This window comes from Acanthopagrus latus, chromosome 8 (genome assembly GCF_904848185.1).
Source record: "Acanthopagrus latus isolate v.2019 chromosome 8, fAcaLat1.1, whole genome shotgun sequence".
Taxonomy (NCBI): domain Eukaryota; kingdom Metazoa; phylum Chordata; class Actinopteri; order Spariformes; family Sparidae; genus Acanthopagrus; species Acanthopagrus latus.
In genome coordinates this window covers 2101836-2377123 of record NC_051046.1, presented here as the reverse complement: position 1 = coordinate 2377123, position 275288 = coordinate 2101836, and the positions used below count along the sequence as shown (strand labels likewise).

Genomic DNA, 275288 nt, shown 5'->3' with positions numbered 1-275288 from the left:
CAGCTGCTTTTTGACTTTACACCGGGGACTCTGAATGTGTTTAAGGATAAATGAGTTTGCACTGACCTCTGGGTAGTTTCTGTGCATTTTCTGTTGTTTCTCTACTTCCTGTGATACGTCTCTTAGTCATCTAGAGGACCACAGCACTTCTGCAAGACTTTAATTCCAAGATTTCTCTTCTGTGTTTGTTTGCTTGTTGATGAACTGGTCTTCTGACTGAAACCTTTATTTTAACATCCCTGAACATTTTAAAGAGACTCGGATCTTTGAAGCCTTGCAGCCTTGGATGTTTGAGTGCTGGAGGTTTTGTGTTTTTGACTTCAGCACAGCTCTCAGCAGAGTGAAATGATTTTTTAGATCCCTTCCTCAGTGCAGTGAGGTACCAAATGCTGCAGTGTCTGAGAGATGCAGTCAAGGTTTAGGCAATGGAAACAGTGTATAGTAGTCTAAGTATCCAGGGCAACGGATAATTTACAGCAGTGAGAACTTCAGGACAGCCCTGCTCACATTTCAAACTGTAGAATTTGCTGAAAAACAGCAGATCAAAGCGTCTGTATGACTGCTGCTGCGTGTTTCTGCTTGTTTGTTGTTTAACTCCTCAAAGTTACTGAACTTCAAACGGAAACAAGTGCTGCACTACAAATATTAACACATGATCTCACATATAGGGAAGTATAACTGCAGAGGGTTAGAATAATAAATGCCGTCTATAACTAATGAATGAGTCTTCGTTTCAAAACCAAACTTTTTTCAGATAGAAACTTTTGGAATCCTGCAAAAACAGTGATATTTACCAGACAAGTCGTCTGTGAACTCAGCTCACACCACAGCCCAGATTTTCTACTCGTTCGTAGAGATCATGACAAAAAGATCCGTATCAAAGGCAGACAATCGCCATGTGTGAACTGTTTATATACGTGATCCAGGAGCTCGCCGATGCCCTGCTGATGTATCTGATATAAGTCTGGGAACTGGAGACGCTCCTTCTCTCCTCTGCCACTGAGCATCTTATTTCAGTGCAATGTAACCACGTAAACAACCCCCTGGCGACAGAACTCCCCACCGGCAAGAAGACTAATGAGCCCTGCCACGCTGCAAAAAATCTCAGGAATGGCCCAACGACTGTGACAAAGATCCCGAGGCTTTGACTCGGCCCGCAAATTCCCCAGATCTCAACCTGACGAAGCACATTTGGGACGTGCTGGGAAAAAATTAGATCCATGGAGGCCCAACCCGCCCAACCCACAGGACAACCCCAGAAGTCTTGTGTCCGTGAACCAGCACAATATTAAGCAGGTGGTTTTAATGTTGTGGCTGATCGGTGTAATTCTTGCTGAACCACAGTCCAAGCAGGCGCTCGTACTTCTCTGTCTGAAAATAATCCCTTCTCCCGTGCCTCCGACTCCGTCCTCTTGCATGTACTCTTTTCTTCTTTGCAGAAAATCAGCGCACAAACAGTTTCGACTTCTTGGACAGCATCATTACAGCGTAACGTCTCGCGCGTGTGATCCGGTAATGCGTGACCCCCTGTCGCTGTACATCAGTCGTGTAGTGTGTAAACGGCAGCGACTGCAGGACAGAAAGTCGTGTCGATTGACCATGGCATTATTAGAAATCATGTCTCGGCTCGTCCCGGCTCATCAGAGCCACACTGAAGCTGATGAACGTCATTAAAATGTTCCTGTAACGTTCAGCTCTGGCTCAGTCGTATGTGTATGTCCCTGTTTGAGGCCCATTTCATGAATCATAAAACCAGAAAGTCAAACGCTGCAGCGAAGTTTTGCTTCTTTTGTATTTAATCGCTCAGTTCAGTGTTTGGGAGTTGCTCAGAACAGACAGTGGGAGCTGCGTCTTCCTGCGGAGAATTCATCAGTGAGTTTTTTGTTAATGGTGATTGAAACTGACTCAAATTGCTCTGATGTTATTCCTTAATATTTGTTTTATTTACCATTGTCATTTGCCTAAGTGAAGTTAATTCCTTCTCATTCATTTTCTTAATTATCTCCGTGTGAAGCGATCATCTGTCAGTTGTTGTTATGGAGACGGTTGAGCGTTGAGCCTGAGAGGATGAGCAGGGTCTGGTTTTTTTTCTGCTTTACTATGTGAAAAACTCTCCAACTCTGTCCTCATGACGCACATCTACATTCAACCCTGGAGGCGTTCGAGAGCTCTTTACAGTCAAACAGAATCAGTTCATTACACAGAATGTCTTTAACCACATCTAAATGCTGTAAGTACATTATGACATTGAACTTAAGCGTTGAATGAGATGTTCTCAAGGTCGCTGGATTAAATACGGCTCGGTGAAATGTTAAAAGCGAGAGCAAAAGCTATCTCGACCTGAGCGGGAGCTGCGTAGTCATCACTAGACATTTAAACCACACTTTAATAGTGGAGTTATTAAATCAGTCACTGGGATCAGAGTTATTCCACACCAGGTCAAAATCTATCTGCAAGATGTTCACACAAACGCAGGATGTTCATCTGGGTGTTCGTGTTGCAAACCAAAGTGGGAAATCTGTGTGATGGAGAGAAAAACAAAAGGTGTCAGAGTCAAAGTGAACTGAGTCAGATAAACAGGCTGAGGTAGGACTGGCTACTTCTTGAAACATTTTGATGGCAGAACTAATACCGAAACCTTGACTTCGATGTCGGTTCCTGAACCATTACTAATTAAAACATTATCCTCCAACCACAAGAACGCTGCCAGACTCGATTGTTGAGCAGCTGTGTGAAAACAAAACGACGTTTGACATCAGGAATTGTGCACATTTTTGTGTCAGAGTTTGCTTTTTAGCATCTGAGTTTCAGATCATCACAGTTAGGATCTGGATTTCAGAGTATACTTTTAAGGACCTGGTTTATGCTGTAGAGTATTTTCAAAAGATCCAGTCCCAACTGCAAATGTTAAAAACCCAGAACATTTACTCTGAAACACCAGTCCTCACCCAGATGATAGGATCTGGTTTTTAGGTTACTGCATTTATGATCCGGTTTTTGGAGGATTGGGTTGCATGTGTTCTTATATCCACCGTTAAAGATGTGTTGTGTTCCCGTCTGTCTTCAGCGTGTTCGACCTGTGATCACGCCTGTGTATTTGCGGTTGTTTACTTGTGCCCCGATCAGCTGAGTGTGAACTCAGACATCGAAAGCAACAGAGAGACAAACACTGATAGAGACCCATATGACAGGAATGAGAGTGAGACTTTCTCTGTCTGAGGTGTGAAAACTCTCATCTGAAGTGTTGAAATTGAATTAACTTCAGGCTAATTTTAGATTCCCCTGTCACTCCTTACAGTACAGTAACAGTTACAAGTTTAGACAGGAAACACAAACTCTGATTTAAATATAAATGTTTGAAGATCAGTGATGCGGTTTCCCTCGAGTCTGAGCAGAAGTTGTGTGCACACTGCTGCAGTTAACTGTGACTGTCGTCTCTTCTGGGGTTCGCTGCACAATTACTCCAAGTAATATCATCAAAAAATAATAAAATCATAACCGTCAAGAGCAGTACAGTAAAAAATGTGTGAAAAAAACAGTTTTATAATGAAATGCTGTCATGCTGCAGAGATGCTCTGATCCCCGTCGTCTTCTGCAAATGTAACATCACATCCTGTTCATAGTTGTGTCAGTGAAAAAGAGAATCATGATGTCAAAGTAATCATTCCTGTTAACCATGAATCATACCACAATGTTAATATCTGTAAAAAATAATCACAGGATGATATTTTTGTCTTAATTTTGACAATAATTTGTCCTAATTTGAAGAATTCTGAGTCGTTGTGTTCTCCTAAACAACTGAAGTATATCGGGACTCGATTATAGATCCATAATCCGATCCTGCTGAAGCCCAAACATCACAAACTGATTTGAAAAGATATTATTTACACCCTCTCCACACAGGTGAGTGCATGCACACACCTCAGGCAGGCAGTGTGCTAACTCTTTTAGTTTGGCAGCTACAGGGAGGATGTCGGCTTTAAAACGAGTGTTAATAACGTCTTTTTCACTTCAATCTGGGATCTCGCCGTTTTTTACTGAAAATTGAAAAACATCATTTCATATTTTGTAGCTTCAATAACTGACAAAGATGTTGATCAATAAAGCCAAAACTGCAAACTGTCATTCAAGAAACCTGTGATAACCAGACACGTTTTTGCAGACGTGTTTAATTCATCAGATGAATTTAATTCGGCTCAGTGTTTTCGTCTCATCACAGCCTTGCAGTCAAATGATACCTCTGCATACCTTCATTATGTTTTATCAGCTGCGTGTTTATATTTTACACATGGATGTCTGTACTTTTATGACATTGGTGCAATGACACAAACACATCCACTGTGTATTTTGGAGCATCTCAGTTTGCTTATTTTTGCTTTTGAATTCCTGTTTAATCGAGGTAATTACACTCACTTCTCTTCTTTTGGCCTTTGCCCCAAAATATTTCTGATCTGTTCAGTGAGAAGTGATCTCGGGTGGCAAACAGGAGGCTCCACACACACACACAAACAAATCTAAACTCTAAATGCTGAAGTGGAATCTATTCAAAACACATAAAGCCTTTAACTAAAGCTCACAGTGATGCATCATGGGTAAAAATGTCCCTTTTGATTGGATTTTTTAAATTTATTTATTTTTTTCTCACAGGTGTTTCTTAACACCCGTCAGTCAATTCACCTCGCAGTTACACAGTGTGACACACAGTGAGAGTCTTTCTGCTAAAGAAGTGTTTGAACAGGAATATTTCCTCCAATTACCCGACTCCTCCGGTGAATCATCAGTGATATTGTGTGAAATCGACTGAGTCGGTTCTGGGAGAAGAAGGCCATTAGGAGAGAAAGGAGCCCATTATGATGAGAAGAGAAGCTGAGAACAAGAGAGCGAGGAGGAGGAGAAGAGTGCTGCAGTGTGTGTGTGTGTGTGTGTGTGTGTGTGTGTGTGCGCGCGCCTTCTTCCATCATTGATTCTTTCTGAAACAGACACAGCTGATAAAACATTTAGTATTTTAATGGTACTTGTTTAAGAAAGGAAAGAAATCTTCTGCAGATTTAATCAAGGCACGAACACACGTCGGTCTGTCACTCCTACACTCCCCTCATCAGCAGAAACGCTAATAAATCTGCATGCGCACTGAGATGATGAGCGTGGAGATCGCGGCGCACCGTGTCGTGTTGCATGTTGCTGCTAGTTTTTATGAACACGGATGTTCCGTCACGCCTTGAACATATGTCGCTTCTGCATGATGCATGACAACAAGTCCCAACTGCTTGTGACGCAAGCTACCAACACTGTGGTGATGCAGAGTTGGTTGAAAATGTCCCTTCAGAGATCCCATTAAGTCAGTATAGCTCTGTATATATCAGCATCAGGCCCAACAGTGGGGAGAAAAAGGTATTTTTGATGGTATTTTAGAGCTTTTGACTTCCTGGAAAATCATTGAATATGTGGATGAGTCTTCCTGCACCCAGAATCATGTATTCATTTGTTTATGTTCTGTTGCATTTTTCATTTTTCATCTAATAAACAATTATTTTATGAAGATGCCATAGACGTATAAAAGGAAAGTATTTCAATCAGGAGCCGACCTCACTGTACAAAAATCCACCTGTTTTCAGTGATTTGGGGGAAACTGAGTCATGTTTTATGGAGAAAATATTTCCTGGTTCTCGCTCTGCTGCCTGATGGCTTTACTTGCTGCTAAAATAACTGCTAACAGAATTACTGGTACCTCAACGAACGGCTCCGGACGGTGACGGAGGCCAGGTACAGCGTTCCTCTCTCCTGACTCGCCTCCACGATGCCAGGAGACAAACTTGGCAAGAAAACAACCTCAGTCCTCGGAGGCTGTGTGATGTTCCAGTCCGGCAGTGTTCACTGGAAGCTGCCGGTCCGAGGCGAGACCCCGTCAGAGACTTGTTGGTTATGGTGTCGGGGGGGTGAGGGGGCCAATAGTACATTCTGCACTATTGGCTGCTGACTGGTGGACCGTGATTAATCCAAATATCTCTGCTTTCACTTCGACTCGCCCCCCCGGCGGTAATGGCTGTTACTAATCTGCAGAAATAAGGCCGCAAAGTATTTTAATCAAAACGAGGAAGAAACTTGGTGACCACCTGCAATGTGAAGACGCTCAGTAAAGGGTTTGAATGCTCAGACAAAAGTGCTTATCAACCATGATTTATCCCCATTATACTGCATAAATGACCAATGTCAGTGCTCGTGGACCTGAGGTCATTATGAGAGTCTTCTCAGCCCAGAAGGGAGGATGTTTGGATTCAGGCAGTGTATTTCATAAATGCTTCCTTTGTTTTCTTTAACAGCCACATCCTGAAATATTGTGGAGAAAATCTGAGCCATTGATTCTCGTGTTCACATCGTCACCGTGATCTCCTCAGCCTGTGTTCAGCTCCGACAGCTTCCGCTCATTATCTCATTTTTAGCACTCACGCTCGACCGAGTAGACATTTCCATGTCATTGAATGTTTTTGGGGGGTCGAGCGCTAATGCAGCGCGCTCTTTACTCCCACACTGTTTCCTGTTTAGTGAACACAGCTCTGTCGGCCCGCGGGCTCAAATCTCTTCCAAAAAACCACCGACCGCAACGGAAACGCTGCTTCTCCTGGCGCTTGAGAAGTCAGCAGAGCATCACTCAAACAACCGCGGGTTCAGATCCACGTTCACACCGACGCCTCATTACACAGCTCTCGCCCGTGCAGAGCTTCGTCCCATGTACAGACCATTTATTTAGATAATACAGCTTTGGTCAGATTTCTCTCTCTCTCTGTGGATGTGAGTGGGTGTCATGTCTAATCTGAGGAGCAGAGTTTAAAAACAGCTTTTTATTTTACACCTTTGTCAGAATGTCGGACTGTGTGTTATTTGCACCATCAACCATTTGATCAGAAAAACAAATGCTGTGTAGATCTGTACTATCCACGTCTGCTTGAGTGAAATATTCTGCTGCTGAAGGTTTTAGGTTTTACATTTTGATCTGGCGGCCGTCTGCCTCCGCAGTGGCCTCGCTGACCTCCTCGACCTGCTGCTTCTATTATTCATGAAGAGAGATAAGCAACTGGTAAACTGAGAGGCACAGCACAGATCCTCTCTGAACACAGCAAATAAAGTAGTGGTTTATTTAGTGCTTTAGTCATATTGAGTTTTGATGAACAAACAGATGTCACAATAAATCCCACTCAAATACACAGCAGGAAGTCTCACTGAGATCAAGATCCCTTTTACAAGAGAGACTGAAGAACAAAATACATCCAGTCGATACAACATGACAACAGTAGAGTTCAGACACGAAGCAGTCATCACGCATGCCAACTGAAATATATCTCAAGTATTCGTATCTTTCATACTCGGTGGAATAAGTTTATCTAACTTCAGTTCCTCTCAAAGTTCTAACTAACCCTCTTTTCTTTTCTGTTGTCCTTGTTGTGAACTTTACACTAAACTAAGGCTGCATTCAGACCAAATCAGGCGTTCACAGGCGGCGAAATGGAGTCGGCCAAGACCTTTTTGTCCTTCCACTTTGAGGTGTTATTGTTCAAAGTGGTGACGTGAAAGCCAGGTCTCACAGTTGTGGTGTTCTGCCAATAATATCCAAGCTTATGACTTCTAACACTGCTTACTTGCACTCGTGTCACCAGCCAGGTCTCGTTAGGAAGGCCTCGGCTCACAGCACCATTGTTGTGTGAAATTAATTTGGTGACAGCTCGCTGCTTAAGAATGAAATTATTGAATATTTTCTCTTTTCAGTGTTTATTTATTACGTTCAGAGTGTGTCTGCACCTGACAGCCAGCTGCACACAGAGAGCAGTTTCAGTTGTCGTTTTGATTAAACTGCTTATGTCTGGAAAGGCAGCATAAACAATCATATTAATAAGTGGATCAGATTATTGATCAGGGAATGTGTTTTGACTTCAGCAACAGAAAAACTGGATCCCCTCAGTGATACCACCCAACTGAGCCCAAACTCAGCTGGAGCTCTCGGTTTCCTCACAAGTTTATTTCCCCCCACTGCTTGAATCAATTACCAGGGCTGTGTAGCATTGTTTGGTCCATGAACTCTATCTGGATATTGCCCAGTTTGGGAGCATTATTCAAGGGGTGATAAGACGATAAGTTCATGGCCAAAGGTAGGCGGAGATGCGTTACCGTGCACGTGCAGTGATTGTTATTGAGACGATTAAGTTTGAAGTGATCAACTTGTTTGAAAATTGCCATTCGGTACTCTCTGGGACGCTCCAGCTCACCGGTTCAGAGTAGTGATGCCGTCCAGAAATGCTCATTCTGACTCATCCAGCACCTCCAGTCTAGGTTGCCTCGTAAATTTAACTTCTCAAGGCTCAGCGGTCACTGATTTATTTGTAGCTTCACTTTTAAAACCAACAAGGACACAAGAAGTGAAACTTTGTCAAATCTCCCATGTTTTCTGGCCACAGAGTCTCCTGTGATTGGGGGTCAGCTGGTCTTAGAGTCCAACCGTCATTAGAGCTAACAAATAAATATTGTGAACCAAAGTTTATATTGAGTGGGACGATATTCTGAGCCGTCGTCTCGTGTCTGGATGGTCTTTGCTTTCTCTTGCTTCACTTCACATTAATAAGCTGATACGAACCGCCGGCCTGCTCGTCAGGAGCGATGTCGGGCTTCCTAACCAAGACGGCGTACAATATTTCTGTGCTCAGCCTTTCACACATACACTTAAGTCTGGGCTCAGTTTCTTGCCCAAGGATACTTCAGCATAGATCAAACCACCGACCTTCTCATAAGTGGACGACACGCTCTACCTCCTGAGCACAAGCCACCCTGCCTCTACACAGATAACAAGTTGACAACCACTGAACTTTTCTTACCAATTTTCCAGGAGTCTCTAATGGAGTTCTTGTTTTTAAATGACCTGAAAGAGATCTGTGATGTTTCTGTTCAGACATTTCTTGTTATTGACTAAAATACAGACTGATACTGACCAGTGACAACATGTGATAAGTCAACTGTTGAACTCTAGCAGTGATTAATGGGTATTAAACATGATTGAAGATAGTCTGCATGTTCCGACCTTGATTGTTCTGTTAAAGACTCAGAGTGCAGTTGGGTATTTAATCTGAATGAGGTGTACTTCAGTCAGTCACATCCACTGTTCCCCATCGAGTTGATTTTCCAGCACAAAGAGCCTCGCTGTCGAGTTAGGCTGTATCTGTCTGGCTTTTAAAGCCCATTTCCTGCTGCTCCATAAAGAAGCCAGTGTGAAATGAACAGTTTCTTCCTCTCAGCGAGGGCACAAGTTTTTTGGCGGCTTTATTGAGCCTCACTTTGACGAGAAGCCGTGGAAGCCCAAAGCAATCTTTTGAATTTTAAGGAATCCCTTTTTACTGAGCAGCCGAGCAGCACTAATACCATGAGACAGCGGCAGCAGCGTCTTGGCTGTCGGGCGGTGGGCGGACGGTGGAGTGTTTAGTTTTCATACAGATCAAGTACTAAGAGAAGCCACCACAGGCTGCTCCACTCTGTTCCCTCGGCCTCTTTAAAAAAAGAAAATGGTTTGTTTGCAGGAGAAGCTGCAGGGAGCCATTTTCTGTCAGACAGGCCGATCGCTCTCAGAGCTGTGGACCTGCGGTGTGTCCTGCCCCCCCCGTGTACATGCTGTTGGTGATAATGCACCCATTATTCTAAATGCAGTCTCAGCTGAATGATCTGATTGGTCAAAGAGCTCAAAAAAAGTCGCTCGCAAAGCCGTAACGATACCACTGATTCTGCTGCTGGTGGTTGCTATGCCAACTGTTTTAGTAATGATCCAGCCGGATTTTCTTTCTCTCCTCGGTCTTTCTCCCGTAATCTTCTTCTTCTGATGAAGAGAAGTTTTTCTCTCTCTTGATTTACAGACAGGTAGTGTCTGTATATTTACCCACACCGAGGAGGTTGTGTGTTTGGTTATTTGTTTGCTGGTTTCTCAGCTGGTTTGTTGGTTTATCAGCAAGATGACACAAAACTGATGAAGGGCTTACCACGAAACTTTGATGGAGGATAGGTCGAGTGTATTTTAGTGGCTTGCATCTGTAGGTGAGTACAAAATCAACACTGTTGAAAGGAGGCAATTTTAGTTTTGCTTTTGTTATTTTTTCTGTTGGTTTTTGCAGCTGCTGGCTGCTGGCAATCAGAAATACCTTCTGATTGGTTCATACTTTTCATCATCCGTTGGAAATGGTCTTCACAAAACCCAACACCGACCTGTTCAAAACACTGAAAAACACTGGAACGCTGAAAAACATGAATGTAGGAAGTGATTTAGTGCTCTGCAACCACGTCGACCACAACAGCCTCCGCTCTTCTGGTTTCAGACTGAACCTGTTGCAGGGATTTGATAAGATTTGGACGCAATAATACAACTTTAAATCCACTGACGGGACTGAAACTAATCAAATTTATCATTTTGTTATGATGCAGTTCTCTTCATGGAAATCTTACGCCCTGGTATCCACATGCACCACCCACCCTAACACTGTTGCAGATCAAATACACCCCATCATGGCTACGGCACTTCTTCCTCGATGGCAGTGGCCCCTCCCAGCATTACAATGTGCCCAAAAACTCGAGATGCTGATCTGGCCTCCAAATTCTCCAGAAACCACTTCAATTTAGTATTCGTGCCCGACCGTGTCCGATCCACGGAGGCTGCAGCGAGCGCGCTGACATGTTCATCGGGTCGTTCCTGAACGTTGTGACAGGCAGCATTGTCCTGCAGGGGGAAGCCACCACCATCAGGGGGTCCTGATAGCATGAGAGCGTCTACTTGGTTTGCAAGGTTGGTGTCTGTCAAGTGGTATCCACATGTAAGAACATGACTCAGGAGAACATGCATTGTAATGAGATGACACACTGTTATATACCTCACATGTCAGTAGTCTTAATGCTGTGGCTGATCGGTGTATTAGTCAGGTCTGACGCTGATCGTGAGTCAGGTCCGGCCCACAGTCAGTGTTCCAGTTCACCCTGGAGGTGTTGCACCTGTTGGAGGTCGGGGGCTCTGCAGGTCATCAGGGTGGTAAATCCATTTAATCGACAGCCCGTGTTTGTCTGCAAGTGGACCAGAGGTTGCATTAGACCTAAAAAAAAACATTTCCTTGACTTCAGGGCACACTGTGACCTTGGTCCTGTGGCCAGATGAGTCATGGTCCTGGTCTAAACTTTGTGCTGCTACTCTCCGTTAAAAGTCTGCTCATTTTAATCACACCTGGCCTCTTAGGACCGCTACAGAGGATTTAATATGTGAATACAGACAGAAAGCTCGCCCAGGTACACCACATGGCTCCGTCTTTATTCAAACTGCTGTCTGTCCTCTGGCGTTTCTGTCACGGTCTCCCAGCATTAGTCACTCTCTCCGTTCTCTCTACACCTGTTCCTGAACACAAATACTGCTAAACTCTTGTGTAGCTCTGAGAAAACACAGCCAGACTCCCAAGTACTTACTGTTGTTTTCCTCCGTCTCATTCTGCTAAACATCCAGGTCTCCAGAGATGCAGTAAAAACCAGAGTCTGGGATTCAGCAAACAAAAACACTGTCTGTTTGGTCTCATTGTTTGCTTCCTGCCACGGTGGGATTTATATGATCTTAATAATGATTCGTACTCAAATATAATGTTTTCTTAGGTGCTTACAAAGTGCTGCTGAAGATCTGGAGAGGGCCACTTTTGGCTTTGTTGCATTAAATTTAACTTCATGGAAACCAATTTTATTTGAATACTGTAAAAGTAAATAAGTTACTGATCACATGACCCATACAAGATTTAAAGAGGTCACATGGTGTTAATATTCAAGTACATACATTTATTCGGTTGTTGCACATGCCAATTACTTAAGGGGCAGGATGTAGCCAATCAGAGGCAGAGTAGGGCGGGTCATGCCGAGCAAGGTAGTGTGATTGAAAATAACACAGCTACAGCTGGTAATGATGACTGCAGTCCAGCTGTATATATCAATATATATATATTTCTATAACTCCAGCTACATAGTGACTCACATACGTTATGGAAGTAGAGAGTTGACTCCAAACCAGGCGTGTCAGGCAGTGCAGGAGTGTTTCTGTGGGAGACAGTAACTCCCTTTGGCGTGGACTTTGGGCTGTTTTCACTCTGCAGACATTTTACATACAGACAAATGATTCATGACACAATAAAGGAAAGGCAGAAATCCAAAAAGCATCATATGAGCTCTTTAAGATACTTTAAATCTTAGGTTACAGAAACATCTGGATGTTTGATGCGGTTGCCTGTCGCTCAAACTTCCAGAAGAGAGTCAGACACTAAGGATTGAAATAAGGACTTTTCACTGTTTAAAGTCTTGTTTCGATATTTAATATTTTGCCTTTCTCCCGTTGAATATCCTCAGATCATGATATGAAACCAAGTGAACTTTAACTTTTGATGTCTTGACACTCACACTGAAGGCAGAGCTCCTGCCGTTCGTCAGTTTTGAAGTAACATCCGGTTATGTGGGCATAATTCTAGATTAAAGTATAACACCAGATAATCAAATACTTCTGTGTGAGTCGGGGTGCAGGTCTCCAGTCCTCCCAGTTCATCTCTCAGCTCTTCATGTGGCTCTTCAGAGGAGGAGAGGCCTCAGGAGATCAGCCGTTAATCCACCCTGACACTGACTCAAACTTCACTCAGTAAACGGAGAAAATGGATTTAAAGGAAGCCGAAGCTTATAGAGGATTCACTTTCTGAGTCTTTCTTCTGCTCTCCAGCTATAATGCAATTAAGGGTCGTGTGTGTGTGCATGTGTGTTTGCGTGTGTGTGTCTTTTATTGACTAAACCCAGCCATGTAAAAACAGTGTCAAGTATTCAGTGAAATATCTGAGCAGAGTGAATCCCTCTGACACTTGATCACTGAAGCGTTTGTTGATGATGAGAGCGAGGAAACATTTCTGTCGACTGCAGGCTCGTCGTGACGGAGAGCTGAAGAGAGAGAGTGAGGAGAAGAAAAAAAAAAAGAATGACAAACCCTCCGAACTGAGTCCTTTGAGCAGCCTCTGAATCACTGTCACCACACTGACTGTAAGACCGGTGCAACAACGCCATCTGCTGACTGGTCAAACCTGATGTGAAGTCAGAAATATGTGTGGACGCTGTGATTGAGTGTTTGGATGAATTTCTATGAAGCATGTCTACTTGTTGACACTGTATCAAAGAGGAGCTGGTACAAGAAGTGTGAGATTATATTAGTTGAAATAATCTTTTTACACACACATAAGAATAAATTCCTTCAAAATTAGAGGCCAGCGATGAAGACGTTAGAACATCTAACAGGTGTCTTGTTGCTTGTAGTTTGACCAATAAAATGTTTTTTTCGTATCTTTGCTGAATGTTATTTGTGTCCCTTCAGCTCGGCGACTTCCTTCGGATCTACAACCTTCGAGCGATCCCAGGATCCAGTAAGGTGCCCGGCCTCACCAGCAGCCAGTCAGAAGAGGTGAATCACCTGGCTTTTCACCTGCACGGAGGGACGGCGTACGGCAGGGGGATCCGGGTCCTTCCTGAAAACAGCCCCGACGTGCAGCAGCTGAAGAGGTACGGCAGGAGACGAGGGTCAAATAAAGAATGTTTTGGGGATTTAAAAACCGCGCTGCAACATAAAACGATGCATTCAATGTTTTAGATTCAGTCGAAGCATCACTTTCAGCTCTGAAGTGAAGATTTTAATGTTCAGCAGTAATGGATTCATGTATCCACTGTGTTTGTGTATCTGTAGAACCATTGAGGGCTTCGCAGAGGATGACGAGCTGAATGATGAGCTGAATGATGAGCTGAATGACTCGGCGCTGCTGGAGATTTGGAGCACACCACCGGAGTCTCTGACAGGTACGACTGGATGTCGGACGGCTCTCGAATCAAACCCATCAAAAGCTTTTTTATTCACCGGGACACCTTGACATGAGAACGTGTTGAAGACATCCGTGTTTCCTCGGGGTGAATTGTTATGATTTTGGTGATCCTCTAAACTGGCAATAGACACATTTTATGCTTCAGCGGATCATTATGATGTAAATTCACTTTCTCTAGGAAATTCTGTTCTGCCACCGGGCACAAAAACTCCTGGGAGAAAAATGAAGGCTGACTGTTGATCCAGCCTGGCGCCGTTCCTGCTTTCATATCTCCATAAAACACTAAATGAATGAATACGCTCACAGTGTGTCCTTTGTTGATGGTAGTCGGAACAGAACAGAAGGTGACCCAGTTGTCTCTGTAACAGCAGCACCGACAATAATACTTGTCGACTTTCCATTGAGCACCATCATCAGGTCATAATCTGAATTTGCTGCTAGCATTTAGCTCAAATCACTGCTAGAGTTATACAGGACAGACTCACAGCTGCTAGCACGGCTAAATGCACATGCTAACACTGCGTCTGCACAGCATGTTAGCAGACTGACTGAGTGGACACAGTTTCTGAGGCTGATAGCGTCCACTGTCTGTATATAAGCTTATGAGAAAATGACCTGACTTCTCACTTGTTTCATTATCTCAGTAAAACGTTTTGAAGTAAAACGATGAGTTTATGCTCTCAATCTCTTGCTAGAAGTCTCCTTCAACACAGCATGATGTCCATTTTGTAAACTGTGGATCCATTTTGAGTAAAATAGACGATTAGGCAGGATGTGATTTAGGACGTGACTGACAAACCTTGTGAACTTTTGTCCAAATTTGGTCACTTCCAGCTTCAGTAAACAAAATGGTAAGGGCTTCATAAACCAATTTGTAACATCATGTTGGGTTGACACTTGGCTTCTATCTACCAAAGCATGTGAGCAGAGCGTGAGCATGCAGGGAGGACGAGCAGGAGGATTTTAAAATGACACAAAAAAATTATTTCAATTATTATTATTTTTTCCAGTTTTGCTCCGGTACCTCGTCAACCATCAGTCCAAAGCATCCCTGATGCTGAAATAAATCATTCCTACTTGGAAAATGTGGCTTTGGCTTCTTATGTTTGATTGCTAGGCTACAGTTTAAGTAAAACATTTAAATACAACACAGAGTTTTTCTTATTTTAGAACAAGCGGGGAACGATTTGAGTAATTTGGAAAGCGCTCCACTCCGCTCTCATGCTGTCTACACAGGATGCGTTCAGGCACAGTGCTCTCAAAGCCAACACAGAGTTGCTGTAGTTACGCATGTTAAACAGACGGAAATAGTCCTGAAGTAGTTCAGCGCATCTGTTCAATCAGACGTGCGTCAGATGGACAAACCTCCTGCACAGACCCAACGTCCCTCCTGTTTTTCCATTAAGCCTCCGCTGTGGTTCTGCTTACAAACGACCGAGAATAAAAATCACAATATTTTTATTGCATGAGCCAGATACAAAGAGGGAAGAGCGATGTGAGCGGCGGCTGCCTGCAGGTCGCTGATTGAATAACAAACATGTTTGCCAGCAGCAGAAATATGAACATCCCGACTGCTCAGACAAACCAATTTCTTCTCTGACGTAAGGACGGATGGACGGATTGAAGCTGCAGGGAGCTGCCTCCATTAGTGGAGCTTTCTAAAAGCCCACGCTTCACTGGGGATACAATAAAAGTCCAAACTTTGACTGTGACCTGAAGGTTTCAGCTCTGCGCTCGTACCTGCAGGCCTGATGTCTGTTGTGTAACTCTGAGTGGACTAAATATTTGGGACGCAGGACGAGCGTTCTTATTTTATTTTAACCTCTTCATGAACCTCCAGCAGTTTGTCTTGGTACAAACTGAAAGTCTCCCTCCAGTGTCTCTCTTCTTGTTCCTACAGCTGAATGTTTGAGCTGTGTGAAGAGTTCGACACCAGACGGCTGTTTTCACACTCGAAGTGTAAACTTTCTCTGAAAATCTGATTTTCAGAGACGGCCGACGAGTGTGTGTGTGATTTGTGAAATCACAATCACAGCCGATCGTCGGCCTGTACTGCAGAGCGAGGTGATTAATAATCAAAGTGCTTGTTTGTGTTATGAGAGGACTTTTGTTGTGAATTGCCGCGATACAAATAAAGAATGATTGATTAATAGATTCCCAGGTTATAGGTCTGATATCCGGCTGCACTAATGCCAAGTGATCAAACTAAAGCTGGTTATCGACTCGATAGGTTCACTAAGTCTTCCACAGCAAGCTGCAAGCACGGTCACATGAAAGAGGAGGTGTTAATATATATATTTATTTTATATTTATATTTATTTTAGAAGAAAACAAACCACTGAGACACACAGAGGAAGAAGTTAATCTCATCTGACAACACGAGTTGATCTGACCGATTTATATTTGTGTGTTCTGTTAACCGTTAACTGTGTTGCTCGGGTGTATTCTGGGGTTTATATGACAGTTTTTAGCCTTATTGCTTCTGCTGTCATCCCACAGCATCAAACAGACTTTGGAACAAATAAAAAAATAAATAATAAAAACATAATTCAAAGCAGTAGTTTCATATCTGATAACAAGTAGAAGGCTGTTCTGTAAAACCGGAACAGTAAAAAGACTAAATGAAATCAAGACGACAGGAGGACGCCGCTCATGATCCACACACTGAGCTCCTCGGAGACTTCTTTGAATGCTAATCCCATTTTCCAGAGACGTTACTGGTCAGACGGCGGTCATTCTAGACATTTAGATCTGTAATGAGAAGCAGAGAATTCAGAATACACATGCTGCCGGATGAATGAGCTGAAGCCGCCTGCCTGTTAGAAGCCTTGTAATAAAGTGATTTTCAGATCAGGTGGTTTTGTTCTCTTCAGCAGAGTTCAGTTTGTCTACAGGCCCGTGTTGTGTATTGCTTATTGATTTGTGCGTCTCTGCCTGCTGTTCAGTTATCGATGGTTTCTTTCTCTTTCATGTAGATGCTGGAACAGCTGAGAGCAGCACAGGTATGAAACACGGCACACTGCAGCAGCTCGACACGTCTGACGGAGTTGAAACCGACGTTTTGAAATGTGACTGAGTTATTACTCACTCTGCTTGTGTCTGTTAACATCTTCACCGTGTGTGTGTGTGTAATAGAGAGGAGCTGCGGTCACGACGTGCAGCCGACGACGCTGTCCAGGCTGAAGAGATCCGATCCAGGTGGAGTTCACCATGTCAGAGTCCAGCTCAGATCCTACGAGCCGCAAAGACTCCACCAGGCGCTGAAACTCTACTGCAGCAAGTGTACATCCATGTAGGCTCACACACACAATGTGACAAGATTAACTGATGTTTCCTGCAAACTTTGACTCCAGTTTATGGATTAGAAGAATCTTACAGATCTTACAGATGCAGATCTTACTGCTCAGACTGAGGATTAGATTGGATTAGTAAAATTTGATGAAATGAATGATTCTTCTCTGACTCGGCTCTGTGATCTCAGGCAGGACGTCCCTGATGATGAACTGGTAGCGGGTCTCTTCTCGGAGGCGTCCGGGGACTCTGGACCCTGCACCCCCCCGGCCTGGGCGCTCTCCGGTCGGGTCAACATCCCCGGAGGTTCCTCAGGATCCTCGAAGCGAGCTCTGAGTGTTCACCTGTCCACACAGCTCATGTCTGAGGGCAAAACCAAGGAGCTCATCTTCCTCATGGGTAACAAGTTTAGGGCTTTTGGACGAGCAGCAAATCTGCACATTTAAGAAGCTGGAACCAGCAAATGTTACTGACTGAATTGATTAATCGATTATCAAAAACACATCTAGACAAATATCGATCAAGCCTGATACTGCATCAAACCCACATGAACACAAAGTCGAGACGTCTGCATCCAGCTCACAGACCTTCTGGTGTCTCGCAGGTTCGACTCTGGCGGAAACGTGTCGACTGGCGTCCGGCTACCAGAACATCGTCCCTGTGAGGTCATCGGGAGGTCAGCTGACTCTGCTCGACCTGTCGGCGCCTTTCCTGTTCAGAGGCAGGAAGAGATACTACGGGTGAGAGGTGAACTTCACACTCTGAACTCTTGGTGACAATTTCTCCAAATCGAGCGATGAGTGCTGGTGTCAGGAGGATATTTCATGTCAAAAGTGTTAAAAGATGTATTAAATACCAGGGATTCCTTGACTTCCCGTTTGTGTCGTAGGTGCCGTCGCTGCTCTCAGGCCGCTCTGAGGGAACCGTCTGCTGAAGGAGTCGAGCTGATCGATGAGAAGATCGTTGCAGAAGGTGAGAGAGAGTTTTCTTTGACTCTCTGTCAGAGGAAACTGAGGAGGTGGAGATAAAACTCCCACTGGAAAATGCCAGAAATGTGTTTTCTGCTTGTTCTGCTGCTTCAAAAGTCATCAGCTTCTTTTAAAATCAGTTTTTTCAAATGTGATAAAACTTCACAAGTTTTGTGAAAGGCTCCTTGTCTTCCCACCTCTGCTGATCTCAGGTCTGATCTAGCCGGTTTGTTTTCCTCTGAAATGAATCATGCTGTAAGTGTCTCTGGTTCTTCGGTCTGCAGCTCTCGGTGTTCAGCTGCTGAAGTTCTGCCTGCTGATGAAGCTCGAGCTGCAGGACGCCACCGACACGCTGGAGGTCTTCCTGTGGAGAGACGCCGTGAGTTTCAAAAAGCACGTCATCTAAAGTCCTGCTGGTCTGGACCGTCACGTAAACGATGCAGGAAGCAGTCTGAAGTTTGTTTAACTGCTGAATGATTTCAAAGTAAAAGTTAACGATGATGATGATGAAGGTTGGTGTCTGTCTTCAGGAGTTGTTCTTCAGTGTGTCGGCGGAGGACGCAGCAGCCAATCAGGAGGCTCAGGACAGGATTCGTCAAACAATGGACTCCCTCTCTTCACCAGACGGCGGCACCGGTACGTCCGTCACTTAAGTATCATAGTGAAGAGAAATGAACAGCTGTCAAATGAATACAAGACAAAGTATTCTGTAAAATACATCGTACGCAGGAATAAGATGTTTAATCCTCTGCTAAGACGAGACGCTCGGGTGTTCACTCCAAACAGAGCCAAAAGAGTTTAAAGGGGCACTGTGGTTTTTTTTGTTTTTTTTTGTTGTTAATGAAATTCAAACATAGAACTTTAATATTTACAACATTAATGACATAATTCAAAATCAGGAATATTAAGTTTTTCCATGAGTGAATAAAAAAAAACTGTTCTCAGAGAAAAATAAGGTCCCAGAACTGTGTTTAAAGCTGGAAGGGTGGCAGGGTCCGCCACATATAAACACACACGTGCGAGGTTGTTTGTCAGGTGTGTTTGTGTGTCCCCAGGTGAGCGTCCGTGGCTCGATCTGTGTCTGTCAGCGTACCGAGCAGCGGACGACGAGGGACAGAACCGAACCTGCTACCAGATCTGTCACACCGCCTTCACCAAACTCCAAACCTGAACCCGCCTGAACCACCTGCAGGTCAAAGATCAAACCAGAGTCCTGCTGAAAAACTCCTGTTTCTGTTTGATCATTTTGTGTTTTCACAACTTTTGTGTTTTGTTTTGTTTTTTATTGTATTTATTGTGCAGAAATAAATAATGTAAATAAAAAAGTTGCTGCAAAAATGTAAGAAAACTGACACGTGACTGTATTTAACAAAAAATATCTGCTGTTTCCTGTGCAGGAATCTTTCAAAATAAAATGAATAACTTTTTCAGGAAGTTGTGGATATTTTAGTGGCTGTATATGGATAGATGGACGGATGGACGGATGGATGGACGGATGGATGAGTCTGTCCGATGAAACACTGTTAATGTTACTGCAGGGGAATTTTATAAAACACGTCTAAATGTGACTTTGTGCTCGTCACTCAGAGAACTTCTAGTTATCTGTGGTGTCACTGTGACATCTGCTGGTCAGCTGACAGTATTACACATCTAATAAAGTACTTGACTTTATATATTTATGTGTTTATGATGATTTCATGACGTTTCTCTCCTGCAGACGCCCCGAAGAAGAAAAACCTGAAGACCAGAAGTAGAGCGAGGTGGTCAGTACGGATGAAACCATGCGGCCAGAGGAGACCCAAAGTATTCACACACACACACACACACACACACACACACACACACACACACACACACACACACACAGGATCAACAACATTTTCATCTGAGAAAGTCTGCAGCCGGCTCTGACTTCAGGTATAAATGTGTGAAACCAGATCAGATCAGTGCAGGTGTGATACTCTGACTTTGCACTAGAGGGCGCACAAGACCTACAAACACTCGTCCTGTCATGACTTTGAGTGACAAACTAAAACGTTTCTGAGTCACTGGACTGAAGCTGCGGAGACGAACTGGAACATTATTTAAAACTTTTAGTAATTAAACAATAGATTGAAGAGAAAATGTACGAATAAGAAAAGTTCACAGTGGATTTCCTGCAGGATTGTTACTGTGAAACATCTGCAGATCCAGTTGTTTATAGAAACTGACTAAACTTAACTTCCTTAAAAATCAACATGTGTTTGCTGCTTGTTTTATGAGCTGCCGATCTACAACAGTTTCCTTTAGGTAAGTGCGTTAAATCTAAATATAACATCTAAACTTGATGATCCAACGCAGTTTGCAGCTCAGTGTTACTGGTTCTTCTCGGATCAGAGCAGGTTTCACAGATGACCCCCTTCCTCCTCCTCCTCCTCCTCTTCCTCACCCCCTCCCTCATGTCCTCTTCCTCCTCCTCCTACTCTCGGGTCCTCTTCTGTCTCTCAGTCGGGGCTCGGCGTCTCCACCGGTCGCATTTCACCGCGTCCTCCCCCGGCGCTCCGGAGCGGCTGTGTGCGCTTCATGTGACGGAGGTGGACCTTTAAAAAAAAAACCTCTCCCCACACCTCCACCCTCAGCTGCGGAGGATCTGGACGCTTTTCTCTCCTTTTTCGAGCCCGCTTTGAGGACTTTTTCCCCTCCCGCTCTGCTCTGCATCTCTTTGGGGATGCCTCCTGACTGGAGTCGCTCCGGGACGCACCCAAACCCGACAGGTGCCCCTCTTACCCACGACCGGAGACTTTTTGAAGGCTGTTTGCGCGCAAAGATGAAGGAAAACTGATCGTTTGCGGCGGTTTGAAGTCAATATTTTAAACTTTTATCCTTTTTTAAAATTCTTTGGACTGATTATGAGAAACCGGAGATGGATCGATCATTTCGGATCACACATCAGTTTGATCTGACGGGTTAGACAGAACCACACGATGCTGCTGCTTCCCTTCTCGAGGTTACTGTGTTTGTGGCTCTGCAGCGAGGCCGTCGCGAGTCAGTTCCACTGGAAAACAAAGACGACTTTCAGCCCTCATTATGAATCCACCGCCGCTGATAGGAATGTGCAGAGCCGGAGATGGCGCACAGTCACCGGGGAGGACAATGGGAGGACGCAGGCGCAGGCGCAGGCCTCTTGGCTGGATACTGTAAACCCGTCGCCCCCTGAGCGGCTGGGGACTCCGGCACCCCGACGCACTGTGCGTAAAAACGATGCGCAAAATGGAGCGCGGCGCATCCGACTTGTACCCGGAGACGAGGCTTTACGCACGGATGTTAACAAGGCTGGAGAGGCGCGGAGGGGTGGATGCCGTCCGGGTGAAGTGTTTACACAAACCCCGCATGGACGCACCTGTAGCCTCGGGAGGAGCGGACACCACCGGCGGCAGAGACGGAGAGCAAAACCGGGCCGGAAGAAGCGGAGCGAGCCGCTGCAGGACGGAACCGCGTGGGAAGATCTGCCCGCCGCCATGGCGCAGGAACAAGAGGCCGAACCTCCGTTCGGACTCAACACCAGTGACTACGAGGAGGAGTATTCCGTGCCGGACTACCCCGACACCACGCCGCTCGTGCCGGTGAACACGCGGACCAGACGGAAGCAGGTGAAGAACCCGTTCTATCCGGTCACCGCGGAGTCGTACGGCGCGTACGCGGTCATGATCATCGCCGCCCTCATCTTCAGCGTCGGGATCATCGGGAACGTGTCGGTCATGTGCATCGTGTGTCACAACTACTACATGAGGAGCATCTCCAACTCGCTGCTGGCCAACCTCGCGCTCTGGGATTTCGTCATCATCTTCTTCTGCCTGCCGCTCGTGGTGTTTCACGAGCTCACCAAGAACTGGCTGCTGGGGGAGTTCTCGTGCCGGATCATCCCGTACCTGGAGGTGAGAGGAGAGGGGGAGGAGGGGAGGAGGGCGCCGTGGTTGTTGCTGATGATGGTGCTCATGAGTTACATGTCAGTTGAGACAGGTGAGGGCAGGACGATCACGTATGACGTCATTTTGCTGGCAGAGCCAAAGTTTCCCCACGTGTGTGACAAGTTTTATACAGTTTTATACACGCAACAGCTTGAATTAAAGGAAAAGTTCACATTTTTCCAAGTCTGGAATCATTTAGAGATTGTGAGACCCTCTTCATGTGTCTGTAAGCAATGGGGCACAAAATCCTCGTATTCCAAAGTCCATCTGAGACTAATATGAGACTTCATCTGTCTGAGTTTATCAGATCTTCCAGTCTTTTCCAACTACTGGACAGTGGTGGAGAAAAAAAACATAATGCTTAAGTTTCGTGATAAAATCCCTGAAACTCTCATTATCATCTGCCTCCTCGTGTCAGTGTGAAGTCAGATGAAGTATCAACGTCCACAAAACATTTCTGCAGCTTCACAAAACGTTGCAGCATTCTCCTGAACAACTAAAGTACACGGTGACTTGTTTAAAACGTTAAAAAACAAAACAAAACCAAAACAACATGAAATGGTCCCTGACGTTAACCGTGAGCGTGCACCACATCTGAAGTGGGTCCACCGTGTAAATAGCATCTTTTCAAATCAGTTTGGGACTTCTGGGCTCACGTAGCCTGAAAGACTTGTTGTTTTATTTAACATTTTTAAACAGTTTTCGGTCTCCGTCAGTTGTTAAGGAGAACGCTGCAACTCTGTTTCAATGTGAAGCTCCAGAAATGTTTTGCAGACTTCAAAAGTTCAGCTGACTTTCCATCAACATGAGGAGATTTTGACAGAATTTAGTCATTTTCGTCACGTCTGTACGGCCCCTGAAGAGATCTCCTCCTCATGTGAGTCATGGAGGTGAAAGTATTCAGAAGTTACACAGAACACAGTGTGAAGCTCCTCAGGGACTTTTTAAGAGCCACATTCCTCTTCATGTGACTGATCCCACAACACAACTCTGTGAGAAACACAAGGAATAAGAAGTTTGCGCTGGAAGAGATTCTGGACGTTAACTAGTTAACATCAGTCGTGAATCTGTTCTGAACATCAGAACCAGATGATTTAAATTCTTTTTAAACTGACAAACTTTATAGAACACGGATCTCGTTTACGTCCTGACGCGTCTTCCCGTCCTGAGCAGAATTAGGGGGACGGTGGCTCCAGACTGCAGTCAGGATTTAATTCAGGTTTAATGTCGCCTCATGTGAAGACTGTTTAATCTGATCCGTGTCACATCAGGCCGCATTAAACAAGACGACACCTGCTGCACACGTGACCTCCTGCTGTCCAATCAGAGTGAAGATCTGGATTAATGAAGAGTCTCTCAGATTGAGATTAGGGAAGGACGACCCCCCTCTGATCAGGCCTCATCAGAGAAAACAAGGGGGTCTAAGGATTAGTTCTAGATGGACTTAGGGCTGTTACTGACCAACCATCATTCTCACTGTCGATTTGTCTGTCGATTGCATTCTCAATTAATCCATCAGTTGTTTGGTCCGTAAAATATCAACATGAAGTCCTCGAATTCACAGAGTAACTCACAATACGATACAACTCACGACGAGTCTACAACGATGCAGCGATACTGTGACAGACAAGACAGTTGAGATAAAAGAATGTAAAACAACAATAGTCAGCAATGAGTCTCATCTCGGCGCCTCTTCAACACACGCTGACTGCATTTTGTCCACATGTGCCATCCTTCCAAAATAAAAGTCTTAACTGTCAGAAAGCACGACAGCTTAAACAGTTTAAACCACAAGGAGTCATGAAGTTGTGACTCCACGAAGTCTCATTATTGGGAGAATCTGTTTATAACACCTGAGTGTTTTAATAAGAATATCAGTAATTGCTGCCAGTGTATCGATAATCGAATCACAAGAGGAAACATTGTCAGAGGTGAGAAGTAACTACAGTACTCCTCACATTTTCAAAACAGCCTCGTTAGTTTAGTTTGATGCGCTTGAGGTCATCGCACGCCGCCTTCCCAACGTCACCAGACTGATTTCAGACGAGACAAAGCCGTAAGAAGCCGTAAACAGACAGAGAGGGAGGCTGGAATGTGGAGAAAAGGCGTGTTAGTGTCTCGTATCTGCAGAGAGTTTCTGATTTTCTCTCTTTGTTGCTGCTCGGGACGCTTTACCAACCCAACATGTGTCTATTTGACGTCCTGGGAATGAGACTCAACAATCAACTGTCTTTGTGGTGCATTCAGGAACAGCTGGGACAAAATCCTACTGATTCTACCTTCAACTTTAATAGTCTTTGAATTCTATTAATATGACGTGAGCTTCAGTTAGCTTTGAGCACAAATGTCCTTCAGAGGGAGACTTTTTACTCTGATACTCTGAGTCCATGTCAGAGCCTGAACTCTGTTACTGTATCTGTACTTCTGAAGTGTAAATATTAGCAGCAGGGTATCGTGCGTGTAAAATCTGTTAAATCTGAAAAACTAAAGCTCGTATTTGAGTTTAATCCTCTTAACAGCAGCAGAGCTCTTTGTTTGAGGTGATGACCTACATGACATCACTGATATTTACTGACGTCTTCATCCATCGTCCTTTTGTCACATTTGACTTTGCTTCCTGATTATTCTAATTATTAAAAATTTCAAGGGTCAATAATTGAAATAACACATTTTTAACTTCTTCGCTGGTAGTTTATTCAAATTCAAATGAAGCTTTATTGGTGCTGAAAACAGACGATTTTAATTTCTAAACTGACTGTTGACTGTTTAATGGAGCATAATCACAAAACAGAAAGAGGATTTAAACTGCTGTGTGTGTGTGTGTGTGTGTCGGGGGTAGTCCGACCCCCAACACACACACACACACACACACATACATGTCAATATTGCCAAGTGGGCACTACGTCTCTCCACGGTCTAAGAAGGGACCTCTGTTTCCTGTCATTTTGAAAAAGCAAAAATAGAATAGAAAAGCTTTTTTTAAGGTGTTTTACCATAACGTTACTTCAAATGTTTACTTTTTTAAAGGAATTGCCAAGAGGGGATTCGTATCCTTGTTTTTTTTAGTTTCCTGTCGGCAGTGTGTAACCTGACAGTCCTTCTCTCCTCCCAGGTGGCGTCTCTCGGGGTCACGACCTTCACTCTGTGCGCTCTGTGCATCGATCGTTTCCGTGCCGCCACCAACGTGCAGATGTACTACGAGATGATCGAGAACTGGGCGTCCACCACGGCCAAGCTCGCCGTCATCTGGGTGGGCGCTCTGCTGCTGGCGCTGCCCGAGCTGCTGATCCGACAGCTGGTCACTGAGGACGGCGACCCGCCCGACGTGACGCCATGCGAGCGCTGTGTGGTCCGGATCTCCACTGACCTCCCGGACACGCTGTATGTCCTGGGACTCACCTACGATGGCGCCCGTCTCTGGTGGTACTTCGGCTGCTACTTCTGCCTGCCAACGCTGTTCACTATTTGCAGCTCACTGGTCACGGCCCGCAAGATCCGGCACGCGGAGCGGACCTGTGTGCGCAGCAGCAAGAAGCAGATCCAGCTGGAGAGCCAGATGAACTGCACCGTGGTGGCGTTGGCCATCCTGTACGGCTTCTGCATCATTCCAGAGAACATCTGCAACATCATCAGCGTGTACATGGCAGCCGGCGTTCCCAGGAGAACCCTGGACATCCTGCACCTGGTCAGCCAGCTGCTGCTGTTCTGTAAGTCTGCGGTGACGCCGGTGCTTCTGTTCTGTCTGTGCCAGCCGTTCACCAGAGCCTTCCTGGACTGTTGCTGCTGCTGCTGCGACGAGTGCGGCCCGCCCCGCTCCCCTGCCACCGCCGCCAGCGATGGCGACGAGTGCACCACCACCGAGCTGGAGCTGTCGCCGTTCGGCACCATCCGCAGGGAGGCGTCCACCTCCGCCGCCTACACGTCTGTTGGGACGCACTGCTGAGGTCAAAGGTCAAAGATCAACAGTGTTGGCGGAGTTTCTTCCGGGTCGTTTGATCGATGGACGCGTTGACATATCAGGCTGTAACTTCCTGAGTTGGAATCGATTCCAAACTGTTGAACACGTTTGTGTTGACTGACTATCTGAAGACGTCAGTTTGTCCGTTCACCGTTTACAGAATTTATAAATACGAGAACACAGTCGATCTTAGTTAATAGCATTTATACGTTTAGTTCTTTTTAAATTAACTCACCAGTATTTTTACTGATCGTGCACTCAGTCTTACTTTTCATTCATCATCAATGTATTTCACAGAAGCTGAGAGCCGACATGGACCCTGAACTTCTCCTGATCATGACTTGGTCCAACTATATAAGTAATATAAAAGAATTTGGTTCAACATCTTGACTAAGTGTTAGTTAAAGTGAAGACCCTGAAAATGTTACCTGAAATTGGCATAAACACAGTAATCACCAACCACGGCTGCTGTCAGCTCCGGTAGGTTCATTTTTTTTGGATGTTTTCTTTCATTGTTTGAGTGAGTTAATGGGATGTACAGTAATATATTTGAAAATGGCTGTTGATGCTGTTGTTGCTGTGTTTGCTGCAGATGTTCTGGTGAATCAGTTCCAGCTGTGTGAGTGAGTGTGTTTCTCTTCATTGTGTGTTTGATAGCAGACAAACTGCACACCGCTCAGTACACAAATGTAACGACAGAGTTATTGTTGTTTTGTTTTTGTTTTTGTTTTTTTAGCCACAAGAGAGATGTCACTTTAATTAAAAAGTATTTTAAAATAATCTTTCGAACCTATTTTGCATCTAGATTGATGATTTGTTGGTTCAGTGGCAGCTCTGCATGGCCTCACATGCTGGAAAAGCACTTAAAGCTCAATTTTTTTACAGTGGAATCAAATGGTTTGTGCAAAAGTTTGTGCTATCGAGAAAGTTTCCCTATATGTCGCCTGCACAAGGAGCTTGTGCAGGCGACATATAGGGAAACTTTTGTGATAGCGCTTTGGCAGTGGAGCCCTGTTCATTCCTATGCAAGCTGCTCAGTGGTGCACAAAGCCGAAAAAGCTTAACTTCTCAGATATAAAATGTCCTTGAACTTTTTGTGACTTCTTGTGTCACCCAGAGAGCGTCGACTGCTGTTAGCATTGAATGTTTCTTACTTATATTTCTTGTAGAAATAGCTGGACTTAAATTCTCCTCTTAAGGTTTTCTGTTCACAGAAGAAGCAGATAGTTTTGAACACACGTGAATTTTTTATTCGCGTTTCATTCAATCCAAGCTGTAGGAGTAAGCTATGTAAAACTTTCTGGCAAAATTAATGGGACTTTTACATCCAGGTCGCCCGAAAATCGCTCCACTGATCGCAACGTTTCCGCAGGTGCTAAAAGTATAAATCCTTGCTATGGTGCCCTGCAGGCTGTTTGTCACAGCCGCTGTGTGAGTGTGTTGGACAGCACAAAGAATAAACTGATGATGAGGTTATTCAAAGTCTTACCACTAGTGGGGCTTAAAATGTGTAATTGAAGTTGTGAGTATGATCATTGTTAGAAGAAAAAGACATGATGTGCAGACTGTTCATCCAGAACACACAGTCACTATTGTTTGTACAGTTCGGACTGAACACAACGTGTCCTCGTCTCCTCAGAGATACAGTCAGTCCAACAAACAACAGCACGTGGCATGGACAGAACGCAGACGGCTTGAAGAGTCAAAGCAAGAAGATCATTTATTTTAGATAGTTCCATTTGCTTAAATGACAAAATCTTCAAAACACAAACCGACTCATCCTCCTTTGATTCCATTTTATTTTGCTGCGTCAGGCTCAGCACAGAATCTCAGCTGTTTTTTTCTCTCGCCATCATTTCGTCATCATCGTCCCCGCCCCGGCCGAGGAGGACACAGCGCGCCATTGTCCTCGCCTCCCGTCGTCATGACGACGGAAGGAGTCTGCCTCTCAGCTGGCCGACACAGTGAACAGTGCTACAGTACCACAGACGGAGCGTCGAGGCTCATTTATACTGAAAGAAGTTGTTGCTGATGGTTTCTGGTCTGATCCGGTCCAGTCTGGCCTCTAAAGATCAACAAGAGCCTGATGGCACCTGAGCTGCAGCTTCCATTCAAATTACTGTACAAGTTCACAAGTTCCTGGTGCACCTTCTTTCAGCTCTACTACTTGTAAATGTTGCCAGTGTGAATCTTACCAAACAGTTTGACAGTGACTGAGCCTGCAACATGAAACATCACAGGTGTTGGAAAGGTTTCATTCAAGAGTTGGTCTTTGCTAAATATTGTAGGAAGTTGATCCGCTGACTTTAGCATATAACATTTACTACGTTGAGTAACTGATTAGAGCAGGTTAGATAAGATTGTCCTGTTATGTTAGTTTGCATATTTTCTGCATATTGGTATTTATATGCATGGTACAGGTATCATAGTAGCATGTGAGCTAACTGTGATGTAGCATGTTGCATGGCAGTAATGCATGAAAGCACTAATCAATTATTCAGAATGTAATGGGAACAGACTAAATCATCAAAGTCAATTTTAAGACGCGATTAGATGAGAATTTGCGTCTGATCGCTGTGGGTGATGTGAATTTCGCGTGATGCTGCGTCGTCTCTCGCCGTTGATGTTCAGACTGACATCATGATGTTCACATCGCTGATGTGTGTGTGTTTACCTGAGTAAAGAAGTTAAATCAGTACTTCTACATGAGTAAACAACGTGTGGACTTTTGCCACCTCTGTCTGGAGTGCAGCTTCCCAACAAATTCTGTTGTTGACCCGTAAAAACAATCTAAACCTGAAATGTTGTGCCGTTACATTGAACTGGACAGATAACTGGGCGTTCTGTGTGGCTCCATCATCAACATGTGACACTTTACATTTAACATTAAATATTTCTGCCATTACATCTGCAAAGACATGTTGCGAGGGAATATGTTTCATGTTTCGTCAGAAATGTGGATCACTCTGTCTCCAGTTTGAGTGGCACCATTCAAAGACTTCTGACAGGTTTTTCATTCTCTTTCAGATCTTTGACACTTACTTTCACCCGACATTCTAGAGAATATGATCTAAAATTTAATTTGCAGTTACAGCGTTCATGTTCTTGGATAATGACATAACATTCTTGTCTAATTGAGTTCATCCCTAAATCACCAAAAGGGGAGTCATTGTATGTAAACCACATTCTCGTCTAATCGCCCGTTTAGCTTTGATTTGTTATCTGGCACCAAACTTGCGTGTTGGAGTCTTTTGTGGATGAGGCTGGCCGGCCCCGTCGCTGCTCCAGTAATTAGACATCCCCATTCATTCGGAGACAATGGGGCAACGGGTACACTGAGGCTCTGCTGCTGAACAGGCTGCTCACTGACCTTCTCCTAACTGCTCCCAGGACTGTGTTCTGGAATGAGAGAGACGTCCTGGGAGGGCCGGGATCTCCGGCCCTGATTGGTGGACAGGAGCCAGGCTTCCTCAGCAACCGAACCACTCGGCCCGGATGGTGCAGGTCCAGATAACGTTTTGCTGCTCGAAACATCAGAACAGCCTTAAAATGAGCAGACATCTTTATATGCGTGTGTGTTTATGTTATTATTCACATTTTGGACAATACACGGGTGGATTGGCAGCAAACCACTGATCATACAGCAGTTTAGTCCCTTTTTGTGTAAAAGGCCCTTTCCTGGTTAAATATACACTCAGTTGCCTGTATATTTGGCAATGAGCTAAAAGTAATGTAGCCAAATGCAGCTGTCCTGCAGTAGATTCTGTCTTAATGAATTAATGTTTGGTTTTTATTTTATTGGCCAAGTGTTGACGAGGTTCTCAGTCATCCAACAGGTGAGTTCCCTCCACAGACAGCTCAAAAACCATTCACACCTGGGCTCACCTAGCCCGAACATCCCACAAGTGGCCTTAAGAACTGTGAAACTCAGAGCTCACATGCGTCCTTAACGACTCCGTAAGGACACTTAGACACAGAGTTTAAAACCCTGCGACCCCCCTCCAGTTCTGAAGAACTAAAGAAGCCTCTCGGATGAGAGGTGAAACGTCTTCAAGAAACTGAATGAATGAATCAAGTCCCGTTAATGAATGAGAGCAGCTTGGGGTATTTCCCCTCACAGCCAATCAGGCTTTGATGACGCTCTTGTGTTGAAGGCTTAAGAGAGGTGGGGAATGACACCCGGGTTTGTCTGATTCATATTCTGGTTCTGTCCACTGCAGACCAGATCCAGATGGACTGTCAGCCAGAGACTCTGCTCTGTTTAGGTCCTGTTGAGATTTATTTCCTGCCCTTGTTCCTTCTTGTTGAGGGAAATTGTGAGAATACTACAACCTTGTTGAGTGACCATCATGACTTACCGTTCAGTTACCTGCATGAACTCCTTGAGTTCTTGATATCCAAGCCGCTCTGAACACCAGCAGTTTTTTCCCCATTGTATTTCCTTGGCGAGCATTGTGGTTCCCCATCTATATATATTTATATTTACGTGTGTTTGGGCTGTTTTTATGGGCATGTTTTTTGTCAGTATTCCCACAGACCCACTCACACAGCAAAAGATTGATGAAGGTCTCGTACGCTGCAATTATTTTGTTTTTGGAGGCGCTGGTCATAGACTCGTTCAGTCATTTTCAGATTGCTCCGTGAATGTAGCACTTAACTGTGTCTACAGTCAGTTAACAGGGTGTTTGTGTTTTGTAAATTTGTAGAAGGTAGAAATTTGCTTCAGTTCGACTTGGATATCTGACCAAAAGTTGTCGATCTTCTCTCAAACAAAATATTGGTCTGATAAGCCAACACCACTATCCTTGTTCTCTGCTGTTTTCAGACTAAAAAACGAGACAACTCTTGTCTGCAGACCCACTTCTTCTCCCGTCTCCTCTGCAGTGTGACACTGTTTCTGCTGTTAACCAGCCCCGACTCTGCAGCGGCCCTCCATGCCCCCGGGTGAAGAGTATTAATGGAGGCGGACTGTAGATGCTGTCAAAAATCTGCAGTGATCTGATTTACTCTAAAAAGGAAAAAATCCCTCCAGGCGTCCTCTGCAGCTCCCTCCACAAACTCTTCACATCCAATCTGTTTCTTCCCGTAACATACTGAAACTCTGCAGACTGAAGTGTCGCCTCCTCACAGACTGTCGCTGAGACTCACATCCAGAAAAGACAAAGGAGAGAAACTGCAGGCTGCCTCTGACAGCAAACGGTCTGAAAAATGTGAAACACAAACAGGAAGTGAACCACTAAAGAGCCGATACACACACAGTCCTTATAGGGCCGCATAAACACTGCTGAGTGGCATTAATACGACCTGCTTCTGTTACAGAGTGTTTAATGGTGATTTAGTGACTTTAAAGTTAATGTGACTGAAAAAAATAAATAATTAAAGGCATGAACAGCGAAGGAAAACAGGAAGTGGATGCCGGAGATGTGAGAGCAACAAGAACACCGTGCTAGCAGCTCTGAGGCTACGCTAACATCACAGTGCTTTAATGTTAAACAGTCAGTTCTTGTCAGCTGGTGACAAAATACGGGAAAACCTTTGACCTGATGATGAAACACTGATGGCTTCCAGTTTAATACTGTTCATCCTGAGACAAACATGGACCGCAGCAGTTATCGGGGCAATCTGTCTGATAGTTTTAGAGATATTCAACTTAAAGAAAGCACAAATGTGAACCTCAATGGTGCCAGAAACACAACCTGAACATCACTAAAGTCAGAATCAGCCTCTAAAGTTCATTGATTAACATGTTGTATCTTTTATTTTATTTTATTTCGTGTTCAAATACGCATTGAAAACAACCATCTGCCATTTTATGGAGGGTTAAGTGCTGAACTGTGTTGACGGATATCGGTGGATCCTGGAGTCTCCACTGGCTGCCAGAAAAGAAATCTGAAACACAAACTGTTTTTACACTTTGGCTTTTTTTAATGCAACGTGTTGAGAGAGATGCAGAGTTTTAATCACAAAACATTTTTATACATTAGCGTGGAAAAGATTTGAGTTAGACGCTCATACAGTATGTTTTCTAAAAACCCATCATCAGAGATTAAGCACAGCCTCAGATTACATCATCCAAACCTCAGGCGAGAACATTAATGTGTGCTTAACCCCTCTGAGAGAGATCACGGTGAAAGGTTAACGATAATTATGAGGAGAAATATGAATAGAGAAAGGATCTGAGAGCCCTTCCGCCCAATTACTGCCATGAAAGAGCCTTTTGACTAACGGCTTGAGTCGGCATCCATAATGTATCTGCTCCGACTGGAAACAGAAGCTAGAATCATTTGACAGATCGCAGTGCGGCTGTTGTTGCTGGGAGCATTTTCTAATTGTGTTCCCCCTGACAGTACTGGCTGAAATATGGGGAGTGGGGTGAGAGGAGGGGGAGAATTCCCTCAGTGAAGAATCAGTTTGGGCAGCGGGGCGTTCAGTCACAGCCGGTGACCTAGAAATGTTGCTGCAATCCCCAACAAAGGAGAAGAACCGGGACAATAAAGCTCTTATTCCCCCCCGGACGACAGCTTCCATCTGACAGAGTAGATTATACAGGCAGGAGGACGGCAGGGCCGAGACTGGGCCGGGCTGGACCAGGCTGCCAGAGCACGGAGGGCGACAGCTCCACCAGGGAGAGGCTGAGGTCCAGGCAGCGATCAGCTGTTGGGACTGCTCCGTCTCTCTGCGAGGATTCTGGTGACCCCACCTGACCTTCAACTCCATCTAATAGCTGCACTTCTACAAGGCGCATGACTGTCGAACTAAATATGATTTTAAGTTTTACCACTTTAGTTTATCTTAAGTCTTCAGATCCAGCTGCTGACAGTTAGCATGAAGTTTATTTTTTTATTTTCGACTTTCAGAGTGCAGCAGAAAAAAAGGCTTACCTTGATCAACAAGCTGATGAAGGTCTAAGAACCGAAACGTTGTTGTAAATAAACCTAATCGCAACTGAAGTGGACAGTGTGTGGGAGGCTTCTTTTCTTACATGTGCGACGGATCAGTGACCGATGATGCAACTTGTGTTCATCATCAACATGCAAGATCACATTCTGTTCCTTTTACTTCCTGTTTTGGCCTTTTCAGCAAAATCGTTGTGTTAAACAGTGCAGCTTGCACATCTTAGGGTCGACAGTTACGTAGGAGAAGACGGAAGGCCAACAGAATCAGAAAAAAAAAGATTTATCTTGAAAGACGACCTGATGAAGGTCTAAGAACCGAAACGTTGTTGATAAACTTTTACTTCCTGTTTTGGCCTTTTCAGCACAAACCGTTGGATTAAACAGTGCAGCATCATCTACCACCAGAGCTCCAGCGGCGCGCCGTACGATAAGAAAACAACTGTTTTTCTGGCGACGTGTTTCTTGAGGGATGTCTCGGTCGTGACAGGTTTCAATAAGCAGTCCACTGGTCTAACATTGCTCTCCTGTCATTTCAACCGAGATTCCAAAATTAGAAAAGGAAAAAACTTGTTTTCTTCTTTGTTTATGAATTTAAAAAAAGCCAAATATCACATTTTTTTTAACAATCCTAAGAGGAGAACATCCTAAGAGCTCAGTGTGTGTTTACCTGCAAAGCTACAGCTCATAACGTGCTGTAAACAGAGCAGTTTGTGAGTCGGACCTTCTGTGTGAATCAGTTTAGCCAAAGTAAATAATTTCCACACAAACTGGAGAAATTAAATATCAAAGTTAGACTGTTGGACTGTTGCCGGTTTCTTTTAATTCTCTATTTTATATCTGAGCATCAAATCAGATGAAGATACAACAAAATGTTGTTTTTTTTTGTTGTGAATCACATTCATTAAAAAAAAACAGTTGTTTTTATTTTTCTGATTTTGGATTCTCAGTAAAATCACTGATTATCTGATGATACTATGACCGCTTAGCAGAACCAGATATTATACATCTTTTATCGCACACACTCTTCGTCCTTTCAAAAACTTGTGCCTATATTACCCACAATGCAACTCAGGTACTGTGTGGCAACACTGGAGGCAGTTTATCAGACTACATGCAGCGTCTTCTGGTGCCACAAGAGGCTTTACATACTTTTTATATAAACTGTAACCGTGTTTATACACCACAACTACAAGACTACACTCAAAATGAGCCGATCTGCTTGTACAACACAACAGCAGTCTGTTGTCGAGATGCTGCAAACCTGCATGTTGCAGCAGAAACCAGGAGATCCAGGACATGAAATATTCATACGCCACACAACAGGCCGGCTGTTCACCAGAGCAGCTCTGTCACTCACATACTGGACTCTTCTGACAGACCAGCTGATGCTGACGAGTCCTGAATATGGATGAGGGGACGTGAAATGATGTGTTGTGACATAAAATCTCACTGTGCTCAGGAATTCGGTCATTCACAAAACTCAACAAGGAGCGTGTTTCAGGACGGAGCGCTGCACATTCCAGACACGAGCGAATGTGTTTTTAATTCACAGTGAACTCTGTATTAACTCCTGAAGTTTTACTTGGAGCATGTAGGTGGTGTTTTTTTGTCCCCTCTCCAGACAGAACCAGGCTAGCTGTTTCCCTCTGTTTTCAGTCACTATGCTAAGCTAAGCTAAGCTAACCAGCTGCTGGCTTGAAAAGAATCTTTTTCAAGAAATTAAAATATTCTTTTTTATATTTTCTCTTTTATTTTACCAAATTACATAATTCTGTCCAGGAAACCTCTTAGAAAATGTTAAAAAAAAAAACACTTTCCCTTAAACCAAAGAAATATTTTAACATGATATCTTTAGGTAGAATTCTTTTATCTAACACTGAAAATAAAGCATATTAGTTGAGCAGCTCTCACTGGCTCTACCCGTGTAATTTCAGTATCAGTCCCTGTTTGAGCGAGCCGACATATATTTTAAGAAGCGAGCTGTAATGAAATGAGACGAATCTTATCGGCTGTGTTGGTGCCGAGCTCGCTGTGTCCCTCAGATCTCTGTGGTGTGAAATCAGTAACAGCAGTAGAGACACGATGATCACGCAGCAGGCCGCTGGAGGAGGGAAATGTTTCTGACAGCAGAACTGAAAAACAGAAGAAAACCCTGCTGCCTCGAGGACAGACGGCCGAGTGTGGAAGAGAAACACAGTCAGCAGGATCAGTGACACGCTGCCCACATGAACACAGCATCATATTCTGCTCCAAATAGTTTCATATTTACATTTTTACATATGTCATCTCATTATTCACAGTCTCTGCAGGCTTGCATCAGCGACAGGAAGCTCTACACCTGCTTCATCCATTAACATGCCTGTCATCATTTAATCTGCTGGATATTTTTGGGATGTTCTCTCCACACTGTTATTGCAGTTTTTCTCAGTTAGTATTTAGTGTCCTCATTAAAACTGAGAAACCATCAATCAGTTATTGTCTGAAGTGTGGAGGGACAGAGCTCTGCTTCCCCCTGCAGGACAACAAGCTGCAGTGCAGCTCTGACTATTGAAGGCATTTGTTCAAGTAACTGTAAATGTATAAAGTAGTAAAGACAGATGAAGTGGTAGAAAGGACATTATTTCCTCCACAGATGTCGTGGTGGGAATGTAGAAACCCTCCTCTCCACTAGAAAATCATGGTAACCGGATATTTGTATAAATAATAAATCAGTCTGAGAACAGCTGACAGCTTTTATCAATCACAAACTAAATCATGTATCAGACACGATAAAATGTTTTTTTTGTTTTTTTATGCTTTTTCTCTTTTATTCATGAAGAAAACAGAATACAATTATTTTGTTTGTTCATTGTTTTCTGATGATTTAACATTCATGAAGGCAGGTAATACGGTTATTAGGATAAATTACACTACTAATATCAATCTTTGTGGTAAAACTGTTGTTGTTGTGGTAAAAATCCATGTGACACATCAAAGAAAATCATTTCATGTAAAAGAATAAAAGCACATGAAAAAAACAATATATACATCACACATCTCCAATAACTGTACATTTCAAACATTAAATGATGTGAATCTTTCTGTAGAAAATCAGATGTTTGTTCTACTCAGTGTGACTGACAGGAGAGATGATCAGAGGAGCAGAGTTTTTACCACCATCATTAGGACTTGGACCAAAGAGTGGGTAGAGTTTCTGAGTGAAGTAGCAGCCAGTAAAGGAGTAGATAAGAGCTGCAGCATCAACGTCATAAAAGGAGACCAGACCCTCCTCATAATCCACAAACACCCCCACCTTCTCAGGCTGATGCTTCAGAGAGAGACGGACCGAAGGGTCAGCACAAGCATAGTACTCATTTTTATTCCTCAAACATATCGTCCAGTAACCATCCTGAGGAGATGCTGTGATTTCTCCCTTCCTGTTGATCGACTCTCTGGCCACTCCTAAATCCCACTTAGTCTTCTCTTTAACTTGAACCTCATAATAAAATCTTCCTGAAGAGAAACTCTGCTTTGCTAAGACACAGGGACATTCATCGAATCTCTCTGGGTTGTTTGGGAGATTCTTCTTTACATCACCACAGTGAACTTGTTTTCCATCATCAGACAGGATGAGAGCAGGATGTGCTGTATCAGGATCGAGTGTCACATCCACTGCATACTGCTGGACCCTCTTCAGCTCGACCTTCTTCATCTGTTTACTGAGCGTCTCCTCCAGCTGATTCACAGCTCTCACCACAGTCCCCTCATATGAAGGTGGACGGATGCTGACTCCTGTCCAGTCCTTGGTGGGTGGAGCAGTGTTCAGTGATGGGAAGCTTTGGAGGAGGTGGAGGTGGTCTTCAGACTGTGAGAGCTGCTCCACCTCAGAGCTTCTCTTCTCCAGCTCAGAGATTTCCTGTTCCAGCTCTTTGATGAAGCCTTCAGCCTGTTTCTCTGTCTCTCTCTGCTTCTCTTTGATGGTGTCCATGAGCTCGGCCTGGCTTCTCTCAACAGACTCCTTCAGAGCTCTGAAGACCTGAACACCAGCTGCTATCTCTCTGTCTGCATCTTTCTTACTGAGCTCCACTGAGCGCTTCATCTCCTCAATCTTCAGTCGTCTCTTCTGGATCATCTGCTGAATTTCAGCGTCTCTCTTCCCCAGCTCGGCCTTCTTTCCTTCATATTCTTCTTTCAGAGGAACAACATCATGTGTCTTGTGGTCTAAAACAGTGCAGAGCATGCAGACACACATCTGGTCGGTCTTACAGAACAGCTCCAGCAGTTTATCGTGCTTCGTACACATCCTGTCTTCCAGGTTCTCCACAGGGTCGATCAGCTGATGTCTTTTCAGGCCTGACATTGTCAGATGAGGCTCCAGGTGAGTCTCACAGTAGGAGGCCAGACACACCAGGCAGGACTTCAGGGCCTTCAGTTTGGTTCCAGTGCAGACGTCACAGGGAACTTCTCCTGGTTTGGAAACTTGTTGCTCTGAGCTGCTGCTGCTGGCTTTCTGTTGAGCTGACTGTCTGAACTGAGCAGCCATCTTAGAGATGAACGTGTTGACCTGCAGCTTCGGTCTTGTGTAGAAAACCTCTTTACAGTTTGGACACTGACACAGGACATTAACTCTCCAGTGTTCAGTGATGCAGGATTTACAGAAGTTGTGTCCACATGGTATGGTGACTGGATCAGTGAACACATCCAGACAGATGGAGCACAGAAACTGATCTTCAGTCAGCAGACAGTTGGCAGCAGACATGTTGACAGTCTGAGGAGGAAAAGTGAGGAAAAGAAAACTGTAATTAGAAATCTCTTGATTAAATGTTCATTAACCTACTACTAGTGGAATATAAGGAGAGTCACGACAAGCTCTGACAGGTAAAGATGTGTCCTGGATTCACCTCTGAGTGGAACTTCCTGTCTGAGTACAGTTCAGGTTTTGTGTTACAGGTAATAACAGTTTCTGAAACACAGTAAATATTATCAGGTGTACAAAGACACAGAGCAGAAACAGTAAAGTTGAAATGACAGGGTGATACGTTCAAGGCTTCTTAAGTGTTTAAGAGCCATATAGGTTGTAAAACCATCATTTTGTGCCTTTAAAGGCAATAAAATACACTGTTAGACAAAATGAGACACTGTGCTCTGAGCTCGGCTAGTTAGCCTTTGGCAGACTAGTTCATCTGTGTTTGTCATGTTATGGTTGGATTGAGCTGCTGTGCTTTACAGTAAAGGTATGTGGTTTAACAAACTCAATTAATATCAGGTATCAAGCTTGATGTTTTAATATCAGGAGACAGATCAGTCAAAGTGGGTAAATTAGCTGAAGCTAAAGCTAGCTGTGACTGTGTCCTATCTAACTTTATCCAGAGTTCAGTCACTGTGGTTTGATTTCAACCTGTTTTGTAGTTCTGACAAAATGTACATGTTGAAATTGTCCGTGTACTCACCAGTGTTTGTCAGAGATTCTGCTGTTGTGTTGAGAAAGTTTTCTTCAGAGAGAAACACACAGACTCGTCTGGACTGCAGCTCTGCTGTCACTCAAACTTTCACTTTCATTTTTGAGGAAATGTGACGTTCCAGTTTTTTCTCCCTGTTGCTCCTCTCAGTGAAGCTCTGTCAGTTTTAGTGACTCACTGTGAAACTCGTTGACAAAACTTTGGAACAAGTTTTTACTTTTTAGTTTCTTGGTCTTTTCTCAGCAGTGGAAGTTTACAGCAGCCAAATGAAGATAGAGTTACAAATAAAGCAGATAAGAAAAGAGGTCAGTGGAAGATATTCAAGAACAAACTGTGTCTTTAGATCAACAGGCCACAGCGCTCCCTCTACAATCCCACCAACACTCCAGTGTTCAGCTCACTGTTCAGTCTGTCATTTCACTTTTCTGCTGCTTTCCAAACTGTTCAGCATCTTTTCTCTGTCAGACTTTTGTTGTGTGATTTCTAACCTGTCACATTACACAGAGGAAATACAGACAAAGCCGTCTTAAAGGTCCAGTGTGTAGGATTTAGGAGGATGTATCAGCCAAAACGTGATATAATATCAGTAATTGTGTTTTCATTTCTGTAAAATCACCTGAGACTAACAATCGTTGCGTTTTTGTCACTTTACAAAGAGACTTTTATATCCACAGAGGGAGCAGCTCCTCTTCCACAGAGTCTGTCAGGGTTCTACGGCAGCCCAGAACGGAAAAAAACCAAACACTTAAGCAACTGCAGTAAGAGAGGGTGAGGCGAGGGGGGTGTAGTTGGTTGCAGCCTCACTGCTATATGCTACTAAATCCTCCATGTTGGACTTTTAAGTCAAATTAAAATTGTGTTTTTAGTAAAATCTCCTCAGAGAGAGAAGGAGACGCCACTCAAACATCAGCAGTCTGTCTGATAAAACACAGAGGGATTTATAATTATCACTTTTATTACCTCACATTATTTTGAAAATCCTGAAGGGTAGACGTAGCAGAGGAGCGTCAGGCTGCAGTTTGTTAAAATCTCCACCAGAGGGCGACATCAGCTGTCATTTAATCTCTACTAACAGCTGAGTTCAGTTCACCTTCTCCAACATAACAGCAGCTTTACATGAAATGACCTCAAACACTTTGCAGTATCTGACATTAGATGACTTGACATAACACTCAGTACATCTTCTATTCAGGCTCATTGTCTCTCCCTGACTCACACATCATGCAGGTGTTTGATTTTCTACAACAGATGAATCAGAGGAGAGTCGACCACCTGCTGCAGGCTTTGTTCTTCGAGTAAGAGGCTGTTATGTGTTTGAGTCTCTGGCTGGTTGAGGCTGATGTCATCAGACAGGATGATATGCAGCAGGAGACGAGTGGATGTCTTTTCTGTGATGTCCACTTTTTTCATTTGATCCTTCTTCTTTTGAGATATCGAGGACATTTGTCCCCTGGTTTCCTCTGAGTCATCATGTTACATTATATAATATCCAAACACAGAGAGATTTAGTTCCACTGAGATATTTAACTGAGGGAGAGGAACGTCCTCATGATCCTGAACTGGAATTCAACTCCCACCTTAGACAACATCTGGACAGCTGCACCTCGTGAGGGGATGGAGAAGTTTTGTTTTATAACAACATGACACTTTATCAAGTTATAACCAGAAAAGATTGAATGAATAAGAGATAAATGTTGTGTTATGAAAATAATGAGTTCTGTGATATAAAGTCAAATCTATGTAATATCCAGAATCATTCATATCCTGTAAGAACAAGCAAATATTTCAAATAACATGAAGAATAATTTATAACTTTTCTCCTTGTAACAAGAGACTGAGGTGCGTTTGTTGTGGTGGTGGCTCCACTAGAGGGCGTCCTCAGATCTGTGGTTTGTTAGATGCCGAGTTATCCCCGTCCAGGAGGCACTGGACCAGCTCTCTGTTATAAAGGGTTAGAGGCCTAAACCTACAAAAGATTGCTTTAAAAGTTAGAATTTGAATAGGGATCTCTTAAAATGGTAGTGAGGAGACTATCCTAGCTTCTCGCTACCTGAATCCAAACGTCTACCCTGCTTCCTCTGGTTTGGCGTCTGACATGAATAGTCCTTGAGTCAGGTACGGTCACCAGCCACACCCATTATGGCAGCTCTCCTCTAAATGATCGGTGAACCTGGTATGGTGCTCAGTTGGATTTTAGGGCCTTTTGGTAAACCCAAAAAGACTGTTTCAGTTTGGTAGGCTAGAATAACCTTTAAGAACCTTTAAGATATTTTGCACATTTAACATCTATCTCTTAGCTTCCATCAAAGAGACATAAAATCAATGTCCACAACTTTAACTTTAACTATATTATGCTGGTTTTATTGCATAGACTTTATCAAGGGCAAAGCATATGGCTCAATACATATTTCAATTACTATCATCATCAAAACTTATTCCTAAAATCTAAACTTGGTAAATAATGAATCAATTTAAAAGAGATGAGGCCAGTTAAATTGTTTGAATGTAGGTGAGCTGGAGAGGATCAGGTCGTTCCATGGCTTGCCATTCCCTTCCTGGTACAAGCTCAAGATCTTGAGGTAAATCACCACCCCGTCCAAGGTTTTGTAAACTTCCTCAAAGTCGAAACTTCCTGCCAGCAGAGTGAAAAAAAGTATTCCGATGTCCAAATTGTAATCCACAGCTAGTTGGCAAAAAGGGTTAATCCGTTTTGCTCTTTTTTCCTTGGTTTGTTGCTGCCGAAGATTTCTTGTAATCCTTTTTTGTGATGTTTAGGCTGCTTATGTACTCCATCTCAGGTGTTGCTTCAAGGCTGGAGCGAGTGGAAGAACGCTTTTTAGTCCATGATACTCGGTTTATATACTCTCTTGCTTCGGTCAGTGGTTTGGTTTATGACCTTATTTGGAAATTTTCCAACTATTTCTCCATTCGATGACTAATAATCCTTTGATGACAGCTAACGATTTTTTGACAACAGTTTGGATTTTGCAGCAATCTAACCATCCTGTGGCAATGCAAGGGGTGTGACTCTTCCTCTAAATCAGGGCTTAGAGCAGTGGCCATTGGTGGCATGCATGGCACCTCCCTGTGCACCCCAGTGCTGGGGCTATATCTCAGAGGTATTGGGCTAGGTCCAGGTTGGCCCACCAGCAGATACAGCTTGCTCCATCCCGCAAGGTCTAATAACACAGTGTCTGATTATAGGTTAATAACATGCAAAGCTTAAGCGTACCTGTAGACATCTGTGCTTTCAAAGCCTCTATCTAGAAATTTCTTTGGGTGCGTCACTGAGCCAAAGAGGCCAGCCAGGGGGAACCCAGCGTAATTGTTGGAGTTCTTGCAACCTTGTTGATGGGGAAGAAGGCAGCATAAGTCACGAAACAAGATTACTATGATTACTTTACCACCTATGCCCAACCAATACAGGATCGAAGGCGTCCCCCAGCCGAGGCCCCAGAGAAAAATGGTGCTGAGCTCGATCTGCCAACGCCTTCTTCCTGTTTCTTGCAGGAAATGGGTGTGGTGTGGTCTGGTCCAGCCCACGCCACAAATATCCGATGTAGGCATCCATGACTTTTACAGGTTTGTAGTCCATTACTTTGAACTCTTCTCTGGCCCTGCTGGCCTCTTCCCACTGGACCATCAATGTAGTAGGCTTTATGCAGTGGCCAGTCTGATGTAGGGTAACAGGTGCTGTATGCTGCTGGCCATTTCCATTTGGGTAGGGTGCCCACATGGCCTAACGATGCATGCACGGCCGTCACTATTCCCTGCACGGACAATTTTGGAACCGCCTTTCCTTTGGGTGATTCATCCCACTCCTCAAACTCAACAAGGAAAATTTTTCTCTGCTGCACAAAGTCGTCCACTCCATCGCTTCCTCGTCAGTGAGCGCCTTCCTTCACATGGGCTTTGTGATGCACCACGTTTAGGTCCTGTTCAAACCTTCAATAACACGACATCATCTCACACTACCAGCTGTGATCGAGGATTGGAGCTCGTCAGCTCAAGTCAGTCTGAGAACAGCTGATGGTGTTTTTATTCGTATGATTTGGTTGTCACAAAAGTTTCATGTATCTGAGCACATTGTTTTCTAATGATTTAACAGTGCTGAAGGCAGGTAATGCAGTTTTTAGAATAAATGAGACTACGTCAGATAATATCAATCAATGTGGTGACACTTGTTGTTGTGCTTATGATGTAAGTGACACATCAAAGAAAAATATTTACAGTAAAAAGGATAAAACACATTGATCAGAATCTGAAAAAAACAATGTATATATATCACACATCACCAATAAATGTACATTTATTACATTAGATGATGTGAATATTTCTGTGGAAAATCAAATGTTTGTTCTACTTGATGTGACTGACAGGAGAGATGATCAGAGGAGCAGAGTTTTTACCACCATCATTAGGACTTGGACTGAAGTATGGGTAGAGTTTCTGAGTGAAGCAGCAGCCAGTAAAGGAGTAGATAAGAGCTGCAGCATCAGCGTCATAAAAGGAGACCAGACCCTCCTCATAATCCACAAACACCCCCACCTTCTCAGGCTGATGCTTCAGAGAGAGACGGACTGAAGGGCCAGCACAAGCTTTGTACTCATTGTTATTCCTCAACCATATCGTCCAGTAACCATCCTGAGGAGACAGTTTGATGTTTCCCTTCCTGTTGATCGACTCTCTGGCCACTCCTAAATCCCACTCAGTCTTCCCTTTAACTTGAACCTCATAATAAAATCTTCCTGAAGAGAAACTCTGCTTTGCTAAAACATTAGCACATTTATCAAATCTCTCTGGGTTGTCTGGGAGTTTCTTCTTCACATCACCACAGTTGACTTGTTTTCCATCATCAGACATGATGAGGTTGGGTTGTGCTGTATCAGGATCGAGTGTCACATCCACTGCATACTGCTGGACCCTCTTCAGCTCGGCCTCAAACAGCTTCTTCATCTGTTTACTGAGCGTCTCCTCCAGCTGATTCACAGCTCTCACCACAGTCTCCTCATATGAAGGTGGACGGACGCTGACTCCTGTCCAGTCCTTGGTGGGTGGAGCAGTGTTCAGTGATGGGAAGCTTTGGAGGAGGTGGAGGTGGTCTTCAGACTGTGAGAGCTGCTCCACCTCAGAGCTTCTCTTCTCCAGCTCAGAGATTTCCTGTTCCAGCTCTTTGATGAAGCCTTCAGCCTGTTTCTCTGTCTCTCTCTGCTTCTCTTTGATGGTGTCCATGAGCTCGGCCTGGCTTCTCTCAACAGACTCCTTCAGAGCTCTGAAGACCTGAACACCAGCTGCTATCTCTCTGTCTGCATCTTTCTTACTGAGCTGCACTGAGCTCTTCATCTCCTCAATCTTCAGTCGTCTCTTCTGGATCATCTGCTGAATTTCAGCGTCTCTCTTCCCCAGCTCGGCCTTCTTTCCTTCATATTCTTCTTTTAGAGGAACAACATCATGTGTCTTGTGGTCTAAAACAGAGCAGAGCATGCAGACACACATCTGGTCGGTCTTACAGAACAGCTCCAGCAGTTTATCGTGCTTCGTACACATCCTGTCTTCCAGGTTCTCCACAGGGTCGATCAGCTGATGTCTTTTCAGGCCTGACTTTGTCAGATGAGGCTCCAGGTGAGTCTCACAGTAGGAGGCCAGACACACCAGGCAGGACTTCAGGGCCTTCAGTTTGGTTGCAGTGCAGACGTCACAGGGAACTTCTCCTGGTTTGGAAACTTGTTGCTCTGAGCTGCTGCTGCTGGCTTTCTGTTGAGCTGACTGTCTGAACTGAGCAGCCATCTCAGAGATGAACGTGTTGACCTGCAGCTTCGGTCTTGTGTAGAAAACTTCTTTACAGTTTGGACACTGACACGGGACATTGTCACTCCAGTGTTTAGTGATGCAGGTTTTACAGAAGTTATGTCCACATGGTATGGTGACTGGATCAGTGAACACATCCAGACAGATGGAGCACAGAAACTGATCTTCAGTCAGCAGACAGCTGGCAGCAGACATGTTGACAGTCTGAGGAGGAAAAGTGAGAAAACAACAACTGTAATTACATTTAATTTGAATATTTACTTGAACAAATCTTAACCGTAGTGGAACATAAGGAGCGTCATCATGAAACAGTCAGAGTAGAGCAAGAGAAAATCTCTTTTGTGTCAGAGAGTCAGCATGGAGGAGGAGGAGGAGGAGGAAGAGGAGGTCCAGAGAGAGAGGATGAAGAAACAGACAGCAGAGAATCAGACACATTAAATGTGCAGAAGAAAAGATGGAAGCTGCAGGAAACTGAAACTGTTTCTCTCTACTACACTCAGCCACTGACGGGTGTCTGTTGCGACATCCTGAGTGAAACTTCCTGTCTGAGTAGAGCTCAGGTTTTGTGTTGATACCAGAAACAGGTCAGAGAAAGACGATAAATCAGTTTAAACTAAAACCAGCTGTGACTGGACCCTGTGTAATTTTAAGTAGCTGTAGTTCAGTCACTGTGGTTTGGTTTTAATCTGCTCTGTACTTCCTGTGAACAAGTGTTAAAGTGTCAGATTCTGATTTTAACTCCGTTTGAATAAATCTCCAGTCAGGTCTGTGTAGGTCAGTGTACTCACCATGGTTTGCAGAGATTCTGCTGTTGTGTTGAGAAAAATCTGATGGATTCAGCTGAAAACAGAGAGACTCGCTTGGACTGCAGCTCTGCTGTCACACAGACAGACTTTCAATTTCATATCAGGAAGTGTGACGTTCCAGTTTTTTCTTCCTGTTGCTCATCTTGTCAGCGAAGCTCTGTCAGTTTTAGTGACTCACTGTGAAATTCATTGACAAAGCTCTGGCACAAGTTTTTACTTTTTTGTTTCTTGGTCTTTTCACAGCAGTGGAAGTTCACAGCAACCAAGAGAAGATACAGTTACAAATAAAGCACATAAAAGTTTGGTCACTGTTCAGTCTGTCATTTCACTTTTCTGCTGCTTTCCAACCTGTTCAGCAGCTTTTCTCCGTGAGACTTTTGTGGAGTGATTTCTAACCTGTCACATTACACAGAGGAAATACAGAAAGTGCGATTCAATGTGATTTTTAAAATATGTTCAAATCCATGATCAATCAGTCAATCAAGTGAAAATAATAGATTGAATAATAATAAATAAGTGGTAATAAATAAAACAGGGCGCTAACAACAGGTATTGCGGAACTAAGGAAACTCTATCATTGATGTATTTCACTGGGGAGACACTAGAGGCGGCAAAGTAAGATAAAATAATAAAACACCAAAACTAAGAATGATAAAATACTAAAAGGAGGTTAATAGCCTAAAACTGCTATGTAATCAATAAAATGAATGAATAAAAATAAAATAAGATAAAATAAAATAAAATGAAATAATAATAATAATAATAATAATAATAATAATAATAATAATAATAATAATAATAATTAAAAAATAGATGAGTGGTAAGTGAGTAGATAAAAAGGATCAAATTAGGTTTATGCAGACTAAGAACCAATAAATAAAATAGAATTCAGCAAAAAGCCAGCTGAAAAAGGAAGGTCTTAAGTTTGCTCTTAAAAGTATTTACATTTTCCAGTGCCCCAGGTCCCCTCGGAAGCTGTTTCACAAACTTGGACCGAGGTACTGAAAGGCGGCCTCTTCATGAGCTTTTGTTCTCACTTTTGGAATACTTAAAAGGCCATGACCAGAGGACCTGAGGGTTCTGGAGGGCTCATATGATAAACGCAAATCTGATAAATAAGTTGGCCCAAGGCCATTAAGAGCTTTAAAAACTAATAAAATGATCTTAAAATCAGGTAAAGGTCCAGTGTGTAGGATTTAGGATGATCTCTCAGCAGAAAAGAAATATGATTAATAATTAATAATAATTATGTTTTGTTAGATGCTGAGTTTACCCCCATCCAGGAGGCAATGGACCAGTTCTCCATTATAAAGGGTTAGATCCCTGAACATACAAAAGATTGCTTTAAAAGTGGGAATTTGAATAGGGATTTCATAAGATGGTGGTGAGGAGACTTGCCTAGCTTTTCATGGCATGAATCCAAACGTCTACCCTGTTTCCTCTGGTTTGGCATCTGACATGAAAAGCCCTTGAGTCAGATACAGCCAATGGCAGCTCTCCTCTAAATGACTGGTGCATTTGGTATGATGCTAGATTGGATTTATGGGGCTTTTGGTAAACCCTAAGGAACTGATTGAATTTGGTAGGCTAGAGTAAGCTTTAAGAACCTTTACGATATTTAAAAAAAAAAGTATTTATAAAAAAAAAATCATAAAAAGTTCGGTCTAAATGTGCACATTTAGACCTAACTTTTTACTTCCATCAAAGAGACATAAAATCAATGTCCACAGCTTTAACTTTAACTATATCATTGGAGATTTTAACCACTGCAAGCTGGACAGAGCTTTAAAAACCTATGAACAATGTATGTCTTGCGGGGGGCTCTGTGCAAAGTAGAAATAGAAATACAGCATGAATGGAAACAAGAGATAAATATATAAATAAAATACTGAAATAGACAATAAAATAGATAAAATAAAATAAAATATTGTAGCGCTCCGTGTGGACTGTGGCACAAGGACTTGTGGGTATTCTGTTGTTGTCATTGTTTATGGCTAATTATGGTTCATGAATGTGTTTTGGAATAAAATGATGTTTAAGATACTTGCAGGTGAATGCACACCAGTTGTTCTGTGGGTAAATAGTGATGAGTAACAGAGATGATAAAATGTTGGCACCATGAGTGAGGGGATGTTTGCCAGGAGAGACCCTCTGTCTGTTAAGATGTTGCACTGTGTGTTAAAAAAAACAGCTGAACTCTCATCAGAGCTTGCTAAGCTATATGCTGCCTTCTTCTCATTGCTAATCCATCACATTGGTGTTAGAAGTGGGATTAATAATGATGACTTCCTGGAATGATATTGATGCCCTAATCTCCCAGATGGAAGAGAATGGACTGATAAGAGAGAATGGCAGAGTGAAGAGTTATGGGACACGATTGCTGGAGCTGCGGCGAGGCCAGCGTTGCCCCGCCCCCAGCAGATCGGACTACTTCTGGTGGCGTCGCCAAAGCAGTTAGGACGGCGGAGATGCTTGAGAATCCCCAGCAGACACCTATCTGATTCAGGTTCAGCTAGCAGCACAGATTAACTCCTGGACGGCGGAAGAATTTGCCGGTCACGTTGCTCTCTCCTTGGAGGGAAAGGCTTTACAGCTGCTCACTGACCTCAGACCAGAAGAGCTAGGAGACTGGATGGTGCTTAAGACAGCAATTCAATGTTGATTTGAACACCACACCCACGCGGACAACGCCAGAGACCTACTCTCCAAACGCAGGAGGGGAGTTGGTGAAAGCCTGGGCGCCTATGCTGCAGACCTACGCACCTATGCACGGCCTGGACACCCTAACTTTGGTGAGGCTGTACGGGAGGAGCTTACCGTCCAGGCCTTTATCAGAGGCCTTTAGCCTGAACGTCTGAAGGAACGTCTACAACTGCATGCCCCCAGCACTCTGACAGCGGCTCTGGAAGAGGCTGAGTGAGTGGAGCACATCATATTCCCCAAAGGACATCGACGCAGTGATGCCTTCAGAGTGAGCCAGACCACCTGCAAGAACAGCGAGGAGGAAGAAGTTGTGCGTCAAGTCACCCCCTCTCCACGGCAGCGCCGCCAGAGGAGGCTTGACGAATGCTGCTACAGGTGCGGGGTTCCTGGCCACATCGCCCGAAACAGACCAGCTCCAACACCAAGGAACCAGTTATCGGCGGGGTCGTCAAACTAGACCGGGGCAGCAGTGCGGGGGAACTGTTGCCCACTAGAGTTGTTTCTACCCCCAACTCCTTTTCACCACAAGTTGGACGCCTGGGTCGGTCGCATGGATTATATCTGGACTGTGCCCTTGAAGGAGTCCCCTGCCGAGCCCTGGTGGACACCAGGTCCACTATCTCTCTGGTCCGCCCAGGCATCCTGCCGAACTCCAGTAGATCACTGCCCCGGGGGTGGACCCCCACAATGCAGTGCACCACTACTGTCACCGGTGACCGTTCCAAGATGATAGGAACCAGATCACTTCGAGTGATGGTGGGCGGCCAGCAGAGACAGCACCAGTTCTGGTTGGCTAACATCCAGGATCCCTGCATCATCGGCCTTGACCTCCTGGACAAGTGGGGGGCTGTGGTGGATGTGTCCAGGGCAACACTCGCCCTGGGCACTGAAACCATGGTCCTTCATGAGTCCTGTGACTGTGACACCCCAACCCAAGCATCTGAGCCACCGATGAGGACCGCCTCAGTGGAGAGGACTGCACCACCGGGGCTTCCAGTGTCAGCAAACCACCCTTTTACCACCTGGTCGCAGACCACAGAGGTCAAGGGGGCTATCGATAATCTCTTCAAGAGGAGTTGTCAGGATTTGAACAGAGAGCAGCAGCATCAGCTTAAGGACTTACTGCAGACCTTCAGTGACGTTTTTGCTGTCAGGGATGAGGACTGCACCCACACCAACCTGGTTCTTCATGATAGTGACACGGGGGAAGCCCGCCCCATCCGCCTCCGCCCACGGTGCCTCCCCCTTGCCAAGCGGGAGGCTGCCTAGCAAAAGGTCAAAGAGATGCATTGGGCAGGTATCATCGAGCCCTTGAACAGCCCCTGGGTGGCCCCAGCAGTCCTGGTACGTAAGAAAGACAGCACCTGGTGGTTTTGTGTGGACTACAGACGCTTAAATGATGTCACGTGCAAGGACTCTTATCCTCTGCCATGAATTGATGATGCCCTGGATTACATTGCTGGCTCCTCCTGGTTCAGCTCCCTCGATTTACACAGTGGTTGTTGGCAAGTGGAACTGACACCAGAGTCCCGCCCTAAGACAGCTTTCTCGATTGGCCAGGGGCTGTGGCAGATTAAGGTTAAGGCTTCAAACGCTTAATGGAGAGAGTCCTGGCTGACATTACCCTGAAAGCGCTGTGTGGTGTACCTCGATGACCTCCTAGTCCATGCTGCAGACTTCCAGGTGGCGCTACAGAGCCTCCATGATGTCCTCCAAGCCATCCGCCGAGCTAGACTTCATCTCAACCCCAAGAAATGCCACTTATTCCGCCGGAAGGTCTCCTTCTTGGGCCATGTCATCAGTGGAGAAGGTGTCGCCACTGATCCGACCAAAGTGGCTGCAGTTCGAGAGTGGCCAGCTCCAAATAACGTCGCAGAGCTTCGCAGCTTTCTGGGCCTAGCATCGCACTACAGGAGGTTCATCAAAGGCTTTGCCACCATCACTGCCCCCCTGCATCAACTAACTCAGAAAGGCTGGGATTTCCAGTGGAGCAAAGACTGTGCTACAGTCTTCTCCCAACTTCGCTCTGCTTTGATGGAAGCTCCAGTGCTGGCTTTCCCAGACCCAGAGAGGATCTTCATTGTCGACACAGTTGCCAGCAATTCGGGTGTGGGTGCTGTGCTGTCCCAGGAGGGGGAGCACGGTGAACAGGTCATCTCCTACTTTAGCCGCACACTCAGCAAACCAGAGAAGAACTACTGTGTCACTCGATGAGAGCTGCTGGCTGTAGCCCTTGGCCTTCGCCACTTCCAACCATACCTGTATGGGCAGAGGTTCATCCTGTGGACTGATCAAGCTTCGCTCACCCGGCTACTAAACTTCAAGGAGCCAGAGGGCCAGGTGTTTGGAGATCCTCCAGGACTACGACTTTGACATCAGGCACCGGGCTGGCAGACTCCACAACAACGCAGACGCTCTGACCCGGCGGCTATATGAGGGGGAGAGGTGTGGGTTCTGCCAACGTGTGGAAGATCGTCACCTACCAGTCCCCAGGATGGCTGCTTCACAAATTGCGGGGGCGTCCGACAACGGTGACTGTGAGACCATCGATCCCCAGCAGCTCCAGAGGGACCAGCAGCGAGATCCTGTCCTCTCCAAGGTTCATGCCTGGATGGAGGCCGGGCAATGACCAGAGTGGGCAGCAGTATCGGCGCTAGACCCGGAGGCCAAGGCACTGTATTCCCAGTGGCCCTGCATCATAGCCCAGGACGGCCTCCTATACTGTCACTGGGAATCTCCGGCAGGCCAACGTGAGGTTCTGCAGCTTCTGGTTCCTCGCAGCCTGAGGAGCCACATCCTCAAGCTGGTCCATGGCTCAGTGGGGTCAGTACATTTCAGTGTAGCCAAGACCCTACGCCGGCTGAGGGGGTGATTCTATTGGCCAGGCTGCCATCATGATGTAGAGCAGTTTGTCCTCCGTTGTGATGCCTGCACCGCCATAAAGGGCCCCATGAGGCAGTCACACGCCCCTTTGCAGCAGTATCGGGTGGGGGCACCATTCAAGAGGATGGGCGTGGACATCCTGGGCCCATTTCCCACGACCGACCAGGGGAACCGTTACGTCCTTGTGGCCATGGACTATTTTACAAAATGGCCAGAGGCGTACGTGGCCACCACCACTGCAGAGAAACTAGTCGATGAGATGTTTTGCCAGTTTGGAGTTCCTGATGAGCTGCATAGTGACCATGGGCGGAACTTTGAGGCCAGTGTCTTTCAGGAGGTATGCCGTCGCCTAGGGGTGAAGAAGACTCGGACTACCCCCCTGCACCCCCAGAGTGATGGCTTGGTGGAGCGAGTCAACCAGACCGTGGTCATGCAGCTTGCTATTCTAACTGACCGCCACCAGCGAGACTGGGACCGTCATCTGCTCCTGTGGTCATATCGGACAGCAGCACAGGAATCAACCAAGTCTTGATATTTGGGCGTGAACTGCGAACCCCAGTGGACCTGGTGTTTGGGCCCCCACCAGAACAGGAAGTGAGGGGAGAACCGGGGCTGGACTATTACTACCACCTCTGTGAGTGACTTAGAGTGGTACATGAACTTGCCAGGCAGTCATTGGCGGAGGCCGGGGTGCAGCAGAAACGGGCCTATGATCTCCACACTAAAGGGGAGGACTTTGTGGCTGGTGCTCTCGTGTGGGTCTACAACCCAGTGCGGAAAAAGGGACGTTCCCCCAAGCTAGACAGTCACTGAGAGGGGCCCTGCACCATCCTGAAGAAACTGTCCGATGTTGTGTATCGGGTGCAGTTGCTGCGGAGGGGTCGGGTGGTGGTTTTTCACAGGGACTGGCTGGGACCTTACAGACCATTGGCCTCAGCCACAGAGCATCCTGAGGAGGGGGAACTGCCAGTTTTACCACCCAGTCCCCCACAGGCTACTGGAGGTGGCTCTCGGCTTACCACACGTCGGCGGTGCCGGCGTCCACGGCACCTTCAGGACTTTGTTGTTGATACATGGCTTGCTGAGGACAGCTAATCCAGCTGGGTGGGGGCAGTGTAGCGCTCCCTGTGGACTGTGGCACAAGGACTTAAGGTATTCTGTTGTTGTCATTGTTTATGGCTAATTATGGTTCATGAATGTGTTTTGAAATAAGATGATGTTTAAGATACTTGCGGGTGAATGCACACCGGTTGTTCTGTGGATAAATTGTGATGAGTAACAAAGATGATAAAATGTTGGCACTGTGAGTGAGGGGATGTTTGCCAAGAGAGACCCTCTGTCTGTTAAGATGTTGCACTGTGTGTGTTAAATAAATGGCTGAACTCTCATCAGAGCTTGCCAAGCTATATGCTGCCTTCTTCTCATTGCTAATCCATTACAATATTAAAGTAGACAATAAGATAAATAATAAAATAGACAATCTGGAATACACACAATATACAGTGAAATGGTTGTAGCGTTATAATATATATGGTGAGAGCCATACTGCAGTATCGCCTGTATCACCTTCGACAGCATCCTCCTCTCTGAGACTGCTGTCAAAGTGTGCAGCTCCACCCCCACAATGTCACTGGCCTTCCTGATCAGCTTGTTGAGTCTGTTGGCACCAGCTACTGAGTGGGAGAGGAGGAGAGGTGGGACTCAGCCAGAGTCTGGCTGTGTGTTTAGCCATACCTTTCGGTGGGGTGTGAGTAGCTATAGCATTATCAATGATGTTATTATGGTGGATGGCTTGGATAAGCTTAAAGTAGCTTTTAGCTAACCATCTAGTGTCCTCACTGGGGGGGTGGGAGAGGAGAAAGGGTGTGTGAAATGTCCTATGTCTAGATGTGTTCTGTGCACGGGCATCACCTCCCGCTGCAAGGCTGAACTGGGCCGCCTTCGACCTGTAAGAGAAAGCCATTGTCAGTTGTGAGGCCTACCTGTAGCCAAAGCCTGAGGGCTCTGTAGGCCGCAATCCTGGGCCTCCGTAGCTTCTGCTGCAACCTGCCGTCTGGATGCTGGACCTGGACGGATGTGGATATAGTACTTCCAATGTTCAAGGTTAGTGGCTGTTGTGGTTTTTAGTTCCACAATCCAAAAGTGCTAATCCATCTGTGCACTTGAAGGTGTTCAAACAAAAGTCTCTTCCAGGCTCTGGTGGTGGTGGTGGCTAGTAGGCCCAAGGTGGCTGGGTCCTCACAATGACATTCTACTGTTAAAATGTAATCTTTATTTTTAAACAAGTGCATTAAAAACAATCTCAAGCAGCCTGTATAGGTCTGCAAGAGAGATTAAAACCAAATTATCTAGAAAAAGGCTGCTAGGTTGGGCCCAGTTCAGCTTGTAGACCCTTACGTTTCGCAGCCAAGCTGCTTCTTCAGAGAGAGTGAGGGTTAGGGTTAGGGTTAGGGTTAAAAAACCCAAGGTCCCCCAATAGGGGGAAAGTAAAGGGTTCAAAACAAAGTATGCAGGGCTTCTCAGATACCCAGCCCTAGGCTACCACATTCATCCCGACAGCAAGTCAACATCCAAAAGGCACAGTAAAGGCTACAGTAAACACACTAATGTCTTGCCTTTTAGTGCTTAGAGATTATTCAACTTCAGCATATTCAACTTATAACTAATTTAACTTAATAACTTCTATCAAACTGCCTGAGCTGTGTCTACCTCAGTTTCTACCATCAACATGGGGTTTCTATGCATGTCAGCTCAGTGAAGAGACATAATCATAACTGAATTGATTAAATTTTGTGGTTATTGCCAATCATTCCTAACCTTTGTTACAGTGTACATGAACATAAATGCAATCGTCTGCCTCACCTTCTGAGTTGGCTGATGATATCGGTGACAGGGCCAGTGCAACGATGATGAAGGGCTCATTCCTGCAGGGGGTGTGATGTGTTGGAGATGGCCCAGGTGCGGTGGTGGTTGTTTCCATCACCGCTTGATCAAGTTGAGATGCTATGGCTGTAACTGCACCACTGACTTGACTCTCTGTAGCAGCACCCCCATCGCTTGATGAGGGTCCTTCCTTGACAATGTTTCCTGTTGCTCCTTCCCAATACCAGCTCACCCAGTCTGTCTGGGTGGCTGTGTTGGCAGTGGACTTCTTCAGGGCAGGCAACAAAGACAAAGGCCTCAGTGCTGGCAGCTGACGACTGACTGCCACGCTGACAGACTGACCGCCTGTGATGCGTCATGTTTAGGGCCATGTTCAGTCACAACTCTATCTTTTTCTTTGGAAGCACATAATTCCTGAGAATTACCACGTCCTGGTCTCCCAGGAGCAGTAGATCTCATCCTGTGCATATGCTTGTTCCACCTCTCAGTAAGGGGAGTCCTTGCTCGGGTTACACCCCTTGAGATAGTGGATGACTACTGATTCCCAGGTGCTGACTCCATGTCCCCTCAGGATTACACTGCAGGGGAGCTTGTGGGTTGCTCCTATTACTCCGGCTTCCTCGACCCAGTCAGAGGCTTGGTCCTTCATGTAGCTGTTGTCTGTCAGCCATGTCGTCTCCATGTTGTCTCAAGTCGCCTGCCTCTCAAAGTCAGGGATGATCGGCAGACTGCTAGGCTATTCCGCGCCGTCGACTGGACTTGGCTTTGTGTCCTTCAACTTGTATCGGCTACCATGCCCGCTTCCTGTGGGCTACTGTGGATCTGCTGACCCAGCTCATTCTGGCTGGTCACCTGGAGATCCCCCTGGCCTCAGCAGATCTTTATCACTGGTGTTCTGCATGGTCCTTTCTCCATTTTACGCCTTTCTCGGGTGATCTCCCACGGGAAGCAGCTGGCTCTCCACTGGGATTATTTTTTCTCATTGGGTGCTAACTGTCAGAAAAGTTGAGTTCCATTTACTCCTGACAAACACAAATACAAGTAATGGACATTATAAATATATCAGCTGTTCAAACCTTACACAATAACACAACATAATCTCACACTACCAGCTGTCTCAGATGTGATGGAGGACTGGAGCTTTTCAGCTCAAGTCAGTCTGAGAACAGCTGATAGTGTTTTTAGTCACATGATTTGGTCGTCATTAGAAACATAGGCTATTATTAATAACAAACTAAATAATGAATCAGACACCAGAAAATGTTTTTTTCTTTCATTTTATTAATGAAGAAAAAACAAAATCAAATTACTTTTTGCTCATTTGTAACATTTTTGCCAGGATGCAGCTCTTTTTATATTTACAATGATCGGACAAAGAAATGATTAAATTCAACACACACAAGTTTCATATATCTGAGTACATTGTTTTCTGATGATTTAGCAGTCATAAAAGCAGGTAAGGCAGTTGTTAGAATAAATGAGACTACACTGGATAATATGAATCAATGTGGTAAGACTGGTGAGTTGTGCTTATAAACGTGAAACATCAAAGAAAAACACTTAAAAAGGATAAAACACTATGATCAGAATCGGAAAACAACAATGTATATATCATACATCACCAATAAATGTACATTTATTACATTAAATGATGTGAATCTTTCTGTAGAAAATCAAATGTTTGTTCTACTCAGTGTGACTGACAGGAGAGATGATCAGAGGAGCAGAGTTTTTACCACCATAATTAATACTTGGACTGAAGTATGGGTAGAGTTTCTGAGTGAAGCAGCAGCCAGTAAAGGAGTAGATAAGAGCTGCAGCATCAACGTCATAAAAGGAGACCAGACCCTCCTCATAATCCACAAACACCCCCACCTTCTCAGGCTGATGCTTCAGAGAGAGACGGACTGCAGGGCCAGCACAAGCTTTGTACTCATTTTTATTCCTCAACCATATCGTCCAGTAACCATCCTGAGGAGAAAATTTGATGTTTCCCTTCCTGTTGATCGACTCTCTGGCCACTCCTAAATCCCACTCAGTCTTGTCTTTAACTTGAACCTCATAATAAAATCTTCCTGAAGAGAAACTCTGCTTTGCTAAGACATTAGCACATTTATCAAATCTCTCTGGGTTGTCTGGGAGATCCTTCTTTACATCACCATGTTTAACTTGTTTCCCATCATCAGACATGATGAGGTTGGGTTGTGCTGTATCAGGATCAAGTGTCACATCCACTGCATACTGCTGGACCCTCTTCAGCTCGACCTTCTTCATCTGTTTACTGAGCGTCTCCTCCAGCTGATTCACAGCTCTCACCACAGTCCCCTCATATGAAGGTGGACGGACGCTGACTCCTGTCCAGTTCTTGGTGGGTGGAGCAGAGTTCAGTGATGGGAAGCTTTGGAGGAGGTGGAGGTGGTCTTCAGACTGTGAGAGCTGCTCCACCTCAGAGCTTCTCTTCTCCAGCTCAGAGATTTCCTGTTCCAGCTCTTTGATGAAGCCTTCAGCCTGTTTCTCTGTCTCTCTCTGCTTCTCTTTGATGGTGTCCATGAGCTCGGCCTGGCTTCTCTCAACAGACTCCTTCAGAGCTCTGAAGACCTGAACACCAGCTGTTATCTCTCTGTCTGCATCTTTCTTACTGAGCTGCACTGAGCGCTTCATCTCCTCAATCTTCAGTCGTCTCTTCTGGATCATCTGCTGAATTTCAGCGTCTCTCTTCCCCAGCTCGGCCTTCTTTCCTTCATATTCTTCTTTCAGAGGAACAACATCATGTGTCTTGTGATCTAAAACAGTGCAGAGCATGCAGACACACATCTGGTCGGTCTTACAGAACAGCTCCAGCAGTTTATCGTGCTTCGTACACATCCTGTCTTCCAGGTTCTCCACAGGGTCCATCAGCTGATGTCTTTTCAGGCCTGACTTTGTCAGATGAGGCTCCAGGTGAGTCTCACAGTAGGAGGCCAGACACACCAGGCAGGACTTCAGGGCCTTCAGTTTGGTTCCAGTGCAGACGTCACAGGGAACTTCTCCTAGTTTGGAAACTTGTTGCTCTGAGCTGCTGCTGCTGGCTTTCTGTTGAGCTGACTGTCTGAACTGAGCAGCCATCTCAGAGATGAACGTGTTGACCTGCAGCTTCGGTCTTGTGTAGAAAACCTCTTTACAGTTTGGACACTGACACAGGACATTAACTCTCCAGTGTTCAGTGATGCAGGATTTACAGAAGTTGTGTCCACATGGTATGGTGACTGGATCAGTGAACACATCCAGACAGATGGAGCACAGAAACTGATCTTCAGTCAGCAGACAGCTGGCAGCGGACATGTTGACAGTCTGAGGAGGAAAAGTGAGAAAACAACAACTGTAATTACATTTAATTTGAATATTTACTTGAACAAATCTTAACCGTAGTGGAACATAAGGAGTGTCATCATGAAACAGTCAGAGTAGAGCAAGAGAAAATCTCTTTTGTGTCAGAGAGTCAGCATGGAGGAGGAGGAGGAGGAGGAGGAAGAGGAGGTCCAGAGAGAGAGGATGAAGAAACAGACAGCAGAGAATCAGACACATTAAATATGCAGAAGAAAAGATGAAAGCTGCAGGAAACTGAAACTGTTTCTCTCTACTCCACTCAGCCACTGACAGGTGTCTGTTAAAATGGCGACATCCTGAGTGAAACTTCCTGTCTGAGTAGAGCTCAGGTTTTGTGTTGATACCAGAAACAGGTCAGAGAAAGACGATAAATCAGTTTAAACTAAAACCAGCTGTGACTGGACCCTGTGTAATTTTAACTAGCTGTAGTTCAGTCACTGTGGTTTGGTTTTAATCTGCTCTGTACTTCCTGTGAACAAGTGTTAATGTGTCAGATTCTGATTTTAACTCAGTTTGAATAAATCTTTAGTCAGGTCTGTGTAGGTCAGTGTACTCACCAGGGTTTGCAGAGATTCTGTTGTTGTGTTGAGAAAAATCTGATGGATTCAGCTGAAAACAGAGAGACTCGCTTGGACTGCAGCTCTGCTGTCACACAGACAGACTTTCAATTTCATATCAGGAAGTGTGACGTTCCAGTTTTTTCTTCCTGTTGCTCATCTTCTCAGTGAAGCTCTGTTAGTTTTAGTGACTCACTGTGAAACTTGTCGACGATGCCTTGGAACGAGTTTTTACTTTTGTGTTTCTTGGTCTTTTCTCAGCAGTGGAAGTTTACAGCAGCCAATAGAAGATACAAGTTCAAATAAAGCAGATAAGAAAAGAGGTCAGTGGAAGATATTCAAGAACAAACTGTGTCTTTAGATCAACAGGCCACAACACTCCCTCTACAATCCCACCAACACTCCAGTGTTCAGTCTGTCATTTCACTTTTCTGCTGCTTTCCAAACTGTTCAGCATCTTTTCTCTGTCAGACTTTTGAGTGATTTCTAACCTGTCACATTACACAGACGAAATACAGACAAAGCCATCTTAAAGGTCCAGTGTGTAGGATTTAGGAGGATGTATCAGCCGAAATGTGATATAATATTAATAGTTGTGTTTTCATTTCTGTAAAAACTGTCTGAGACTAAGAATCGTTAGGCTGCAGTTTGTCAAAATCTCCACCAGAGGGCAACGTCAGCTGTCATTTAATCTCTACTAACAGTTGAGTTCAGTTCACCTTCTCCAACACAACAGCAGCTTTACATTAAATGACCTCAAACACTTTGCAGTATCTGACATTAGATGACTTGACATAACACTCAGTACATCTTCTATTCAGGCTCATTGTCTCTCCCTGACTCACACATCATGCAGGTGTTTGGTTTTCTACAACAGATGAATCAGAGGAGAGTCGAACACCTGCTGCAGGTTTTGTTCTTCGTGTAAGAAGCTGTTATGTGTTTGAGTCTCTGGCTGGTTGAGGCTGATGTCATCAGACAGGATGGTATGCTGCAGGAGACGAGTGGATGTCTTGTCTGTGATGTCCACTTTTTTCATTTGATCCTTCTTCTTTTGAGATATCGAGGACATTTGTCCCCTGGTTTCCTCTGAGACATCATGTTACATTATATAATATCCAAACACAGACAGATTTAGTTCCACTGAGATATTTAACAGAGTGAGAGGAAAACCTTATGATCCTGAACTGGACTTCAACTCTCACCTTAGACAACATCTGGACAGCTGCACATCGTGAGGTGATGGAAAAGTTTTGTTTTATAACAACCTGGAACTTTATCAAGTTATAACCAGAAAAGATTGAGTGAATAAGAGAGAAATGTTCCATCCATCCATCCATCCATCCATCCATCCATCCATCCATCCATCCATCCATCCATTTTCATCCGCTTATCCGACCGGGTCGCGGGGGCAGCTGCCTGAGCAGGGACTCCCAGGCTTCCCTGTCCCCGGACACTTCCTCCAGCTCTTCTGGGAGGATCCCAAGGCATTCCCAGACCAACTGGGCGACGTAGTCACTCCAGCGTGTCCTGGGTCTTCCTCGGGGTCTACTCTCGGTGGGACATGCCAGGAACACCTCCCGAGGGAGGCGTCCCAGGGGCATCCAAAACTGATGCCCGAGCCACCACAACTGGCTTCTCTCGATGTGGAGGAGCAGCGGCTCTACTCTGAACTCCTTCTGGGTGACAGAACTCCTCACCATATCTCTAAGGGAGTGCCCCGCCACCCTGCGGAGGAAACTCATTTCAGCCGCTTGTATTCGGGATCATATTCTTTCCGTCATGACCCAAAGTTCATGACCATAGGTGAGGGTAGGAACGTAGATTGACCGGTAAATTGAGAGCTTCGCCTTTCGACTCAGCTCTCTCTTCACCACGACAGACCGATACAACAACCGCATTACTGCGGCCGCCGCACCGATCCGCCTGTCAATCTCACGCTCCATCCTTCCCTCAATCGTGAACAAGACCCCAAGATACTCCCCGGAGGCGACAAGCCAACTTTTTCCGGTCGACAACCATGGCCTCGGACTTCGAGGTGCTGATTCTCATCCCAGCTGCTTCACACTCGGCTGCAAACCATGCCAGAACATGCTGGAGGCCCTGGCCCGAAGGAGCCAACAAGACCACATCATCCACGAAAAGCAGAGATGAAATCCTGTGACTCCCGAACCAGACCCCCCCCGGCCCGTGGCTGCGCCTAGAAATACTGTCCATAAAAATAATGAACAGAACCGGTGACAAAGGGCAGCCCTGCACCGGGAACAGGTCTGACTTACTGCCGGCAATGCGAACCAGACTCCTGCTCCGGTCGTACAGGGACCGTACGGCCCTTAACAGAGGGCCTCCGACCCCGTACTCCCGGAGCACCTCCCACAGAATGCCACGAGGGACACAGTCGAATGCTTTCTCCAAATCCACAAAACACATGTGGACTGGTTGGGCAAACTCCCATGAACCCTCGAGCACCCTGCGGAGGGTATAGAGCTGGTCTAGTGTTCCGTGGCCCGGACGAAAACCGCATTGTTCCTCCTGAATCCGAGGTTCGACTATCGGCCGAATTCTCCTCTCCAGTACCCTGGAGTAGACTTTTCCAGGGAGGCTGAGAAGTGTGATCCCCCGATAGTTGGAACACACCCTCCGGTCCCCCTTTTTGAATAGGGGGACCACCACCCCGGTCTGCCAGTCCAGAGGCACTGTCCCCGACTGCCATGCAATGTTGCAGAGACGTGTCAACCAAGACAGCCCCACAACATCCAGAGACTTGAGGTACTCAGGGCGGATCTCATCCACCCCCGGTGCTTTGCCACTGAGGAGCTTCCCAACTACCTCAGTGACTTCAGCTTGAGTGATGAATGAGTCAACCTCTGAGTCCTCAGCCACTGCTTCCTCTATGGAAGACCTGTCAGTGGGATTGAGGAGATCCTAGAAGAATAACTTCTACCACCCGACAATATCCCCAGTCGAGGTCAACAGCTCCCCACCTCCACTGTAAACAGTGTTGGTGGAGGACTGCTTCCGCCTCCTGAGGCGCCGGATGGTTTGCCCGAATTTCCTCGAGGCCGACCGGTAGTCCTCCTCCATGGCCTCCCCGAACTTTTCCCAGATCCGAGTTTTTGCTTCCGCGACTGCCCGTGCTGCCGCTCGCTTGGCCTGCCGGTACCCGTCAGCTGCCTCAGGAGTCCTCCGGGCCAACCAGGCTCAATAGGACTCTTTTTTTCAGCCTGACAGCATCCCTTACTTCCAGAGCCCACCACCGGGTTCATGGATTGCCACCACAACAGGCACCGGAGACCTTACGGCCACAGTTTCGGACAGCCACGTCAGCAATAGAAGTGGAGAACATGGTCCATTCGGACTCAATGTCCCCAGTCTCCCTCGGGATCAGGTCCAAGCTATCCCGGGGGTGGGAGTTAAAGACCTCCCTGACAGAGGGTTCTGCCAGACGTTCCCAGCAGACCCTCACAATACGTTTGGGTCTGCCAGGTCTGTCCAGCTTCCTCCCCTGCCAGCAGATCCGCCTCACCACCAGGTGGTGATCAGTTGACAGCTCAGCCCCTCTCTTCACCCGAGTGTCCAAGACATATGGCCGGAGGTCAGATGACATGACCACAAAGTTGATCATTGACCTCCGGCCTAGGGTGTCCTGGTGCCACGAACACATATGGACACCCTTATGCTTGAACATGGTGTTCGTTATGGACAAACTGTGACTAGCACACAAGTCCAGTAACAAAACACCACAGATCGGGGAGTCCATTCCTCCCAATCACACCCCTCCAGCTAACACTGTCGCGGCCCACGTGAGCGTTGAAGACCCCCAGTAGAACAACGGAGTCCCCGGTTGGGCCAGGTACTCTACACTGCTGTTCTGCCCATAAGCCGAGACAATAGTGAGAGACCTTTCCCCGACCCAAAGGCGCAGGGAAACGACCCTCTCCTTCACTGGGGTAAACTCCAACACATGACAGCTGAGACGAGGAGCTGTAAGCAAGCCCACACCAGCTCGCCGCCTCTCACCGCGGGCAACTCCAGAATGGAAGAGAGTCCAGCCTCTCTCAAGGCGTTCGGTTCCAGAGCCTATCTCTAGCCGGTACTGCTCAACCTCTCTCACCAGCTCAGGCTCTTTCCCCCCCAGTGAGGTGACATCCCATGTCCCCATGGCTGGAGTCACCATCCGGGAATTGGGTCGCCAGGGCCCCTGCCCATGACTGCCACCCAAATCACACCGCACCTGCCCCTTCTGGACCCTCCTACAAGTGGTGAGCTCACTGGAGGGCGGGCCCACGTCGCTCCTTCGGGCTGTGCCCAGCCGGGTCCCATGGACATAAACCCGGCCATTAGGCGCTCACCTGCAAGCCCCAACCCCAGGCCTGGTTCCCGGTGACACCAATCCGGGTAACATACGTGTCCTTGGTATTTTCTCTATCATCAGGGGTTTTTGAACCGATTTTAGTCTGGCCTGTCATCTAGGACCTGTTTGCCTTGTGAGACCCTACCAGGGGCATTAAACCCTGGACAACATAGCTCCTAGGATCATTTAGGTGCTCAAACCCCTCCACCACGATAAGGTGCCGGTTCAAGGAGGAGAGAGAAATGTTGTTTTATGAAAATAATGAGTTCTGTGATATTAAGCGAAATCTTTGCAATAATCACAATTGTTTGTATCCAGTAATAACAAGCAATCATTTCAAATAACATAAATAATATTTTAGAATTGTTCTCCTTAAAATAAGAGACGGAGGCTTTCTGTTGTGGTGGTGTCTCCACTAGAGGGCGTCCTCAGATCTCTGCTTTAGTTCATATCAGCTGTTCAAACCTTCAATAACACCACATCACCTCACACTACCAGCTGTCTCAGGTGTGATGGAGGATTGGAGCTCGTCAGCTCAAGTCAGTCTGAGAACAGCTGATGGTGTTTTTAATCACATGATTTGGTCGTCATTAGAAACATCAGCTGTTGATCAATAACAAACCAAATATTCAGTCAGACACAAGAAAATAATTTTGCTTTTTCCATTTTATTCACAAAGAAAAACAAATCAAATGACTTGTCGCTCATTTATAAATGTTTTGTCAGGATGCAGCTCTTCTTATTTTACAATGATCAGACAAAAAAGGTTAAACTCAACATGTAAATGTTTCATATATCTGAGAACATTGTTTTCTGATGATTGAACAGTCCTGAAGGCAGGTGATGCAGTTATTAGAATAAATGTTAAAAATCAGTTTGACACAAAGAAACACGTTTATAGTAAAAAGGTTAAAAACACATCAATCAAAATCAGAATTATCTACAATATATACATCAAACATTACCAATGAATTCACATTTATTACATGAAATGATGTGAATCTTTCTGTAGAAAATCAAATGTTTGTTCTACTCAGTGTGGCTGACAGGAGAGATGATCAGAGGAGCAGAGTTTTCACCACCATCATTAAAACATGGACTGAAGAGTGGGTAGAGTTTCTGAGTGAAGCAGCAGCCAGTAAAGGAGTAGATAAGAGCTGCAGCACCAACGTCATAAAAGGAGACCAGACCCTTCTCATAATCCACAAACACCCCCACCTTCTCAGGCTGATGCTTCAGAGAGAGACGGACTGCAGGGCCAGCACAAGCTTTGTACTCATTTTTATTCCTCAACCATATCGTCCAGTAACCATTCTGAGGATTCAGTGTGATGTTTCCCTTCCTGTTGATCGACTCTCTGGCCACTCCTAAATCCCACTTAGTCTTCTCTTTAACTTGAACCTCATAATAAAATCTTCCTGAAGAGAAACTCTGCTTTGCTAAGACACAGGGACAATAATCAAATCTCTCTGGGTTGTCTGGGAGATTCTTCTTTACATCACCATGTTTAACTTGTTTTCCATCATCAGACAGGATGAGTTCAGGTTGTGCTGTATCAGGATCGAGTGTCACATCCACTGCATACTGCTGGACCCTCTTCAGCTCAAGCAGCTTCTTCATCTCTTTACTGAGCGTCTCCTCCAGCTGATTCACAGCTCTCACCACAGTCTCCTCATATGAAGGTGGACGGATGCTGACTCCTGTCCAGTCCTTGGTCAGTGGAGCAGCGTTCAGTGATGGGAAGCTTTGGAGGAGGTGGAGGTGGTCTTCAGACTGTGAGAGCTGCTCCACCTCAGAGCTTCTCTTCTCCAGCTCAGAGATTTCCTGTTCCAGCTCTTTGATGAAGCCTTCAGCCTGTTTCTCTGTCTCTCTCTGCTTCTCTTTGATGGTGTCCATGAGCTCGGCCTGGCTTCTCTCAACAGACTCCTTCAGAGCCCTGAAGACCTGAACACCAGCTGCTATCTCTCTGTCTGCATCTTTCTTACTGAGCTTCACTGAGCGCTTCATCTCCTCAATCTTCAGTCGTCTCTTCTGGATCATCTGCTGAATTTCAGCGTCTCTCTTCCCCAGCTCGGCCTTCTTTCCTTCATATTCTTCTCTCAGAGGAACAACATCATGTGTCTTGTGGTCTGAAATACTGCAGATCATGCAGACACACATCTGGTCGGTCTTACAGAACAGCTCCAGCAGTTTATCGTGCTTCGTACACATCCTGTCTTCCAGGTTCTCCACAGGGTCGATCAGCTGATGTTTTTTCAGGCCTGACATTGTTAGATGAGGCTCCAGGTGAGTCTCACAGTAGGAGGCCAGACACACCAGGCAGGACTTCAGGGCCTTCAGTTTGGTTCCAGTGCAGACGTCACAGGGAACTTCTCCTGGTTTGGAAACATGTTGCTCTGAGCTGCTGCTGCTGGCTTTCTGTTGAGCTGACTGTCTGAACTGAGCAGCCATCTCAGAGATGAACGTGTTGACCTGCAGCTTCGTTCTTGTGTAGAAAACCTCTTTACAGTTTGGACACTGACACGGGACGTTGTTACTCCAGTGTTTAGTGATGCAGGTTTTACAGAAGTTGTGTCCACATGGTATGGTGACTGGATCAGTGAACACATCCAGACAGATGGAGCACAGAAACTGATCTTCAGTCAGCAGACAGCTGGCAGCAGACATGTTGACAGTCTGAGGATGGAAAGAAAACAAAAACAGCTTCAATACATTTATTTTTAATATCTAATCAGTTAAAAACGTAACAATGATTAGTGGAATTTGAGGAGAATCGTTGTGAATTCAGTTGTTTTATTGGCAGCAGGAGGACAGTCAGCTCCCAGCCCTCATGTTCAGTGTTCACTTTGAGACCATCAACAAATTATTGTTGAAATGACACAGCGCTGATTTTTTTTATAATTTACAGTACTTTTGTGTGGACTTGAAATTGTACTTGACTTAACTGTTTTCATCTAGCACATGTTTGATTGATCTGACACAGTGACTCCAAATCAAAACCAGAATCAGAATCAGAAATGTTTTATTGATCCCTGAGGAGGACAATGTGTATGTTAGAGTCGCTCCTTCTAGAATAAAAATATGACACTGTAGAAATAGACAAGATTTAAATAGAGACATATAATATGACACGAGTAACCACAGACAAAACTTATCAAGTGTTAAAAATACATTTTGAAATGAAATATCAAAAGTGCTAAAATATACAAATAAAGATGTATTATTACACTGGATAAGTAAGGAAAGTCTCATCACTGATTCTAATATCAAACTTAACATTTATCATGATTCCCTGTGTAAGTAAATAACAAATTTGGATAAAATAGTAGATTTAAGTGTTTTAATCACATATACATTTTCATTACATAAGTTTAATATAAAAGGTCACATTTAATATGTTTTCCTATCATGTTGAGTCAGTGTGAATAAATGATATAGTCTGAATAAAGTAAACGAATGCAGAGTTAATTAAACCTGATGAGTTCATTTAATTATTAATATAAAGTTTATTTAATTCAGAAGAGATGGAAGCTGCTCTGGACTGCAGGACACTCAAACTATTTCTCTCAAAAACTCCCACGACTGCTGACGGACCTCAGGTGACAATATGCCCTGAGAGGAACTTCCTGTCTGAGTAGAGCTCAGGCTTGTGTTAATAACAGGGTGAATATGAAAACATGTTTACAGTCTGAGGATGAAAAGTGGAAGTGATTACAAAATGTCTTCCTTAGTCATAAAAACATGGAGCTTGATTAACTGAATTGTGAATTTTTGAGTTATCTTGTAGTTAAGCAGAAGTTTCACCTGAAGCCAGATGATAAAAACAGCAGAACCTCCTGTTGGAGCAGAGTTGAATTCGTGTGTTAATGGTTGTTGAAATATGTGGAGGGTTAAAAAAGAATAATGAAAAATGTCAATACAGGTATTTAAAAAATGGTGATAAAAAAGTTTTTAAAAAGTCATAGAGACTGAAGTTCAGTATGTGATCAAGGTCTAATTCCTGGTTTATTTTATTATGCCTCAAATAGTAATTAAATGCCAATTTCATTGTGCTCAATTTGTTGGTGCAATACTCAAGACCGGACACTAGATGTCGCAAAGCGCTGGGGAGGAACATGGAAACCCTTTAGAGGCGCTGCAGAAGAAATCCTGCAGTCAAGCTGAACACAAGCTAAAGTTTTCTGCCTCTTTGTTCAGACATCCAGGACAATCTTCCTCAAAACTAGAGGCACTAGAATTCAAACATGAATATGTGACTTCAGAAAGAGACATAAACACAGTGAAGTGTTATGATGTAACCGGAGTGATGCTGAAAGGTAAAGGTTGAAAGTTACTCACTGTAAGAATATTGTAGTTTTATGTGTAAGTTGGTAAGAGCTCAGCTGTGGAAAATGTGACAGTAACCAAGTGAGAGATAATTGATTTTGTGTTGTTAAACACATATGGACATTATTTTTGTTTATTTCATGGTGCTGTTTTTTTTTTCAAAGCATTAACATGCTGTGGCTGCATGTATGTTTTCTGAAGATAACGCAATATCTGCCATACTTGAAAATACTGCAGCTCACCTGATGCAACACTAAATATTTTTGTTTATTACCTCAAGAAGTCCATCCATCCATCCATCCATCTTCTTCCGCTTATCCAGGGCCAGGTCGTGGGGGCAGCTGTCTGAGCAGGGACACCCAGACTTTCCTCACGCCGGACAATTCCTCCAGCTCTTCTGGGAGGATCCCAAGGCGTTCCGAGGCCAGCTGGGCGACATAGTCACTCCAGCGTGTCCTGGGTCTTCCCCAGGGTCTCCTCCCAGCGGGACATGCCAGGAACACCTCCCGAGGAAGGCGTCCCGAGGGCATCTGAAACAGATACCCGAGCCACCTCAACTGGCTCCTCTCGATGTGGAGGAGCAGCGGCTCTACTCCGAGCTCCTCCCGGTTGACAGAGCTCCTCACCCTATCTCTAAGGGAGCGCCCTGCCACCCTGCGGAGGAAACTCATTTCAGCCGCTTGTATTCGGGATCTTATTCTTTCGGTCATGACCCAAAGTTCATGACCATAGGTAAGGGTAGGAACGTAGATTGACCGGTAAATCAAGAGCTTTGCCTTTCGACTCAGCTCTCTCTTCACCACGACAGACCGGTACAACCGCACCGATCCGCCTGTCAATCTCATGCTCCATCCTTCCCTCACTTGTGAACAAGACCCCAAAATACTTAAACTCCTCCACCTGAGGCAGTAGCTCTCCCCCAACCCGGAGGGGACAAGCCACCTTTTTCCGGTCGAGAACCATGGCCTCGGATTTGCAGGTGCTGATTCTCATCCCAGCCGCTTCACACTCGGCTGCAAACCGCCCCAGGACATGCTGGAGGTCCCGGCTCGAAGGACCAACAAGACCACATCATCCGCAAAAAGCAGAGATGAAATCCTGTGGTTCCCAAACCAGATCCCCTCCGGTCCGTGGCTGCGCCTAGAAATTCTGTCCATAAAAATAATGAACAGAACCGGTGACAAAGGGCAGCCCTGCCAGAGTCCAACATGTACCGGGAACAGGTCTGACTTACTGCTGGCAATGCGAACCAGACTCATGCTCCGGTCGTACAGGGACTGTACGGCCCTTAACAGAGGGCCTCCGACCCCGTACTCCCGGAGCACCTCCCACAGAATGCCACGAGGGACACAGTCGAATGCTTTCTCCAAGTCCACAAAACACATGTGGACTGGTTGGGCAAACTCCCATGAGCCCTCTAGCACCCTGCGGAGGGTATGGAGCTGGTCCAGTGTTCCGCGGCCCGGACAAAAAACGCATTGTTCCTCCTGGATCCGAGGTTCGACTATCGGCCGAATTCTCCTCTCCAGTACCCTGGAATAGATTTTCCCAGGGAGGTTGAGGAGTGTGATCCCCCGATAGTTGCAACACACCTTCCGGTCCCCCTTTTTAAATAGGGGGACCACCACCCCGGTCTGCCAGTCCAGAGGCACTGTCCCCGACTGCCATGCAATGTTGCAGAGATGTGTCAACCAAGACAGCCCTACAACATCCATAGACTTGAGGTACTCAGGGCGGATCTCATCCACCCCCGGTGCTTTGCCACTGAGGAGCTTCCCGACTACCTCAGTGACTTCGGCTTGGGTGATGAATGAATCCACCTCTGAGTCCCCAGCTGCTGCTTCCTCTATGGAAGACATGTCAGTGGGATTGAGGAGATCCTCGAAGAATTCCTTCCACCGCCCGACAATGTCCCCAGTCGAGGACAACAGCTCCCCACCTCCACTGTAAACAGTGTTGGTGGAGGACTGCTTCCGCCTCCTGAGGCGCTGGATGGTTTGCCAGAATTTCCTCGAGGCTGACCGATAGTCCTCCTCCATGGCCTCTCCGAACTTTTCCCAGACCCGAGTTTTTGCTTCCGCAACGGCCCGTGCTGCCGCTCGCCTGGCCTGCCGGTACCCATCAGCTGCTTCAGGAGTCCCCCGGGCCAACCAGGCTCAATAGGACTCCTTCTTCAGCTTTACAGCATCCCTTACTTCCGGAGTCCACCACCAGGTTCAGGGATTGCCGCCACGACAGGCACCGGAGACCTTACGGCCACAGCTCCGGACAGCCACGTCAACAATAGAAGTGGAGAACATGGTCCATTCGGACTCAATGTCCCCAGCCCCCCTCGGGATCAGGTCCAAGCTCTCCCGGAGGTGGGAGTTAAAGACCTCTTTGACAGAGGGTTCTGCCAGACGTTCCCAGCAGACCCTCACAATACGTTTGGGTCTGCCAGGTCTGTCCAGCTTCCTACCCTGCCAACGGATCCGACTCACCACCAGGTGGTGATCAGTTGACAGCCCAACACCCCTCCAGGTAACACTGTCGCTGCCCACGTGAGCGTTGAAGTCCCCCAGAAGAACGACAGAGTCCCCGGTTGGAGTACCCCTCCTAGGGACTCCAAGAGGGCCGGGTACTCTACACTGCTGTTCTGCCCATAAGCCGAGACAATAGTGAGAGACCTTTCCCCGACCCGAAGGCGCAGGGAAACGACCCTCTCCTTCACTGGGGTAAACTCCAACACATGACAGCTGAGACGAGGAGCTATAAGCAAGCCCACACCAGCTCACCGCCTCTCACCGCGGGCAACTCCAGAATAGAAGAGAGTCCAGCCTCTCTCAAGGAGTTCGGTTCCAGAGCCCAGACTGTGCGTAGAGGAGAGCCCGACTATCTCTAGCCGGGACTGCTCAACCTCTCGCACCAGCTCAGGCTCTTTCCCCCCCAGTGAGGTGACATTCCATGTCCCCATGGTCAGAGTCACCGTCCGGGGATTGGGTCGCCGGGGCCCCCGCCCACGACCGCCACCCAAATCACACCGCACCCGCCCCTTCTGAACCCTCCTGCGAGTGATGAGCTCACTGGCGGGCGGGCCCACATCGCTCCTTCGGGCTGTGCCTGGCCGGGTCTCATGGGCAAAGACCCGGCCACCAGGCGCTCGCCTGCGAGCCCCAACCCCAGGACCTCAAGAAGTCATTTGTTTAATTTGTCTTTTTGTTAAAGTGAAACTCTCACCAAAATGCAACCAAGGTTTTTTTCTTTTTTTGTGAATGTAGATGAGTCAAACCTTTGTGTAAAAGAATAATTGCAATGAAAGAGCCACTTTTATGGTTTACTGTAATTGCATTTTCGTGTCAGAAGCATTTTCAGTGGGAGTGTTACGTGCATCGGTCATTAGCATCAAAATCTCTATTTTTAAAACAGTAAGAAGTCTCGACACAACATGAAACTTTGCTGGTAGCATCACCAGGGTCTCTACACATGAACACCAGCACTGAGAACATTGTTTGTGTACACAGAGTTTACTAAAAAGAAAGTTTTTGAACAACTCATGTTAGCAGTAGCTTGTTCCACTCGCCGCCGTCCTGACAGTGGAGAAGTGTCGATCTCCGAATGCTTCCTAACATGGATGACAGTTAAGGTGGAATTACTGTCTTGTGCCAACAACACGACGCGAGATCCCGCGTGACTTTTCCGGCTTTTGATTTCAGTATTATTTCGTATGTTAGGCTTTTTTTCAACTTCAAAGTCAATATTGTTTTTCGCTGACGACAAAACAACAAATTATGGAGAGCATTTATATGGAACTAAGCTTCAGCAGCGTTCTTAACTGTCCTCCAGGTTACGTCACATTCTGAGATCGACACTTCTCCACTGGCAGGACGGCGGTGAGCGGAACAAGCTACTGCTAACATGAGCTGTTCAAAAACTTTCTTTTTAGTAAACTCTGTGTCCACAAACAATGTTGTCAGTGCTGGTGTTCATGTGTAGAGACCCTGGTGATGCTGCCAGCAAAGTTTCATGTTGTGTCAAGACTTCTTACTGTTTTAAAAATAGAGATTTTGATGCTATCATAAAAGTTCCGGTAGCACTCCCATTGAAGATGCTTCTGACCCGAAAACGCGATTACAGTAAATCTTAAAAGTGCCTCTTTTGTTGTAGTTATGCTTTTACACGAAGGTTTGACTCGGGTACGTTCACAAAAAAAGCCTGGGTTGCATTTTGGCGAGAGTTTCGCTTTAAGGAAGCAGAATAAATCCTGCAGTCGAGCTGAACACAAGCTGAAGTTTCCTGCCTCTTTGTTCCTACATACAGAGCTGCAGGGTTATGAACAACCTCTCCCTGGTACCCACCAGACCAGGAGGGCAACAAATACAGTCAATATTATCAGCTGTACTCACCAGATTTTGTCAGAGATTCTGCTGTGTTCACTGACAGAGTCCACTTCAGTTTCCTTCGAGAGAAAAGGAGAGACGAGTCAGGACGGCTGCTTGTCTGATGAACGCTTAGTTTCATTTCATGGTTTTAAAGCTGTTGTGTTTTTCCAGTGTTGCTCCGCCTCTTTCTGCTCTGCAGGTTTTGTTGCCTCTCAGGTTCAACTTGATTACTGACATATTTTGGCACAAGATTTGTTCTTTATTCTTATATTAGAGTCTTTAACATGTGACAAGAGTCAGACAACTAAACAACAGAGGTCAATCCAAGACATGCAACAAAATACTACACCAGGCTACAACTCTCTTTACAGCCTCTCCTCAAGCCAACAACAATCCCAACATCCAATCAGTGTTTCGTTCCTAACTTTGTCACATCACATGTGCAATCACCTCTGTGAATGTGTCGTCATTGTGTGTGTGTTTCAGTGATGGTCAGTGACCGGGCTGCAGCTGTCATCATACCAGACTGCAGATGTTAAAGTAAATGACAAGACTGGACACCTCCCACCCTCCACCACCACCTCTGGACAGCGCAGCAACACACGAGGTCCGATACACTAACTGACACGACTGTGACGGTGAGCTTCAATATGCATTCAGTTCAGTGCCTCTGTCATCAGCACCACTGGGCTCCTTCTCTTGGCTCACACTTTTATTTTAGGATAAAGAACTCAAGTATTTTATGGATACTGAGAGATGCGTCTCGACTGCAGGTGTGTGTTCCAGCTCTGCTCCACCTCTCTCACTTTGCAGGTGAGGTGTTGTTGCCTTTCAGGTTCGACTTGATCACTGATGTACTTTCTGTTCAGTATTTATTTTGGATCAAGACACAGAAGGCTTCAGTGTCACGGCTGTGGTTACAGGACACTTTCTTACCTCCACTGTATATAATTCATTGTAGTCTTTTTAATTTAACATAAAAAAAACATGTCACATCACACAGATCCTGTCATATCTGTTGTTTTTCTAATTGTAGTCTAAATGCAAAATGTTGTAATATAAACACAGGCAGGTATTTAATAAGAGAGGGACACAGAGACATGGTCTTCTATTAAAATGTAGTTACTGAAGCTGAAACACCTTGTTCTATATTTTATTATTGCTTTGGTTTACACTTTGTTTTCCTGAAGAAAATATTTTACAGTTATTTGTTTTAGATCAATGAAAAGAATCAACATAATTACAAGTGCAACAATTCTTGTTCTTTGTTTGAATCCTCGTCGTCTTTCACAAAGTGGTCATTAGTTTTCCTGGAGTCCAAACAAAAACAACAACAATATGAAAGAGCAGAAGTTATTGAGATTTGTTAGTTTGATGTAACAATGACTGTTGTAAAAACTAAAAAAGTTTCTCGTACAAACAGAATTGATTTGTTTCCAGTAACAACAAACACAGATGTCACAAAACACATGAAGAACATCTTGTTACAGCGTACAAATGATTTTATAAAAGAAAGAAAATCTCCTCTTGACAAGAAACTGAGCAAAGATATTTTTTTTTGTCATGATCTCCACTAGAGGGCGTCCTCAGATCTCTGGTTTAGTTCATATCAGCTGTTCAAACCTTCAATAACAGGACATCATCTCACACTACCAGCTGTCTCAGGTGTGATGGAGGATTGGAGCTCGTCAGCTCAAGTCAGTCTGAGAACAGCTGATGGTGTTTTTAATCACATGATTTGGTCGTCATTAGAAACATCAGCTGTTGATCAATAACAAACTAAATAATCAGTCAGACACAAGAAAATGTTTTTGCTTTTTCCATTTTATTCATGAAGAAAAACAAATCAAATGACTTTTTTCTCATTTATAGATGTTTTGTCAGGATGCAGCTCTTCTTAGTTTACAATGTTCAGACAAAAAAGGTTGAACTCATCATGTAAAGATTTCATATTACTGAAAACATCATTTTCTGATGATTCAACAGTCCTGAAGGCAGGTGATGCAGTTATTAGAATAAATGCTAAAAATCAATGTGACACAAAGAAACACATTTATAGTAAAAAGGTTAAAAACACATCGATCAAAATCTGAATTGTCTACAATATATACATCAAACATTACCAATGAATTCACATTTATTACATTAAATGATGTGAATCTTTCTGTAGAAAATCAAATGTTTGTTCTACTCAGTGTGACTGACAGGAGAGATGATCAGAGGAGCAGAGTTTTCACCACCACCATTAAGAAATGGACTGAAGTATGGGTAGAGTTTCTGAGTGAAGCAGCAGCCAGTAAAGGAGTAGATAAGAGCTGCAGCATCAACGTCATAAAAGGAGACCAGACCCTCCTCATAATCCACAAACACCCCCACCTTCTCAGGCCGATGCTTCAGAGAGAGAAGGACTGCAGGGCCAGCAAGAGCTTTGTACTCTATTCCTCAAACATATCGTCCAGTAACCATCCTGAGGAGATGCTGTGATTTGTCCCTTCCTGTTGATCGACTCTCTGGCCACTCCTAAATCCCAGTTAGTCTTCTCTTTAACTTGAACCTCATAATAAAATCTTCCTGAAGAGAAACTCTGCTTTGCTAAGACACAAACACAATAATCAAATCTCTCTGGGTTGTCTGGGAGATTCTTCCTTACATCACCATGTTTAACTTGTTTCCCATCATCAGACAGGATGAGAGCAGGATGTGCTGTATCAGGATCGAGTGTCACATCCACTGCATACTGCTGGACCCACTTCAGCTCGACCTTCTTCATCTGTTTGCTGAGCGTCTCCTCCAGCTGATTCACAGCTCTCACCACAGTCCCCTCATATGAAGGTGGACGGACGCTGACTCCTGTCCAGTCCTTGGTGGGTGGAGCAGTGTTCAGTGATGGGAAGCTTTGGAGGAGGTGGAGGTGGTCTTCAGACTGTGAGAGCTGCTCCACCTCAGAGCTTCTCTTCTCCAGCTGAGAGATTTCCTGTTCCAGCTCTTTGATGAAGCCTTCAGCCTGTTTCTCTGTCTCTCTCTGCTTCTCTTTGATGGTGTCCATGAGCTCGGCCTGGCTTCTCTCAACAGACTCCTTCAGAGCTCTGAAGACCTGAACACCAGCTGCTATCTCTCTGTCTGCATCTTTCTTACTGAGCTGCACTGAGCGCTTCATCTCCTCAATCTTCAGTCGTCTCTTCTGGATCATCTGCTGAATTTCAGAGTCTCTCTTCCCCAGCTCGGCCTTCTTTCCTTCATATTCTTCTTTCAGAGGAACAACAGAATGTCCCTGGTGGTCTGAATAGGTGCAGAGCATGCAGACACACATCTGGTCGGTCTTACAGAACAGCTCCAGCAGTTTATCGTGCTTCGTACACATCCTGTCTTCCAGGTTCTCCACAGGGTCGATCAGCTGATGTCTTTTCAGGCCTGACATTGTCAGATGAGGCTCCAGGTGAGTCTCACAGTAGGAAGCCAGACACACCAGGCAGGACTTCAGGGCCTTCAGTTTGGTTCCAGTGCAGACGTCACAGGGAACTTCTCCTGGTTTGGAAACTTGTTGCTCTGAGCTGCTGCTGCTGGCTTTCTGTTGAGCTGACTGTCTGAACTGAGCAGCCATCTCAGAGATGAACGTGTTGACCTGCAGTTCAGGTCTGATGTTGAAAGTCTTTTTACAGTTGGGACACTGACACTTGACATTTTTATCCCAGTGTTTAGTGATGCAGGTTTTACAGAAGTTGTGTCCACATGGTATGGTGACTGGATCAGTGAACACATCCAGACAGATGGAGCACAGAAACTGATCTTCAGTCAGCAGACAGCTGGCAGCAGACATGTTGACAGTCTGAGGAGGAAAAGAAAACAACAACAGCTTCAATACATTTATTTTGTATATTTAATGAGTTAAAATGTAACAATGATTGGTGGAATTTGAGGAGAATCATTGTGAATTCAGTTGTTTTATTGGCAGCAGGAGGACAGTCAGCTCCCAGCCCTCATGTTCAGTGTTCACTTTGAGACATCAACAAATTATTGTTGAAATGACACAATGCTGATTTTTTTATAATTTACATTACTTTCATGTGGACTTGAAATTGTATTTGACTTAACTGGTTTCATGTTGCACACGTTTGATTGATCTGACACAGTGACTCCAAATCAAAACCAGAATCAGAAATGTTTTATTGATCCCTGAGGAGGACAATGTGTACGTTACAGTCGCTCCTTCTAGAATAAAAATATGACACTGTAGAAATAGACAAGATTTAAATAGAGACAGATAATATGACACGAGTAACCACAGACAAAACTTATCAAGTGTTGAAAATACATTTTGAAATGAAATATTAAAAGTGCTAAAATATACAAATAAAGATGTATTATTACACTGGATAAGTAAGGAAAGTCTCATCACTGATTTTGATATCAAACTTAACATTTATCATGATTTCCGGTGTAAGTAAATAACAAATTTGGAAAAAATAGTAGATTTAAGTGTTTTAATGACATGCACATTATGTTTTTCTATCGTGTTGAGTCAGTGTGAATAAATAATGTAGTCTGAATAAAGTAAACGAATGCAGAGTTAATTAAACCTGATGAGTTCATTTAATTATTAATATAAAGTTTATTTAATTCAGAAGAGATGGAAGCTGCTCTGGACTGCAGGACACTCAAACTATTTCTCTCAAAAACTCCCACGACTGCTGACGGACCTCAGGTGACAATATGCCCTGAGAGGAACTTCCTGTCTGAGTAGAGCTCAGGCTTGTGTTAATAACAGGGTGAATATGAAAACATGTTTACAGTCTGAGGATGAAAAGTGGAAGTGATTACAAAATGTCTTCCTTAGTCATAAAAACATGAAGCTTGATTAACTGAACTGTGAATGTTTGAGTTATCTTGTAGTTAAGCAGAAGTTTCACCTGAAGCCAGATAATAAAAACAACAGAACCTCCTGTTGGAGCAGAGTTGAAGTCGTGTGTTAATGGTTGTTGAAATATGTGGAGGGTTAAAAAAGAATGATAGAAAATGTCAATACAGGTATTTAATAAATGGTGATTAAAAAAGTTTTTAAAAAGTCATAGAGACTGCAGTTCAGTATGTGATCAAGGTCTAATTCTTGGTTTATTTTATTATGCCTCAAATAGTAATTAAATGCCAATTTCATTGTGCTCTATTTGTTGGTGCAATACTCAAGACCGGTCACTAGATGTCGCAAAGCGCTGGGGAGGAACTTGGAAACCCTTTAGAGGCGCTGCAGAAGAAATCCTGCAGTCAAGCTGAACACAAGCTAAAGTTTTCTGCCTCTTTGTTCAGACATCCAGGACAATCTTCCTCAAAACTAGAGGCACTAGAATTCAAACATGAATATGTGACTTCAGAAAGAGACATAAACACAGTGAAGTGTTATGATGTAACCGGAGTGATGCTGAAAGGTAAAGGTTGAAAGTTACTCACTGTAAGAATATTGTAGTTTTATGTGTAAGTTGGTAAGAGCTAAGCTGTGGAAAATGTGACAGTAAACAAGTGAGAGATAATTGATTTTGTGTTGTTAAACACATATGGACATTAATGTTGTTTATTTCACGGTGCGTTTTTTTTTCAAAGCATTGACATGATATGGCTGCATGTATGTTTTCTGAAGATATCGCAATATCTGCCATACTTGAAAATACTGCAGCTCACCTGATGCAACACTAAATATTTTTGTTTATTACTTCAAGAAGTCCATCCATCCATCCATCCATCCATCTTCTTCCACTTATCCAGGGCCGGGTCGCGGGGGCAGCTGTCTGAGCAGGGACACCCAGACTTTCCTCACGCCGGACACTTCCTCCAGCTCTTCCCGAGGGAGGCGTCCCGGGGGTTTCCGAAACAGATGCCCGAGCCACCTCAACTGGCTCCTCTCGATGTGGAGGAGCAGCGGCTCTACTCCGAGCTCCTCCCGGGTGACAGAGCTCCTCACCCTATCTCTAAGGAAGCGCCCTGCCACCCTGCAGAGGACACTCATTTCAGCCGCTTGTATCTGGGATATTATTCTTTCGTCCATGACCCAAAGTTCATGACCATAGGTGAGGGTAGGAGCGTAGATTGACCGGTAAATCGAGAGCTTCGCCTTTCGACTAAGCTCTCTCTTCACCACGACAGACCGGTACAACGATCGCATTACTGCGGCCGCCACACCGATCCACCTGTCAATCTCATGCTCCATCTTTCCCTCACTCATGAACAAGACCCCAAGATACTTAAACTCCTCCACCTGAGGCAGTAGCTCTCCCCCAACCCAGAGGGGACAAGTCACCTATTTCCGGTCGAGAACCATGGCCTCAGATTTGCAGGTGCTGATTCTCATCCCAGCCGCTTCACACTCGGCTGCAAACCGCCCCAAGACATGCTGGAGGTCCCGGCTCAAAGGAGCCAACAAGACCACATCATCCACAAAAAGCAGAGATGAAATCCTGTGGTTCCCGAACCAGATCCCCTCCGGCCCGTGGCTGCGCCTAGAAATTCTTTCAATAAAAATAATGAACAGAACCGGTGACAAAGGGCAGCCCTGCCAGAGTCCAACATGCACCGGGAACAGGTCTGACTTACTGCTGGCAATGCTTACTCCTGCTCCGCTCGTACAAGGACTGTACGGCCCTTAACAGAGGGCCCCCGACCCCGTACTCCTGGAGCACCTCCCACAGAATGCCACGAGGTACACGGTCGAATGCTTTCTCCAAGTCCACAAAACACATCTGGACTGGTTGGGCAAACTCCCACGAGCCCTCGAGCACCCTACGGAGGGTATGGAGCTGGTCCAGTGTTCCGCGGCCCAGACGAAAACCGCATTGTTCCTCCTGAATCCGAGGTTCGACTATCGGCTGAATACTCCTCTCCAGTATCCTGGAGTAGACTTTCCCAGGGAGGTTGAGGAGTGTGATCCCTTGATAGTTGGAACACACCCTCCGGTCTCCCTTTTTGAATAGGGGGACCACCACCCCGGTCTGCCAGTCCAGAGGCACTGTCCCCGACTGCCATGCAATGTTGCAGAGACTCGTCAACCAAGACAGCCCTACAACATCCATAGACTTGAGGTACTCGGGGCGGATCTCATCCACCCCCGGTGCTTTGCCACCGAGGAGCTTCCCGACTACCTCAGTGACTTCGGCTTGGGTGATGAATGAGTCAACCTGAGTCCCCAGCCTCTGCTTCCTCTATGGAAGACGTGTCAGTGGGATTGAGGAGATCCTCGAAGTATTCCTTCTACCGCCCGACACTGTCCCCAGTCGAGGTCAACAGCTCCCCACCTCCACTGTAAAGAGTGTTGGTGGAGACCTGCTTCCCCCTCCTGAGGCACCGGATGGTTTGCCAGAATTTCCTCGAGGCTGACCGATAGTCCTCCTTCATGGCCTCTCCGAACTTTTCCCAGACCCGAGTTCTTGCTTCCGCGACTGCCCGTGCTGCCGCTCGCCTGGCCTGCCGGTACCTGTCAGCTGCTTCAGGAGTCCCCCTGGCCAACCAGGCTCGGTAGGACTCCTTCTTCAGCTTGACAGCATCCCTTACTTCCAGAGTCCACCACCGGGTTCGGGGATTGCCGCCACGACAGGCACCGGAGACCTTACGGCCACAGCTCTGGACAGCCGCGTCAACAATAGAAGTGGAGAACATGGTCCATTCGGACTCAATGTCCCCAGCCCCCCTCGAGATCATTCCATGTCCCCATGGCAAGAGTCACCGTCCGGGGATTGGGTCGCCGGGGCCCCCGCCCACGACCACCACCCAAATCCCACCGCACCCGCCCCTTCTGAACCCTCCTGCGAGTGGTGAGCTCACTGGAGGGCGGGCCAACATCGCTCCTTCGGGCTGCGCCCGGCCAGGTCCCGTGGGCAAAGACCCGGCCACCAGGCGCTCGCCTGCGAGCCCCAACCCCAGGACCTCAAGAAGTCATTTGTTTAATTTGTCTTTTTGCAAAAGTGAAACTCTCGCCAAAATGCAACCAAGGTTTTTTTCTTTTTTTTTGTGCATGTAGATGAGTCAAACCTTTGTGTAAAAGAATAATTGCAATGAAAGAGCCACTTTTATGGTTTACTGTGATTGCATTTTCGTGTCAGAAACATTTTCAGTGGGAGTGTTATGGGCATCGGTCAGTAGCATCAAAATCTCTATTTTTAAAACAGTAAGAAGTCTCGACACAACATGAAACTTTGCTGGTAGCATCACCAGGGTCTCTACACATGAACACCGGCATTGAGCAAATTGTGTTTACAGAGTTTACTAAAAAGAGAGTTTTTGGACAACTAGCCGCTCGCCGCCGTCCTGCCAGTGGAGAAGTGTCGCTCTCCGAATGCTTCCTAACATGGAGGACAGTTAAGGTGGAATTACTGTCTTCTGGCAACAACACGACGCGAGATCCTGCGTGACTTTTCCGGCTTTTGATTTCAGTATTGTTTCGTATGTTAGGCTCTTTTTTCAACTTCAAGGTCAATATTGTTTTTCGCTGACGACGAAACAACAAATTATGGAGAGCATTTATATGGAACTAAGCTTCAGGAGCGTTCCACCTTAACTGTCCTCCAGGTTACGTCACATTCTGAGATCAACACTTCTCCACTGGCAGGACGGCGGCGAGTGGAACAAGCTACTGCTAACATGAGTTGTTCAAAAACTTTCTTTTTATTAAACTCTGTGTACACAAACAATGTTCTCAATGCTGGTGTTCATGTGTAGAGACCCTGGTGATGCTACCAGCAAAGTTTCATGTTGTGTCGAGACTTCTTACTGTTTTAAAAATAGAGATTTTGATGCTATCATAAAAGTGCCCGTAGCACTCCCATTGAAAATGCTTCTGACCCGAAAACGCAATTACAGTAAATCTTAAAAGTGCCTCTTTTGTTGTAGTTATGCTTTTACACGAAGGTTTGACTCGGGTACGTTCACAAAAAAAGCCTGAGTTGCATTTTGGCGAGACTTTCACTTTAAGGAAGCAGAATAAATCCTGCAGTCAAGCTGAACACAAGCTGAAGTTTCCTGCCTCTTTGTTCCTACATACAGAGCTGCAGGGTTATGAACAACCTCTCCCTGGTACCCACCAGACCAGGAGGGCAACAAATACAGTCAATATTATCAGCTGTACTCACCAGATTTTGTCAGAGATTCTGCTGTGTTCACTGACAGAGTCCACTTCAGTTTCCTTCGAGAGAAAAGGAGAGACGAGTCAGGACGGCTGCTTGTCTGATGAACGCTTAGTTTCATTTCATGGATTTAAAGCTGTTGTGTTTTTCCAGTGTTGCTCTGCCTCTTTCTGCTCTGCAGGTTTTGTTGCCTCTCAGGTTCAACTTGATTACTGACATATTTTGGCACAAGATCTGTTCTTTATTCTTCTATTAGAGTCTTTAACATGTGACAACAGTCAGACAACTAAACAACAGAGGTCAATCCAAGACATGCAACAAAATACTACACCAGGCTACAACTCTCTTTACAGCCTCTCCTCAAGCCAACAACAATCCCAACATCCACTCAGTGTTTCCTTCCTAACTTTGTCACATCACATGTGCAATCACCTCTGTGAATGTGTCGTCATTGTGTGTGTGTTTCAGTGATGGTCAGTGACCGGGCTGCAGCTGTCATCATACCAGACTGCAGATGTTAAAGTAAATGACAAGACTGGACACCTCCCACCCTCCACCACCACCTCTGGACAGCGCAGCAACACACGAGGTCAGATACACTAACTGACACGACTGTGACGGTGAGCTTCAATATGCATTCAGTTCAGTGCCTCTGTCATCAGCACCACTGGGCTCCTTCTCTTGGCTCACACTTTTATTTTAGGATAAAGAACTCAAGTATTTTATGGATACTGAGAGATGCGTCTCGACTGCAGGTGTGTGTTCCAGCTCTGCTCCACCTCTCTCACTTTGCAGGTGAGGTTTTGTTGCCTTTCAGGTTCGACCTGATTAATGATGTACTTTCTGTTCAGTATTTATTTTGGATCAAGACACAGAAGGCTTCAGTGTCACGGCTGTGGTTACAGGACACTTTCTTACCTCCACTGTATGTAATTTATTGTAGTCTTTTTAATTTAACATAAAAAAAACATGTCACATCACACAGATCCTGTCATATCTTTTGTTTTTCTATTTGTAGTCTAAATGCAAAATGTTGTAATATAAACACAGGCAGGTATTTAATAAGAGAGGGACACAGAGACATGGTCTTCTATTAAAATGTAGTTACTGAAGCTGAAACACCTTGTTCTTTATTTTATTACTGCTTCGGTTTACACTTTGTTTTCCTGAAGAAAATATTTTACAGTTATTTATTTTAGATCAATGAAAATAATCAACATAATTACAAGTGCAACAATTCTTGTTCTTTGTTTGAATCCTCGTCGTCTTTCACAAAGTGGTCATTAGTTTTCCTGGAGTCCAAACAAAAACAACAACAATGAGAAAGAGCAGAAGTTATTGAGATTTGTTAGTTTGATGTAACAATGACTGTTGTAAAAACTAAAAAAGTTTCTCGTACAAACAGAATTGATTTGTTTCCAGTAACAACAAACACAGATGTCACAAAACACTTGAAGAACATCTTGTTACAGCGTACAAATGATTTTATTAAAAAAAAGAAAATCTCTTGACAAGAAACTGAGCAAAGATTTTTTTTGCCATTATCTCCACTAGAGGGCGTCCTCAGATCTCTGGTTTAGTTCATATCAGCTGTTCAAACCTTCAATAACACGACATCATCTCACACTACCAGCTGTCTCAGGTGTGATGGAGGATTGGAGCTCGTCAGCTCAAGTCAGTCTGAGAACAGCTGATGGTGTTTTTAATCACATGATTTGGTCGTCATTAGAAACATCAGCTGTTGATCAATAACAAACTAAATAATCAGTCAGACACAAGAAAATGTTTTTGCTTTTTCCATTTTATTCATAAAGAAAAACAAATCAAATGACTTTTTGCTCATTTATAAATGTTTTGTCAGGATGCAGCTCTTCTTATTTTACAATGATCAGACAAAAAAGGTTCAACTCAACATGTAAATGTTTCATATTACTGAGAACATTGTTTGCTGATGATTCAACAGTCCTGAAAGCAGGTAATGCAGTTATTAGAATAAATGCTAAAAATCAATGTGACACAAAGAAACACATTTATAGTAAAAAGGTTAAAAACACATCGATCAAAATCTGAATTATCTACAATATATACATCAAACATTACCAATGAATTCACATTTATTACATTAAATGATGTGAATCTTTCTGTAGAAAATCAAATGTTTGTTCTACTCAGTGTGACTGACAGGAGAGATGATCAGAGGAGCAGAGTTTTCACCACCACCATTAAGAAATGGACTGAAGTATGGGTAGAGTTTCTGAGTGAAGCAGCAGCCAGTAAAGGAGTAGATAAGAGCTGCAGCATCAACGTCATAAAAGGAGACCAGACCCTCCTCATAATCCACAAACACCCCCACCTTCTCAGGCTGATGCTTCAGAGAGAGACGGACTGAAGCGTCAGCAAGAGCTCTGTACTCATTTTCATTCCTCAACCATATCGTCCAGTAACCATTCTGAGGAGACAGTGTGATGTCTCCCTTCCTGTTTATCAATTCTTCGGCCACTCCTAAATCCCAGTTAGTCTTCTCTTTAACTTGAACCTCATAATAAAATCTTCCTGAAGAGAAACTCTGCTTTGCTAAGACACTAACACAATAATCAAATCTCTCTGGGTTGTCTGGGAGATTCTTCCTTACATCACCATGTTTAACTTGTTTTCCATCATCAGACAGCATGAGGTAGAGCTGTGCTGTATCAGGATCAAGTGTCACATCCACTGCATACTGCTGGACCCACTTCAGCTCGACCTTCTTCATCTGTTTACTGAGCGTCTCCTCCAGCTGATTCACAGCTCTCACCACAGTCCCCTCATATGAAGGTGGACGGACGCTGACTCCTGTCCAGTCCTTGGTGGGTGGAGCAGTGTTCAGTGATGGGAAGCTTTGGAGGAGGTGGAGGTGGTCTTCAGACTGTGAGAGCTGCTCCACCTCAGAGCTTCTCTTCTCCAGCTGAGAGATTTCCTGTTCCAGCTCTTTGATGAAGCCTTCAGCCTGTTTCTCTGTCTCTCTCTGCTTCTCTTTGATGGTGTCCATGAGCTCGGCCTGGCTTCTCTCAACAGACTCCTTCAGAGCTCTGAAGACCTGAACACCAGCTGCTATCTCTCTGTCTGCATCTTTCTTACTGAGCTGCACTGAGCGCTTCATCTCCTCAATCTTCAGTCGTCTCTTCTGGATCATCTGCTGAATTTCAGCGTCTCTCTTCCCCAGCTTGGCCTTCTTTCCTTCATATTCTTCTTTCAGAGGAACAACAGAATGTCCCTGGTGGTCTGAATAGGTGCAGAGCATGCAGACACACATCTGGTCGGTCTTACAGAACAGCTCCAGCAGTTTATCGTGCTTCGTACACATCCTGTCTTCCAGGTTCTCCACAGGGTCGATCAGCTGATGTCTTTTCAGGCCTGACATTGTCAGATGAGGCTCCAGGTGAGTCTCACAGTAGGAGGCCAGACACTCCAGGCAGGACTTCAGGGCCTTCAGTTTGGTTCCAGTGCAGACGTCACAGGGAACTTCTCCTGGTTTGGAAACTTGTTGCTCTGAGCTGCTGCTGCTGGCTTTCTGTTGAGCTGACTGTCTGAACTGAGCAGCCATCTCAGAGATGAACGCGTTGACCTGCAGTTCAGGTCTGATGTTGAAAATCTTTTTACAGTTGGGACACTGACACAGGACATTTTTATCCCAGTGTTTAGTGATGCAGGCTTTACAGAAGTTGTGTCCACATGGTGTGCTGACTGGATCAGTGAACACATCCAGACAGATGGAGCACAGAAACTGATCTTCAGTCAGCAGAGAGCTGGCAGCAGACATGTTGACAGTCTGAGGAGGAAAAGAAAACAAAAACAGCTTCAATACATTTATTTTGAATATTTAATGAGTTAAAATGTAACAATGATTGGTGGAATTTGAGGAGAATCATTGTGAATTCAGTTTTATTGGCAGCAGGAGGACAGTCAGCTCCCAGCCCTCATGTTCAGTGTTCACTTTGAGACCATCAACAAATTATTGTTGAAATGACACAATGCTGATTTTTTATAATTTACAGTACTTTCATGTGGACTTGAAATTGTATTTGACTTAACTGGTTTCATGTTGCACACGTTTGATTGATTTCTAATGTGTAATAAACCGGTTTAATTTTGAAAAAAATCTGTAATCTGACACAGTGACTCCAAATCAAAACCAGAATCAGAATCAGAAATGTTTTATTGATCCCTGAGGAGGACAATGTGTACGTTACAGTCGCTCCTTCTAGAATAAAAATATGACACTGTAGAAATAGACAAGATTTAAATAGAGACAGATAATATGACACGAGTAACCACAGACAAAACTTATCAAGTGTTAAAAATACATTTTCAAATGAAATATTAAAAGTGCTAAAATATACAAATAAAGATGTATTATTACACTGGATAAGTAAGGAAAGTCTCATCACTGATTTTAACATCAAACTTGACATTTATCATGATTTCCTGTGTAAGTAAATAACAAATTTGGATAAAATAGTAGATTTAAGTGTTTTAATCACATGTACATTTTCATTACATCAGTTTAATATAAAGGGTCACATTTAATATGTTTTTCTATCGTGTTGAGTCAGTGTGAATAAATGATATAGTCTGAATAAAGTAAACGAATGGAGAGTTAATTAAACCTGATGAGTTCATTTAATTATTAATATCAAGTTTATTTAATTCAGGAGAGATGGAAGCTGCTCTGGACTGCAGGACACTCAAACTATTTCTCTCAAAAACTCCCACGACTGCTGACGGACCTCAGGTGACAATATGCCCTGAGAGGAACTTCCTGTCTGAGTAGAGCTCAGGCTTGTGTTAATAACAGGGTGAATATGAAAACATGTTTACAGTCTGAGGATGAAAAGTGGAAGTGATTACAAAATGTCTTCCTTAGTCATAAAAACATGAAGCTTCATAAACTGAATTGTGGAGCCAGATAATAAAAACAACAGAACCTCCTGTTGGAGCAGAGTTGAAGTCGTGTGTTAATGGTTGTTGAAATATGTGGAGGGTTAAAGAAGAATAATAAGAAATGTCAATACAGGTATTTAAAAAATGGTGATTAAAAAAGTGTTTAAAAAGTCATAGACACTGCAGTTCAGTATGTGATCAAGGTCTAATTCTTGGTTTATTCTATTATGCCTCAAATAGTAATTAAATGCCAAATTCATTGCGCTCTATTTGTTGGTGCAATACTCAAGACGGGTCACTAGATGTCGCAGAGCGCTGGGGAGGAACTTGGAAACCCTTTAGAGGCGCTGCAGAAGAAATCCTGCAGTCAAGCTGAACACAAGCTAAAGTTTCCTGCCTCTTTGTTCCTACATACAGAGCTGCAGGGTTATGAACAACCTCTCCCTGGTACCCACCAGACCAGGAGGGCAACAAATACAGTCAATATTATCAGCTGTACTCACCAGATTTTGTCAGAGATTCTGCTGTGTTCACTGACAGAGTCCACTTCAGTTTCCTTGGAGAGAAAAGGAGAGACGAGTCAGGACGGCTGCTTGTCTGATGAACGCTTAGTTTCATTTCATGGTTTTAAAGCTGTTGTGTTTTTCCAGTGTTGCTCCGCCTCTTTCTGCTCTGCAGGTTTTGTTGCCTCTCAGGTTCAACTTGATTACTGACATATTTTGGCACAAGATCTGTTCTTTATTCTTCTATTAGAGTCTTTAACATGTGACAAGAGTCAGACAACTAAACAACAGAGGTCAATCCAAGACATGCAACAAAATACTACACCAGGCTACAACTCTCTTTACAGCCTCTCCTCAAGCCAACAACAATCCCAACATCCACTCAGTGTTTGGTTCCTAACTTTGTCACATCACATGTGCAATCACCTCTGTGAATGTGTCGTCATTGTGTGTGTGTTTCAGTGATGGTCAGTGACCGGGCTGCAGCTGTCATCATACCAGACTGCAGATGTTAAAGTAAATGACAAGACTGGACACCTCCCACCCTCCACCACCACCTCTGGACAGCGCAGCAACACACGAGGTCAGATACACTAACTGACACGACTGTGACGGTGAGCTTCAATATGCATTCAGTTCAGTGCCTCTGTCATCAGCACCACTGGGCTCCTTCTCTTGGCTCACACTTTTATTTTAGGATAAAGAACTCAAGTATTTTATGGATACTGAGAGATGCGTCTCGACTGCAGGTGTGTGTTCCAGCTCTGCTCCACCTCTCTCACTTTGCAGGTGAGGTTTTGTTGCCTTTCAGGTTCGACCTGATTACTGATGTTCTTTCTGTTCAGTATTTATTTTGGATCAAGACACAGAAGGCTTCAGTGTCACGGCTGTGGTTACAGGACACTTTCTTACCTCCACTGTATGTAATTTATTGTAGTCTTTTTAATTTAACATAAAAAGTGTTACATCACACAGATCCTGTCATATCTGTTATTTTTCTGATTGTAGATAGATAGATATACTTTATTAATCCCAAGCTGGGAAGTTTTGGTAGTCTAAATGCAAAATGTTGTAATATGAACACAGGCAGGTATTTGATAAGAGAGGGACACAGAGACATGGTCTTCTATTAAAATGTAGTTACTGAAGCTGAAACACCTTGTTCTATATTTTATTATTGCTTCGGTTTACACTTTGTTTTCCCGAAGATAATATTTTACAGTTATTTGTTTTAGATCAATGAAAAGAATCAACATAATTACAACCATTTCATGGTGCTTTTTTTTTGTTCAAAGCATTAACATGCTGTGGCTGCATGTATGTTTTCTGAAGATGTCGCAATATCTGCCATACTTGAAAATACTGCAGCTCAACTGATGCAACACTTAAGTAATTTTGTTTATTACCTCAAGAAGTCATGTGTTCAATTTGTCTTTTTGTTAAAGTGAAACTCTCGCCAAAATGCAACCAAGGTTTGTTTTTTTTTGTGAATGTAGATGAGTCAAACCTTTGTGTAAAAGAATAATTGCAACGAAAGAGCCACTTTTATGGTTTAGTGTAATTGCATTTTCGTGTCAGAAGATCGACACTTCTCGACTGGCAGGACGGCGGCGAGTGGAACAAGCTACTGCTAACATGAGCTGTTCAAAAACTTTCTTTTTCGTAAACTCTGTGTCCCAAACAATGTTCTCAGTGCTGGTGTTCATGTGTAGAGACCCTGGTGATGCTACCAGCAAAGTTTCATGATGTGTCCAGACTTCTTACTGTTTTAAAACATAGAGATTTTGATGCTATCATAAAAGTTCCCGTAGCACTCCCATTGAAAATGCTTCTGACCCTAAAACGCAATTACAGTAAATCTTAAAAGTGCCTCTTTTGTTGTAGTTATGCTTTTACACGAAGGTTTGACTCGGGTACGTTCACAAAAAAAAGCCTGAGTTGCATTTTGGAGAGAGTTTCACTTTAAGGAAGCAGAATAAATCCTGCAGTCAAGCTGAACACAAGCTAAAGTTTCCTGCCTCTTTGTTCCTACATACAGAGCTGCAGGGTTATGAACAACCTCTCCCTGGTACCCACCAGACCAGGAGGGCAACAAATACAGTCAATATTATCAGCTGTACTCACCAGATTTTGTCAGAGATTCTGCTGTGTTCACTGACAGAGTCCACTTCAGTTTCCTTGGAGAGAAAAGGAGAGACGAGTCAGGACGGCTGCTTGTCTGATGAACGCTTAGTTTCATTTCATGGTTTTAAAGCTGTTGTGTTTTTCCAGTGTTGCTCTGCCTCTTTCTGCTCTGCAGGTTTTGTTGCCTCTCAGGTTCAACTTGATTACTGACATATTTTGGCACAAGATCTGTTCTTTATTCTTCTATTAGAGTCTTTAACATGTGACAAGAGTCAGACAACTAAACAACAGAGGTCAATCCAAGACATGCAACAAAATACTACACCAGGCTACAACTCTCTTTACAGCCTCTCCTCAAGCCAACAACAATCCCAACATCCACTCAGTGTTTCCTTCCTAACTTTGTCACATCACATGTGCAATCACCTCTGTGAATGTGTCGTCATTGTGTGTGTGTTTCAGTGATGGTCAGTGACCGGGCTGCAGCTGTCATCATACCAGACTGCAGATGTTAAAGTAAATGACAAGACTGGACACCTCCCACCCTCCACCACCACCTCTGGACAGCGCAGCAACACACGAGGTCAGATACACTAACTGACACGACTGTGACGGTGAGCTTCAATATGCATTCAGTTCAGTGCCTCTGTCATCAGCACCACTGGGCTCCTTCTCTTGGCTCACACTTTTATTTTAGGATAAAGAACTCAAGTATTTTATGGATACTGAGAGATGCGTCTCGACTGCAGGTGTGTGTTCCAGCTCTGCTCCACCTCTCTCACTTTGCAGGTGAGGTTTTGTTGCCTTTCAGGTTCGACCTGATTACTGATGTTCTTTCTGTTCAGTATTTATTTTGGATCAAGACACAGAAGGCTTCAGTGTCACGGCTGTGGTTACAGGACACTTTCTTACCTCCACTGTATGTAATTTATTGTAGTCTTTTTAATTTAACATAAAAAGTGTTACATCACACAGATCCTGTCATATCTGTTATTTTTCTGATTGTAGATAGATAGATATACTTTATTAATCCCAAGCTGGGAAGTTTTGGTAGTCTAAATGCAAAATGTTGTAATATGAACACAGGCAGGTATTTGATAAGAGAGGGACACAGAGACATGGTCTTCTATTAAAATGTAGTTACTGAAGCTGAAACACCTTGTTCTATATTTTATTATTGCTTCGGTTTACACTTTGTTTTCCCGAAGATAATATTTTACAGTTATTTGTTTTAGATCAATGAAAAGAATCAACATAATTACAACCATTTCATGGTGCTTTTTTTTTTTTTCAAAGCATTAACATACTATGGCTGCATGTATGTTTTCTGAAGATATCGCAATATCTGCCATACCTGAAAATACTGCAGCTCACCTGATGCAACACTTAAGTAATTTTGTTTATCACCTCAAGAAGTCATTTGTTTAATTTGTCTTTCTGCAAAAGTGAAGATCTCGCCAAAATGCAACCAAGGTTTTTTTTTTTGTGAATGTAGATGAGTCAAACCTTTGTGTAAAAGAATAATTGCAATGAAAGAGCCACTTTTATGCTTTACTGTGATTGCATTTTCGTGTCAGAAGATCGACACTTCTCGACTGGCAGGACGGCGGCGAGTGGAACAAGCTACTGCTAACATGAGCTGTTCAAAAACTTTCTTTTTCGTAAACTCTGTGTCCCAAACAATGTTCTCAGTGCTGGTGTTCATGTGTAGAGACCCTGGTGATGCTACCAGCAAAGTTTCATGATGTGTCCAGACTTCTTACTGTTTTAAAACATAGAGATTTTGATGCTATCATAAAAGTTCCCGTAGCACTCCCATTGAAAATGCTTCTGACCCTAAAACGTAATTACAGTAAATCTTAAAAGTGCCTCTTTTGTTGTAGTTATGCTTTTACACGAAGGTTTGACTCGGGTACGTTCACAAAAAAAAGCCTGAGTTGCATTTTGGAGAGAGTTTCACTTTAAGGAAGCAGAATAAATCCTGCAGTCAAGCTGAACACAAGCTAAAGTTTCCTGCCTCTTTGTTCCTACATACAGAGCTGCAGGGTTATGAACAACCTCTCCCTGGTACCCACCAGACCAGGAGGGCAACAAATACAGTCAATATTATCAGCTGTACTCACCAGATTTTGTCAGAGATTCTGCTGTGTTCACTGACAGAGTCCACTTCAGTTTCCTTGGAGAGAAAAGGAGAGACGAGTCAGGACGGCTGCTTGTCTGATGAACGCTTAGTTTCATTTCATGGTTTTAAAGCTGTTGTGTTTTTCCAGTGTTGCTCCGCCTCTTTCTGCTCTGCAGGTTTTGTTGCCTCTCAGGTTCAACTTGATTACTGACATATTTTGGCACAAGATCTGTTCTTTATTCTTCTATTAGAGTCTTTAACATGTGACAAGAGTCAGACAACTAAACAACAGAGGTCAATCCAAGACATGCAACAAAATGCTACACCAGGCTACAACTCTCTTTACAGCCTCTCCTCAAGCCAACAACAATCCCAACATCCACTCAGTGTTTCCTTCCTAACTTTGTCACATCACATGTGCAATCACCTCTGTGAATGTGTCGTCATTGTGTGTGTGTTTCAGTGATGGTCAGTGACCGGGCTGCAGCTGTCATCATACCAGACTGCAGATGTTAAAGTAAATGACAAGACTGGACACCTCCCACCCTCCACCACCACCTCTGGACAGCGCAGCAACACACGAGGTCAGATACACTAACTGACACGACTGTGACGGTGAGCTTCAATATGCATTCAGTTCAGTGCCTCTGTCATCAGCACCACTGGGCTCCTTCTCTTGGCTCACACTTTTATTTTAGGATAAAGAACTCAAGTATTTTATGGATACTGAGAGATGCGTCTCGACTGCAGGTGTGTGTTCCAGCTCTGCTCCACCTCTCTCACTTTGCAGGTGAGGTTTTGTTGCCTTTCAGGTTCGACCTGATTACTGATGTTCTTTCTGTTCAGTATTTATTTTGGATCAAGACACAGAAGGCTTCAGTGTCACGGCTGTGGTTACAGGACACTTTCTTACCTCCACTGTATGTAATTTATTGTAGTCTTTTTAATTTAACATAAAAAGTGTTACATCACACAGATCCTGTCATATCTGTTATTTTTCTGATTGTAGATAGATAGATATACTTTATTAATCCCAAGCTGGGAAATTTTGGTAGTCTAAATGCAAAATGTTGTAATATGAACACAGGCAGGTATTTGATAAGAGAGGGACACAGAGACATGGTCTTCTATTAAAATGTAGTTACTGAAGCTGAAACACCTTGTTCTATATTTTATTATTGCTTCGGTTTACACTTTGTTTTCCCGAAGATAATATTTTACAGTTATTTGTTTTAGATCAATGAAAAGAATCAACATAATTACAACCATTTCATGGTGCTTTTTTTTTTTTCAAAGCATTAACATACTATGGCTGCATGTATGTTTTCTGAAGATATCGCAATATCTGCCATACCTGAAAATACTGCAGCTCACCTGATGCAACACTTAAGTAATTTTGTTTATCACCTCAAGAAGTCATTTGTTTAATTTGTCTTTCTGCAAAAGTGAAGATCTCGCCAAAATGCAACCAAGGTTTTTTTTTTTTTTTTTTTTGTGAATGTAGATGAGTCAAACCTTTGTGTAAAAGAATAATTGCAATGAAAGAGCCACTTTTATGCTTTACTGTGATTGCATTTTCGTGTCAGAAGATCGACACTTCTCGACTGGCAGGACGGCGGCGAGTGGAACAAGCTACTGCTAACATGAGCTGTTCAAAAACTTTCTTTTTCGTAAACTCTGTGTCCCAAACAATGTTCTCAGTGCTGGTGTTCATGTGTAGAGACCCTGGTGATGCTACCAGCAAAGTTTCATGATGTGTCCAGACTTCTTACTGTTTTAAAACATAGAGATTTTGATGCTATCATAAAAGTTCCCGTAGCACTCCCATTGAAAATGCTTCTGACCCTAAAACGTAATTACAGTAAATCTTAAAAGTGCCTCTTTTGTTGTAGTTATGCTTTTACACGAAGGTTTGACTCGGGTACGTTCACAAAAAAAAGCCTGAGTTGCATTTTGGAGAGAGTTTCACTTTAAGGAAGCAGAATAAATCCTGCAGTCAAGCTGAACACAAGCTAAAGTTTCCTGCCTCTTTGTTCCTACATACAGAGCTGCAGGGTTATGAACAACCTCTCCCTGGTACCCACCAGACCAGGAGGGCAACAAATACAGTCAATATTATCAGCTGTACTCACCAGATTTTGTCAGAGATTCTGCTGTGTTCACTGACAGAGTCCACTTCAGTTTCCTTGGAGAGAAAAGGAGAGACGAGTCAGGACGGCTGCTTGTCTGATGAACGCTTAGTTTCATTTCATGGTTTTAAAGCTGTTGTGTTTTTCCAGTGTTGCTCTGCCTCTTTCTGCTCTGCAGGTTTTGTTGCCTCTCAGGTTCAACTTGATTACTGACATATTTTGGCACAAGATCTGTTCTTTATTCTTCTATTAGAGTCTTTAACATGTGACAAGAGTCAGACAACTAAACAACAGAGGTCAATCCAAGACATGCAACAAAATACTACACCAGGCTACAACTCTCTTTACAGCCTCTCCTCAAGCCAACAACAATCCCAACATCCACTCAGTGTTTCCTTCCTAACTTTGTCACATCACATGTGCAATCACCTCTGTGAATGTGTCGTCATTGTGTGTGTGTTTCAGTGATGGTCAGTGACCCGGCTGCAGCTGTCATCATACCAGACTGCAGATGTTAAAGTAAATGACAAGACTGGACACCTCCCACCCTCCACCACCACCTCTGGACAGCGCAGCAACACACGAGGTCAGATACACTAACTGACACGACTGTGACGGTGAGCTTCAATATGCATTCAGTTCAGTGCCTCTGTCATCAGCACCACTGGGCTCCTTCTCTTGGCTCACACTTTTATTTTAGGATAAAGAACTCAAGTATTTTATGGATACTGAGAGATGCGTCTCGACTGCAGGTGTGTGTTCCAGCTCTGCTCCACCTCTCTCACTTTGCAGGTGAGGTTTTGTTGCCTTTCAGGTTCGACCTGATTAATGATGTTCTTTCTGTTCAGTATTTATTTTGGATCAAGACACAGAAGGCTTCAGTGTCACGGCTGTGGTTACAGGACACTTTCTTACCTCCACTGAATATAATTCATTGTAGTCTTTTTAATTTAACATAAAAAAAAAACATGTCACATCACACAGATCCTGTCATATCTGTTATTTTTCTAATTGTAGTCTAAATGCAAAATGTTGTAATATGAACACAGGCAGGTATTTGATAAGAGAGGGACACAGAGACATGGTCTTCTATTAAAATGTAGTTACTGAAGCTGAAACACCTTGTTCTTTATTTTATTACTGCTTCGGTTTACACTTTGTTTTCCTGAAGAAAATATTTTACAGTTATTTATTTTAGATCAATGAAAATAATCAACATAATTACAAGTGCAACAATTCTTGTTCTTTGTTTGAATCCTCGTCGTCTTTCACAAAGTGGTCATTAGTTTTCCTGGAGTCCAAACAAAAACAACAACAATGAGAAAGAGCAGAAGTTATTGAGATTTGTTAGTTTGATGCAACAACGACTGTTGTAAAAACTAAAGAAGTTTCTCATACAAACAGAATTGATTTGTTTCCAGTAACAACGAACACAGATGTCACAAAACACATGAAGAACATCTTGTTACAGCGTACAAATGATTTTGTTAAAAAAAGGGTTAGCCCCTAACCCTAACCCTAACCCTAACCACTGAACAAAGAATTTTTTTTTTGTCATGATCTCCACTAGAGGGCGTCTTCAGATCTCTGGTTTAGTTCATATCAGCTGTTCAAACTAAACCCCTAACCCAATAACAGACATCATCTCACACTACCAGCTGTCTCAGGTGTGATGGAGGATTGGAGCTCGTCAGCTCAAGTCAGTCTGAGAACAGCTGATGGTGTTTTTAATCACATGATTTGTCGTCATTAGAAACATCAGCTGTTGATCAATAACAAACTAAATAATCAGTCAGACACAAGAAAATAATTTAGCTTTTTCCATTTTATTCATAAAGAAAAACAAATCAAATGACTTTTTTCTCATTTATAAACGTTTTGTCAGGATGCAGCTCTTCTTATTTTACAATGATCAGACAAAAAAGGTTAAACTCAACATGTAAATGTTTCATATATCTGAGAACATTGTTTTCTGATGATTCAACAGTCCTGAAGGCAGGTGATGCAGTTATTAGAATAAATGCTAAAAATCAGTGTGACACAAAGAAACACATTTATAGTAAAAAGGTTAAAAACACATCGATCAGAATCTGAATTATCTACAATATATACATCAAACATTACCAATGGATTCACATTTATTACATGAAATGATGTGAATCTTTCTGTAGAAAATCAAGTGTTTGTTCTACTCAGTGTGACTGACAGGAGAGATGATAAGAGGAGCAGAGTTTTCACCACCATCATTGTTACATGGACAGAAGTATGGGTAGAGTTTCTGAGTGAAGCAGCAGCCAGTAAAGGAGTAGATAAGAGCTGCAGCATCAACGTCATAAAAGGAGACCAGACCCTCCTCATAATCCACAAACACCCCCACCTTCTCAGGCTGATGCTTCAGAGAGAGACGGACTGAAGGGTCAGCACAAGCTTTGTACTCATTGTTATTCCACAAACATATCGTCCAGTAACCATTCTGAGGAGACAGTTTGATTTGTCCCTTCCTGTTGATCGACTCTCTGGCCACTCCTAAATCCCAGTCAGTCTTCTCTTTAACTTGAACCTCATAATAAAATCTTCCTGAAGTGAAACTCTGCTTTGCTAAGACACAGGTACAATAATCAAATCTCTCTGGGTTGTCTGGGAGATTCTTCCTTACATCACCACAGTTAACTTGTTTTCCATCATCAGACAGGATGAGAGCAGGATGTGCTGTATCAGGATCGAGTGTCACATCCACTGCATACTGCTGGACCCTCTTCAGCTCGACCTTCTTCATCTGTTTACTGAGCGTCTCCTCCAGCTGATTCACAGCTCTCACCACAGTCTCCTCATATGAAGGTGGACGGATGCTGACTCCTGTCCAGTCCTTGGTGGGTGGAGCAGTGTTCAGTGATGAGAAGCTTTGGAGGAGGTGGAGGTGGTCTTCAGACTGTGAGAGCTGCTCCACCTCAGAGCTTCTCTTCTCCAGCTCCGAGATTTCCTGTTCCAGCTCTTTGATGAAGCCTTCAGCCTGTTTCTCTGTCTCTCTCTGCTTCTCTTTGATGGTGTCCATGAGCTCGGCCTGGCTTCTCTCAACAGACTCCTTCAGAGCTCTGAAGACCTGAACACCAGCTGCTATCTCTCTGTCTGCATCTTTCTTACTGAGCTGCACTGAGCGCTTCATCTCCTCAATCTTCAGTCGTCTCTTCTGGATCATCTGCTGAATTTCAGCGTCTCTCTTCCCCAGCTCGGCCTTCTTTCCTTCACATTCTTCTTTCAGAGGAACAACAGAATGTCCCTGGTGGTCTGAATAGGTGCAGAGCATGCAGACACACATCTGGTCGGTCTTACAGAACAGCTCCAGCAGTTTATCGTGCTTCGTACACATCCTGTCTTCCAGGTTCTCCACAGGGTCGATCAGCTGATGTCTTTTCAGCTGTTTAGCTGTCAGATGAGGCTCCAGGTGAGTCTCACAGTAGGAGGCCAGACACACCAGGCAGGACTTCAGGGCCTTCAGTTTGGTTCCAGTGCAGATGTCACAGGGAACTTCTCCTGGTTTGGAAACTTGTTGCTCTGAGCTGCTGCTGCTGGCTTTCTGTTGAGCTGACTGTCTGAACTGAGCAGCCATCTTAGAGATGAACGTGTTGACCTGCAGTTCAGGTCTGATGTTGAAAGTCTTATTACAGTTGGGACACTGACACAGGACATTTTTATCCCAGTGTTTAGTGATGCAGGTTTTACAGAAGTTGTGTCCACATGGTGTGCTGACTGGATCAGTGAACACATCCAGACAGATGGAGCACAGAAACTGATCTTCAGTCAGCAGACAGCTGGCAGCAGACATGTTGACAGTCTGAGGAGGAAAAGAGAGAAAAAGAAAAAGCTGTAATTAGAAATCTCTTGATTAAGTGTTTCATAAACTATTACTAGTGGAATATACTGAGAATCAAAATGAGCTTTGCTGGATAACAATGTGTCCTGGATACACCTCTGAGTGGAACTTCCTGTCTGAGTACAGTTCAGGTTTTGTGTTACAGGTAATAACAGTTTCTGAAACACAGTAAATATTATCAGCTGTACAAAGACACAGAGCAGAAACAGTAAAGTTGAACTGACAATGTTATTCAAGTCCTCATACATGAGTGTTTAACAGCTATATAAGTGGTAAAACTGCCATTTTGTGCCTTCAAAGGCAATAAATACTCAGATAACATCAGACACTGTGCTCTGAGCTCGGCTAGTTAGCCTTTAGCAGTCTAGTTTATCTGTTTGTGTTTGTTATGGTTGGATTGAGCTGCTGTGCTTTACAGTAAAGGTATGTGGTTTAACAAACTCAATTAATATCAGGTATCAAGCTTGATGTTTTAATATCAGGAGACAGATCAGTCGAAGTGGGTAAATTAGCTGAAGCTAAAGCTAGCTGTGACTGTGTCCTATCTAACTTTATCCAGAGTTCAGTCACTGTGGTTTGATTTCAACCTGTTTTGTAGTTCTGACAAAATGTACATGTTGAAATTGTCCGTGTACTCACCAGTGTTTGTCAGAGATTCTGCTGTTGTGTTGAGAAAGTTTTCTTCAGAGAGAAACACAGAGACTCGTCTGGACTGCAGCTCTGCTGTCACTCAAACTTTCACTTTCATTTTTGAGGAAATGTGACGTTCCAGTTTTTTCTTCCTGTCAGTGAAGCTCTGACAGTTTTAGTGACTCGCTGTGAAACTCGTTGACAAAACTTTGGAACAAGTTTTTACTTTTTAGTTTCTTGGTCTTTTCTCAGCAGTGGAAGTTTACAGCAGCCACAAGAAGATTCAGTTACAAATAAAGCAGATAAGAAAAGAGGTCAGTGGAAGATATTCAAGAACAAACTGTGTCTTTAGATCAACAGGCCACAACGCTCCCTCTACAATCCCACCAACACTCCAGTGTTCAGCTCACTGTTCAGTCTGTCATTTCACTTTTCTGCTGCTTTCCAAACTGTTCAGCATCTTTTCTCTGTCAGACTTTTGTTGAGTGATTTCTAACCTGTCACATTACACAGAGGAAATACAGACAAATCCGTCTTAAAGGTCCAGTGTGTAGGATTTAGGAGGATGTATCGGTCAAAATGTGATATAATATTAATAATTGTGTTTTCATTTCTGTAAAATCACCTGAGACTAAGAATCGTTTTGTTTTTGTCACTTTACAAAGAGACTTTTATATCCACACAGGGAGCAGCTCCTCCTCAACAGAGTCTGTCAGGTTTCTACGGCAGCCCAGAACAGACAAACCAAACACTTTAGCAACTGCAGTAAGAGAGGGTGAGGCGAGGGGGGTGTAGTTGGTTGCAGCCTCACTGCTACAGGCTACTAAATCCTCTATGTTGGACTTTTAAGTCAAATTAACATTGTGTTATTAGAAAAATCTCCTCAGTTAGAAAGAGAAGGAGACGCCACTCAAACATCAGTGTAGTGGTCTGTCTGATAAAACACAGATTTATAATTATCACTTTTATTTCCTGCATTATTTTGAAAATCCAGCTTCAGGCTGCAGTTTGCTAAAACTCCACCAGAGGGCGACCTCAGCTGTCACTGAATCTCTACTAACAGCTGAGTTATGTTCAGTTCACCTTCTCCAGTAGATGAATATAATCTAACCTGACTCACATCATGCAGCTGTTTGGTTTTGTTCTGTCGACCAGCTGCTGCAGGTTTTGTTCTCATTGTAAGAAGCTGTGTGTGTTTGAGTCAGTGACACTGCAGAGGTCGATGTCATCACACAGAAAAGGAGTTTGTAGATATTTGGATGAATGTAAAATATACTGTGAGTAGATTGATCTCCAGGTTTCCTCTGAGTCAAACTTACTGTAAAACTTCCTCAAAGAAAAACTGATTCAGTTCCGCTGTTTGGACGAACGCAGACGTTTACAGAGGGACAAGAAAAGTCCTGATGGTCCCAGACTGGACTTGAACCTCCAACATCTGGACAGCTGCACCTTTCTGCGGCTCAACAACGTTCAACTTGAGAGAATATCAAACGGTCTATGTGCATGGATGGTGATACTCTGCCTGGTAAAAGTGGTTTTATGAGATGTTTTCTGCTGGAAAACCTTCTTGAATCATAAACCTTTAGGTGATGTAGCATAGAAATATGCAATTATCAGTAAACTGAGTGTGATAAAATGAGCTGGTTGAGAGGAAGTTTGGTGATTGTTAATCATGGGCCGCATATTATTCATGTTATGTTTTATGGCTTTTTACTATCACACTTGGTGGATTTATTATATTTGGTTTTGAAAAAGATCATCATCTGCTTTAAATGAATAAAATCATCTCTGACTTACTGTCACGAGACACGTAGAACTCTGTGGTTCTGTTTTTAGGGAGTCTTCGGGCCGGACTTGCGCTCCGAGCTTCCGTACGCTGTGAGACTGCAGTATTTTGATTAAAGTTAGGCACCAAATCTACTTTGTGTTGAGGGAAAGTTTGTGGTTTTGATTAAATTAATTAATAACATCATTCAAGCCATTTAAGTTTACATTATGTCAATATGTGAGCACCAGTAAGAAAAGAATAAGGAGCAGGTTGAGTTGGACGGGTTGTTTACTTTAAATGTTGTTTAATTTTATCGCGTATGAATGCAACAACGTCCAGAGATTCAGATCACATTTGAGATTAATTCACTGCTGGTGAAATGCTGCCCACTGTTTGTTATGATTATTAACTCAATTCATGGCAAATTCTGACACATTGCACTTTAAATGATTATTTATGATATAAATCTGTTCATACAGAAAAAATGCTCCTAAATTATTAAATTTTTTTACAATCTGAGAACAGCGGACAGAGCGACAGTCAGTCGGGTTGGTAGTTATATTTAGCATCTTAAAACTATGTAATATAAAGAATCCATATATGTACACAGTCTGTGCACTCCTGCACTCGATACTGCAGACATGTTCTTATTTGTTTTATTATTTGTTTACATTCTACGTCTGTTTTAATCATAATTTTTGTCTTTTTGAAAAGTAGAATAATTCAATATATTTGTATCCTTGGAGCTGTTGAATTTGTCCTTAAATAACTTTGTTTTATTTACATTCATTTGTGTGAAAGTTTGAAACAGGCAGGCTGATTTTCTGCCTTGTGTGGAGAAAAAAAAAGCCGTTTGACCTTTTCTTTATCATGTTTGTCGCTGGTTTACATTCGGCAGGATCCCAGGAGAGCGTTTTCATAATAAGCTTGTTTGGGCCCCTTTGAGACCCGCTGACAGTCAAATTCAATTAAAACATGATGCCAACATCCCGGCAAACACTCCCTACTACTCTCAGAGAAACGCCGGCTTTCAAAGTCAATTGTGTCCGATGTGAAGAGCCGGCCTTCATGTCCCCGTCTGGAGCCTTTTCACGTGCTAAAATAAGAGTTTCCCCCTCTCTCCCCGAGTCGACATGAGCAAAGTGAGCGCTGTGAAAGGCCCGGAGAGAGCTTCCATTTGATGACTGGCAGCCTCAGGTCTTGTGTCTGTGTGACACTATGAGCCACTACAAAAGCCCGTCCTTTCTCCTGCTGCAGAATAACAGTGGGAGAAAAGAAAAGAGGTGGTGCATGATGGAGGAGGGGGGATTTTAGAGGGAGAGAGAGAAAAAAAAAGGGGGTCTGGCTTTTGAAACTGGCCCGGTGCAGATGTACAGGGCAGGAGGATTAGGCTGCGGGTGTTGGTGACGTTCACCCGGCTCGACTCTCCCTCCATCGTGGCCCTTTTGTGGCTCTCGGCAGCCTCGGGATGGTAAGCTGCCTGCCGGCGTGCCAACGGTGCTCAATGTGCGCCCGACAATGGTGGACCAAACCCCACCACCACCACCACCAAACTCACCCCTCCTCACCCTCTGCAACTCCACACACAGAGGATGTGATGGGGGAGTTAATGCCAGCATCAGTGAGGCTGTGTGTGTGCTGATGGTCAATAAACAACCTGTTCACACACTCACATTGTGGGGACCGTAATTCCATCCGGGGACACAAGAACGGTCCCAGAAAGACAACAGTTAATTTTAATCGGAAGTGTGTTTAAAGCTCCAATTGAGTCATGATCCATCAGTTTCAGGTGTTTGAAGGTGTTTTTGTTGGTAGTTTGTCTCTTCATACACTCGTGGGCATGTGTTAATTTTTCATAAAATAAACGCTTTACTTATTTTGTGACTCTGACGTGGATATATGAAATGAGGAACGCCGCCGGAGCAGAGTTGTGTTCAGGACTGCAACGTGACCTCATGGATTACTGTACAGAAACACAACTCGATTCAGTCATTTGCGTGAAACTGGGTCATGTTGATGGAGAAAATATATTCTGGTTTTCCCTCTGCCGCTCTGCCTGGAGCAGCTCTGGGCAGCTAGCTTTCCTCGTTGCTAAAGTAACCTGCTAACAAACACATTCATAACCATCAGCTTCTCAATGAACTGCTCCAGAATGAGGCCGTATGCGACCTCCAAGAACGACGACGGAGGACAAATGTAGTTCCCAGATGATTTACAGAGTTTTCAAGTTGACAGATACTGATAGCTTTGATGCTAACGTAGGTGCTGTCAACGTTAGCTGCAATTAGCTCGGTAAGCGTTCCTATTCTGTAGCTGCTCGTCATCTCTGCTGCAGCTCAACGTGACATTTTTATAGTTTTCAGTGAAATGGCTCGTCAGCTATTAGATGGATTGTCATGAAATTTGGTTCAGGCATCTTTGTCTTCACATTAAAGGTACGATTCATTCAGCACCTGTAGATTTAAAATCTGGGAGAGAGTCAGAAAGTGAGGAAGGAGGTCAGCGAACGAGACACAACGTAACGTGAATATTTAAAACGTTACCTCGTCTGTACATTTCTGCCTCAGTCATGTAGATGCTCAACAAGGAGGACAACATCTCCCATGATCCCACATTACTTACATCTCTGTTTTGTTTTGATTGAGAGCCCCCCCCCAGTGGCAGAAATGAGTTGCAGCCTCACAGAGCTGCTAGCCTGGCTGTAGACTCTCCGTTCTCACTTTCACACAAGTTTGTTTCATTTTGACGCAGGAAAAATTTCACTTCCTGATCCTCACACATCATCCTCATACATCACCCGGCGCTGAAAGAGACGAGAGGCAGAAGGAGAGGGACAAGCACATATTCTCAGAGTGCATTGTGGAGAGGAATGCCATTGAATTTGGGTGTTTTTTCATGCGCCAGCCTCTTTTGTGTGCAGGCTAAGGAAGTCCATTGTGCGGGCAGACACCCTGAGAAAAGAGGCGAGCTTGGAGCCGTTGTCTGCTGGTGCTTCTGCAGCGCTGCAGCACTAAAAAGACCTGAATGAAGCTCTGCCATCGGAAGCAGCCGGCCCGAACCGAGAGACAATGCCACTGGGCAACTTTGAAGATCAGCAACAATTAAAAATGCAGCTTCACTATATTAATTATGCATTCATGCTTTTGTCTTTTTTTTTTCTTTTCTTCTTTCATGGGAGGGGAGAGTAGGGGGAACTGTGAGGTTTAAGATTCAACAGGTCTGAGACAGAGAGAGAGATTACAGTGAAAACAACACATGCAAACGATTTTTTGCGAAATCTGCTGATGGAAATTCATTGAGTGAGTGAGAGTGTGTGTGTGTGTGTGTGTGTGTGTGTGTGTGTGTGTGTGTGTGTGTCTGTGTGGTTGGACATGAGTTCCAGAGGATTGCGATCACTTCAGAGGAACATACGCATTAAAAATAAAATAACTAACTTTGCGTCTGCTGCAGCGCTGAATAAAAAAGATCCAGAGAGCTCCGCAAAACCCTCAGTTTCATCTTGCAGAGCATGTTGCTAGGAAACTCTGAGTTTCAGCTCGGAGTTGCACTCTGCAGACTCTTTTTTTTCTTTTTAGGCCTTTTCTCCTCTCTCCTCCCTCGGTTGCAGGCAGGACACACATAAAGCAGCTTTCTGAAGGCATTGAGGTGAATTTCTGCTGGCTGGCGGCTCTGTCAGGTGGCTCTGTTGTGCTCCGAGTCGCCAGCGAACGGCTCCTTTTGGACCGGTGGGAAGGTTTATTCAGCAAAAGCCAAGAGTGCTTTGAAAAATCGCTCCGTTTGGGAGGAATTCATGCCTCGTTTACAACCGAATCTGTCACACTTAGGACAGAACGTTTAATCACAGGGGCTCCCCCTGCTGGCCATTTCAGCTCATTGCCCGAGTACTTAAAAATACGTTTTGGTTACATGTTTGTAAAAACAGCAGTGGACGAGCTGGAAGAGACACCTTTGAGTCCACTCAGTAATAACAACACATGAAGATATTCTTCTGTATTCAGAATACATTTGAATATCTGTAATAAATGCGGATGTAACTGATACGAGTCACAGCTGGGAATCGATCCTGAGTCGTCAGACGTTGAGGTAACCTTCGATCCCTGAACCTGTCCGACACAGTCCAGCAACCTCATTTCAGAACAACACGACAGGAAGCAGGCGGAGGGAACAGAAAGTGAACTGGATGTTCAGCAGTGAAACAGGTTTCTGTGTCACTCAGAAAAAATACCAGAGATCAATTGTAATTAGCTCTCTGAGGTTTGTGGCTGTAAACAAACCGAAGTGCAGCGGATGGAGTTTCAGACAAACGTCCCGTCTGAGTCTGTTATTAAATCCTCCCCATCTCTCCATGCTTTTACTTTTCAGAATTCACCCTTCAGGAAGATATCTGAGATATCTACAGCCAGCTGCTTATTATTTCCACTTTATCTTTATTTGTACATTCATTTATATTTTTGTTCTCACACCTGAACCTCTACTGAGTTTCATTCCGGCTGTTGCAGCAGCCTGCGCTTCAAAGTGTGATGGTAGCACTCTGGCGTCCTTTTCTGGAAGCGTCCCGCTGATGCAGAATTATAGAGAGCGAGACAGTCCACAGGTCGGGCTGGACGCAGCGTTCATGTCTCATTTGTTACTGAAGGTCAAGAGTTTTTAATTCGGTTATGTCACTTATTTGAGCTGTATTTGTTATTGTAACCCAAAGTATGATCTTTAACTGTAACTAAGTAATGTTTTTACTTTTTTTGCCTAACCCAGCGCTGCAGTACTTGAGACTGGTCTTGGTTTCAAGGTCTCGGTCTCAGAATCGACCAGATTTTTACTCGGTTTCGTCTTGGATTTGATTTCAGAACCAGTCAGGACCAAACCTGCAGAGACGTCGATGTATCACATAATCCTCTGATATCTTCTGTACTTAAAAGGGTGGAGAAGAAATTCAAACTCGGAATTATAATATTTACAATATTAATGAGATGATAACACAAACTCAGAAATATATATATTTTTCCATCAGTGAATACAACAAGCTGTTCTCAGAGGAAGATCCCAGAACACTGTTTGAAGATTGAAAGGTGGCAGGGTCCGCCACATATAAACAAAGTAAAACAGTGTAAAGTCAAATATCAAAAAACGTAACTTAAGTGCATCACAGAAGTTATATAAATATATGTATTTATGTATTTATTATAAAATATTTACAGCTGTTCTGCAGACATGGTTAACAGCTGCAGCCACGTTATTTTAGATCACACTACCTTGCTCGGCATGACTCTGCTCCCACTCTGCCTCTGATTGGCTACATCCTGCCCATCTCTTCTCATTACCATGTCTTCCCCCACACTACGTACTGCTCCTTTAACACTTGTTCCTCATATTACTAGTTTTTTTTTCTTTTTTTTCCAGGTAAACTTCACGTGACGACCAGACAACTGACGAAATGTCTTCGAGCTGCAGCAGTTTGTCTTCCTCCGGACTCGACGCGGCGTTCATGACGGCGTGTTGTGGAGTGCAGCTGGGGTCAGAGGTCACGTGTGTTGGCAGTGTGTATCTCACCATGTGTTTCAAATACAAGCAGGAGCGCATGAATGAACGTCTGAATGCAAAGCTCATTAGTGCTGCAGGAGACTGTGTGAGGAGAGTCAGAGATCGTATGGTTGAAGTGAACGCAGAAGTGCCTCAACACATTCCTGCCTCTTTATTAAGGTGATCTGTGACCCGGTCCGTCCCAGAATAGAACGTTTTTCCATTGTGTGTGTGCGAGTGTGTAGCGGTCGAGGCTAATACAGCGCATATCGGACCTCTCCTCTCCTAAAAAGGAACTTGTTGTCAGTTGAGAGACCACTTAGTGCTCTTATACTCTCGTCAGTGTGCAGATAAAAGCAGATCAGACCTGCTGTTTTCTGAAGCCTCCTCCACTGGAGAGGCTGGAGAGGAGCGTTTTGTTTCTCTGCTGGTATGCAGAGAGCGGCCCGGACGCACAAAGACGCCGGTAATAACAGTTAATCTTCGCAAAAGGTTCAATGGCTGCCAACCAATGAAACCAACCATCCAGCCGGCTGCGATTCAGAGCCGAACCAACAATGGCAGCGAAACATCAAAGCGGGAGGGAGCGCGGCCCGGCCGGTTCCCATCACCTAAATCAACAAGGCCTCGGCAGAAAGTAAACATGTAGAAGGAGTCACACTGAGGCGGATGTCACAGACTGTTTGTTTGGACTCCTAAATGTGCCACAACAGACGTTTCCACCTTAATTAAACGTCCAATTAGTGTGTGTGTGTTTCTCTGAAAAGGATTTCTCTGAGCCGAACACAGTTTTTACTCAGTTCTGCTTCATCTGTGTTCCGGGTCTTCAGTTACCGCTGCCTCTTTCTGTAAAACAGGTTTTAGTGAAACACACAACAATATTTATTGTACACTGACTCTCGGGGAGAGAAAACAAAAAGTTAGGAGCGAAGATTTGACGGATGAAAAGTTGCAGTATAATTCCTAAATTCTGTAAATGATCCAGAACAGCAGCTGCGGTTCTGTTCCTGGTTCTCCCGGCTGGTGTCTGTTTGTGATGTGACCCGTCGCTCCTGCTGTGAACTCGGCCGGCGTGATCGATGGATCGGATCGGCGCTGTGTGACGTGACAGAAACACCAGGAGGGCTCGATGAGGATCCCCAGAGGGTTCTGGACCTGCCCGCTGACTGCGACCAGCTCCAGAGGCCGACCTCCGACCTCCCTGTGATGGAGGGGGGTGTTACAGTGAGAGTGGTCGCGGGCGGCTGAGGGGGGTTAATGACACCCGGTCTGTTCTGTGTGACATGACCTCATTACCTCAATCCATGTTGTGGTGGAGGGGGGAGATTATCCCGAGTCCAACAACACCGTCACCCTGCTGCTGCTGTTACAGGCTCACGTCACCACGTTAGAAAATCATAAACACCTTTTCTTCAGTCGCTCGTTTTGTTCTTTCTTTAATTTTAAGAGTTTTATTTCATTGTCTCTTTAGAGTTAATGTTATATGTTTATTTTCATTTTCATGTTTTTTTTCCAATTTGTATTTTTCTGTTTAGATGTTTTGATTTCACTTTTACATTTTCGTTTGTTTTCTTGTATCCGGTTTCTCTTCCTTGTTTTTAAGTCTATTTTTCTTTTCTTATTCATTGTCTTGTTTTTGATCTGTATCTTTTCCTTTTTCTCACATTTTTCTCTTTTTCTTTTTTTATTAAATACGTGTACATGTGTTTTATAAGTATGTTGTTTATGACAGAATCTACGGTGGCCCAGAAGGGTTGACACAAGTAAAAAAGACAAACTGTTTTTGGTGACTTTTGCATTTGGTTTGACCCATCTGGGCCACCTTCCTTCCTTCCTTCCTTCCTTCCTTCCTTCCTTCCTTCCTTACTTTTAACTTAAACACCTGAATGACCGTCCTGAATATGCAGAATCAGAAACATCTTTTAAAATCCACGTTTTCATTTAGTCTTTCTACCATTTTGCTGTTCTTAATCTAATTTATGTGTTTTTATTTATCTTATATGATGTCGTCTTCTTCTTCTTCTTCTTCTTCTTCTTCTTCTTCTTCTTCTTCTTCTTCTTCTTCTTCTTCTTCTTCTTTTCATCCTTCATTGCTTGTAACTCTTTATTTATTTATTCATTAATTATTTTTATTCTTTTTTGCTGTTCTCAGTACATCTGTTTCTAGTTCCTCTTACATGATGATCCTCTATTGATTTTATTAATCTGTTGTGATTTTGCCTTTTTCTTTATAATTTTTTCGCCTTTGACTTAAATTAATTCATGTTCATTTATTCTGTTAAATTAACTTCATGAAACTCCTGTCAAAGCACTTTGCAAACTCTGTTTTTAAAGGTGCTGCATTATATCGTTTAACACTTTTACAAAGTGTTCCTGAACCAGTTCTGCAGAAATCTGGACGCTGAGGCAGTAAAATATGAAATATATCGTCTCTGAATGAGTGAAAGACAAAGACGAGCAGCGTTCAGGCTTTTTGGAAGAAAGTTGATTTTTGAGTTTTCTTTTCCATCCCGTCAGATACTCGACACTCAGTATTTGGCGAGTTGGAAAAGAAACACAAACAGTCTCATCAACAGGAGCTTTTAATCCATGCGAAGAAGAAGAGAAATCACAAAGTTCAGATCGTGTGATCAGGAGGACGGGAAGCTGGACCGACTCAGGAGAACCAAACATCCGGCGCCGCGACTCTGATTTGTGTCTCTCAGTGTGAGTTTGTTCGTGTGACGGTGTCGACCTGCATCAAGTGGAGGCGGGCGGAGCTGCAGACGAGCCGCTCTGTAAAAATAAAGGTTAAAAACACGTCAACAATAAAAACTGGGTGTTCTTATCTGATGTCCTGAAAACCGCCCTGAGAACCTTCCCTCGGGGGATTCGTTGTTGTCCGTCAGTTTCAATGGCCGGTTCTTGTTCCCACGTAACTCCATCCGAGGGCGGAACCCGTCTGTGGACCTGAGGAGGATGTTTGCTGAAGCTTTTTCCGTGACTGTAAAAAGAGACTGATTGTCATCTCGACATTATTTCTTCTATTCTGAGGAGCTGTGTTTTGTTCTGTTGACCTGATGGAACAAAAGTCCTGATGCCTAAATGAGAGAACGGGCTCTGAATAAAGTGAACAGCTGAGGTCTGTGGTCACTGTGAGGTCTGACGGACCAGCAGTCGGATGTCTACATGTCTTAATTCTCAGTAGTTCATCAGTTACAGTTTCAGGTTGTCATCTTGCAAGTATCTTAAACGGCTGTTTCCCACCGAGCTGATTCTCTTTATCGTTTGTTGTTGTGTTTTTGTGGAGGGAACCAGGACGACATTATCGTCATTATTACAGCCAACAAGCTGCCGAATGGCAACTGCAGTTACAGTCACATAACTGGATATTTTTAAGGACACTTTCGTGCATTTCCGTCATTTCTGTGCCGTCAAAACATTTGTGTGTTTTTCTCAGGAAGCCGGACCATCTCCATCTGTGACCATGGCAACCAAAACATGTATTTTAAGACAAACCGAGTTGTTTTCTGACCCTAACCAGAGGATGAGTGCAGCGCTGTGACGAGAGAGAAGTAGAAAATTTTCAACATTAAAAAGTTCAGTTTTAGCTTCTCTGTGGTTTTGCAGAAACCTGCTTTGTTTATTCTGGCGACTGGGTTGAAATATGTCACACAATGAACAACCTGAAACTTCTGGATCCCGTTCCTGCTCCTGGGAGGACGAAGCCTACATTTCTTTGTGACTAAAGAAATTCAAACCTGCACCACCTCCATCAAGCTCCGTCACCACACTCACTTCCTGTGCTGATTGATCGGTGGCTGTTTGCCTCTGCTCTCCCTGCAGGATCAATAATCAGTACAGAGCAGAACTATCCTCCGCTCTGGTTTCTGCTGTTTGATCAGGAGGGCTGGGCACCGTGAGAACCGGCCCCACTGAATCAAGTCCTGCAGTAAATAAAGAGAAAACCACAACCTGCTTCACTTTCTGACCTGTGAGAGATCAGTTCAGGTCGCAGCCTCATGTTGGAGGGCAGAAATCCCCCTCAGCCTGAGTGCAGTTTGTAGAAGAGTCGTGGAAAAACCGTCTAAAAGCTCCCCCCAAAAAAAATCCCTGAAAGGATTCTCTGTGGGAGTACAACTAATTTTATTAGCCCCCTTGGAAACATTCAACCTAACAAGTGGAAAGCAGTTTCTGCATAAATTAAAGATAATCCAGAGTAAATTATGCAAATGTATTCACTCAGATAAAGAAGGGGGTGGTGTGCTCGTTTATTGTGAGGTTAAAAAATCTGAGCCAGCGGTTGAAACTGAACCGAGGGGAACTTTTATTTAAGTCTGCGAGGAAATAAAGCCGCGACGTTGCATCATCTGTGAAACACCGAGAGGACGGAGCGAGGAGGAAAAATCTCAGACAGCCGGGGAAGTTTTTCCTGATTTAAACTGCAGTCAGAGCGACCGGTGTTGTCGAGGGAGTTTTGAATCTCTCGTTTATCTGTTAAAAAAAAAAAAAACCTCTTGGACCAAATATTAGTGGATAATGGCACAAATGGAGATCCTGGTTTATTTCTGTGATGTCAGGAAAATAATACCTGCAGCATCCGATCTTTCAGCTTCGGGGAACTTCTGAGTTCTTGACTGTCCTGAACTAAAGACGACATCCACGCCGCTGTGCTGACGAGCGGCGAGGAGATCAGAGCTCGTAATGACATCTAAGACCGTTAAGTGATTTCTTTAACAGTCGTCAACATCTGCAGTTTGACACGATGCAGCAGGAGGAGAAATGCATCAGAGCACATCGTGAAACTCCACAAATCTGAAAAGACTCAGCGTAAAATACGGCTGCCGCCATCTTGTTTCTTTTGGAGCGAGCAGTGGTCAGTGGGCGGAGCTCTGGAGGACGGATGTGGTATTCACTTGTCCATCACAGCTTTACCAGATATTTGACTCCAGATGGGATCATAATTTACAATATGAACATCATGTTGTGTTGACGAAGACTTGAAACTACAGACTGAGACCATAAACTCTTCAGGAAACTGTCCTGAGGTGACGGAGAGGAGGAGGGATGACGTCGGTTAACGCTGACGTTTTTATCGAGGAGGAAGAAATGTTGACGAGAAGAGAAAGATCTTCAGCGACTGACAAACCAAATAAACTCTGTATGTTGTCACGACTGAATAAACCGAATAAACAAACTGACCTTAAAGGACAAAAACCCAATTTATGCTGTTTTACTCTGTTTACATGTGGCGGACCCTGCCACCTTTCCAGCTCCAAACTGTTCTGGGACCTTCATATCATAAATATTAGAATTATGGGTTTGAATCTCTTCTCTAAAACTACGCAGTGCAGCAAAGAGAAGTGTTGGAGTTGTTGGAAAGTTTTCTATTTTCACGCAGCTATGCTAGCAGTTTCCCCTCGCGCCCAGTGTTTGTGCTAAGCTAGGCTAAACGCGTCCCCCACGGAGCTGAAGCTGATCTGCAGAAATGAGAATTCCTCAACGTGTTAAATTGTTTCTCATTTCTACGAAGCCTCTCATGAATGTTTTTTGTGTTCAAGTGTACAGATAAAGACACACACACACACACACACACTCGCACTTGTTCCACATTCCCGGAGTGAATTGTGATTTCTGGGTCACCGCTGATGTTTCGGTGTCCGTGTCAGTGCGAGGTGGAAGCGTCTCTCAGAGGTCAGGAGGTCGGCGGCCCTGTGAACTCCGCCGCACACACTCAGGAACAAAAAGACGCTCCGAGTCGTTTCACTCAATTACTCTTTACGTGGTGTTAATGACTCCCTGCTGTCTGCTGCGCCTCCCGGTGAGGAGACTGATGGAGGGGTCACCATGAGTTTTATCTCCAGATACCAGATGAAGATTTTAAATTAATAACTTTCAGGATTATGACAACAACGAAGCAGCTGATTGATTATGAATCATTGTCTTTTGATCCATGTTGTTCTGCTTCATCGGTGCAAGTCAACATGTCAGTTCTCACAATAAACAGAAAGCAGCGGCACCAAAGTTACCGCTAACTGCTGCTAGCTGTAGCTGCCTTTAGCTAGTTAGCTCAGTTAGCTGTGTTGCTCCATATTCAGAATATTGCTGATGATCAGAATCAGCTCTTTCTTTAAATGTGACGATGATGAAGTGGAACCCACAGATCACTTCCCCCTCCAGCATCAACATTTTGGATCATTTCCTTCCTTCCTTCCTTCCTTCCTTCCTTCCTCCTTTCCTACTTCCTAATTTATCTAAATATTAATCCCTCAACTTTTAATAATTCTAACACGTCCTCTATATTTCAGTCCATTAATGAGAAGACTGGATGAATAAACGTGTGGAGCCGGATCACGTCAGTCTCTTCAGGTGGAGGCAGGGAGGCCGGGGCGGCTGCGGGCTGTGGGCGGCGCACAGCTTCAGTCTGGCGGCTCCTCTTCAGTCAGTCAGTCGGTGTGGAGGAGAGCGGACTGAGCGGCGCGCCGGGACCCGGATCTGTACTACACATACACGGCAGCAAGACCACAACCGACCGGCAGGCAGGCAGGAGCGGAGCAGCATGGAGCTGTGAGGGCTGCGGGGACCGACCGGGACCTGCTCCCCCCAAAAAACACGCTGATTTGTTTATTTACCGCATATGAGAGCATTTCTTCCCAACATGGAGACTCCAGGCTGCCGGCTGCTGCTGGCTGCACACTTCATCCTCTTCTGCCAACAAGGTAAGACGCGCTATCAGTCGTGTTTTTGTCCTCACTTGGCACAGAAACACCTTAAATCTGCTCGTGTGTTCACGTTTTATGGTTTTTCAACTCGCTGCGCCAACTTGAAGGCGATTGCGCAGCAGCTTCAGGTGAGCTGAGCAGTGTGCTCTGTGTGAAACAGACCGAGGAGGACTTCATGTGGTCCGTGTTCTTGTGCTTTTGTCAGAATTAAAGATGTTTTGCTCTGTTTTTTTAACGTCCAGAATCAGACCCGCGGTGCGTAACGCGCCGTGCGTCTTTTGGACACGTTCAAGGGGACGAGTCCAACGCGTTTCTTTCACGGTTAAAGAAACCAAAGAGATTTTTGTGATGTGACTGAGATATCATCCGTGTTCAGTGCTGATGATCGGCGTCACTGCTGTGGGATCACAGATTAAAACGTTTGAGGGGCGCGGGGCGCGGGGCGGGGGCACATATCAGCTCCAGACCCGAGCTGTCAAGCATGAAAGGAGAGGTTTGGACACGGTAGGCTGGGTGGCTTATTAAGGGTGTCAGAGGCTCCATATCTGGCAACAACAACAGCAGTAATCCTATAATGCCTCTCAGAAACAGATAGTATCACTGCACAAACTAGAATACATCAGCTTTTTCCCACCCTGAAGCGTTTAACAGGACCGTAGCAGCGGAGCAGGAGCTGGAGATAATGTGACTGTAAACACGCTCAGGTGGAAGGAAAAAAACAGGCTGTGACGTCTCTGTTGTGATTGTCAGGTTCTGTCTGCTGCATGGAGTAAATGGGCTGTTTGGACTGTGGCCGCAGCTCCAGCCGTCTGTTTGCACAAATGAAAGGATGCAGCTCAGAAATGAGACACTGAGAAACTTAACAGCTTCCAGGAGACAGTGAAGATGTTTCCTGAGGACAGCAGCGATCATCTTGTTTTCTTTTAAAATGTCTGAGACGCCTGATGTCCATCTGATGCTCTCTGATCTGATGTTTCAGCACCAGCACAGACATTAAAACTGTTAAATGTCTTATTCTTTAAAGGAGCAGTATGTAGTTTTAGTGGAAGACAGTTTTTAATCAGAGAGACAAAGATAAAACTAACCTGTTAAACAAACTGACCTTAAAGTACAAAAACACAGTTTATACTGTTTTGCTCTGTTTATGTGTGGCGGACCCTGCCACCTTTCTCCTCTCAGTGTTCTGAAACCTTAGTTTCCTCTGAGAACAGCTTGTTTATTCACTTATTCTGTCCTTGTATTATTAGCTCATTGAAGATAATAATAAAAATACACATTAAATGAATAATAAGGATTTAGTTTGCAAAACTAAAAAGTGCCCTTTTAAAAATGATTTTGTTTCTCTACAATAACTTCAACTAAAACATGAAACAGTCTGAAATTATCAAAAAGAAACATAATTACATAGAGGTCTGAATCAGCTTCAGTGAACTTCATGTTTCCTCTCAGTGACAAAATGAAACATATTTGGATTTATCTTCCATCACAGATCCAGGTGAATAAGAATCCATCCCTGGAGTTTAAAGGACGCGTCCCCTCAGAGCTGCTGTGGTTGTTGTTGTTTGTGATGTGTGGTGACAGGAAGTGAAAAGAAGCGTGTTGCTGCACGTTTATTATCTTTTTATCAAACCAGCTCAGTGAGGAGAACGAGGACGCTCGCTTCGATGCGTGGCAGCAGCTTTTTCTCTCAGTCATTAGCTTAGCTTCCTTGGCTAGTCGGCTAACATTGTTTTATGCATACGAGGCTGAACGAAGCCGAGTTCTGGACGTGTGGTGCAGAGACGAGGACACTTGTAAACCCGACACAGGGATGTATGTGGACGGTGACGCAGCAACACGTCACACACTCCTGAACGCACAGCCAGCGACTTTCTGCCCGAGTTAATTAACATCTTGTGGACTGGGCCCAGATAAAGTTTGATGACACTGAAGTCAAGCTCACAAGTTTCTAATCATCTTAAACTTTATGATGATACATTTCTAAAGATCTCTGCAGCTTGTTCGTATACAGGAGTGAGGAGGAGTGAGCAGAAATCATAAACGTGAATATTCTCGATCTCTTGTACTTCGTAGGAGGACACATTATCTTTGGGAACTCAAATTTCAGTGTGTGCTTGTAATCTCGGACCCACCAGGGCGTCGTGCCGGGTCGAGGAAGGTTTAAGAAGTCAGTGGCGATGAATCAGGATTTGTCGCCATAAGCCTGAACTCTGGACGGGTCTTCCAGCTCCTGATCCGCTGGTTTGCCCACCGAGCCGAGCGGTACGGTCGCAGCGTGCCAGAGAGGACACTGATCTGCTTGGTTGAATCTTTTCGGTGGGTGAGACGTGAAACAAAGATTAGGGGGAGAAGCTGGTCGGAGCCAGTTTTCGCTGAAGAGATGTGAAACCCTTTGTGCCCGGGCCAGTGAGCCTGGATCTGTGCTGGACGGTTCGGTACCTGCAGAAAGCCTCCGGGCTCCCTCACGCCTCCTCCCTTTTCATTTGGGCCGTTTTAAATGAAGCTTTGATGAAACGTCGGGGCACAAAGGAGGTGCCAGCTCGCTGAGGAGGCTGCGCAGGAATGGTTGACGGTGGAAGAAAAGACACATGAGGAGAAAAACTCAGCGCCATCTGTCCTCCCAAAAAGATATTTGAGAATGGGCAGTGCCAGCCGTGCCCTGCGCTCCGCCTGGGCTCATGGACTCTACCGGGCCTCTTGTTGTCTAACAGGGAGTCTGCAGACAGATGGCCATCACAGTCAGACAGTCTGTCAGTCAAACACATGCAGGCGGCAGCTGCAGACGTGATGCCCACTGCCACAGACGGCAGCTGAATGTGACTAACAGCATTAACTGGACGTCATTTTTAAAGGACTGATTCACATTTTCAAGGCCAGATCCTGACACACACACACACCCCCCCACCACTGAGCCCCGCCCCTCCATTTTGTGTCTTCATGTAGGGTGAAGTGTGGCCGGCCGAACAGAAGGTGTTACGGCCCTTTTTCCTAATAACAAGCATGAAATAATCGCCACCGGTTTGCTGATGTGTCCAAGCTAACCAGCTAGCTCGCTAATGTTACATTGTTGTTGCTGATTTGTTTTCCCCCCCTTTGATGGCATGTGATGCCTGAAATTTAGCAGAAGTGGTGCTCGTGGTGCCGCCGAGCCTCCAGGAAAGAGCGCCGGGCTTTGAGGCCAGCCTTCGTGGTGGCCTTCGTGATGCACTGGAGCCCAGAGACACTTCCAGAGGCTTACTTTGTGAAAGAAGCGTCTGTAAATCGGTTGGCTAAAGTCTCAGTGTGTGCGCTCGATGGGCCGCACAACACGGAAGACCCGGGTAATTTTATCACCGTGAAGTCGAACCACCGAGCAGCTTTAGTCGGGATGAACGGAGCCCGGCTTCCAACACTGTATCCTAATGCACCGTCCTCGGGTAATGCTACTCTAATGTCAGCACAGACTAGGAGAAGCCTCACTAGTGGCCAAGAACTGAAGCAGTGATCTGTTAATTTCTCTGGGAGATTTCAACCACTATCGCCTTGAACTCCTTGAAAGGGAACAGTCGGGATAAAACGCTGTTATAGAATTGAGCCGAAGTCTGTAAGAGAAGCCGCAAATCCTCACATTTAAGAAGCAGGAAGCAGGAAGCACTCGTCAAAATAGTTGGTGTATCTTTTTCTTTCTGTGGATTCATTTGGATTCAGTTCGTTCTTTAAGGAAAGACACACACGGGACTGTGGTCACCTCAGATGACCTCCTCTTTCTTTCCTCCTCTTTACATTCGTGCCTTTATTTCTTCCTTTTTCTCACCATCTTCTCTCTCTCTGTCCCTTTTCTTTCCTTGTTTTTTTTTTTTATCCCTCCATCTCGGGCCAAAGCAGCTTCGGCTGGGCAGACGTCCCTCGCTGCCCCACTGGAAGTCTGAGGGGGAGAAAGAAAAAAAGAAGCAGATTTCCAGTCGTGGCAGCGGGGGTATTTGATGACCAGATTAGTGGGTATTAGGCTCAACGGTATTCACTCAGGCATACACAGGGGCCACCGATTTGAATCCTCCCGTGTCGCCCCTCTTTTTCTTCCCGCTGGCCCTCCGCTGAATGGAGGCCGGGGTTACGTGGGGAAACAACCAGCCGGGTCTTCGGCGGAGGTCAGCTGAGGAGGCCCGTCCAGTCCTGCGCCGCCTCCTCTGGCCCGGCCCGGTGAATTATGCTGTCAGAGGGGAGATTTGTTTTGTAACAGTAGGAAAGAGGGCAACTACAGAAAGAAGGGAGGTGTAAGGGGGCAGATTGAGGAGGGTGGTGGCAGGGAGGGTGGGGTGGTGGTGGGCAGGGGTTGGGGGGGGTATGCGGAGCAACAGAGAAAAGAAGGAGGTGGGGGGGTGGTTTCAATGGGAGAAGGGGCGGGGGGGCATTTAAGCGTGACGCACGATGGCACTGCGATTTGTCCCAGTGGCGGCGGCGGTGAGGAGGAGAGGACGCTGTCACACTGAGAAGCTGGAGCAGAAGTGTGGGAGCGCAGTGTGTTCGGGTGGAGGGTGGAGGGTGGGGGGGCACACACACACACACACACACACACACACACACACACACACACACACACACACACACACACAGTAACACACATTCTTCCTGCGACACTGCGAGGTTGGAGGCCTCACAGAGCGATGGAGTGCAGGTTAAGCAGCACTCCTGCCTTCATTAGTCTTCGTTAACACCCCCCAGCCTCGTTAGGCCCTCCACCCTCCTCCTCCTCCTCCACCTCCCCATCCCACCCTGCGCCCCCCCATCACTGTTCTCAGGCCTCGGTTCCCCTCACACACTGTAAAAAAACAACCGTCCCAACAAGTCGCTTGATCTTCAGTTTCGTTCCTGTCGTTGGTCGGTCGTTGAGCGTGATGTTGTGTTTGCTCGTCTGGTCACAGCGTCTCTGTCTGTGAGCTGAGATCTGTGGGGTTTTTTGTTCGTATGATTGAGATCCTGACTCATGATGTGAAGTGGAAAGTGACAAAGATTGCTCTGAATGATATCGTCACGTAATCACCGTCACTGTCTGGCTCTCACTCACGGAGACGAAGGCCGTTCTCAACGAGGAATATCGCTGAAGACTTCTCCTCTTTGAATTTACTGAGACATTAACTACAACAGCACAAAATAGTCGACGTGAGTTTCAGCACTTTGCTCAAAATCCTGTCGTATTATCATCGACAGTAAACTGCAGCAGCCGTCTGGTTCTCACTGCCAGAGACAGATGCTGTTTTTTAGAGCGGTTATTGACAGTTTAACAATTAAATTCAGCATTTTTTCCTCATATAAGTTGCCAAAGATGCTAAATGCTATCACGTTACTGATGTTTCGTCCTGTTACGTGCTTTGTGAGTTGAAGTGTTGGACATTTCTCTTTTATTTGCTGAGTGAAACTTCTGTTCAGCTCTCAGACTGTCACACTGTCCTCGCTGTCACACAGACGTCGTCTCACCTTTGTTACGGCTCTATTAATACCTCTGCAGGTGGATCAGAGGTGGAATGAAACTGCCCTCCATCCTTCCTCTTCCTCTGTGACTTTCATACAGACGGCGAGGCGGATTAACAGCTGTCCCCCTAAAAAAGCAGCATGATGTGAGTGGTGCTCATGACGCACTACCTACATGTCTGATGTCCGTTTTGCACATTACGAACTTGGTTATCACTTATACATGATATATTATGTCTGGTTAGACTTTCAAAATAAAGCTTGCTAACAAACACTTTGCAGAGTGACACATTCTGACTTGTGGACTGTTATTAACGTTGTGAAACAGTCGCGGTTTGATCGGAGTTGGCACCTGACTTCCTGTCTGGCTCGAGCTGCTCACGCGTGCAGATTGACAAGGCTTCCGTCGCAAATAGATTTGGCGAGTACGCTCCGTGGAGCAGAGCGGAGAGATGCATCCTGGGACGCGCCACAGCTGGAAACATGAAGATTGTCTTGAACCGCCACAATCGGCTCTGGCGACCGTATCGCAGCTGTAACGAACCCGGTGGACACCGGAGGATAGCATGTAAATGTTAAGCGGCCGGGCGATGAAGCTCTTTGTGTTTGATGAGTTGATGATGGACTGAGCTGTTATCCCTCCCAGACACTCTGCTTCAGACTTATTAAATTTTAGAAAGAACAACATATTTGAATGTTTTGTGGCTGAACCACGTCGTGTGAGTCTCGGACGATGTTCTCACAAAGTTCTTGAAGTTTGAAGTTGTTTTGTTCTGGCAGTGTTATTTCCTGGTGGTGAGATCTCTTTTCTCTTTTGTCACTCTTCAGTCTTCCCTCACATTTTTTTCTGTCCGCCTCCTTTTTCTTTTTCCTTTTTTCCTCTGCTCAGCTCTTAATCTCTCATTTTCTCCCGTCCTTTCACCTCCTCTCTGCTCGCTGCTGCACATCTTCTCTCACCCTGTTGTCCCACAATTCTCCCCTTTTTCGAGCCTCATGCCTTCATCCCTCTACTGTCTGGCCCCACTCCTCCTCCTCCTCCTCCTCCTTTTTCCCCCTTAACGTTTTTTAATCCTCCTCATTTGTCTCCTCTCTGGTTTCTGGGTGGGTGAGGGATGAGGGGTGCCGGGTGTGTTTTTTCTTTTTTCTTTTTTTTTTTCTGGTTAGCCAACCATCTTGTCTCTGCTGGTGTCCGCCTGGTGTTCTGCCACCACTGTCACTCGCCCCCCTTCCTCCTTCACCACCTCCTCCTCTGTGCCCACCGCCGCTCTGGACTCCTGTAATGGATGACGGGGCAGATCCGGGTGGCCCACAGTGCCTCTGAAAGAGGGGGGCCACTCACATCGGGGCCCATTGCAGCGGAGAACAAGTGCAGCCCCCCTGTAGAGTAGCTGGTGGAGAGCCATTTGATTTGTCCTCCACTTTTCTCCCTGTTCTCTCCACCCCTCAGCTGCCTGCAAGTGTGTGGTCTCTCTTCGATCCTGGACGTTCGATGGCCCTCGTCTCTCGAACCGATGAATGCGAATTCCCCCAAAATGTGACGCAGAAAAAGGCCAGCGATAAAAGGCCTGCGTGGAGGACGCGGGTCGGTCAAAGTCCTCTTCACTAAAGGGGCCGATTCACTGCTATTCTCCCCCATTCAGCGGCGGGTGGAGGGGATCTAAGCAGGTGAATGCCGAGACGCTTTAGGCAGATGTTGCCGTGCACAAAAGGATTCGATGGGCCTCAACGAGGCTTTTCAAGTATTTACAGAACATTTACATTTACATTTCAGACATTAGTCTGATCCTCTTATCCAGATCAGACTCCATTGAGTGCAGGAGGAGAATGAGCTTAAATTCCTCGATCAGCGACATTACAAGCTAACAGTAGCAGGGGGTCGAGCTGTGCAGCGCCATGTCAGGGCTCCCGAGGCTCCGGAGAAGTGAGAGAGGAAGAAAAAAGAGCAGAAAGAGACACAGATATGTTGGTTTTCTTACAAAAATGTGAACGACGGGAAGAACAAGTGGATTTCACACTGATTTAATGGATGTTTTGGCCACTTAGGGTGTGAAAACAGACCAAAGAACAGACTCTAACAGATGCTTATTTACACAAGAAGATGATCATCTGTTTGACGTCGCATTGTGTCCATGAAGTAGAGTTCAGTTTTCACTCTCCTTCCAGTGAACGTTCAGCTTTCTTCACCAGCTCGTCTCGACCTGTGTCACATCTGCTGTTGTCAGAACTGGTTTGAAAGCTGCTGCTTGTGGAAATATTGAGTTTGAATCAAACAGTAAATGTTTAAAATACTCGTTACCTGAATGGAGTTCAAAGTAATCAGAGCTGTGCTGTGCTGAGACATATTTGCATGACTTACCAGGCAGTCAGACTTCCTCGCTCACTGGCCTCCATGCCAGCTCCTGTCTCCAGTCTGAGCAGACGTGTCATTTTACAGCTCTTGGTGTCTGCAAACAGCCTTGATTAGTGATAATTATCATCTCCTCCATCAACAACATCATGACACGTCACAGCATCACACAAAATCCTCACTTCAGTTCAATATTCTCACGTCATTCAAATTGCATTTTAGCGTCCTTCCCGCCACCAACAGAAAGAAATGCAAATTCATCTTTTCGTTGACTTTGTAAAGTAAACTACACCCAGGTGATTTGCTTTGCACTTGGTCTGCAGTTTGCTGATTTCAACGTCCAGTTTGTGACTGTTGTGATGAACATCACAGTGATTTGGTTTTAAACGTAGAGAAAGTGGAAAGTTTGATTTTAGCAGATGATGGTCTAAACTTCAACCTGCCAGTAAAAGGGGCTGAAAAGCAGCTTCTGCAGGCTTCACCTCGATCAAAAAGGTTAGATGGAGCGTTTCAGGTGTGTCAGTTCTGAAGGTAAACACCTGCAGAGGTCAGCTGTCAGTTTGACCTGCAGTTTCCAACTCGTACAGCTCAGAGCAGATGTTTCCCCCCAGAGACCAACAGCTCTGCTCAGGTCGTGTTGACACACCTGAGTTGTTGAACACAGATTAGAAGAATTCCCCCCACGAGGCATGTGGAAGCTGTGAAAGGTTAATCCTGTCGGTCTGTGAAGTGGCAGACGATTACAGCAGTTACATCTAAGTGGAAGCAGATGAGGAAGGTTTCACGTCGTTGCTGAAAACAGCTGAAACTGATTTTGGGATGAAACTGAATCTGATGACTGTCAGACGTGCTGTTAGACCCTCAGGTCAACTAAGATCAAATCATTTGGTAATTAAATCATTTAACTGATCGTCACACAACATGTAGAAATCTTAGATGCTGGTTAAATATTCATACAGTTTCGCTGAGGCTGGTTGAAGAGTGAAGTCGAGGTCTTTAAGATCTAAACGGTTCATCATCTGGAGCACAATGTGATTAAGAAATGTCATGAATATCTTCTGCTAGACGTCAGAGGTGTAAATCACAAGTGTCATCACGATACGTATCGATTCCATTCAACTGGAATCTGATATCGCATTGAAAAGCAACTAAAATATGATTTGACAGATTCATTTCTGAACTCTTCAGTGGAAATATTATTTTATCAGTGGTTCCAGATGTTTAATGGAAAACAGTCTGTTGTGTTTAATAAAAACAAAGCTTTGTTTAGAAAGATCAACTCTACTGGATCTAGATCGATGTATCGTTACACCACGACTACAGAGTTTCACTACACAGGTGGTAAAAGTGGTGTGAAGTCTGATGAATGTCCTCAAGTGAACACCTGAGTGCTGTGGAAGGTAAAAAACATATTGTTTCATACAACAATCCCTTTTTCCTAGGATTCAGAATTGATCCACAAACATCAAAATCAATCTTCTAAATGTTGATTAATGGCGTGATGTTGATGGTAGTTCAGCTCCTGGAAGTTACTTTCTAGTTCGTCTTCAAAATAAGGGCGGGGTGCGATCAGTGACTGAATACAAACGAATGAATGGACATTTGCTGGTCATCGTGTTGCTGTGATGTTGCTTGAATCAGATGTAGAACGTTCGTTAGCTCTCGTCTTTGTTTTGGCCCAAATAAAAAAAAAAACCCTCCTGCGAGTCCGTCTGTGCCGGCAGCAGATGGATGTTTCCACGTCTCTTCGTGTTACCGTCCGGTTGACTGGTACTGTAGCTCAGAGTGGGTGTACTGGGAGGACTGGAGGTGGGATGGGAGGCAGCTGGCGGTGGAGGTGAACAGCGGGAGGTCATCGCTAAAAGGCTCCGACAGATCTGCTGCATCTGGAGCGCCAGGAGCCGATTGAGACGAGATATTTTTAGGGACAAAGTACAGTAACAGTTCACCTCAATACCAGACTCCATGTTTTCAAGGTGAAGAGTGAAATATATATTCAACATTATCTGGAGCTTCATCCACACAATCACTCACGTGAACCTAAATGTTTGATATTTGAAGTGAAACGATCCCACATCATCTGTGTTTGCTGTCTCAGATCGCTGAGTTATAACTTTACTCACACAACACTCGCTCGTCTTGAATTGATTTTAAGATTATTTAAATCTGTGCTTCAGTTTGACTCTTAAACTCTTTAAGTGTTTGAACTTCACTTTTTTAAAAAGCTAAACTACGTATGACACAACAATAATGTTTTCCCATGAATTTAATTTAGATAAGTTCAAACAAAAATAAAAATCCAAGCGTACAACGTCGAGATATCGTCAGCGACCATCGTTTCCTTCGGCCTTCACCTACAAACTATCAAACACAATAATCTCATAATGAAATGGATAAAATGTGTTTCACGCTCGGAGAACAATGAAGATTAAACCGCCGCCCTCGCTGGTTTACTTGACTAAAACGCAGCAGAAGTGTGTCAAGGTTAGCGGAGGACAAAGTGTAGAATCCATAATTTCCTCTGCGTCGCCCCCCCGCCGCTCGTTTCAATTAGGTCATTCCTCAAAATAGTCGTTTGTCCCCCCGAGGCGCCGACACAAAGTGTCTGCCTGCTAATGAGCTGCTGATCGCGCTGATGATGTTCGCCGGCTCGGATTCACGCAGGTGAAAAAAGCAATTAGTGTTCGGCTGCTCCTGCTGCGACCTGTCACGCTGACATCATCTGGAGGCGGGGCCTCCTGCTGAGAGACAGGTGAAGGGCTGTCAGGACACTTTAAATGGACCAGACTCGGTCCGATCAACAGAATCCATGTTGGTGTAGTTGGTCGGGGCGATGTGGGTATTTATTTATTATTTATTGATCATTTTTAAATACTCGATGAAGCAATGTTGGATTCCGCCTCTTTATTTTGAATAGATCCACTTTATCAAGCAGCACAGGTGATCATTTACATTTTGTTGATCTCTCGCTCTGCTGTTAACAAGTTGTTCTTGTGCTTTTCTCTCACGGTTACACAGTTGATACACAGTTTGTTTCTGCAGCTTCATGTGAACGTTTTCCACAGATTGATCGGTTATCTTGACTGAAATAGGCTGAAAACACGTAGCGTTAAACACCATTTCAAAATGTAGCTCGTTTGCTGTCGTCCTGGTCATTTCAAGGTCAAGACTGAACTGATTTTAATTTGGAGTCAGCTGAATTCTTCCACTTCATCTGACTTCTGACTTCTTTGTGTCACTCTTCCTCTCTCTTTGTGTGTAGTTTGCTGTCACCTCATTTTCCTAAAGTGCTGCACAATAAAACAAAGAAAACATTGTTATATTATTATTTCCGTGCAAGTTGCAGAGACCTGACAGTCGCTGCAGTTCAAGTCTGAGGCGGATGATTGTGTGGACTGAATGTGAGTATCAGAGAGGATGAAGGTCTCAGGCGGAGCGTGTTGGTTCCTCTCTGCCCTGCTGCTGATGTGTGAAACGCTTCACGTTGACAGTGAAGGCCACACACAGAGAGCAAGGCATGCTGGGAAGGACAGAGCTCAGAGCGGTGATGCTCAGCTGAGCCCGACTGCGTCCCGCCGGAGCGTGAACACACCGAACACACTCCGCAGACTGTTGTCGCTCTCTCAGTCCGTCTGCAGTGACGAGGAACGTGGTTCAGACACGATGTCGGCTGTACCGGCTGTGACTTTTATGATTAGCTGCTGGTGGTAACGTCGGCCTCATCTCTGCATAAGAGGGATGTTATGACGAAACATTTAAAAATGTATTAGCACTCTGGATTACGCTCCTCCACGTCTTCACACTTTCTTTTGCAGATATTCTGTAAAATTCTGTGAAATTTATGCTGAATTGGGATGGAAACATGGCTACAGAAGTTTGATAGCATTTTTTTATTCGGGTGAGGAAAACTTCACATATTGAGAAGGAAAAAAAAAACATTTAACAGGGAAAGAAAAGATGGAAGAAACCTCAGGAGGAGCCACAGCAGAGGATCCCTCTCCCAAGACGGGCAGATGAAAAAAAAAATCACAGTTCACAAGTTGCAGTGACAGAATATCTGATACAGATAATTACATGATATATGTAAAGTGTGTGGATCCAGGAAGCGACTGAGCAGGTCGAGCCACCGTGAGTTTAGAGAAGACACACAAGATAATCAGCAGTAAAACAGAGACGATCAGACTGAAGAAGCAACAGATATTACAGAAATACAGATACAAGGAGAAGAGAGGCAGCAGGAGCCAGGAGAGGAAGGTGGTCCCAGGGGAGGAGGAGGAGGAGGAGGAGGAGGAGGAGAGAAGACAGTGAGAGAGCGACACAGCTTGCAGCTTCATGGGACAGAAAACAAAAAAACACGTTATAGTAATTCAGTTTTAGAACAAACAGAACAAACAATTTTAATGTTTTTTAATGACAAGAAAACTGTTCTACAAACAGTTCACTTAGTTTTCATGTTTTATTTTGTAATTTTATACACTTTTTTATGCATAAAGTCACAAAAATTAAAAGCAATAATCAAGCTCAAAGTAAGAAATACTGCAGTCACAATGTGACGAACTTGAATCTCTTCCGATCTGCATCATGTGTTTTTTTAGATTAAAATCATCCACAACCACCAAACACCATCATAAGTTATTTATAGCGCGGGTAAAAGAGGCTTCGCTTTAAAATTCGAGCCTCGACCGGTCAGTATCTGAGGATTTGTTCAGTGTTTACTGACTGTTTTCCCCAGTTGGCAGCTCAGAAATCCTACATGACCTGAATGCCTCATCGGCTCTCAGAAGAACTGCATAAATAATGTTTGAGCGAGACGCGAGTTCCTCCAGACATCATCAGGAGCATCAGGCCCGTCTGAAGCTGGCGCTGACGGGAAAACCCGTCAAAAGTTTATAATAAAAAGTACGAGGCCACACACACACACACACACACACACACACACACACACTTCCTCTCTCATTGTCTTTCCTGTGGGATACAGCGTTGGCACTCTCGCTCGTCCTTTCAGCTCCGGTGTTTAATTAAGTCGTTTTCTGTTAGAGAAGCTTTCCTCTGGGCCTCTGACAAACTGTTTCGTCACCGTGTGTACGATCAGATTAGAAACACGTCTGCTGGAACCGAAGCAGCGCCGCTTGGAACAGACGCTTCCAACATGAGGAAATCTGGGTGAAGAAGGAAACTCGCTGCCCCTTTTTCACTGCTGATCAGGTATTCAGGACGGAAACCTGCAGAAACTCCATCGGAAACCAGTTTGGACACAGAGATTGTTATCAGGAGCGGAGTGAAGAATGTCTTCTGTACAGGACAGGCACCTCTTTCATGCGTCTTCCCTGCCGTGTTAAAAAGAGCCGTTCAGCAAATCAGTCAGCAACATCTGTAGCCGAACATTTTCCGCTGGGTTGCACTGAAGCAACAAGTTATTTCAGTGTGTTACTGTGCAAAGTGTGCGTCTTCTGATCCTTTGGTTGGGAACACTTTTTGTCTGTTTGTTGTTGTGTTTTAACACTTACATGTACAATCATGGTTGCTCATGATTCTGTAACTACCACCAGACCAGACTGTGTTCCACTGATGTCGCTGATGCTCAGTAGACACGTACCAGTGATGTTCTGGCTGGTTTTAATCATCAATACTGTATAAAGAGAGAACCAGCTCCCGACACACAAGCAGCCCAGTTGGATGAAGCGAGGGCTATCATGTTCGACACCGCGCTGCCGTCCAGACGGCGTGAATGAGTGAGCTTGTGTCCACAAGCTGAGCGATTGTGTAACCGCTCAGTTTCCCTCCGACAGCAACGACTGTGCAGCCAGTGTGACGAGCTGCTGTCGTTACAACAAGTTTCACATTTTGGAAACTCCAGGTTGAGAGTTGTAGCGTGAGCTGTGGAGGAGCTGGAAGGTGGATGTTGGACACCTGTTCCCCTTGATCACCAGCTGTTTGTCTGTTATATGGAAGTTAAAGCCAACAGTGTTAAATGTGCTTCTTCTTCTTCTTCTTCTTCTTCTTCTTCTTCTTCTTCTTCTTCTTCTTCTTCCTCCTCTCTCACCCACTGCTCTGCTCTCTGATTGATGCCAACATGAGCTGCATGCTTCATTCATTTAGTGCTTTTTGATGTAATAAATCTTTATTTACGTTCTGCTCTGTAGCGGCTCAGACGCAGACCCGAGCCTCGAGCTGACAGCGAAGGTTTAAAATAAATAAAATGTCAGCCGTACTTTTCTCAGGTTGCCTTTAAATCTTCCTCTTCCTGTAAACAAGTCGCTCTGAGTGGGAGCTCTTTATCTAAACAGCCCGGCTGCTGTCTGAGTGTTCAGAGCCACCGGCTGTGGAGGTGACGGCCGGCAGACGGACAGAGAGACAGACAGAGAGACGGACAGAGAGACGGACAGAGAGACGGACAGAGGCTGGTAACCTGTGGACAGCCATCAGGTACCCAGCAGACATTTAGAAGCTGTACAGCTGTGGCTGGATTTTCTGCGTCAGCGATGAGAGCTGCTGTAAATACAACAAAGCTGAGGCATCTGCAGTCGTCCACAGTTGTTTACATGAAGTCCGGACCTGAATGTTTGTCTGATGAGCTTCCAAAAGCTGACGGAGAGCTGAGTTTCTGTCAGACTGAACTGATGAAGGTCCAGTCAGTGAAACATTACCCAGAAGTCTTCAGCCCATGTTGACTCAGGTGACGTCACCTGAGGACATCCGTCAGACTTCACGCAGCTCCGTCTGCTGTGACTATGTTGTGGTTAGATTGAGCCACATAAACCAGGTTTTGGCTTAAAACCCATATTTTGGTCGGCTGTGTGATGTTTTGACTCTCCGGCAAAAATATCTGTTTTTGTTTTCCACAACCACGGTTTCATTAAAAACATGGGTTTTGTTGCCACTAAAAAAGACTTAAGATGTCTCGACCTTCCATCGAATATGTCCCGTATCTGTCACCACAAACACGGCTGGAGACTTCCTGTAAAGATATCGGTGCTTTTGTTACCACCAACACAGCTGAAAGTTTTGTCAAAAAAGTTTGTCCAGGGTCTCGTTAGAAACACTGGTTCTGTCTCCACCGTGTGACAAGTGCAGCTACAATTGTGGTGACTGAAAGTTGATCTATTTGCTGGGAAGTGGAGACGTCGCAAGCCTTGTTTACAAGACCTCGGGACATCTAACAGGACCAATAAGATGGACGCAGCTGCACCGACAGATATGGACTCACAGAATTCATGACTCCACGGCGTCAGCTGAAAACAACGTCAACAACACAGATATGAAAGTCTGGAGAGAAAAACCTGCTCGTGTTCAGCCCAGAGAGGCTGCTGATGGAAACTGTGCACGCTCAGATCCATTATTCATCCGCCCTCCCCCGAGACGGATCATTTGTTTCTGACCACAGATACAGGTCACACATGAGTGCATCAAAACACACACACACACACAGACACACACACCACACACACACACACACACACAATGCTGTCAGGGAGCTGTTGGCTCTTATCGCAGCTCAGTGCCGTGGTGCTGGTGTTGGAGGATGTGGACCAGAGACGCTGCAGTTAAAAGTTAAAGTTGTGACCAGACACACACACACACACACACACACATGCACGCATGCACGCACGCACACACACACACATGCAGGAGAAATTCTGGATTTCTTTACTGTGATGTAGATTATTACATTTTAGAGTATTCGTTCTGTAAGATTGCAGCCACGGTCATCGACTGCAGATGTCTAAACTCGGATCATGTTGTTGTTCTGAGTTTCAGGTTGGAGGTGAAAACTTCCTGACTTCCCGTCTCGAGACGTCTCAACATCCCGTTAGAAAGATAAAGTTTATGTTGCCACAAACACAGCTGGACGTGTCTCGACTCATTTGCGGTCAAACACTGAGAACATCTCAGTGATGTGCAAATCTTTCCACGTCTCTGTCGAGCGACTTCATGAAGATGATTTGCTTGCAGACCTCGCTCATATTTTCAGCTCCTGCCGTCTGTTTTCTTGCCTTCATTCCTGGCGTGCTCATGTGGAATCATCCTCTCAGCAGCTCTGCCTCTTTCATGCTCGCTCCTCCTTTTAGGGCTGATGGACTCTGCCGGTAGATAATCCTCAGCTTTTTGTTCTTTGCCATTTATAGTTAAAAGAGAAAGATGAGAGCAGCTGATCGATGGAGAGAACTTCAGCCCCGCTGCTTCTGTTCAGCTGATGAGTTTAGTTTTCTCCCCTGTGTTAACGCTCCCAGCAGCAATTTGGAGGGATTTCTTTTTATTTTTTTTTAGGTAGAGCCGACATTTCATTTGTGTAATGCCTGCAGCGCTGTGACGAGGCGCTTTGATTTCCTGCTGGTGGTCTTGTAGTGGAGTTTCAGCTGTGTGTAAATGTAGCAGCAGCACTTTGATGAATCACTCTGCTGTCTGAGCCTTAAACGCTGTTTTGCCACCAGGCGAAGCCGGTTTGGACGTGTTGCTGCACGGGAACTAAAATACTTTCACACCGGGACTCGGTGCTACAGACACGGCCGTTCACAAGCAGTTTGGAGAAGTGTGGCGAGGCTGCGTGAGCTAGTTGTCTTAGCAGAGTGTGACACTGACGAGCTGTGTTCGGATAGTTCGGGTCTTGTATCAGGTACTTATCAGTGTGTTACCTGCAGCGACCTGCACGCTGCGCCGGCAGGAAGCAGAGTGTTGTACCGCTGTAAACCGAACCAGAGTCAAGAACTATAAAAACCACAAGAATGAAAATCTGTTTAAGTGTTTGCTGATGTTTTCGATGTTTTTGGTGTTTTATGTTGCCGTCAGAAAGCATTCGTCACTGGAACTACATCCCCTCAACCGCACAACGTCTGTGTTCCTACACACAGCAACTCATACAAAACCTGAACTATCACTTTGAGATTAATTTAGGAAGGAAAACAGATTTAGAAAAAGAGGGTTTGACTCTAAAACCATTTGTTTTGTGAAGCTGACTGATGATGTTTCCCACAGACCTGACATTAGGGAGTGTTTCCCCTCGGAGTGGCTGACAGGAAGTGTCAGACTAAAGGCACTATATGTCTCAGGATATCCGTCTTCTGAGATAGTGCACGACGTGTATGAGGTGTGATCTGTCGGGTTCTCAGACACGAAGATGCCTCAGCTCTTTGTTTACTGCTGGGAAGAGATTTAAACCTGTTAACCTCACAGTTCTCCTCCATCAGAAGATGACAGGACGTTTTGTGACCAGCAACCAACTTTGATAAAACACCGTCGTGTAGCCGGACTTGTACAGAAGCTTTAGTGGACCTGATGTGACAGCAGAGGTTTTCTCTCTCTCTCTCTCTCCGCCTGCTGACAGATCAGACCTCTGAAGTGTAAAACAGTCCAGCTGTTCTCCGGCCTTAGAGGCTTCCAGGGTGTGTTTCTGCCCTGAGCTCCGACTGGCAGGCAGAATATAAATCACTGACCTGAACTTATCCTAAAAGCTTTACGATCTGCAGGATAACTGTGGCCTGGCAGCGCTGCTCGTAAGGCTCAACTCAGGCGACGTCTGCTGCCTCATGAGGCTCACGCTGTTTTGAGAACATTGATATCGAACATTTTGTGACACGCCTGCAAACTACAGAACCTCCTCAGTGGTTCAGGTTTGAGGATATGGTGGACCAAAGTTTCCGGTTTGGGTCACTTGTTGTTTGAAGGCTCTCCCAACCTGAAACTGATTTTTAGGCTGGAAAAACAACTTTCCTCTAAACCACAGATATCAGTTTCTTAGATTAAAGAGTTGAATGATTTATCATCAGTAAGCAGGAAGTTTCTCAGCCTTTGTGAAATAAACCAGTGGCTGCCTGGAAGGAAGGAAATCAGCTGACGAAATTAATTAATTGGGGGAAATGAGCGATTAAAGAGCTACAACCGACCAAACCACACCGGCATGGAGCCACCAGGATGCTCCTTAAAGAAATAAAAGCACAGACTGTCCACGGATTAACCTGCCGTCCCCTTCCAGTCTGAGCGCTCGGTATTACAGAAACCACCCCCACCCCCTCCGCAGACCCTCGTCCTCCTGGCATCAGGGATTCGGGTGGATGTGGGTGGAAGGGGGGGGGTCGTCACACATTCTGGCGTGGGCACCAGTTCTCACCCCCACAGCCTGTGGACGTCCTGGCTCTCCCAGGACTCGGCTAATCCTCTTATTCAGCGTCCGGCTGGAGGCTGCGGGGCTCCCACAGACCGGAGCGCCGAGCCGGCCACTCTCCGCTGAATAAACACACTGACACAGTTGTGGTCTTTTTCTCTCCGTACAGACGCTGAGCAAGAGTTCTTCCATACAATCTATTCTACTCATTCACTCTGTTCCAGTAGGACATAAGCATGAAACCCCCCCCTCCTCGCTTTCTGTCCTCAACCTGAATCACATCCCCCTCTTCTTCCTCCTCCTCCTCCTCCTCCTCCTCCGGCTCAGTCACCCTCCCGTCTTCACTTCCTCCTCTCCGTTCGTCTTAAAATCAGCTTTTCTCTCATCGGCTCTTCTCGCTACTTCAACAAAAACCTTTTCTGTCCTGAATGTTCACTGTATTCGTCCAACAACTCTGGATGGTCACAGAAACAGTCGGAGGAAGTTTCAGCTCTCAGTAGCGATAAACAGCAGCCGAGTGGAGCAGCGTTACATCATGTGACACAAAGGTTCCTGATCCTCAGACCACATCGTATTTTCTCTCTAACGACTCCATCAACAAGCTATACAGAATTAGATTTTGAGATCATAAACAACCATTTACGTCCAGCAAACAAGCAACAGATGTACAGGACCTTCGTACAGACACAGCAGGTCGGTTAGCTTTAGGAAAACATCGTTGAAGTATTTAACCTCACAAACGACCTCTGAAAAATGTCGATCAGTGCTTCCTAAATCCCAAGATAACGTCCTCAAATGTGTTGTTTTCTGTCCACAGCCTGAAGATATTCAATTAACTGTCACAGAAGTGGAATGAAAACCAGAAAATATTCTGGAAACAGATCATTTTGATTATACTTATATTTTCTGGTTCTTTCCTTCTCTTTGACTGTAAACTGATTGTTGTTGGGTTGTGGAGAAAACAAGAGGACGTTTGAGGACGTCGTCTTGGGCTTCAGGAAACAAAGATTGACATTTGTAAGGAAATAGTCGACATATTAATCAATCATTGATCAGTGAGTTGTTTGCTCTGAACTCTGTCGGCCTCCCTTTGTGCAGCCGTAACGTTTCCGGTCAGACACGAGGACTCTGACAGACTCAGCAGCTGTTTTCTTTGTAGCGAGTGACACAAAAAGGTTTCCAGCCCAACTCATGTGTCACGACGCCGGTGTGGTCTGTAACTGAAACCTGCAGCGTCTGATGAGTACATGTAGGACGAGTCGTCTTTGTCCTGCAGCACAGAGCCGATCAGACGGGTCGGACTGAGTCACCGAGGTCTGATTACATCGGAGCCTCGGGGCTGCATTTAACCGATTTACAACAATGACTTCAAAACTGAAATGGGATTAAGATTGAGATGTTCTCAACATGTCTGACCCATGTCTGCAAAAAAACACAAAAACTACTGAACGTATTTCAACTCGTATGGAGGATGAGTCTCAGCCCAGGACAGACCCAGTTAACCTGTGGAGTGGATCCAAGTAAAAGCGACGGATCCAGAATTAGTTTTCTCAATTTTTGCTTGTATACTCTTCTGTGTATTAGCGTGTCGTACGTCCCACGTATAAGATACTGGAGGCTTAAATTTCCCTCAGGATCCGAGGAGCTAAACCGAGTCATCAGATGAATTCAGCCCTTAAATGTTCGACTGATGTCAGGTCCAAACCGGTCCCTGGTCTCGTCTTCGTGCAGTTCAGCAGATTAAAAAGTTACCTGGAGCGTTCAGATCGCTGCACATCAGATCGCAAAGCAGTGACACGCGACACGAGGTGGACGGCAGCCAGAGAGCGCCGAGGAGAGAGAGATCGCTCAGACGGTGATGTTGTTTTGGACTGACGGAGGGAAAGAGGCCAAAAGTACACCACACACACACACACACACACACACACACACACACACACACACACACACACACACACACTGTAATGGACCCGTGTTGATGTACTGTTCAGGGAGCGGACAGGTGTTTCGTGTTTCGTGTGAGCTCCTGTTTACACTCTCTGGTTGCCATTTCCACCTGAACAGAGACAGAGCTTCCTGTCTGTCCTGACCCACCTGACTCCTCCCAGGTCACACAGGAAGTAACAGGAGGAGGAGGAGGAGGAGGAGGAGGAGGAGGAGCAGCTGACTCTTCTCCTTTACGTCCACAAGCTTCTTGAACCTTTAAGTGCATCTGTGTCTAACAACACGTCCTCGCTTCACTGTGGAGGAAATGAAAGCTGCTTCTTGTTACTTGAACTTGTCACCTCTGACCGTTTTAAACTCGAGGTCGCGACCTCGCCACCATCTGCGTGTTGGAGGTCAGTGGTTAAGTGAAAGCGGCAGCGCGAATCACAGCAGCAGAACGAGGCGTCAAGAGAAGCGACGTCGCTCCTTCACGCCGGCCGGGTCGTTTCTTTATCGCTGCTCTCTGAAGGAGACGAGCCGGCAGGAGCTGTAACGCAGCAGGAATGTGTTGCAGTAAATCACGTGCAGTCTCTATGTATGGTCATGCAATGATTCATGGGAAAGTGGCAGGGAGCGAGTTTCTGCCCGGTCAGAAGGTTTAGTTCCACTTTGGCGCTCTGTCAGTCTTTTATCCCTCAAGACCTGAAGTTTGAGGTCTTCCCTGCTGGATTTAGATCACGTTAACACATTTAGATGTAAGGATTAAACTTTCTGCATCACTGTGTGACGTTTCGCTTCAGAACAAGACAAGTTTTATTCTCTCAAAGGTAAAAAACTGAGGCTGCGGATTGTTTCCCTGAGCTGAGTCTGACAGGCAGATCCTCAGCCTCCGAGTCACAGACGAAGACCGACAGAGCAACAGAGACTTACAGATGTGCAGCAGACGTTGAGTCAGTAAAAGTACAAATACATCAATGTAAAAATCCTCCTGATTCTCCTGAATCCTCCTCCTGCGTTACATGAGAACTTTGCATCCTGTATGAACGTCTTCACGCTGAAGGTGCGTCGACGTCTTCTCTCTGCAGACCGTCAAACACGTAATCCTGGATTAGACCGCTATCATCCGGAGCTCAGAGGGAATGAACGCCGCACAGCAGGAGAGCTCATCTCCTAATTTACTGCAGACTAATACTGAACCGATCACAAACAGGTCGGGACGGGAAATTTAATTTGGAGAAGGAGGCACTAAAAACACTCTTTTTCTGTTTTCAGTTTGTAACGCTGGAGACGGTTTTGTTCCAATGTGGACATGAAGGATTCGAACAAACACACATGTTGGGTTTGTCTTTGCAGTCCATGTGGACGAAAGTCAAACATGTTCAAAGTTCAAAGTCAGTCAGACAGGTTTGTTTGAATTTAACTGACTGGAAGATTAAACTGTAATGTGACCGAACATCCAGATCTCGTGAGAGCAGAGACGGACCTCCTGATCCGCCCGTCTGATGGGTTCAGTATTTATTTGTTGACGACAGAATCGGTTGTGATCTGTGCTCATGTTTACTTTCACCCAGAGGCGGTGAAAGTCCACATGTTCTGTCGTCAAGTAGAAGTTCTGATCCAGCTTGTTTCCTCCAGTACAGTAACAGAGTTCAGGCTCTGACATGGACTCAGAGTATCAGAGTAAAAAGTCTCCCTCTGAAGGACATTTGTGCTCAAAGCTAACTGAAGCTCACGTCATATTAATAGAATTCAAAGACTATTAAAGGTAGAATCAGTAGGATTTTGTCCCAGCTGTTCCTGAACGCACCACAAAGACAGTTGATTGTTGAGTCTCATTCCCAGGACGTCAAATAGACACATGTTGGGTTGGTAAAGCGTCCCGAGCAGCAACAAAGAGAGAAAATCAGAAACTCTCTGCAGATACGAGACACTAACACGCCTTTTCTCCACATTCCAGCCTCCCTCTCTGTCTGTTTACGTCTTCTTACGTCTTTGTCTCGGCTGAAATCAGTCTGGTGATGTGGGGAAGGCGGCGTGCGATGACCTCTGAATGCATCAAACTAAAGTAACGAGCCAGTTTTGAGAACGTGAGGTGGAGAAAGTTCAGATGTTTGTGAACGACCTGAGAAGTGAGCAGCGTTCACCGCCGCTGTGATCTGACGCCTGATCGTAGCTGCAGTTCAGCTTCTTTTCAATAAATTCCCAACATTGTTTCTCAGTTGTGTGACTGGCTGTGAACACACACACACACACACACACACACCTCATCACGTCACTTCATTTCCTCTGTGTGTCATGTGACCTCCTGCTCTTTGTCACTCGGCCGGCGCTCTGTTATGGTAATGAGGTGTTGTTCCCTCACGGCTCTACTTCATTAATGTGACAGATGCCTGGACAGCCGCCGGGGTTAATGATGTCACCTCCTGACATCTCGCCACGCTGGGTCTCATTAGATACATGACTGAGAGTCTGAGTGAGTCCGAGTTAATCAGAGAGGTCCAGAAGAACGGAGCGAGATCAGGAGGGATGTTGTTGATGAAGTGCATTAAGCTTCATTAGATGCAGGAAAATGGCCGTACTGTCCACAGCTTCAGCCGAATCTGGGAAAACAAGGTGGAGCCCACGTGTTGTTATTTGTCACTACACCTGTCTCTCTCTGCGGGGACACCCTGGTGACTTATGGGTGTTATTTTCGAGGTATTACCATCACCGAGCATTGTCCATACTGTCCTCATGGTGTCCCCTGTGAGGACGACAGCCTGAGTCTCTCTCCTGGTGTGTGAGAGTCACAGTTAAGTGCGTGTTATTAGAGGAAGTTCAGTTATTTGAGTCGGCCATAAAGCTCAGGCTGCAGAGGAAGAGTCACTGAAGCGATACGTGTTGCGTTCGCTGCCACAGAGGAGGAATAAAGGGTCTTTTCTTTAACATTACTTCAGTATCTTCCTTCATTTCTCACTGCAGAATCTTAAAAGTTAGTCAGCAGCTTCAAGCACAGCTGAAGTCAAATACAAGAGCCTACAAACTGAAGTCTCCAGGCTGCTGCTCTGCAAGAGTAAATGTTAAGCTAAATATGTTTATGGAAAGTTAAAACTTTGGGTTTCTTTATGTTGTAACTGTACGTTTCATCAGTTTTTTTTCCTTCTTCTCCGGCTGGATTAAGGCACTAAAAACACAGTCAGGGTTCAGAAAACATCACGTTTTAGCAATGAAACGGCTTGAAGGAGTGAAGAGAAATGATCCTGACTGGCAGTTCAGCAGAGGATGAAAATCCTTTGAGTCTGTTGTAGTTTTCATGATTTCACCCTGTTAGTGCAGCTTCTCCTCACTTGTTTTCATATGAAACGGTGCAGAACATTACGGCTTCCACTCGGCCAGACATGGGCTGAGGTGTGTAGTCTCAATATCATTAACACCAACCAGCGTGGACACGTTGTAGGGAGAGTTTGTGCTGTCGGCAGTAACACCAGAGCAAAGTGTGGAGGTGTAAAAATTAGGGACGAGGTGAAGAAGTCTTTACTGAAGCTGCTGGAAGCAGCTGAGACTTTAAACCATGAAGCTTTTTACACAAAGCAAACCAAATACTAACAACATGACAGAAGAAGTGAGTCACTGATCCTGCGCAGCGTTGTGTTGTGTTGTGTTGTGTTGTGTTGTGTTGTGTTGTGTTGTGTTGCTTCAGTGCTGCAGCCTGCGGCTGTTTTCAGCTGCTCGGTGGGTGAAAATATGTGTTGTTGGTTTTTTTGTTGTTTTTTCCTGGCAGCTGTTCAGTGGAACCTCAGCAGTGACTCGGTGTCAGACAAGAAATCAAATGAAATCGAAACAGTTATAACACATCAACAGTCGAGCTATGAAATCTATTGAAGTCCAACCAGCGAATAAATCTGTCAGGTCAGGTGATTAAAAGGACGACTGTTCATTGTTGAATAAACAAGACAAGACAACAAGTAGTCAAGAATTTGTGGTAGACAGCGTTTGACAAAGTCGATAATGTTTCTCCAAACACAACAAGTCTCGTGTAGCGTTTGTCTCTGAAGTACGACACAGTTTAGAGACAAAAGCAGACGGGCTGGTACAACGATGCAGCGACAAACAGACACTTTTTTACAAGGAAAGAAACGACTGAATGTTTTGTGTTTAATGCCGAATTAAGAAGAAGGCACTGATGATTCTGAATCTGTTGTAGCCGTTTCACAAAGTTTCTCCTCACGCAGCAAATCTTAAAATTGTGTGTTTTGTTAAAAGAGTCTGGTGTGTTCACAAACATCTGCAGCTGATATTGATCTTCTTCTTCTTCTTCTTTGCTTTCTTGTTGTTGTTGTTCTTCTTCTCCTTCTTCTTCTTCTTCTTCTTCTTCCTAAAAGGACTCCGCAGATGAATTAGTTCAGCCTTCATTAATTCTCCTTGTTCGTTCTCTAACAGTCTTGTCCGTCTCTCTTGTCTTGCAGCTGAGGGATATGCATACAGGAATCAGCGCAAGTTCTCAGAAGACATCGACTGGTCGTACGCAGGTGAGTGTCACAGCAGCCGCCGCTCGTCAGGAACATGAAGTGAACATATCTGGTGTGGAGTGGAAGGAAGTGTTGATGTGGAGCAAAGGTACGATCGTCTTTTTCCTCCTCGGAGGACGAGCTGCAACAGCACAGACTGATCGTATTCCTGCTCCCAGAAGATGAACTCTCTGACCCCCTCATGACCTCATTACCTCAGACTAAATGTGACTTTTTTGAGAGTGAGAGCAGACGAATCATCAGGAGGTCATTTCTTGTTTTATGCTGCGGCTGTGAAGAGATTTTGAATGGTATTAACAGGTTCAGGTCAGTAAAGGTGTGCTGGACTTCTTCTGCAGAGTCAGAAAGGTAGAAATCATGTTGCACTAAACAGAACAGAATATGATTAATTCTCTGATGAAATATTTGTCAAATAATTCTCTTTAGTTCTTTGTTATAATCGTTGTGTTTTGCTGTCTTGTTCTTATTGTACAGACATCTAGTTGCTCTTTTATCTGTAAGTGACAAACGTGAAAAGGACAAATACACAGACTCAGTTTGATCTGGTTTGAAGTCGCGGATCAGGAGAAGATGCCGTCCTTCTCTGCAGAATCACATGAGTCCAATTTCACCCACTTTAGTCTCATTTTAAGGATTTGCATGTGAATATAAACACACACACACACACACACACACACACACACACACACACACACACACACACACACACACACACAGTGTGTTTGATCTTCATCAGAGGAAGTGTTTTCTCTGCAGAGAGCTCGACAGATTTAATAACAAAAAAAGGTCATTTCTCCTCTGATCAGATTAATATCACAGGACGAGTTGTAACAACTGCTGGTGGTTTGTAGACTTTGATATTTTATTTGAAGCAGCTTGTAAACACACAGACTGTCAGATGTTCTTCTTCTGATGTCGTCAGTGAGGAGGACAGACGACCTTCAGGGTCCTCTGCCTCTGCTGCTGCCTCACTTTTAAAGCAGAAATGTCAAACGTTTGTTGGTTTCGGCTTCATAAATGAGAGAATTTGCTGCTTTTCGTTGTCATTTATGGCCGAAGATGAAGAGTTGTTTTATAGTTTTATAGAGTAAAAGAAGGAAGTGAAGGAACCAGACGGTCCTGCAGAGCTCTGACCTCATCCAGGTGTCCAAAGGCACCGAAAATGTCGTGTTTAAAATGATGAACAGGACGTCTAGTTTATTTCCATCAACAGCATCATACAGATGAATGTATATGTTTGTGTTGGACGGACATCAAGTGGAAACTTTACAGCGACTTAAGAGGGAAGTGAAGGTAAATATTTAGAGCTCAACAGGTGAATTACATTTATGATCCTTGTTAAAAGTACAATAAAGAAGAAAGCCATCAAGTTAAGAGAGAGGCTTCGTATTTAAACGTTTCAGGACAAATCTCTTTTTATTCCCTCTGAAGTCAGTTTCATCCACATTATAAGATAAAAACAGGTGAAGCGTCGTCTTTGAGTCTCTCACTGACCTCTGTTATAAACATTGTCGTCAGAAGTCGTGAGCGGCGAGGAGAAATACAGTACCATCAGAACCACTGATCTGCTCAGTGGACACAGTGAAGAAACACACAGGAAGAAAACAGGTGTACTTTTTATATATTTAAGGGTCAGACTGGCCTTTAGGCTTTGAAAACGTTGAGTACTTGAGTAGAAGTAAAGATGTCGTGCTGAAACATTACTTTGGTAACAGTGAAGTCGACCACTCGAGGAGGACTGAAGTCAAAGTTTTTGTTTTTGAACGTTATAAAAGTTATAAAATGAACGTAGTGGAGGACAAAGTACAATATTTACTTTCAAATTGTCGCAAAGAGGAAGTAATTATGTCTCTGAACTGAGTACTGTACTTCAGTAAATGTACTCAGTTACATTCCATCAGTCAGTGGAGTGTTTTTAAAATGCTTTTCTTGATTTAGATATTTTTATTCTGTCTTTATTTTTTACTTTCTGTGTTTGAATTCACTCATTCTGTCCTTCTGTAGCTGTGTGTGTGTGTGTGTGTGTTTATGTGTGTGTGTGCTCCATCCATTGACATGCTAATATCCGTCTGACCTGGTTGAGCTCTTTGTGCTCTGGAGGGGAAAAAAAAAAAAGCTCTGACAGCCAATCAGAGCTCCGACAGGGAGTCACGTGACCGCCGGCGTACCTGCTCATAAACACAACAGCTGGCTGAAACAACACTGCAACACATAATTAGCAGGAAAAATAGAGAATTACCCGCCAACATCTGTAGGATAACGGAGACGGTTCGTTACGCTGAACATCTGGGTGGTTTTTTGTTTTCGGACGAGAAGATTCTGGATGTTTTTATTCAGATATTCACTCTTGGCATTCTTAAAAACCTGATTTTTAAGTAATCTATCATCGTAAACAGAACCGAATGATACGTAACAATCAAAGTAGAGACATTACAGGAAGCTGGGGGATGATTATTGTCCTCTCAGCGGCTGTCGACGCAGCTCTCGTCATCTCTACCTGGATTCAATGCTTCTAATCACAACCTGTAATTTAGACATCAAGCCTTTATTGTGACGTGATGATATAAAGGTTTGTACTCGTTGACGTCTGGATGGAAACAGGTTCTAATGAGCAGATGATAATAATGATTATAATGATGATGATGCCGGGGCCACTCCTGACAGCTTGCAGCACCGTGGATGTTTTTATGGCTCTGTTCAGTTTCAGGGTCAGTGAAGTCGATACTGACTGAATATTTTATACACAGGCTGTTTTAAAGGAACAGTTCACCCAGAAATGTAAAGTCAGTCTTTAAAAAAAACAGCTCACTTGTTTTTTTAAAACCTTAGACAATGACAGAAAAAATACATAAAGTGGCTCCGTACATCTCTAACAGCAAAATCCAAGTCTGCAGATGTGAAGAGATGTTATTTATTATTGTTATTTACGCCGTTAACTTCTGGTTATGATTATACTTTTAACTTAGCGGCGACAGTGAAGATTTCATCTTAAAAAAGGGTGTGAATAGCTGTTTTTCTGGACTTCTGGAGTCTTTGATTATATGGATTATGGATTTATTTGATTGTTTTTCCGTTTTAAATCAAGTCTCCAGCTGCTTCAGTTGTTTAGCAGTGATTTCTTGGTGAACTTGGTCAGCAGTGGAGGAAGTTATCAGCTTTACTTAAAGGCAAAAAAGTACACAAGTTTTACCAGAGCTCACTATGCAGAACAGTTCCTTGCTGAATGCTCTTCGAGGTCCTGAGAGTTGATATATATTGTATATATGCAGTTGAAGTGAATCAACCCGGCGGATGGCAGCTCTTCAGTCTCGTCTCCAGTCGGTCTGAGAGTGAGGACAGTAACTCTGAGCAGATGTGAACAGATCAGCATGTCGTCCTGTAACTACAGGAGTGTTTCTGGTCAGACGTCACATGCTGCTCAGATTATATCTGGTAATAAAAAGAGCCTGAGGTTGTAGATCAGTCTGACATGAACACGAGCTGCTGGATTAAATCTGTTTGGGCTGCAGCTGACACACACTGAGTGAACCGCTGCAGGAGGATCATTCGTCTTCCTGCGCTGCAACACTTTCCTCTCTGTATTTATGCCGTCCGTCATGTCGGCCTGCAGCGTGTTAGAAACCTGAAGGTTGTTGGCTGCAGGCTGTATGTGACAAAAGTCTGCCGGAGCTCTGAAAAATGTTGGACTGTGACCTTTATGAAAGCTTGTAAGAGTGAAAAATGTGAGCTGATATTAACGTTAAAGCCAGAGCGCAGCAGCAGCACAACAGCTGGAGGTTATTAGCTCGTTAGCTCGTAGCTAGCGCTCCCAGAGCAGCACACCTGTGAGCAATCGTTGAGTATAATTAGACAGAGAGAGAAGTCTGCACTTCATCAGTCGAAACGTAGGAACGATGTCACCCGCAGCTGTACGGAGGAATAAAGCACGTTAATATCCTTCGTATCATTTCACAGGTTCAGTTTGATTAAAGTTCAGCTCAGCTCACGTCTGGGCAGAAAGACGTCTTTAAAAGTCATGTTTGTTCAACTCACTTCAGTTTCTCTCGTCCTGTTTGAGTTTTACTGTTTCATCGTGTGCACTGTCAGGAGGACTTTCCTGTGATGCTGCTTCATAATAAAGCTTTGAAATTATTGAATAATTATTGTGATGAAGTTAAAAGAAATGAAACGTGTTTGTAGCTGAATTAGCGCAGCCTCTTTGTTAGCGGTGATGGCACTATGGTCATTTTTTGTTTCGCTCTCCTGTAAAGTTGGTCTGATTGCACTTACACTCTTCTGGTTCTCATTCATGTGATCGATGTGGTTTTTTTCCTCCACGCTGGTGGAAATAATGCACATAAATACAGCCGACCTGACAACTTGACAGCTGTGTGAGTGGAGGGGTTGTGAGAGTTTTGCGACCTATAAACAAAGTCAAAAGTCACAGAAGGTTTACAGAATGAGAAGTTAAACACACCTGTAGGCGAATCAAACATGATGAGATGCTGTTTCACCTCAGTCCTCCGATGGAGATGGTCTGACTTCCTGTGGAAAAATATCTGGATTTGTTTGCCATGAAGATGGCTGGAAATGTGAGCAGCTCTCCTTAAAAAGCAACAAGTTCTGACACGACAACACGGAGGGAAACGTCTCCAGGTGTCCTTCCAAAGATCCAGTGATTTGACTCGTGGTCGGCTGTTTGGCAGCCATGTTGGCTCCTCTTCATGTCTGACCGCGACAGGTGGATATTCATGTGAACATGATGTGCCACGTTTGGTACAGATGTCAACCTTGGATGTATCTGTTGCTGCTAACATTATATCCAGGTGGGCTGAATGGAGACGACTTGAGTGTCAACTGTTGGCAAAACTCTTCTTGATGCATTCAGGTGCTTTCAGGAAGCTCCAGTGCAGTAGCAATAGTTAACATGTAGTCGTTAAAAGGAAGCTAACGCTAACATTCTTCTCCAACATTCGTTTTCTGTCTCTCCAGGAACATTAAACCAAAACAACTGGGCCAAGAAGTTTCCGTCCTGCAGCAACGCCAAGCAGTCTCCCATCAACATCGAGGAGAACCTGGCTCAGGTGAAGCTGCAGTACCAGAAGCTGAGGTTTGACGGCTGGGAGAGCCTCACAACCGACAGCACGACCATCAAGAACGATGGCAAGACGGGTGAGAACCAAAACCTGCCGGTGTGAAGAGCTGAGGGCTCCGTGGACTTCATCCACATCCTCCTGCTGTAACGGTTTCACTTCCAACTCAGCCACTTAGACGTTTATTTAGACCGCTAGAGTTTGTGGTTGATGAGTCGAAAAGGCTCTAGTGAGTTTTATTGAAATTTGTGTTTTACGCTAATAAATGGAGTCTGGTGCGTGTGGAGGCTGTGTTATTGTGGGAGGTTTCTGGCTAAACGAGTTTGTACTGTACTAGCTGGTGAACATAGCAGAGTGTTTAGCAGCTAAATGTTTCCCTCTGCAGAAAAAACAGATAAAGAGACTGAACACTGAACACTGAACACAAACACGACAACAACTCACAACTCAACTCTGACAGCAGCGGGTCGCTAACATGTTAGCCACGACTGCTTTACGTCTTCTTTAAGGCAGAATCTTGTGACTTGTTTCCTCACTACAAGGTTTCTTTGCTTTGGCTCTTATATCATCTGCCATATTTATTTCAGCTTTTTATTAATAGAACTTGTACATTGACCTCAGCAGGATTTATCCCTAGAAATTAATAAAGTGAATGTAAAATGAAAAATTGCTACAAAGCAAAGATGTATTATGTTTTTTGTGCAACGTTTCGGGCGTCCACAGATATTTCTAAAGCAGTTTTCTATCAACTACCAACCACAAAGGACAAAATGTGAATTTATTACTTAATTTGGTCCATAAAGGCGACGTGGCAGCAGATAGAAATGGTTTCGATCCAGTCAGCCTTCAGTTTTGTGCCCGGTGGCTTAAAATAGCACAGTGAAAGTGAAGTTAACAGGGAATCAAACACTGATCATAAGTCTGCAGACATTACAAGATTTTTAGTGAAAGTTAAATTAAAAATAACCATGAAGTTTAGATTTCTGACATTATTTAAGGCGTCTGAACCTTTTCTGAAGCAGTTTTTTTGTGTGAAGTCTTTACTGAAAACTGCCTCTTTCCTCAGCTCCTCTTCCCCCTTCGACCCCCTTTCCTTCCTGAAGCGTCGCCCTGCTGTTTTTCTAATGACGGTTTCTCCCAGATAGAAACAGACCGATAGGGCCTTTTCTCGTACAGTACAGCGGTGTCCTATTGTAAAGGATACTGTTACCAGTTTCTCATTTGACAGGATCGAGAGCCTTTTATATATTTCCTCTCTCTAAGTGGCGTGAAACACAATAACCTACAGTGTGCATTCAAGGTGATTGTTAAGTGAAATTGTAGACAAGAGGGATCCCGCCTCGCCTTCTCGGAAAGCTCCAAACAGACGAGTCCAGCGCTTCTTAGCAACGGGACTCTCAGCGAAATAAGAAGCACTCTGTTGTCGTTGTTGTTCGTCGGCCAGCTGCACCAAAGGCTTTTATAAATGGAGATGTTTGGTGGACAATCTGAGCACGATTCAGGGCCGACAGCACTTAAACCTGTTTTTATCAGCCCACAAATGGGCCCAGTGTAGGTTCAAGGCACAGGCTGCCATCCGTACACTCAGGAGAACACCCAGCCTCAAATGGAAAACTTCAGTGTGCAGTAACAAAAAAAAAAGGAGTTGACGGATCGGTTTGTGCCTTAATTCAGCTCAAACACACTGTTCAACAGCAATGAATCAGCGACGAGTCGAGTCAATATTTGTCCTCCCTGGAGGGGAAATGAGATTTTAGATGGAGTTTGAAACATAATAGAGGATAAGTCACACACACTGACAACAAAGACCACGTGAACCACACACAGATGAAAGAGGCGGACGGTCGGTTTGAGTGTTCAGCTGATCGATGTTTCTGCTGATTCTGTCGACACGTTCACGTGAAAAACGATCCCTTAATTCTGTGTTCGAGACGAGCAGCTGAGATGTACAGCAGAAGATGAAAGAGCTTCGTCAGACCATCAAAGAACGTTTCGATCCTCGAGGGGACCTTTTGTCGGGTCAAACAAAGAAGAAGATCCCTTTGTTGACTCGCTGTGACAATGCAGGTGTCAGCGGAGTTTCACATGCGCCCATCGTTTGATCCTCTGTACACTTATAATCCATCATTTCAGAGTGAGGTCAGACTGTGTTGGAGTCTTCAAAACTTCAGAAACAGATTCGAGTGTATGTCTCAGCCGCGTCTGTTTGTTGGTTTGTCAGCAGGATTACACAAAATCTCCTTAACAAATGTCCGTGAAACTTCGACAGAGGATGGGTCTTCTCGGCTTCGGTCGTTATTCCAATTTTTTTCTCCAAATTTGCCTAATTTTTTCAGGGATTCTGATGAAAACAACCAGGCATATTAAGGTGGCTGGAATCAAGTAAAAACAATGAAGCACATTTGGTGTCCTGCATCTGTTTCCTAACACCTGTGTCTTGTCTGTGCTCAGTGGCGGTTAATGTGGATGGAGAGTTTTATGTCAGCGGAGGAGGCCTCAGGTCAAAGTTCAAGGTTGGGCGCATCACCTTCCATTGGGGGCGCTGCAACGCCTCATCAGAGGGATCCGAACACAGTCTGGATGGAGTCAAATACCCTCTAGAGGTGAGACATCTCCCAATACGTAACGTATGTTGAGCTCAGGAACGTCGCACATGTCTAATGTTTACAAACCAGGTCCGTTCAGCCGGTTGTTCCGATGTGTTCTAAAGAGTTTTACACAGATATGAGTAAAAACATTTGGTTCTGTTGTGTATCGGGTCACTGAAAAAGTTACTGAGTGCTGAAAATAACAGACTGAACCATTTTTCTCTGTCGGATTAACTGTAAAAATGTAATATTTATCTGAAAGTATGTCTTGAGCTGCTGTGGTTCTGTGGTCAGATCAACAGGACACGTTCATGTGGCTGGAAATAAGATCTCATAATCTCCAGCTCAAGTTCAAGTGGAGCATCAAGTCCCACACTTCTGTTCTGTTGACTATGTGCCATGGCAGCCGTTTTGCCCTTTTAGTAACTTTCATGGATGAACAGTCGCAACAAAAAAACAGTAACATTTCTTTAATTTTGCCGTGAGTGATACAGAACGAACCGGGACAAAGATGGAGGAGACAACTGGGCTGAACACTACAGCTGGTCCACAGTAGCTTAACACACTTCTGTTTTCTCCCACAGATGCAGATCTACTGTTATGAGGCGCAACGCTTTGACTCTTTAGATGAAACCATCAAGGCCGGCGGCAGAATCACAGCACTCGCCGTCCTGTTTGAGGTGAGCATGCATGTGGAGACCAAAAGCAGAAAGAAGACCGAGCCATGAAATTCCTCATGCATGTGGTCTTTTAAGAGCCCTTTTATAAATACTTACATGATACATCCTACATATTTAGGGAGCATTTTCCCTCACAAGGGAGCAGCAAAACGAAACAGATGCTCCTTTGGTTTACTTCAGTTAGCTTTGGGCTAATGACTCAGATATCCCACATTCTGAGCATGATGTCTTGTAAGCTAACGGGGCTCTTGACGATAAACGTGATCTTATTCTTCTACATGACACAGATTTTTCAGTTAGAGTTGATGCTCAATTCCCAAAGTGTCTTGATTTGAAAAAGCTTTTCCGAAATCGAAAAAGTTTAAAATCACAGAATGACTTACGGGTGACTTTTTGCAGCAGATGAAAACTTTGCACTGAAGGAATGAATCAGAGTCCTGCAGTGTTATCACCAGAACGCTGTAGTGAAACCTCAGCAAGTGCACTTCTTGAATTGATTCATATGTTGGCGAAGGATCATTACTGAGCTCTTGTCTGCATTTCCAATTTCAATGCCAGGGTTCGTACTGAGCTTCATGTACTTTGTCTTCTTCTGTGCTCCGCTTTGCACATTTGTTTTGCCTCCGGCTGGTTTGGCATGTTCGAGCCGACAGAGGCCATGTTGGAACAAAAATCTGAAAAACGTCTGATGTTAAGCTGCAGGCGCTGTGTGTGTTTTGGGGCTGCAGGTTGGGTGTGGAGCAGGTTGGCATAACTAACACACAAAAGCAAGTAAATTCTGTTTTTGTGTTCTGCCAACCTGCTGGGTCGATCAAGCTGAGGGCGGTCTGGTGGCTGCAGTGTTGAAGGCCAGTGATAATCTTTGGTTTGAATCTGGCCAGAAAGTATTTTCCATTCTTTTCTCACTGTACCGTCTCTCCAGCGTTTGGTAATGTAAACTATTTAGAAAGAGTTGTACCCATTATTCCACTTGTGTTTAAGCAAACACTGACTGATGTCCCGAGACTTTTCTTCTCAATAATACATATGTAGCACTGATGGATTTCTCTGCTGATTTCCCGTCGGACCGGTTTAGCTGATGAACGCCCACATTCGTGTTTTTGGATCCGACATCAAAGTTTGTTGATGTTCTCATGAAGCTTTACCACCAGCCTGTTAGTGTCAGGCAATATTCAGGAATCCCAAAGAAACCACAGCACTTTTACTACAACCCAAATTAACACATACAGCTGCAGATTCCTGTAACCAGGTCTACTTACAGTACAGTTGCAGCTGCCAAAGTGCAAGATTTAAAGGTAACACTTCAAAGGCAGGTAAAGTTTTGCCACTGAGTGTATAAAAAATAGATTGCAGGTGAGCAGAAGCCCAAACAGTTAGTCAAAAGTGTAGATGAACAGTTCAAATAGTTAGTATAAGTAACAGAAACAGTTGAAGTTAGCTAAAAGTAATGACTTAATGTAATTTATACATAAACAGTTGACATTAAAACCCAAAGTGGTGGACAAAAAGTTAGAATAGTTTGTGAAAATAAAGACTAATGGATAAAAAGTTTAAATATTTAGCTTTAGGTCAGGCCCCAGTACTTTCTTTCTAGATTGAGCTCTTCAACTTAAAGTAATAAATACAGTTAAAATTATTGACCAATAAATTTTGTGCTTGTCCTTGTTAAGCATCAGTTTACAAAGTCTTTTTTTTAAGTTGTTTTTTAAAAAAAAAAAAAAAAATCTTGTTTGATTTCAAACAGGATCAAAATATTATTGTCTCTTCATTCACTAGCAAACAAAGTGTTTCTGAAATTAGGTCCTCCTCGGGCAAACTGAAAAAGGGGCGTGTCTTCGGGTCTTTATGCGTGACGCAGATGTTTTCTACCCGGAAGTTATTGTAAACAAATGTTGGAAAATGGCCGCGGCTCCTTTAAGAAACAGAGCGGTGTGTGATTGGTCGAGCGATAGCAAGCGAGGGAATGCCGGCGGTGCTCGGAGCGGACAGGTGGAGCAGGTGGAGCAGATAGATGGAGTCAGGTGGAGCAGGTAGATGGAGTCAGGTGGAGCAGGTAGATGGAGTCAGACGGAGCGGAGGGAAAGATTAACAGTGAAGTCATGCAGTGGCTGTTAATGTACAGTCCAGGCTAATATTCATGCTTTTGCGTGTCCATGCTAATATCGATGCTATCGCTAATACATGCTAACGGCAGTCAGGTCAGGATGGTACTCAAACTACCAACCACGCCCCAGTTTTGTGTTTGAGAAAGACCGCTGGGAAGAAACACTGTCTGGAGGGAGACTTTAATACATTTAACATTTGGTATAATAAGATAAAAATATTGGTCAGATGTACTAAAGAGTTAGATCGCTAAATGTAGGCTAATGGATAAACAATGAAGATAGTTAGCTAAAAGTAGGCTAACTGTTAAAAGCTAAAAGTAGTAGTAAAAAAGTAACAGGCTAATTAGCTTAAAGGAGGAGTGGAAATGAGTGAATGCATGTGTTATAAATGTATATCTTAAACAGTTGGGATTATATTAACGTTGTTTCTAACATAACAGTAGAAAAGTGTAAACAGCCATTTGTATGAAATGTTATATGATTAGTTTTAAGCTAGTTATATTGCATTAGACTTTTACATTTGTTCCTTATTTCTTGGCAGACACCTGGCAGCTCCTCTGCATATTTTTTCTTCATATTTAAAAAGAATTTAAAATACAGAAGTAAACATCGGTCTGCACATTAGTTTTTAATATTGCTTATTTAAACCTTGCACTGGACATGTTGTGGTAGTTGGTGTTCCCAGCGGTTGGACACAGAATTGGGAGAGTCAGGAGAGTTGACTGACAGGAGGATGGCTTTTAATTTGTTGTCAGAGCGAAAAGCAAAAGCAGCTGTTTGGCTATATGTCAGATTTAAAGTCACAATGCAGAACCTGATAACGTTGATGAGGGGAGAGGAGTTGAGCTGTTTTCCCTCTGAGAAGTTGGAGGTTGTGCAGCCAGTGTGCTCGATCTTGTCCAGTCCTCCCACCAACTGAATGAAACTCCTCCCGGAGATGTTAAAATAGATCTGCTGTCTGCAAGTGCTGAAAAATGACCACAGTTTTGCACTGTAGATGAACAGGTCACAGGTCGAGACCCCTGGTTTATTTGATTCTGTCATATATTTAAAATACAGTATTTGAAGATGGTGATTTTTGACCTCCTGATGTTGAGCCTGTTAAACTGTGGAGGAATTATTTCCATCTATAGATAATCGATCAGAGTCATTTATGCTGGTTTTCTCTTCACAGACGAGCATTGAAGACAACATCAACTACGCTGCCATCATAGACGGCATCAACAGCGTGAGCAGATTTGGTACGTCAGATTCTTCTTCCTTCTCTTCTCTTCTCTTGCCTCTTCATCTTCTGTTTTGCTTTTTTTAAAACTGTCTTGTCAACCGTCTAGGAAAGAGCGCCGAGGTTTCACCCTTCGCCCTGCGAGGTCTTCTGCCAAACTCCACGGAGAAATACTTCATCTACAATGGCTCCCTGACCACGCCGCCCTGCAGCGAGACTGTAGAGTGGATCGTCTTCAAGAACACGGCGGTCATCTCCGACGAACAGGTGATGATGTTCAGCATCTTAATGATTTGTTAATCTGCCTGGTAGTAAAAGTGAACAGGCGCAGAATGGTTATTACGACACAAGGTCATAGTTTGTTGGGTTGTTTACGCTCGATTCAAACGTCTTTCGAGACTGTTAAGTATTTTTGTTTGTAGTTTTTGCAAGGGGTCACTCGGTGTTCCTCCTTAATTATTTTCTTCCTTGATTTCTATGAAGGCTGAACTTGAAATAATGACTGAAAAGTGAGAATGTTTTGACTGAATGTTGGTATAATTCAGTCAGTCAGTCACAATCCTCACAATCTGGTTACTAATTAGGAAAGAATCCCAAACGATTGTGTGTGAATGCAGTGAAATTGGTAGGCAGAGGTGGAAAGTTACCTTTGGTTTGATCAGTTGTGTCACCTGACAGACAGATCTTTATTAATGTAGGATACTGATGCTGATTCTCACACTCATTATAAAAGTGTCCATTCCTTTGTGAATTGTTGTTGAAACTCAGTAATGTAATAAAGAAAAGTGGAACAGTTTCTCACGACATTAGCAGACGTGCTGTGTAATTCAGATGAAGTGGTGAACTGGTGAGCGTCTCTGGTGTGTAAGGCTGAAACCAGTGGCTAGCTACAGGGCAGAAACCATTTCTGCGTGGCCCTTTAAGAGTCAGACGTCAACTTCGTGCCTTTTGTCCAAGATGAAAAGACGAGTGACACAATTACAGAAATGTCCGTAAACAACCTTTTAGAAAACGTGCTCTAAGAACTGAAAGGAGGAATTATCATACCAGAGCTCAGGAAACACACAAGTGATGGGTGAGGCAGGCTGTCAACAGAGTGTGTGTGTGTGTGTGTGTGTGTGTGTGTGTGTGTGTGTGTGTGTGTGTGTGTGTGTGTGTGTAGACTGCCCTTAGGCTGCTAGTGATTGACAGCCATACAGAAGCAGTCAATACATCCAACAAATATTAGCTCACAAAAGATCTTTATGGTGTTTAAGCTGGAGCACATGGACACACACACACACACACACACTTAACCGCACACACATACTTGCACAAACATGTGAGGACACAAAAGGTTTCTCATGTGACGCCTGCTGAGGCTCAATCGTCATCTTCCACTGGACTCATTCACTCTTAACACGCTGCTGTCTGAAGGCTGGAGGCCTCTCACACACACACACACACACACACGCATACGTTTGGACAATAGATGGCTCCCCTTTATGTTTCAGATTTTATCTGTAGGTAAAAAAGCAAAGATAAGCTAAAAGTCCAGACATTTAATAAGAATGTGTTTATCAGAACTTTGTCTTCCTTCTTTTCTCTCACATTAATCATCTGACGACCCCTCAGATTGATCTGGTGAGTCTTTGGTAGGGGACGACTTGACTTTGCTAGTTGGCTGCTTATAAACTAGATCCCCAAGACCGGAGACAGCATTAAAAACACACATTGATGTATCAAACAATCTAGTTTAACAACTTACCAGCACTTTGTCAATAGAGGGGCCACAAGTCGGACTTGAACCCTGGACCGTGTCTGTACTTTCACTTTCAAAACTTTAATTGAGCTCATAATAGATGTGTGATTGTCAGTCGGTGGGTTACTGAACGCAGGACTTGTATAAGGTATTTTTACATTGTGTAAAGATAGAGTCCTAACCACTGCAGCTTGTTCATGGGCGGCTGCAGGCTTCCAGGATTCTCCAGCTCCTCTGTGACGTGTCTCAGCTGGTTGACATTCCAGCTCCTGTCGAGTTGCCAGGGCTAATAGTTTAAAGTCACGACTTTAACAACCGCAAATGGCCTTAATTGCCTCTCAGCTAGGCTGTGCTGCTGCGCTGAGTCTTTGTGAGTCAGGGTGTTGTGTAACCAAGGGGAAGTGACTCACCTGGACAGGTACGGAGGCAGCCAGCAGGACCGATCCAGCATGATTCACGGCTCCTTCACTTCCAGACCGCTCAGAGAGCCGCTGCTGTGTGTTGTGGATGATTTACTCTCTTTACTTTATTGTCGTCCTGAAGACTTTCAGAGTTTATTTTTATCAGATTCTTGTCTTCAGATTGTATCAACACGTTTGTGTTTTTAAAGTTTTCTTCCATGTGACACATTTTCAGAACTGCACAATTAAAACAATTTAAATAATCACTCTTTAGCTTGTCATTGTGAAAGTTTATAGAAGAAGATCAGTCAATTCAGTGAATGTACAGAAAATATTTCACTCATGTGTTGAATCGCAAAACATTTCTCCTGGAGACCCAATTAATCAAATCAATCAATCAAAAATAATCACTCACCTTCTCCACTCTGCTCTGTTTTTTATCATAAACTGAATGTTCTTTGAAAAAACAAGACATTCCTCAGACAAACTGTTTACTCGTTGGGTTGAATGATCTGAACTGCTGATATTGTGAGGTGATTGTGTTGTCGTGTCTCCTGTGTTGCAGCTGGAGATGTTCTGCGAGGTGATGACGATGCAGCAGGCCGGATACGTGATGCTGATGGACTACCTGCAGAACAACTACAGGGAGCAGCAGGAGCAGTTCATGGGTCAGGTGTTCTCCTCCTACACCGGCACCGAGGAGGTCCTCACACCAGGTACGTGTCCAAAATCGGCACATCAGCTGCTGCCGGACTCTCCACCACAATGTGTTGGTGGTTGAGTCTCAGCTTTTTATTCAGTGCCCGTCTTTATATTCGTTATTATTACAACATCTCACCCGTCTGGTTTGAGACCTCAGTGTGACCCCTTGTATGACGAATCCCATGTTAAAGCTAATTAAATACGGTCAGAGACAAGTGGATCAAGTGATGGGGAAAAAATGACAGAGAGATAAGAATAGAACTCCAGTGACCCAAATGTAATCTCAGTGACGATGACAGGAGGTCGACTTGGTCAACCATCGATTTTTCATGCCGCTCAGTGGTTTTATTCGATGACTGGTAATGAAGTCACATTGATCAGTGGTTTTTGGAAGGGCTTGTTCTGACATTAGCGGCCAGAGGATCATGACTGAGTGTTGGATTAGGTCCAGTAAATAAAATTCAATACACATTTTTGTGAGTTATCAGATTAAATGTGGAATATCCTTGATTTCTATAAATGAAAACAACAAAACATGAGCACAGATGTTCAAAAACCTCTGATCTAGCTTATTCTCATGGGAAATACCAGCTTCAATTTAATTTGCCAGCAACAGGAAATGGTATTGATTACTGATTTAGTTACATACTAGCTAGAAATAAATAAATAAAATAAAAAAAACAAAAGTAGAGGAGCATCAAGTAGAAGATATTGAGAAACTACAGTCATTTCGTCAAAAGTGCAGATGGGTGTTCGACCCGTTCTCACTCCTAACACGTCAAATTAAGCAGCTTTTTCGTGGCCACTGCTTCAGAATATAAAGCTGTAGGAACTGTTCGAGTGTTGTTTGTGGGTGTGCTGCTCGAACAGGGCTGGAGCAGCGCACATCAGGACATACCTGGGGTCGTTAGGTGGGTCAAACACACAACTTCCCTCCAAGAAACCTAAAAACAAAGGAGGGATCATTACGTCACTGAATCTTGTTTCAGTGCCAGCAGTTTTAAAGTCAATGGGAGCTGCCTTGTACAATTTCTGATGAAGAAAACCCTTCAGAGGGCAGATTAACACCTGATTTTTCACCTCTCCTCTGAGGTTCTCTTGGCTCACGCTGCCCTCTAGTGGTTGCAGCTGGACAGACACAGACGTCAGCTTCCTCTTCTCGAAACAGACTCTCTGTCACTGTGTTTCCTGGCTGGCGACCGCACGTCTCTGATTGCTTGAAAAAGTCAGTTTGCACATGTGTTGCTGCAGATTTTCACCACAGATTGTTTTCCATCGCAGCAGCTCTGAACGTTTTCACTTTGATCTGTCAAAGAGGATAAAGGTCCAGTCAGAGGTTAAAGCCAGTGAGAGGAGGAAGTGTGTCAGTGTTTGGGTAGATGGGGCCTCTTCCTGTTTATTGTCATCGATCCCCAACCTCTTTTAATCTGTGTTAATCCACAGAGTGTCTGTCATCTGCATTATCTCTCCTGCTCTAATCTCAACTCTGACCCAGAATCAGAGAGGACTCTGAAAAACACGGGAAGAAACAACTTCAAGAGTCCTTGATGTGATTTACATCTGTTTTTTTTATCTTAAATGATTTAGCTTGGAGATTCTGTATTCTGAATTTGTATTTCCATTAAGTAGCAGCCAGTCGTCCATGGGTCCACATAACATCATCATCATCATCATCATCGTCATCATCATGAGCCTTTAGCAAAGGACTTTTTTATCTGTGGGCTTCTCTACTGATGTTTTTGTGTAAAGCATCTGTAACTTAAGTTATTCTTCCCCTTCTGTCAGTGTGCAGTTCAGAGCCGGAGAACATCCAGGCGTCGCCACACAACCTCACCAGCCTGCTGGTGACGTGGGAGCGTCCTCGGGCGGTGTACGACGCCAGCATCGAGAAATACTCCGTCACCTACCGACTGGCCAACGTAGAAAGTGCTGCCCCCGTTGTGTACCTGACAGACGGAGACCAGGATGTGGTGAGAGAGAGTTAACAAGTTCATAATATCAGGAATGATTCACTGTCAGTGATGCTTCAAAGCTGATGTGATGTCTTCTCCCTCCACCAGGGGGCGATACTCGACGACCTGTTGGCCAACACCAGCTACACGGTCCAGGTGGTGGCGGTCTGCACCAACGGTCTGTACGGACGTGTGAGCGACCTGCTGACGGTCGTCATGCCCATCGACGACCCCGGTAAGAGCGACCGTGCCCGAGACCGAGCGTAGAGTTCGGCAGATGAACTGTACAGATATTTTTCATTCAGCTGCAATTTTATGTCACTTTTTTTTAATTAAGACTCAAATACCTTAAACTATTCCTTTGGCGTCTTAGAGCTGAGCAGTAAAACTTTTAAAAATGATAAAGAGTAGAGGAAGATTCACAGCTGTGGAAGCACATTGACGACAAGAAAAATTAAAAAATGAGGATGAAAGTAATGAGCTTTATAAAAGCTAAATAAAGATATGATATGGTAAACTTGTGACTTTAAGTCAAAATGATCAATCAAGATATTAGCTTTTTAGTTTTGTCTTAAATTGTCATAATTTTAATTGAACATCTCAAAGTTATATATTAGAAGTTTTACGTGGTTGCACTTAATTTATTTACATACGATTTAAGTCCAGATTTTGATTTAAAGTCTCAATATTGTGATTTAAAAAGGCAAACAGCTGACGTTTTTTATGCACTACACTCTTTTATTTCTTTCTTTATCTTAGAGCGGCTGCCATATTAAAGAGTAATAACCAAAGCTTTTAACTTAACACCTTAACTGACAATCTTTATGTCGTGAGAAATGAAGAATTGAATGTAAAGAGAAAAGTCTGACGGTGGATGTCAGTTTCATCGCTGTGCGTCCGTTAGAGCGGTCTGGTTTAGCCTAGCTTAGCACAAAGAATGGAAATGATGGGAAACTGCTAGCCTAGCTAATGCCGATAGTGGAAAAAATGGGTTTTTATGTCCGTATTTTTAATCACCAGCCACATTTCTGTTCTTGTAGAAGCACTTTCATCCTCCCACTCATCCTCCCTCTGAACTCTGAATGAGACAACAGACATTTCTTTTTGTTTTTCTTCCTCTGTAGCTCACTCTTCATCCTCCCTGTTTTCCACTCTGGGGTTTATATGTTGTGTTTTTTGAGGATTTAATCACACACACACACACACACACACACACACACACACACTTCTTCTGTTTTGAACTGTTTCAGAAGTCTGTCTGTGTACTTTTCAAACTTGCTCTCTCTATATATTTCTAAGATGAAAGAACATGCTTGGTGTGGGGGTCAAGGGGTCATTGTTGTGTCCCTCCGTGTCACGTGGGAAGACAAAGTCGCCATCTTTGTTTTGTTTTCATTGTGTGGCGTCTGTCCTTCTGCCTGTCACAGTAAGAGAAATGTTTGCATGTGTGCAGAAGCATTTTGTATAACATGGATTGGAATGATAATCATAGTAACTTTGTATTTTAACTGAACTTTATATTGAATAAACTAATATGTCTTGTTACAAAGAAAAACATCCCCTGCATCCTATTTCAGTGTCAGCTTGCATGAATGGGTGATGGTTTACTTTTTTATGTTTGTCAGCTGAGCATACGAAGTGTTGGTCCGTTTTATAAGAACAATGTTATGTTATATATTCTTTTTTCCCCCAATCAAATCCGTTTATCAGATCAGTTGTATTCTGTTTATCTGACTATGAAGAAAAACATGCAAATCTTTGTAGTTTTAAAGCCACTTTGTTTTTTAATCACCCAATAATTTAAGCTCAGAATTAAATGTTTTTCCTGTCATTCTTGATTCCATTCAGGATCCTCATGAAATATCACTTCCGTTGTTAATTAAAGTTCGTTTTTAGACACTTGCGCCCTTTTGCGTCAAACCCTGAGTCATCTCCCTCAAACCCAGTTCATTAAACTTGTAAAACCTCACCTCATGCTTCACAAACCAGTTTGATCTGGTCTCCGTGATGTGTGACTCAGACAGGTAAGAGCCACACCACCACCTGCCCCCCCTGACATGCCCGCTGTGTGCTGTGCGTCTGAGCTCGGTCAACATTTGTGGCATTTGCAATTTGCTAAAGTGAGTTTGTTTTATCCCTCTCAGCTGACAGACGGGTGGAGGTCGAACACCAAAACGTTCAGACAATCAGAGGAAAGCAGCTGAGAGTTGTCGGTTCAAATTAATTTTCTTGGCTCATCTGTTTTTTGTTTTTTTTACAAGACGGATGAAACAGAAAAATGATTAATTGCAAATGCTTTTTGTTCAGGGGTTTTCTGTGTTTGCTTGCGTCTTTTGGGGGAATCCATGCATGAACGTCCAAATGTGTCTGATGTGTTGCATGCAAAGTGTTTGTCAGTATCATAAAGCCAACATACTGCCTGAGGTGGTGTGTTCAACCTTTTCCTCTCTTCCATTTTTCATTTCACACACATTCAGATTTCAAGTTTTTTAGGTTTAATACAACAAAACGGATCAAAGTGTTTTCTAAAAACATCCAGAAACACAGCGTCGGTTTGCCTTTTCCTCTCTGTGATGTTCTCATGAAACTGTTTTCAAGTTGTTTTGCCCTTTGTCATGTTTCTGCTCTTTGGCATTAGTTTTTGAAGCAACATAAATACAACTGAAAAATAATCAAAGTAATCAGGAAATGAATAAACTTCTTGTTTTGTGTAACTAATGATGCAACCTGTGCCTTTTTTCTTTCTCCAGAAAATGCACTGGATCCAGATTCAGATGAATTTGACACTGAGGTAAGGAAACCTTCTACGATTCTTCGAACACGTCATACTAATTGTTGACTGCTGTAACCTTTTCTCACTCACAATACTTAAAACCCAGCAGCCTGGTCAGTGGTCCTATGCTTATGCATTAAGTCTGACACTGCAGGTACCCTGCTAGCATCAGACATTGGGAAGTAACAAAGTACAAACATTGCACTTTCTGCTCCTCACATTTTCAAAACAGGCTCATTACTTTAGTTGGATGCATTTGAGGGGATTTATGGATTACTTTTATTTGGTGTAATTACAAGCAGCCTTCAGCCTATCAGTGTTATTGATCTCTGTCAATTATCCTTTTTCTCACCAACAGGACTACTATAACCCCAATCTGTCTTGGAATGAACCAGTCCCAACGGAGGATTACGATCAGGCCTGGATTCCTACAACCTCTCCAAGGACCACGACCTCTGGATTACCTCTTTTACCTCTCCCTGGCATCAGGAGCACAACAACTGAATCTGTGCAGAGGAAAACTACCACAGATCCGGTTCTCTCGGCCAGATCCACCCACTCTGGTCAAGCTCATGGCCGTTCTGAAGAGACAGCACGCCACAGTACCTCCACACGTCCACCGGAGGTCGCCCTGTCACCAGAGACCAGAGGAAGTGCTGATTTTAGTGGCAATGCTCCTGTTTATTTCACAACAACACCAACAAGCCAGGGAGCCTTCACTTCCACCAGCGCCACTCCTTTACACTCCACTCCAAAGACAGATGGTGTACTCGAAGGCATCAGTCCCAAGGACTCCTCTGAAAAAACAAAAGGTGGTGTCAGTACAACCACTGCTACCTTCACCAGCGCAAAGACAAAAGGTGGTAAAAGTATTTCTTCATTCAGCACAACCACAACCACATCGAGGTCTCGTACTAGCGACTTGAGTAGCACAACGACATCATCATCCTTCATCCGGGCCAAGACAGACCGAGGCCTGGCGCGCCCCGTGAATGAAGACACCACTACTGATGTAGGTCTGTCTGCAGGAGGTCTTCCAGGGATCCAGGCTGAAGGTTCAACCACCACGGTTTCATCATCAACTGCAGCTGCTCCACGTAGGCCCACAAGTCCCAGCATGCCCAATTTTTCATCCACCACGGCCTCTGTTCGGTTGAGTGGTGTTCTCTTGCAGACCACACAGCCGCTGTCCAACGGTGAGCGCCCCTTTGTCCTCCCCTCCTCTTCCTCCTCCTCCTCTTCCTTCGCCTCCCCCCCTCTGTGTGACACTGCGGACCCCGGCGCCGCCCCCTCCACCTGCCTGCATGACCCTCCCTCCTCGTCTTGGCCTGTGTTGTCTGCCTCCGCATCGGACTCCCAGCATGCCGCTACTGCGCCGCTGTCTAGCAAAGACCCAGCTTCTCCTTCAACCCTCACGCTCCCCGCCTCCACCCTGCCTCACCTCCCTCACCCCTCAGTCCCTCTGTCTGGTCGGGAGACTAACCCTGTCTCCCCCGGTTTCGGGTTCAGTGATAATGAAAGCGATGGTGATTTGTTGTCTGGGTCTTCATCTTCATCGGTCTCCTCGAGTGACCCCTCACTGTTTAGCGATACCCCTCCTCTCCAAACGGTGCCGGATCCGTCTGGCACCACTGTCGCCGTCGAGCCGTCTGAATCCTCCTGGGATCCGTCCCTCTCAACAGTCTCTCTGTCTCTCAGCCCCACCCTCCAGCCTTCAGTCATCCTCTCTAGTGACTTCATCCTTTCCGGCACAACTCCGGGCTTATCCCGGTCATTCTCAGTCGGGTTTGAGGACTCAAGGTACGCCACAGGAAGCAAGTTAGAATCTTTTCTCCCTGAGGTCAGCGGTGATGGGTTTCCGTTAGCTAGTGACGTGGACCCCATGTGTGGCTGCTCTCTGGAGCCGTCTGCGTCCTCGTCCTGGTTGCATGCCTCTTCTCATGTACCCCTGCCGTCCTCAGCCTGGGACTCTGCTAGCTTAGAGCTGTACTCTAGCGTTGGCTTCCCTTCAGTCTCTGGTGGTGGTATTGACAGCCCTCTGCGCTCTCTGTCTGTAGCGGGTTCTGATGGTCTGTCTTTAGACCACAGTGCTATTTCTCCCTCATCATCCTCTTCACACTCCCACCTTCTCCAAGTCACCTATAGTGACCTACCCATTTCTGTTGCAGCCACAGCGTCTGGCGTCAGGGATCCCTGGTTCTCGCCATCAGACGGGAACTCCGCCCTACAAACCTCTCCCCTCCCTTCCTCACCCTCAGCTTCCCCCTTCACCCCCACCCCAGAGGGACAGGCATTAGACACTAGCAGCAGTGCCTCTGGCTCGGCCCTGTTCCCTGACTCCCAGGAAGGCGTAGATCAGGAATGGGACAGGGTTCAAACTTCGGCCTCTGGAGAGAACGCGTTCCCTTACTCACCCAAAATCACTAACACCAGCCCCCCGTCTACGACCTCTGCGTCAGGCCAAAACCCTGATGATGTGGACGAACACTCCTCTGCATTTTATTTTGAAAGTGAGAGTGGTAGTGCCGTCACCTCGGAGGTAGGAGACACAGCGACGCCGACCTTTCCTGCGGTAACTTCGGCTTCACCCTTGTCGCTGGGCGGGGAGGAGGAGAGCGGCTCAGGGCAAGGTGAAGGCCTGTACGACAACGAGACGTCCTCTGACTTCAGTATCCCCGAGCGCACTGAAAGGGAGTCGGAGGAAGAGGAACCAGTCGCAGGTAAAAAAGCCGTCCGAGGGGCAAAACAAATCTGCATTACACCTGCAAAATGCCAAGGGATCGGGAAGAGTTCTGGACATCATAACGATGACTAATCCACCATCTCAACAACAAAACTACATTTCATTTTTTTGTTTTTTCTCATTTTTTTTAATGAGAAAATCATGCATGCAAGGTGCAACGTCACCCAACAGGATCCAGTAACTTCGTTAAAAACGCGCCATCACTTCATCATCACTTTAAACTTACATTTTTAATATCGGTCACCCACCCATGTTCGAAACCACTTGTTCTCCTCAGGGTTGTTGTGAAGGGCTGGAACCAAACCCAGCAGGTGTTCTGAGAGTCTGGGAGGAACAACCTGGACCGGTTTTCTGAATTAATACATTATGATATGTGATACATTTATAATGACTCTCCAGTGGTATTAGCAATGGTCACCACCAAACAATATATAATGGAGGCAGGATATTTAACAGTTTATTAACCTTTGTCGTTAAACAATATAGTATGGCAAATACAGTTACAATACAAGAGGCACTTTTGAAAAATGTTATTGAATGTGAGAATACACATCATAAGAATCTATAAATCTATTGTACATTGTATATAGATAATCTGTTCCGATGAGAATGCTTTTTCCAAGTGCACCTCCACTGTTTTTTCATTAAGTCAAGGTCTCCTGATAACAACTGAAGCAAAATGCTCTTATTTCTTAGCTATAATAAAGTCAAGTTAAGTCAGTTTAATTTAGATAACCCAAAGTCACAACCACATTGCCTCAGTGGGATTTACAGTCAGCTTCCTCTGACTTTAGACCCCCGATTCAAGTGAGGACAAACTCCTGTGTAGCGCAACAACAAAAATACAGTTTAAAGACTGTAAACTAACAAGCCAACACAAGAATAGTGGATAAGAAAACAGTAAGTTCTCATTTCATGTTGAAAAATGATTAGGAAGAAGTGTGAACATATCTAACCCACCCTCTCTCCAAGAGGACAGACCACACAAGATAATTGGCAAAAAAAGATACAAATGTCTACAGATGTTGATTTTACAAAACTACACTCATAATGAGATTGTAAAACAGAAGCGATCAATGATCCTGACAGCGATCCGTAGTGCCCGAAATCCTTTTAAGTCACTGTAAGTTTGCTGATGATGGTATTTAAATTCATCCTCATTTTAATGCCAGATGTGGAGGTCTTCTCTGCTCAGATGTTTCCTGTAACGGCCACCAGAGTGCAGCAAAGCTCTCCAAAGCTTCAACTGGTTCCAACACCATCACACCCCATAGCTTTCTGTCTGTGACTGCACTGCTCTGTATACAGGCTCAAAACATACATCAGTTTATGTTGCATATAGATGGCCTTAAAGTTTTGAGTTTCCAGCGACAGAGCTCGTGAATGCTGCACACTGTCATTGGAGCACAATAAGCAGAGTATTTTTGAAAATGTGTGCAGCATTACAACATGAGAACATGAAACAAATGGAAAATAAAGGGAGTGACGGCAGAAATATAACTGCAGCAAGTTTCAAGTCTCCTGAAGTCTTCCATTTATCTGAATGAGTGAAGGGGGGATAAAGGTAGGCATAAGTTATATATTTTCTATATATGTGGTTTTTGGGTTGTATGAATTAAATTGACAAGACTTATTTCAGAAACAACAGAAGCTGAAGTCAGTCCCTGAGCTGATGGTATTATTTTGGCCAAAAACACAGATGTGGTTGTTGAAAATACGATCGTATCTTTCCTAACGGTGCATTTCCACATCTGCTGCTCGGACTGTCTGACAGCCAGACACAAAGAAATCCATCTTCATCCTTAAGTTAACAGCTTCATCGCTTGATTTAAAATCTTTTCAGTGGGGACTTAAAGTAGAATTATTTTTTTTCTTGTCCTTAATTCTCATCAGATCTTCTTTGAGTCACTTTGTTTCTTAAGTCACAACATCGAAACGAATAACCTCTTCCACCTCCTGTCCCGGCCTTTTTTTATTTCTTCTCCTCGCCCATTATCATCACCAGCGTGTGCAGAGTTTCTGAGAGGCAGACAAAGATCTGTTGGTTGGATGTGTGAGTGAATGGGTTTTCCTCTGAGGGTGCACAGAGTAGAAAGCGCACAACAGGCTCTCAGTGAACTAGTCAGCAGGGCAGACCCAGCCATTCACGGCTGAACTGAGTCAGATTGTGCCGAAGAGGTAAGTTATGACAAACAGCCTCCCAGTCAAGGTTTATCTATTGATAGGTGGCTTTTGTGTGCTGACATTTAATGTTTTGTACTTTTTATTGTCATGATCATTCCGTAGCAACTTTTAGATCCTCTGTGTACTTCTTTAATATACTTTTCTGAGTTGGTAGTATTCAGGGCTCAGTCCATTTTATATGCTTGGGATGAGCAAAGGTCCTAAAGGCTCATCAGGAGTCACAACCTCAACATTTGCTTGTACAGATACACAAAGATGACAATGTCGTGTAGAGAGAGGCAGAAAACCCAATGAGCTTATTTGAAGTGGTTAAGTAATCAAAGTGCTGTGTGAATGCCTGTTGCTGGAGGCTAACGGGAACAAACTCTGAGTGTTGGCCTTCCTTTGTTGTGGTGGGTTTTTGGTTAGGTGGTTCAGTTTCACCCCTCTCGCTCTCGACCTGCCTCCTTTGCCAGACAGTTTGAGGGAATGCCTCGTTTTAGTTTTTCAGCTTTCTCCCAAATAGTAAGTTTGTCCTTCAACTGCAGAAATCGGACCACAATGAGTCAGGCTTTTGGCTCGCCAGGCTTAGAAACCTAATCAACCTCAAAAGATCCAGTTTTAGTTTCCACTGAATCGTTCCTCACTTTTTCTTTAAATTCAGAGATTTTAAAATCATCAAATTCCTTTTGAGACATTTCTAGAATCTTCTTCAGATCATTGACTGGTTTGACAGATCATCAGCCTTCTTGATCTGCATGCAAGATTTCTAGCTTTTCCTCAGCTGTGTTGTTTGAAGCTTTGGCTGCATCCAAAAATGAAGATTCCTTGCGAACTTGAGGAAGGAACGCTTGGTGTGCAGACTTCATTGATTTAACTACCCACAATTAATTGCATTACGGACATGACCTTGAAAAGCTTACTGAAAAAACAAAACGAGTTCCTGAACGTGTAAAAGATTACTTTCATTCAAAACTTGAATCATGTCAACCCAGTTTCCAGAATATATAGTTCATTTCTGGATAAGAAAAGTTTGTTTCTTAGGTTGAAATTTGACGTTTCTTAAGGTTCAGTTTTCATTTTTCTCTTGTCACAACGCTTTGCTTATTCTCTGGTTAGATTTAGCTAGAGAAACCTGTTGGTTCGGCTTAAAATACATGTTTCAGTTGCCGCAATCATGGCTGAATTCCTGAAAAAAATATAAACAAACACAACTGAAATTTGTCCCAAGGTCATGTTTAAAACACCCAATTTTCTTGCTAAAATACAGCTGAGTTCATCTAAAAAAATATACATTTTTGTTGCCACAGACGTGGCTGGAATCTGCCCCGAGGTTTCCTCAAAAATTCCAGTGGTTTCGCACTAACAGAGGCTGAAACACAGACTCACACGGCGGTCGCTGGCTTCCTGTCAGCTCTAACGCCGCCTCCCGACATGACAGTCCGGTTATAAACGAGTCATGTGGAAATGATGTGGCACGTTTTAAAGAGACGTGTCAATATGGTGTAAAGCCTGTAACATGCAGAACTGCAGACATCTCATCCTGGTGACTGATCATGTAGGCCAGAAATAATAATCAACACATCATGATACAGAAATATATAGGAGTAGGTAAGGCTACAGAAGTAATCAAGATGTTTTTGTTGTAGTGCTTTGGGCAGTTTATCAAGTAAATAAATTGGATTTGGATCTTTTGTTCTGGGTCGTGTTCGATCTGACTGTGACCATGCGTGTAAATAAACCAACCTAAACTCAGGACTGAAATGTTGCCTGACCTTCAGCTTCAGAAATCTTCATCCATACGAGTGTTTATCAGATGATAAAGGAAGGATTCAGCGGCTCAGCAAGGCCGGGTTCAGCCGTCAGGTTTTCTTTTCCCATGATTCAAAGTCAAAGCTTTGCAGCTTGATTGACTCCGGTTTGATGAATGTGATGTCGTTTGATCTGTGATGGACTTTTGATTATGAGCCTGTGTGCGTTTCTGTGTTTCTTTCAAGTGGTGGAGCCAGCGGTTAGAATGTTTTTGATGTAGCGTTTGTGCCGTAGGTGGATGAATAGGAATCGCGGTACATCGCGTTTGGCCTGTGAATAGGTTTCACGTTTCTTTCTGAAGGAGTTATTTAACATCTGATAATGCCAGAGTTTTAGTTCTTCAGACAGTTCAAGGAGGTGAAGCTGCTCTGGAGGCAGGAATGAGCTCATTGGTTGAATGTAAACCTGAGTCACTTCAGGTCGTCGTGCAGCGTTGCATACGTTTCGGTGTGTGTTTGTCACATGTCGAGCTGATTGAACATGTTATCTACGTTTGTAAGGCAGAAAAAGTGAGTTTCAGCAACGTGGCCTGATGCTATGAATGTTCATCCTTTTCCAAAGTCATCTAATGTCACAGTGTCTACACATGGTGCATTTATTCACATACTTCACTCTTTTAAAACTAATATTAATCTGTAAGGTCGTTTAGAAATCTCAATAGGTCTCTGATGGAGGGAGAATTAGACTCTAGACTCCAGATGACTTCTTTCTCTGCAGTATCTTTAACGTTATCCTTTCTGTTCTCTCTCCTCAGACGCCAGTAACAGCAGCCACGAGTCGAGAGTCGGCTCGATTAGGGAGCGAGAGAGGAAGGCCGTGGTTCCCCTGGCTGTCATCTCCACCCTCACCGTCTTCGGCCTGATCGTGCTCATCAGCATCCTCGTCTACTGGAGGTCAGTGCTGCTGCTGCTGGTGTATCTGAAGCTGCGTTTATGTGATTGTTTTGGACATGAGAGGGCAGAAGAGGTTCACGGCAGGCTGACAGAAACTCAGCCCTGATACATTACCCTCTTATAAATCTCCTCTGGTTTTACACGATCCAGCAGACACAGAGCATCACGGTCGTCGCATCGTTACGCAGTGAGATCTTTTAGCTCTTTGACCATTCTGCTGAGAGAATCAAATCCAGCTGAAACACACATACATGAGCATTAAATCAACATTACCACATGAGGAGGTGGAGGTGGAGGTGGCTGAGGCTGCAGACGATGTTGCTTCATTTGCAGTTTGGTCTCAATCGAAGAAAGGTACTTCAACAGGTACTACGACTTGTGTTGTGTTTGTTTATCTAAACATTAATAAGATCGAGGTTAACGTGACCATGAACATCAACAGTTCTGGTTCAATTCCAGCTCGTGACTTAAAGAACTGTGAGTCCAAAAGTAAAAAAATTCAGTCATTATCTCCTCTCCTCGTCGCTACATTTTCTCAAACAACCGACGCAGCAGAAGTAGAACTGAAGGAGCTTGTTTTGAAATTGTTACGAAACAACAGATACAGTTTAATAAATGCAGCTCATCTGATCCTATCCACGACTCTGGAAGCCCCCAAGATCCCAAATTGAGTTGAAAAAAATTACAGACATATTTAAGATGAAATCTTCAGTGTGGCAGCTCGACCTCGTGTTGCGGGTGGAAATAATATCAGGATATCGAGGTGGTGCGAGCTGGATTTTAAAACGAGTCCCCAGCTGCTTCACTTCACTCTTGTTTTACTGTGAAGCTCCAGAATTTCATCTTTGGCTGAGCGCTTTCTCTAAAAATCAGAAATTTTATACAAAAACAGAATTACTCCTGATCACACATCAAATTAGGAAGCTACCTTTTATCCCAGAAACGGTGGTAAACACAGTTTGTTGATTGAAAAGCAGAACATCAGGATTTAGAGGGAGGGGGGATCAATACGTCCGATTCATGTGGAAATAAAACATCTACAGATGCTACATGAACTGTAACTTTCTCCACGCTGCTGTACATAAAGATAGATGAGCACGATTGTAGTTCAAGGATGTTAGTGGGATTACTTTATACTGTCCAGAGTTTTCAAGGATATCTTTGTTTGTTTGTTTGATTTTGTCCTCTCCCTCGATTTAACGAGCACAATAGGTTAAGTTGTTTTCGGTGGTGGTCACAACAGCTCCTCTGCAGCCACAACCACGTCTGTGTTTCTTTGTCAGATTTCCAGCTTTAACCGACACATTTATGTTCAAAAGTGCGTGTTTGCATCGCGCAACTTTTCTGCTAGATTAATCTCACATTTGTGTATCAAAAAAAAAAAAAAATCCATCGAACATGAACGTAGCCGGCTGCAGCGCCTCCTCACTGAACTCTCAATCAATTTCTCCACCACAACAAGTTCTGCAGCAACATTCAGAAGCTTCCGTTACCTTTAGCTATTATTGATTTCCGTGCGTGTAGATGTGAATAAAACAGAATAATGATAATAATAATCACTGCTACCCTCCATCACCTGCCCTTCAACCCCATCATATATCATATAATCTGTGGAGGGGGAGTGAAAACTGAATCTCCTCGAACACGAGTTCAGTCTTGATCTTACATTGTGTCGAGTGTGTGTGTGTGTGTGTGTGTGTGTGTGTGTGTGTGTGTGTGTGTGTGTGTGTGTGTGTGTGTGTGTGTGCTCTCACCAGCAGCCCTTCATAAACAATACCTCCTCTGTCGTGCTGTTGACTGAATGAAGCCTCCATTTAACGGCAGTATTTTTTGGTTTCTTGACCTTGAGAGATGCTGTTTTTCATTTTTGATTGACACGTATGAAATATTGGATTCGGAGCAAACAAACGTGTGTTTGAGATTTTTTTTTTATTGATTTTTTAAAATGATTTTTATAAAAGTACTTTTTTTTTCGTGTTATTGTATGTAGGGCAAAAACCAAAAAGTTTCCTTTCTCCCTTTCTGAAAACATCTTGGACTTTACAGTAAGAAAAACCCTGCCGGCCACTCAGACCGTGAAATAACCAACTTCGGAAATCCAATCACGGACACGCTGTCAAATTCAGTGTAAACACTTTTAGTCGTATTTTTCACAGACTGTTGCTGCGGTGCTGGAGACTCAACATGTTATTCTTGTTTTGCGCTCTGCTTGTTGTTGTATCTCCAAGATTGAGCACCGCTAAGCTGGTAATAATCTGAGGAGCAGGGGGATTAATCCTCTGTGAAGGATGTACCTTGGCTGCAGCGCTGCGAGCGTCCACAGAGGGTCGGGGGATAGAAAAGGACATCCGCCTGATTATGTCAGACAGAAGGAATCGTGTCAGCGTCTTGTAGGGCGAGCGGCGGGAGGCCAAACTGCACTAATCCTGCTGGTGTTGTGTCCTTTTTCACTCCCTCCTGACAACACGGTGCTCATTTGGACACTGCTGCTGTGCATTTGAGGTCAAGCAGTTTGAAGGGATTTCAGTCGACTTTACAAGTTTACAACAAGCTGAGAGATGAACAGCAAATTAGCATGTAGCTGGATCCTTTCTAAAGGCATCCGAGCTGGTTTTTTTATAGTGGATAAATGCTTCTGGCTCAGTAAACAGATCAATGAATGAGATCAAACAAAGAAGCTTTAATAAAAGACGGAGATGTTAAGTTTTTAGATTTAACTGCTTCGAGACATCTCGCTCAGGTCGTTTGAATTTTTTCGCGAATAAACTTAATCGAGAGGATGAAGACGGTGAACGTGTTCACTGCTGAAAACAAAAAAAAAGTTGAAAATATTTGACTGAGTGTGTTTTGTTAATGAGCAGCAGCCGTTTTACCTATTTTAGTTTGAAGCGATGAAGGTGAGCCTCTTACATTCTGCATCAATAATCAGATTAAGTAGTTTCAGTCTAGTTTGATAAACAAGTAAAGAAACAGCAGCAGAATCAGAACTACGTGTTTTGACCGGTAAAGATGACGTCTCAAAACATCAAACACCATCTGTCAGAAGACATTACAGAGGGAAGACAGTGAGATACGGCTAAAAACAATGAGATAATCAATACATCGCAAGACAATCATATAATGATACATAACAATATCCTTCTACCTGAAGAATACAGAAGAACCCAACACTGATGCATGAAGAAATAAAGCCGTCGGGTTTCGCTTTTATTGCTGAAACACATGCAAATATAATCTTCCTTTGGTAAATAATATAGATTTTCTTATATTTGATAGAAAAGTACAAATGAAACAGTTGAATTTTATGTAAATTAACGTGTTGAAGATGCAGCTCTCTGTCGTCGAACAGACTCTCTGAGAGAATAACAGTTTCCTCCACAACACGTCGTCTATAATCTCCGAGCTCGACCCTTTTACTGTTTTTTTTGTCGGTGATAATCCCTGATGCCCATTTCTGGCTGAGACAACGCAGGTTCATCAGGGGCGATCTCATCCGTTTAAAAACTTGTCAAGGATTAACACAACATCTTTTTTCCTGTGTTCTTGGGAAGATTAACGTGTATTCTCCCAAAAATCTGGGCCAAACGCAGAGTCACATGAAAACAAAAGCATCTTCTGCCTTTCAGTGAATTCTGCAGTCTGTGACGCGGTCCAGGCTGAAGCTCACATCAGGCTTTTACTTTCAACGCCAAAACAAAACTCTCTTTTTTTATTTTCTGTTTAAGATTTCACACTCTTCTGCATAACACATTTTAAATTACCAACATATTTGTTTTTTGTTTTTTTTAGTGTGTGCTCATAATGATCTAAAAGTATTGTTTTCCCAAAATACAGATCATTTATTTCCTTTTATTTCTCCTTGGACTGGGCGATGTGTGTGATGTTTAGGGTTATTTTGGCAGATATTTTATATATTTACATTGTGGTATCACCTGAGTCTTCTCCTGGTTTTAAAGGCTGAACTTCAGTAAAGTGATGTGATTTTCTGAATTCACCAGACTGTCCTGCTTGTTCTCACACTTCTCTTTACCCACTTAGACTTTATATCCAACATGTATGAAGTTCTTGTGAGGACATTTCTGAATCCTGATGAAGCCTAAAAATATCGACCGTTCCAGATTTCTCTGAACAGTTTTTTTTTGTGTGTGTGTGTGTGTGTGTGTTTTGGCTTTTATTGAATTACAAACAGATCTTTTCATGTTCAGGGATTATTTTTCAATGAATATAAATCCTGATGTTCTCTCTCGCTCTCTGTTTTGTCCTCAGAACCTGTTTCCAGACGGCTCACTTCTACATCGACGACAGCTCATCACCCAGAGTCATCCCTGCACCGTCCACTGCTGCATTAACATCTGGTAACACACACACACACACACACACACACACACACACACACACACACACACACACAAACACTCCACACAATGTAAGATCAAGATTGAGCTCGTGTTCGAGGAGATTCGGTCTTTGCTCCCCTCCACAGATTATATGATAAATGATGGAGGTTGGCGGTGATTATTATTATTATTATTATTATTGTTATTATTCTGTTTTATTCACATCTACACACACAGAAATCAATAACAGCTAAAGGAAACGGAAGCTGCGAATGCTGCTGCAGAACTTGTTGAGGTTTTGAGGTGGAGAAACTAACGGAGGGTTGACTGAGGTGGAGCTGCAGCCGCCTACATTTGTGTTCGATGTATTTTTTTTATATACAATTGTGAGATTAATCTGCAGAAAAGTTGTGACACTGTGATTGTGAAAGTGGTGCGATGCAAACGGGCACTTTTAAACATAATTTTGTCAGGTTAGGATAAAAGCTGGAGACACAAAGAAACAGAGCAGCTGAAACCTCTGAAAACAACAATTTTCCCCGAGGCGCTTCACAGTCTGTACAATGTTCAACACTTTCTATCTTAAACATATTTCAGAGGAAGAAGAAAAGGAAAAGGAAACATCTAAAGGAGTAACACTTTCCCTTATATTAACCTTGAAGTGAGAACTGTAAGACCGAACACCTCAACAGTTCTTTGAAGTGTGAAGTGAACAAAATGTCTGACCTACAAAGGTCAGAAACCCTTCCAGCTGTTATGTGTAAATAATAGCATTTGTCCAAAACGTTCCTTGATTTCTAAAATATCTTAAATGTCTGAAAATGTCTTCACTTTCTAAATATCATCTTCTACACGTGTCGTCACTTCACTGCTGAACGTTCTCTTTAGTCTAGAAATGTTCTTTTTTTCCCAAAAAAGTTGGATATTTAATAAGAGATATCCTCTATTTCTGAAAATGCCTTCACTTTATTAATTTCACCTCGTCTTTAAAGATATTTCTTCACTCTCCAAAAAAAAAAAAAAGCTTGATTTAAAAAGTGCCCTGGGAGCCGACACAGAGGATCACATCCATCAATACTCAGAGACACAAATACACTCAGCTGACCAGAGTACCTCGTCTTCCACTGAAGCTGCTGCTGCTTCTTCTCTGTTCATTATTATTTCATTTTTACTTCCAGACAAAGAAACAGCTTTTCCAGTGAAGGAGTTTGTCAAACACGTAGCCGAGCTTCACGATACCGGCGGCTTCCAACGAGGGTTTGAGGTACAAAGACAGCCGGAACTAAAATACTGAATATGTTTACAGATGATATCTGAGCTGTGGTGTGTGTGTGTGTGTGCGTGTGTGCGTGCGTGTGTGTGTGTTGTTGTTGTCTGCATGCTGCACGATGAGTTGTGATGATGCTGCTGACTGCAACATTGTGTGATTATTTAAGATTCTCTGATTCTAATTCGGACGGATTCATTGTGAATAAAAACAACAGTGATAATAAATTTAACTCACGTTAAAGTAAATAGTCGGCGGGTGAATGTTGCAGTCCTGGTTCGTGTTTCTGTGAGGAGCCATTCATTCATTCAGCAGTGATTCAGGTGTCTTTTACCTGTCGATTAGCAGCAGAACAAACTGTCGACAGGCTTCAGACCTCAAAGGCAACATGACATCAGTCACTTGATGAATCGAAGCTCTGTTTTATTCTCAAAGTGCCACTGAAGGAAAAATCAACACAAAGCCAACGAGGCTGCAGAGGAACTGTGTGTTTGAATCTGATCGCTTGTAAAAACCCCGGCTGCTCAAGAAAGACTTAAAATCTTGTCTTCAGCCAGTGTCAGAAAAGATGAGAAAAGACTTCATAAATCCTTCATGAAATTCTGGTGCCAGAGAATCTTTCAAAAATACAGAATTAAAAGGGAAAAAACTTTCGAGCAGATATAAAAAAAAAAATTTTAATTTAAAGAAATATTGCACCAAGTAGAATCGTATGTGATGTTGAGGAGTTAAAAAGTAACATTAGAGACGAATTATTCAACCATGTTTGTTTGTTTAAATGCTTGAAATTCAAAAAATCATTAAATGTAATTTAATATATGTGCCTGTAGTGGACACACTGGTGCATTGTGGGTATAAATAGGTGGTTCAGGAAAAACTGAAACATCCATTTATTTTCAAAAAACCTGTTAAAAACAAAATTCTAGATGTTAGAAATACTCTCAGTCAGATTTTCATATTATTTCACGCACCAAACCTTTTATTTTAGAAAATTATAAAATAACCAAAAGGATATTTAATGTTGGCCTTTTATTACACTATAGAATTGAAAATTATAAAGTCTCTAAGCTGCTACATTTTTTTAACAAAAAGCAACGTTTCCACTGTTAAAACCAAAAAAAAAAAAAAAGAAATCTAAAAGATAAAATGCTCCTCAGAAAGATCTCCGCCAGAAGCAGTTTTTGGACGGAGCAACTGTAACGTTCCAGTTTCCTCCCCGGAGATCAGTGAATTAGTCAGATCAAGGCTGTTTAACAAGATCACTGTCAGTTAAATGTAGTGAAAGTATAAATATGATTCTCAGAAATGTCGTGAACACAAAGTATTTAATTTACAGAATCCCAGAATGCAGCAGGGCATCGGTCCGACCATTAATCAGAGAGACCTTTGAAGGCGAATTTGAACGTTGACTGAACCTCATTTTGCTTTGTGTTGATCTTCCTTTTGTGCGTGTGGGAGCATGAGCTGTGTTGTGAGATGAATTAGTCTGGAGTTGTTTCCTGTGTTGTCTTGTAATTTGTATTTTTGCACCTCTTTGGTTGACTGTGTTGTCACGGAAACGTCCTTGCTGCCTGCTGCTTCCTCACCCTCATCATTAGACACTGAAGGAGAGTTACGAGGTAAGACGCTCTCCCCCTCACGTCTTTATTCAGTGATGGACGCCGCTGCGCTCGTAGCTGTGTTTGTGTCTCGTCTCGTTATGCAAAGTGTTCATGTGGAAGCTGTGGATGTTACAAAGCATGATCGCTGCTCGACACCGGACAAACAAAGTTGTTGATGTATTAAACAGAAAGAACAAAGTTGCTCACCTCGGACGGAAGATGTAAAAAAAAAAAAAAGTGTTTTCTCTTCCTGGCTTCACTTCTTTGCCCCAAAAACTTTACATGCCAAGAAGTTGTTTTAATGTGCTTCACGTCATCTAATCTCCGGGAAAAAAAGTTTAAAATATTCAGTAGTTCTGTTGTAGCTTCACTGTGTTATATCCAACTGTCTTAATGCATCTGTGGAATAAAGTGGATAACATTTCTACATTTAAGTGTCTAATAATGAGTAAACCAAATCATGTTATCCCAGAAGATTCCAGCAATGTTCAAACCAGAGAAATACGTAATTTTATTCACGGTAACGGCACGATGGATGTGGTCACCTGTTGCTATTCCATCAGAGGGAACAGCTGACGCGTCAGAGAGTGAGGAAGGAAGTCGGCACACGTTTCTTATCCAACTTTATTCAGAACTTTGTTCAGCACTTGCGAGTTGGGCGGCGCTTGGTTTTGGCTTCAACAGAAAGGCGTCCAGAACACACAATCCAAACAGATCCAAACAGAACAGAACAAGATTCGAGTCTTCTCAGCCTCCGTATTCACAAGTACAGAAACAACATGGTGGCCACTTCCGGATCAGGATCCTTCTCTACTGCAGTACAATAAAATATGGTTCTGAAACGGGCAGCGCAGGAACAGAAACCCAGTTTGTAGTTTATCAGCACTGCCTGGTTTAAGCAGTTTAATAAGTGTGTTTTGAGACAAATCTCACTCGATCTAAGACTTCATGTCCTTGGATGCCTGCTCACAATATACAGCACAATAATCTGTAATTAATTAAACTGTCGTAAATCTGCCAGCTGAAAAAAAGAATAATGAGAGAGGGTGGGCTCAGGGTGCAGGAAAAACAGAGAAGCTTAATATTGTTCATTTGCATATAACACCAGAAATTGTAGCAAGACAAAGTCAGTCGAAAATCAACGAAGACATCGACTGATGATCCTGCGTCACTTCACAGCATCGACACACTGCGGCTGTTTTCATTGTTCTGACGGACTCCTGCTGCCATACATACAGTTACATACTGTTTAATATCCATGCAGACGGACATTCAAAAGAAAACATTTTCTACCAACAGATAAAAACACTGTAACTGCAGATTAATTATAATTTTGCCCATTTGTAGACTTTATCTTTATGCAGGTCAGTTTGTCTGTTTTGTTCTTGGCGGCTGTTTTCAAAAAGAGTTCTGTAGAAAAACACGTATTCCTAAAAGTACATCAGAAAAACGATCATGTTTCTCACACTGAAACTTGGAAAAATGACTTACTATTTACTTAAACTTTAAAATAAACTCCCAGCCCTCCTGACAAGTAATATTCTGTGAGTAATATTTTTTCTTGGTTGGAATAAAAAAACTCAAATGACTCAGTTGCAGTAGCTGTCAAATAAATGGATAAAGATGAATCAGTAGAGAAACCAGAACATCTCCAATAACTGTAGAGAAGTACGTAGTTACTTCTCACCGCTCGTCTTTGAGGGATTTAATCTGAACGTTGTGTGTGTGTGTGTGTGTGTGTGTGTGTGTGTGTGTGTGTGTGTGTGTGTGTGTGTGTGTGTGCGTGCAGGAGGTGCAGGCGTGCACGGTGGACATGGGGATGACGACCGACAGCTCCAACCATCCTGACAACAAGACTAAAAACAGATACAGCAACATCCTGGCCTGTGAGTTCAGCTCAGTTCACGCTACAGACATGACAGCTGTGACAGGGGTGGTTTTTTTTTTAAATATTCTGTTTGCAGTGATGGTCAAGTTCATTTTGACCTGAGTTCAGGTTGCACTTTGACACAATCACACCGTCCTGCTGCGACACAGATGCAAAATGTTGATGACTCCACAGTCCCAAACACTCAGCGTCCTGTTGGATGTTGGTCAGAGTCAGAAAGCACCTGAGAGACGGACTGACACCTTGTTCTTCACCTGATCCTGTCTAAAGACTCTATAACCTAAATTAGAATCCAAAGTGTCCTCAACGCTGATCTGCTCACGTTTTGTTTGTCTTTATATCTCAGATGACCACAGCCGGGTGCGACTGTCGCCGCAGGCCGACAAAGACGGGAAAATGAGGGACTACATCAATGCAAACTACGTGGACGTAAGGACCCGGTTTCAACCTGCTTTTCACTTTCATTTCCAAGCCTTCGTCCTCAGCCCCAGCCTTCTTTCCTTTCTGCATATTCAATCAGTTGAACGTGCAGCAGAAACGTTTTTTGTAATTATTATTCTCAGAGCCACTTCACTTTTCTCTCTGTCTTCCTAAACCAAAGTCAGTACGCCTCCCTGCATAATTCTAAACCTATTCATTAGACATGCTGTTGTTAGAGGGGACCTGCGTGGCTCTCCATTATGCTTATCGCTGCGCCATTAAAATCTCCTTTCCAGTGTCTTGTTGTTATGTGAAAGGCAGAGATGACACAAAAAAACCCTGCGACAGTCACGGCCTCTCTGGAGAGCCGGCGTACAGGTTACAGAGTTGGTAAAAGCATGTTGAGGATCTCTCGAGCGTACACTTTTGTCTGCGTCTCACAGAGTGAAGGCAGCTTCAAACTGTCAGTCATGTGAAGGTTATTAAACTATTAAAGTGAGTGATTGAATGGTGCCCTCTGCCGAGAACGTGTGACTTTCTCTCCTGCGCTGGCCTTAAAGGTGCCCTGTGGAGTTTTCTCTTAACAAAAGTTATATTTACATTCTGCGCCTCTCACCAAAATGAATTGTGTGAATCCTTGAGCTCGAACAAACTTGTTGAATGTATTTTCTCCCTCACAAAACATTTGCAAACCCAAAATACTGAGCATTATAAATCCAGCATTGTTTTTCAGTCACAGTCGGTTGGACTGTCGGACGCGAGCATCAGTCCATTAATTTTGGTGTGAAAGGAACCGTTCAACTAAAGATCCTGTGCTGAAAGAAATGCACAATGATAATACATCCACACAGGCTCCAAGCCTCCAGAGGCCAGAGGTCCAAAAAAAAGTTATTTTCACCCTTTCTTAAGCTGAATATCAGTACCGTAGCTGCTAAACTAAAAGTGTCTCACAGAACGGTTGAAGTGTGTAAATAACAACTTTTATTTACACCGTTAGGGTAATCAGTTTGGATCGCGGGGCCTTTGAAGAGCTACACAACGCCGCTACAGATATACGGAGCAATTTGATGTTTTTTTTCAGTCGTCTCCAGCTCCTTCAGATGTTGCTGTAACGTTGACAAAATCTGGACCCAGTGTGTGCCAGAGGTGTAGAGTCAGACTTTACACAGCTGGTTGTAAAAAGGGAAATTGTCCAGAACTTTTTTACAGAATACCTGCAAAACCAACTCGGACATTAAATCAGCTCTGTTTACATCTCTGTAGATGGAACAGTTGAACCATCATAAACGTTCAAAACAAGGAAACTGGTCTGTAATAATCAAATAATCAAATAATAAATAATAATAATAATAATATCAAATATTAAAAATAATAATAAAACATCAGTTTACTGTCAGAAGGCTGCAATGGAATAAGAGGGATTTGTATTCTGTGTCGAGACTTGTAAAGATTTTAAAGCCGATGACGCCGTGTGTCTCGTCAGGGTTTCCAGGCGTCGCGGTCGTACATCGCCGCTCAGGGTCCTCTGAGGTCGAGCACCGAGGACTTCTGGAGGATGATCTGGGAGCAAAACGTCTGCGTCATCGTCATGATCACCAACCTGGTGGAGAAAGGAAGAGTGAGTGACCAGATCTCAGACACATTCATACATAATCTGACACTAACAGTGAAACAACTTGATTCAAGCTGATTATGTTTATTCTCACAATGCTTAAAAAAATAAAAAATAAAGAAGTGTTTTGGGAATATTTTCCAGTCTAAAATTTAAGATCTTCTATCTTTTATTCGTTTAAAAAAAAACACACTAAATCCTGTAAATCAAAAGAGAGTCGTCTGCCTCCGCAGAGGAAGTGTGATCAGTACTGGCCGACGGAGGCGCAGGAGGAGTACGGCAGCTACCTGGTGACGGTGAAGAGCTGCAGAGCGCTCGCCTACTACACCCAGAGGACCTTCACCGTCAGGAACACCAGCGCCAAAAAGGTCAGACCAACAGCCAATCAGATCGAAGAGTGACTGAAACAACAGGGTTTAAGTGCTGTTAGAAACATCATCATTGATGCTTAACTGAGGACAAGAACAAACTGACCAGAGAAAATTCTTCTGTTTTCATAATCTTCAATTCAGTGAATGTGTATAATCTTCCTTATTACAAAGATTTGTTCAGGTTTGGCGAGAAAATAGTAAAAATGCAACATTTTTCTGTTGTTGCTATGCAGGTTGCTATGGATTCCATCACTGGAACGACATAGCGAGCACATCTGAATCGTTTTTTTAATCGAGCTGCTATTTAATTGTACCTTTTTTGTTCTCTCAGTAAAAAAAACAAAGATTTTAGAGCGCAGATTAATTCTTGAAGTAACAGATTTTATATTGTTTAATGGAGCAGCACTCTTGTTTCTTTTCATCACTTCCTGTTTTTTCCACCACCCACAGGGCTCCCAGAAGGGGCGGAGCAACGAGCGGACGGTGATGCAGTACCATTACACCCAGTGGCCCGACATGGGCGTCCCAGAGTTCGCTCTGCCGCTGCTCAGCTTCGTCCGCAAGTCGTCCAAAGCCAGGAGGGACAGTAAGGAGCCGGTGGTGGTGCACTGCAGGTAAGATCTGATCAAAGGTTTCGGTGTCTTTCCTCAGGTCAGTAAACACTGGATTCATCCCATTTTTTCTTTGTCATTGCTGTGCAGCGCCGGCGTGGGCCGGACGGGCACGTACATCGTCCTGGACAGCATGCTGAAGCAGATAAGAGACGAAAGCAGCGTCAACATCACAGGCTTCCTCAAACACATCCGCACACAGAGGAACTACCTGGTTCAGACAGAGGTCAGAGGTTTCTGTCGCGTCAGTGTGTTCTGTTTACTCAGCGAGTGTAGAATTCAAACGTGAAATTTTATCTACGCGGTAATTTATAATCATTTATTTTATGTGTGCCGCTGTTGGTCCGTCACTTTAATTCAGGCTGATATCTCTTAATGACTGCTTGATAGATTGCCATGACATTTTTAAAGAAGGTTCAACATAAAAAGCAGCATTAAACAGAAAATATGATTATTGAGTTTAAACCTGGAGGTGAATCAAATTCAGTGTTTATCAGACATGCAGCTTCTCGGTGGGCGCTACTAGAGTTTAACCTCCACACTGTCTGTCTGCTCTCTGCAGGAACAGTATGTTTTTATCCACGACGCCTTGGTGGAAGCCATCTTGTCCGGAGAGACAGAGGTGGCGGCGGCTCAACTGCACAGGTACGTGGACGAGCTGCTGATCCCGGGGCCTGCTGGGAGGACGCGTCTGGACAAACAGTTCAAGGTGAGCAGCTCGTCAAACTGTTTACTGTGTCTGCTGAACTTCTGCTCACGTTTTACACTCATTTAGACTAAATCTCAGATCTATGTGCCAGCTGGTGGGGAGAGGCTGCATTATAATTATACTGTATAACACCAGAATGACTCTCTGTGCAATGTGTGCTATGGAATATATATTCCTGTAGATATAAAAGTCTCATTCTTAGGTGACAAAAACAAAATTATTCTGAGTTTTGGATCACCTTAAATCCTACACACTGGACCAATAAAGAATATTTCATATTTTAAGGTTTTATCCTGATCTGAACAGGTGATGGGTTGAACATGTGATTACGGTAAAAAAAAAATATACACCCAAATAAATAATAACCATTCAAACTAATGCAGAACTTCATATTTAAAAAAAATATTTTTAAAGGCAGACATTTTTAGATTTGATATCACATCTCATGACACTTCAGTGAGAACAGGACCAGACGAGACTGATTTAATTTAGAGACGCGACACTCCGACTGGAGGATTGTTACAAGTCACGTAAAAGAAACATCGCAGCTCGACAGAATCGCTCAGATGTTTCGTGTTTCTCCACAGCTGATTTGTCACTCCGGGGTGAAGCAGTCCGACTACTCAGCCGCTCTGCAGGACTGCAACCGCAGCAAGAACAGAAACTGCTCTGTGATACCTGGTGAGTCCAACATGCTCGTCGGCTCAGGGAGAAGATGTTTGATTCGTAGCTTCAGCTCCAGTTTTCTCTGATGTCTTTGTTCTGTCTGTGCAGTTGAAAGATCACGAGTGCGCCTGTCGACGACGGAGCAGGAAACGTTTGACTACATTAATGCGTCGTACATCACAGTAAGAACAAATTCATTAACTTGTCCAGAGTCGGTTCAGTGACGGATCCTGGATGTGTTTAGACAAGATAAGAGTGCAGCGAGTCGGCCCCCGTCACAATGAAGAGTAAAAACAGATCAGATTCTGATCCGTGGTCGTGTTCCTGCAGGGCTACAGGCAGAGCAGTGAGTTCATCATTACCCAGAATCCCTTGCCTGGCACCATAAAGGACTTCTGGAGGATGATATGGGACCACAACGCTCAGGTCATCGTATCGCTGCTGGGGACACAAACAGACGAGGTGAGGATGTTGTTTGGTTTTCTGACTGAATCCTCGTGCTGATGGAAAATAAGGTGAAGTTGCCGAGTCCACAAAACATTTCACAGCGAAACATCACTTCAGGATTATCCTGAACAACTGAAGCAGCTCGTGCAGAAGCTCTCGCTGAGGAGGAGGAGAGGAACAATTTAGACCAGAACACAGATCATCAGAATGGCTCCCAGGATTGTTTTTATTTATCTGTGAATACATTTATTTTATTTGTGAAACAAAAAAGAAAAAAAACGGAGAAAGAAAATGTTTGTTATACAAAATAAAAAAATCTCCTTACAGCCTTTTAGACAAGACTTTGAAAATCGATCACCAGAATAGTTGCCAGGATACATTTTTTTAATTCTTTGTTTTCATGTTGTGAAAAAAAGGCACAAAAAATGCAAAAAGGAGAAATGTGTGTGTGTGTGTGTGTGTGTGTGTGTGTGTGTGTGTGTGTGTGTGTGTGTGTGTGTGTTTTAAACCAAGAGGGGGCAAAAAAAAATCTGTATTTATTTTTTGCATGTGTGAAACTGAAGTCCTGTCAGGAGGGAGAAACACATTTTTGAAAGCATTTTTTAGTGTGTGTGGCTTTTTTGTGGTATAAAAATGAGTCTTACAAAAAAAAAATGTTGACCTTGACTCGAAAACCGGTGAAAAAAAGTTTTGCCAGGAAAATCTTAATACCTTCATGTTGTTTTCCAACTGTGAAGAAACATGAAAAAAGAGGATTTTTGTGTGTGTGTGTGTGTCAAGCTGAGAAGCAGAAAAAATTAGTTTAAACAGTGGAAAAGAAAATCCAGAAGATTTGTTTGGAAGACTCATTTTTCTGTGTTTGTTTGCGGTACAAAAAACGTTGTCAGATCAGAGTTTGATGGAAGTGTCTGCTGACTTCCTGTGTTGTCAGACGGAGGAGGAGGCGGAGCTATGTGACACCTGGCCTCGCAAAGGGCAGCCAATCAGCTATGAGACGTTCACTGTCACTCAGAGGAGTGAGAATCTCATCTGTCTGGCCAATGAGGACATGCTGGTTGTCCAGGAGTACGTGTTGGAAGCTACACAGGTGAGTTCAACCTGGAACATGACGGCCCAAAAGTGAAAAAGAAAAAAAAACAAACTCTTATTTGTGTTGCCAGATTTGCCTTCATTGGGCTAAAACAAAGATGGAGAATTCTAGCAGTGAAATGTGTCGTTGAAAACAAACCTGACCTGAAACACTGAAACGTTTGTATTTGATCAAGTTGTTTTGGCAGTGAAAAACATTACGCTGAAAAGTAAAACAGACGTTAAAAATGATTCTGACTTTATCAAATTCAAATTATTTTTCTGTGTTTTACTTTTTTCAGTGCCAATATGACCTTTTTCAGTTCAGTCTTTGTTTTCAGGGGTCAATTAACAATGATAGGGGAGGTTAGTATAAAAAAAAAAAGAAAGCATCAACAAACTAATAATTTTCATTCAGCCCAGTTTCACTTCACATTTGGACCAACTTTTCCACCAAATCTTGTGCAAGTCTGTGAATCCATTCAGAAGTTATGCACCTTTTTGCGATCGACTCCTCCGCACCAAATTTCAGCCAAGCGCAAAAACTGTGATGCTGTTTGGGACTTTTCACGACAGACATCTTTCTTCTTCATCTTGACAGGACGACTTCGTTCTGGAGGTGAAACACTACCGCGCCCCCCGCTGGCCGAACCCAGACAGTCCCATCAGCAACACCTTTGAGCTCCTCAACCTGGTGAAGGAGGAGAGCGCCACAAAGGACGGCCCCACCGTGGTCCACGATGAGTAAGACCTTCACAGTCTGGTCAATATTAAAGTGACCTTCTGGTCAGATATCGGTGAAAATCAGGGCAGCTTTGATTGTTTTGGGGGTTTTTTCCAGTGTGGGCGGAGTCACAGCAGGAACGTTCTGCGCTCTGACGTCTCTGACTCGCCAACTGGAGGCCGAAGGTTCGGTCGATGTCTTCCAAACGGCCAAGCTGACGAACCTCATGAGACCAGGGATCTTCAGCGACATCGTAAGTCGTCTGTCTCACAATTTGCTGATGATGTGTTGTTGTTCATCATAATCAGTTGCCCCCTTTTAGATGGAAAAGGCGGCACATTTGCTGCAAGGTAACGGCTGCAATGTGCCGCCTTGTTCCTTTTATTCCTTTTTTTCCAAAAAAGCCACCACTTGGCCACCACTGAGGTGGGTGTAAACATGTGACGTGACGTGAAGCACGAAGTGTGGCGTGAACAGTGAAGCAGGTCAAATTTGTTTTCAAAATAAGAGCTTTAAATTGCACCCCATTGGAGTTCAGAAAAACAACTACTGACAACAACAGTAACATTTGTTTACCTGTCGTTGACTCACAGGAGCAGTACCAGTTCCTGTACAAAGCCATGCTGAGTCTCATCGGGACACAAGAAGATGAGAAAACCCTCCAGTCCTCCGACAACAACGGCACCATCGTGGTGGGAACCGCCAGCACTGCCGAGAGCCTGGAGTCGCTGGTGTAACTGCCCCAAAAACACAAAGAACTCAAACAAAAAAAAGGAACTTAACTTTTACAAATGAGCAACAGCATTTTGTCCTTCCTCTTCAACCACCAACAGAACTTCTCCTGATGCCGGACTTGAGCTACAACCATTAAATAAAAAAAGAGTCCTCGTTGTTCAGGACGTTGTAGTTCGAGGCCGAGCAAACGACTTTCTTCTTCGCTGGATCTGGACTTCCTGCGGTTTTGTAATGTGTGCCTTTTTGTATTTTTCATTCTGTACTTCTAACTTCGATACAAGCTGTAGACTAACTGTCTAATGTTCTAACGCTGTGCTGTCCTGAGACGTTTTACTCGACTAACACACTTTTCCTAGACCTTTGTATTTATTGGCACTGAGCCAAAATGGGGGAAAAAAGGGAAAAACTGCATCTTTTTACATCAAATGAGATATTTTGTTAGCTTGCCTTTTATAGAGCTCCTGCACTGAACTCCTTTCTGTAAATACCATCGCTACGGTAGCAGCAGTGTGCCGTGAAGTCAAATATTAAAAAAAAAGGGGGCCTGGAATATTAAAAATAATAATCTAATGTAAATAATATTATAGTAATCAACTCGATGGACCAAATTTCTATTTATACTTTTAGATTTTTATATTTTACCATTTTTAGTGCATTCAAATGTTATGGTTTAATTCTAATTGCTTAGTTTGAGAACATTAATGCTTTTATATTCTGGATTTTGTAACAGACTAAATGTGATGCATGGGGTACTGACATGTTTGTTTTTATAGCTGGACATGAAACACTGCGGGACTGTTAGCTAGACGATTAAAAAAGTGAAAGAATATCAATAGAAGCATTTGTCGGATTGTTTTGTTAATGTGTGCACAACTACCACTTCACTGCAGCAACACATTTTCACCGACAGCAAGTCAGAAGCTCTGCTCACCTTCACGTCGACGTAAAGTCAGGTGAGGTGTCGTAGTCCACAAAACATTTCAGGAGCTTCACAGGAAAACAGTGTCGCAGCGTTCACAGCTGGTCCAGCGTGAGCCAAGTCTTCAGAAGCCCCGAAATCCCAGCGGGGGAAAGTTTTCACAGCTGAAAATCTTTATCTTTGTTTTCTCTCCTGTGTCGACGTCTTCTGTCCGCCTGAAAACCAAAACAAAAGAAAAATGTTTTGTAAAGTGAGTAACAATTTGTTTGGTTGTGCTGAAAACAAAACAAAAATTCTTAAGGGAATATTGTTTCAGTTTTTCACACAAAAAAAAAGAAAAGAAAAATTAAATGTCTCGTTTGAGAAAGAAAATTTCCCACTCCTGGACATTTTTTGTACTCCTGAAAAATAATCAACAAAAAGAATTCAGCTTCCTTTTTTTTCACTTTTTTCATGCATGAATAAAAATCCCCCAGTCATTTGGTTTCCACATATTTTCCCAATGAAAAAAGATCTGGAAATGTTCGGGTCACATTTTAACAGATAAAAATAAAAAGAAACATCCTTAATTCCAAGTTATGAACACAGGAGAGGAAATAACTAAGACAAAACTTGGATTTCCCCATTTCCTTTTTTCAGGAGAATTTTCTATTTCTACAAAAACTGAGTGAAAAAAGATCTGGAGAATTTTTTTATTTATTTATTTATTTATTTATTTATTTTACCAACAAAAACGAAGAAAAAAGTCTTCGGAGAAACTTTTTCCAGCAAAAACATTTTTTTCCACACTTGGCATTTATTTCATTTTTCTGTGAAAACGTGAAAAAGCAAAAAATGTTCATCAGATATCTTTTTTAAAACAAACAAAACAAAAACAAGCACTTGTCAAAGTCTGTTTCAGCTTCAATCTTTTTTTTTCGGTGGGGGTTCATATGTTTTAACAGATTAAAAAAAAAAAAAACTTTATCCTGACTTTTTTTGAAAAAGGAATCTGGACAATTTCTTTTAAAACAAACACAACGAAGAAAAAAGCCTTGCAAATAAACTTTCTTTCCAGCAAGCACGTTTTTTTTTCCCCACTTGGCTACAAAATAATAAAAAATGTTTATTTGGAGTCACTTACAGCAGCAGAATGAGCCTCAGCCGACAGGAAGGAGGCCGAAGGTCAGAGGTCAGAACTGAAAGACAAAAGACGGAGCGATCTCCGCTGTGAGCCGAAGGCAGAGAGGTGTCGTCGAAACAAACACAGGAACAGAAACACAATGCAGATAAGAAAAAACGTGAGCTGAAGAAAACGGAGTCCTGTCCGACCTGCGGATTATATATTTTCTCTTTATGGAGTCGTGCTTTAATCCCTGCACTGAACTGGTTATTCCAATTGATTTCCCATGTGTTAATCCGGGTTAAGACGCTGCAAGAAACGCGCCTTTTCAGGACGGAAAATAGGTCAAGTGTCCAGACGTCGTCTTGACCAGCCGCCGTATCCACACCTTCATTTGCATTTTTGACTTTTCATAATTACGTGCCCAATTATCCCCTGCTTGGTGGCCTAGTTTGCATGGCTGCCTCCAAATTAAGTAAAACCAAACAGGCTGATTGTGTTTTTTTTGTCGGAGGAGCCAAGCCGGAGGCCGAGAGGACGTCAGAACAGGATCAGAAATACTAAACGTGGATATTTCCACGTTTGAACAGCTGCGTGTTTCACCGTCTGATGCACAAAATCTTTGTGCCTTTTAATGAACAGTCAGACTTTAAGTCGACACGTGCAGGAAGCATTTAGATGTTTTACTCGAGTAAAAGTAGACGACTACAGTGCAAGTTTACTCAATTACAAGTGAAAGTTGAGTATTTAAAACCTTAAAATGTACAGATACTTCTGAGTTCATGTCGCTGGTTTGAATCCAGGGTTTCACCAGCTGAATGTCGCAAGTGTCCCTGAGCAAGATACTGGACCCCAAAATTGCTCCTGATGAGCAGTTGGCACCTTGCATGGCGGCTTCTGTCATCACTGTGAAGGGTTACGGTTAAATGTGGGTCAATGTGAAAAGTGTTGCAAAGTTCTTTGAGCTACCAAAAAGTGCCCTCCTGGATGCCTGTATGGTAAATAAAACAAATAAAGTGCCCTTCTGGTTGCCTGTATGGTAAATAAAACAAATAAAGTGCCCTCCTGGTTGCCTGTATGGTAAATAAAACAAATAAAGTGCCCTTCTGGTTGCCTGTATGGTAAATAAAACAAATAAAGTGCCCTTCTGGTTGCCTGTATGGTAAATAAAACAAATAAAGTGCCCTTCTGGTTGCCTGTATGGTAAATAAAACAAATAAAGTGCCCTTCTGGTTGCCTGTATGGTAAATAAAACAAATAAAGTGCCCTTCTGGTTGCCTGTATGGTAAATAAAACAAATAAAGTGCCCTCCTGGTTGCCCTTCTAGCTCCGTGCTAGTGCCTCACCACGTACTGCTGGTGCCCTTTTTTGCCACCACTGCTCAGAAAGTGAGCAGAGTAACTGGCATGTTATCGTGCTGATGGCTAAAGCAAAATTAATAATAACAATAATAATAATTAATCAATAAATTCAAACCAAATATGACAAATTTCATTTGCATTGTAGCAATGCATCAACAAACTTAAGAGTGGAAAAAAAAATTGTGCCAAGATTAAAACATGTGGAATCTAATTATCTGTTTTATCAAGAAAACAAAGAAGAACATGACAGAAGGATTTTTATTCAAATAACCACTTTTACATGTTCTGAAAGCAAAACTGTTCCATCAAAACAAGCTTGTATAAATGCAAGTGTGTTCGGTATTCATGACTCAGTTCAAACAACAACAAAAAACATAAAACTGTGTTCACGTGTGAGAGAAACCGACGTTCAGATTGATATTCTGTGATTCTCTGACGTGTTCCCTTCTGAATCTGTAACGTCATTTATGTCAATTCTCTTTTGATATCTGGACAGGAACACAAATCAAATCTACTTCCGTTAAAAACCTTCCGGAAGCCAACATATAAGCTACATATCAGATATGGATACATTATTTTAAAAAATAGATCTCAGGTTAAATAACTCTTATACCTTTATTTTCTTTTTTTTTTTACCCACTTAAAGCACGTAACAAACTGTTTACAAGGTGACCAAACCCACCCCCCAAATAAAATAAATATGACTCAGGCAGTAGAAGAATATCTCACCAAGGAAACTTCACACGGGTCTCATAAATACAGTATTCACGCTTTTAAACCTCTGAGCTCGACAGAAGCCGGGAGCTGATCCTGTTTCATTTAATGACTCAAGATCAAGAGTTCAGAAATATTAATAATACTCCAAAGACAGCACCACTATTTACTTTTTAGACATTTTAAATCTATCTTAAAATGTCTGTGATGATTTGAAATGAATTAACTCAACATCCTGTGAAGTCCAGCTGAAGTGTTTTATCGGCGGCAGCTCTCAGCTTCATGACTCCACCGCGATACAGAATTTATTGTTTTGGGTTTGATTCTGGATTTCTGCTCAGCTTGATTTCCACGACACGTTTGAGGACATGCTGAAGCTTGTAACTGAGGTGTTGATATCGTACAGTTTCAAGGCTGCATTTTATTTAATTCAGTAATCCGTTTCAATGAAGAAGCCGTTTGAGATGATGTGGGAAAAACTTCCGATACAACTTTAGCTAGTTCAGTTGGCCGTAGTTTTTGTGGCTCTGCCTGGTTTCCACAGCAGTCTCTCCCTCCTTTAACGCTTTAGATTTGTAATGCCTAAAATAGTGTTAAATACATCATGGTTCTGCAGATCTTCACAGAAGAACTTTTCTCTCAAACAGTCGGCGCCAGTAAAACTCTTTCAGTTTGGCACAGGTGAGCGAATTCAACCAAACTCAGGATGATAATATCGAACTGCACAAGCTGCCTTTTTAGCTTTATGACCTAAAAAACGATCACGTTGTAAAGTACTGCCTAAAAGTCGTAACACTCAATATAAAAATAACTTTTGTGGATTAAAACATTTGACTATTTGTTTCAAATGGACTAATTCAACAGTCAGTATTTACTGTATCAGCCCCGGCAGGTGAGTTAATGCTATGACCGTAAATACCGACTACCAGAGAAAGACAGGAGAGTCTGAAGGATGAAGTTTGTGCACGCAGCTGATAGCATTTGAATTTTGTACATCTTTTTAGGCGCTGTTGGTTCTACTCCTCAATAGTGCTCTTGAACATGAAGTTAAGCCCCTCCTCCTTCAGTCGGGCCAGCGCCGGCCCGTAGACCTCCTTTACCATCGGGACCACCAGCCCCTTCGTCGTGATTTCACCTGCAGAGAGGACAAAGACGAGTCAGTCTCCAAACTCACTCGCCTGCTCAGAATCACATCCGCTGAGCAACTGGATGAGCTAATTGTTAGCTGGACAAACTACCACAACAAACAGACGTTAGCTTCACAGACTGACGGGTAAAATTAACGTTAGCTTAACCAACGAGCCAACCAACCTAACGTTAGCTTCAACAGGACAAACTAAAGCTAGCATGACAAGCTGCAAAGACAACTGACATCAGCTTCACAGCCTGAAAGGACAAAATCATGAGAGTTTCTCAAACTGTCAAGAGAAATTAATATTAGCTTCACAGACTAAGAGAACAAACCAACCTTTGTGGTCAGACTGACAGCTAACGGTTACCTTAGACAAACTGATGTTAGCTTCACAGACTAACCCAAAAAAAAAACAAACCTAACATTAGCATCTCAGACTCATCAGAAAAACTTTTCTTCACCTCATGAAACTGACAAACACTGTAGTCAGGAGGATTATCATGTGTCACGTACCATCAAGGACCATGCGAGCAGCAATGGCTGCTGGGTATCCCACAGTCTTGGCCATGGCGGAGAAGCCGTTGGGGTCTCCGTACACCACCAGGCTAATGTGTTTGGTCTCCAGCTCACCAGTCGGGTGGCGAAGCCCCACGTCGTTCCTCAGGATGATCATGTCTCGCTCGCCCTTCTCTGACGGGAGAGACGTCATTAGTACGTTACGTGCTAGTTTCACATGCAGCCAGTCAAACAGACTTGTGTCTCACCGAAAGAGAGTTTGGCTTCCAGGTGTTTTGTCAGCGCAGCCAGAACGCTGTCGGCGTGCGGCACCGGCTCGTCGCTCAGCATTCCAAACCTAAACACACACACACACACACACACACAGACCAAAAAACAAGATTTTACCTCACAATAGAATAACCTTCCCAAAGCTGATTTAAAAGCTTTAAAAGAGAATTACTCTGATTTAACACCCCGGCAGCGCTGCGGCAGCCCACACATCCTTGGCTACATCTAAAGAGATGAGCAGTTGCTTTTTGTCGCTGTTTTGCTGGTGAATTGAATAAATGAACAACAAGTCATTCAATTTGAGCTGCGAGCGCATTGGCTTTTTACTCTTTTAACGGCACAGATAGAATGTTTCCAACAGTTCACTTTTACCATCTGAGGAATTTACGTTTCAATGCCAGCGTGGCCCTCTTCACTTCACCGCCAGCAGCAGCAGAACAATGGCAGCATGGAGCCTTGGTCTGAAGAGACCCTTGGAAAAGTTGATTTAAATTGAAGAGTGTGCACGCTACACCACTTCAGACGTCCTCATTAGGGAGGGAAGTAATAACGTGTGCAGAAGAGGAGCAGCATTGGCCTTGTTCTCAGCCTGCCATCCACAGCGCCAACAGTGACTCTGAATAGCAGCAGACGTCAGCATCACGATTCAAAAGTAGTTTCAGAATTATGACAGAACTTCACAGGGTTGAAACTCTGAGCTCTGCGCTTCCACACTAACAAAGTAAGACAGCAAGATGCCCATCTCGAGGAGTTGGAGTAGAGTCAGAGGTGAAGGCAGCAAATGATGGATGGTTGCTGAAGCCTTGCCTCGACTTTGTAGTTTCTCCAGTTCGTGCTGGCCTTTTGTATCAGGGTGATGGTTAGGTTACACCAGGACAATAGCACAACATACTTGAACTTCAATTGATCAGCAACTCGTGAATGTAAAAGTAAATCTGCACTACATGATTTTCTATCAGCAGAACCAAGGCCTCCGACCGGGAGGTGCTGACTGTCATCACCTTCGCAGTGCAATTCTGATGAAGCCAACAGAACCAGATCATCTGCAAAGAACTTAGATCCAATGTGTTCAGATCACAAGGAGGACAAGGACAATCAGTTCAAAACATTTTTTTATCTCTATATTATGAAAAAAAAAAAATCAAAAGAAAAAAAAAACATTGTTTTCATGTGTAAAACCAAGAAAAAAATATATTTTTGGGGGGGACAATTTTTTTTTGTAATTATTTTTTGTGAATCTCTTTCATTCTATCTGTCTTGCTTTCTCGCCAGAAAAATGTTATGTAAGAAAGTGACAGAGAAAAAAAAATCACAAAAAATGAATAAAAAAATAAATAAATGAATAAAGAAAAAAAACCACACACATTTTCCCCGCATGTAAAACAGGACAAAATTTCAGGAGGAAAAAAAAAAGTGTTTTTTCCTCTTTTGAAAAAAAGAGCGGACTGTAAATATCTGAAAGTAACTCTGAAGCTGCTGTATTCTCTGTTTGACAGCACTGAAAACATTCTGTTTCCTGGCCAACCTGGAAATCTGTAAAGCCTTTCCTCTCCTTTACTGACTGCTCTCATCACTCTCCACACATCTCCAGATACTCCATGACAGCACTGAAGCCGACGTCACCCTCAGGTGCTTGTTGGAAGCAGTTTCTCACCATCTCAGGCTGTCCATCCCGAAGTCGTCCTTTCCGATGCGTTCGTATACGGCGTCTTCAAAGGCTTCGTTGGAGACAGAAGGAGACAATCCCATCTGAGTACAGAGGAGCTCTTTCTGTAGAGGAGAGAACAGATGAGTGTCGGTACACGTCCGCCATGTTTCTACGACTGACGCGCTCAAACGCTCTCAGCTTCACATGTTGTTTCTTCTTTTACCACTTTGTCAACTCCCACATCAGTTTCCTAGCTCCTCTTTAGCTCCTAGTCTGCCTCCTTGCTGACATTCTGGCTCCTAAGGCTTTTCTTCATCTGCTCTCTATCTATTTTTCTTTGCATCTCGTATCAAATCAAAGAGTTGTGTGTTTTCAGTGGAATGACTGAAAATCTTTAATCCTGCTTTGGTTTCTGACAATCTAAACCCTCTAAAGCAGTTTATAATCATATGGATGCCGTTATAATGAGTTGTGATCAAGATCTTGACCCACTAAACATCCTGGAAAGTGACAAAGTTATGTTTTTTTAAACTGGAAGCTGTCTGACTCCCTCACTCGAGGGGACGGAGGCTGTTTTCTGGGGGAAAGTTCCCTAAAGTCTCGATCCGGAGGGCTGACAGCCACGATGATTTAATTTCATCACAATGTTTTTTGGGCAGAAATGTGACAAAGAGTCGGTAGGACAGACAGGAGGACACACAGGAGGACAGACAGGAGGACACACAGGTGGATGGACGCTTCTCCACATACAGCTGCAGGCCACTGACAGCGATACAACTCTTCAGCTAACCCACTTCTACAGTCAGACGCTTCAAGTGGAAGAGCTGCAAAACAGACGGGAGAAAGAGGCGGGAGGCAACCAGAGGAGGTTCTTACCCAGGACACCGGGGACGCAGAGTGGTGCAGGATGGGACAGGCTTCGCTGTGGATCAGACCCAGTTTGACAAACCCGCTCATGGCCTTTGAGAAGCCCTGTGAACAGAAGAAGAGATCCACTGAGTCGCCACAGACGTGAACACAAGAAACAAAAGGTCCTGTGAGAAATCGGGTTCAGTCAGGGAAGAACTGTTTTGAGTTCTGCAGGCTGAAACAGGTCAAATTTAAGACTTTTACGGCCATTTTGAACAACATTTAAGACTTACATGAAGTACGAAAAAGTAAGGAAGATTGCAGTGCCTGAATTTCTCTCAAAAATAACCAAATGTGTGTGTGTTGTACCTTGAAGCGCAGCGTTCCTCGGATCAGTGTGTGTGCCGTCTGGATGCCGTACGGCTCGGCGTACTTGGTGCTGTCGCGGTTTGGGAATCCCTCCAGACTGAAACCAGGAAGGAAATCCATCGGTGTGGTGGACTCCATCAGAGAGCCGCCGGCCGGGATGCTCACCACCTGGACAGTATCGGGTCACACACACAGATTACAGCACTGCAATTATGGAGAACATGTCTACAGAGAAAACATGGTGCTTGTTAATGGTTTTTGGTCCTCCGAGGCCTCCGTACCTGGTTGTCTCGGAGGAAGATGGCGGGGCTGATGGTGTTGAGGAGGACGCCGTACGGACTCCAGCTGAACTTGTAGCGGAGAGGATTGTCTGAACACTCGGGAGCAGGAAGACCTCCGCAGAACGAGCTGTACGACTCCACCTGAACGACACCGTCAGTTCACTTTCTCAGTGATGAATCAACAGATCCTGGCAGTTGTTCATCAATAACAGCAGTTTGTGAGATGCTGGTTTTAAGCGACAGTCAACAAATCAACAGAAATTCTCAGTAACTGACACTTTTACACGTCAGCTCTCGTCTGACGGAGTGACGTTGACTGTTTCTGTGTGAACACACAGACTGTTAGTCTGTCAAACGGATCGATACGACTGCCAGGAAGCCTGCATGTGTTCAAACAATCATTATCTCTCTCTCACACACACACACACACACACACACACACACACACACACACACACACACACACACACACACAAAGTCAAGAGTGTGTGCTGCTGACTCACAGTGCAGCCGTCAGCTTTGGCCTGGTCGATACACTCCATGGCCAGCATGTGGTCGATGCCCGGGTCCAGTCCCATCTCATTCACGATGGTGATGCCCGCCTCCTCCACACTGACACACACACACAAACACACACACACACACACAGTTTCAGTATTTGTTGATTCCAAACACTGAAAATTACATTTTCATCAGACACAACACAGACTGAACCAGCGCTGTTGCTCCAAATCTAGTTTTCTTTCCCATGTTTTTGTTTTTGTGTGACATCATATCATCAGCTGATTGTGTTCGGTGCTGTTCTAAATGTTTTACATGTGACATTAAAAACGTTAAAAACCTTTATCTAACATTTCTCTTACATTTAATAAGCTCCTTAACACGTTGCTTTGAATTAGAAACCGTTTCATTTCCTCAACATAAATGCATCTATTTCATCTATTTTTTTTCTCCACACTCACTGAAAATGTAAATATTGTTCATTTGACAAATCTAACAGCCCGAAACAAGATTGGAGGTTTTATGTTTCCACATCACACCTTCGTAAACATCATATTGATTCATGATCAGCTTCTAACTCAACTACGATGTCACATGATCACGTGTTGATCAAGACTGTCGTCGTCACCTGCTGTGCAGCTCCTTCATGGCAGGACTCAGGTAACTCGCCGTCACCATGTTCACCTTCCTCTTGATGCAGTGTTTGGCGATGAGCGGGTGGAAGGAGTACGGCAGCACGCTGAGGAGCAGAGGGAGGACGAGAGGTCAGGACAAGATCCAGCCTGGGTCGACACTTTGTTAAGCTAAAAGTTTTAGTTAGGAGGGCCGCTGGATTTCAGCTTCACTCGGGGTCGTGTAAAACAAGTTTCATCACTCGGAGCGTGTCAGTGTTGTAAAAAGTACCCAAAAGTCGAACTTAAATAAAAGTAAAGACATCGTGTTAAAACATTACTTTGGTAAAAGGAGGACTTAACAGTATTTGATATCAAATACATTCAAGAATCAAAAGTACAAATAAGTTATACACATATTTACATGTATGTAAATATTGTACATTAAGAATCATTGTTGCAAATCATTAATAAATAAAAAAAAAAAGTGCTGCATTGGTTCTTATAAATAATAAATAATCATAAATAAATAAATAAATAAAGTGAAGTAGTGAAGTAAAAGTACAATATTTGCCTAAATAATGGATAGCTGCCGGTGTCCCTTAGGCCCCGCCTCCTTTTGGGGGAGTGGCCAGAACATTTGTTTTTATAAGGGTCAATTAAAAGGTAACTGTAGAAAATCCAGCTGCAGCCGTACCTGATGACCAGGTCGTGATCTTTGACCAGAGAGTCGAGGTGTCCTTCCTGGCTGCTGACGTCCAGCGTGACGGGGATGGTGTTCGGATATTTGGCTGCCAGCTCCTCCGCCTGCTTCAACAGCACCGATGCTATAAAACAAGCAGCGAAGAAACGGGAAACCCGGTCAGTGGAGGGTCATACATGTACAGGGTTCTGAAGAACTTCCTGCTGGGACAAACTATTGGATTCACTGTGTTTATTGTCACAGTCAGTCAAGACTTTGAGATGTAAAGTCGACACCTGGTCTACGATTGTGTTGTTATATATAAGACAAACTCACCCACAGTCACCTGGGTCTTCTCGTCGCGAGTCAAATACTCAACTACCGGTCCCGAGACGTATCCAGAACCCAGCAGCAGAACCCGCTTCATCCCAGACTTCTTCATGATCTGAGCTTTTTCCCTGAAGGACATCAGACGCACGGACTTAAAGACACACCTCGCAAAAACTTCAACGCACAATAAAAACACCAGTGGGTCCAATTACTGCGTTTCCATCCAACAAGCTGCAACGTTAAAAACTGAATCTGGATGAAAAACTTTAAATAAAGTTAAAATAAAGTCATGATTTTAACTGTCCATCTAATTTGCTTTATGAGAAAGAGGTTTTTATCAAAATGATGTCACTGAACACAGGAAGTTGAATGGAAACCAGTCTGTTCACCCACGAGCCTCTGAGGATTAAACTTAATAAATAAATCAGACACACAACTTTGACTTTTAACACATTTTGCAGAAAAAGCAGAAAAATAATAATTGCAGGATCTGATTTAGATTAAATTCATCTTAAAGTAGAAAAAAAATTAAAAAATAATAAAAATCTGAATGATGGTGAAATATGTATTTATTTGTTTTAAACACAGCGGACGACTGATACAGAATAACTGAAGTGCAATTAAGTTGAGAGAATATTAATTAATACCATTTTGACACTTCAGTGGTTTAGGTAATTTGTCTAATGGACCCAAAGGCCTTTGAAAGAATCAGTTAAATATCTTTAAATGTTGAGATAAAACTGAATTCCTGTGATTTGCCTTTTTAAATAAGTGAACTCATATTCGTCTGGTTTGATCTCAGATCAGTTCAAAACAATGTGTACAAAGTCAAAGTGGCAGCAAGACTTTAACGATCAAAATAAATCAAAAAGTATCGGAGGGACTGATGATGATGATTTGGGCTGAACCGGGATGAGGGGAGAGCCAGGTGAGGAGGAGGAGGAGGAGGAGGAGGAGGAGGAGGAGGCATCATCCAAAACATGATCAATCAAATAAACCAATCAAATAATAAAAATAGAATAAAAATCTGCAGATTTCTGTTGATTTCTGTTATGTTGAGTCAGCAGCTCCATCAGGGATGTTAATGAACTTACAAAATAAGAGCACGTGTAAAATCAACATGTGCCAAACTTTGCTATCAAAACCACAAGATCTCAACCTACATACAATATTCTGTAACTCAGCAAATTTATGACTGAATTAAATATTACAGAATAAGAAGGTTATAACCTCACTGAGTTTGATCTCCAAACCTGATGAAAGTCTTGTGAGTCCATCATCTCTCGGTCATTATACTTAATTAATTCAACACGTCTTCACCAAACAACTGGATCCAGTTAAGAAGTCTGTGATTCTGCTTCCTTGTCATAAACAACAATAACACCACAATGCAGGCGCCAACCCGACTGACCTGTGGCATTAATCTCCCACCAGCACCACCCGCCTCAAGCCCCCCAGGAGTCAGACCCCTGGACTCGTTAGCTTTGGCCTAATTGGATGCGACACCGCACACATGCACGAGTCGCAGTGGGACTGACTGGAGGTCCGACCGGCCGCCGAGCATCGCCTTATTAATTAAAAAAAAAAAAAAAAGAAAAGAGAGCCGTTCCCTCAGGAAGACTCATCTCCGAGTTTACATATCTTAAGGAGCCAAACTCAATCAAAAGGATTAAGATTTGGTGGCATGGCTTGTCTGGAAAAAAATGATACAATTAGGAAGAAAACGTCATCACGTCTTAGAGGTGGCCTAAATATGAGCCAGCGAGACTCTCTGGTGTGAAAAACAGTCTCAAGACGAAGCTGAAATCTCCTCAGCCAAGCTGTTAAGAGCCGCAAGAAGATCAAATCTGCACTGAGCCTGAATATTAATAAGCTGAAGAGACGAAAATGATTACCGGACTGTCAGATGTATGGAGTCAGTAAAGGTTTCAGACAAGCTCATTAAAATGCAACAAAAGCAACATTAACTGAAGCTGCAGATAAGCAGCGACGGCTGAACGAGAAGCTACACGTGTGATCAATTAACAGAGTATAGATGGAGGAATTAATCAAAGCAGATTAAAATGATGAAACGTCACAAGATGCTGACGAGGATTTTCAAAGATTGAAAGTAAAATGACAAACATGCAGATGGACAATTTGTTTTTCCTGTCTCACACAAAGTCAGAGGAGAAGATCGATTTCATCTCCGAGCGTCCAGGAAAGAGTGTGTGTAGCCTAGCTTAGCTTAGAAACTGTTAGGAAACTGTGAGCCCAGCTCGAGAGGAAAAACACTAAAGAAATACATAAAAAAGTGGGCGCTGGTCAGAGGTAACTAAAACAATAAAAGGATCCTCTGGGGCGTCAGCTTGGTACCAGGTTTAATTCAGGTTTCTGGGCTTTAAAGGGGAATTCCGGCATTTTAAAACTTGAGCCCAGTGTTTACATATTTTGCTGTATATGTAAATAAAAAAAAAAGGTACAAAAAGTTCTGCAATTGGTCGAGTATATCGCCAAATCCACCAGACTCTGAAACACACTTCATTCATACTCAACAGGCTAGCAGTTCCCCTCCACTTCAAGTCTTTATGCTAAGCTAGGCTAAACACCTCCCGTCTCAGGTGTGCCGCACAGACATGAAACTGATATCGATCCTCTCACGTGACTCTGGTGAAGCCGACTGTCCAAACTCAAAACCTGGAAGATGAAACAAGACAGACGGATGCGACAGGAAGGGGTGACGGCGGCTGTAGAGGGAAAGTGAGAAGAAAAGGTGTTTCTACCCATCGATACGCAAGCGTCCAGTGTGTAACGTTGGCTAGCAGCTGCGGCTTATTAGCGCGCTAGCCATGCAAGGTGTTAATGCAGAGGCAGGTTGGCACAGCAGACACCAGGGGGCAGCGCTGTGCGGGAACAACCACACGGTGAGTGTTAGTCGCTACAAGTCCGGTTCTCAGCGCCGCTGGCTTGAGGACGCTACAACACAAACTGCAACGCTAAAAGAGGAGTTAAGGAAGGAAAACAGGAACGACTGGACACTACAGAGCATCTCTGTCCTGACAACACAGAGCACAGGTCAGCTACACGATGACACGTTAACAGAGTTTCAACGTTACCTGTCTCGTAATCTTTAGACATTTCATCCACAGATTGGTTGCATTAACTCGTAGATACAACAGGTTTGTTCCAAAGCATTTGTTTTGGGTTTTTTTTAAAGAGTGACTGAGGCTGAAATACAGACTGTACAAACACACGCTACAGATTCTACAAATATTGCAGCAGCGTATCTTTATAACGTTACTCTCAGTTCCCGTCAGAAATATGTTTTACCTTCTTTCCCGAAGCTTCTCGATGTATTCAAACTTCGGTGTCAGCGCTCCGTTTGAGGTGATGACGGCCTGCAGGGACAAAGAAATTAACGAGGGTGAGATCAGATCTTAGAAATCTTATTGCTCATTATTGTCAACTTAAGTGACTGAGTGAAATAAATCTCATCAAATCAAAAGATCTTATGGTTTGCATGCAAATTTTAAAGTTTTGGCAAGAGTTTCACTTCAGCTAGATTCAGCTACATCAGAAGTTAAAAGTACAGACAGAACATAAAGTTCCTTTTTCAAATTAATTAACATTAATTAACGACATCATTTTAATCATGGAGCTCCCGTCTGTCACTTTTTAACAGCTGGCGACAAAATCCAACCAACACTGAGGCCAAAAATGTCTAAAATGTGATTTCAGCTCATCTAAAATGTCTTTTTGTATTTTCTGAATGACAAATGACTTTGAGTTTAATTAAATAAACTTTCTCACGCCAGTATTTTGTGTTTCACGTGGATGCATTTGTAAAACAAGCATCTGCAATCTGTTCCTGTAAAAAACGTTTTGATGTTTGAGGACATTTTAATCAGTTAAATTCTTATTGGTTAAATTCCTTCAGTCACTTATAATATAGATTAGATTTTTAATAAAAATAAAGTTTAAAAAAAAAATAATATAGATTAGATTTATAGATTTTAAAGCGTGTCGGTGGCTGGAAGTTAATCTGAAAGCCAAGAGCAGCCATGCTTGTAATCATTTGTTTTAATGTTGAGATGTTATCTTGAGATTATGAGTTAAGCTCTTGGTTATCTTGAGAAAACAATGTAATCATTGTTTTTTTTTTTTCTAAATGATGCATTTATACAAATAACAGATGAAAATATCCCGTTACTCACGTCTCTGACTTGCGGGCTGAACTCTTCCTCCTCCAGCGGCCTGGTGGCGTCTGACGGCAGCTGATAACGACACAACGCTAAACGTAAACAATAAAAAATAAAAAAAAACAGAAACCCTCGTCCTGTCTGTCAGCCGTCAGAAACTTGCTGCAGCGCTCTCACACAGCAAACCCGACCATAGAAACCGAACCAAGAAAGCAGCGCAGAGCAAGACAGAAACGCCTCGACAGCACCGGCTGTCCTCACCTCGACTCACTACCCGACCCGTCTTACCATCTCCCAGATGTAAGGGAAGAGTCGGTCTCCGAAGTACTCAGTGGCTTCGATGGGGAGCTGAGCGGGAAGGTTGTCGATGGAGCACATGAGGATCCCGTTTCCCTCCACGCTGCCGGGACAGAAGCAACATTTTGTTGTAAATATATTCATTCATTCTGTGGAAACAACAACAACTGAAAACACATTCACAGACGTTGAGACGAGGGAACATGAAGTGAGAATAAAAAAATACAGAATGAAACTGTAAAATCAGAAAACACAACCAGCCACTCTGAGCTGATTATTTAATCTATCTGAAACTATCAGACAATAAATTAAGATTCTATCCTGTTTGACTGGAAAAAGATGATTTAAATTCCCAGATACAGATTTTTAATAATAATAATAACAATAATAATAACGTCTGACAAACGGCAGCCTGCAGATGAGACGAGTGAAAGTAAAAGACTGAGCAGAGCGGAGCAGGCGGTGCTGGTGAGAGGACAAAGATCAGGAGTGTTTGCAGCGTACCTGTCGTGGTCTATGTGCTGGTCTGCGTCGTACATGCAGAAAGGCTTATCGATGGTGGTGCACTCGGTCATGAACTCTATTGATCCTCCGGTGTCGGCGGATATGTCACAGATGGCCAGCAGTCTGTGGACAGAGAGAGGAGACGGCGTTGAAGAGGTCTCAGTCTGTAAACACCACTGAAGATAAAGATGTGACTCTTGACCTCTGTGGAGATAAAGCAGCTAACACACACACACACACACACACACACACACACACACACACACACACACACTACCCATTCACTAGCACAGACATTCAGCTGTCAGTGTGTCAGGAGAAGATTATATTGCTGGGTGATATTCAGACTCAGTGCTCTTACTTGTGCGGCAGCCCCGGTGATCCTTCGGCGAACGCATGAGAGCTTTTAGACGGTCTGATCAGCTTCTGGGCGTCCAGGCGTCGCAGGAGTCGGGGCGTGTGGGGGTCCCAGTAAATGCCGTTGATCAGGCAGGTTGTGTAGGGCGCCACCTGTGGTCGAGATAACACAACACGTAAACTACGAGTTGGTGATCAGTCGTCCGGGTCGCGGTAGAAGAGCAGACTCGTTTCAGTTTGTTGAAGACGTCTCACCTCTCGTCACGTCAAGAGGCTTCTTCAGGTCGGACTAACCGGAGGGGAGTCGCGTGGGAGTGAGTGAGTCTCAGAGTCGTTAGTGGCACGTAACTTCTTAAAAGACCAAGGCCAAGTCGACTCATCCCGCGGTTCATCTATTATGGACCAGGACATTTCACATCCTTCCTCTTTATTCTTTTTCTACATCAGCTCACACACGTCGGGTTCAGTGTTCAACAGATCCATTTCAGATCAGTTCCAAACTTTTCAACCTGCGATGACCTCGACTTTGTTTTGTCTCCAGCAAATGTCAAAAGCAGATTTCAGCGAGCAGCTCGGCCGTGAACACAGAAACTCTCCGTGGTGAATTTTACATTCCTGCTTCAGATTCCTGAGCGGTGAGGAACAGAAGTGAACTGACTGACGTGACTTTTCATTCAGTTTCATTCTGTCTTCACCTGATTTGGTACAAAAAAAAAGTAACTTATTCAATTTTTTTCAGATGGTTGCCAAACGACTTTTCCATAAATAACGAACACACTCTGAACAATCCTTCATATTCTGACACTTCATTTATATGTGGCACTACAGCAGGCGCGATCGTTTATCTTTGACAAAGCTCGAACACACTCCATAATAAGCAGCTCGGTGAATTCTCTTTTATCAAAATGAGAATTTTAAGGGCTTGTGCAGCCTTGACAGACTGGGCGCGAGTGATGCTTTGTTTTTCTTTGGTATTTCATGTTTCTTCTTCAACGGCTGTGCGAGTTCAATAAAAAAATTTTTTTTTTTCTATCCACAAATCGCTTGGTGATTTTATTCAGCCGTGCTTTGATACAAAAGCTGAACAGAAACGATTAGCTGATGAAACAAGAAGTCAATCAAGAGCAAAACATTTGAAACTATTTAAGTAGAGACTCGCAGCATTTAGTGGACAGCTGGAGACAAAGAGTCACTTTGGACTAGAAAATGAAAATATAAATTATTTTTAGCCAGAAAACTTTTTTTTTCACATCAACATGTTTGACCTGTTCTCTGTCACGTGAAGGATAACTGACGTTTCGTTCTCTGTGAGGTCGTTTGAGTCAGACTGCGATGAAAGTCGACAGAGTTTAACAGGACGACCGCTGTGTTGACGCTGCCACGTGCCACCAACCAGCAGCTGTCGAGCGCCGACGACTGAAATAGAGGACGAGGCCTCCGAGTGACTGACAGGAGCAGCTGGGGTGAGGAGTGTTGTAACTGAAGGGGTGGAGGACAGAGGTAGACTCACGCTGGTCCTGAAGTGCGAGGTGTACAGCTCCGGGTGGTTCTCGTACTCCATAGGGTCGTATATGCTGTCGCTCTTCCTCACCAGGTGGTGATGTCGGCTCAGGACGGTGGCGTAAACTTTGGCCAGATCTGAGAAGAAAACAGCAACATGATGTAAAAGTACTTTAATACCACAAGCACTTTTTATCATCTGTCGAACATGATTCACATCCTGTTATCTATCTATTTATCTATAGTAATCAATACCTTCTGTTTCAGAGACGTCCTTCAGCTCATGAGGTTCAACATACTCAACAGGAAGCTCGTTCAGGATGTCTTGTGCTCCCTGAAGGACGGAGAAAGGAAGGAAGTCCAGTGACTTTACAGAAATTCACATTTCTAGGCCACTGTGCATGTTTTTACGTCTCACAGTACCTTGGAGACGTTGCCGGTACCGGTGAAACAAAACGTCACGGGTCCGATAGATTTGGGCATGAGGCCCATGGAGATCTCATACCCACAATCCCTCACTGCCTGGATGGCCTGGCTGACGTTCCTGTAGTTGTGAGCCATGCCGATGTGCTGTGAACAGCAGAGAGATAAGAAGCGATGACATAAGAACGGCATGAAGGTGAAGAAGTTTATCAGGAACGTTCTCTTACCATGAAGGGCGTGTGGTGCCCGAGGGCGAGGAAGCGAAGCCCGAGCCCGTGCAAAATGTTGATCATTCCTGCGGAGACAAACAACAGATCGGCTCTGATTAAAGGTCACTTTGACACGAGCTACAGAACAAGAAACACAGACGTGTTCCTGCAAATAAAACTTTAACATCGTGTCTTTTCTGACAGCAGGCTTTTGTTTGATTCATTCAAAACATTTTCACTTCGTTAAGTCATTTAAGTTCATTTAGGAGAATAACTGAGTTTCTACGCGGTGCAGGAATCATTTCTGAAGCTTCAGATTAAAATGTTAATAAATAACCAAGATAAACATCAAATGGCTCCATCCAGCTCCAGAAGCCTCTCAATCACAAACTGATTTGATAATGTGTTTTTTAAGCACAAGCTTGGATCCGTATCAGTTTGGGATCTCATGGCCTTCAGAGCCATTTTTAGAGTTTTTCCAGCTGTGATTTTACATTTGAAACAAGTCCCCATCTGCTTCAGTTGTTGAGGAGAACTGCTGCGACGCTGCTTTTGCTCTGAAGCTCCAGAAATGTTTTGTGGATGACAAAAAATGTTTCTGGATCCAGACTGAATACATCCAGTCACAGAAAGTGTGACGACACTGATGAGTCAGTCAGTTAGCTGTCATGTTGATTCAGGTCTGTCTCAACAGCAGGTCCAGTTGATTCAGACTCAGAAATGTTTAAACAGTGAACGTCTACTTTAGTTTCGCAACAGTCCAAAGAAATGACCGACCAGCTGGGATATGATGCAAAACCTGGCTGTCATTTTCTCACCTGCGACGCCGGCCCACTGACCAAACGCTACGATCCTGTAGCCGTTAGGATCCACCATCTTCTCGTAGTCGATCAGACGAACCTCCTGAAGAAACAAAATTCATCTAATTTAGGTTTTTAGAGATGTTTTGTTCAAGAAAAGATAAATAAAATGCTCAGAAGGAAGACAGAAATGTGTTGAAATATCAAATTCTCAGCTCCAGAACAGAAGACAGAACTGCTCCTGTACATCATCGTACAGAAAGATTTCATTTATTTACATCAGGATCATCGCAGCATTAAAAAGGCGACACCTTGTGTAACCTGATAAATTAAGAGCATGTAATTACACTAGAGGATGGAAAAAGATGTGTGCTGCTCAGCTCAAGAGACAGACTTCATGAATCGACTTAACTTTAAATTCACGGCGATCGTTTGTGAGTTTTTGTCTTATCAAACAAGGTCCTGACATGATTACTGCAGTGAGGAGAGAAGCCCTGAACAGAGCTCGCATCAAATAACTTCTCTGCTTTCCATCAGGAGGAAACTGCTTCCTTCATCTCCGACACTGAAGGTGATGCAGGTTTTAAGATCAGTCTCTGCAGTCTGGCTTTAAAAAGGTCCGCGTTGGAAGATGGTCGACTGTTGAGTCCTCAAATCTTCACATACTGACGCTCTGGGCGGGCAGGTCGGGTCGGCCACCGAGCCAAAAACAAGTCGGGAATGAGACTCAACAATCAACTAAATCTCTGAAAATACAAAATAAGCCGGAGCAGGTTTGTTAAGCGAGAGACTGGAGGGAGTTTGTTTGAGAGACCTTGATCTGTGTGAAGCAGCAGTCTGCCATCTGGACATGTTTGTTTTTCCCTGTCGTCGTGTTGCCGTGTCAGGAAGTCCTGCTCTCTTTTAATATTTTATTTATTGACATGTGACTTTAAGGAAATTAATATTTGTACCGGGCGTTGTTGGCGGGCTGAACTCTTTTAGAAATGCTTGACCTCCTGCCAGCGTCGCCTTGATTCTCTGAGAGCCGTTCTCACCACAAAATGTTCCAGTGAAGTGCCTGAAGGGTGTGAATCAGACAATATGTGCCAGCGCACCTGAGGCGATCGCAGTCTTTCAACAGTACCCATAATTCATACCTGAGAAACAGTATAGACGTTGTACATGAGTATCAAACGTAGGAGTAAAAGTTAATTATGCAGCTCTTTGCTTCATGTCGTCCGTCCTCTCCTTCGCTATCCAATCAAATAAAAGCCCTCCCGCTGAGTGCCTCAGGATTACACTGACAAACTACGTGTCCCACAATGCAACGTGTCACGAGTCTCTCTCACCTTCGTCAGCAGGTCCTCCAGCAGCCCCATGTTGGCCTCCTGAGCTTTGATGGTGTGGGAGAAAAAAGCATACGTCTTCCTGGGAATCACCTTCTCCTCCGGCGGCCTCTTCACCCCGATTATCAGAGACGCCTCCGAAATGTCCTCCTGCACGACGGCGCCCGCCCTCAGGAAGTACTGACGACAAGAAGGACGGATTGAAGCGGCCGTCAGAGGCACTCACACTTTTTAAACTAGTCTTCTGACACGAAACTATGTTGATAATCACATGAGACAGATAGAAGGTGATGAAAGAACACAGATGAACACGTATAGAAATATTATTACATATTATTTCTTATGTGCATTAAGTATGTGCAGTAAGAATTCAGTCATATTAACCATATATCATATAAACTGAAAAGAAAGCTATTGCTGTGACACAGAATAAACAAGTAATATAAAGAATAATAATAATAATAATAATAATCACCTGTATAAATCCTGACCTCCTGACATGTGAAATGTGTTATTCTTCATGTTTCAGCGCCTCACCTTCTCGTGGATTGCTCTGCGGTTGGACGGCTGCACCAGGACTTTGACGCCGGCGTTGGTGAGCTCTTTGACGTGCCGCGGGGCCAGCGGCGCCCTCCTCTCCCACGGGTTGACGTCCTCGCGGCGGATGGCCATGACGGCCCTGTGGTGCTCATAGCGCCGCTGGGCTGCGAGGCAGCTCTGCGTCCTCTTACCTTGGTGACTGAGGAGTCTGAACATGACTTTGCCTGCTCAGGACAAACACATGACTGATGACAACGCCACTGTTATCGAGGGCAGTAACATCCAGGAAGTGATGCAAACTGTAGTTACATGCAATGTGAACGCGTTTTTTTGCTGTATCTGACTGAGAGGTCAGAGGTCAGGTTTGCTGGGAGAGAGCTGCTGACAGACGGTTGGTTCAGTCCGACCAGAAACACTCTGAGACAGAACTGCTGTTTGTCTGTGTCCTCATGCTACGGCTGCAGCCAACACTTATTTTCATTGCTGATTATTTTTCTCCATTATTCGTGTTCATGTCTTGTTTTGTCCTTAACCAAAAGATATATATTAAAAACATTTTAAAACCTGTTGAGCTGCTGAGAACGCTGCAGCACTGAGCTTATTTATTCTGTGAAGCTCCAGAAATGTTTTGTGGAAACTTCACCAGACTCCTTTAGAAGAGGAGACAACGGCTGACTTTTTAATTTTGGGGAGAACTTTTCCTTTAAATGTGCACATATGAGGGTGGGATTGATCTCCTCATTTAACTCTTGGCAAGAAACAGATTTCAAAATGTGTTGAAATATTCCTTTAAGCCTCTAGCACTCCGATTTCTCTTGGAAGTCCAGGAGGGACCAGACAGCCTTTATGTGCCTATAGGATTAATATGTAACAGTAATATTGAACCTGTTACAGGTGAGAACAATAGTAACACAGGAAACTGGAGCAGCATCCTCGGAAAATATGTGCTGAAACACGCAGAGACGGATGTTAAATCAGTAAAAATGTAAATGGAGTTTGGTGCTGATTCAACTCGCAGTGCCCGATCAGCTTAAACCCTGCAGCCGCGCGAGTCAGTTCCGGGATCTGCTCAACACTATCACGTCACGTTATTAATTAAGTTATCAATACATGTATTGATTATCGGCTGCACGTGCAGCAGCGGGCCCGGTCCAACTCACCTTTCAGCCCGGTTTCTGTTCACCACGCCGGATCCGGACGAGGAAATGTGGCGACGGGTTACCGACAACACCGGAGAGTCACGCAGAGGTGAGCCGAGCTGCAACTTCACACACACACACACACACACACACACACACACACACACACACACACACACACACAACCACACACACACCGGGGCACTCTTCCGCTTCCGGTTACGATTACAAAATAAAACAAATCTTAGTTTCTGAGATGATAATTTGTCTTAAATGTGATTTATTTTTGTGGTAATAGACGTAATTTTCTATTTTATTTCAGCATGTATGAAGTCATAGTAAAAAAAAAAAAAAAAAGACAGACTTGACTTCTCCTTCAGTCTTTGTATTCATATTTCTTCCCCTCAGACTTCTGAGTGTAGTTTACTCAAGTCTAACATGAATCTCAAGTGTCAACTGTCGTGAAAAACATTCAGACGAATCATTTCACAGAAATATTAAGTGACCACCTGAGATGACTATCAAAATTTGCAGAAAATTCATATATATTTGAAATGTGTTCTCTCTGCACTGTGCAATAAGACAAAACTAATTTCTAATTTCTGTGTTTGCACTATCTGGTAATTTAATAAACACCAATAGTTATTATTTGTATTTGTGGATAAAAAAATTCACTGCTTTTAAATTTGTACTGTATCATAATACGTCTATTCTCTTTCTTACCTTTTTAAGTATATTGTCCATTTTTGCTATTGTTTTTTAATCTGTCGTTTGGCTGCTGGGACATTAAAAGATTTCTGATTATGATTATGATTATTCTCATGTTATTCATGTGTATGCAGCTGATTCTGTGTCTTTACTCCAATATTTGTACATCCAGTGTGTCATAATAAAATAAGATGAAGCCACACTAGTACAAGTGCTCTACATGATGCTGTCGTCAGTAAAGTCTTGCAGCAGTAAACACAATTTAAAAGTACTAAGAACCTGAAGTCCATTCAGCAGTTATCAGAACACAGAGGTTGTGGTTTGGTCCTGACAACAACTGTGTCTTTTATTTTGAAGGTGAACCTCCAGTCTTCCGGCTCCACGCGGTCATGCTGCGGCTGCAGGTTTAAGAGGCATTCCTGTGGAGAGACGCTCAGTGGGGAGTTGGTTTGTGTTCACAGCGCACCCCGCGTGGGCGGCTACAGTGCTGTATGACCGCCCACGTGAAGCGCATCATCCCCACAAAGACACACCGATGCCTGTGTGTGTTTGTAGTCCAGAGAAGAGGAACAGAGGGGCGGAGACACTTCAGGTCAAGTCAGATGTGGATGTGACCGCCCGTCAGAGCTGCCTAGGGAAAGAAAACGAGCGTTCACCTGCAAGGAGGCTCAGCCCGCGAGCGGTAGTTCTCAGAGCTCGGGCTGTGTCTCTAGAACCTTCACGTACTGAAGTCTCTCCACCAATCAGCTACCAGAGACGAGGAGCCGCCTCCCGCGTGGCCCGTCGCCCCGCGATGACGGAGGCAACCGAGAAAATGCTTCAACAACGTCACTGTCCCTGGATCTGTTGTTGACGTCATCACGACTCTGTTTGTTTTGCTTTGATTAATAAAATATGGAGGGAAAATAAATACTTTTGGAAAGTTTTATTGTTTGGATTCAGTGTTTTTGTTCTCTTTTTTTTTATTGATTGATTTTTTAAATTTATTTTTACATCAATGAATCAAATCAGTGGAGTAAAAACAACATTTGGACGTATAAAGTAGCAGAAAATGAAAATAAGTAAAGCAGCTCAGAATGGCAGGCTAATCAAGTACAATACTTACAGTAAATGTACTTGGTTACGTTGCACAACTGCTGATTTACAAAGTTGAAATGTAATAATTGTTCTTTTGTTTTGCTCCCTGACACGTTGGTGCACAGATCAGCCTTCAGCCTACACAAGTCACGCTGCTGATTGCTTTATTGTGTCATTGTTTGAATTGTTTCAATAAAGTTCATTGAAAAAAAAAAAGAGCAATCACTGCAGTTTCATTCTGTTCGATGAGATTTTTAAGGCAAATGATAACTGGTCTTTATGTTAATTAATGCAGCGCGTACTCATGATTCTGCGTTTTGATCGTTTGTGTTATTTACTGTTTTCACATCAATATGTGTGTTGTGTGGAGGTGATCTGTGGCAGGAAGCTACAAGATAAACAAGATGTCAAAGGGTTGAGGTCAGTAAATACTGTGCGATGAGTCACTTATAAAGTCATAATTATAATTTTAAAATGAAAAGTGAACAAGATATTGACTTTCAGTACGTCATTTATCTGATTTAACATCAAGTCTTTTTTTCATATTTTGCTGCCTGATGAATTTTTTTTTTTTTTTTAAAAATCATATATTTGATTTTTTTTCTTGCCCTATTTTGACATAAAAGGTAACAAATCATCCTGCATGTCATCATGTTCACCACAAACAGAATGATCAGAACTTAATTTAGTGAATCATTGACGTATATTTTCATTCGTATCTCATAATAAATCACATTTTTGATTTTCTATGATGTGTATTTGACTTTATGTTTATATTTTATCATCATTATTCTTAATTTCCTCTTTGTTTGTGACTCTATTTCTTGAATTTGCTGGCATTTAATTTAGACTTAACAGTATGTTGTTGTTGACTTGTAACGTGTTTGTGTATAAAATTTGTGATGATGAAATATATTTATCTATAAATATTTTATTTAACATATAAAAAAAAACTGCAGACCCTTCAAATGACGATCTCCAGCAGATGAAAAACAGAAATGTATTTATTCATCTTTACTTTGTTAAAGCCTTTATGCAGTCAACAGATCTTGTTTTAAAAAAGGTGATAGAAGAATTGATCACACACAGTTGATTTTATTTATTATTTTTTCTGGACGAGCCTTCTGCAGCCGGAGGCCTGAAACAAACTAACCGTCACCATGACAAGAATTATTTTTTTTTTAATAACAGTGGTACAATTTAAAATAAATATCATAAAACACTTTTTTTTTTTTTTTTTTTTTTTTTTACAATAATCCTGAGATTGAAATAAAAAATAACAACAGGCTGACTGACTGACTGACTGATGGAGAAACGCCTCGACTCGTCTTCCTCCGTCAGTCCGGACCAGAGATGAAGAGGTGCAGCTGTGAGATACTACATTTACATTTTGTCACTCTCGGCTCTGAGTTGAGTGTGTTTGCATCCAAATAGCATCACCAGTGTAGAGATTACAGTCACACTAACTGAAGTCCTGCGTCTGTTTGTTGGTTTTGTACGCAGGATTACAATCTTTCTCACTTTCTGTAACGATGCAATATGTAAAAAAAAAAAAAAAAAAAGTGTAAAAGAAAAACATAATTGCAGATACATGTTAGTGTTGACTTTAAGGCATCTTTGTAGTGTGTTGCAGACACGTCTACGAAAGCTGAAATGCTAACCAGCTAGCCGTGGCAGTGAGCCTCCTCCGTGCATATCAGTGCAGCTAGCTTAACGGCTAACTGAGCTAACCAGCTACAGTAAGCAGCAGTTTGCAGTTGCTCTGGTTTCCTCGCTCCTGTTCACATATTGCACCTTTAACACTGTGAGGTTTCTGACGTTTTGGTTAATTTCTCAGGGATAAAACTCCGGCGTCTTCATGTGGCTGATATCTGGGGACTGTTGGGCTTTTGCAGAGGTATGCACTCTTCTGAGTTCCTTACTAGGTTCAGCCTGGGTCATATTTCCACAGTTTTGACAGTAAGTTTTCTCAGAAACATAATAATAACACAGCAGAGGGTCAAAGCTGAAACTGATCATCCAGATCTGAGCTCAGAACTTCGTGAGTAAAATGTTTTCATCACTGAACGAATCGATGGACAAAACTGCCAAAATAAAATCCTACAGATTCTTCAGTGTTGACTCATTACGGATGTAATTAACCACCACCTGGTACTTTTTTTCTATATTTGGCTTATGTGATTAAAACTGAGTCAACTTCATTTGTTTTTGAAAAGTGTAGATTTGGTTGAAACCTCCAGGAGAAGTTTAGTCAAACTACTGTATTACACCTGTACCTGCTGTGTGTGTGTGTGTGTGTGTGTGTGTGTGTGTGTGTGTGTGTGTGTGTGTGTGTGTGTGTGTGTGTGTGTGTGTGTGTAAAGTAAAATAAATAGACTTTTCTTTCCTCGGTCGGTCGAAGAGAAACAGCGTAAAGTCTGCAGCTCACTTTAAACATCAGCTTTTAATTACAGTCATTCGTGGTTTTTTTACTCTTTGGATTGAACCTTTAAAATTAAACAAACAGTAAAAAATAAAGCCTGTGATCACCTGAAAATGAATGAAAGTAAATCAGACTAAGATTTTAAAGTTCAGCTGGTACAGCTCACATTTAATCGTCTTCTTTACTGGTTCATAATCTTTTAAAAGTCAACTTTTTTTTACGGTTTTTAAAGGTTCAATCCAAAGAGAAGAAAATGACCAACGACTGTAAATAAAAGCTGATGTTTAACGTGAGCTGCAGACTTCACGCTGCGTCTCTTCGACTGATCAAGGAAAGAAACGTCTTTTATTGATTTCTTCTTTAATAAAAAAAATCCACATTTTCACACCATTTTTGTCATTTTGTTTCCCTGCAGCATCAAAAAATATGATCTAACATCGATACGACAACTTGTTTAGTCAAACTGCTGTTGTTCATATTCAAATGTGTTTCTTCCTGCTAACATGTTAAAAGTACCAGTTTGCTGTTAGTCGACATTTTCTTATCATCAGCAAATCCAATGAAAAGCCAAAAAACAAACGTGTGTGTTTCTTAACACATTCTGACTTCCTGTCTGTGGCTCTCAGCTCCAGACCGCTGCAGAGATTAACACCAGTTTATGAATCATTCCTGTTGTCATTTTCAGGCTAACGAGAGAATGTAAACGAGCTACGACGTCCCCAGCAACTTGTTTCCACCCGCCGTTTCTAAGACATGTAAGCGCTTGATCATTTAAACACGGGGTATTCAGCGACGCAAAGTGATTCAGATTAAAACACTGACTCTGAGGCGAGGGAACCAGCTCCTACTGAACACGTAAAACTTGAAAAAACAACTGAAAAATATACAGTTTCACTTTTTAAAAAAAGTCTCAGTCACAAAAACACGTCAGTGTTTTGATGTTACTCAAACGGGAGGAGAAAGTGCATTTGTTGGGGACTACTTTAAGCAGCGGGTTAATTTAAAGTTGGAGTCAAACTCAGAGGAAGAAGTCAGTAAAATCAATTCACTGCTGGTTTTTGTTTTCATGGATTTGTCGACAAGAAGAATATAGATAATAAACGGACTTAATCTTTAAGATGTTGGTGTAAATCTGGTCAGACTGGCGGTTTGTGTTGTTTCACCTCCACATCTCTGGTCTCACATCAATCAATCTCACATCCTGAGATGCAACTGAAAAAATAATGAAAACTAATAATCACCGATGACTAATGATATAATAATTAGCCACCATTTTAATATAACTGGCTAATGTTCAGAGGGCGGGAGAGTCAAAGTTCAGCTCGTCCTCCGTGACGACAGACGCTGCCGGGTCGGCCGGGTTCCTCCTGTCAGCTTCCGGGCCACAGGGGTCAGAGGTCAGGGGTCGTATCAGGCCTGGAGGTGTTGAGAGGCGTCCTGATGGCTTTTTCAGGGTGAAGTTCAAGATGGCGGGGTCGAGTCTGAGGTCAACGGGCCCGAGAGGAGTCGAGGACGAGAGCGAGTCACATGAGGGGAGTTAGTACAAATACAATGCTCGTTGTTTAAAGGACTCTGGAGTGAAACATGTCAGACTTTGTGGACTACTGAGCGAAACAAACACCACCCTGACTCAAAAGTTCAGCAAGGTAAGGATCGGAATATATCAGAGCGTGAGAAAATACTGCTGGATTTAATAGATTTCACTTAAAAATGTGTCTTTAACTCAGATCTTTAGAAATACTGCCTGACTGAAAGACAAACCGAAGCTGCTCCGCCCCCTGAACCCCATGACTGCTCATCGTCCCTGTCCGTCAGAGATTTGTCCAAATCAAAAGTCTAGATTTTCCCCCGCTGACTCTCTCAGGCCGGTCACGTCTGAGGAAATAACCCCGATGACGTCACAGTGACGTCATCGGGGTTATAACTCAGCTTGAGCTTGGTGACATGAAAGACGACGTTACAAACCTGACACGAGGAGACTGAAAGCTGCGGGCAGGAAGCGTCTGATCAAAAGACACTAACATCCAGTTGCATTATGGGAAGTGGAGTAAAAGTCGGGATATCTGGGCCTCTTTCAACGTTCTTCTAATCGTCTTCAAGACAGTGAATTAAAGATATTTTGCCTGGCTGATATCTGGAGGATGTGAGACAATCAGCCACCAAAGAAACTAATTATTAAGTCATTAGAGGCTCAAAGTTTCTCATTTTGGGGGGACAAGCGCACAGATCGGTGACATGAGGGCACAGAAAGTCTACAGGGCTCCACAGATCTGCTGCCACACGAGGACTAAAGTTCAGCTCCAGGCCTGACGGAGGTCACAGCCGACCTGATGTGGGTTTTTTTTGTTTTGTTTTTTTTTGGCGTGTGGGGGACGAGGCGGGTCGGACGGAGTCGGCGCTCAGGCCTGCGGAGGCGACTGAGGGCCGGCCGGGTCGTGCAGCTTCCTGATGTGTTTCTTCAGGTCAAAGTTCCTGCAGAAGCCCTTCCCACAGGTGGGGCAGGTGAAGGGCTTCTTGTCGTTGTGCGTGTGCATGTGGAAGGTGAGGTTGTACACCTGGTGGAACGCCTTGCTGCAGATGGAGCACTTGAACTGCTTCTCGCCGCTGTGCGTCAGCTTGTGGTTCTTGTAGTTTCCTGCGCAAAAACAAAATCAGAGAAAACGAGAAGTCAGATTGTTCAGTGGAATCCTCGACACGAGTCCGTCGGTTCAAACGTTTGATCAACGGTAAAGATTATAGATCGTTTAGTTGTAATAAGAGACGGATATCGATCAGCTGATAAACACGATGTGGCGATAAAGATGTTCAGGAATTCAACTGTCTGCATATTGAGCGACACGTCGGCTGATATCCTTATAACACTTTTTAAAGAATTAGAGAAAAGACTGAAAGGGTTTAATGTGGAGGAAACATGTTTTTATTCTTATCTCCTGTTAAAAGTCTCATGACCCAGAAATATAACAGTGAAGCCACGACAGGACGATCGTTTGAAGCATCAGGATAACTGTGAAATCAGCAGATGGAATATAGAAATCGTGCTGAATAATCCATCAGAGATGTTTGGCCTTGTGCGTCTTCTGTTTAAGAGTTCATGGTTGTCTTTTATTTGTTTTGTTTTTTGTGGTGAAAAGAGAAGTTATAATTGTTCTTTTTGTTCGCGGATGCTCTCCGCCTCCACACACTCGTGTTTTACAGTGCAAAGAAAGAGAGAAAACACGCAGGAAATAAAGTTAAAGATCGATTTGACTAACTCTTTAGATATCGTAATAATACTGTGAATTCAATATTTCTACTCCATCAACCTTTCTTGATATTTTCTGTTAGTTCACCGTTTATATATTTATCTCGGCGTGTTCGTCTGCAGTGGAGTCAGACAGATTGAATCCCAGACCTCCATGTCAGAGCGTCGTCAGTGGCTGATTGTGCTCAGAAGACTTTTGATAATTAGCAGAATTCAGTTGATAAAAACACGGTTTTAATCATGTTGGCTGCAATTTACTGAATAAAGAAGACTAATTAAGTCATTTAAGGCCAAAGAAAGTACGATACTGAGAGCAGAACCTGAGGAAAGAGAGTCACATTTAATTTAGTCTGAATCAGAATCTGTGACAACGAGCAGGAGCTGCGAGCGGAAAGTAACTGAGTACTTCTACTCAGATTCTGAGTACTTCTACTCAGTTTCTGAGTACTTCTACTCAGATTCTGAGTACTTCTACTCAGATTCTGAGTACTTCTTGTACTTCAGTCGAGTGCTTCAGTTTCAGGACAGATCGAACTTCCCCTGAAGTGTAAAATCATTAAATTACTGTCACCTTTAGCTACGGCGACATTCAAAAGACGAAAAAAACAATAAAATACACAGTAATACTCATATTCTGCAGTATTATTACACCTGTATTACACCTGTATTATACCTGTATTACACCTGTATTACACCTGTAATACACCTGTACCTGTTGTGTGTGTGTGTAAAGTAAAAAAAGAGTTTTGTTTCCTCGGTCAGTGGAACAGAAGCAGCATGACGTCTGCAGCTCATGTTAAACATCAGCTTTTAATTACAGTCGTTCGTCGTTTTTTTTTTTCTCTTTGGATTGAACCTTTAAAAATAAACAAACAGTTAAAAAAAAAAAAAAGGAAAAAAAAGCATGTGATCACCTGAAAATAGATCAAAGTAAATCAGACTAAGAGTTTAAAGTTCAGCTCACATTTAATCATTTTCTTTACTGGTTCATAATATTATAAAAATTTCTACTTTTTTTATGGTTTATTAATTTTTAAAGTTTCAATCCAAAGAGAAGAAAGAAAAAAAATAAAATAAAAGCTGATATTTCAGACTTCACACTGCTTCTCTTCCACTGATGGAGGAAAGAAACGTCTTTTAAATCATGTATTTTTTTTTCTCTGTGGCATAAAAAATGTAATCAGACGCTGATATTCTTAAATAACGGCGACGACGCTGCTGATATTCACACTTCCACACTTTCTCCCTCCACTGATCTTCACGATACGGTAAGAAAAGAAGAATCGAGTCGTGATGATTTTGAATCCTCTGCGGTCCCGATGATGCGACACGTGTCTCAGTCTGGACCGAACGAACCGGTCGCCTCTGCAGAACTCCAGCTGCTGTTCGGACCTGCTGATTCGTACTCGTGATGTCGTTTGTATCCACACAGTCGGCCACAGTGTTCCTCGCCCTGACAGCCGACAGATGTTTGAATCATTTTGTCTCTTCTGTCTCTTTAAAATGTCACATTAAACCAAAGTGAGCTGAATTCTGCAGAACGTGCTGCTTCTATAGAAGATTTAAAGAGGCAACAGGCAGAGACTCAAACTCACTGACGAGGTAATAATATAAACTCTGGAGCATTTATTTCCTTCTTGAAGTGGATAAACGAGCTGCTCTCAGAGGAGAATCAGGTCCCAGAGCACCGTCTGAGGCTGGAGGGGTGGCAGGGTCCGCCACGTATAAACAAAGCAGAGCTGTGTTTTAAATTCTCCTTTAAGGTCAGTTTGTTCATTCAGACATGTTTGATTATTTAATTTGTTCATCAGCCAGAGAAGGATCATTTATTCACCCCCAAAAAACTACAGGCTGCTCCTTTAAATTAAGATATTATTATTATTATTATTATTATTATTATTATTATTATTATTATTACTAATATTATTATACATATTCTTTTCTTCTCACCTTTCTGATGGAATCCTTTCCCGCAGAACTCGCACACGAACGGTTTGTATCCCGCGTGGATGCGCGTGTGCGTGTTGAGCGTGGAGCTGCGGTTGAATGCTTTCCCGCACTGATTACACTTGTGCGGTTTTTCCTGGGGAGGAAAAAAAAAGAAAAGAAAAGAAAATGAAGAAAAAGAAAAAGAAAAGAAGGAACACAGAAATAAAATATAAATGTGACGGACATCAGACAGAAACACGCGGAGTCTCCGGAAATAAATCAACATGTTGTAGTTTTATTTTAGATTTTTTTTTTTTAACACAGTTATTGTTTTTATTTCAAATGTTTAAGAGGAAACTTTCATCACACACGCACACACACACACACACACACACACACAGCTCGGTTCGGGTTAAATAATCTGATTTATTCGCACTAACACGTCTCATGTTCGCTTCCTTCATGATGAGTTTTCTCCGGATCTTGACTTAATTTCTAATTAAAAGCCTCACACAGGCCCCGCCCACCACACATATCCACGCATCTGATTGGAAAACTTTCAGATTTGATTGGCAGAAAACACAGGACGAATTAACACCCTGATAAATCATCACATTCAAAATATTATTATTATTATTATTATTGAGTCTGGTTAATTTAATAAATGTGTAATAACTGTGTGTGTGTGTGTGTGTGTGTGTGTGTGTGTGTGTGTGTGTGTGTGTGTGTGTGTGTGTGTGTGTGTGCGGTTCTCACCTGAGTGTGGATGATCTTGTGCCGGCACAGTGTGCTCGCCTGTCGGAATCCTTTCCCGCAAACTTTACACACGAACGGCCGCGCGCCGGTGTGCACGGGCATGTGGCGGGTCAGGTTGTAGTGCGCGTTAAACACCTGCGGGAGAAACAAACATCATAAATAATTATACAAATAAACTTCACTTGATTCATTTTTAATTTAAATCTTCACTTTGAAATATTAAATGTTCAGGAACAAACCGGGAATTGACCCTTTAAATAATCTGACCCCGGCTCCGTGTCCCGGGTTAACGCTTTATTATAAAAACCTTTAATTATCAGAATGAGTCCAATTAAAGATAATCTGCAACAACACCGGCAGCACCGAGACGAACCGGTCCGGTCCAGAACAACCCTGAACATATTTTTTTCTTAATAAATGATTAAAAAAAACTGTTTTTGATGTAAATAAATAAATATTTGCACCCTCTAAAGATAATCTTTTTCACACATCAACATGTTCAACAAAATATATTGGAAATAAAATAAAACAAACGAGCCTCATTTTAATAATATTTAGTTTTTATACTGAAGAGTCATAAAACGTGATTTAAAATTTTTAAAAAGCATAAATGAATGTTTGAAACAATCAGAGCGAGTTTAATTCTGTTTGTTATCGTGTAAAAGAGAATTAACCAGAATTTAAATCATTTACTTTAACGATTTTTAAAATGTGAAATATGTGAATTTAAAAAAAAAAAAAAAATGATTTGAATGAAATAAATAAATCCAGAAAAAAAAAAGCTTTAGATCGTAAAAAGCAGCAGAAGTTAACGATGTGATGGTTTGGTTCGGTTCCCGCTCCGGCTGCGGGTCCTGGACTCTCACCTTGCCGCAGACCTCGCAGGTGAAGACTTTGGGTTTGCTGCCGGGACAGGAGCCGCTCAGCCGGGCCGCCGCCGCCGCCGCCGCCGCCGCGGAGCCCTTGAAGATCTTGTCGGTGAGGATCTGGTCCCGCTCCTTCATGTAGTGCTGGATCTGGCTCTGAGACAGCTCCTTGAAGGCCTGCACGCCGGACACCGGGTACCGCTCCCCGGCCTGCTGCAGGCCCGGCTTGCTCTTCTCAGCCATGAAGGCTTTGTGCCGGGCGGTGAGCAGGTACGAGGCCATCGGGTGCAGGTTGACCAGGCCGGCCGGCGGAGGACACGCGCCGCCGTCCCCGCTGCAGTTCAGGTAGCACACGGTGCCCATGGTGGGGAAGGAGGACTGGTTCACCACCCGGGGTCTGAAGAGTTTGTACTGGCCGGCGCTCTGGCTCACAGCGGAGTCCTCCTGCTGGTTCTTATAGTTCAACCCGAAGCCCAAAAAGTCTGCGGGAGCGGCGAGAGAGGACGCGTCGAGGTGGCCCGGATCCAGCCCGCTGATGCTGAGCCGGTGGCCCGGCTCGTAGCCGAGCGGCACCAGCGGGATCATACAATGCAGCGAGGACGGGCAGACGTCGGGTTTCCCCACGGGAGCGGACTGGAACCAGCTGGGGAGCGGTATCGACTTGGGCTCGGGCGTCCTGGCCATAATCCGGTCGATGGAGAAAGCGAGAGGCTTGCTGCTGCTGCCGCCGGAGGTGAGCATGTCGGAGCCCGCGGGCTGGCTCCCAGAAGCCGGGGGGGAGCCGAGGATCCCCGCTGGGCGGCGGAGAGGACCGTCCATCACCTCCGCATCAACCGCGCCGCCACGAAAACAACAACAACAACAACAACGAGAAGCTGCTGGAGGGAAGCCGGGGGTCGGTGCTGCTCCTCACCGGCCCGCAGGAAAGGGCATCATCTGCCGGGGAACCCCCCCTCTCCTAATCGGCTGCCCAGCTCCCCCTCGCTTATTGACGGCCGCGGCTCGCTCGATAGCGGCGTGCGGAGAGCCGAGACCTCGTCGATCGTTACCGTCCAGGAAGGAGCGCGCAAAAAGTAGATAATTTGCTCAATTCTCCTCCGTCGATTCTCTGCACTTGTCGCCGCTGGAAGAGGAGGAAGAGAGGAGGAGGAGGAGGAGGTTGTCCCTTACTTGGCAGGACTCCTGCTCAACTGGAAGGTATTTGGTAAATCCCAGGTCCCCTTGTGGCTTCGCGTGACATCATTTTTTCCCCCTCTTCCTAATCGCAGTGCGCCAGACGCGCAGCGGCCGCGAGGTCAGGAGCTGTCAGAGTTTTGGATCAGATTTGGACCCAGCCTCCTCTTTTTTTTCCTTTTTTTTTTTTTTTTTTTTTTTACGCGCGCCTCAGAGAGGACACGGAGCTGCACGAGCGGATGAACTCGAGACAGAAAACGGATCGAGATATTGAACAGAGAATGGATTCGGAGTCATCGATCTCAGCCTGGGTGGGCTGCTGGGTCTCTGAGTCACAAACTTTGACTCGAGCGCTTTTTCTTCTTCTTCTCCTCTTTTCTTTTTACGCAGCAGCTTTTTAGATGCCCAAAATCCACCCGCGGCTGAAAAAACACTCCTGGAGCTCTGACTGATATATATCTTTATATATTTATATATATTTTACTGCTAAAGAAGCAACACGAGAAACAACCCGCGCGCTCTCTCCTCTCATCACATCCTGTCTTTTCAATCTTTTTTTTTCTTCTTTTTTTGCCCGGATGCGCCTTTACGCACAGAGATCAGGCTGTAAAACCACTCGGCGAGCAGAAACACGCCAATTCCACAGAGTGAATCAGAGAGTGACGGTTTTTCAAAACGACAACAATACCTCGATGAAAGCAACAGAGAGGAGTCTGAAGAAAAGAGGGAGAGAAATAAAAACGTGAGGCCTGAAGAGGGAAACACACACAACCAAACAACAAACACGAAGAAGGAGCCGAAGCTGCTGCGCACAACAATATTATTTATTTATTTATCATAAAATGTTCAAGTTTTAATTTGATTCCTCTCCACTAAAGAACATTTGCAACGCTTCAATCACTTATATTTCATTTTATTTCATTTTATTTTATTTTATCTACAAATAAAGATTCTCACGACTGAAGCGACGAAAAAAAAGATTTAAGTAAAAACGAAAATCCGAACATTTAAATATGAAATAAAAAAAAACCCCTTAGTATTTATTTACATCAATCGAAAAAACAAAAACATATTCTAACATTTTTTTTTTGACTCCACAAAACAACAACAAGCTTCAGTTTATTTTAAAACCAGAAATATTTTGTTTATTATGAATTTGCTGCATAATAAATCTGTTAAATGTGAGATTTCTTCTTGTGTAAATAAATGTTTTATAACCAAATATAATGCAGGAAGATATAAATGATAATTTATTCATCTAGCAACATATTCTACTGATATAATTAACGACACAACTGTCAAACAGCTGGAATAAAACAAAATATTGTAGAAATTGTAACTGTTGACAAAAACTGTGTTAATCAATAATAATAATAATAATAATAATCCTTGGAGCTGCTTACAAACAGATCACAGTGTTATAAACCACCAACACACGTTTGTATACAGCTTATTAATTTACTCTAAATAATATTAATAATAATAAATGTTGAGCTTTATTGTGTTTGTGTGACTGAATGAATAAAAATGAAAGCAGTGATTAAATGTGTGGCTGGTGTTCAGCAGCAGATCTGCAGGCCTGAATACAAACCAGCAGCTGTAATAAACATCATGAGTGTCAAAACAAATAAACACAAATTAATGTGTAAATATTTATTTTACACGCAACAAGAAATTATTGTGTTCGTTTCCACATTTTTGCTGCTTAAAATCGATTTATTCTTTCATTCTGCAGTGATTTTCTCTGGTTTTCACAGTTCACACTTCATTTTCTTTTAGTTTTCTGTGTTAATATGAGTTTTAAAATAATATTCGTGTTGTTGTGGTTATTGTTTTATTATTTCATGCTTTATTGATCGTGTTGTTTGTATTGATCTGTGGGCTGGAGGTGGTCTCAGGGGAACCGGTTCATCCTCACAGCCTGAAGTCCTGAACACTTTCTTCCTGTTTAGAAATTAAAGCAGGACAGTTTTTTTTTTTTTTATCAGCAACACGTCTTTTATTTTGAAAAAAACACAATTTTACACTTAATTTCTTTTTAATTCAAACGTTCTAATTCTTTCATTTTACCTCCTGGGTGTCCTGGTTTTTACCCTGTTATTAGTTTATTTATCAGAATCAGCTGAAGAAACATGTTTTTGTGGCAAAATCTGACTCTTATGGCAGAATTTCACACTTGATTTCACATTTAATTGTGTAGATCCTTATTATTACTATTATCATCATCATCAAATAACAGTTATAATAATAATCAACATAATGACGACGCCGTGTCGTCCGTCCTGTGTTTGTGTCTCTGTCGGCAGCAGCAGGACTCAGATTTGCTTTTTGTTGCAGGAAAAAGGTTCTGATGCTCATTTTAAAGAGGAGAGAAAAGAAACTGCAGCTGATGGACGACAGCCAGCAGAAGGCTTCTGAGGAGCAGAAAAAAGAAAAAAAAAACCCTAAGAGACCTCCGTAAACCTCCGAGCTGAAAGGAGAAACAGAGAATAGGTACTTTAGAAGACAAAAACAAACGGAAACCAATCCTTTTACAGCGAAGTCGAGCCCTGAATCCTGCGACCTTAAAGGAAAACGTTTTAAAACTCCGGGCACGTCCTCTAAATCTGCAGACTGGCGACTTCAGATTTAGTGAATAATGTGACGTTGGGTTTATAAATTTCCTTCAGCTGCTCATATTTAGATATGAATGGTTTAGTTACCTTGCAGTGACACAAGATGAAGGCATTTTCAAGGCAAACGTCCCATAATTATTCTAGTGGAAAATGCCCTGATGCTAATTTCTGTGGAAGTTATTCAAACAATAATAACATGTAGTATGTAATGTAATGTTTGTAATACATGTTGATGGTTTTACTTTTTCATCGAGAGTCAAAAGAACATTTTCATTTTAATGTCCCGCATTCAATATCGACTCGAGTTGAAAAGTACACGAGTGCTCCCAGACAAATGGAGTTAAAGTATCTAAACTGTGCAAATTTTCCGCTTCAGGAGCCTTAAATGTTCTGAAAAATGATATAAACTTCACTTTATCTCTTGCACACAGAATATTAATTTGTACACAGTTTTTTTATTGTGTTCAGTGACATCATGGTTCAGCCTGATCAATCACAACTGAGTGTTACTCTATAAAATGTGTCATATGTAACAGGTAGATTATGTTTGTCATGTGTAAAACAAAATCAACTATTAAATATAATAATTAGATAAATGTAGTGAAGTAAAAAGCAGAATAAATTCCCTCTAAAACACGTCGCAGTAGAAATATAAAGCAGCATAAATCAGGTGGACTTAAAGCAGCTACATGAGCTCTCACTGTTTGTTGATTGTGGCGCCCCCTGTGGACGAACGTAGTACGAGCACCAACACCTCTGAGAATGTGGCGGGCCTGGGACAGAACCGGAACATGTGGGAATGGCTGTTTGCACCTATCACCTGAGTCAGTTACATGGGGGTAAATCTGAGATAACATGACATTAGTTCAGTGAACTTTGTGCACAACTTCACACTGCAGGAACCAACCGACCGTAAGACTTGTTGCCCAATGTGGTTCCCAACTCTCGCTCCCAAGAATCCTTGGGGCCGGACACTGGGCTACAAAAAGTAGAAGTGATAAGACTGGAAACGCTGGAAATTAGCCGCCTCTGTTCAGGATCAAGAGCCGATAAAGACTCCGCCAGAGTTTCCGGCATAAGTGGGTCAAAAAGGAGCCGGTGTTGTTTTTCTTGCAATAATTTTCTATCATTTCATATTCCAGGTATTCCTCAAAAAACGTGTTTATAATAAGGAGCCACTGAACATTTTAATTTACCTTTTATACATTTAAAAATGTTTTAGTTTTTGTATTATTACCCCAAACTTCCATAAGTGGGTCAATGCATTTCTTATGGAACCTTTGATTCTAATCAGCTGTTGCTGTGAGGAATCTATTTATATTGGAACATGAACCTCATGTTAGTATTCTCTTCATCTTAAAACAGTAAGTACATTTTCAACATACTTATACATTCATGTGTGTGTGTGTGTGGAAGAGTATGTGTTATTATCATGTGTTAGCCTACTTTATAGTTAGCTATCATTAGCTAGCCACCCAAGCAAGCTAACGTTACTGTATGTGTGTCATTCATGACTATTATGTGAAACAGTACGTGTTACTATCATGTATCAACTTAGTTTTATTTATTGTTTTATTCTAACTCAATTTAGCTAACTAACCTAGCTAACATTAGATACTGTATGTTTTGTATCAGTGTCTGCAGGCGTGTTTACATTTATTCATATAGCTACACACTGATTGATAAGTTTGCTTGTCATTCACACCATTTCATGTTATTCCATCCAAGGTGGGGGAGAAATCCGAGGAGCCTATGAAGGAAGTTTACACACTTTAATTGTCAAAAAACACATTATTTCTCTCAGGTGGTTCATCTCTTCAACACACTGTGTGTTCAATGCTCTGTTTTAGCTACGGAGTGAGACGTCTCGCCTCTGTTCAATCTTTGGTGAGAGTTGCATATATGCATCACATCACGGGCAGGATGCAGCCAATCAGAGGAAGAGCAGGGCGGGTCATGTCGAGCAAGGTAGTGTGATCTAAAATAACGCTGCTACAGCAGTTACAACTGAATGTCTGCTGACTGACTGGAGTGAATATATTTAATTATAAATATAGATATTTATAAAACACCTGTGAGAGAGATGTGGTGTGGACTTAACATGCCCAAAAATGCTTCATAACACAAAACAGGAAGGGCAACAACTCAAAAAGCATCATATGACCTTTTTACACCAAGTCTCCAGCTACCTCACCTGACTTCTCATCAACATGGAGGAAGGAGATGATGACTTTTGGGTGAACTGTTCCTTTAACTGTACAGCTATAAGAGTGGTAATAATCTTCTCAGCCATTCCGATTATCCAAAAAGTTGGTGATTAATCTCATAGTTGACGACTCGTCGGTCAGTCCTGGCAGCTGCTGGCTGTAGCTAAATATTAAAGGAGAAGTTCACCCACAACGCTGCAGATGGAAGTTCAGGTAAAGTTTCATCACAGAGGAAACAATTATCATTATTTATAAATGAGCCAAAAAGCTTGTTGGGTTAAAGTCTCCAGAAGCTCCGAGATCCCAAACGGATTAGGAAACCTCACCCAACTTTCCATCAGCTCGAGGGGTGAGATAACGGCTGAATGTTCACGTTTGGGTGAACTGTTCCTTTAATGCAAGAGGTTCTGAACAGATTGCCTGTGACATCACAGTCGTTACATACCTCAGCTCATGACAAACCTTCAGTTTAACTCGTAGTTGAACAAACGACACAATAAAAAGCCTCAAGGTGAAACAGGTGCTTTAAAAACACTTTTAATCGTGACACTTAATAAGACACCTGAGCAAAACAGGTGCACAATCAGACGATATAAATATACTTCTTCATATAGATTTTTGTCCGTTTAGTTTTTGGCCTTTGAACTGCACTGACACAAACTGGATCGGACGGTTAAAAACAAACAGCAGGTTGTTGCACACAGTCGCTTTGAGGCCAAAACACTGAATTCACAGGTAAAACTCGTATTTTCTCACCGACGACACGCAAAAACAGACGGAAGTGAACAAACGAACGGCAGCGACGAGACGACTCGTCCGCGCGCTGCCGATCAGATTAAACACATCGATCAGATTAAAAACAGATCCGAGGATGCTCCTGTTGAGAAAAGAACAAAAAAAAAAGAGTCCACAATGTTCCAGTTGGTTGGCACGTTTTCTAAGACTTTGATCGGCGTTGGATATGATGCACATCAGGCAGTACGACCATATCACTCTACAGCTCAATATTATTCTTCACGACAGTAAAAATCACAATGAACAGAGATGACTGCAGATCTGCAACGACATCGACGTGTACTTCTGAACATTTACTCCCTCAACTCAGAGAGTTTCAATGCAGCTTCAACACTTTTTAAGACCTTCGCGTGGTTGTTTGTTGAGATACTTTATTCTTTTTAATTTTTGCACCTGAGGCCACCAGTTGTCGTTTGGCAGCGGGGACATTTCGAGCTACAGCAGGTTCAGATTGAGGGACTACAGCAACGTTTTATCAGCTTGGAGTTGTAAGAGCTCTAACTACAGACGTGAGACACCGAACATCAAACATTAAGACATCATTTACTTTGTGTTATTGTTCCGAAGGCTCAACACTGAACCGACAATTCTGCAAAACCCCCAAATAAAGTTATTGGAAGTTCGCCGATCTAACACACCGGTCAGAGCGGAAAACAAAAATCACTTTCACGTCCATTGTTTAGTTACCAAACATGAGCGGGTGCATTCACTTTCCAAACAAAGTGGATCAGATCATCTGCATAACATGTTGGTTTATTTTCAGTCTGATTCATCTGACAGCTTCTGCATTTCCAGACTTGTCTCACTTCTTTTACCAGACGTCACTCCGACTTCAGATCTCAGATGTAAACTTGGTGGGTTCATCTCTTCAAACAGGTATCTGCATGTGAATTCAAAATCTGGAGGCAAGGGACCTACGTAAGTCTACGTTGTATTGGCCAATTGGAGAGCAAAAGATGGAGAATATAATCTGGGTTTTTAATCGGCATCTTAAAAATATTCACACGTAGATATCTGTATACTGTCAACCATAAAGACATGAAGGGTAATAAAACAATAATCAGCTTTTAACGTCGGATTAGGCGACTGAAAAACACTAGCTGACGTGACGGTTGATGAACGCAGACGTTCAGTCTGCGACGAGGAGAATCAGTCTCGACTTTACTGACATAAAAGACACATCGGTACTGAAACTTTGGCGTTGGATGTAAACGAGTCCAACATTCAACTGTACGTTGGCTATTCAACAAAATCAAACCATATCAACAAGTCACAAAGACATGAAGGGATAACCTGAATGATTAAAACAGAACCTTACAATTCCAAGCTTCCCGTGAATAAAAATAAATCTTCTGATTGATTTCACTGCTGTTGCCGTCGGCAGTATCGTGTCGCGGCTCGCTCGGACTCTCGGGGCTTCAGCGCTGCCGCAGCCTTCGGCGTTTTTTGAACAACAAGCTACAACTGGATGAAAAGAAAACAGGAAAGCGCTGCGCTGTGGGCGGAACGCTGAGCTCGACTGTACAAAGTGACATCAATTAGAGTATGGCTGCACGAGGAGGAGGGCGGGGCTTCCTGTCCTGCAGGTGAGAGAGGGAGGACGAGGTTTGTCTCGGCACCACGTCCTTCAGGTGCCTCGCCTCACCTTGACTTCCTGTTTTGTCGTACATTCTCACTCGTGGACGTGTTCGCACGGCAGCGTCCAGACTATGAGGATGTGACAGGCCGGGTGTGAGGAGGAGGAGGAGGAGGAGGAGGAGAGGGTGGGTGTCGCTACCTGGCGTCCATCCTTCACCGATCAGGACCTCCAGTCACCGGAAATGATACGTGGCCTCAACAGCTCTCTGCACGACCACGGTGTGATCTTGTTCTGGAGAATAGAGGACTATAATATTGTTTTTAGAGCGAGGATAAAGTCCGCAACCTGTATAAATCTGATGTTTTCTTTTCTTACAGTGATCTGACAAAGTGTACGTACGCTTGTTAAATAAATTTGATATACTTTCTATTATTACTGTAACTAATAAGTGATTATTGGTTTACTTCTAATGATAAAAAACATCTCGTCACACATTGTCCATTATCACTGAACTGTAGGTAGTGACGGCTGTCTTAAGTAATATACTAGCAAGATTATGTTATCTATTAAGCTAACGTAAATCGGATAACGTAACGGATAATGATACAGTTTTTAAAATCTATAAAATTTCATTCTCGACTGTGGCCGAGTGAAGCAAGCTAACATTAGCACAGTATGCTCTGTTTTCTGTTTTATTTCCTCTTAAAATATGAGACAACACAGTCACATCCCTGCTTGCTAGCTAATGTTAGCATAACTTTTCCTGCAGGTGATAACACGAGGCCAGGTATCCATTTGTGTTTGTTATGGTTCAACTGTACTAGTCAACTCTGTTTCAGTTAATATTTAGATTATATTTCTTGTTGAAACACATCTGTAGATCTGTAGCTAATGAGTGAGCTACATGTTGTTAGCTTGCTAGCCTACCTAATGTTTGCGTTAACTGTCCCTGCTGACATAAAAATGTTAATATTTAAATATGTTAATGTTTCTGCTCATTCTCCCACATGGGAATTTAAAAATACTTGCTGACTTCAGTTTCAGATTAAAACCAGTCTAACACCCACAACTTGGCGCACTAGCTAACGTTAGCATAACTTGTCCTGTTGGTGTAAACAGCACGACTGTTTGGTCCAGCAGTAATCTATTACTTCTGTATTCTCAGCGAGCCTGATATTAGATTATATTTGTTGAGTTTGAGCCTAGAATTAAGATTTTAATGAGACGCACTCAGAGTTCAGCAGAGGACTCATATCATTGTGACCGACGGTCCTGATCTGTCGGAGAGGATGATAATCGAGTAGTGTCGGTGGGTGAAGGTTCGATGTGTGTGTTCAGTCGTCCTCCTCGTCGCTGTCTCTCATGCTGATGCCCTGCAGGCCGTCTCCGGCCTTGACGGCGGCTGTGGCTTCCTCCACCGTCAGACGGTTGTAGATGGTCTCGTAGCTCTTGTTGTTCAGCGTGCCGTCCAGGACGCCCTGCAGCCGGAAGTCACGGTAGGTCTTCTGTTGGTGGGAGGGTGGAGGGGTGGAGGGGTGGAGATAGGTAAAAGGAGAAGGGAGGGAAAGACAGACAGCATCTTAGGAATGCAGCGAGCAGGAGGAGGCGGCTGCCGTTCGGACAAAAGCGGCAAGATTGAGGCTCAAGGACGAGTCTTTTATGTGTCGGACCGGGAAGGCAAACTGAGGCATCCGAGGGGTTTTTACCTTCAGTCAGAAGCCATTATAATTCCACGTCTCGTCGCTTTCAAGTTAAACTCGCACGTCTCTGTACATTAGCAAACTATGAAAAGACAAAAGCAGCGAGCAGCAGAACACAGTTGAGCAGTTTTCTCTTTCATGTCTCGTCGCCTCTTCACACCGCTGCCGCTGCTTTCAAGGACACTTCGGGCTGGTTTGTCTTTAGCGTTTCTTATTTTCCTCCCATTTCACTTGTGACTGTTTTTACACGAACAAGCCAAATTTTAAAAATGCTTTCTTTTAAACTCGACACAACCCGTCTCAGGATCACCGCAGCTCTTACAGGTAAAACTAACCTGTCACTCAGAGCGACACACAAAATGTATTTCTGACAGAAGTTCTGGTCTCGTTCGGTTCTTTACCTTCACGATTTTGATGAGTGTTTTCAGCTGGTACATGTGGAGCTGCAGGTCCAATCTGTCCGTCAGCCAGACGCACACCGCCTTGGTGGAGCCGGTGTACCATTGCTGTAAAAAAACAAAACAAAAACAAACAGAAGGCAAATTTATTTACCTGTCAAATTTCAACCCAACGATAAAAAGTATTGTTTAGATAGAAATTATCTGGAACAACTGGATGCGCCTGTAATCCTGCATTCGCTCTGATGGAAACTTCACTGGTTGCAAAGAGACGTCTGACTTAATGTAAGCTTATGAGAAAATGACCCTAATTCTCACTCGATTTATTACCACAGCAAACAGTTTCCTAATGAGTTTATGGTCTCGACTGCTGTTTCCAAGTCTTCATCAATAATTCACCCATTCGTCTCATCGGTCACTTATTTATAACATGTGTTTATTCAAATATTCTTACCAAATTAATAACAGGAAGTCTTTTGTTGTTCACCAGAAAAAAGAATCTGTCAATTTCAAAATTCACATCTCCACTTGTTTTTTTAACTTTAACATCTGAAAAATGTGTCAACATGAACCTCGATGACATCAAGTGGGAAAACTTATGGATTTTGGTGAGTTGGTGTGGAATGACCTTTCTGTGAATTGCGGTCCATTCTACAGACCAGACGATAAAGCAGGTGTGACGACCACTCGCGTCCTCGAGCTCTCAGCCAGATACGATCAGGATTTCCTCCCCAGATTCCCCATCGTGTCCAAATACGCTCACTGCCGGCTCCAAAACGACGGTGACGGCCGTGATGCCAAACTCAAGAAGCTCAAAACAGAAGTCCACAAAGCTCTGTGACACCATGACGTCTCCCACTGGACACCGCTGTGTTTCAAGATCGCAACTTTTCATAAATCTTGTACCTTTGTAACCGAAGCCCGAGCTACTAAAACACAAAATGGCTCTGAGACGGTGAACGAAGTCTCAGTGTGACCAAAACTCACATCAGGAGAAATGAAAAGACTTTAGACTCATACAAAGAAGTTGGTTTTCTTCCAGTTCACTTCAACACATTTATTAGTCATTAGAGGACCTGCAGTCTAAAACACTCAGCTCTGATTTAACACACTGACCCTTTAAAGTGCAGATTATTAAATCAGATTCTCTAATAGCAGGATTTGACGTCAGACGTTCAGAGGCCAGAAATTTCCTCCAAAAACGATATAAATAAAAGAGGACATTATGTTAACGCTGTCACAGTCACTCTCTGAGCAGCGATCGCTGATGGCCGTCGCTCCCGTGCGTTTGCCGAGGAGTTCAGATGATCGCTGCTTCGAAAAAACGCCTCGCTTCAGTCCCGCTGACAACACGAGGTCAGAGGACGCGTGGCGTCGAAACGGCAAAACTCTAAAAGGTGAAAACATTTACCTATTCAAAGGCGCCAATTTACTGGAAAACTCCTGAATGCTTCGCGTCAAGGGAAGAGTTCACAGCTCGGCTTCGACCTTCAGAGGAGGGAAAAAAAAAAAAAAACAGTTTCCGTCTTTGTAAATTTCATTAAACGCTCTTCCTTCACACCTTCTGCCACCGGGCCACAGCTGCAGGGAAATCAAACACACCTTTTCTCACCTGAGGAGCGATCCTCACTTACAGCAGCATTCAACACTCTGCTGGTACAATGCACACATCGGGTGGCTTTATTCAGTTACCAGTCAAACAAGAACGTTCGGGGAAATTGCTCTGACACAGTAATGACCCGTAATATTCAGATCTGCTTCAAGAGCCGCTGGCAGACTTAATTTCACACTGACAAGAACAGTAATTATCTTCCAATTTGACAGAGAAAAAAACAGTCCAAAGGGTGTTTCAGACACTTGACAAAAGCCAAAACACGTCCGCGATCATTCGAGGGTCACGCAAATATTTGATTACATCTATTGTGGGAACGACCTCTGACCTCCTTCACACTGGCTCCTTTTAATTATGTCAAAGTAATGAAGCAGTTTTTCACCCAGTCCAAGTTGTTGAGTTACAACTAATGGCAAAGAAAATATACGCTGACGTTCAAACGAGGAGACGAGTTTAATCAGCGGCCCGGATTTATTTTCTCTCCCGTCTGGCGGAAACAGAACCGGATGCTTTGCTTTGTGAGAGACTAACAAATTCTGCAAATGCTTCTGAAACAGAATCTGATCTTGATGATGTCAACTTGTGTGTGTGATCACAGCTGATCAGGGAAAAAAAAAAAAAGAAGAAGAAAAACCCCGAAACACACACAAAGTTTAACTGCTGCCATTTTGTTTGTGTGACCTGACGAGACACGAATCCTCGAGAAGATCATCTGAAACACGTCCAGTCGGAGAAATTCCTCCGACCAAAGCAAATTAAATTCTCCTCATGTCTTCTCATCACAGGAATCAGGATAATAATCATGTTTTCATCCAGGAAATGCACATCAGCGCTCTCCAACAGAACAATGTGCAGACGTGTGCGATCGTATTTGCTGACTACAGTTTTAATGTTCGTTGTTTTGGTTCCTATTTTTCTTTATTTTGACATTTTCCTTCCAGGTTGTATGAAACATTCTGATTTGCCGTCATGTCGTGTACATTTTCATATCCTTACATGTGTGTGAGGAGGACAGTGTCACTGATTCTGGCTAATATTGGCATTTCTCCCCCTCCCTCCCTCCCTCCCTCCATCATTTCCTCCTCCTCTCACTCTCCACATTAAATATTTTTTTTCCTTCGCTGGACTCCGTGTTGTATGCTAATCAGCTCGCTGAGTTAACAGCTGCTCGAAGATGTTGAAATTACTGGATGATATTTGCTGCTCCTGTGATGATTTTCTTCTGATTTCCGTCCTCCTCCTCCTCCTCTCAGTGAAACGTTTATTTGAGTCTCTGGGAGGCGAGTTTTTCCTCAGATCGGCTAATCAGCTGCCTGGCGGTCGCCTCGCGAGCCGCGTTAACTGACGTGGAAATTGAGTACGAAGACGCTCCTTAATTGAGCTGATTAGAGGACGAGAGTGAAAACAGATGGAGGGAATATGTGGGGGGTGGGGAGGAGGAGGAGGAGGGTGGAGGCTGGTCTGCACAGCATTGTGGGTCGGCATGAGTCCTGTCAGAGACGATATGATGAAAGGAGGGGAGGGAGCTTCCCCGATGGTGTCACAGTAATGATGTCATTAATACATTTTACACATATTCTTAAAATTCAAAGTCATTTGAACTTTTGAGTCCTTTTGAGTCATTTTTGTTGAGATCACTTTTTCTTCCAGTGTCATTTTCTTGATTTTCTTCTTTCATGATGCTGAAATTCCTGAATGTAGATAAAACGACGCTCGCTGTGACGCGTAGTGAAGTATTTTGTCCTTGACGTTTCATCTGAGATCGTTCGTTTTGTCAAAAGGATGAAACCGTCAGCAACGTGTGATTTCTTCTTCTCTCTCTTTCCACCTCGCTACCTTCCATTTGGACGCAGTCCTAAATGTAAACTTATAATGTTAAACATTTTATGTTATTAAAAAAAATATGAAAAAAATCACTCCTGAAGGCCGAATCTGAGATGAAATGATTTCATGTCAAGAGATCCACAGCGCTCGCTCGCACTTCTTCTTCTTTTTTTTTTTTTTGCAGCGTCCTTGTCAGCTGCTTCATCAAGGTTATTTGGCTCCTAATGTGAAGAGGATGGAGCTGTGTGTGTGTGTGTGTTAGTGTGTGTGTGTGTGTTAATGTGTGTGTGTGTGTGTGTGGGCATGTGTATTACACTCCTCTCCACACAAAGACGTTCCCTGGTGAGCACTCGTGGACAAATAGACGGACAGCCACATGTGAGCATGCACACGCCGAACAAAAAAAAAAAACAGAAATCACCGAAACGTTGACATCAGCTCACGTCCTCGTCCTGTTTCTCGTCACTTTGCTCGCCTTCTTCTTCTTCTTCTTCTTCTTTCCATCCGTCGGCGTTGAACAAACGCTTTTTGTTTAAAGAAAAGGCGCCTTAAATGAATTTGAGTTCGACTCCTTCAGACGCTTATAGACAAGACGACGGCCTGGCAGGAGGCCCGACGCTGCTGTATGAACACAGGTTTACTTTCTTTGTTGCACACTAACTGTGTGTGAGTGTGTGTGTGTGTGTGTGTGTGTGTGTGTGTGTGTGTGTGTTCAAGGGTGAGCGGAGACACTTTGAGGCCCCGCCGTCACCTCCTCGTTGGTGCATGACTGGGCGCTTCTGAGCTCTATTAGACTCATTCTCCTCAACCCCCTCCCCACACACACACACACGCACACACACACACACTCGGATCAGCACAGTGCAGCTCGAGCCTCAGCCACAATGCTCCGAACCCTCAGCGGAGGCGGCAGGTGGCAGAAATCCATCGCTCTGCTTCGTGCTGCTAATGTGTACGAAGGTCTGAGCCGCCATGTCTGCTGCATTGACTCACGGCGGCGAGCTGAGGCGTGTTTGGCAACTCGGCGCTAAAATATTCGTATAAATCTGAATCCTGGTGGGGGGGTGGTCGGTGGATGGATGGACGGGTGGATGGATGGATGGAGGTGTGTGTGTGTGTGTGTGTGTGTGCAGCTCCTGCAGAGCGAGCCGACAGCTCTCGGTGTTTCCTAAGTGATAAACAGGTCAACAGAAGCAGTCTGTGTTTTCAGCCTCAAACAGACCTGCCGCTGCTCCGAAAGTGGAGAATCAAACCTCACACACCGGCGGCAGCGACGCCCGACTGCGAGCTGCATGTGCAGAGATTTTTATCAGCACAGTGAGTTTTCATACGAGTGTTTCTTATGAAAAGATCAGACACCAGAACAGCTTATTGTGAAATTACAATTTGCAGTGCAGCAATAAAGATAAATTAAAGAGGTCGTGTGGTGCTAATTTTCAGGTTCATGCTTTTATTTTGGTGTCCAGGTAGAATAAGTTTACATACTTTTAATTTCTAAAAAACACATTATTTTTCTGGCGTGGTTCAAACTGTGTCTTGAACGCTCTGTTTTAGCGACGGAGTGAGACATCCCGCCTCTGTTCAATCTTTGATGAGAGTTGCACATGCGCATTACTTAATGGAAAGGATGCAGCCAATCAGAAGCAGAGCAAGGTAGTGTGATCTAAAATAACGCAGCTGCCGACTGACTGGAGTGAAAACACTTTATGATGAATATATTCATATATTTATATAACAGCTGTTACACAGCGACACATGTAAGTTACAGAGGTAAAGGTTCGACTCCAAACCAGGTGACTCAGGTGGAGCAGAAGAGCTACACAATAAAATAAAAGGCGGGAACCCAAAAAGCAGACTATGACCTGGAATCATTTTGCCCTCATAAATCATCTGGAAACTATGAACTGAGGAAATAAATCAAGTGAGAAGTTGGGTCATTTCCCATAAGCTTACATACAATTTAGAATTTGCAACCAGTGCTCGGCTTCACTTTTTAAAACTTTCATACAGCCGATGCTTAAATTGAAATTTAGAAATCGCACCGCTGTGTGGACCTGAAGACTCTCAAGTGTTTGCAGTTCAAGAGAAAATGGAACTGAATTTGAACAGTGACAATATTTCAAGGTGGTTAGTAAAAGGAAAAAAACTTTTTCTCATTGATTCCTCATTTACCCGAGTGTGTTTATTTATTTTTTTTGTCTGATGAGGCTGTGAACCCGCCTGCAGAATCCACCTTTACTATGTCCTCATTCCACCTCCGGCTGACGGGAGGGAACGCCACGACCGCTACACCACTTCCTCTCTCGTTAACCCGGCTTTTTTTTTGTCACAAACGGCACGGCGCTGAATATTGTGTGAGCGGGTCACGGCTGATGTCGTCTTCATAAACACACAAACTGTTGTGGCTTCATCTTCAATTAGTCAAGAAGTCGTTCAAATGATTTGTTTGTGTTGTTTGTAACCTCCCCCCACACCTGCAGAGACCACTGCCTTCATGTTTTGTGTTTTATTTCAGGTTTCTTTGGTACATTTTTGTCTTTCCAGTTTTTTTTAGGATGTTTTAACTCTGGACACTTTTAGTTTGCAATGACAGATTGGTGGTGATCATGGTGTTATCATGACTGATAGACACGGCGACCAACGCTACCAACATAAGTTGCAATGAAGTGTGTTTGTCTTTCAAAACAAGAATGAGCACTCACGTCGAACACCTTCTCGACGTAGAGCTCGTCGTTGACGCGGTCTCGGAGGATGTCCTGGTTCTGCCGTACGAAGGTGATGTAGGTGTCGGCCAGATCCATCCCCGGTTTCTGCGGGAGAGACGACACAGTCAGTCTGAAGACGACTCCAACACAGGTGGAGGCTGAACATGGAGACAGACGCCACACATTCGCAGCCTGGTGTTGAAGACGTGAACGTGGCCGGTGCTCATGGTGCACGTTTCACTGCACAGACAACAGTGAAGCGTGAGTTCACCGGCAGGGTTTTGTGATCACAGTGAGATGGAACAGAAAATAATGAAAAGAAGAAAACAAAAACAACGAAGCATCGCGGGCTGACGTCTCGCCAACGCTTCCATTAGCTCTGTTCAATGTTTTCAATATTTTTCCTCTGACGTCCTCTACCCGCTCCGCTTCACCTCTCATGTTGAGTTTCATGAAAGCAGCCGTAAGTGTTGACGTACTGTAGCTACAGTTTAGCGCCGCTAGCTGAGCGCTGCAGCTAACACCGCTATCACAGCGACTGCCGGGGCGAAGAAGTGTTCATGGATTAGGTTCAAGTTTTATCTTGCAGTGAAGAGACCGAAGTGAATGCCAACGGAGAAAAAAATAGAGACGGCTGGACTTGAGTAGAACATAATATTAGTTGGTTTGCTAACGTTATCCAGTATGAATTGTGTTATTGCTCTTGCTCGATGTTTTAACTCGGTAGGTGTTGATTAAAAGCCACAGCAGCTCATATCCACAGCGGTTCAGCTGGTAGCGTTTTACAGTGCGATCGTCTCTGGTTCATGTTACGTTGAGCTGTGTGCAGCGTTTGTCTTGCATTTTTGTAGCACTGTTCCAGTCTACTGACGGCTCAAAGTGCTTTACAACACATGCCACATTCACTCATTCACACACACATTCAGGAGCAATTTGGGGTTCAGTATCTTGCTCAAGGACACTTGGACATGCAGCTGAGGGGAGCCGGGATGTGTGCAAAGAAATTATTTTCAAGTCAACATATTGCCATGACATGCAGACTTTTGTCTGAAAGTGACGCTACATTACATCCGACAAACTGTTACAGAAAGCTGGGATCTGTATTGATGAGAGTGGTGTTGGGGTGCCGAGTTGTACTGAAACACGGGGAAAGCGTCCGTTTGTCACGTATGTCTGATTTGTGACGGACGACTTTTTCATCCCGTCTTTCCGGCCGCGGCTATAAAAGCTTTTACCTTCCAGTTTACCGCCAACAATGATTCAAACACAGATTCTTTGGGTACAAACTTAAACACATCATTTATGTGAAAACATTCTGTAAATAACAAGTGTAAGTGATAAAACACATGTATGTTGAGCACAGAGTCAGTAATGTGAGCAATGACTCTGAGAGCACTTCCCTCACGGACACCAGCAGACTGTGTGTTTGTGTGTTTGTGGAGGATAACGCTGGTTTACACTCCAACAACACAGGGAACAAGTGTTCAGCGTCACCTGCTGCTTCCTGGGTGAAAAGAAGCAAAATAATCATCCAGCGTCTCCGTGTCGGGAGTAACAAGAAGCTGCTGGAGCTGCTACACCGGCGGAAACGTTAACTGCTGTGGCAGCAGCGGTTTGTGTGGCGGGGAGAGGCCAGAGGCAGGAGAAGTGGGTAAAACCCTTTTCATTCACACTCCCTGTTGTCAGGGGAGATTACAACTGTAATGCTTATTGTAATTGCTTTGACATCTTTCACACTCGTTTTCTCTGAGCCGGCATGCGTCGGCCCCGGGGGGGTTGTTGTTCTGCTACAGCGCCGCTGAGCATGGCACGTCAGGTCCCTCGTGGAAACACGAGGAAATGGAGCCTCAAGAAGCCCAGAAACCTTTTGGCTTCACTTAAAGGCAAGAGGCAGGCTGGAGACTGATTATAAATTTGGGACTGTAACCTTTTGTTTGTCCAAGAAAACACAAAACTAACACAAACTGTCACTGAAAAAAAAAAGGACTGGATGTCGACAGTGAACTCAATCGTCTTCTGTCACTTCCACCACGAGCGAGTGTCTGAATCTGGGTTTGTGATTTGGCAAGAAAAGAGGCAGCTGTGGGGAAGCGGACCAGACGGGTGGTTCACACACTGCTCCCGCTCTGAGACTGATACCGCCGCCCGGCCGCCGGGATGTAAAGATACATTAGTCCTGAACGTAACACATCACCGTCACGTTATCACAGCCAGCAGGGCTGCCAAACGGCCGACAGCTGCACCACTGGACCGACGTCTTCAAGGACACCAGGGGACGATGTTGTGGTGAAGTCCACTTCTGATCGCGGCTACCAAAACGGTAACGTCAGACATTAGATCCTGTAACCTCTCTGACTTTAAAGTCAAACACTTCCCGACAGAAGCGTTCTCATCAGCTGCTGCAGAGGCCTCGGACGGCGAGTGACAGACTGAGATCAGTCAGAGACGCTGTGATTCAGACAGACTGCTGGACAGAAACCAGGGGTTAAAGTGGGGTCACATGGCTGCGAGGGTTTCTGCTGTGTGTGTGTGTGTGTGTGTGTGTGTGTGTGTGTGTGTGTAGGAAGAGGAGGGGTGATGTGGGTGTTACACTCGACCAGAGAGAGAGGAGGCGTCAGGACCAGTGATTGACAGGCCTGTCGGATTCCCCATAATCCTCTGGAGCGAGTGGAGGAGCGAGAGCGCGGCAGAGCGAGTATCGCTGTCGCATGACGATTAGAAATCTTGACGAGAGTGCAGCACGTGTGTCTCGTCATGTTGCCTCTGATCGGTTCCAGCAGACGCTTCCACGTCACGTCCACATGAACGCAGATACATTTCAAACACGGGTTTGTTTTCTGTCCTCGCACTCGCTCGTCTGTCTATCACACAGATTTCAGTCACGTGAAGAAAAAGAACGTCTGAAGCAGGATGTTGATGACGGTGATCGCTTATAAATAAACTTAAACATGTGGATGAATACGCAGGTAGATAAATAAAGAAGTTATCATGATGTGATTAGACGAGCATGTGTCGCACCTGTTCTCCAGTTTTTCCACCATAGAAGAAGATGAGGATATAAAATAACTTAATTAAGAGCACATAAGTATCATATCATAAAAATGTGGTGGAGTGGAAGTTTGAAGTAACGGAAAATAGAAATACTCAAGTGTTCTCGTCTCATTAAATTTTCTTCCCCAAAACTACAAACTGCTCCTTTAATACTGACAAAATGTTCACAGTAGACATGATAATATATAATACAACAAGCAATTTCTTTCTCAAAAATTTCCATTTGCATTGTGATAAAATCTTGAACACTTTCCATCGTCTCGTTGTCTCCTGACGCAGCTCTACGCTGGTCGCCACCCGCCGTAAAAACACATGAAGAAGAAGAAGAAGAAGAAGAAGAAGAAGAAGACGCAGTAAATAGCTAACACGTTACTCTTAACGCAGAAGACTTCGTGGCAGTCGAGCTCGTTCTGGCGTCAGAGGGATGAACGGAGCTCGGCCTCTGACGCTGTATCCAGATTTTAACAATCAGCTCCACGCAAGCTGCTGCCGGCGCTGAATCAATAATAATAATAATGGTGTCGTAACATTACGGCCTCAGTCAGAATTATCATTCAGAAGAGGCGTTTCCATTTCCATCGACCTTCTTTTAAAATGCAATACTTCAACTTGTGCCTGAGAGACTCTCACGCTCTCTTTACTGAAGGTGAAGTGTGAGATCACCTGTTAAAAATGCCTCTGCGTGAGTGTGGACGGGGTGAAAGCAGGAGAGGAACCTGCGCTCAGACTGTTTGTGTGTGTCACTGGCAACATATTACTGCCCTTGTTGTCACTTGAGACATCAATTTCCCTCCGTTTCCACCCCCCTCCAGGCTTAGTCTCAATCATTTACCTCTCTTTTCTCTCGTTCTGACGAGCTGACAAAGCAGCGTGACAGATCGGAGACGCCGGCACAGTTCCAGCCACGGAGATTAAGACTTTAACACGAGAGGAAGAGAAAGGCGGAGAGAAAACACACATACAAGCGGCTCGGCGCTCTTGTCACGCTCTGCCCTCGCTGCCTGTTTTTGTCTCCATCACTGTTTCTTCACTTGTAGCCAAACACCAGTAATCCCCCTCCGCGCCGGGATAATGGCCGGCCCGGTTGCTCGTCAACACTTCACAACAACAAAAAAAAAAAAAAAAAGAAAAAATTGAGAGTGTAAAATTAGGAGCAGGTCGTGTTCGGATACAGACGGGGGGAGGGGTCGACGGTCTGAGGCGGTGGAGGGAGGAGAGGCTCGTTGATAATGAGCGGTTAGTGGGGGGAGGAGGAGGACGAGGGCGGTGAAATGCCAGGTAATTACACACCGCTGCTGGCCTCGTTTCCTGCCCTGGATTCATTTCACTTCTGCCAGGTGCATGTTGTGTTGTGTGTGTACAAATATGTCTGTTCGCATGTCATCGCATTAAAAAGTCCCGCTGTGATTATTAAAACGAGTGCTTGGACACAAACGCTCCGCCCATCCACAGTCAGCGCTCGTTCACATGATGCATCAATAAAGTTGTTTCTGTCGTCCCAGTTCAAAGAAATGACACACGGACTGATAAAACAATTAGTTACTGCGTCTTTAAATATCTCCTCTCGGAGCTTTGGGCCCCGGAAACGTTTTTTTTTTTTTTTTTTGCAGCGGCCCTGCAGGACCGCGTTGTGTTAGAGATGGTGAAGAGCCAGTGCTGACGATCGCTCGTCCAATGTTTGTGTTCCTGCGCTGCCAGTATGCATATGTCTGATACGAGCATGTGTGGCTGTCAGTCGCTGGTGTCTTGGCTGTTCAGGCGGGAGAATGTCGGACCTGCTGAACACGTGTGAGTCAGTGTGAGAAACACAGCGAGCGACTTCCAACCCTTCACAGTGTGAGGACGCCGACAGGACAATACGTCAGCACGAGTCCGGGAGCCGCACGGGAAGTTAAATTAAAGAAAGTGCGACTGTAACTTCTTGTTGTTTGATCCTGGTTAGTGTCAGAATCACTGCGACACCTGTACGACAGCATCCGATACGTATTTATTTAGCAGTTTCTAAAACCATAAGGGTCAAAACTTGATCAAGACTATAATAGGAACGGCTCAGAGGTGACGTTTAGATTTAATTACAATTAAAGCCGAAGATGTAAGCAGAATGAGAGCGTCTCCACTGTGAAGCTAATGTTTCGTTAGCTCACGTGAGCTCAGCCGAGGCTCCAGGACAAAACGTGTCACCTGCAGTTTGAGTTTCAGCTTTTGTAAGTGTCACACCGCTGGATATTTTTTAATGAGACATCGGGACAAATTCCAGCCGTGTGTGAGGCGACCGACGCTAAAGACAGTTTGAGTGTGATGCTGTTAGTTACATCGGCATCAGCAAATGCAGCAGAATTACGTTAAATATCAGCTTATTGAAAAGGGAGGTTGAGTTTACAGTCAGGTGGAAACCCTCCAGTTTGTGTTTAAGAGAGACAGAAGGTCCGTCCTCACCTGGAGTTCATCAAAGTTTAACGTCAACAGCCGTGAGAACATTTATCTTTATGTGTGAAACTATGAAGCTGCAGTTGTCAGAGAAATTTAAAAAAGCACAGATGAGCGCTGGACGGTGAAAGCTTCATGATGTCGTGACAAGATGGTGGGCGGAGCCGTCCGGTGGGTAGACGCAGAGGCCCCGCCCCCGCCTGGAAAAGAGGCTTACCTGCATCAGGTTCCCTCCACACAAAAGACCAAAAGACCAAGGTAGCGGTTACATTATAATTTCAGGGGTGGAGGCAGCTGAGGAGGAAGTCTGGACGGGAACCAGAGAGCATGATGGGAGATGGTGGGATGTACCGCGGCGGGAGCGAGGATTAAGGAGGTGGAGGTGAGACTGCTGAGCTGCTCTTTATCTCAGCTGGGTGATGAGTCAGTGTGGGATGTTCTCAGAGGATTCATCGGCCTGAACTCATTAATCATTCCCCTCATCACGCTTTCACAGATCATTGATTTTAATTTAGACGTTTGAACAACAAAAGGTTTCAACATAAGAACATATTTAACTTTTCTTTCAGTCTTCCAGACCTCGTCCTGTGTGAATGAGCCTGTGTGAGGACGACCTCACGCGTTCGTGCCTTCATGGACAAAATCACTCTCATGGTTGATGTTTGATGGATTAAGAGACCAAAAACACTCGATTAGGCTTTTTGAAACATCCTCATAGTAGCATGTTAGCAGCATGTTAGCAGAGCTGCTAATCGCTGCAGTTACGCACATAAAAATAAAAATGACGTGTCCTGGAGCTGCCGGATAAACATGGAGAACTAAAACGTTGAGGTGGGATTTGTTGTCTTTGGACAGAAGCAGGCGACCACTTTTCCTGTTTCCAATCTTTATGCTAAGCTAACAGCATTTTTACATAGGTGACTCCTTTCTCATAGCCACTGGACTGGTTTGCCTCTTTTTTTTCCCCCTCCAGTGTTGCAGTCGACATCACAAACACGGCAGAAAAACACTGCTCTCTGTCTTTAAATATCTTTTACTTTAGTCTCTCTTTCGATTTTCAGGTGCTGCTCGAGCAGAGACGGATGGAAAAGTGCTGACGAGCCAACATCCTGAACTTCGTCAGGTGTATCAGCACGTTTCCAGAACAGGTTTCAGGGAGAAAGATTGTGGTTCTGGAGAACAAACCAAACAGAGAGGTAGTCGCAGGTCTGTGACAGGACAGGAATGACTCCACACTCTTACTGTCCTGCTTCCTGCATCGTCACTACTCTCGTACACCGACGCCGAGGACTTTCTAAGGACGTTGGAAACATCTCCTAATTCTGCCAAAGAGGGCGACTGAAGCTGAGCTGGGGTGAGTCCACCGGTGAGCGTGATAGGTTGAGATACTCGTCAGTCAATCAAAATTGCACGAAGAGCATCGATGTCGCAAAATACAGGAGATGAATTTTTTTTCTAGTGGTCAAAAAACATTCAGAAAGATCAAATCTTTTTTTCATTCTGGGTGAATTTCTCCTCCGCAGTGTTTTTTTTTTTTCTCTGTTTGGATCGAAGCCTGAGAGGTTTGGAACAACTGATTTTATATCTTTAATCCCAGTGGGCGCTTTTAAAATCTGCCAGGATTCATATTAAAGAGACGGAAAATGTAAAACGTGCAAAAAACACAAACCACAGAGGAATTGTACTTTGTTAATTTCGAGCTGTTAATCGCTTTGGAGAGAACGAGAGGTCATCTCGTCTGTGTGAGATCTAATTCTGGAGATTAAACCTCTCTCTCCTTCACACCTTGCACGCCGCCAACCGTTAACGCCTCATCACCTCGACACTTTAACTCCTGCGTCGTACGCGTCCTCGTCCCCTCCTCCCGCTCGCTCGTTGCAGCCTCTGATCTTTGCCACGCCGCCGCCGTTCATTAACTGCTCGACACCCGAACGCTGCTGCCGCCCACAAAACCGACACTTCGGCAAAACACATCTCCAAGGACAAGAGTGCAATTAATTAGGCTTGTTGTGTGATCTTTGGCTCCGGCGCTGCAGATGGAATAAAAACCCTCTTTATGTTTCACACGTGTTTAAAACCGTATGATGGCAAACTTAAAAAAAAAAACAAAAAAAAAACAACAAGCACATGACTGAATGCAAAGAGCGGCCGCTTTGCATTCCCAGGCTGCTTCGTCCTCCTCCCGCCGCTCCGACTGTCTGCTGAATGGAAACACAAATTATGGAAACCGACTGTGACAGACGGAGTGAACAATAAAATCAGCAGGCAGATCGACGGACTCACGGGGACTTCCACATATTTGGCAGCTGCTTTCACCTTTCGGGGGAGGGGGAGGGGAGGAAGGAGGAGGAAGAGGAGGAGGAGAAGAAGGAGAAGAAGAAGAAGAAGAGGAAGAGGAAGAAGAAAGACACTGAAGTTCAGCTGGGAAGATCTGGTTTCCAGCAAATAACAGGTTGCCTGTGCGAGGCGGTGAAAGAAACAGCTCGGCGCTCTCTGTTTCCTGGAACAAAAACATGGCTACTCACTGTGAAAGAGAGGATCGAAGAGAAGAATGTGCCTTCGTCGTATCTGGAGAGCTTCGAGAGGACGCCGTCTAAAACAGCGGCAAACTGCAGACGGAGAGGACGAGACGCGACAACTGTTCAGACGAAGATGTTAGAAACTTTTCCTCAGTAAATGTTCTGACATTTTTATTTTATTGTGCCAGTGCAGTCAGAATATTTCAACTTGTTTCTATAATTTTTTCCATTTGTATGTTTTTGTATCATTCAGTGATTCTGCATTTCAGTAGGAAACATGTTGAAATATTCTCATGTCGTGTGTTTCAAAGTTAAACATCCATCATAGTTTCCAACAATCAAAACTGAGCCTCAAAAGAATTAGAATAAATATGTTAACTGTATCAAAAATAATGATGTTCATGTAATTAAGAAATAAGAATAACAGTTACCTTTTACAGAAATAATAATCATACAAAAAAAAGCAACATTTTGTTTTTAAAGATTCATTTTCCTCAAAAAGAAAAAGGGGCAAAAAAAGGAAATAAAGAAGAAATAAAATCCCTTAAATCTGAATTAAAGCGTGTTAAATCTGTCATTATCTAGAAGAATTAAGGATTAACTGCCCATCCAAACAAACAGGAACAAATAACAGATAACTGATGTAATCCAAAGAGAAAGAGCAGGAAAAAAGGAAAAAACAAAACATCAGAAAAATAAACTGATTTGATTGGAGGGGGAAAAGAGATTTACCTTTGAAACGAGGGAAGAAATCATGTCTTTGAACGCCTCGTCAATCAGAACATCTATTTTGGAGTGGTACTGTTGCTGCAGGGGGGAGGAGGAGGAGGAGGAGGAGGAGGAGGAGGAGGAGGAGGTGGGGAAGATGAGGAGCGATGGAGGGGGACAAAAAGCAATATTTTATTATTTTCAGAAAAACCGACGGGACACAAAGGCCAAAACTGACTCCTCGCCTCCCTGATACAGAACAACAGCATTGTCTGTGCTGTAAAAGACAGAAATAAAAACCTACAACACTCCACGTGAACACACACACACACACACACACACACACACACACACACACACACACACACACACACACACACACACACACACACCTCCTGACACCGGCGAGGCGTGAAAAACCTTCCCATCCGTGTAACGCCGCTGAGTTAAGCAGCTAATAGGACCATTATGCGGCTGACTGACATTCCCGTCCGCGCTGGAAAAGCGAAGGAATCTGAAGGATACTTTTTGTGCGGCTCCCCACAATTAGAGCAGCCTTGTATTTCTCTAAAGCACCGGTCCAGCTGCGAGGACCAAAGGCTCACACAAGATTCAATTAATCCGCCATTTCATGTCTCGTTTGGCCCCCCCTAAAAACATATTCATGGCACCTTTTCCCTTGAAGGAAGGAGGGAAAAAAAAGGCCGGGGCTGAGCGCTGAATGGCAGCAGCAGCAGGGGAGTTCATCTCTTGGCGACAATGCCCTTTCACTGGCCGTCTAAAGAACACCCAAATTAAAAATTTCAATCAACAAAGCGCACGGATCGCTGACAAATTGCGGGTCCAGGGAGGTCAGCGCCGCCAGCCCTAATTGTGTTTTTTTCCCTCCACAAGTCCGCAAAATGGCAGTTCTCTTTCAGCACGCCGAATCTTTTTGGCAAATCTTGAGAGCTTTTCTTTTTTTCTCTTTTTACCTCAATTAACATTGCTGCTTTTGCCTCCTTTATTTCTACAAAGGCCGACATAAAAAGCAGAGAGGAGCAGAAGAAATTGTTTGGTCTTTGCCATGTGCGCAGCAAAAAACTGAAAAGAACAATTATTGCTTTTAAAAACATTTATCTGGTCGTTGAGCTGCAGCCACCGCTGCTACTTCAGCTCACTGAGATGTTTTGGATTCTGAACTGGGTCACATTTTCAACATGACCCCCCCGACAAAACTATTTCAGTGACCTGAGCAACAAAACCACAACAGACTGATTAGCATTTTCATTGATTTCGGCTGATCACCCGGGTTTAACTGAGGTCTGCGAAATGAAAAATTCCTCGAAAGAAAGAATTTCTCGTCTGGATTAAACTGTCAAGTAGAAATGCTTCACAGTACGTCTGCTCGCTTCGCAGTTGAACTCCCGAGAAAAGTCTGGACGCCGTCTTCCCTAAAAACCCGAAACAAGAGGAGCAGCAGAATCTGTCGCTGAGGCGTCAGGTGTGTCCGAGCGCTTTGCTGCGGTTCAACACACTCGAACAGAAAACTGACCACGCCAAAGGTTTGGATCAAGTTTAGACTCTTCAAGACCCTCCAGACTGCTGGTCGGGGGTCGGAGGTAAGGACGCCTCATTCACAGCACCGACTAGCGAGAGAACACAAACGAGCACCAACTGAATCAGAGAAAATCTGTGGACGTGTTGGATCCTGTACATCAGTGTTTGAACTGTGGAGCAGCTAGAAGGCACTCAACAGATTATTCTTCAAAAACCAAAACCATCAACCATTATCTTTTTTGGATTCCAATGCTGCAGAGAACGACAGGTTAGAATCTGAGGAAAGGTCTCGTAATCTGCGGTTTTAAACATGTGTGGCTGAATGTAGTCAATAAAGTATATGAATAATTGAGCTTCTTGAATTTGTGCCCCAAAAATGCTGCTCGTAAATCCAGTACAGTCTCCAACAGTTCACCACCCAGAAGAAGAAAACAAGCAAAAAATAAAACTCTGAATCGATTGAAGATGACGCGTCCCTGAAAGAAACATCTAGATGGTTTTCAACTGATGCTGATGACACGATGCATTACATGAGTAAAGCTCGCTGAAGGTCCTGGAAACCACCAACAAACGTGGGATATCAGGTTCACATCACGTGCTTGTTGGTGGACTTTCACACCAGGAGGTGGAGGGAAAGGGTGAAGGTGTTTTCACTAAGTCTGTAGGAACATCTCCAGCCTTTCTTTGTGGCTGTTTCTCATGGTGAGTTTGACCATTCGATATTTAACAAGCCAACAAGACTGCAAAACTGCAGATGGTGGTTTGAGTCTGTGGAGACATTTCCAGATGTTTTAGTGGCGACAAAAAGCAGCTAATTTTCACGGGAAGGCCAGACGATCTCCAGCCGTTATCATGGCAACCAAAACAGATATTTTCAGCCAAACCATGAAGTGTTTTTCTGACTCTAACCAAGTGTTTTTTGTGCCTAAACCTCAGCAGAGCATAAGCACAGCGTGGTGACAAGTGACAGAAATACCAAATTGAACCACAACAAACATAAAGTCCAACATCGAGAGGCGTTAACACTGAACTTACCTGCAGTTTTTCAGAAACATACCTAGCCAACATTAACTCTGGTGATCAGGTTTGCCTGGAGAGGCCGAGCACTGTATGTTTTCTATTTTCTGCTGCTTCATCTAGACTTAATCAGCTGGACTGGGTGTGTTCAGCCAGTCAGGAGCTATTCAGGTGTTAGAAGAATGAAGTAAGCTTGAACATATGCAAGTGCTGAGACTCTCCAGGACCACAAGTCCACACCACTGTCTCGGATAAGGGATCAACTTTTACACAAAATGACTCACTGACGTCTCCTAACAGGTTTAATTGATATTTTGGTGGAGCTCAATGTGGAGAAGTGGCGATGAGGCGATGGAGGGACTTACCCATTGTTTGTCAATCTGGGATTCAAACAATGATGTGCGGGACACATGGACATGAGGGACACACGAGGACATGAGACAAAGAAAAGAGGGCAAACAGAGTCAACCAGACAAATTCCAAATCACATTAATGACATAAATACAATAATTCTTCATTCAAATACATAAAGGGAAAAGAAATTATCTTCACAAAAATGTCTTTCTGTAGTTTCACAACTTTTCATTCCCATTTCTATCACAAGTTTTGACCTTGAATCAAACACTTAAAAGTAATTTCATCCAACAAAAGACACACATCTTATTGTGACTCTCAGCAGTTGTCAGAATCACTCTCTGAGATATAAACCCAAACATCATCACTTTCAGCCTCCGTGGGTCCTGATGCGTCTCTGACGGTTGGCTGGAAAAAAAAAAAAAAAAAAAAAAAACAGGAACATGTAAAATCCAGCAGAAAGCCGGCGAGTTGTAAAACGTCTTTCTCCTTTTGAAAACTCCTCAGAAAGATGTCTTCGATCAAACACTCTGAACATTTAATCATCAAGGTTATTCAGATGGAGTTTTTAGGGCTGAGTGAACTTCAGCCCGACAGCCTGAATGAAGCATTTAACACAGACGGAGGTTTGTTGTGTTTGGAAACCCAAAACGGACTTCATGAAATCAGTTTAGGTTCCTTTATTAAGTGGACGGATACAAAATGCTCAAAGCATCTGTATTTGTTGACATCGCTATTCAAGATGTTAAATCTGTTTTTTTATATCACACACAGCATTCGTTCCTCTCAATCATCTTGTTCTTGGCTCATGCAGATATCTGATCCATCTGTTTTCTCAAAGCGGTTCCTTTGACTTCTGATCTCTCGTTGTTTCCATAGAACCAGAGTTAATCGGCGGCCATTTTTCTTCTGGAATCCCACTCCGGGTGTTCAGGTGTCGCACCGCTCCGTTCCAGGTTTACAAATCCTGTAAACGTTGTGAATCTGAGAACTGTTATCGCTCCGATGCTTCCTGACTGATCGAGCAACTGAAAAGGGTCATCGGACAGTGAGAGACGTCGGAGTCGTATCTCAAGATCAGACCACACACGTGATGACCTGTTAGCCTTCCGTAAGATAACAGCTAATGTTAGCATTCAGCCACTTCCTTTCTGCAGTGTGACGCAATACGACAGGACTAGGATTAATTAATTCTAGAAAACTGATGCACATCTTGTTTATGTTACGTCAGCTCGTAGTTTGTCAAATATGTTGTTTCACCTTGAAATATTCCCTGATGCTGATATTACACAGAAGGTGGTTTTATTCTAACTGAGCCACTGAAAGAAAATGGAAATATACCTTTTTATTTTTCCTCCTTTCTTCATGCATACTCTGTCTCTACATATTGTTTGTGATCTGTTTACCCATGACCCCTGATGCGGGCCACAAGCTGAGACGTGTTGGGCTCATAATGAGGTTCTTCAGTCTATACATGCTGTGAGTGTTCATTTTCCTGGGACATTTTGTGTACAATGTCAGACAGAATAACACTGAAGTGAGGTTCATCTGATGTAAACGCCTGAATCCAGTGTTGTGTTCAAGACCACCTAACCCGAGCCATCTTCACACAACTCTTGAATTACCACATATATTCAAGACCTATCGATATACTGGTTGGTCAGTATGATCAGCTGATATTGGCCTAAACAAACACTGAGGAGTTAAAGTTGTAGTCTGTAACTATTATTTTTTTTAATATTTCCTTAAATTGTCATTATATTCTGACAGAAGAATAAGACACAGGTCAGCTGTCTCTGGCTCCACCCAGTGGCTGTAACTTGGTTTGCAAGAATCCACCACTCCCTGATCAACACAACCAATCAGAGCCAAGGAGTGTGTCCCGTACATACGCTGCAGGTGCAGTGGATCTGCAGTGCTCTTACCTGGTCAGATACTCTTAAGCCAAAACTGTAAACACTGGAGGAGAACAGACAACAACAACAAAGCAGAAACATGCCCCACTCGTAAAGGCACATATCGCCATATGATGTTGCAGTCGAGCTACGTAGCTTGTTGCTAAATCTAGCTTGTTAGCTTGTATGCTAACTTCGGTGTTTAGCTTTTTCTTTATGGCTACTGGTTAGCAAAAGAGTCTTTCAAGTGACCGGGCAGTTATAACGTTAGTTTGTGTTCAGTGCGCTCTGAAGTGGTTGAACTGGTTTAGAGAAATAACGTTCCTCATGCTTCAGAAAGTCAGCATGGTGGTAAAAATCAACTCAGCATCTTTTGGAAACGTTACGTTTTCTAGGCGTCTCAAAGAAACCATCATTAAGTGGCGAGACCGTGTAACACAGTGATGTTCCTGCGGTCCAGCGTTCTCTTCATCGCAAACTGGACCCAGTGAAAGTGGTCTCGGGACCAAAACCGAACTCGAGTGCTACAACACTACTTCATTTTAAAGCCATTACACTGAGCACTCGACAATAAGTTTGTGATGCTTATGAGATGTAACGCTCCGTCCACTTTGAATAAATGTATTAAACTCAGCTCCATCTCGATCACGTACGACAGTAACATGCTGCATGTTTGTGTATTACTTCTGCTGTATTTGAATTTTAAAATCAACTAGATCTGTTCATCAAATAATAATTACAGCGCTAAACAAAAAGATCAATAAAGCTTTCATGTCTTTATGACGAGGCAGCGCTTTCCTGAATATATTGAAATCCTCCTCTTTCTTGTTGAAAGGAACGAATAAAACACCAGAAGCAGCTGTTTGTGCATGAAGCTGGTCTACAGAGCGTCTCTGTGCAGGGACATATTCAGTGTTTGTCAGCAGGAATAAATGGACACTTGCGATGTTTTCTAGTGGTGGAAGCTGCAGAAGAGAGGCAGCTGAAGGTTAAGAGAACAGCGAGCTTAGCTCTCTGTCAAGACTGCCGGCGGCCAAGGGTTTCGCTCTCAGCGACGCCAAGGCTGCCGCCTCACACAGGCTTCACGGTCATCCATTTAACAGCTCGTGTCGAGCGTTTGGCCGTTTCAAGTGAACACAAATACACCTGAACTCCGCGTCTGCTGGATGTTTGGAGGGAAACAGTTACGTTTTAGTGGCTGATCTGACAGTCTGACCTGACCCGTTTCAGTGTGAGGCTGAAAATAAAAGACGACGGATGTTTTTAAAAGCTCGCACACGACGACTCTCTGAAAAATACAAACATCCATTGTAAGTGGTTTCTTCAGACTCTTCTTTTTCAGAAGAAAACAAAAATCCGGCAGTGTGCAGATCCTTCTCTTCTCTCAGGTTATTTCTAGAAGTGAGTTTTAGTTTTGTGAAACGAGACAGAACAAAAGATGAATACGGGTGAAATTAGTTCATTTCAGTTGAATTGCTGCAATTAAAGAGATTCAATTCTGGTTGACTTGGAAACTGAGAATTTGCTCACTTGACTGAACAATCCTCCCATCACAGATAACAACTTGATTCAAATTAATGTTTGTTTGCAGATGTGCTGCAGATGACAGGGCTGTAATACAAAGGTATAAAACATAATGACCCTGTGATGATGTCACATCCCTGACGTGGCGGCGTGTGATCAGTCACGTGACCGTCAGCTCACCTCCTGCCCGGTGTCCAGCACGCAGAGTTTGGAGCACTGCTTCTTGGCGTCCATCAGCACGTTGAACATGGTGCAGACTGACAGCGGCACCCTGAAGTCCGTCGACTTACTCGCTTTCTGCATTTTGGAATCGAATGCAGATTTTGTTCTGTGGGACAAGAAAAAACAAAAGAAGGTATTTGTAGTATTAAAAGGGCTTCCTGTGGTCGCTGTGCGGCACAAGAATAAAGACAAAGACAGAGCGAGATGGATCCAGACAGATGTGGAAGGTTCTGATCCGGCTGTGGTGACCTCTCAGTCTGACCTCTTGACGCAGGCCTCCATCATGTCGCTGGCCATCAGTTTGAGTCTCTGCTCCAGATGTTTGGCGAACTCGGGCTCCGGCCAGTGGAGGTCCAGCACGAACATCTGCAGAGCATCCAGCTTCCAGAACAAATCCTCGGAGGTGGCCGAGCCGTTACTGCAGGGAGGATGAAGAGCGTGAACAACTGACAACAACACACACACACTTCAGCATGAACTGTAACTCTGTGTGAGGATCTCTACTCTCACTTTTAATGGTCGATCTTATAATTTACTGCTGGGAGTTCTCCAAACCATCAGTCAGTTTTCAGATCGATGTCCTTCAGTATTTACACGTGGAGCAAAGTGATGGAAACTACAAACTACAACTACAGAAAACCTAAATATGAGAGTGTGAGCTGTTGATACAAATACTACAATAATACATAATAATAGTAGAAGTACTGTTTCATTGTCTTTACTCCAGTAAAGTAACAGAGTTCAGGCTCTGACATGGACTCAGATTATCAGAGTAAAAAGTCTCTGAAGGACATTTGTGGTCAAAGCTAACTGAAGCTCACGTCATATTAATAGAATGTGAGGAGGAACTCGTGCAAGTTCACTTATTTATGTCACATAAATAAAAAAGAGCATCACAAGAAGGACGTCTGAAGGAAAGTCCACCCAACCGCCTCCTGACTCGATCTTTACATGACTAGAAGGTTACAGCGTCAAGATTTTGTAGCCTCGGATCGTCCAGGCTGCTGCGTTTGACGCATCAGCAGAGAGAAGTGGCTGCTGCAGTAACTCACAAAATGGTTCAAGATGGTTTCACAGTATCAGCGAGTGTGCACAATCATCTGATGATACTTTACAATATCTGTCTCACTGAAGAGCACAAAAACCCCTGAAAAGGTTTTCTGCACGCGGCGCCGGAGTCACAGAATTTGAGACTAACTGAGATGAAAAAAGTACAAAGAGTACAGCAAGAATTGAGAAAATAAATCAGGCTACTGAAGGGAAAAAAAAATGTTGAGCAGGTATGATCTTGTTTCCTCTCGCGTAGACGAGTTTCTCAGTAATCTGCCCTGAGAGGACTAACGCGGAGTGTGTTCAGGTTGTGGCGAGCGTCTTCAACAGGTTTTTGGTGGTGTTGGTGCAGAGCTGTGTGCCTTCAGTCAGTAAACACAGCACCAAGGCTTGAAACAGAGACAGATGGACGTCTCCCCGCCTTCTCCCCTGCGCACAGGTTACACAGCAACACATGGCAACGCTCGCCGCCACCGACATCCAAGTGTACAGCGCCCGGCTAGAATGACAGCCACAGGAGGATGGAGGAGGAGGAGGGGGGGGGTTAAAACAAGCGCCACTCACTCCCTCACTTTTCTCACTTCGCCTTTAAAAGACTGTTACCTTAACAAGTGGCGCACAGGAATAAACGCTTTGGGCTGAGTCCGTGGTGCAATTAAACGCTCGGCGGCTATCCCCCTCATGTCTAATTAGCGGTGCTCTTCTCTGAGCGCGCTCCGCCCCGCTCCCCGGGGAACGGGACGATCCCACTCGCCCGTCTGTGCTCGCTAATGAAGTGCCAGCTCTCTTTTTTTTTCTTTTTTTTTGTCATTCTCTCTTTTTTTCATCGGATCGAGGAGGGCCAAGTGAAGTGAGGTAGAGGAACAGTGTGGTCTGTGTTGTGGGAAAGGCTGGGGGAGTCGCAGCGAGGAGCCTTTTTAAGAAACTCAGCCTCCCGGTTGAGCGTCGGCGGCCCCGACTGCCACGGATCAGACCTCCGAAATCTCACTGATGTTACAGCTGAAACTGACATGTTTCTGTTTTAACAACGAATAACGAATAATAATAGTAATAAAGTATTTGTACTTTGTGTATGAGGTACTTGAGTATTTATTTCTCTGGCAACTTTTGACTCCTGCTCTCTACAACTGAACACAAATATCTGAACTTTCTCCTCCTCACACTCTCAAAACAGGCTCATGTCTTTAGTTTGATGTGTTTGAGGTCATCGCACGCCGCCTTCCCGACGTCACCAGACTGATTTCAGACGAGACAAAGCCGTAAGAAGCCGTAAACAGACAGAGAGGGAGGCTGGAATGTGGAGAAAAGGCGTGTTAGTGTCTCGTATCTGCAGAGAGTTTCTGATTTTCTCTCTTTGTTGCTGCTCGGGACGCTTTACCAACCCAACATGTGTCTGTTTGACGTCCTGGGAATGAGACTCAACAATCAACTGTCTTTGTGGTGCGTTCAGGAGCAGCTGGGACAAATCCTACTGATTCTACCTTTAACTTTAATAGTCTTTGAATTCTATTAATATGACGTGAGCTTCAGTTAGCTTTGAGCACAAATGTCCTTCAGAGGGAGACTTTTTACTCTGATACTCTGAGTCCATGTCAGAGCCTGAACTCTGTTACTGTACTGGAGGAAACAAGCTGGATCAGAACTTCTACTAATGTACAATCCAGAGAGCGTTCAGAGGTTCAGCACAGAGATATAAAAAGGAAGTATACGACTATACTTGTTACTCTTTAACTTTTAAAAATGTATCATTAAGAATAACAAACATGATGTGTGATTTAAATACATTTTGCGATCATTTACTGATTTCAGGAGCATGTTTATCTTTATTGTATTTCTTTTGAATTCATTACTATAAACAGAGGGATGTGAGTCAGGAGAATGTGAATCTGATGAAGTTGATTTTCCTACATCCCAAAATTTAATACACATTTTAGCAAATGTTGCTATGAGGATTCATGTATTTGTCGACTTGAGAAGTCCTGACAGATGCTTTTTTTTCCTTTTGTCATATTTTGTCTTTAAATGTTACGACTTGTGATGAGTTATGTGAACTTGTGCGATGCTGCTCTAAGAATCGCGACACAATCAGCTCACAAGCTGCTTAAATGTAAAACGTAATTGATAGGCCGTTTCCTTTGGTTCCTGGTGAGCAAAGACAACATTTAAAATCAATACTACCTTAAAAACAGGGGAGAAACTGCTGTAAACGGTGAAAGCTGAGGGACAGACGGTGATTTTCTTTATTTTGCTTTGTTTTGTTTCGGAGGGGAGAGCAGCGGGGAGAGAGTTTTCTGATAAAAGCTTTCACATATTCGAAAAAAGCAGAACGTCTCAACTTACAAGATGTCGGGCAGATTTATTCCTTGCAAGCTGCGATAGAAAACGGCGGTGTTATCGTCATTACTTCACTGATGGCAACATGCACACAGCACAGCACAGCGACTCGTGACACGTTACAAAATCTTCACCAACGCGTCTCTGAGGAGCGATCACATGCAGGCGGCACCCCGCTGACAAAAGAGCCACAGTGTCACAGAAACAATTTGAAACCACAAAGCTGCCTCTCATGCCGAGCCCGGCTCATTCACACGAGCAGATTCTCTTCAGTTCAGTCTCAGAGACCAGGACTGACCGGCATGATGGAGTTTTTGGTGGTTTTCAGTAACTTAAATGTGAGCAAGGCTTCATGCAGAGGAGGAAAAGGAAAAAAAAAAAAAAAGGAGTGGAGTTGTGACTTCTGCGTTTCTTGATCAAACAATGCACAAAGGACAGACGGGATGACGGAGATCTTCATCCACACCTGAGCCCCGAAAACCCAAAGACCCACCTGATGCAGACTGACTTTACTTGATTCACACTTTCAAAATTAAAACCTTTGATATTAGTCCGTTCTCCACTGATCTACTCTAAGATCCACCGTGAGGACAATCAGGTAAGTATTCAATTGCAAGTCATCAATAATCGAGCTGTTCCTGATTTGATCCTCAGTCTTTCTGTAATTAACTAATCATTAACTAGTAAGTAGCTACCATATAATACATAGCTAGTTACTCATTACTAATAGTTAACAAGCAGTTAGTTACTCATTCGTTACCTGGTAACTACTTCCAATTTTTGCAGATTGTAAATTGTGAAGTAACAGAGAGAAATGTTGTCATTCGGGACGAACCGAGTGGCTGTCTTAAGGTTCAGACCCGGAGAAGTTAACAGATCAAGAGATTAAAGACTCATTTATGCTCCTTTTTTTGAACGGAAATAGACAAATCGGGTTTAAAAAGATCTTGCTCTGGGCTCTTCTAGACTTTCCGAACATTATCAGAACACACGGCTCAACTTCTGACAGGGAAACGAGTCATTTTGTGGGGTTGTGATGCTCAAAAAAAAAAGTAGTTTTGGGCCCCAGTGCATCATGGGAGCCTCTTCCTCTCCTCAACATGTTCAGACATTTTTTAAAACGTCTTCTTCCTCTTCTGATGGTGTCTATCTCGAGCTTGCACTGCTACACTACCACCCAGCACGACTACTAGAGGTGCTGCTCCTCTGTTCTGTATTCGTAAGCTTTTAAAGAAAACCTGCAGAAATATGAGTCTGAGCATAAATGAGCCTTTACTCAGCACCTTTCTATTGTCTCTGGGTCTGTTCGGGATCAGGTCTGGGTGGATATATTTGATGGATATCCTCTTGGATTCATGCGAGTCTCGTCTACACCTCCCATGATACATACGTGTTCTCACACAGCGGTCCCATCCACGCCGGCGCCGAGAAGCTGGGCATCTGAGGCAGCGTGAGAGGGAGGCTGGGGACTTTGGGAAGAGGAACGCTCGCTAGATTGTTAGTTAACGACCTGCCGGGTTAACGTCAGCGGCGAGGTCAATCGATGGAGTGAAAGGAAAATGTTAAAAGGACAAAAGAGAGAGAAGAAAATGTGACAGTGACAGTGGGCGTTCTTCAGCACAGCACACAAACAGAAGAACAGTAAGTATAATAGAAGCCACTCGTCCTGCCTGCATTAATTGATCAATAGCACATACCAATAAAACACAGAAAAGTCAGCGCTTCCTTCTATTCATTCTGTTTTCTTTCACAAGGTTTTTTTTTTGTGGGCATGCCGCTCTCACTACATTGTTCCCGTGTCCTTGCTGTGTGTTTTGCTGCGTCTGCCTCCTTTTGTTTCTCGGCCGTCCTGCTCCGCTCGGCGCTGCCGCCTTTGGTTTGTTTCGTTTCCTTCATCTTTTATTGTTTCTCTTACATTCACACAGCTGCCAGTATCACACACAAGCGACAAACCATCGCCGCCGAGAGTCAACAGAAGGTAAAAAGATAATGAACGACAACTGAACTGACGGGGTCGTCCGCAGGGTGAGAGGACAATTCTCTCAGATAAAGACTGTTTGATAAATAAAGTGTTGGAAAACATTTCTGCACCAACAGACTTTATTTATCGACAGAAGCGATTCACCGTGCTTAAAGACAATCACGCGCTTTGTGTCTGGATCCAGGGTCAACGTCGTGAAAATACCTTTAATGTGTCTTATAAATATGGAGAAAACAAACAGACTGTTGTTTTACTTCATTTACTCTTTCATGACGTCTTTTCAGATTGTGTCGCTCATCTTTAATATGCTGTCGTTGTGCCTTTCATGCCTTATTCAGAGCTGCATGCGTCAAACTGTCCTGACCTGTCAAACAAATCAGGTATCCACATTTTTCTGCCATATCAAAGTAATCAAACTGACAAAACCAAAATCAACCAAATTAAAATGAAACGAGCCGACACTTAGGCCGGGAGTGCAATTACACTCGACGTCTAGAATCTGAAGGGCGACGTGCGTCCTCGTCTCGAAACATCATCACGAGTTGACGACGACATCGTTCTGCACTGTTCAGGTTCTTTTCACCCTCAACACGGTTAGTAACAATCAGAATACACACCTGCTTCATGACCGATCTCTCCACGAGTTAACTGCTGTGTCTCAGTTCAGGGTCTGTGTCCTCTGAAGGACCTGGTCTTTCTGGTCTTTGAAGGCGAGTCCTTCAGAGACCTTGTTAACCTGGTCAGCTGTAGTTAAATGTGACGGTCGAGCCTTTGGAGCATTTCCTGGTTGCATCACCAGATGTTTTACCCTTACGTCACGATTTCTGCCGCCCAGGCCCAAGAAAGTGACTATCTACGCTACGCAATGTCGCCATTTTCTCTCTTTCTTCTTTTTCGGGCACGCAAAGAATCCTGGGATATGTGAGACCACGAAGGATCGTAGCGGTGCGTTCTCCAAAAACACGGAAAAGAAGGAGCACCTGGAGGAGCCTTCAGATGGGAACAGACTTCATGCAGCGTTGTGATGTATTTGGTCTTCAAATGCTCCTCTGAAGGATGCAGACACAGGAAATGTCTCCCTACGTTCAGCTCAGTTGAAATGACATTTTTGAGCTTCTGTCCATCAGTTCATCCCGGAATCTGTTTGCACTTTCTGTTCTATCGACGATCATCTGGGCCTCTGTTAGCCGTCACCGCTCTGTGAGCTCAGTGTCCACAACGAGCCGTGTCGGATCATTTTATTTTTAGGATTTCATAAAAGTGGCAGGAAGTTCTGGACTATTTAGAAGACTAGAAGACAAATGTTCAAATGATAACCTGATAATCTAGATGACTGAACGTCAGTGTAAAGCAGAACGTAACTACATACTGCTGCAGCAACGTTTATATGCAGCACAGACATTAAACGATGGACCATCTCCAACTGTGATCCTGCAAGGCTGGATGATTCTTTAGTATTTCAGGAGCCATGCAGTGTGCAGGACGTCTGAAGCTAACGCTAACCGCTCAGGCTGGCGGGGAACAGGTGGGCGGGCTCTTACTTGACTGACTGCCAGGTCTCCTGCTCGAAGCCGCGGTGGATGGACTGAGCGATGGATGACTCCATCAGGTCGATGTAGCGCACCACCAGGGGGACGTAGAGGTCCTGAAGGTGTTTGTGGAACGTCCCATTGCACAGGTGAGCTGTAGGGGGAGACAAAGCAGAAACAAGACCAGTTTAGCCAAGTTAACACCGTTTTTAAACCATTTTCAGTAAAACTAAAACTGACAAATATGTCCACAAATAATGTTTTATGTCTCCATGTCCTCTTTATTATTTTCTTATTAAAGTAGGAGAGCTCAAGACACTCGCTTAAATCTGTGGCAGCTGTATTTCTCTCAGTCATTAGCTTAGCTTCCTTGGCTAGTCGACCAACGTTGTTCCGGACACGAGGACACTTTTAAACCCGACATGGGGAGACAGGTTCCTGTCAGAGTGACAGTGGTGGTGAGCTAACACGCTACAGCAGTAAGCTAACACGCTACAGTGGTGAGCTAACACGCTAAAGCAGTAAGCTAACACGCTACAGTGGTGAGATAACACGCTACAGCAGTAAGCTAACACGCTACAGTGGTGAGATAACACGCTACAGCAGTAAGCTAACACGCTACAGTGGTGAGATAACACGCTACAGCAGTAAGCTAACACGCTACAGCAGTAAGCTAACACGCTACAGCGGTGAGCTAACACGCTACAGTGGTAAGCTAACACGCTACTGCTGCATTATGACATCACTAAGGCAACAACTACATCATCGTCCATCACGATGTCATCTGGGACTGACCTGCAGAAGTGTTGCGCTCTTTGTGTGGAGCTAAGCTAACTATTTGCAAACTATGAAACATCTCATCTTACTCAATAACTGTATTTCCCAAAATGTTGATGTTTTCTTGTAAAGCTGCAGTTTCTATATAATGACGTTCACACACTTTACTGTACATTGTTATATGCTGTTTGCTGTTTCAAAGTCAACTTTATTGTCAATTCTGCAGCATGTACAGGACAAGCAGAGAATCGAAATTTCGTTACTCTCAACCTCTAGTGACTTAACATATAGAAAAGAATAAACATGTATAAATATATAGAAAAATAGAAAAATAAATAGACAACTGTACAATTTGACATTATGAATGACATAAATAGACAAGGCAAGTAACAGTAGTGCAAATGTAAACGTGAATGTAAACATTGTAAACAGTCAGCGTGACAATGTCCTCACGCACAAAGCAGCTCCACAAATAAATGTTTTCCCATTTCGGTGTTGAGGAACTTGGTCTGACCTCAACCCTCATCCGACAGCTTTGAGATGAATTGGATCTGAACATTACAAGTCGAGCAGAAACTAGAATCTGTGCTGTTCTTGCAGGATCTATTGTGTCTGCACAGGTGTTCCCGATATTGTGACACCCTCAACCCGATCCGTCCTTGTAGGATTGAGAGAGAGACAGTAAAACAGACAGATAAACCCTGAGGGACGCTAACGGTCCACAGGAGGAGAGACAAAGACGGAGAGCGGTGGTGAGAAAGCGAGCAGGCTGGTCTCTCAGGACTTCATTAGTTTTAATTCCTCTCGCTCTGCTCCGTCATGATTAACACTAGCCTTTTGGCCCCTCCAGAGAGATAAACCAGCCTTCCCTCGCAACTGCTCGCCTTCACATGCTGACAATCAAGTGAGCATTTAAATAATCTACAGAACTACCGAGAGATAAATACACTTGTTGAGGACGATGCACAATGAGGCGGTGAGATATCGAGTCACCTGAGATCAGCCGACCGCCGGTCGCAGTTTTGTCGATTTCTCTGAAACGTTTTGAATATTTAAAAAAAAAAACAAAAAACAAAAAAAAAACGGCGTGTGAACAATTAGAACAAGTCAAGGACTGTTCATATTTGTATCGCTGTGAGGTTCAGGGAAGGCAACTTTCAAATCGACTTCATTATCCTCTGAAGCTTCTTTTTTTTCTTACTTGCCGACTGGGACTGAAACTGAAACGAATCCCTCTCGCTTCAGTCATAATTATCAAAGAGGGACAGCCTCATTTGTGCAAACAGTCAAATCTATGATTCCGCTCTTTATGTGCTGCGACTCCGTCTATTGCCTCATTACGCCTCAATTTAAGTTGACTCATGTTGTGACACTTGGAATAATTACGGCATTAACTGAGGATGGTAATTAGAAAAAATATAAAAGATACGAGCCACGGAAAAAAAAAGAGAGATTTGTGGCTTCTTCACATAATGAAATGCTGAGTTTTTTTGTTCCTAACAGTGCCCTTGGGCTGTCTGTCTATCTGCCTGCCTGTCTGTTACTGTATTCGAGGTACTTTGGCATCGGCCATGTTAAATAACGCCTCGCATCTCGCCAAATCTCTGCTGGCGCCGAGACAAAGCCGAAGGAGGGCTTGGAAAGAGGAAACAATGAGCCGAGATTCTTCCTCCAGCAGTCGGTGGAAATCTAAACAGTGAGACGCAGTTTTGTCACAGAATAAAATACAAACACAAAAACCTGAAACGCTGCGGTAAGATTCTGATATTTGTCATACTTCAATCTAAAGTTTCCAACATTATTTATTTATTTATTTTTTTTCTTTTCGCACCGTCGCACATTACAAAAAAGAAAATAATAAATAAGTGGGTGGATAAAAAAACATTCCTTATTCCTGAAATCATGTTGGATGTTGTTCTGTGGACGAGGTCCAGAAGAACGGTTCACGATTCATGAATTCACAAAATAGACGGTGAAGTGGAAACATTAAAGTTAATCTGCTGCCGAACACTCATTTATTCACAGCTTCCATCTTTTATCAGTTGAAGAACGTCAGCGAAGACCGACTGCTTGATTTCTGGTTATTTTATTCACAACTTTCCTTTATTTCAATGTTTTTATTGTTTTTTTTTTCTAGTGAAAAGCACTTTGAATCATCTGTGAGGGTTCAGGTCCTCAGTGTGTCAGGTGTTACATGCTGCCCGGCTCTGTGGACTGAGACCAAAGTGGATAAAAACATAAAAAAAGACCAACTTCACTGAACAAACCTGTCCGGTTGTAAGGACACAGGGAGCTTCAGCTGCCACGCCTTGAACATTTATTATCATGAGCCAAATTGTTTGGTCAGTGTTCACGTCGTTAAGTACAATATAACCAGACTAGAAGAACATCTTTCCAATTCAATGTCCCTCCAGAGTTACAGTGTCAAAATTATGTTTTCCATACAGTTAACAGCCGTAAGCCTCCGGGTCCATTAGTCCACGGTGGAGGAGTGAGGCCAGTTTATACACTATTAACACTATATATATATATATATATATATATATATATATATATATATATATATATATATATATATATATATATATATATATATATATATATATATATATATATATATATATATATATATATTCTGTTATTCTCCAGCCCTGTAAGAGGTCCATCACCTAGTATCAACTGCTGTGGCTCAAACGGTCTGTTCCAAGTTCAGAATTTCCCCTATTACTTTTTCACCTTCTTCTGCCAGAAGACGTAAATCAGGACATTCCTGAAAAAAGTGTGAAATGATCTCTATTACTTTCCGACAGAGGGAAGCAGAGTTACTGTCGTAGGTGGATATCACTGTCACTCACTCGTTTGTTCTTTTAAGGAAAATCTACATTTGTTTTGTGTCATGGAGGTTTGGAGGGTTTAAATAATGTTTCAGGATTTTCTGCTTCTTCTCTTATTTTCCAGGTGTTTTCCACACACCTGCATCTCTTTGGTCATTGTCGAGGTGCAGGTTGAACTGTGTCGTGCTGCGCAGTGAGATCCATCATCGTTACTCACCCTGTACTCAGAAATAATTGATTTAAATGTTCACATGGAGCGAGAGAGGAGGCTGACGTCCCCTGCAGCTACCTGCCGACAGGTAGACGGGTCAGGGGCAGCAGATCGTGTCCCTCTACCTGCCTCGACAGTTTTCTCCTCCGCTCGTGTTAATTACTTCTCTGCCTGAGCGTGCGAGGTGTCGTTAACCTCGTCTCTTAACAAGCCTTGTTTTCTTTAGCTTCATCGGTGTTAATTAGCGCTCTCAGTGCCGAGACCACGTGGAGCACGGGGCATTACCTCCCCCCAAAAAATGAAGGTCAGGCTGGAATTAAACAGCGGAGTTTTAAAAGGAGATGAGAAAGTAATCACTGCTGAACACTGGCAGTTCCTGTTTCTGCTGTATTTCTGTCCCTGTATAGATCAATCTCACTGCTAATTTGTTGTTGCAACAATCCAATTTCTCCACGTGCATCGAGTTAAGTTTCATTCTGAAGCTGCAGTTGTGAAAACGTTTCCTGTTGAAGGTGCCCGACGTGAAAAACATGAAAAAAGAACTTTACAACACCAGAAACGGCGTCGGGTGAACAAACTCAATGTGCTGTTCTTCCTGCAGGAAGGTGAGGAGCAGCGTGAAACACACGAAAAGAGATTTTTAGGATTTTTAAATTTGCGTCTTTCACTTCCTGCGTGGAGCAGATTTCCCACCACAGAGCGAGACTGACAGAATTGAATTTGTGTGTGTGTGTGTAGGATGATCTGACTGCTGCACACACACACACACACACACACACACACACACACACACACACACACACACACACACACACTTGTTGGTTGGGAGCCCACAGAAACTGGCAGAGTGGAGCTGTGATTACAGACAGCAGGAAATTACACACTGAACTGTGTTTGACACTCAGTTTGTCAGCGGCACAAATCACAGAAAACCTTCCATGTTGAATTTCCACCAAGTAAATGAAACAATAGGAGTTCATTCTGACGGGAACAATTGCACCGATTGTGCTGAAGCAAAGACAACATCAACAGAGACACAAAACAGGTTATATCTTCAGGATAAAAATCAGATTGACGAACGGGAGTCAGATGAGTCTTAAGATCGACCATCTTGCTCTCAGATTGAAATGTCGCACTGTTAGAAAGCAGTTTTAGTTTAATGACTGGCATTTCACGTTCATCAGGAATCAGAGTTGAGGCTCAGAACCAGCTAATGCAGCCCGGTTCTTTACAGCCATGTGTTGGTCGCATTAACACGGTGATCACGTGACCATCGGAGCCGATCCGAGCCGATCCGAGCCGGCTCTGATGGTCACGACCGAGGAGAAACCAGCTCGCTCGACTGTGTCTTCTGGGGAAAGATAATGATATTTGAATTTCCCATCAGAGCTCAATCAGAAACCAACCAACACTAAAATCAACCAGAAACACGGGAACCTCTGCATCCGTCTTCAGCCCTGTCAGCTCTCAGAAGTGTCTCCACGGGTCTTCACCCTCACTGTGTGGGTCATTTCAAGCAAACTCACTGATAAATCAACAACTTTTCCCAGTTGATGTCTTGGATTTTGTCAGTTCACGTAATGTGTTCACCACAAGACTCACGGTCGGTCCGCAGGAAGTTGTTGTGGAGCTGGAACAGCGGGAAGCTGTCCCACGAGTCGACGGGCTGGACCTGCAGAGCGCCGTCCATGTCGGCTCGGTACAGCGACAGAAACGTCTCGGCGTGTTCGGCCATCAGCTCCGGCCACCACGAGAAAGCCTGAGGAGGACGAGAGCAGACGAAAAGTCAAGCAATTTAACAGGAAGGTGATTTAACAGTGATAACCATTACAAACTGTATTTTCACAGAGAGCAGAGAGATCTCCGACGTTTAAAACATTTAAAGAAAGCTGCATGTAAAACAGCTACCAGTGAAAATGTCCACGGAGGTTAAAAACTCTTTTACAACAGTCCGTCTCACTTCCCGTGTGTAATGTTTGTCTTGTAACGGTCCAGATGACCAGATCAGATGTAACTAATATACATGACCTGTTAAAAGCTGCAGAAATCTAAATAAATGGAGGCAGATGTGAGATATCTGAGAGCTGCTGTGACTGCTGAAGCTTTTAAGGAGAAGGGAAAAAAAGCCCAGAAGTGCTGCTGCTGCCGCCGGGCTGCGTGGTCGACCCGCTCAGGTGACCGCTGCTATCGACAGGTGAAGGACATCTGAGAGAAAAGTGCAACCAGCACCGAGTCGCACGCTGATGCACCGAGGTCAGCGTTTGTGTACGAGGGACGAGGAAGAGGCTGAGATGTAAGACGGAGAGAAAGAGAAGTGACACGGCAGCGGCTCTCGCTCGTGGCCTTGCAGGACGTCTCATCCTTTCAAACGCGCCTTTTCAGTTTCCCCCGTGACTGACGACGAATTAAACCAGCCCAGCGATTCTTCAGCACTTACAACACCTGCCCTCGGCAAGACAGCAATTTCAATGAGGGCTGAATATAAAATAAATGCTGCCATCGGTCCATCGAAAGAGAGAGAGAGAGAGAGATGGAGAGGGGAGGAGAAAGAGGCAGCAGAGGATTCAGGAGGAAGAGAGACGGGGATGTGAAGTGACGGAAAGAACGGAGTCAAATGTGATTAGAAGAATCGATTAGAGGAGTGATGGTGGGAGGAAAGTAGGATGGATGAAGGACAGACATGAAGAAGGGAAGAAGGGATGAGAAAAACACATGTGAGGACAGATAAAGGTGAATACATGACGACCAAGGTGAGAATAATGTCAAGACACAAATAACAAGAAACCTAAAACAGAAAAGAAAAGGGTAGAAACTAAAAAGAGTCCTGCAGAAGAAACGAGGGAAAACAAAGATGGAAAGAAAGGAAAAGAAAAGAAGGAAGGAAAGAAGGAAGACAAAAACAAAAAAAGGGAAAATAAAAGATGATTAAGGAAAGAGTGGAGAAGAAGAGGGGATGATTATAGAAAGAAATTAAGATATAAGGATAGAAACGAGGATGAGAGGAAAACAGACAAATAGGGATAATTAGGGATGGAGGTATAAGTAGAGAGGGATAAAGAGAGAAGAAAGGAAAAATAGGGTAAAAACAAAGGGATGAGGGAGATTAGCAGAGAAAGGATGACAAGTAAAGGGAAAAGGAACAAGTGGGGAAACAAAAGACAGGAAGGATGGGTAGAAGTACAGACGGTAAGAAGGAGAAAGACTCAAGAAAAATAGGATGGAAGACACTAAGGAAATAAAGAAAGAGAGGAAGAAAGGAGGAAAACATGGTGAAAAGTGTCAGAAGAAGAGAGGAAGGTCAGAGAGAAGGGAACAGAGACGGACTGAAGAGAATGAAGGAAATGAAGATTAGAAGAAGTGAAGAAAGAAGAAAACACCGTAAAACAGCCAGAGCGAGGGGATAAAGACGAGATGATGGATTAAAGAAGGAGGACGGGATGAGTGGAGGAAAACAAAGGGATAAGTGGCGGAGAGCAAAACAAGAAGGAACAACAGGAGGAAGAACGAAGAAGGGAAGGAAGCGAGTGAACGAGGACACAGCAAAGGACAGAAGACGGCAGAGAGGTCGAAGCCCCATGACTGAATGTTTCACCGAGCGTCCGGACCGCGAGCTGAGGCCATAATTCACAAGGCGGCCATTTTCTTCAGGATGGGGAGATTAAAGGTGCATTCAGGTGTTCATGCACGTTCATCGCGGTCGTATCTCAACATATTTCATTAACGTGAGCTAACGTTAGCATTCCGACACTTTCTAGTTTCTGTTCGTTTGGATCCATTTCACTTCCCAGCTTAAAGAAAATGTCTCCGAGGTTTTTTTTACGCTTTCCTGACGATCTGGCGTGACACTGTCAGTTAGCTGCATGCTAACGTTACGTTACGGCCCGATGGCGTGCTGGATGTTCCCCCTGCACTGACTTTGCAGTTGCTGATCAATCAGGAAGACAGTGAAACAAAATAAGTTTCAACTCATTCTTATCGAGCGTCTGAGGTCAGTGGATGTCGTTCACCATTCAGATTGTGATTCAGGGCTTCATAAATAAAACTGATTGGATATTTTTGAGGCGAGAAGTCGTGATTTCGCCAAGAAAAAACTCACTGTTACACATCATTTCATACACACTGTCATAAAAACATTTAAAAATGACGCCTGGAGATCAACAACAACAACACAAACATGAGCGGAGGATGACGACACACTCACCTCTCTTCCCTTCCCGCGGCGGAAAAAAGAGAGAAACAAAGAACAGACAGTCAGAGAAAAAATAAAAGACGAGTGACTGTGATTTTAATAGACTTGTGACTGAAGTGTTCGAGCGATTCTTCAAATCTAATGATGTCGAATTTTTCTACGATGTTGACGAGATTCTTCCTCGTCATGAGACTGTGTTCAGATTCCTCCTGATGTTCGTAGACGATTGCGGTCAACTTTACAACTTATTTCAGTCACTCGAAGAGTCCAGATCACGCTAACAAACTGACGATGGATGTTTTCTGACGAGGAATTACATTTTCGAAATGAGCTAAACGTGTATTTGACGCTTGTTAAGAGAAGAACGAGAGTGAACTGGAGTTTAGGTTCAGAACGTATCAGACGCGGCAGCAGAACGTGTCTGGACGGGATCTTTAAAGAAAAAGAACGGACTGACACGCCCGCTCGTTACTTTGACATCGCCGTAATGAAAAAACTGACAGAAAATAAACAACAACAAAACTCAGAGATGGAGTACGAACGCCGTCGACGCCGACAGTAGCCGGGGAAACAATTATGAATCATCTCTAAATTTAAGCTGTGACAGCTTGTGGCGGCGCTCCGACAAGAAGCCTCTAATTTGTAATTAACATCAGAGCAGAGATTCAGCGGTCGTCATGGCAGCGGCAGAGCGCCACACGTTATTAATAACTCAGAAACAGATGCCTGAGCGCCACGCTGCCACTTAGGGCCGATCAAACTGCCACGTCTCAACACCTATGATTGATCAGTTTTACACCGCGGCGAAGAAACGCCGCCTGCATATGGGCCGTGGGCGTTGTTTTCATCGTGCCTCCGCCGCAGATGTTAATGCAGCGCCGCCACTTGCCGTGTCATCTGCCACTTCAGCGTGAGCGCTGCCAACAACGGCGGGGAGAGGAAAATGGACAGTTGCTGCGGAAAGTGATCAAGAATGTTAATGAAATGATCAAGCGACTCGTGGCATCTTTGCTCCCGTCATTCAGACGAGAGACAGAAAAACAAAACAGTGGCAGAGTTAAAATGTTCCCGTAAACAAATCTGAAACAAACAAGATGGAGGAGACGTGAGTTCTTTAACCCGCGTAAAAGTTTTTGCAACATCGTTACTTATTCAGCCCGGGTGGTCTCCGACTCAATCATGTAGACGGGATCTGCGGAACTTCTTAAGAGGTGGGTATTATTATTATTATCATCATCATTATTATTATTATTGTTGGTAATCACTCAAAGATTTGGAGGTGCTTCATCCCCAAAAACTTGTGAATGTAGAATAAAAACAAAAGATTGTTCTCGAGAAGTCTTCATGTTCACCAGCTTTAAGAAATCAGCAGGTTGTCTTCGCGTGCAGCGTGAGGAGGATTATTATCTCAACTCACACAAACTCTACAGACTGAGATGATTAAAATACCTCCGAGTGATGTTCGTCGTTCTGCTGCAGGACCTCGATGCAGAGCTCTCCCAGTCGCATCATGTCCTCCAGCCGTTTCTCCGGAGGCGCCTGAGTGTCCACTGAAGGTCCGAAACACAGCAGCCAAACATTCATTCAATCGTTACTACATTTCCCACAAACCTCAGCTGATGGTTAAACCACATCGGTATCCTGCTCCTGAGAGGATAAACCCTTCAGGTTCTGATGAACATCACTGACTGATGTGAGATCAGACACTCGGAAAACTGAGCCGACGGGAACGGTTCAAAAATAAACGCGTCACCTTTGATCTGAGCGTAGTCGATCAGCTGACCGTAGTTGATCCGAGCCGCTTTCTCCAGACACTTCTGCACCACTTTCTTCATCTCCTCTGGAGGAACGGGGGTGGTGATGTCCTTCATCAGAACCTGAAACAACCACAATCTCAGTCAAGCTGTAGGAGGTTCTGCTCGAGGTGGAACAGAAACACAGAACTGTTTATCTGACAAGCTGTTAGTCATCACTCAGAAAGGCCGAAGAGTTAAATCTGTCTCAGCTGATATCTAGAAAAGTACCGGGAGGGTCCGAGCCCGTCAGGAGCTGCAGGAGACACAAGTAACGGGTCTCTCTGAGCTCATGATGTGACCCATACACTGAGATCCTCACAACCTCACAGGGAAACTTGTGGTCATGTTTAGTCGTCGGGACGCTGAGACTCACACATGAAAGTTTGCACAACTGTAATGATGCTCGACATGCAGAAGTAATTAAAGGAGTTCCCGTACCCGCTCCTGCAGGGACAGCGTCGCCTTCAGGGCCCCATCTGGTCGTCCGAAGGGAAAGCAGTACCTACAGATGCAAAAAAATAAAATAAAACGTGGGCGGGGTCATCACGATCTCAAGGACAACTGCGTGAAAAACAAAGAAGAAGAAGAAGAATAGGAAGATGGAAGCAGCGGCAGAAAGACGTCAGTCAGCGTCAACAGATGGCTGCCTGCTTTCATCCAATTACACTGATGAAGGAAGCTTTTCTCACCTCCAGCTCCGGCTGAGCGCAGGCGAGGCGGTTCAAGGAGGTTTCACGTTGCTAATTGACAAGTGAACAGAACTAAATAAACAAAAGGCACGCGGTCACGCAGGTCAGCCATTTATTGGACAAAAAAAAACCCTACAGGCAGATGTCCTGTGTCTTCACCACCGAACAAAACACAACAACAACAGAAATATATAGAACAAAGGTAAAAAACATTATCAGGACGGACTTCGATTGATGATTCAGTTCATGCTTGAGGTAAAGTCACGAGTTCATGATGTTCATTTAAATGAAAGATTCAAATCCATTAAAGCGTCGGAATACGTTTCAGGTAGTTTGAGGTGAATATCATGCGTCCATTCAGCCGGCGGGGACATCAGCAGCAGGAGAACTCATTCCAATCACTGGAAAAATGTAAATGATTAAGTTAAGTAGTCATTAAGTGAAAAAAGCGACGGAGTTTGTTAGACTTTGTTAGACTCACAAACACACTCTCAACTCTTTACCTTGACTTGTTGTGTATTATTTAAGTAACTGGGGTGTTTTTTCAGCAGCATATTTGATTGCAGCCCTTTTTTTTTTTTTTGGACACAGAATTATTAATAATACTTTCACACCGACAGTGATGTGGGTCAAAGCTGGATCAGACACATTTCAGTGAAATTATCTCTGAAACTTTTCTGTTTGTTTAACTGCAGAACATCATGATTTTCTGCCTGGATCACGTTCAGACACGACCAGAGGTGGGAAGTAATGAAGTAGAAATACTTTGTTTCTGTATATAAGTCGATGTTTCTGGTATCTTCTGACTCCTCCTCTACATCTGAACACAAACATCTGAACTTTCTCCTCCTCACATCTTCAGAACAGCCTCATTACTTTAGTTTGATGCATTTGAGGTGAATTCTGGATTCTTGTTATTTGGCATCATCGCACGCCGCCTTCCCAACGTCACCAGACTGATTTCAGACGAGACAAAGACGTAAGAAGCCGTAAACAGACAGAGAGGGAGGCTGGAATGTGGAGAAAAGGCGTGTTAGTGTCTCGTATCTGCAGAGAGTTTCTGATTTTCTCTCTTTGTTGCTGCTCGGGACGCTTTACCAACCCAACATGTGTCTGTTTGACGTCCTGGGAATGAGACTCAACAATCAACTGTCTTTGTGCTGCGTTCAGGAACAGCTGGGACACAAATGACCACAAATGTCCTTCAGAGGGAGACTTTTTACTCTGATACTCTGAGTCCATGTCAGAGCCTGAACTCTGTTACTGAGCTGGAGGAAACAATGCGTGGACCTCATCAGCGCTGACAAATCACATACCGTTACGTATGTGTACAGCAGATTGTATCTGAGCCTGACTGACCTGCACAGAGTCCTGAACTCAACACCTTCTGTATGAACTGGATCACCAACTAGCAGCCCGACCTGATCAACCAGCACCAGCGTCTGGACGTCACTCTTGCTGTCGTGTCTGAATGCGATCAAACCTCTGCAGCAGGTTCAACATGAGGCTGTTCAGGTGTCCACATACTTGTGGCCATGTGGTGTTAGAGGGTTTATTCATGACACCAAAATAAACAAACACGTCTCCCCCGCCTCTGTAAATCTAGCTGTGGAGAGACGCGACTGTTAAATGACAAAGAACAGATCCACGGTGATGAGTTCGTCTTCAGATAATCTCCTTCCTGTGTAAGACGCAGTAATAATCATTAAAGGCGGTGAAGAAGAGCAGCTTAAGTTAACATTTATAACCTTAAATGAATCTTTAGTGGCTGAGCTCAGCGTTAATCTAAACCAAACTGTGGAAATCCTGCTCTTGTCCGGGGGACATTAGCATAATCCCGGCATTGTCCCGGCCATTGTTTACCAGCATTAGCCTCTTGTCGAGGTGAGTCAGTAATGACTCCCGCTGATCGACCCCCCTCCTCGGCCCCGACCGGCCCCTCCCTCTCCACTGTGGGGCCAGATGGAGGGCCCCTCTCAGGCGTGAAGGGTCTAAAGAGCCGGGCTCGGGGACAGTTAATGGCGCAGGTCCATTCAGACGAGTGTTGCTCAAGGTCTCGAGGCTGTCGCTTTCACACCGGGCTCACAATGTGTTCACACGGCGGTGGCGGCGGCGCTGAATAGCAGCACGCAGATGCAGGGAGGTCTCATCAGCCGCCGCCGACGCATGTCCTGCACCTGTTGTGTGCTGCTGGACGGGCTAAAAATACCCAGAGTGCCCCGGGTTTATTATGGTGGAGTTAAAGGAGCATACCGCTGGTTTTTATTGGGGTTTTCTTTTTTTCCTTCAATTCACGTCACGTTGGGCAAAAACATGCTGTCTGTCAAAGTCGATCGAAGAAATCTGCATTTAGAAGGTCAGTGATGTTAAAATAAAGGGAAAGATAAAGACAGAAAACAACACGTTCGCTCTCTTCCCTCCATTAACTTAAGAACAACACAGAATCAAACACGTCGCTCCTCCGTACGTGATGATACAGACATGTCGGGATCTGGTCTGGTGCCGTCCAGGTACACAGTTCTGGTCCAGTTTAACCCGTCATCCTTCCCCAGTTTCAGCCATAATCACCAAATATAACGCGAACAATAAGATGATCTTTTGTGTTACTGAAGTCAGACGCTGACACGTTCACCTCATCACAACATTTGGCACTTCTCTTTTGCTTTACTGACAAACTGCTGCTCAACTTGAGATGATGATGCCTCTGAAAATAATGAGACAACTGGATCAGATGTTTTCATTTGTTCACATGTGACCTGATCAGAACACGACGATGATGAAACTGTTGCACATGTAAACACGCTCGGCGTCTCTGGAGGGAGATTATTCTAATGATCTGGGCAGACGTCAGATACTGCAGGAGCAAAACTAACACAGTGACAGATGTGTTTGAATTCCCACATCGTACAGAAATGAAACCCACTGGCTCTCACAGTGCGACGCGGAGATGTTCATACCTAAAATGTGTGATCTGGTTCTCCAGCAGAGCCATCAGTCGACTCCTGATGGCCTCAAAGTTCTCCTTCTCCTCCACGCTCACCGTCCCCATCCCGTCAGGCCTGAGGAGACACAAAGATCAGACAGACGCAGTCAGCTGACGTTCATCTTCATGTCTGGACCGCAGATCAGAAGCTGAAGGTCCAAAATACATTAGTAGGCTGTAAAACAGAAATCAGCCACAATCATTTCCTAATCTGAGGTTCCTCCTACGTGGGCTCAGGTTGTTGCTCCCTCCTGTTAGTTTTTTCACCAGGGGAGAACCGATTTACAGACAGAGGTACGTCTGACTCCACTGCAGTAGCTGGTGATACGCACCGTTTCGGCTCGTTGCTGCCGGACCTTCATCTGGTTGACCGTTTACGTCACAAACCAAACAAGTTAAGAAGCGGCTGCACAGCAAACCGTGAAAACATCCTCCGATAATGTGCACAGTTAGGATGTTTTCAGTCGGACTAACGTGTGAACATCCTAACATCACGCAAACGCAGTGACTGTGTAACAAGAGGCATCAACTGTAAAGTAATGAATCAAACAAATACATTATTACTTTTGTTTTTCATACTAAACATGTTAATGTAGCTGATAGAAGTCGTGTTTCCTTCAAAATGTCAAGTGGAATTTTGAAATACTACAAGAATTAAAGAAACACAACAATCAGGTTTCTGAACTGAGTCAGAGAAAATAAACAAGGTTACACAAATCAAAGTTTCGTCACACATCACACGCTGCTGTGATACAATAGAAGACCAGAAACTAAACCAGTTGTCTGTCAACCAGCATGAATCTCAAGCCTCGGCCATTCATCTGGGACAAATGTTTATGTTCGCTAAATCAGAAGAGATTCATAAATGTTGTTTCCATCTCCTGTAAAGTGCATCAAGTCTTTTTGGTAAAAGGCAGAAACCAGCGCAACAAAAAGCTTTATTTGCTACATGAAAAGACGTTTTCATGACAGTCTTTAATGTACGACAGCAGCTTGAATGTGGACAGAGCGGTGAGTCGCGGCTGCAGCTCAGCTTCACACGCTGGTCAATAACCACAAACATTCATTACATCAAATTACACAAAATCACATGAAGTCAAAATCTAGTCCAACACGCTCTCTCTCTCTGTTGAGTCGGTTAAAATGGCTTTTACACATCAATCAAAAAAAATGAATAAATCAATAAGTGAGGAGTGTGTGAATGATACTGGCTGTATTTCTGGCTCTAGCGTCCCCGCCTGCAGTGGGAGGTCAACAGAATGTGGAGAGCGGCTCCAAAACCAGCTCCCACACTGACGACCCGATCGGCTCAGTTAACATTAAAAGCAGATACAAACGGTGCCAGGCCGCCGGCCGCCAGCCGGACCGGATCGCCAGGCAGCCTCGTGTCTTCTCTGGAGATTTTGGCAGACAAAATAGCACAGCGAAAGTGAGGTTTACAGGGAACCACTCTAAACCCAGATACTACTCAACTGACACCGAAGAACTACCGGGGATAACGGCTAACTACGACTCTAAGAGCTGCACTTGAACGCACCGTGAAGACTACAGCTGGCGTCTAACCGGCTCGTGCTGACACGCCGCTAGAACTGATGTCACTGACATTACATTGTGCGACTGATATTCATGACGATATGTCAAAGTAAAAAAACTCGTCTGTGGTCAGTTTAGTGTGAAACATTTGCAGAAAGCAGCTGAAGAGCGTTTTAAAAAAAAAATTAAAAGTAGAAGAAACAAACTTGATGATGAGACTGATGAGATAGAAATATAATAACAAATACATTTCCTATAATCAATATAAGCTTGTTTTAAATAAAGGCCTGGTTTTCTGTTTCTTGACCTCTATTCAGGGGAATAAAACTCTTTTTCCACTCTGACCCGTCATCGCTGCCAACACCAGAACTTTTCTGAGTTAAAGGTCCAGAACACCAGGAGTCAGAACCGCGCAGCGAGCTCCTTTTGTTTTTCGCATTAAAAGAGTCAAAACAAAGTAAATAAACTTAAAATGAAACAAAATGTTGAGCCTGTTTTTCTGTCTTTGGTTTTTGTTTTTTTTTTTTCTCTCTGACAAGTTTGACTGGCTTGTTTTCACCAAACTAAGTGATAAAGCAGCCAAACCCTCCACGCTGACCTCAGAGTCAACCAATCAAACAGAGAGCTGCTCAGGCTCCTCGTCCTCCTCCACAACTCATCCTGGCCAGCAGGAGGAGAGTCGACAAAGAAAAAAAAAACTGTTAGTTGAGCGCTTCATTAATGTTTGTAAAGCTTTCATTCCCTTCTTGCCTTCGTCTGAATAGGCACTCTGGTAAAAAAGAGGAAAAAATGCAATCAGTACCCAGAGCGACCAGCCTTGACTTTCTGGGCTTTCTCTGTGCAGCTGAAAGAGAAAAGAACCCTCTCCAAACGGCACTTGCGGTCGCTGGAGGGAAGAAGCGAGGAGGTTGTCTGTTAATGAGTTGTTCTTATAAAAGCCTTCGCTGGTTCAGCCCCTGACCGCCGCGCCTCGAGTACCAACGACTGCGCCGAGCTCCTCGCGGCGTGTTCCTGACTCTCCCATGTCAAAAAATGAAAATAAATAAATAACTACGTTTTAAAAAAAAAAAGAAACATGACGAGAGAAAGAGAAGCCGAGGAGAGTCTGACGCTGTGCAGAGAGCGAGCCAGGAGAGACGAGGATAGCCAACAGTGAGTGATTATTACTGTCAATTATTATTATTATATTGCAATAATTAAAAATGTTATTTAAACCAGAGATCACCGAGAACAAACTTAGTAACCAACACGGAGGAAATATAAGACAGGCGTAACTCGATAATGCAGCCTGGTTATGATTAAAGAAATAAATAACAAAAAAGAAAACACACACAAAAAAAAATAAAAATCCCTGATGAAGAATCTGAACAAAAGATCATTAAAAAAGTGTTCTGACATCAAGTAAAAATAACGTAAAGACACAATATTAATAAATTGCATCAAATTAAAAAATTTAAGCTAAAATATATGAAATTTCATGACAGCAAGTCACTTTAAATAAAAAGTAATTCAAATATATAAAATACGTTAAATCAAAATAAAAGATAATTGAGAGTCATGTCACGTTATCTAAAGATATAATAATATAACAATCTATCCAACTAAAAATACAGAAAATTAAATAAGAGTAAAATTAATAAAATAACAAAATAATTATATTAAAAAAACAATGTAAAGACTAAATAAAAAAATACTATAATTGAACAACATTAGGTGTTTTTTTGGCGTGTTCAGGGGAGCAGGGTGGTGTCTGGAGGGTGGAGGTGGGTGGACGAGGCGCAGCGTGACAACAGGAAGTGGTCGTGTGTTGTGCGAGAACGTCGGCGGCGCTCTTCAGCTCCACTCTGCTCCGTTTGTCCTGTGATGAGAGGCAGCTTTCTCTGCACAACAGCACTTGTTAGCACAACTTCTAAACCCTGTTGTTCCCCAAATCTGTCAATTCATTACCACACCCACCACCACCACCACCCCCACCCACCGTCACACCCCCACCACTTCCCACAACCCCTATTTAACAAGCACCAGTTAATCCTGAGGGAACAGAGAGTGGAGTTGTTGGGAGGAGTGTGTGTGTGTGTGTGTGTGTGTGTGTGTGTGTGTGTGTGTGTGTGTGTGTGTGTGTGTGTGTGCTCGCTCATGTAAAAGACAAGAAGAAGAAGAAAAGATCCCGCTTTCATGTCGGAGCGGCCGACGGGACTCGCCGCGCTCCGGGACGACGAACGGAGACGCGAGGACGCCGACGACTGGACGGAGGTGGAGGTGGAGGGACGGATGTCCCGAGGCTCCGAGCCCCTCACGCTTCACGCTTCACGCCAGCTGTCCTGTAATCCGAGTTGTTCATCTTCCTCAAACAAAGAGTTTTGGTTTCATGTGCAGCGAGGTGGCAGAAAATAAAACTGACTGATCAGTTTTGCAGCTCTCGTGTTACTTGTTACACTCAGCGTGCGAGAGGTGGAGCTCAGCTTTTACTATTTTTAGTGCAAATAACTTTCTATTACTGCGTCTCTTTTTTTCTGTGGGTTGATTCTGTCTTGAGACATTTCAAGAAAATGTCAAATTAATTGCCTAACGTTTGTTGTTGCACTGAAATACGGAGCTTTAATAAAGTGACTCAGGCGGCAGCTAGCGATCCATCCTTCACTCATCGCCTCCAGTGTTTTCATAAATTGCTTTTTCTGAAGTGAAAAAATTGTCATCACTTCCAAAGTGACATCTTCAAATGTCAGGTTTTGTCCATAAAGCAGATAAAACAAACAGTTTTTTTTAAAAAATGATACAAGACGAAGAAAAGAAGCAGAAAACACTGAAAAACAAATCGATTTTCTTTTCATCAACTCAGGTTCAATCATGTGCAGACAAGGTGGAGGACTTTTGTTCAGATGTTTCAGTTGTTCTTCTCTTCATTTTCTGCTTTCCAATCGATGAGGTTGCACAACAATGTGCCATTCCAGCACTTTATGCTGCATTCCTATGAGACAGAAGAAGGAACACAGCAGCACAGAGGACGTCACTGTGCTGGCAGCTGAAATATTTCCCTCAGATCGTCACAAAGAGCTCATCAGGAGCTCTCGGCGACGTGTGACGCTCCCCTAAATGTCACTCACACCTTCCACTTCCTCCGAATCGAATTACGGCACAAAACAAAAGTCGGACGAGGAACAAATTGTCTGGAAGCCAGACGTAAATCGCGGGCGTGGTGTGTAGGAACACGACACAGCGTGGCGTTTGGTGCGGCCGCTCTGCGTACTGTGCCATTAAACCCAGTCAGATGTGTGTTCATGCTTGGAATCACACGGCCGAGTTGGGGAGCGATGCGACAGCTTGTCGGGGTTCAGACACATTGTTGCTGCTAAATGAAGCGAGCGCGTTGGAGGCGAGGCTGCTGCCAGCGCCGCTCCGGGGCCGCGGGGGGGGGGCGGGGCCCTCGGAGAGGAGGAGGGGGTCTGTGGACTCAGGTTTGTGTGTTTACACTCCGTGTGGCTCAAGTGTAAACGATAAGTATCGTATCCGCCCGCGGGATCCACCAAACCCTCCGGCTGCTCGGTTCTGATGTCAGTTGACAGGAGTCGTCACGAGTGGAGCTCGGCGAGCGGCGTGGCAGCGTACCGGGGGTGGACGCCACTTCACCTTAAGAGGTGTGGAAAGGAGATTAAGCTGAGTGGCAGGTGATCATGTGTGTCACCTCTTGTTGTTGTGTGAAGAGTTGGGGGAGGTAAAAGCTCCTGTCACATCCCGTGTCGGTGTGGCCGTGACGGCTCGGCGAGGACGAGATCGGACGTGACAGGTGAGAAGGAGGCGAGTGGACCCAACACCTCCCCGCCCCCTCCGGCTCCGGTAATGCTCCTTTAACCCCGATCCCAGTTCAAACACACCCGTCTCATCAGACCCACGCAGACCAGCGCAAGACAAATCAAAGTGTCAGCGCTCCGTCACCTGCGCAGGTGTGGCTGCTCCATCAAGTCCAGCGCCACCGAACAGTAACGACCTCAACATCCACACTGATCATTTCAGATGTCTCCTGATGAACCCAGGGAGATTTAACAGACAGCATCACAGGCTGACACAGATACTGATGCTGCAGCTTGGAGCTTTTTAAAATCTGAATAAAAGTGTCTCAAACCACGCCGAGTGAATCGGTTTTAACAATCAGGCTCCGATCTCCAAAGTGTCTCCGCTGCATTTTTCATGGATAGGATCTCAAGGAGGAGACTGTCGGTTTTCCCTTTTGAGCTGCTGCCTCAAGTCAAGGAGCTGAAGTATGTTGCGCTCTTGTTCACGAGCGAGCGATGAAACGGAGCGTGAGATCGACGGGCGGATTGGTTGGAGCGGATCGTCGGGGTGAAGAGGGAGCTGAGCGCGAAGGCGAAGCTTCTGATGGATCGATCCACGTTTCATCCCTCTCCCGCACGCATGAGGTTTCTACGACCGTGCAAACAGATTTCCATGACACATATTTACATTTATAACAGGGCAGCCTCTACTGGCTGACAAGAGAACAAGCTGCTCCTCCATTTTCTGGATTACCATGATGATGACAGAAGCGTCTTTAACTTCAGTTTCACATTAAACTTGAAGCTCTCGAGCGCTTCAAGTTTTCTCTGCTACTGAACTTTCTCCTCCTCACATTTTCCAACCAGACTCGTTACTTTAGTTTGATGTGTTTGAGGTCATCGCACGCCGCCTTCCCGACGTCACCAGACTGATTTCAGACGAGACAAAGACGTAAGAAGCCGTAAACAGACAGAGAGGGAGGCTGGAATGTGGAGAAAAGGCGTGTTAGTGTCTCGTATCTGCAGAGAGTTTCTGATTTTCTCTCTTTGTTGCTGCTCGGGACGCTTTACCAACCCAACATGTGTCTATTTGACGTCCTGGGAATGAGACTCAACAATCAACTGTCTTTGTGGTGTGTTCAGGAACAGCTGGGACAAAATCCTACTGATTCTACCTTTAACTTTAATAGTCTTTGAATTCTATTAATATGATGTGAGCTTCAGTTAGCTTTGACCACAAATGTCCTTCTGAGGGAGACTTTTTACTCTGATACTCTGAGTCTGTACTCGATTACTTTACTGGGGTACAGAATGTGTGTGGACCTCTGGCTTGTATTCACTATACATTTAAATTCAGAAACAAAAAGATGAACGGCGCAAAATCATTAAGTCCCATAAAGTAAAGAGAGAAAAGTGAGTTTTCATTCTGCTGTAAAATGTGAAACATGTTGGTGAAATCACTCGAAACAATAAAATGTTCCACTGCTGAAGGACTTTGGGAGCGTGACACTAAATCAACCAGTGGACATTGGAGGAACAGATGAGTGTTTCTTATTCAAAAAGCTGTTTTCACTCTTGACATCACACAAAGAAATAAAAGGCCTAACCTCAGCGCTGGAGAATAAGCCATCATCGATAAAACAAGAAGGAGACGGAAATGTGCTGAGTACAAGTTGAACTTGGAGGGATTTTCAAAAAAATCACAGTTATGGAACTCTTTCAGCACATAAATAAAAATGTACTTATTTTGAACTTGTGAATAAAAAAATGTACATAGAAGTCGACAACGACAACTATCTAAAGCGATCTCAGCCCACCGAGGGTGAAAAGTCTCCAGCGAACCTTGAAAATCTGGCATCAGCCGTGGGAGGCTTTCACGTATCAGAAAAACATTTACATCTTCAATCAAGGTTTCTCTCCGTCAGAACGGAGGAGAGTTTTCTTGAGAAAAGCACAGTCTGACACTCTCAATATATCGCCTTGAAGTATTAGTCAAGTACTCTTCTGCTGATCATTCTGTAGCGTTTCTCTTTGTCCTCTCAGCCTCCTGACGTAGTTTTTCGTCTCTTCGAGCAGCCCTCCAGGGAAAACTTGAGTTCTGTAATTAAGTTTGTTTTTTTTCCACCTCCGAGCCTGCCAGCCATCCAAAAACCTCTTTTTTTCCCATCCACACCCACTCAGGCAGCTCCAGGAGCCCTGAATGGGCATCAATTATTCAAATTAGAGCTCCAACTGACAAAAAGCCAATTCTAGTACCCCCTCCCCAGCCCCCAACCACCCAATTTATATCTGCCGATTTACTGGAGAAGCTAATCATTACACTTTCTAATTGACTAAATGAGTCGACAAAGAGAGAAAGCACAGATATCAGTAATTACCAGCCGGGGAGTCAAGCGAGGGGGCTGCCGGGAGTGAAGTGGAGAACTGAACTGCTGGAGCGACGCTGATGCCAACAAGTGGCTAAAAGACACTGCTGCTGCTCATATAGTTTACTGGCCATCAGCGGAGGCCTGAAGGTGACCAGAGCCAGGCGGCCCTGAAAGGACCGTCCTCCCAGGAAAAAACATGGAGCAACCGCCGCTTCAGGAGACGCCAAAAACCCGACTCATGTCGATGTTTAGAAGACGAAGCCGCCGGAGGGATCGGCGTTCTCCAACAGGAGCAGAGGATGTTTTATCAGACAAGTTCTCTCAAGTGTGCTCTCCAAAATGCTGCACGGTAACGACGTTTTTTAACAAACGAGCTTATTGGCCTCCAGCTGCAGTCTTTGTGGTGTGTTCGAGTGCAGAGGCGACATAAGAGGGAGCCTTTTGTCGCAGCTTGTTCATTGGTGCGCAGAGTTTTTCTTTTGGCCTTTAACGTGACACGATTCGCACTGCAGAGAGTAAAATGTGGCGTGTCTGACGCGATCACGTCACCTGTGGATGTGACTTAACCAACGCTGAGATCTTGTGACCCACCACTGAGTATTTGAATGTGTGTGAACAAATAAAAAAAAAGTAAAAATCACACATGCTATAAGCCTTTAAGGTTGGAAATACTTTGTGTGTCTGCGCTGAGAGTCGACTCTCTGAAAGTCTTTGCTTGCGACTCGCAGTAACGTGTCTTTGGAGAGCGCTCAACAGTCCAGACTTCATGATTGTGTGCCACAAACGACGTCTGTAAAGTGTGTGGAGGTTCAGACATTTGGATTCAGACTGTGTGTGGCTGAAAAAGAGCGTCTGTGCTCAGTGAAGAATACGGAACAACGTAAAGTTCAAATCACAGTCTGCTCGCAGCAGCGCTCTGACATGGTCGGAACTCAACATATTCGAGTACGTCACAGAAACGGTCTCGTTACTCTGTTAATGTGATGTTATACGTTTCATTTACAGTGTGATACAATAGATTATTAATCTTTTTTGCCGATGCCAGACGCTGCAGGAGGCCAGAAGACACTTTAATGGTCTTTAGAAAACACCTCTCTGAAGTGCCTTCTTTCATTTTGTGGAGGAATTTCTAACAAGTCATCTCGCCGTCTGTCTGCAGCCTTTTATTCAGCGACTGAACGCCAGTCTCAGATTTATTCTCGCTGCTCAGGGCGAATCAGAGAGGAGAGCGGGGACACGTGATGTTTACAGTGTCGACCGGCGTACCTGTTTCCGTGGACGTGCGAGGCGCAGAAGGCGTAGCTGTAGTGCAGCAGCGTGGGGTCGACCAGCACGTTGTTCTCTGAATAATCCATCAGATCCTTCAGGTAGCTCAGGTGACGGTGGCAGCCTCGGACGCCGTATCGAGCGCAGTACTCGTCCAGGACGAACACCTGACCGGGACTGAACCAACCCTGGAGAAAAGAAAAAACATAGGAGAGATGTTTGGAATCTGGCCCGCAAATTACAATATTCCCCTCATCTGCCATTCAAAAGTGACCTTTCAGATTTCTATCTGGTCTTTAAAGTTTTTCATGCTCAACAACAAGCAAACAGCAGGAAATGATCTCAAGACCAAGTTCAAGTGTAAGCTTGAAGAAATGAGGCCGGACCGGTCTCCACTGATGGCTGAACAACCATCCTGAAAGATAACCAGGACTCCTCCCTCACAGCTTCCCGTTACCACGGGAGACGTTAACACCTGAACCAACAGCGCTCACCTTCTGGCTCCACAAACTCAATAAATATCCTCGATACTTTAACACAATTAAGCAGAGAAGTGTAAAGGTTAACCTTTAAACTATTAATTCTGTGACTGGGAAAAAAAAGAGAAAAGAAAAAAAAAAAGAAACTAAAGGTGTGGAACGACTGGAACATCCTGAGATGTTCATTAGTCCATTCAGCCTGCACGTAATCACTAAATTAGGCATGAAACTTACAACGCTAATTAAGATTCCTCACGGAAGGAACATTAACAAATTAGCACCTCCGTCGCGCTGACACACACACACACACACACACACACACACACACACACGACTCTGGAGAGACGACGAGCTGCTGAGAAACTGTTTCACTCACAGCAGATTGTTTCTGTCAGAGATTATCGACCCGCTCAGATTACGGACCGTCTGATACTAAAGCGTGCTGAGATTCACACAGGAAATTAGTTTTGTTGTTTTTAACCTAATCACCAGAAAAAATGTTGTAAAAGTACATTTCTCTACGGTTTGACTGAGGCACAAAACCTCTTGGTTCAGGTTGAGGAAACATCGTGTCTTGGCCTTAAAACTTCACAGTTATAGAAGATACACAGACTGGAACTGCAGCAAGCAGCGAGTCAGGTAATAATCATGTCACGTGACTGTGATGTGACTCGATTGGTACAAATGTCAGTATGTCGCGCAGACGAGTACACGTACGTATGGGTGGATACGTGATTTACAGAACGGACCGTGATGTAGCTTCTATATAAAGCCACTCAGGAAATATCACCCTGACATGAAACACGTCAAGTCTGATTGGAACTAAGAATAACAGCGTGTTTTCTTTCTCTTTCATGCCTTCATTCACGTTTTCACAGCTCAATGAATCAGCCGATAAGTGAAAGTTCGTCTGCAGGGGAAGTTGAAGGGAGAAGAATGAAACAACAGAGACATTTGGGGGGATATTTTATCAACACAACAATACTGATACTCGTCAGTTCTGCTTTTAAAACCGTGTTGGATGTTAGACAGACATCATCAGAACAGCTGAAGATCGACGACGAGGCATCAACTCTCCTGCATTTAAGTTGGAGATGCTCTCGGTTGAACCTCAGAAGTCCGACTCTCTTCAAGTCCTTTCTGCGAGCGAGTAAAGTGAAACTGCCGACACCGATCTCATGTTCTGACAGGAGAGAGAGAACGAGAGTGAAGTTTTGTGGTTTAAAGTCTCCCCGGCGCTCTGAGAATTCATCTCTGTAAGTTTAACTGCATCAAAGATCATTTAAGGACTTAAATTAGACGCCGTCACTTCCAGTATTTAATGTAGCCGCTCGCTGACATGCTGCTTCCTGTCGGGGTTAACCGGACCTGGCAGATTCTTCCTCTGCAGGCCTTTTAGTGTCTCCCCCCTCCTCCTCCCTTCATCTCCCCCCTCTGTTTGTCATTTTCTCCAGTTTCTTTTTTTTTTTCATTTTTCCCGTCCGTCTGTGAGCTCGAGCTATTAATATCACACCACGGAGAGAGAGAGGGGCCTGTCGACGGGCGCGAAGCGACAAGATGTTCCTCTCTGACAAACAGATGGCGAACTCCAGTCTTGGCGCTGACCGCTCAATTAGCGGCTAACGAGCCGACTGCCTCGTTAGCTCCGTCAGCCACGTCTTCATGTCAGATCGCCAGCATCCGCCGCCTCCCTCCGAGGAGCGACATGACCCCAAAAAAAGTGAAAGCGGCGCGTGGCTCTGAAGATACGAACACCTCGGCTTGTCACTCATCACTTAAACAGACGCCTGACAGGAAGCCGAGCGAGAGAGACGCTGCAGATTCCTCAGGTTTTTTACCTCAGGGGTTCTCGGGAAATCATTCTGTGTCCAAAGATTTACTGTCAGAAATTAGATTTACATGAAACACAATGTTTATTGTCAAGAGTCTGATCTGTTTGTGTGGAGGGAAGACGTCGGCGTCCAAACCTCCAGGCTGACGAACTGTTAATCACCCGATTTACAAGAATGGATTTCTGCTGTGAAACTGTGATTTTTCTGTAACAATTGTTTGACTTATTAGACAAATCATCCACCGTTTAATCAGTAATGACAATACAGATCAGCTGCTGCTGTAATTTAAAGCACAGTGACATAAAACAAAGGTCCAGCTGGAGAAATCACTGACCAGAATTGAAGCTCACGTCATATTAACAGAATTCAAAGACTATTAAAGTTAAAGGTAGAATCAGCAGGATTTGTCCCAGCTGTTCCTGAACGCACCACAAAGACAGTTGATTGTTGAGTCTCATTCCCAGGACGTCAAATAGACACATGTTGGGTTGGTAAAGCGTCCCGAGCAGCAACAAAGAGAGAAAATCAGAAACTCTCTGCAGATACGAGACACTAACACGCCTTTTCTCCACATTCCAGCCTCCCTCTCTGTCTGTTTACGGCTTCTCACGTCTTTGTCTCGTCTGAAATCAGTCTGGTGACGACGCCCAATAATAAAAAATTCCATAATCCCCTAAAATGCATCAAACTAAAGTAACAAACCTGTTCTGAAAATGTCAAAAGTTCAAATAAAAATACAGACACATGAAACATCTACTGAAGTACATCAACACAGTATTTGTACTGCGTTTCTTC

The 275288-nt window shown here is 43.9% G+C and overlaps 11 protein-coding genes, 2 long non-coding RNA genes and 1 pseudogene across 32 annotated transcripts in view; 4 read left to right on the top strand and 10 right to left on the bottom strand.

Annotated features, from left to right (window-relative positions):
* LOC119024713 overlaps nucleotides 1-717 on the top strand; it is a 1716-nt gene extending 999 nt beyond the window's left edge. The window contains exon 2 of the long non-coding RNA XR_005076571.1: nucleotides 1-717. This exon is cut by the window's left edge and continues 264 nt beyond it. This is a non-coding gene — a long non-coding RNA (uncharacterized LOC119024713).
* The window catches only part of pot1 (protection of telomeres 1 homolog), a 47390-nt gene extending 27896 nt beyond the window's left edge, over nucleotides 1-19494 (top strand). For 3 of the 5 annotated variants that reach the window (XM_037107730.1, XM_037107727.1, XM_037107728.1), the window contains 10 exons: nucleotides 13391-13575; nucleotides 13757-13866; nucleotides 16865-16891; nucleotides 17025-17181; nucleotides 17371-17579; nucleotides 17785-17920; nucleotides 18070-18152; nucleotides 18433-18527; nucleotides 18679-18784; nucleotides 19204-19494. In XM_037107730.1, the coding sequence (XP_036963625.1) occupies nucleotides 13391-13575; nucleotides 13757-13866; nucleotides 16865-16891; nucleotides 17025-17181; nucleotides 17371-17579; nucleotides 17785-17920; nucleotides 18070-18152; nucleotides 18433-18527; nucleotides 18679-18784; nucleotides 19204-19319 (1224 nt within the window). In that variant the 3' untranslated portion in view covers nucleotides 19320-19494. Of the gene's footprint in view, nucleotides 1-13390; nucleotides 13576-13756; nucleotides 13867-16864; nucleotides 16892-17024; nucleotides 17182-17370; nucleotides 17580-17784; nucleotides 17921-18069; nucleotides 18153-18360; nucleotides 18528-18678; nucleotides 18785-19203 lie in introns of those variants that run through there. The other 2 variants (XM_037107729.1, XM_037107732.1) reach the window with 2 other exon arrangements.
* Nucleotides 19495-19975: 481 nt separating this feature from the next.
* On the top strand, nucleotides 19976-26936 carry LOC119024712 (prosaposin receptor GPR37-like). The gene is made up of 2 exons (XM_037107733.1): nucleotides 19976-22062; nucleotides 25208-26936. The coding sequence occupies exons 1-2, from the start codon at nucleotides 21112-21114 to the stop codon at nucleotides 26036-26038; spliced, it is 1782 nt and encodes a 593-aa protein (XP_036963628.1). The 5' UTR covers nucleotides 19976-21111; the 3' UTR covers nucleotides 26039-26936.
* Nucleotides 26937-35748: 8812 nt separating this feature from the next.
* On the bottom strand, nucleotides 35749-38540 carry LOC119024652 (zinc finger protein RFP-like). The gene is made up of 2 exons (XM_037107622.1): nucleotides 38379-38540; nucleotides 35749-37696 (listed from the first exon to the last, which is right to left on the bottom strand). The coding sequence occupies exon 2, from the start codon at nucleotides 37685-37687 to the stop codon at nucleotides 36053-36055; it is 1635 nt and encodes a 544-aa protein (XP_036963517.1). The 5' UTR covers nucleotides 37688-37696; nucleotides 38379-38540; the 3' UTR covers nucleotides 35749-36052.
* A 1775-nt stretch (nucleotides 38541-40315) lies between these two features.
* Nucleotides 40316-45092, bottom strand: LOC119024650 (nuclear factor 7, ovary-like). Its single transcript, XM_037107620.1, has 2 exons — nucleotides 44984-45092; nucleotides 40316-44399 (listed from the first exon to the last, which is right to left on the bottom strand). Exons 1-2 carry the CDS (start codon nucleotides 44984-44986, stop codon nucleotides 42747-42749), a joined length of 1656 nt encoding a protein of 551 aa, XP_036963515.1. The 5' UTR covers nucleotides 44987-45092; the 3' UTR covers nucleotides 40316-42746.
* A 9695-nt stretch (nucleotides 45093-54787) lies between these two features.
* On the bottom strand, nucleotides 54788-57496 carry LOC119024651 (E3 ubiquitin-protein ligase TRIM21-like). The gene is made up of 2 exons (XM_037107621.1): nucleotides 57394-57496; nucleotides 54788-56800 (listed from the first exon to the last, which is right to left on the bottom strand). The coding sequence occupies exon 2, from the start codon at nucleotides 56789-56791 to the stop codon at nucleotides 55157-55159; it is 1635 nt and encodes a 544-aa protein (XP_036963516.1). The 5' UTR covers nucleotides 56792-56800; nucleotides 57394-57496; the 3' UTR covers nucleotides 54788-55156.
* Nucleotides 57497-62729: 5233 nt separating this feature from the next.
* LOC119024480 (zinc finger protein RFP-like) lies at nucleotides 62730-70492 on the bottom strand. The gene is made up of 2 exons (XM_037107320.1): nucleotides 70456-70492; nucleotides 62730-64423 (listed from the first exon to the last, which is right to left on the bottom strand). The coding sequence occupies exon 2, from the start codon at nucleotides 64412-64414 to the stop codon at nucleotides 62777-62779; it is 1638 nt and encodes a 545-aa protein (XP_036963215.1). The 5' UTR covers nucleotides 64415-64423; nucleotides 70456-70492; the 3' UTR covers nucleotides 62730-62776.
* Nucleotides 70493-72556: 2064 nt separating this feature from the next.
* On the bottom strand, nucleotides 72557-95894 carry LOC119024481 (annotated as a pseudogene).
* On the bottom strand, nucleotides 81493-95892 carry LOC119024133. The gene is made up of 3 exons (XM_037106619.1): nucleotides 95841-95892; nucleotides 93522-95162; nucleotides 81493-83352 (listed from the first exon to the last, which is right to left on the bottom strand). Exons 2-3 carry the CDS (start codon nucleotides 95151-95153, stop codon nucleotides 81697-81699), a joined length of 3288 nt encoding a protein of 1095 aa, XP_036962514.1. The 5' UTR covers nucleotides 95154-95162; nucleotides 95841-95892; the 3' UTR covers nucleotides 81493-81696.
* Nucleotides 95895-109507: 13613 nt separating the features above from the next.
* Nucleotides 109508-178286, top strand: ptprz1a (protein tyrosine phosphatase receptor type Z1a). 7 transcript variants are annotated; one of them, XM_037106102.1, is made up of 30 exons: nucleotides 109508-109814; nucleotides 134083-134145; nucleotides 139117-139296; nucleotides 141669-141820; nucleotides 142390-142485; nucleotides 145765-145831; nucleotides 145922-146079; nucleotides 148520-148670; nucleotides 150442-150626; nucleotides 150717-150843; nucleotides 153359-153399; nucleotides 153740-156101; nucleotides 160854-160992; nucleotides 165259-165347; nucleotides 166508-166593; nucleotides 168195-168215; nucleotides 169987-170083; nucleotides 170432-170514; nucleotides 171989-172123; nucleotides 172351-172485; nucleotides 172939-173102; nucleotides 173190-173325; nucleotides 173662-173808; nucleotides 174396-174489; nucleotides 174583-174656; nucleotides 174805-174936; nucleotides 175853-176008; nucleotides 176591-176733; nucleotides 176831-176966; nucleotides 177307-178286. In XM_037106102.1, exons 1-30 carry the CDS (start codon nucleotides 109733-109735, stop codon nucleotides 177448-177450), a joined length of 5775 nt encoding a protein of 1924 aa, XP_036961997.1. In that variant the 5' UTR covers nucleotides 109508-109732; the 3' UTR covers nucleotides 177451-178286. The 7 variants fall into 7 exon arrangements, with proteins under 7 accessions (XP_036961997.1, XP_036962003.1, XP_036961999.1 ...); XM_037106108.1 differs by having other exon boundaries at nucleotides 109513-109814; nucleotides 153740-154577; XM_037106104.1 differs by lacking the exons at nucleotides 109508-109814; nucleotides 134083-134145 and adding an exon at nucleotides 138660-138950.
* Nucleotides 171972-172713, bottom strand: LOC119023864. Its single transcript, XR_005076354.1, has 3 exons — nucleotides 172592-172713; nucleotides 172405-172518; nucleotides 171972-172105 (listed from the first exon to the last, which is right to left on the bottom strand). It is a non-coding gene; the product is annotated as an uncharacterized LOC119023864 (long non-coding RNA).
* Nucleotides 178287-181070: 2784 nt separating the features above from the next.
* Nucleotides 181071-200186, bottom strand: aass (aminoadipate-semialdehyde synthase). Its single transcript, XM_037106109.1, has 24 exons — nucleotides 200030-200186; nucleotides 198867-199093; nucleotides 198333-198509; nucleotides 197020-197104; nucleotides 196220-196287; nucleotides 195993-196139; nucleotides 195825-195903; nucleotides 195580-195707; nucleotides 194074-194222; nucleotides 193713-193835; nucleotides 193200-193311; nucleotides 192927-192986; nucleotides 192043-192110; nucleotides 188740-188861; nucleotides 188419-188548; nucleotides 187739-187849; nucleotides 187113-187221; nucleotides 186610-186750; nucleotides 186329-186496; nucleotides 185987-186082; nucleotides 185117-185232; nucleotides 183441-183529; nucleotides 183190-183366; nucleotides 181071-182679 (listed from the first exon to the last, which is right to left on the bottom strand). Exons 2-24 carry the CDS (start codon nucleotides 199083-199085, stop codon nucleotides 182561-182563), a joined length of 2793 nt encoding a protein of 930 aa, XP_036962004.1. The 5' UTR covers nucleotides 199086-199093; nucleotides 200030-200186; the 3' UTR covers nucleotides 181071-182560.
* Nucleotides 200187-205471: 5285 nt separating this feature from the next.
* fezf1 (FEZ family zinc finger 1) lies at nucleotides 205472-212586 on the bottom strand. Its single transcript, XM_037107528.1, has 4 exons — nucleotides 211008-212586; nucleotides 210142-210276; nucleotides 209407-209539; nucleotides 205472-206850 (listed from the first exon to the last, which is right to left on the bottom strand). The coding sequence occupies exons 1-4, from the start codon at nucleotides 211824-211826 to the stop codon at nucleotides 206615-206617; spliced, it is 1323 nt and encodes a 440-aa protein (XP_036963423.1). The 5' UTR covers nucleotides 211827-212586; the 3' UTR covers nucleotides 205472-206614.
* Nucleotides 212587-217523: 4937 nt separating this feature from the next.
* cadps2 (Ca++-dependent secretion activator 2) overlaps nucleotides 217524-275288 on the bottom strand; it is a 160626-nt gene continuing 102861 nt past the window's right edge. For 2 of the 10 annotated variants that reach the window (XM_037106757.1, XM_037106765.1), the window contains 19 exons: nucleotides 272183-272370; nucleotides 263219-263320; nucleotides 260011-260074; nucleotides 259530-259653; nucleotides 259226-259326; nucleotides 257789-257797; nucleotides 255190-255346; nucleotides 249778-249919; nucleotides 247646-247765; nucleotides 246262-246291; nucleotides 243134-243289; nucleotides 242830-242977; nucleotides 239242-239256; nucleotides 236345-236419; nucleotides 235619-235702; nucleotides 235377-235409; nucleotides 227613-227720; nucleotides 221478-221582; nucleotides 217524-220881 (listed from right to left, as the gene is read on the bottom strand). In XM_037106757.1, the coding sequence (XP_036962652.1) occupies nucleotides 220711-220881; nucleotides 221478-221582; nucleotides 227613-227720; nucleotides 235377-235409; nucleotides 235619-235702; nucleotides 236345-236419; nucleotides 239242-239256; nucleotides 242830-242977; nucleotides 243134-243289; nucleotides 246262-246291; nucleotides 247646-247765; nucleotides 249778-249919; nucleotides 255190-255346; nucleotides 257789-257797; nucleotides 259226-259326; nucleotides 259530-259653; nucleotides 260011-260074; nucleotides 263219-263320; nucleotides 272183-272370 (1932 nt within the window). In that variant the 3' untranslated portion in view covers nucleotides 217524-220710. The remainder of the gene's footprint in view (nucleotides 220882-221477; nucleotides 221583-227612; nucleotides 227721-235376; nucleotides 235410-235618; nucleotides 235703-236344; nucleotides 236420-239241; nucleotides 239257-242829; nucleotides 242978-243133; nucleotides 243290-246261; nucleotides 246292-247645; nucleotides 247766-249777; nucleotides 249920-255189; nucleotides 255347-257788; nucleotides 257798-259225; nucleotides 259327-259529; nucleotides 259654-260010; nucleotides 260075-263218; nucleotides 263321-272182; nucleotides 272371-275288) is intronic. The other 8 variants (XM_037106759.1, XM_037106758.1, XM_037106760.1 and 5 more) reach the window with 8 other exon arrangements.

Excerpts from the sequence above, each read along its gene's own strand:
- LOC119024652 (XM_037107622.1), bottom strand. The coding sequence starts at position 37,687 with ATGTCTGCTGCCAACTGTCTGCTGACTGAAGATCAGTTTCTGTGCTCC.
- aass (XM_037106109.1), bottom strand. The coding sequence starts at position 199,085 with ATGTTCAGACTCCTCAGTCACCAAGGTAAGAGGACGCAGAGCTGCCTC. Across the intron at positions 196,288-197,019 it reads TCAGTGGGCCGGCGTCGCAG|GAATGATCAACATTTTGCAC; the intron begins GTGAGAAAATGA and ends TTGTCTCCGCAG. Across the intron at positions 186,751-187,112 it reads CCAAAGCTGACGGCTGCACT|GTGGAGTCGTACAGCTCGTT; the intron begins GTGAGTCAGCAG and ends GGTGTCGTTCAG.
- ptprz1a (XM_037106102.1), top strand. The coding sequence starts at position 109,733 with ATGAGAGCATTTCTTCCCAACATGGAGACTCCAGGCTGCCGGCTGCTG. Across the intron at positions 168,216-169,986 it reads CACTGAAGGAGAGTTACGAG|GAGGTGCAGGCGTGCACGGT; the intron begins GTAAGACGCTCT and ends GTGTGCGTGCAG. Across the intron at positions 174,490-174,582 it reads AAACTGCTCTGTGATACCTG|TTGAAAGATCACGAGTGCGC; the intron begins GTGAGTCCAACA and ends CTGTCTGTGCAG.
- LOC119024133 (XM_037106619.1), bottom strand. The coding sequence starts at position 95,153 with ATGTCTGCTGCCAGCTGTCTGCTGACTGAAGATCAGTTTCTGTGCTCC. Across the intron at positions 83,353-93,521 it reads CTCCTGTCAGTCACACTGAG|TTTCCTCCTCAGACTGTCAA; the intron begins TAGAACAAACAC and ends TTTTTGTTTTCT.
- LOC119024480 (XM_037107320.1), bottom strand. The coding sequence starts at position 64,414 with ATGTCTGCTGCCAGCTGTCTGCTGACTGAAGATCAGTTTCTGTGCTCC.
- LOC119024712 (XM_037107733.1), top strand. The coding sequence starts at position 21,112 with ATGCTGCTGCTTCCCTTCTCGAGGTTACTGTGTTTGTGGCTCTGCAGC. Across the intron at positions 22,063-25,207 it reads GGATCATCCCGTACCTGGAG|GTGGCGTCTCTCGGGGTCAC; the intron begins GTGAGAGGAGAG and ends CTCTCCTCCCAG.
- fezf1 (XM_037107528.1), bottom strand. The coding sequence starts at position 211,826 with ATGGACGGTCCTCTCCGCCGCCCAGCGGGGATCCTCGGCTCCCCCCCG. Across the intron at positions 210,277-211,007 it reads CCTGCGAGGTCTGCGGCAAG|GTGTTTAACGCGCACTACAA; the intron begins GTGAGAGTCCAG and ends TTTCTCCCGCAG. Across the intron at positions 209,540-210,141 it reads ACAAGATCATCCACACTCAG|GAAAAACCGCACAAGTGTAA; the intron begins GTGAGAACCGCA and ends TTTCCTCCCCAG.
- LOC119024651 (XM_037107621.1), bottom strand. The coding sequence starts at position 56,791 with ATGTCCGCTGCCAGCTGTCTGCTGACTGAAGATCAGTTTCTGTGCTCC.